At 64.3% G+C, this 271,448-nt stretch overlaps 12 protein-coding genes across 17 annotated transcripts; 6 read left to right on the forward strand and 6 right to left on the reverse strand.

The window, feature by feature from the left end:
• Positions 1-8,722: 8,722 nt before the first annotated feature.
• Positions 8,723-21,044, reverse strand: LOC123351637 (guanylate-binding protein 1-like). Its single transcript, XM_044991126.1, has 11 exons — positions 20,871-21,044; positions 20,346-20,549; positions 19,939-20,072; positions 17,402-17,511; positions 16,752-16,993; positions 15,357-15,599; positions 13,914-14,194; positions 11,238-11,450; positions 10,632-10,734; positions 10,329-10,522; positions 8,723-9,700 (listed from the first exon to the last, which is right to left on the reverse strand). The coding sequence occupies exons 2-11, from the start codon at positions 20,530-20,532 to the stop codon at positions 9,485-9,487; spliced, it is 1,923 nt and encodes a 640-aa protein (XP_044847061.1). The 5' UTR covers positions 20,533-20,549; positions 20,871-21,044; the 3' UTR covers positions 8,723-9,484.
• Positions 21,045-45,826: 24,782 nt separating this feature from the next.
• LOC123351873 (guanylate-binding protein 1-like) lies at positions 45,827-55,578 on the reverse strand. The gene is made up of 12 exons (XM_044991557.1): positions 55,454-55,578; positions 54,207-54,410; positions 53,864-53,997; positions 52,428-52,537; positions 51,914-52,088; positions 51,559-51,874; positions 50,971-51,214; positions 48,150-48,429; positions 47,679-47,891; positions 47,175-47,277; positions 46,479-46,672; positions 45,827-45,946 (listed from the first exon to the last, which is right to left on the reverse strand). Exons 2-12 carry the CDS (start codon positions 54,391-54,393, stop codon positions 45,827-45,829), a joined length of 2,076 nt encoding a protein of 691 aa, XP_044847492.1. The 5' UTR covers positions 54,394-54,410; positions 55,454-55,578.
• Positions 55,579-65,827: 10,249 nt separating this feature from the next.
• LOC123351875 (guanylate-binding protein 1-like) lies at positions 65,828-77,615 on the reverse strand. Its single transcript, XM_044991558.1, has 12 exons — positions 77,529-77,615; positions 76,266-76,469; positions 75,983-76,116; positions 74,486-74,595; positions 74,117-74,147; positions 73,555-73,726; positions 72,972-73,214; positions 71,847-72,124; positions 71,377-71,589; positions 66,885-66,987; positions 66,213-66,406; positions 65,828-65,947 (listed from the first exon to the last, which is right to left on the reverse strand). Exons 2-12 carry the CDS (start codon positions 76,450-76,452, stop codon positions 65,828-65,830), a joined length of 1,785 nt encoding a protein of 594 aa, XP_044847493.1. The 5' UTR covers positions 76,453-76,469; positions 77,529-77,615.
• Positions 77,616-87,446: 9,831 nt separating this feature from the next.
• Positions 87,447-132,603, reverse strand: LOC123351635 (guanylate-binding protein 1-like). 3 transcript variants are annotated; one of them, XM_044991124.1, is made up of 20 exons: positions 131,792-132,603; positions 129,197-129,400; positions 124,476-124,579; positions 124,090-124,202; positions 123,587-123,774; positions 122,971-123,189; positions 121,934-122,019; positions 121,483-121,590; positions 120,688-120,744; positions 120,365-120,572; positions 93,541-93,668; positions 92,053-92,162; positions 91,648-91,717; positions 91,332-91,542; positions 90,744-90,986; positions 89,918-90,198; positions 89,574-89,786; positions 89,070-89,172; positions 88,363-88,556; positions 87,447-87,740 (listed from the first exon to the last, which is right to left on the reverse strand). In XM_044991124.1, the coding sequence occupies exons 1-20, from the start codon at positions 132,222-132,224 to the stop codon at positions 87,621-87,623; spliced, it is 3,393 nt and encodes a 1,130-aa protein (XP_044847059.1). In that variant the 5' UTR covers positions 132,225-132,603; the 3' UTR covers positions 87,447-87,620. The 3 variants fall into 3 exon arrangements, with proteins under 3 accessions (XP_044847059.1, XP_044847057.1, XP_044847058.1); XM_044991122.1 differs by lacking the exons at positions 120,365-120,572; positions 120,688-120,744; positions 121,483-121,590; ... (5 more) ...; positions 129,197-129,400; positions 131,792-132,603 and adding an exon at positions 93,889-94,086 and having other exon boundaries at positions 91,332-91,497; positions 91,687-91,717; XM_044991123.1 differs by lacking the exons at positions 120,365-120,572; positions 120,688-120,744; positions 121,483-121,590; ... (5 more) ...; positions 129,197-129,400; positions 131,792-132,603 and adding an exon at positions 93,889-94,086 and having other exon boundaries at positions 91,332-91,473.
• Positions 132,604-132,954: 351 nt separating this feature from the next.
• On the forward strand, positions 132,955-144,923 carry LOC123351876 (doublesex- and mab-3-related transcription factor C2-like). Its single transcript, XM_044991559.1, has 7 exons — positions 132,955-133,813; positions 135,152-135,324; positions 135,436-135,569; positions 136,165-136,339; positions 137,058-137,184; positions 142,705-142,780; positions 144,012-144,923. Exons 1-7 carry the CDS (start codon positions 133,584-133,586, stop codon positions 144,921-144,923), a joined length of 1,827 nt encoding a protein of 608 aa, XP_044847494.1. The 5' UTR covers positions 132,955-133,583.
• Positions 144,924-154,876: 9,953 nt separating this feature from the next.
• On the forward strand, positions 154,877-160,883 carry LOC123351624 (platelet-activating factor acetylhydrolase IB subunit alpha1-like). Its single transcript, XM_044991108.1, has 6 exons — positions 154,877-155,013; positions 155,796-155,890; positions 157,937-158,026; positions 158,124-158,240; positions 160,364-160,486; positions 160,567-160,883. The coding sequence occupies exons 2-6, from the start codon at positions 155,810-155,812 to the stop codon at positions 160,831-160,833; spliced, it is 678 nt and encodes a 225-aa protein (XP_044847043.1). The 5' UTR covers positions 154,877-155,013; positions 155,796-155,809; the 3' UTR covers positions 160,834-160,883.
• Positions 160,884-161,642: 759 nt separating this feature from the next.
• LOC123351591 (protein capicua homolog) lies at positions 161,643-191,067 on the reverse strand. 3 transcript variants are annotated; one of them, XM_044991047.1, is made up of 21 exons: positions 191,015-191,067; positions 185,419-187,973; positions 178,013-178,162; positions 177,551-177,755; positions 176,991-177,120; positions 175,543-175,725; positions 174,415-174,580; positions 174,152-174,339; positions 173,751-173,970; positions 173,440-173,540; positions 171,895-173,029; positions 171,594-171,781; positions 171,391-171,521; positions 171,129-171,313; positions 167,532-167,771; positions 166,630-167,078; positions 165,849-166,102; positions 165,529-165,683; positions 164,826-164,957; positions 164,395-164,526; positions 161,643-162,847 (listed from the first exon to the last, which is right to left on the reverse strand). In XM_044991047.1, the coding sequence occupies exons 2-21, from the start codon at positions 187,937-187,939 to the stop codon at positions 162,552-162,554; spliced, it is 7,161 nt and encodes a 2,386-aa protein (XP_044846982.1). In that variant the 5' UTR covers positions 187,940-187,973; positions 191,015-191,067; the 3' UTR covers positions 161,643-162,551. The 3 variants fall into 3 exon arrangements, with proteins under 3 accessions (XP_044846982.1, XP_044846983.1, XP_044846981.1); XM_044991048.1 differs by lacking the exon at positions 191,015-191,067 and adding an exon at positions 190,066-190,220 and having other exon boundaries at positions 165,529-165,680; XM_044991046.1 differs by lacking the exon at positions 191,015-191,067 and adding an exon at positions 190,066-190,220.
• Positions 191,068-201,078: 10,011 nt separating this feature from the next.
• On the forward strand, positions 201,079-209,307 carry LOC123351605 (ETS domain-containing transcription factor ERF-like). The gene is made up of 4 exons (XM_044991069.1): positions 201,079-201,167; positions 206,867-207,101; positions 207,323-207,438; positions 207,860-209,307. The coding sequence occupies exons 1-4, from the start codon at positions 201,146-201,148 to the stop codon at positions 208,969-208,971; spliced, it is 1,485 nt and encodes a 494-aa protein (XP_044847004.1). The 5' UTR covers positions 201,079-201,145; the 3' UTR covers positions 208,972-209,307.
• Positions 209,308-211,017: 1,710 nt separating this feature from the next.
• LOC123351877 (glycogen synthase kinase-3 beta-like) lies at positions 211,018-216,586 on the forward strand. The gene is made up of 11 exons (XM_044991560.1): positions 211,018-211,225; positions 212,290-212,477; positions 212,561-212,644; positions 212,837-212,947; positions 213,032-213,162; positions 214,327-214,433; positions 214,524-214,621; positions 214,971-215,066; positions 215,242-215,428; positions 215,502-215,603; positions 215,836-216,586. Exons 1-11 carry the CDS (start codon positions 211,018-211,020, stop codon positions 215,895-215,897), a joined length of 1,374 nt encoding a protein of 457 aa, XP_044847495.1. The 3' UTR covers positions 215,898-216,586.
• Positions 216,587-217,749: 1,163 nt separating this feature from the next.
• Positions 217,750-224,711, reverse strand: LOC123351595 (zinc finger protein 574-like). Of its 2 annotated transcripts, none has more exons than XM_044991053.1 (2): positions 224,541-224,711; positions 217,750-220,513 (listed from the first exon to the last, which is right to left on the reverse strand). In XM_044991053.1, the coding sequence occupies exon 2, from the start codon at positions 220,508-220,510 to the stop codon at positions 218,078-218,080; it is 2,433 nt and encodes an 810-aa protein (XP_044846988.1). In that variant the 5' UTR covers positions 220,511-220,513; positions 224,541-224,711; the 3' UTR covers positions 217,750-218,077. The 2 variants fall into 2 exon arrangements, with proteins under 2 accessions (XP_044846988.1, XP_044846989.1); XM_044991054.1 differs by lacking the exon at positions 224,541-224,711 and adding an exon at positions 220,977-221,246.
• A 185-nt stretch (positions 224,712-224,896) lies between these two features.
• LOC123351609 (DNA-binding death effector domain-containing protein 2-like) lies at positions 224,897-233,845 on the forward strand. The gene is made up of 6 exons (XM_044991076.1): positions 224,897-224,984; positions 226,495-227,140; positions 227,304-227,414; positions 227,827-227,958; positions 232,094-232,511; positions 233,292-233,845. Exons 2-5 carry the CDS (start codon positions 226,672-226,674, stop codon positions 232,459-232,461), a joined length of 1,080 nt encoding a protein of 359 aa, XP_044847011.1. The 5' UTR covers positions 224,897-224,984; positions 226,495-226,671; the 3' UTR covers positions 232,462-232,511; positions 233,292-233,845.
• LOC123351611 lies at positions 228,104-231,379 on the forward strand. Its single transcript, XM_044991080.1, has 2 exons — positions 228,104-229,470; positions 229,754-231,379. The coding sequence occupies exon 2, from the start codon at positions 230,202-230,204 to the stop codon at positions 231,204-231,206; it is 1,005 nt and encodes a 334-aa protein (XP_044847015.1). The 5' UTR covers positions 228,104-229,470; positions 229,754-230,201; the 3' UTR covers positions 231,207-231,379.
• Positions 233,846-271,448: the final 37,603 nt, after the last annotated feature.

Here is a 271,448-nt window from a genome sequence, read left to right on the forward strand (position 1 = left end):
GCCCTCAGGCATGTTTGTCCAAAAAACCCAATAACTTTTCACACAGGTATCCCAAGTGCATCCCGTTCAAACTTCAGAAAAACAAAAGTGCAAGGGGGGGGGGGGCAACTGATTAACCCTGCAAAGCCATTTTACAGGACAGTCGAACAGCAGCAAGCGCTGAGCAAAGACTGGGGCTCTCTGGGTTAAGACAGTGAGGAACCCTCACCCCTGGTTGTTATCCTGGCTCTGGGAGGAAAGTGGGGGGTGTTACCTGTTCTTGCAAACCCTGAATTTATTCCCCCAGTGGCTGTTGGTTTTGATTTTGATTTTTTTGCATGCCGGGGGGATGGCAGGACTGCCTTTCTCTGCTGCAATTAACGGTCTCTGGGCAACTCCCTGTGTTAATACAGCAGTTCTAGACTTTACGCTGCTCACTCTCCGGTTTCCACTTCGAAACTCTTTTCTCCACGCCCTGGCTACCAAGTCACAGCTCCTGTCTTTTAAGGCAGCTGCTTCTAACTCCACACCCTGTAGCGCAAAATTATCTGTAACCGTCCCCAACTTCAATTTACAAGCCCCAGCTGCCTTTCCTGGAGCAACACCAAGCTTGAAAGATTCCTGGCAGCTTTCTATAATGCTGCCCGTGACGCTGCACTTCTCATGCTTTATAAAAATACATTTGTAACTGGAATATGCTTCATGCAAAAGGTCCCTGGCCAGGTATCATTACAAAGCTTATAATCTACGGAGTGTGATCATCCTGTTTGTATGAATGTACCATTCTTGTATCTAAAGCTAGAAGTGTAACTCTGAAGTCCTGTTATAATTATGCAAAGTGGGGCCCATTAATGGTGGTTTAGAATCTTGATGGCTCCCATCAACCAGGACAATTGGTTGTAAATGGCTCTGTTTACTTGCAAACCTTCCGGTGAGTCAGGCCAGGAAGAATGAAGCCTTGGGGTCTCACAGGACCTGTGTTGCAGCAGGCTGGCCTGTCTGCCTCAACAAGGCAGGGTTCTGGAGTCCCAAGCTGGCAAGGAAAACGGGCTCAGAGGTAGTTTCAACACATCAGGTGACAGTTCCAAGGGGTCTCTGTCACCGAACCTGTCACACTGCTGGTATCATCTCTCTCTGGTTTTGGCTTCATGCCTTTACAATATACTTCAAATCCTTTACAAGCAGACTGAAGTGCCTCCTTTGCCTGGAAGGCTCCTGTCCACATGTGCCCGAACCTCATTTTGCAACCCATTTACCAAGGAGGATGTGCTCCGTGGCTAGCCCCACCCCTCGCGTCCCCTTCCTTGGTGTCTGGAGTGGGCATTCTGCCACTAGGCGGCAAATCTTGGCTCGCGGAATGGCCTGGGTGTTCTTTTATTATTCATTGTGTGAGACTCAATCAATTCGGGCCAAATGACCTTAGCGTGCCCACATTCCTCACCACATCTGTTACCCGCCTAACACGACTTCACCCCAACCCTCCCTCGTGGGTACTCAGGGTATAATATAGGGCTCCCACCCCCACCCATCCTCATCGGTACTCGGGGCATAAGGGACCCGGCTTTACCCTCCGTGTGCTCAGGGCTAACCCCCATCTCCAGTGGGCTCAGAGCAACACCCATTCCCCGGGGATGGATCTGCAGGGACTTGTTTCCTCCAGTGAATATCCTTAAACACGTGCAAGTATTTATGAACAATTAGCAACAAAGCAAAAGAAGACACATGCCAACCATCTTCGTGCTTTTCACTCCCACCAAAGGCAGAGAGACGTCTCCCGCTGGCCAGAGCAGCTTCGGTCTTGAACTGTAGCCTGGTTTTACGTTCCAACAAACTTGTTTTCTGACCCTCATTATAAGGTAAAAATAAGGATGTCTCCTATCTCTGTCTTCAACAAGTCTGTTACCCGACGTATCGCTACGCAAAGCCACTGACCAGTCGTTCTCTCGACACGGGGTTCCCGTGGCTACGACTCTGTTGTGTATTTGGTTGTCATGGTTTTGTTGCTATGGCAACTGAGTTAGATTATTATGGGTTAGCTCAACCGGTTTCAACCGGCTGAGAAGCTCTCTGTATATATGTAAATAAAATGGAGGTTTTGGTTAGCTGCCTGCTCTCTGGCCTCAAGTGATTGCTTCCTACACCGGCTGCCCCAAGGATATAACACTGGCGACGAGGGTGAGACTCCGGTGCTGCTCCAGTAACAGAAGGAAGTAGAAGTTAAGGTAAAGAACAAACAAACAAAAAAGCTGCTTGTTGCACTGACTGTGAAAGTGAAACTAAAAATCATGGCTACTCTGACCAGGCCCCTGGAGCCTTTTGATGAGAATACAGAGCAGTGGCATGTGTATACTGAGCGTTTTGAGCTTTTTGGTATTGCAAATGACATTACAGAAGCAAAGAAGGTGCCAATATTCTTAACTGTTGTAGGGGCTAAAACCTACTCTCTGCTACGCAGCTTACTACACCCTGTTAAGCCTGAGACTAAATCTTACAGTGACATTGTGGAAATCCTGGGGTCTCATTTCTCCCCAAAACCACTGGTAATTGCTGAAAGATATAGGTTCCACAAAAGAGACCAAAAGGAAGATGAAACAGTTGTACAATTTGTAGCCATTTTAAAAAAGCTAGCAGAACACTGTGAATTTAAAGAAATGTTACATGATGCCCTGCGTGACAGGTTAGTGTGTGGCCTCTGCAGTGAAGCTATACGGAAGCGCCTACTGACAGAGGCTCAGCTTACATTACAGAAGGCTGTTGATATTGCTGTCTCCATGGAACTGGCTACAAGGGAGGCACAATACATCGGTGCACCCCCTAGGGTGCAAAAAGTGTCACAAGAACCGACCCACAAAACTGTGCAGAGTCAAGAATGTTACCGCTGTGGTAAGCCGGGTCACCAGGCATCAGAATGCTGGTGTAAGGACCTGGTGTGTCAACACTGTGGCAAAAAGGGACACATTGAGTGTGCCTGTAAACAAAAGAAAAAGAGGCCTGTGGTCTGGCCGACAAAAAGAGGAACCCTGCATACCCTAGAGCAGACCCAGGATGATCAAGGTGACACCTCATCGCAAGAGGAAGTGCCACTGCATGTTTTGTCTTTGGCAATGGGCTCACATGAATACTGGGTAACCCCGTTATTGGATGGCAAACGTATACGCATGGAACTGGACACCGGTGCAGCCGTCTCACTGATCTCCGAGACTGTGTATAAAGAAAAGCTACAGCATCTTCCGCTTAAGGCAACAAAAACTGTTCTGAAGACGTATACGGGAGAAGCTGTGCCTATGCTGGGCACTATTGATGTTAAGGTGGAGCTCAATGGACAGGTGGCTAAATTGCCACTGTTTGTGGTGAGAGGTAACTACCCAGCCTTAATGGGTAGGTCTTGGCTTGGGAAGATTCAACTGAACTGGGCAGAAGTGCACCGGATGACTAAAGAAGAAACCAGTCTAACCCCTATACTAAGGAAACATGCTGCTGTTTTTGGAGATGATTTGGGAAGTATGAAGGGAATCACTGTGACATTGAACATTAAACCTGGCAGTCCACCAAAATATCTGAAAGCCCGAACTGTGCCATATGCCATCAGGCCAAAAGTTGAAGCAGACCTGGAGCGCCTGGTCACCAATGGAGTCCTAATACCAGTTACCCATAGCTCATGGGCCACTCCTATCGTTCCAATCGTGAAGAAAGATGGCTCTCTCCGGATTTGCGGTGATTTTAAAGTCACTGTCAACCCAGTGTTGTGTGCAGAGCAATACCCGCTTCCCCGCATCGATGACCTCTTCGCAGGCCTGGCTGGGGGACAAAAGTTCAGTAAGATTGATCTGAGTCAAGCATATTTACAGATGCATGTCGATGAAAAGTCCCAAGAGCTGTTGACTATTGTGACTCATAAGGGGCTTTATCGATACTGTCGTCTACCCTTCGGAATAACATCTGCTCCCGCCCTGTTCCAGAGGGCTATGGACCAGATCTTGTGTGGCTTGTCAGGAGTTCAGTGCTATCTGGATGATATCCTGGTCACTGGAAGAAATGAAGAGGATCACTTAAAGAATTTAGAGGCTACCCTACAAAGACTGGAAGAGTATGGCCTACGAGTTCGCAAAGACAAGTGTGAATTCTTCAAGCCCTCTGTTGAATATTTGGGACATATCATTGATTCTGCAGGTCTTCATAAGGCCCCTGCAAAAGTTAAAGCTATTGTGGAGGCTCCCCCACCTCGAAATGTAAGCCAGCTGCGCTCGTTTCTAGGACTCCTGAACTATTATGGAAAGTTCATCTCACAGTTAGCCACACTGCTAAAACCACTTCATGAGCTCCTTGGGCAGAACAAGGCCTGGAAGTGGACTGAAGCCTGTGATGTTGCGTTTAACAAAGCTAAGGATGCATTGCTAAATTCTGAAGTTCTAACGCACTTTGATCCATCCTTACCACTGCAATTGGCCTGCGATGCCTCCCCTTATGGAGTGGGAGCAGTCGTGTCACATATTATGCCTTCAGGAGAAGAGAGACCTATTGCTTTTGCTTCACGCACTCTAAGCAAAGCAGAAACTAACTACGCCCAAATCGAACGTGAGGCATTAGGAATTGTTTTTGGAATTCGGAAGTTTCATCAGTACCTGTTTGGGCGAAAATTTACTCTTCTCACAGACCATCGACCTCTGACATCAATTTTTGGACCTTACACAGGCATTCCCCCATTAGCTGCTAGTCGTATGCAACGTTGGGCATTGTTACTTTCAGCACACACATATGAAATCAAATATCGGAAATCCACTCTACACGGCAATGCAGATGGCCTCTCAAGGTTGCCTTTGCCGGTCAAACACCAAGATAGTGCCCACAAGGAAATCTTCTACTTTGAACAGGTAGAGAATACACCCATCACTGCTACTCAGATAAAGAAGGCAACTCGCGTTGACCCAGTATTGTCCCACGTTATGGACCTGGTGATGCATGGAACATCTCGACAAACCTCTCCGGTCTCATCCGACCTTGTTCCCTACATGTCCAAGCGGACGGAGTTATCGGTCCAATCTGGTTGTTTGTTGTGGGGGAGACGTGTCATTATTCCACCACCACTGAGATCACAGATGTTAGAACAGCTACATTCCGGTCACTGTGGAATAGTGCGCATGAAGGAAATTGCACGAAGCTATTTTTGGTGGCCTGGACTGGACAGCGCTATTGAAGAGAAGGCAAAAGCTTGTATGTCATGTCAGGGTGTGAGGAATGCACCCCAGTGGGCACCCCTACACCCATGGGACTGGCCTGAAAACCCGTGGCAACGTATTCACGTTGACTTTGCTGGCCCCCTTGAAGGAAGCATGTTCTTGGTGGCAATAGATGCCCATTCTAAATGGCCAGAAGTCTCTATAATGCAGTCCACTTCTGCAGAGAGTACTATCCAAAAACTACGAGGACTCTTTAGTCGTTTTGGTCTGCCAGAACAACTTGTGAGCGACAACGGACCGCAGTTCGTTTCTCAGGAGTTTCAAAATTTTATGAAAGCAAATGGGATACACCACATCACGTCAGCACCATATCATCCGTCCACCAACGGATTAGCTGAAAGATTTGTGCAGACAATGAAAAACGCTTTGAAATCAGCAAGGGGACAACACTCCATTCAAAAGCGTCTGGATACCTTTTTACTTTCCTACAGAAACACACCTCATGCTACGACCCACGCATCTCCGGCCTTTCTAATGATGGGACGACAGTTGCGCACTTGCTTTGATCTGCTGAAACCTTCTGAACCCCGACAAATTGTGCAACATCAGCAGCAATATCAAGTCATCAGACGGGCACCCAGAGCAAAAGACCGAACCTTTAGCCCGGGACAGCCAGTTTTGGCTCGGAATTATACTTCCAGAGCTAAATGGGTTCCGGCCACAGTCATCACTCAAACAGGACCTGTTTCCTACACAGTCCGGACTGCAGAGAATCTTACCTGGCGGCGACATGTAGATCAGCTGTTGCCAGGTCATGCCAGTCCTCAGGACCCATCTGCAGTTGAGGGGTCTGACTTCACCTCTTCTGGTGAGGGATTGAATCACGAGTCACCTGTTTCTGACTGTTCTCCTCCATTACTGCCGGCGGCTGAGATACCCCTTTGCCCAGCACGAGCTGATACCACCTCCTCACCCGTTCGTGCTGCGGACCCTGAGCCCCTAGTGCTTTTGGGTGCAATAACACCAGTAGTTCGCCGTAATCCACCTAGAGACAGAAGGCCTCCTCATCGGCTGGATCTTTAGCTAGGGCGAACCCATGGTTATGGGGCAAAATAATCCCCAGGGTTTAGCCGGGAATGGAGGCAGTCTACCCTCCTTCTCTAGTCTAGTGTGTGTTTTATTTAGGGGATGTTCTTATTGGGGGGGAGGAATATGTTGTGTATTTGGTTGTCATGGTTTTGTTGCTATGGCAACTGAGTTAGATTATTATGGGTTAGCTCAACCGGTTTCAGCCGGCCGAGGAGCTCTCTGTATATCTGTAAATAAAATGGAGGTTTTGGTTAGCTGCCTGCTCTCTGGCCTCAAGTGATTGCTTCCTACACCGGCTGCCCCAAGGATATAACAGACTCCCCACTCATCAGCTTTGGTATTTTTCGGAGTTAGTAAAAAGTTCTCAAGGTCACTTATCTCCATGCTTCGTTAGTGGGATTCACTTGCAACAGCACAACCTCCGACTTTTTATTACCAAGAAGCTGCTGCAGGAACTCAAGGTCAGCTTGTGCAGCCTCTCCCCGTTCCAGTGACTGGGTGACTATCGAGCCCTGTGAGTAACACTGCAGCTGCAGCTCAGCGTTTTCTCTCTTCTGCTACATCAAGGCCGGATTCTCCTGACTCTAGTTTTGTTTCCACGCGTGGCGGCTGAGCACACAAGATGGCTGCGGGTGATGCTAAGTCCAGACACAAGGCGGCTGTGGGTCATGTCAAGGCCAGGCCTCTCGTTACACTCCCCACCTTGATAGCACTTTACCAAAGCCGTCGTCACCACCACAGGAGTGCAGTGCTCAGACCTGCCGAGCTCGGGCTTGTCTCCTGGGGAAGGCCAGGAACGACATTTGTGGACTTCGTATCCCAACCTTTCGTGCCTTGTGCACAGTTCTCCTTCCCCGGCAAGCCAAAGCCACCATGCTTCCCAGTAAAACCAGCTGAACCCGCCCCACAACTGGATGTAAGGCCCCATGGGAGACCAACCCAACAAAGATTCCCACAATTTGTGTTTCAAATCTTTACCAACCCTCTTAGACACGTGTTTGATCTTATGGGTGGAGTAATGGACCTCGATTCCGCCTGCTTCTTCCTTAGCAGCTGTGACAAAGCTCCTCCTCTATCTCGGTGGGTCCTGCGGTTATTGACGGATTTGCTCACCTCAGAGATTCACCATGTGGGTCGGGGAAGCGCCCAGAGACCTTCTCCTCTGGTAGAACCCACAGTCCAGGTCAACTCCGCCTGTGTCTGATCAGGAGTTGGCAGGTTTGGGGGGAACCCGGGCCCGCCCTCTACTCTGGGTTCCAGCCCAGAGCCCTGTGGATTGCAGCCGTCTATAGTGCCTCCTGGAACAGCTACAACTCCCTGGGTGCTTCCCCATGGCCTCCTCCCGACACCTTCTGTATCCTCAACACAGGACCTTCCCCCTGGTGTCTGATAACGCCTGTACTCCTCAGTCCTCCAGCAACACAGCCACACCCACACCCTCACCCTCTCCCTCCCAGCTCCTCACACGCATAACACGAACTGAGGTGAGGTCCTTTTTAAACTCAGGTGCCCTGATTAGCCTGCCTGTCCTAATTGATTCTAGCAGGTTCTTCCTAATTGGCTCCAGGGTGTCCTAATTAGCCTGCCTGCCTTAATCGGTTCCAGCAAGTTCCTGCTTGTTCTGGAACTGCCCCTGTTCCCTTACCCAGGGAAGAGGGATCTGCTTAATGTGGGACTAACGTATCTGCCTGGTAACTCTCTGGCCCGACCGTGTCACATAGCGTGTCAATAATAGGGGGGCACAAGCAGCCGTTTTAAAACAGTCACATTCACTCCAATAGGTGGAGGCTTTATACGGGAGAACAAAGTGTCTGTTACCTGCCCCTGGTTCTGTTTGAACGTAGGCGCTGGACATTGGAAATCACGTCCTTCAGTTGTTACAATGTGGTAAAAACGCTTGTTTTCATCTCGCTGATGAGGTGTTTTGAGCAGACAATTAATGGTGAGCACCGGGCACCGGCTATTCAAACACACACACTTACTGCCCATTACACAGCCCTAGAGTCATGTGCAAAGGGGGTAACAGCATAACGGCATTTTCCCTCTGCTATTTCAAACCCACGTCCTGTGGCTGTAAGGCCCTTCCCGGTGTGACGCCTGGGTTCTCTCCCCAGCTCTGGGAGGGGAGTGAGGTCTAGCGGTTAAAGCGGGGGGGGGGGCAGGGAGCCAGGACGCCTGGGTTCTCTCCCCAGTTCTGGGAGGGGAGCGGGGCTAGTGGTTAGAGCAGGGGAGCTGGGAGCCAGGACTCCTGGGTTCTCTCCCCAGTTCTGGGAGGGGAGCAGGGCCTAGTGGTTAGAGCAGGGGAGCTGGGAGCCACAGCTCCTGGGTTCTCTCTCTGGCTCTGGGAGGGGAGTGGGGTCTAGTGGTTAGAGCAGGGGGGGCTGGGAGCCAGGACTCCTGGGTTCTCTCTCTGGCTCTGGGAGGGGAGTGGGGTCTAGTGGTTAGAGCAGGGGGGGCTGGGAGCCAGGACTCCTGGGTTCTCTCTCTGGCTCTGGGAGGGGAGTGGGGTCTAGTGGTTAGAGCAGGGGGGGCTGGGAGCCAGGACTCCTGGGTTCTCTCCCCAGCTCTGGGAGGGGAGTGGGGTCTAGCAGGTTAGAGCTGCAGAGGCTGGGATCTGTAACCAGCATTTTGAAGCTTTCTCCACAGACATGAGGGCTAGAAATGTCCTTTTTCTTTAAGGCTGAAACCATCCCAGAGCCACCTGACTCCAGGAGCTGGGGCTTTAAGGGAAAGGATAATTATCATGAGACTCATGAGAGTCGGCATCACTGCAAATCTCTCCGAGCTGGTGACCCCGGCTGAGCTTGCAGCCGCCCAGCTGGTGGGGAGGATCCCGCAGGTGCAGGGGGAGCAGGTCAGAGCCCTTGTGGCCTGTGTCTCCATCCTGATACAGGGGATGTTTAACCCTGTGTTTGCCATGCCGGGTTTCCAGACATGGAGGCAGCTGTTGGCAGTACAGGGGCCATGACACACAGCACAGCAGTTCCGAGTGCACCCACAGGAAGGCCTCACTGCAAAGAATCCTGCTGCCCTCTGCTTAGGGGGCAGAGCTGAGCCCCAGCAGGCTGGTGGGTCTGAATTGAATCCAGTGGGGGGCCAGCCCCGGCCAGGAAGCAAGGAGGTTGGGAGTCTTTGCTGGACATTGCTAAGCTGCTCGCTGGCAGAGCGTCCTGTGGCAGGGGGTTCCGCAGGTAAACGGGCGCTGGGGTGCAGAGGCGAGTGAGCGGCCGGGGACCCCATCAGAACAGGCGCCGGACGAAGTTGCTGACGGCCCCAGCGGCCTTGCCGACGAAGCCGGGTAGCATGAGGGTGGCCACATCGGTCAGCACCCCCAGCGCCTTTTGGATCCACGACGGCTTCCGGATCTCCTCGTTCTGCTGCTGCAGGTGCCGGATCTGGCTCTCCAGGCGTCCGGCCTCCTCCCGGAACCCCTCCCTCAGCAGGGCCTCCTGCTCCTGGGGGGCAGCGAGAGCGTGAGGGGGATCCCCAGCCCGCCCCACAGGCAGGGAGAGGTCACGGGAACAGCGTGGGGCTGGCCTGGGGGGATGGGGGGCCGGTGTGTGTGTCCCTGCCACCCCCTGCTGGAAGGGATGAGCCCTGCAGTGTGTGTGCACGCGCCGCTCCCCACACTGCGCCCCCCAGCGATCCCATCTCGGGGGGATCTGCCCCATGGGCCCATCTAGCCCGGTATCCTGCCCCTGCCTGCCATATGCCAGCGCCCCAGCTGCCCCACGGACGGGAGTCCCACCCCTGGGCGGGCAGAGGCCGTTGGCAGGGGCACCCTTCCCCAGGCTGTGCCCATCCGAAGGACCGTCCCTAGGCGGGTGCGGGGTCCGAACACACCTCCCACCCCAGCCCCACCCCACCTCTCCCTGCCCCCATTCTGCCCTGCCCCCGCCTCTCCCAATCACTGCCGGGAGCCATCAAAATGGGGCAGAGCAGAGCTGCTACCAGCCCCTGCGCCACCCAGGCCCCACAGCCCCCGGAGCGTGGGGCCCCCCCAAAGCACGGGGCCAGGGTCAACCGCGACGGATCTGCCCATCCATCCCCCGGAGCACCAAGCACCCGCGGCCCCCCCGGTACCTTCAGTTTCTGATCCATCATCTTGCCCTGCTCCTCCAGCAGCTTCTTCCTCTCGTCCTCCAGCTTCGTCTCCAGCTGCCGCAGGTTCTCCTGGTAGCTCCGTTCCTGGTCCTCCAGCTTCTGCTGCAGCTCAGCCTCCTTCTGCTTCAGGACCTGCTGCTCCCGCTCGGCCGCCTCGGCCCGGGCTCGCTGGGCTGGCACGGGGAGAGAGCTGGGTCAGCACGGGGAGTGACTCTGCCCGCCAGGCTGCAGCCCAGGCACCCTCTCCCCTGCCCCAGCGATGCGACGTCCCCCTGGTGGTACCTGCCATCTCCTTCTCCTTCTCCGTCAGGGCCTCGTCCGTCTGCAGGATGGACTGGGCCACGGCCTCCTTGGCCTGCAGGAACTCCTGCAGCACCTCCTCGGCCTGGGGGTGGAGAGTGGGAGCCATCGGGTCAGGGGGGTTTGTCACGCGGGGCTGGATCCGGGTCGGGATTCAGGATCGCGGCACCGGAGAGTAATGGGACAGGCTGGCTCAGCGGGATGGGGGCTGGGACACGGGTCCTTTCCCCTCCAGGGGGCGCCAGCCCCAGAGTCAGCATTCGGTTCCCACTCAACACCCTCGGCGCCGGCTCCGGATGAGCTGGGGGCTGAACCCGGTTTGTAACAGGACAAACGGCCTCATCGCCCAGGCACTAACTGCCCCCCCAGCAGCCCCAGCAGCGCGGCCGAGGGTGGAGGGGCCGCGGGAACCAGGTCCCCCCGGCAGGCTGGCAGGCGGGAGGGCTGAGGGTGGGGTAGGCTGCCCCGCTCTGGGGAGGAGCCAGAAACTGCCCATTGGGGAAGCTGATGCCTGGTTCCCAGCAGGGCTTCCCGGGCTGCACGAGGGGGCACACAGACCCACAGAGCCGGGCACCAGCCCTCTCCTACCTTTACTCCCTTCCCCGGCACCTGCCAGTATCTCTCCACCATGTGCTGCCGGTCGTCCAGGAAGCGCTGGTAGCCCCCGGGCACCGAATAGACCCCCTGGCAGATCTGGTCCTCCAGTTCGTCCGACAGCTCCAGCAGGGCGGCCCAGCAGCGGTCCGAGGACGCCTGATCGTTCCGGTGGAAGAGCTTCTCCTTCTGCTCCTCCAGGCGGCGCTGCCAGGTTGGGCACAGACAGGGCAGGCGTGAGCCGGGAGGGGGGTGCAGACAGGGCGGGCATGAGTCAGGGGGGGTGCAGACAGGGCTGGTGTGAGCTGGGGGGGTGCAGACGGGGCGGGCTCAGCCGGGGGGGTGTGCTGACGGGGCAGGTGTGAGCTGGGGGGGTGCAAACGGGGTGGGCGTGAGCCGGAGGGGTGCAAACGGGGCAGGCGTGAGCCGGGGGGGTGCAAACGGGGTGGGCGTGAGCCGGGGGGGTGCAAACGGGGCGGGCGTGAGCCGGGGGGTGCAAACGGGGTGGGCGTGAGCCGGGGGGGTGCAAACGGGGGCGGGTGTGAGCCGGGAGGGGGGTGCAGACAGGGCGGGCGTGAGCCGGGGGGGTGCAAACGGGGCGGGCGTGAGCCGGGGGGGTGCAAACGGGGCGGGCGTGAGCCGGGGGGGTGCAAACGGGGCGGGCGTGAGCGGGGGGGGTGCAGACGGGGCCGGCGTGAGCCGGGGGGGTGCAGACGGGGCGGGTGTGAGCCGGGAGGAGGGTGCAGACGGGGCGGGTGTGAGCCGGGGGGGGTGAAGACAGGGCGGGTGTGAGCCGGGAGGGGGGTGCAGACGGGGCGGGTGTGAGCCGGGAGGAGGGTGCAGACGGGGCGGGAGTGAGCCGGGGGGGTGCAGACAGGGCGGGTGTGAGCCGGGAGGGGGGTGCAGACGGGGCGGGTGTGAGCCGGGAGGAGGGTGCAGACGGGGTGGGTGTGAGCCGGGACAGAGGTGCAGATGGGACAGGTGTGAGCTGGGGGGGTGCAGACGGGGGCGGGTGTGAGCCGGGTGGGGGGTGCAGACGGGGCGGGTGTGAGCCGGGAGGAGGGTGCAGACGGGGTGGGTGTGAGCCAGGAGGGTGCAGACGGGGTGGGCGTGAGCTGGGGGGGTGCAAACGGGGCGGGTGTGAGCCGGGGGGGTGCAGACGGGGCAGGCGTGAGCCAGGAGGGTGCAGACGGGGCGGGCGTGAGCTGGGGGGGTGCAAACGGGGCGGGGGTACGAGCCGTGACAAGGCCTGAATGGGGCAGGCCTGTGAGCCGATCCACATGCGCCCGGGGCGGGAGATTGGGCCGGGTCCCCTTGGCCTGGCATCTCGGGTCCCCAGCCGAGCAGGGCCGCGTGGGACACGGCCCCCAGAGTGCTCAGTGGGGTGATGGTGACACGAGTCTGGCGTCACTGTGGTGCATTTTCTGCAAGGTCAGGCACGTGCAGGGTCCCGGGACAGGTGAGGATTTGCTGCACACCGAGATCCCAGGCGTGTGCCTGGAGCGTTTCTGTAGGTGAGGTGACGAATCCCGACCGGGTGTGCTCCCGCCTGGGGAACGCCCCCGGGCAAGACGCTTTCAGGCGAGAGAGCGGGTGGGGACGGGCCTATTCAGAGCCTCAGGAGAAGCTTATCTCCCACCTGGGGGGCCTTCCTGGAACTCCCCCCCCAGCCTGCGAGTGACGCCGCCATGGCTCTACAGGGACATGTGATGAGCCCACAAGACTCCAGCCCCCAGCTTGGGGTGTCAGGATTTCCCCACAGCCCGGGCTGGGACCCAAGCTTGGGAACAAAGGTTCCCGCCAGGCGCTAGTGCTGGGTAAGGCCGGGGAGTGACGCCATCCGGGGTCCTTCACTCCCCACCCAAAGAGACGCCCGGAAACAGCCGAGGAACAAAGCCTGGCGGGGGAGGTGCTGGCCCCAGCTAAGGGATTCCTGGCCTGGGCACGGAACAGCCGCGGGTTCCAAGCTGAGCTGGTGCCGCTCGTCCCGTAAGGATCTGCAGCCGCCTCGTACCGTCCCTTAGGGTGAGAATCTGCGAGTTCACCCCCAGTCCAGTCAGGGCATTAACGGAGTTTGCGGTTTGGTGCATTTGCTGGGCAGGCGGCTTTGCTGGCCCGTCCAATCACTTACAATTGATCTTTTGTAGTTAAAACCTTTTTGCTTTATCTAACCCAGCGAGCGGGAGTGGAGTGTGCGGAACCCAGAGCTCGGGGCAAACAGCTGCTGCCTTTTCCTCTCCACATTGACGGAGGGGGCGAATTTGAGGCACTTTTCATTGCAAGATGGAAAAAAATTGGGTTTATACTCGGGGCGGGGGGGTGCCTGAGGAGCTGGGAGTCGCCTGCCCGTGCAGGGGCTGGCCAGGGGCCTGCGGGTAACTGCAGCTGGGTGTGGCCCGACCCGGGTGATGCTGGTGGAAGTGCAGCTGGAGGGTTTTGCAGCTGGTCGCAGCAGCACAGGGTGAGAGGGAGCCCAGGCTGGTGGGTCAGGGGGCTCTGGGGTACCCCAGTTCTGGGTGGCTCCCCGGGGGGGAACCCATCACACCAGGGCTGGGAGATCCCCCAGGGAAGGGGGTGAGGGTGCAGGGGAGCCCCATCCCCCCCATCCCACAGGGGGGCAGCGATCCCATAACCCCGGGGCCGCACGAGGGGCCGCACGAGGGGCCGTACCATGAGCTCCCCTTGGAAGCGGCGCTCGTCGTCCTTGAAGGCGCGCGCCATGAACGCCCGCAGCGCCTCCCGCTCGCACTGGGCGTGCAGCTCCAGCAGCTCCTGCACGCTCTCCGTGGGCAGCGCCGCCCGCCGCCCCAGCTGCTCCTCGTAGGCAGCCACGGCCTCCCCCACCGCCGCCGAGTTCTCGATCTGCGCCAGGGCCAGCACCGCGCTCTCCATGCAGGGCACCGCCCCGCTGCGGATGGCGTCCACGTAGGTCACCGCCAGGTTCCCCAGCACTGCCGGAGGGGCAGGGTCAGCGCCGGGGGCCCAGCACTGCCGGAGGGGCAGGGTCAGCGCCGGGGGGCCCAGCGCGGCCGGAGGGGCAGGGTCAGCGCCAGGGGGCCCAGCGCGGCCGGAGGGGCAGGGCCAGCGCCAGGTTCCCCAGCGCGGCCGGAGGGGGGGCAGGGGTGGGGGGCCCAGCGCGGCCGGAGGGGGGGCAGGGGTGGGGGGCAGGGCAGCGCCACGGTGGCCAAAGGGGAGCAGGAGTAGGGTCCTGACCCAGCCCCCCCGCCCGCCCACTGCCCACGACTCCACCTGCTCCCTGCCCCTCCCTGCACGACAGACACGGAGCCTGGGATGTGCCCCCCCCCGCCCCGGACGCAGCCTAATCCCCCCTCTCCATGAGCCGTTGGTGCCTCGTTTCTCGTGGGACGCGCCCGGCTGCACCCCCAGGCACGGGGCCCTGCAGGGAAATGGCTCAGGGCCCTACCGAATTCACAGCCCGTTATGGGCAATTTCCCAGCCACAGGATTTGAAAATTGGCAAATTGCCCCTTTTCAGATGATTAAATCTGGAATTTCATTGTAACCCGGGGGGCGGGGGGGGTCCTGACCCAAACCGGGCCAGTGCGGGGCTCAGAGCTGGACTCTGGAGGCAGCAGCCGCAGGGGGTTCCTGGAGGTGGACGGGGATCTCCCCCTCCTCCCCCCCCGCCAGCAGCTGTGCAGATGCACAAGTCCTGTCCCCCTGCCCAGCCGGAGCTCGGGGCCCCTTTGCTGGGTGCTCCTGGGCACAAGGGGACGGCAGATTTCACGGGGAAGGGCTGATTTCACCGTCCGGGACACATTTTTCACGGTTGAGCAATTGGTAGGGCCCTACCATTGCCCCCTTGGGACCCAGGCGTCCCTCCCCGAAGAGACACACCCACCCTGCTCCCCATCTCCCCTGGGATCCACTGACCAGATCTGCTTCGTTGGGCTCCCCCAACCTGGCCCCTTTCTGCGGCTTTGTTCCACCCCTCGACAATTTTCCAGCGGCCCTTCTAACTGCGCACCCCAGAGCTGGGCGCAGGCTGCAGCGCTGGCCACAGGGGACCCCTCCCAGCTCGGTTCACCCGCCCAGCACCCCACGAGCCCCGTTTGCCCCAGTGCCCCCCGGCCCAAGGGCTCCCGACACTCACTGGCCCCGGTCACCACGTGGCCGCCTGGGATGGTCTTGGGCTTCGACGTCTCCCAGACGTGGTGGCAGAACCGGGCCACCTGCTCCCGGAACTCGGGCTCCAGCTCGGCCTCCCGCAGCTCCTCCAGCCGGGGCAGGTCCCTCCTGCCGGCCGGCTGGACGAAGACGAAGCATTTCCGGGCCGGGAAGAACTGGCGGATGCACTCGCGGGGCAGGTTGTAGAGCTGGGCTCGCTGGCTGCTGCCTGGGGAGGAGACGGGAGCTGGGCAGCAGCCCTGTGCCGACATGCGGCTGCTTCTGGGGGGCAGCACGGCGGCTGTTGGACAGATTCCCCTGGGGGAAGAGACCCCGATATCCACAGGGGATTGAGGGGAGCCAGGGAACCGTCCAAGCTGGAACGTGTCCGGGACAGCAAACACCCCAACTCCCAGGGACCAGTAACCCCCGCGAGGTGTCAACGGCTGGGGTCTGTGTCTCGAGCAAAAGTCACCCCCTCTGCAAGCACAGCGCCCCCTAGTGCCACCCTGGGGCCAGCCCTGACAGCCAGGGGAGAGCCTCCCCTCCCCCCCAGCAGCACAGCGCCCCCTATTGCCACCCTGGGGCCAGCCCTGACAGCCAGGGGAGAGCCCCCCCCCCAGCAGCACAGCGCCCCCTAGTGCCACCCTGGGGCCAGCCCTGACAGCCAGGGGAGAGCCCCCCCCCCTCCCCCCCAGCAGCACAGCGCCCCCTAGTGCCACCCTGGGGCCAGCCCTGACAGTGAGGGGAGAGCCCCCCCCAACCCCCAGCAGCACAGCGCCCCCTAGTGCCCCCCTGGGGCCAGCCCTGACAGCCAGGGGAGAGCCCCCCCCCGCCCACCCCCACAGCACCCCCTAGTGCCACCCTGGGGCCAGCCCTGACAGCCAGGGGAGAGCCCCCCCAACCCCCAGCAGCACAGCACCCCCTAGTGCCACCCTGGGGCCAGCCCTGACAGCCAGGGGAGACCCCCCCCCCGCCCACCCCCACAGCGCCCCCTAGTGCCACCCTGGGGCCAGCCCTGACAGCCAGGGGAGAGCCCCCACCCCCACAGCGCCCCCTAGTGCCACCCAGGGGCCAGCCCTGACAGTCAGGGGAGAGCCCCCACCCCCACCCCCAGCAGCACAGCGTCCCCTAGTGCCACCCTGGGGCCAGCCCTGACAGCCAGGGGAGAGCCCCCCCGCCCCCCCAGCAGCACAGCGCCCCCTAGTGCCACCCTGGGGCCAGCCCTGACAGTGAGGGGAGAGCCCCCCCTCCCCCCCAGCAGCACAGCGCCCCCTAGTGCCACCCTGGGGCCAGCCCTGACAGCCAGAGGAGAGCCCCCCCGCCCCCCCCAGCAGCACAGTGCCCCTTAGAGCTGCACTGGGCGGCACCGCTCCCCTACCTGGCTTTAGTTTCAGGGCGTTCTCCAGGTACTCGTCCTCGGTGATCTCCCGCCCGTCCAGCTCCAGCTGCAGCGTGAAATCCCGCACGGCCCACACAAAGGCCGGGAAGAACCGCACGAACTCGGCCAAATCCTCCCCCTCCTGCCGGCCGCCCTCGCCTGCCGCCTTCACCTTCACGTCCCCTCGGCCGCCCTCGCCTGCCGCCTTCACCTTGATGCGCTCCGTCAGCTCCGTCACGTAGCTGGGGGCCGGCTAAGGAACCGGAGATGCGGTGCCCCCTGCAAGGGGGGTCCTGAGCCCTCAGAGCCCCCCCACCCACCTGCAACGGGGGCTCAGAAGGGACCAGGGGAAGGGAAGGATATTCCATCACAACCCTCAGAAGCAGGGATTGAACCCACCACTCCCAGGGTCCAGAGCAGCCCCCTGCAGCACTGGAGCTGAAGCTGTGACTCTGCCAGCTGGTGGCAGTAGTGGGTTGTTACCCACCATGCGGAGCAGCCATTAGAGGGGGCCGTGGCACATACCCTGCACTGAGCGTCACAATTTCACTGGGGGTGAAGCATTTGGAGGGAACCATGGGGCCCTTCCCTGGGGACATGGGGCCCCCCAAACCCCCAGACCCGGCCCCCCAGCCCCCAGGCAAGGATACTGCAGCTGCTCCATGGCCTGCTGGTTGATGGTGCCCAGGCTGTTACAGACCAGGGTGCTGCTGAGCAGCACGGCCAGCGCGAAGATCCACGTGTCGTTCTTCCCGTCGCCCTGGAACGACACCCACCGTCACCGTCCTGAGTGCGTCCCAGCTGCAGAGCTCACAGCCCGTCACAGAGCACGGCGGGATCGCCAGCCCCATGGCACAGATGGGGAAACTGAGGCACGGGGGCGGGTGGCCAGGGGATCAGCCCCCAGCTCTCCAGAGTCCCAGCCCAGGCCACAGTGAATTCCCGTTCCTGGAGCTCGGCGAGTGTGACGTTATCTGACTATAATAAAACCTCTCATTGACGTATGGCCCACAGCCGGAGCGGGTTAAGCATCCCGCTGGCCAGAGCAACCTGGAGAGGCAGGTGAGGCCCGTGTGCAAATGACCACGAGGCCCATTCAATGCCAGCGAGGATGGAACTTCCACGTGCAAACGTGGATTGTTAGAAACTGGAGGTAATTACAAGCTCGATGCGTTTCCTGCTCTCTGTTAGCTGCCAACCTGGCCGTCCCCAGCGCTCCTGCTGCAGAGATCAAAGGGGAAGCGCGGATTGAGGAGAACCCTGAAGCAGCAGCTTTGTTTAGGTCTCTTTAAAGTCCGTGGTAAACGGTCTCTGAGCTGCTTACTGGGCAAATGCCCTCGAGTTAACGACCAGGATGTCGGGAAAACAAGGAGCTAGATCAAAAGTCTGTTCTTCCCCCAGGTCAGGAGGCTGCTGGAGACGTACAAAGAGCCTTGGGACCTGACCCTGTTTGTCGCAGAGCTGCTGAAGGTTTCACGTGGGGGAAGCCTGAGCCACAAGGACTGAGATCCCCAGGCACCGGCTGGAGTCCCCCTGAGGACGGACATTGGACTGTAACCTCTGGACTGTTTCTAAAAGGACTTTTGGCAACTGCAGGCTCCTCTCTGCTGTGTCTGAACCTCAGGAACTGAACTCCCGTCGGTCTGGACATGGCTCTTTGAACCAACACTCGCTCCCTTTTCTTTCTAATACGTTTTAGTTTAGTTCACAAGGATGATTTTGGGGTAAGATCTAAGTTGTATATTGACCTGGGCGCGTGGCTGGTCCTTTGGGATCAGAAGAAACTTTTCTTCTATTTGACGCAATAAGAGTGTCAGAAATCATCCTGTTCTGACGTGGGGACCGGGATGGGGGCCTGAGGCTGGGCACTCCAAGGGAACTGCGTTGTTAGGACTTTTGAGCGACCAGGCGGTAACACAGAAGCTGTTTCGGTAACTCTAAATACTGGAATATCCACCAGCGCTTGGGGTTTGTCTGCCCCGGTCTGTTTGCCGTTCACCCTGATTGAGTGACCTCAGCTGGCTCCCACAGGCACCATCGTCACCGAGAGTCACTCTTTGGGGCTGGGGTATTTCCCTGTGAAATCCCCAGCTCCCGGAGGCACGGGAGGGGGCGGGAGCTCTCATTGCTTACAGAAGTAAGTTTCCAACCCACGTGGCTGCATTAAAGCTTTGGGAAGGCGACACCTCCCTGCCCCACGGGTTCAGCTGCAGCAGCCCCCACTGCAGGGCGCGGCGTTTGCAGCTGCTCTCGTACATTTTTCGGGTCCCAACTTTACTTTGCCTTTTGCTGGCTGGCGTTACCGGCCCTTCCGCCTTATCAGCCGTGTCTGAGCCCCCTCCAGAGTGAATGTATTTACCGTCACACTCCCTCTGGCAGGCGGGTGGGGAAACCGAGTCCAAGCTCACACCGGGGGTCTGGGAAGCAGGGATTCGAACCCGGCTCTCCGGAATGCCAGCCCTGCCCTCCATCCCTACAGCGAGTCGGGAAATTGTCACAGGAGAACGTTGAATTGTTGATACCAAAATCACTAGCGAAACAGGGTCACTTAAGGGAAATTTCCCAACTTGAAAAATTAGTGGGAAAAAAGTTTCAGAATTGTAGAAACGGCCCAACTGGCCGTTTGTCTAAACAGAAACTTTCCATTTGTCAAGGTAAAATGACGTCTCGTTGCCAATGTTTGGGTAAATTTGTACCGAGTTAAGAAAGAGGAAAAAAGTGGACAATCAAAATGAAACATCTGAAAATTATTCAAGTTTTCGGTGTGACCTGGACCCAGGACACGTTTCCGATTTTCAAGCCCTGACATTTACTCCCCAGTTTGACTTTTCATCATGATGCGGGACAAGGAACATTTTCAATATTTCAACAGTTCTCCCCAGGCACAAGTGTTTCCAGCCACGCCCCTGGGCCTCCCATCCCAGCCCCGCCACCGCATCCCCAGCCCTCCCGGCGTTGGCACTGCCCCCCTCAGAGGGTGTCACCCCACATCAGAGAGCCCCTCCTTCCCCTACATGGGGCTCGCTGAGTCTGTCCCTTAGCAGCGGGAGCTCCTTAAATACCCCATCCCCTTTCCCAGCATGCCTTGCCCTGAACTACAACTCCCAGCATCCCCTGGGAACTGCAAGGGGCGTTCCATCCTGCAACGCTAATTGGCTGATTCTCACACACTGCCCCCCCCACTCACCTTTTCCACGTCGCCCAGCCCCTCGGTGTCCAGCAGCACCAGGGTGTGGCCGGCCCGGCGGGGGTGGGGGTGGGGCAGGCACCACATCCAGATGCCCTTGGTGTGCGACTGGATGGTGGAGCCCAGCGAGAACCCTGGGGAGAGAGGGGCGGAGCTGGGACAGACGCAGAGCGAGGGGACCCAGGAGTCCTGCCCCCCGACCACTAGGCCCCACTCTCCTGCCAGCACCAGGGAGCGAACCCAGGAGTCCTGCCCCCCCCCGACCACTAGACCCCACTCCCCTGCCAGCACCAGGGAGAGAACCCAGGAGTCCTGCCCCCTCCGACCACTAGACTCCACTCCCCTCCCAGCGCCAGGGAGAGAACCCAGGAGTCCTGGCACCCGGGGGCCAGGCTCACGTCTCTCACCTGTTCTCTTGCCAGCCAGTCGGTTCATGAGGTAGGACTTGCCAGTGCGGTACAGCCCGGCCACGGCCACCACCACCACGGGCTGGGAGATCTCCGCCAGCACCTGCAGCGCCTCCTGCTGCACCCGCAGCTCCCCCGCCGGGCTGTTCTCGATCAGGCAGATGGGGGCCGGCATGGGGATCTCCATCGCGCTGGGGGTGCAGCCTGCTGGACATGGAGCGGGGAGGGTCAGCGGGGTGGGGTGAGACATGGGGAGCGAATGAGACAGAGCCGGGCCCCCCCAAACTGCGGGAGACCCTTCCCCCTCCCCGTGCAGCGTACGGAACCCAGCGTCGCCCGCTGCAGCCCACCCCGGGGCAGACAAGCCCTGGCGCTCCTGGGCAGCGCTGCAGACCCCCAGCCGGTGCCCCCTGGGCTCTGGCAGCGATTTGAAGGGCCGAAGGCTCCTGGGCACTGCAGCAGCAGGCGGGAGCCCCAGGCCCTTTAAAATCGCCGGGCCCAGGGGCAGCTGCCCCTTTTCCTCACCCCCGTTGGGTTGGGTTTGCGTCCTGGCCGCATCGACCCACTTCCACCTCCGCTCGTTAGTCCCTGGATGCAGGACCCGGCGCTTCGCCCGGTGAAATCTCGTCTGTTTCTGTGACTCCAGTTCACAGGGTCGCCCAGGTCACCGGGTGGGATATTCTGGTCCTCCCCCGCCCTGCCAATGCCTCCCCCCCCCCCCCGGGCCAGCCACAAACCGCCCCGTGGGCCAAGGGCCGTAATGAACCCGGTAAATCCGGCTGGTCCCAGAGGGAGCCGTGAGGGGCTCCGCTAGCGACTCTCCAGCCTGGCAGTTCCCCTTTCGGGGTGACCCGCTGTCGTCCCCCCTTCAACCACTTCCTTGTTCCCCTTCCCGGTCTCCTAGTAACCCCCGTCTCCTCCCAGGTGAGGGACAGTCTGGGGGGGCCTGGGCCAAATGCCTCCTGGCCCCGGGGAGACTCGAGCCACCGCGTGTCCTGTGGGTTCCCTCCCGGACAGACCCTGGGACTGCTCCGCCCCCTGCAGCCCACGCGTGAACCGGCCCCACTCTGCGTGAACGGGCCCCTGGCTCCGCGTAACGCCCGGCGCCCCCGGGCCGCCCCCCCCCCTCCCGGACAGACACTGGGACTGCTCCGCCCCCTGCAGCCCACGCGTGAACCGGCCCCTGGCTCCGCGTAACGCCCGGCGCCCCCGGGCCGCTCCGACCCGCCCCCCCCTCCCGGACAGACACTGGGACTGCGCGCTCCGCCCCCTGCAGCCCACGCGTGAACCGGCCCCACTCTGCGTGAACCGGCCCCTGGCTCCGCGTAACGCCCGGCGCGCCCAGACCCGGCCCAGGGGTGCAGCCGGGAGCAGCTCCCGGCCCCTCGCTCCGGCTCCCCGAGGCTGGGGGGGGGAGCCCCCTATCCCCCCCCCAACACCACCCGGGCCAGCCCGGCTCGACTGGCACCAGCCCCCCGTGGGCAGCTCCCGCGCCCCGGCGAGGCCCCAGGCGCCCGCTGCCCCGCCCGGCCCGGCTGCCCCTGCCCTGACCCCCCTGGATCCGAGCCCCCGGGAGCCGCCCAGGGGACCAGCCGGGACGGGACCCACCTGCCCGGGCCGCGGGGTCCGCTCGGGGTCCGCGGTCTCCCTCCCGCGGCGCTGGGCTGCTCCGAGCCGAGCCAGGAAACGGAGCGAGTCCGATGGAAACCGAAAGCAGCGGGCGGGGCCGGTTTCACCGCTTTGATTCAGGGACCCGGGATCCAGCCCGACCCCCTGGCGGCGCCGCCCCTCGCCCACCCCGGGACCGGCGCCACAGCACCGGCTACAGCCTCCAGGTGCCCCCCGCCCCGCACTGCCGGGGGGCGAACCCCCCATCTCTGCCAATCTGACCCGGGGGAAACCCCCCGCTCTGGGTCCCCTCCCTTCCCAGAGCCGGGGAGAGAACCCAGGAGTCCTGGCTCCCAGCCCCCCTTGCTCTAACCACCAGCCCCCACTCCCCTCCCAGAGCCGGGGAGAGAACCCAGGAGTCCTGGCTCCCAGCCCCCTGCTCTAACCCACCAGCCCCCACTCCCCTCCCAGAGCCGGGGGGAGAACCCAGGAGTCCTGGCTCCCAGCCCCCCTGCTCTAACCCACCAGCGCCCACTCCCCTCCCAAAGCCAGGAGAGAACCCAGGAGTCCTGGCTCCCAGCCCACCTCCACAACCCTCACAGTAAGGGCTGGCCCCAATGCAGTCCTCAGGGGCTCCAGGCTGCAGGGAGCAGGGCAGGGGGTCAGTAGGGGGCGCTGGGTGGCAGGGACCGGGACAGGGGGTCAGTAGGGGGCGCTGGGTGGCAGGGAGCAGGGCAGAGGGTCAGTAGGGGGCGCCGGATGGCAGGGAGCGGGGCGGGGGGTCAGTAGGGGGCGCTGGATGGCAGGGAGCGGGGTGAGGGATCTGTAGGACGCGCCGGGCGGCAGGGAGCGGGGCGGGGGGTCAGTAGGGGGCGCTGGGCGGCAGGGAGTGGGTTGGGAGGAGGGAAACTGAGGCAAGGGGGGGTGAGGCAGTGCCTGTAGCTGAGCTTGGACCCAGCACCCACGCCCAGCACACTCTGCCCTCTAAGCAAGGGGGCAGCAGGAGGCTTTGCAGCAAGGCCGCCTGCTAGATGCACTTCGGACCACTGTGCTGTGTGTCATGGCCCCTGTACTACCAGCATCTGCCTCTGCGCCTGGAGAGCCGGTGTGGCAAACTCGGGGTTACACCCCCCAGGATGGAGACGCAGGCCCCAGGGGCTCCGGTCGGCCCCACCAGCTGGGTGGCTGCAGGATCAGCCGGGGTCACCAGCTCGGAGAGACTCAACCCTCTCACCCACCCCCACCCCCGGGTTTCCCGGAATCAGCCTCCTGCTAGGAAAGGCTCCAGCTGCTTTCGGTTTCCACCTGCCTCTGCCACACTCAGGGGATTTTGAGCTGCCACACGCGGCTCATTGGCCTGGTATGTGAGTTGGCATCAGGGACAGTTCTCTGAAAACATCCGTTCCACGTGCAGCCGCAGCCGCAGCCTGAACAGGAACAGGCCGGGAGGAGCCGGCGGCGCGGGGGCGATAATCGGACACACTCACATGCTGCTGGCCGGGGGCCGCCCGGGCCACCCCTGAGCTCTGCCGGCAGCTGTGGGCGCCCAGCTCCAAAAGAGCCGTGAGAACCGGAGGAGGGGCCGAGAGGGGCCATAACACTATTCGGAGGTGGGAGCCGGCTCCCCCTGGGGAGAGCTTGAAAAGACGGGGGCTGGTCAGCTTGGCAAAGAGACACCTGGGGGGGGGGTGACTGAGGCCTCTACAATTGTCACGGACTCACAGGTCGGGCCCACGCGTGGCCCCGTGTGGTCCGTGGGGGGGGTTCCCCTTCCAGTGCGACAGCCCCTCTCGGGGGGGCCACTGTCTCCCGGGGTCAGGCCCCCCCACCTCCTGGAGCCGCACCTCTGGGAGCCTCAGCACGTCTGACTCTGCCGTGGGCCCCCCAGGGAGTCCCCTCGCTCTGGGCCCCCTGGGGCCTCCTCACCCCCGAAGGGGACGATCCCCCCCCCCCCCCCGCCCTGTTCTCTAGCCCGGAGCGACTCTCCCCCAGCGTAACACAGGAGGTTTATTGAGAGTTGAACCCAGCACAGGAAACTCTCCAGCCTCAGGCCTGGCCTCCCTCAGCCCAGCACATCCCAGTCCCCCTGCAGCCAGGGGGGCTCTGCCTGCTCCCCCTCCAGCCCCGAGCCCCCCTGCTCCCAGCTGGGCCTCCGATACCCCCGGCCCCAGGCCCCCTCTGTCCATTGGCTTCTCTCCAGGGACACAGGGCCGTGAACAGGCAGGTCTGGGCCTCCTCCGCTCTCAGCCCCCCTCTGGCCCCTCTGGCTGGAGCCGGCTGGTCAGGTCACCGGGATCCTCTCCCCGCAGCCCATTGTCCCCACTGGCCAGAACCGGCTGCGACTCCTGAGCCGGGTCTCCGGGTCCCCAGGTCACCGGTCGCTGGGTCTCCATCCTCCAGGCCGGGCCGGGGTCCCGAGTTCCTCTCCGGTCCTGTGCACCAGCAAACTCCCTCTCCCCTCCCCTCGTTAACCAGTGACACCCGGGACACTGAGTCCCACCCCCCTGCATGCAGCCCCCTGGAAAACACAGAAAACCAAATAACCCCCCCCCACACACACACTTTGTTACAACAATCATGACTGGTGCGGAGAAATGTGTCTTCACATGTCACGTGAACTGGGGCCACCCGCTGACATTAATGAGCAGCAGGTTTCAACCCAACAGCAGGAAGTATTTCTTCACCCAAGGCACCATTAACCTGTGGAACTCCCTGCCAGGGGATGTTGTGGAAGCCAGCAGGAGAGCAGGGTTCAGCAAGAACTAGCTGAGTTCCTGGAGGATCGGGCTCTCAGTGGCTATTAGCCGGGATGGGCGGGGACGCCAGCCCTTGCGCTGGGTGTCCCTGGCAATGGGTGGCAGGGGATGATGGGTGACTGGCTGATGGCCTGTTCTGTTCGCTCCCTCTAAAGCAGCTGGCACCAGCTGTCACAGAGTGTGGGGGAGTCAGGTCCTGCACCCCCGGGCTCCCTGCCGATTCATCAGGACTCTCAGCCAGCCAGGAAAGCAGAAGGTTTATTCAGACGACAGGAACACAGTCCAGGACAGGTCTTGCAGGCACAGATAACAGGATCCCCCCTTGTCAGGTCCATCTTGGGGCCCCATAACCCCCATCGGGGATCAGAGCCCGGTCTCCCTGCTTCCCCTCGCTTCCCCAGCCAACTCCAGTCTGCCCAGCCCCCTCCGGCCCCTCCTCTCTGCTCAGCTTCTTTCCCGGGCCAGGGGGTCACCTGACCCCTTTGTCTCCAACACCTTTAGATGCACCTTTGCAGGGAGGGGCCGGGCCATCCGTTGCTAGGAGACAGAGTGTCAGGCATTTGGCCTTCTGCTTTGCTAGATACTTAGAGGCCTGGCCCCAGCACTCCCAGCCCCCAGTGCGACCAGTCCCACTTCGTCACACCTCTCCCCCCTTCGAGACCGAACTGAGCGGGGTCACTCCAGCCAGTGACCTGGGGAAGTTCGAACCCACCTACATTCCCATGGCTGCCCCAGGGTCCCCCCCTGATCTGGGGGAAGAGTTACCCCAGGTCATTCCAGTTTCCTGCCCCCCTGTAGGTCGGGGGGACTCGTGGGCACTTGCAGGCTGCAGGGGGGAAGCCTTATGCCGCCCGCGCCCTTTCCCCACCCCAGTACCCCTGGGGTGCACGCTGGGCTGGGGCCTTCTCCCCACGTTCCAGGCTGGGGGGCTGGGATTCGGGCTCTCTCGGTTCAGAGCCCCCCTTCTGACCCTGGCCCCCCTCTGGACAGGCTCCTCAGGGCGGGGCCCGGGTCTTACAGCCATCTTCCCCCTGTCCCGGGCCTTCCTCCCTCTCTGGCAGGGGGCACAGGAGCGGCAGTGCTGCCGGACATGGGCAAAGACCCCAGGCCAGTAATAGTTCTGTAGCAGCCTCTGCTGGGTACGCCAGGCTCCCGGGTGCCCTGAGGGGGGAATGTAATGGGCCCGGCACAGCAGCTGGTGGCGATACTCCTGGGGTACCACCAGCTGCCTCCTGATCCCCCCTGACTCCATCTTCCCTGGGGGAGCCCATTCTCGGTACAGGAACCCCTTCTCCCACAGGAACCTTTTCCGGCCACCTCGTCCCATGGTCTGTCCCCCCCCGAGGCTGGCCAGGTCCCCTATCCTCCGCAGGGAGGGGTCTTCCCGCACCGCGGCCCGGTACTCAGCCGCTGGGGCGGGGCGGGGATCTGCTCTCTCTCCCCGGCTGGGTCTGGGGCCACAGCCTCCCTGAGACCTGTCCCTGGGCATTTCCCCCCCACCGGGTCAGGGTCCGGCGCCTCGGGCAGAGTGCCTTCCCCGATGTCAGGGTGCAGAGCCCTGCGCCGACTCTGACTACGGTTCATGGCCAGGGCACCCCGTGTGTTACTGGGCCAGTCCTCGAGGTCCCCCCCCCCATTAACACCTCCGTGGGCAAATGCGGGTGCACCCCCACGTCCTTGGGGCCCTGCTTGTCCCCCCACCTTAGGTGTATCCTCGCCACAGGCACCCTGAATGGGGTCCCGATCACACCCCTCAGGGTCAGGTAGGTGTTGGGCACCATCCGATCTGGGTCCACCACCTCGGGCCGGGCCAGCGTCACCTCTGCGCCCGTATCCCAGTACCCAGTGACCTCCCTCCCGTCTACCTCCAGGGGAACAAGGCACTCGCTCCAGAGGGGCAGCCCTGTGCCCACCCTGTAAACCCCAAACTCAGGGCTGGGAGCATCCAGCCCCTCGGAGGGGCCGACCCGGGGCCCCCCTCCCTCCTTCGCAGGTGGTACGCGGCCAGCCCCCCTTTCCTGCGAACGCTGCCTCTCATCCGGCTGGGTCTCTACCAAGTTAACCCGGTGGGGGGTCGGTCTGCTCAGTTTGTCCATGGGTCTGGGGCACTGGGACCACAGGTGGCCCCTCTGGCCACAGTGATAGCAGCGCATGTCCCGTTGGTCCCCTCGAACCGGTCGGTTGTCCCTGGCGCTGGCCGCTCCCTTTGGGAGGGGGTTCTCCCGATTCCCCTCTTGGGTGGTCTCAGGATGACTCTCTCTCTGCGTCGCGGCGGGCCTGTTCCTTTGGGGTTCCTCCCTGCTATCCCCTGCCCGATGGTCCACAAACTCGTCGGCCAGCCGGCCTGCATGCTACGGGTTCTCTGGCTTCTGGTCCATCAACCACAGCCTCAGGTCCGACGGGCACTGCTCATACAGGTGCTCCAGTATGAATAGGTCAAGCAGGTCCTCTCTAGTTTGGGCCCCGGCTGTCCACTTGCGGGCGTATCCCTGCACCCGGTTGACCAGTTGTAGGTATGTGACCTCCCGGGTCTTATGTTGACTCTGGAACCTCTTCCGGTACATCTCCGGGGTCAGCCCAAACTCGCGGAGCAGGGCCTCTTTGAACCGTTCGTATTTCCCTGCCTCCGCCCCTCTCATTCGGCTGTACACCTCCACGGCGGTGGAGTCCAGTATGGGGGTGAGGCACTGGATCCTGTCTGCAGGGGCAACCTGGTGCAGCTCGCAGGCATTCTCAAAGGCCGTCAGGAAGGTGTCTATGTCCTCCCACTCCTTACGCCGGGCCAGGAAGCTCTTATCAAAGCTCTTTGTAGGCTTGGGCCCCCCGTCACTCACCGCAGCCGGGGCCTCCCTGCTTTTCAGCTGGGCCATGGCCAGCTCATGTTTACGTTGCTTCTCATTCTCCTCCGGCTCCTGTCTCAGTTCTTGCCTCCTTAACTCGAGCGCCTCCCTGTCATATTCCAACCGCATCCACTCCAGGGACAGGGAGCTCCGCCGGGACGATCCCCTGCTGGCCACTGAGCCCTCGGTAGTCGCTGGGCTCCTCCTCCCCCTCCCCCTAGGCATAGAAATGGGGCGTCTCGGGACGCCCTCAGCAGCCGGCTGACCACTCCCAGCCGGGCCAGACACTGGTACCTGGGCTGCGTCTGCCCGGCTGCTTCCCTCAGAGACAGGGACCGGTTCATTCCTGTGATCTTCCTCCTCCAGCCGGGCAATCAGCTGGTCCTTGGTGAGTTTCCCACTGCGCAGCCCCCTGTGCTTGCAAATCTCCACCAGGTCGCACCTGCGCTGCTTGGCATACATCTTCCTGCTGGCCACTCGCAGGCCGGGGTGCTCGCCGCTCCCCACGGGTTCCAGGGGGACCCCTAGTGTGCCAGTCCTTCAGGTCACCACCTCTCTGCCAGGGTCGAGCTGCAGACTCCTCCGCCCCTGGGACTGCTCTCTGTGATCCCCCAGGTGACCCTTGTTACTGCAAAGTCCTGCTCTCTGGTCACACTCTCCCAGGGGTTAATCGCCCCTTCGTTTTACTGCTCCCCAGTCACTTACTGCAGGAAGCGCCGTCCGCGGGGTGCAGTCATCCCACCGCTGCCACCAGTGTCATGGAGTGTGGGGGAGTCAGGCCCTGCACCCCCGGGGCTCCCTGCCGATTCACCAGGACTCTCAGCCAGCCAGTAAAGCAGAAGGTTTATTTAGATGACAGGAACACAGTCCAGGACAGGGTCTTGCAGGCACAGATAACAGGATCCCCCCTGTTAGGTCCATCTTGGGGCCCCATAACCCCCGTCAGGGATCAGAGCCCTCTCTCTCTGCCTCCCCTCTGTTCCCAGCCAGCTCCAGTCTGCCCCCACCCCGGCCCCTCCTCTCTGCTCAGCTTCTTTCCCGGGCCAGGAGGTCACCTGACCCCTTTGTCTCCAACACCTTTAGATGCACCTTTGCAGGGAGGGGCCGGGCCATCCGTTGCTAGGAGACAGAGTGTCAGGCATTCGGCCTTCTGCTTTGCTAGATACTTAGAGGCCAGCACCCAGCACTCCCAGCCCCCAGTGCGACCAGTCCCACTTCGTCACACCCGCCACGCTCAGCAGCCCAGATCTGGGGCTAGAGGGGCCGTCGGGCTGACCCAGTCTGGCTGTTCTTACGTTCTGGCAGCTGGCGGCGCTGGGCCCAGTGAGGCAGTGGGGGGCGCTGTGCCGCAGGGGCGGGGGGCTCAGCTGGGAATGTCCCGCTGCAGGGTGTGGGGCGGGCAGCTCAGAGGGGGGCACTGTGCTGCAGGGGGCGGGGCAGGGAGCTCGGGTGGGAGCACTGTGCTGCAGGGGTAGGGGGCTTGGCTGGGAATGTCCCGCTGCAGGGTGTGGGGCAGAGGACCCAGTAGGGGGCGCTTTGCCACAGGGAGTGGGGCAGGGGACCCAGTAGGGGGTGCGGTGCCGCAGGGAGCGGGGCAGGGGGCTCGGAGGGGGGTGCGGTGCCGCAGGGAGCAGGGCGGGGGGCTCGGAGGGGGGCGCGGTGCCGCAGGGAGCAGGGCGGGGGGCTCGGAGGGGGGTGCGGTGCCGCAGGGAGCAGGGCGGGGGGCTCGGAGGGGGGTGCGGTGCCGCAGGGAGCGGGGCAGGGGGCTCGGAGGGGGGTGCGGTGCCGCAGGGAGCGGGGCAGGGGGCTCGGAGGGGGGCGCGGTGCCGCAGTGAGCAGGGCGGGGGGCTCGGAGGGGGGCGCGGTGCCGCAGGGAGCAGTAGGTCCAGTGCAGATTTAAACATCCCGCTGCCGGGGATTTCCCAGCCCTGCCGGGCGGGGTTGTGAGCCAGCGTCGAGCTGCTGCAAAGGCGCCATGGGGTGGAGTTGCCCCAGCACAGGGTCTGGGCCTGGGGCCTGGTGACCCCCTGGCACGGCCTTTGCCAGCAGCAGGCCAGGTGGGCGCCTGTGGTTCGGGCACCGAGCAGCCCGGGCGGATTTCCCAGGGTGCCTGCTGGGGGGAGCCTCGGGGGCTTCCCAGACCGGCCCTGTGTGTCCCGGCCTTGGAGGTTTTAACGCTGAGCGACGGGGGCTGGGATGCGGGACACCCCCTCCCCCGCTCCACACCCTGAGAGCAGTGAGCAATTCCTGGCCTGTGCCCCCACCCTCCGACCAGAGCGGGCACCTAATCCCCCGTGGGAGACACGGAGCAGGGCTCCTGGGCTCTCCCCGGCTCTGGGAGGGGAGCAGGGCCCAGTGGGTTGAAGCTGGGGTGGGGGCTGGGAGCCAGGACGCCTGGGTTCTCTCCCTAGCTCTGGGAGGGGAGTAAGGGCTGGTGGTTAGAGCAGAGGATGCTGGGAGCCAGGACTCCTAGGTTCTCTCCCTGGCTCTGGGAGGGGAGGAGGGTCTGGTGGGTTAGAGCAGGGGGGGGCTGGGAGTTAGTGGACCCCAAAGGTATTAAACTCCCTTCAGTCGGGTTTGTCTGGCTCCGTCGGGTTTCCCAGGAGATCGTCGGGGGAAGGACACCCAGGGCGGGCGCTGCCCCGAGGGGCTAACCAGGGTGTATGGAGCACGGCGAAGGACGAGCTGCTGGGGTGAATCCCCGTGTGGGCTCGGGAGGGAGGGTCAGACTCGGTCTGCAGGGCCTGGAGCAATCCCGGGCTCGGCTGCGCTCGGGGGAGCCCCCACCTCTGCCCCTCAGTCTGTGCTCGTCCGGCCGCACGGGGACCTGCCGCGGCCCTGCTCCCAGCTCCGTGGGGCTCACTGCGGCAGGGGGCCCCCCAGCGAGTCCTCGGGGGGCGTCCAAGCCACCACAGCCGACACCGCGGCCGCCAGCAGCATTTTCATCCGGAGCCGGCAGCGCTTCCCCTCAGCTCAGCTCCCCCCAGGTCCTGCCGGCTCTGGGCAGGGCGAGGGGCAGCCTGTGCGCAGGGCGACCCAGCCCCGGAGCCGAGCCAGGGGAACCCGCCCGCCGCGCTCCGAAGTGACTCGCTTCACTTTCTCCCCTGCCCGTGGAGCGGCTCCAATCAAAGCGACAGCGGCTCCGGGAGCAGCTCAAGCCAGAGCAGGGGCCTGATTCTCCTGCTGGCCAGAAACGTTCGGTCGCCCCCCAGAGTCCCAGGAAACGTTACCCCCATTGCTGCGCTCCTACATTGGGGGGTGCTTGTGTCCAGCCGGCCCCCTGCTCTGATGGCTGGGGGGGGGCCCTTGCGGCTACGCTCGTTACACACCCTGGTTCTCTTGGGTTTTTAGGGCTTCTGGGACTGACTCTCCGGTTGTGGCTCCATCCCAGGGCTCCCGATCCCCCCCATCGCATCACCGCCCGCCAGGCCCATCGGCGGATCTGGGACGCGCAGGGAATCCGTCCCTCACCGTCAGGTCGTTGGGACCCATTGGGGCTCTTTTGAGCAGGCCGGGCCCTGAACATGAATAATGCCCCCGGGCTTGTAACGCCCTCGTCCGCGGTAGCGACCTCAGAGCCCCCTCGCCCCACCCTGCCGCTCTCCTTTGCTCCAGCTCTGTCTGTGTGACCAGATCTCGGCGCTCAGACATGCTTGCGGGGGGGCCAGGTGCCACACGCTGAGCTCGCAGCACGTCCATTAAGGCATTTGTGTCAGAGCAGGGTTCTTTGCGGGTGCTCCCTGGGTGTTTGCAGGGGGTGATGCCTGCCATGACCCGCATTCATCCCCTGCGGGATGGCTCCCCTTGGGGTCTTCATTAGGTTCCTGCATCCTGCTGGCCGCCTGCAGCATTAGATGGGGGACCCATTTGTTCCCCATGGCTCGCAAGCAGGGGGAAGAAAGTCTCATTTTCCGTTATCTCTTCTCACTCGCTCAATCTCCCCATCAGAGTCACTGGGGAAGCAGCCCAGAGCCTGGGGAGAGGTCAGGGACCTGCTGGCTTTAGATGGGATCCAGCCGTTCAACAGCCCATGGGCCTCACCCGTTGTGGTGGAGTAGGGACTGTCTGTGTGGGGGATGGGAGGGCAGGGAGGATTTTAGGTGAGAGGCAGGTATTCAGCGGTAACATGAGCTAGGCCTGGGGGAGGGGAGGTGACACCTCTGCCCAGGAGCTAGACAAAGAAAAGGGGCGGAGGGGGAGGGTGGGGTCAGTCTTCGGTTGGGGAACTGGGTGGTGGGTTTTCAAGGGATCCTAGGCTGCGATCCAAGTGTTAGGTAAAAAGCAAGTCCTACTCACCTCTCCAGCACCCGAGTTTGTGCGGAGTTGGTATGGGACTCAGAAATCTGTCAGAGACCAGACAACAATTCGTTGATCAACGGGCTCACACCATCCTTAGCTTAAAAGCTTCGGAGTAAGTGTGGCAAGTTTATTAGGGGTGAGCATCAATGTTTATACACAGAAGTAAACAAAGTGATTAACAGATCATAATGGTCATGCATAATCAATCAAGATTCTACAGGATAAAACAGGTTAAAATGTAAATTAGAAAAGACAAAGGAGGAGATGGCTACTTATTGGGAGGGGGGGTGTCATGAGTAGTTCGCAGGTCAGAGCTTTGATTAAAAGTTTCAGATAGAGACATCAAGTCTGGGTTAAGTTTAAACTCATGAAAAGTTCAGACTCAACATTCCTCCATTTGTAGCTTTGGGATAACTATTTACCAAAAGCTACACCCCATTTTAAAAGCTGACTCTGAAGGCTTGCCCACCCATGAAAAAGTTGGATCGGGGTGAGGGATCCACATATGGGATAAGCGGGATGCGCAAGGCTTGAAGCCAAGATTTTTACTAAAGGCGGTGCCATTAAAATACATGTTGCATTTACTGGTTCCCACAAAAGTTGACCCCTTTTCTTTAACAAAACACAGTGATCCTGTCTGATTTGTTACCCTGAGATATCTGTTAATTGGCACTCCTGTTTTGTCCCATGTAAGATTGTGTTGGACTGGATCTTTTACTCTAGCCGGTGGCATCCAAGTCATATTAGCAGTGGTCAGGGGAATGGGTGTGAAGGGGAGTCCCTGTTCTGCATTTACTGGAAATTGAGTACATACCCAGCAATTACTTCTATTTCCTAAAATACGAGTTTTAACCTCATGGGAATATCTAATAAAAGCATTATCTTCATAAGCAGAAAATAAACTAAAAAGGCATGATAAAAAACATACAGTTGTCAGAATAAAAGATCCTCTCATTTTTTTTCGAGTCAGTTTAAGTCTGATGTCTGAAAGAGGTAAGCTGGTCCACTGGTCAGAGGCAGTGTCCTCAGTGGTGGCAAGAGCTGTTGGTCCGTTACTGTGGTCCACTACGGCTGGCTTGACGTGGGAGTGGTGGATCCAGGATTTGCGTCCTTCCAGGAACACTGCAGTCTGGGTTGTTAAAAGAACCTGGTGGGGTCCAGTAAACCTCGGCTGGAGGGCGTCGCCACGAACGAACTTTTTGGCCCAGATGAAGTCCCCTGGTTGGAACGGGTGGATCTGTTCTTCCAGCGGCACGGTCTGGGAAAACTGTGAGGCTTTCCAAAGGGTACGGAGGCGAGCCTGTAGGGAGAGAAACTGGCACGCGGTCATATGATCCCCTCCCAATAGTGAAACATCAGCACGTGGTAGCGCCCCGCCTTTGAAAGGGGGGTGTCCATAGAGCAGTTCAAAGGGGGATAATCCCAATACACGGGTTGGGCGAGTACGAAGGTGAAACAGGACCAAGGGAAGTACCTGAGGCCACTTTAACCCTGTTTCCTGACAGTATTTAGCCAATGTAAGCTTAAGCTCTGTATTCATACGCTCAACTTTCCCGCTAGACTGGGGGTGGTAGGGTGTATGAAAGGAGTGTGAAATGCCCAGTCCTTGTTCTAAACAGCCAAGGACATTACCAGTAAAGTGGGGTCCGCGATCTGAATCAAGTATGAGAGGGATGCCAAAACGGGGTACAATGTCTCTAAGGAGGATCTTCGCCACTGTGGCAGCAGTACAATTAGCAGTAGGAAAAGCTTCGACCCATGAAGTCAGAGGGCAAACCAAAACAAGGAGGTGCTTTTTCCCAAAAGCCTTTGGCATATCTGCAAAGTCAATTTGAAGATGTTGAAATGGAGCAGCAGGCGGAGGTCGTCCACCCTTAATTTTGTTAAGAGGCGGAGCAGGTCCATTACGCTGACATGTGCTGCATGCTTTCACTATTGACAGGCAGTAGGGTTGAATGCCTGGAGCATACCAAAAGCGAGCGATGGTGTCCACAAGGGCGTGCGTGCCATAGTGACCCCCCTTATCATGGTGCCAGCGAACTGCCATGGGGTATGTGGAGCGAGGGAGGCAGGCTTGGCCATCCGGCATAAGCCAGGTCCCTTTGACCAGAGTGGCTCCGAGGCTCTCCCACGACTGTAGTTCAGCAGCGGGTACTGGTACAGGGTAAAAGCATACTTGCTATCAGTAAAAATGGTAACGGTCTTACCAGCGGCCAACTGGCAGGCTCGGGCCAGGGCATAGAGTTCGGCGGCTTGGGCTCCCCAGTTGCCTGGCAGTGAGGCGGCCTCTTGAATGTCCCATTCAGAGGTGACTGCATAACCGGTGAAACGCTTGCCATCAACATAGAAGGAGCTTCCGTCCGAGAAGAGGATGCAATCAGGGTTGTCCAGTGGCACGTCAAACAGGTTGTTCCTTATCTGTAAGATGCTATGAACTACTTCCACACAGTCGTGCTGATCCTGGAGGACTGGCAGGTCAGGAAGCAAGGTAGCTGGATTAAGGGGTCCACACCTTTTAAAAATTAGGTTAGTGTTTTTTAGGAGTTCGGCCTCTAGCTGCTGCTGACGATGGGACGAAAAGACTTGGGTCGTGCCCCTACGCAGAAGGGCTGACAAGGCATGAGAGGTCCAGACCGTGGTAAAATGACCCAGGGTCAGGCTCTTTGCCTTTGTGATCAGCAGGGCAGCTGCTGCCAGAGTCCGGGTGCAGGATGGGGTTCCCTGAGCGACAGGGTCGATCTGCTGGGAGTAAAAAGCAAGCGGGAAATGGTGGGGCCCGCTCAGCTGGGTAAGGACGCCACTAGCAATTCCGCCCCTCTCGTGGACAAAAAGGTGAAAGGGTTTGCTGTAATTGGGGGGGCGGAGAGACATGGAGGAGGCCACACTGTCCTTGAGTAACTGAAAGGCTTGGATCGTGTCTGGGGACCACTGCAAAGGGTCAGGAGCAAGGTTAGCAGTGAGTCGGTGGAGCGGTTTGCTCAACTCCCCGCAGGACGGCAACCAAGGGCGACAGAAGCCAATTAATCCTAAGAAACCTCGAAGTTGTTTCTTGGTGTTTGGCAGAGGGCAGTTTTGGATAGTCTTTATGCGGACTGGGTCCATTTGTCTCCCCTCTGGGGTTAACAGGAAGCCCAGATATTGGACCTTCTGTGAGACCCACTGAATCTTGTTAGGGTCTACCTTGTGGCCTCTGGTGTGTAGGTATAATAAAAGTGCCTTACCATCGATGCGGAGGGCGGCTTCTTCGCGGTTACCTAATAGGATGTCATCTACGTATGATGATGATGATGTTCGTCCATCGTTTTCGAAGAAGACCTTAACATCTATCAGGTTGTGAGCTGTCCACAGTGCGTCCGCAAATGGCTGGTAAGGCCAATACGGGCACGGAATGTTCTGCCACATGTCGGGCAGACATGCGTGGGCACCACTGTTACAACATTTGCAGCTCTGGCTTTACGGAGTGCTCGCTTCTCTTGTGCTAGTGTTATCCTTCTAGCTTCAGATGTCTGGCAGCCTTGGTGGATCAGCGTACGCCATGTCGATCGGTCTTGTGCCAGGGTTTCCCAGGAGGTGATGTCGATATCCAGGGACTTAAGAGAGGCTTTCAGCGTATCTTTGTATCGCTTCTTTTGTCCCCCGTGCGATCGCTTTCCTTGAGACAGCTCACCATAGAAGAGCTGTTTGGGGATGCGGTGGTCTGGCATCCTCACAACATGGCCTGCCCAGCGTGTCTGGGCTTTCATAAGCAGAGTGTAAACTGATGGCAGGCCTGCTCTGGAAAGGACTTCTGTGTCAGGCACCTTATCCTGCCACCGAATCCTCAGAAGTCTGCGGAGGCAAGTCGTGTGGAAGTGGTTCAATTGCCTAGCGTGCCTCCTGTATACAGTCCAGGTCTCACTGGCATACATCAAGGTAGTTAGCACTACTGCTCGGTAGACTTTAAGCTTTGTAGCAAGGCTTATTCCACGGCGGTCCCACACGTTGGTCAGCAGTCCGCCAAATGCAGAGCTTGCCTTGGCGATTCTGCAGTTGACCTCGATGTCAATTGTCACTGCACGGGAGAGGGTGCTGCCAAGGTATGTAAATTGGTCCACTGCTTGCAGCTTTTGCCCCTTCACTGTGATGATGGGCTCTTGGTGTTGGGCTTTCGGAGCTGGCTGGTGCATCACTTCGGTTTTCTTTATGTTGATAAGAAGGCCAAAGTTATCGCATGCTGCTGCGAATTTGTCCATGCTGGCTTGCATTTCCTGCTCTGATCCAGCATTCAGGGCACAATCGTCAGCAAAAAGGAGGTCTCATAGCACAGTCTCCTTTATCTTGGTGACAGCCTGGAGTCTTCGCAGGTTGAACAGTTTCCCATCAGTCCTGTATCTCAGGCTGACTCCCAAGGAACTGTTCTGAAAGGCGTCTGACAGCATGGCTGAAAACATCATGCTGAACAGGGTCGGTGCCAACACACACCCTTGCTTGACGCCATTTGTGACGGGAAAGGCCTCTGAAGCTTCTCCGTCGTCCAGAACACGAGCCGTCATGCCGTCGTGGAACTGACGTACCATCAGGATGAATCTATCAGGGCACCCAAACTTCGACATGATACGCCACAGACCTTCACGACTGACAGTGTCAAAAGCCTTAGTGAGATCCACAAAGATGGTGTACAGTTCACGATTCTGCTCTTGACACTTCTCTTGGAGCTGTCGGACTGCGAAGATCATGTCCACAGTGCCACGCTCTTTACGAAAGCCGCACTGTGTCTCGGGTAATAGACCCTGTTCCAGGTGGTCAATCAGGCGATTCAGCAACACTCGTGCAAGGATCTTGCCTGCGCTGGAAAGCAATGATATTCCTCTATGATTGTCGCAGACTTTTCGATTTCCTTTCCTCTTGTAGAGGTGTACGATGGATGCATCTTTCAATTCCTGAGGAATAGACCCTTGATTCCAGAAGGACTGAAACAGTTGAGTGAGTTTGTCAACAAGCACTGCACCACCATCCTTATAAACTTCTGCTGGGATCGCATCAGATCCTGAGGCCTTGCCACTGGACAGCTGGCTGATGGCCTGTAGGATTTCAGACTCTGATGGTGGAACGTCCAGACTGTGGTTGATATCCGCCTGGGGCATTCTATCAATCGCCTCGTTATTAATGGAAGATGGGCGGTTCAGTACAGATTGAAAATGCTCAGCCCAACGCTGTAGAATCAGAGTCTTCTCAGTAATGAGAGTTACACCATCTAAATCCAGTAAAGGAGAGCTCCCTGAGGGCCGAGGTCCGTACAAGGATCTGAGGGCTTCGTAGAACCGTTTGGCATCGTTTCTATCAGCAAACATCTGGATTTCACCTGCCTTGGCACTCAACCAGGAGTCCTGCATCTTGCGAAGCTTGTTCTGTACGGTCCTGCGAGTGTTGTTAAAGGCATTTTTCTTAGCTGATGACGACGGGTCGTTCTGATGAGCACGGTAAAGGCGGTGCTTTTCAGCAAGTAAGGCCTTGATCTCTTCATCGTTTTCATCAAACCAGTCCTGCTGTTTCCTGTGTGAGGGTCCAAGAACCTTTAGTGCAGAAGAGTGCACAATATTCCGGAAGCGTTCCCAGTCCTTCTCAGCATTTTCCTCTAATTGCAGCTCTAAGAGTTGGTTGTCAAGATCTTCTGCTAGTAAAGCTGCTGTATTGGGGTTCCTCAGTTTACTGACGTTAATCTTTTTCACCACAGCTCTGTTTCCCTGCGGACGTCTCTTTGGCTTGATGTAAAGGCTTAATTTAGAGATGATGAGTCTATGATCAGTCCAACAGTCAGCACTCGGCATGGCCTTAGTCACCCTTACATCCTGTCTATCTTTCCTCCGCACGATGACATAATCAATGAGATGCCAGTGCTTGGAGCGTGGATGCATCCAGGACGTCTTTTTGCGAGTGGGCAGGCGGAAGATAGTATTGGTAATGATCAGATCATGAGCCACACATGTCTTCAGGAGTAGTAGGCCATTGCTGTTACATTTGCCGATTCCATTTTTTCCAATGACGCCATCCCAGGCAGAGTGATCAGATCCTACTCTCGCGTTAAAATCGCCAAGTAGAATCAGCCTGTCGGTACGCTTCACGGATGAGAGTAGGGCATCAAGATCTTCATAAAACTTGTCCTTTACTTCATCCGGATTCGTCATTGTGGGTGCGTAAGCGCTGATTAGTATAGCTTGCTTTCCTCTCGGTAGTGGAAGATGCAGTGTCATGAGTCGGTCGTTCACACCCTTGGGAAGACTGGCAAATTTGCGGACAAGTTGATTCTTAACCGCAAAGCCAACTCCAGATTCACGACGTTCGTCACTGCTACGTCCACACCAGAAGAATGTGTAACCACCCCCTATTTCTGTGAGCTGACCTTCGTTGGCTAGACGAGTTTCACACAAGGCTGCAATATCGATGTTAAATCTTGCGAGCTCTCTAGCGACCAGGGCTGTTCTTCTTTCTGGTCGATCTGCTGAGGGGTTATCTTGAAGCGTGCGTACGTTCCATGTACCAATAATGAGTGGTGTCACCTTGCGGTTTGTTATTTGAAGTTTTGTTGTTCGACCGCATAAGATGGGATCCCCTCCAGCCGCGGTAAGCTGGCCAGGGTTCTGTGAAGCAAACAATGTTTAGGGCACCTTTTCTAGCCCCTTCCTCTTGCTACGGAGGTGAGCAGTGCGGTCCTAAAAAGGGCTGCTCAGTCACTCAGGTAGACGCCGAATCCAGCTGTTGCTTCGATCAGCAAGAAGACGACCATTAGACCTGAGCCGCCTGTGTGCAGGTCCACGGCTACAGCTCCCAGTGTATCCACACCTGCTGCTTCGTCGCTCGCCCATCGCCACAGGACTTTGAAATTTACGGAAGTTAGATGTCAAGACTTGCGCGTGGATTGGATTAAAGTGAGGGAGAGGTGCGCATATTCAGCCTCACTCTCTCTTCCCAGATCCCATCTTGCTCCAATGGCAGGACAAGAGTCCAGACGGTTGGAGATGGGCTGGGCGCAGTGGTTGACCAGGGCATCTTTCGTGTCTTGCCGTGCTCTTAGCGTACCACACCGCTTGCAGAAACCGCCTTCATGACCGTTGGTCCTATTCTAGAAGGTCTCATCCGCTCAATCCGCCGGAGTCTGTCTTCACATGCTCGGGATAGACAAAGCCCTATCTCACCGGAGGTCTAAGCCCAACGGCTACCCTCAACCTGGTTTAGCCAGCCTGTCGAAGCTGTTGCCCGGGGTGTGGCCGCTGCGCATGCTACAGCTACAGGGAGCCACAGGTGAGAGCTGAGTGACAGGTGGGGACCAAAGGTGGACGAGCTGCCCTGAAAGGACACGACATGCCCCTACACCAGAGGTGCTACCCCTCCCTGAACACCCCATACACCCCATACACCCCATCTACGTATAGGACTAACGTGGATCCCTGCGGACTGGTGAAGCCTTCCAAGTCGTGGCGGAGGCATTGGCTGAAAATCGTGGGGCTGTCTCTGTAGCCTTGAGGAAGTCGTTGCCAGACATAACTTTGTCCCTCCCAGGTGAAACCAAAGAGATATTGAGAGTCTGGGTGCACAGGAATGCTGAAAAAGGCTGATTTTAAGTCAATAACAGTGAACCACTCAGCATCCCAGGGGATTTGGCTGATGATAGTAGCTGGATCAGGAACTACTGCATGAAGAGGGACCACATACTGATTAATAACCCGTAGATCCTGTACAAAGCGCCAACGAATAGGATCTCCGTCCTTTTTAGGAGGCTTTTTGACAGGCAGTATAGGGGTATTACAGGGAGTGCGCTGAGGGCGGACTAGCTTTTGTGCAATGAATCCCTCGACAATGGGGCGGATGCCTTCCCGAGCTTCCAGCGACAGGGGGTATTGGGGGACTGACGGGGGGGCTAAGGAGGGCTTTACTTGAATCCTTACTGGCTTTGCCGAAAAGAGCAGGCCAACATCAGTGTCAGAAATTCCCCAGAGGGTTAAAGGCAAGTCAGTGAGGTCAGGGGAGATGGGGGGGGGGAGGTTCCCAATTACCCTGAGCTGGGGCCGAATCTCCTAACACTGTCATCAATAATCCTACCCCTTCAGGAGTGCAGGTTAAAGTAGCCTCAAGCTTACAGAGTAAATCCCGGCCCATCAAAGGGATCGGACAAGCTGGGGAAAAAAGAAAATGGTGAGAAAAACATTTATCAGCATAAATAACATTTAGAGGCAAAGTGAGTCCCAGAGACTGTGGGTTGCCTTCCACCCCAGTTGCAGTTTTAACCTCAGAGGATAGCCAGGGAGAGGGGGCATGATTTAAAAGAGAGAAAGTAGCTCCAGTATCAATGAGGAAACAGACAGGCAGTCCCTGGACTGAAAGGGTTAGACGAGGCTCTTTGCTGGGAGGGGAGAAAGTGAGGAAAGAGCCGGCTAAAGACATTAAGGAAATAAGACCATCACATTGTTTGCCTTCGCCCCCGGGGTACCGTCATTGAGAAGGCTGAGTTTGCTGCAGCTGCTGCTGTTGCCCGTAGTTGATCCAGGCCTGAGGAACGGGCTGGGCTGGTGGTGCAGCGGTGTATTTGTCCCTGGTGTAAGTATCTGCGGATGCGACCGGACCCTCTGGGCGTCCCCAGGGGCATTCACGTTTAAAGTGACCGGGCTGTCCGCACTGAAAACAATTTCCTGATGGCTGGGGTTGCCAGGACCCTCTTCCCCGAGCACCCTGAAATCCCCTGCCACGGCCACGGCTTCTGCCTCGAATACCACCGCGAAAAGCTAAAGCCATCAACTTATATTCTTCCTTTTTCTCTTTCTTTTTACTACTTTCCCTTTCTTTCTCCCATGCAAAACTCCTTCCGAGGTGTGCCCCTCCATTTCCTCCTTATCCCTCTGCAGAGATTCCAATCTGGAGTCCTGCAGATTCCCCTCTGCGCTCTGGAGAGAGTCCCCTTGCGGAGGAATAGGGGCAGGTGCAGTGGGGACCAACTGACGAGTTAAAACATGCCGTGGTTTACACCCTTCATCGAAATAACATGGAGGGGGTTCACTCTCGGAAGAATACCTGACTGCCATAATTTTTAAAGATTTCCACAGCTCTGCTGCTGTGTCCCAACAAAACCAGTAACATAACTGTCCCGGATGGTCTTTTTCGATCTGGCTCCTTACTCCTCTTAAGGCAGCCTGTTCAAAAGAGCCATACGAAGGCCACCTCATCTCCGGGTCGGCCAATACCGCGGTATACCCAGTCCAATTCCTTACACACAGTGTGTACAACTTCCTCCTAGACATTCCTGTCTGTACTGGGAGTTTCCCTTCATTCCATAACTTATTTACAATCCCCAGCGGACTCTCAAGAGGCACGCTAGTCCCTTGACCCATGGTGTCTGACAGGAGCCCTCCAACTGGCGTTTATCCTGCTGTCCAGTACACGACCCCTCAATATTGAATTGGCTGGGAGAAATCTCCCGTGGCGCCTGCCAATTCGTATGTGAGTGGTCTGACCACTGGACAGAGGCACCGCACCAGAAGGAATCCCGGACGAGCCCCCAAATTGTTAGGTAAAAAGCAAGTCCTACTCACCTCTCCAGCACCCGAGTTTGTGCAGAGTTGGTATGGGGCTCAGAAATCTGTCAGAGACCAGACAACAATTCGTTGATCAACGGGCTCACACCATCCTTAGCTTAAAAGCTTCGGAGTAAGTGTGGCAAGTTTATTAGGGGTGAGCATCAATGTTTATACACAGAAGTAAACAAAGTGATTAACAGATCATAATGGTCATGCATAATCAATCAAGATTCTACAGGATAAAACAGGTTAAAATGTAAATTAGAAAAGACAAAGGAGGAGATGGCTACTTATTGGGAGGGGGGGTGTCATGAGTAGTTCGCAGGTCAGAGCTTTGATTAAAAGTTTCAGATAGAGACATCAAGTCTGGGTTAAGTTTAAACTCATGAAAAGTTCAGACTCAACACAAGCACCCTGAACCCCCCAGAAAGGCCAGATCGAGGGGTCCTGGCTCTGAACACAAGCTGGGCTGTAACCTGTGTTCCTGTTGTTCAATAAACCTTCTGTTTTACTGGCTGGCGGAGAGTCACTGTGAGTCCAGGAAGAGGGGTGCAGGGCCGGACTCCCCCATACTCCGTGACACCCGTCTGTGGGGCTGGTCCCCAAGGGAGATGGGTCGATCTGGTTCTGTGAGGCCCGTCGGAAGCTTAAATCCATCGCGGTGTCCGATTCCGACCCCCTGCCTAGGCCTGGGGAGATTCCAGACAAGCTGGGGGGTGGCTCGTTACCTCCGTAGTCTGGATCTCACCAAAGGCGACTGGCAGGTGCCTGTGAGCCCAGATGCCAGGTTGAAATCTGCCTTCACCCCCCCTTTGGGGCTCGTCGAGTTCCTGGTCCTGCCTTTCGACCTCAAGGGGGGTCGGCCACCTCCCAGCGCCGGGGGGGTCGGTTACTGAGGGGGATGCAGAACCTGGCCTTGGCGTATATTGACGATATCTGTGTCTTTAGCCAGACCTGGGAGGAACCGGTGTCCCAGGGGAAGGGGGGGGCCGGGCTGCCTCAAGCAGGCAGGACTGTCGGGAAAAGCCGAGAAGTGCAAGGTGGGGATGATCAGAGACTGGCCCATGCCCAAGACCAAGACACACGCCCAGGCCTTTATCAGGATGGCGGGTGCTACCGGAGGTTTGCACCCCACGTTAGCCCCCTCGCTGCCCCACCCCTGAGCTACGAGAGGGGGAAGCCAGACGAGGCGGCCTGGACCGAGCAGGGCCAGAGGGTCTCTGTGCACTGAAGGAGGCTCTAATCCAGGGCCTGGTAAATCTGGCAAACCCAGACTTTGCCAAGCCCTTTGCAGTGTTCACCGACGCCTCAGACGCAGGGCTGGGCGCGGTGCTGATGCCGCCGGTGCTGAGGGGGGGAGACACCCCATCGGGTACCTGAGCACGAAGCTGCTGCCCCGGGAGCAGAACTCTGCGGCCTCAGAGAGGAAGGCCTGGCCGTGGTGCCGGCCCTTGGAAAGCTGCAGCTGGGTCTATTTGGGTGGCACTTTACTGTGTGTACTGACCACTCTCCTCCGACGGGGCAGCGTCACATGCCAGGGGCTGATGCCGAGCTGCTGGGGACAGAGACACCTGGTCAGAGGGTGGCCAAGGTCAAGCTGGGGGCTCTTAACCCAGAGAGCCCAAATTGCAGCTCTCCAACCTGAGCACTGGGGAAAGACCCCGTCCCAGTCTGAACCCCAGGGGTATTGGGGTGGGGAAAGGGCACAGGCCCCATAAACCTTCCCACATGCGGCCTGCAAGCGCCATTGTTGGTGTCACCAGGCATGGCCCAGTGTTGACAGAGGGGTGGAAAACAACAGTGCCAATGAAGGCTCCCTGTATCAGGCCTCTGCTTGTCCGAACCGCTTCCATGTTTAGACTTTAATTAACCCCACAGGCCAGATGGAAAGAATGGAATGTGTGGCAACTAGTTATCAGTGCAACACTGATACCAGGAGGCAATTATAAAACCTGCTTGCACCTGGCTAAAGGGAGTAAAACAAAATAACCGGTCGGGAAAAAGTTACTAACGAGATAACATGTTTGTTGCCAAGTATGATTTAACCCGCTCAATATAATTGCTACTTCATAATGTATCTGCTATATGGGAACTAGAAGGGAGGGAAGAAGAGGGGGGGAAGGGGAGGCTGGGCAGTGGGGGTAATAGAGATGCTTAGCTGAAATCATGTATAAAGAGAGAAAGCTGCTTGTATGGGGTGTGCTCGATTTGAGACTTATCTGCCTCCGAGCACCGGGCTTTGAGATCTCAAATAAACCTTTGTTTGCTTCTCCACCTTGGTGTGTTTATTGGAAGCGAAGCACACCGGGCAACGAACCACTGTTGCTGTCGCCTCGGGCCTTTGTGCCGGCAACACCATCAAGCACAACAGACCCAGAGGGGGGCCTGAAACTGGACTGTCCTGGTGTATCCCCCACCAAGGAAGGGGAGAGATGCTGGGGCGTCCCTGGGAACGTGGGTGGGTTCGAACTGCCCCAGGTCATGGGCTGAAGTGACCTCGCTCAGTTCAGTCTCGAAGGAGGGGGAGATGTGACGAACTGGGAATGTTCTTAATGTTTTCTCTGAATACTGTGTGGATGGCTCAGTTTCCCCTATGCAGTTCTCAAGGATCTAGCTGGTGGGAGAAGGGGGTTGGTGCAGAGCCGTAGAGGGCAGGTGTGATGGTGTCTGCACAGAGAATGGCCGACACCCGGAGTCAGGGGGGATCAGGAGGCAGCTGGTGGTACCCCAGGAGTATCGCCACCAGCTGCTGTGCCGGGCCCATGACATTCCCCGCTCAGGGCACCAGGGAGCCTGGCGTACCCAGCAGCGGCTGCTACAGAACTATTACTGGCCTGGGGTCTTTGCCCATGTCCGGCAGCACTGCCGCTCCTGTGACGTCTGCCAGAGGGGGAGGAAGGCCCGGGACAGGGGGGAGATGGCTGTAAGACCCTCGCCCCGCCCCGAGGAGCCTGTCCAGAGGTGGGCCAGGGTCAGAAGGGGGGCGCTGAACCGAGAGAGCCCGAATCACAGCCCCCCAGACTGGAACGCGGGGAGAAGGCCCCAGCCCCGCGTGCACCCCAGGGGTACTGGGGGGGGAAAGGGCGCGGGCGGCATAAGGCTTCCCCCCTGCAACCTGCAAGTGCCCTCGAGTCCCCCCGACCCACAGGGGGGCAGGAAACTGGAATGACCTGGGGTAACTCTCCCCCCAGAACGGGGGGGACCCTGGGGCAGCCATGGGAATGTAGGTGGGTTCGAACTTCCCCAGGTCACTGGCTGGAGTGACCCCGCTCAGTTCGGTCTCGAAGGGGGGAGAGGTGTGACGAAGTGGGACTGTTCGCACTGGGGGCTGGGGACAGATCCTAAGTATCTAGCAGCAAAAGGCCATGCAGCAAATGCCTGACACTCTGTCTCCTGGCAACTGATGGCCCGGCCCCTCCCTGCAAAGGTGCATCTAAAGGTGTTGGAGACAAAGGGGTCAGGTGACCTCCTGGCCAGGGAAAGAAGCGGAGCAGGGAGGAGGGGCCGGAGGGGGTTGAGGAGACTGGCGCTGGCTGGGGATAGAGGGGAGGCAGAGAGAGAAGGCTCTGATCCCCGATGGGGGCTGTGGGGCTCCTGGGGACCCCAATATGGTCCTAACAAGGGGGATCCTGTTATCTGTGCCTGCAAGACCTGTGCTGGGCTGTGTTCCTGTCGGCTAAATAAACCTTCTGCTTTCCTGGCTGGCTGAGAGTCACTGTGGGTCCCGGGAAGAGGGGTGCAGGGCCGGACTCCCCCACACTCCGTGACACCCGGTCTCCTGGCAACTGCTTTCCTGGGCCCCTCCCCGGCAAGGTGCCAGCGGAAGGCGTTGGAGAACAAAGGGGTCAGGTGACCGCCTGGCCCTGGGAACGGGACAAAAGCCAGAGGAGGGGCTGGACGGAGGCTCAGTTTGGACCTGGCTGGGGAGACGGGGGGAGGCCAGAACCAGGGTCTAGGCTCCCTACCCCCCAAGATGGACCCAGCTGAGGGGTCCAGTTCTCTGCCCCTACAAGCCCTGTTTGGGGCCGTGTTCCTGTCATCGAACAAACCAGCTGTGTCACTGGCTGAGAGTCCCGGGGAATCACAGGAAGTGGGGGTGCAGGGCCCGACTCCCCCACACTCCGTGACACCCTACAATAACACAGCACTGCATGCAGCACCAGCGGGGTTACAAGAGACCCTACAATAACAAAGCAGAGCAAGCAGCAGGTGCAGTGTTTATGAGAGACCCTACAATAACACACCAGTGTGTACAGCTTTCCAGTATCAAATCTCAGTAAACAACAAGCATCACTCAGTGCGAAGTCTGAAGCCCTCCACCCACAAACGGACCAGGACCCTAGTGGTTGGCTCTGCCCAGCACCCCCACATCTCAGGCTGGTGGGAGGGGAGCCAGCCCAGCCCTGCTCCCCGAGGCCTCTGGGTCTCTGTTCTCAGCAGACGACGCAGCGGGAGCGCCGGGGCCGGCTCATCTCCTTCGTCAGGTTCTGTATCTGCTGCTGCAACTGCGCCACCTGCCCCCGGAGCCCCTCGCACAGCAGCCGTTCCTGCTCCTGGGGGACAGAGCCGAGGGTTAGTGCCACCGACACAGAGCTGTGGGGCTCTGGAGCGGGGGGCCAGGGGTCCTGGCTCCCACCTCCCCTCCCCGTTCTAACCACCAGACCTCCCACCCCCCTCCCAGAGCCAGGAGAGAACCCAGGAGTCCTGGCTCCCAGCCCCAGTTAATGCTATTCAGCCAATTCACCATGATCCCTTTCTCTAGCACCTGCTGGTATTTCTCCACCATCTCCCGCTGGTCATCCAGGACGCGCTGGTAGCCCCCGGGCACCGAGTAGCTCCCCTCGCAGTCCCATTCAGCTCCCAGAGCCAGGAGAGAACCCAGGAGTCCTGGCTCCCAGCCCCCCCTGCTCTAACCACTAGACCCCACTCCCCTCCCAGACCTGGGAGAGAAGCCAGGAGTCCTGGCTCCCAGCCCCTGCTCTAACCACTAGACCCCATTCACCTCCCAGAGCTGGGGACAGAACCAGGGGGCTCCCACCCCCCTGCTCCAGGCAGCCCAGCTCCCCGGGATCCCGGGGCGGGTACCTGCAGTTTCAGGGCCAGCGCTGTCTCCTGCTCGGCCAGCAGCTGCCTCCTCTCTTCCTCCATCTTGGCTGTCAGCTGCTGGACGTGCTCCTGGTGGCTGCGCTCCTGGTCCTGCAGCAGCTGCTCCGTCCTGGCCTGCATCTCCTGGCTCAGCTGGGCCTCCCGCTCGGCCGCCTCGGCCCGCGCCCGCTCCACTGGGGGGGAGGCACATAGTCAGGGCCAGGGGCTCGGGGTGCAGAGCCCTGGCCTGGGTCACTGGGGCATCAGTGCCCAGGAGTCACCAGATCTATGGAGCCAGAGCCCTGGCCCTGGGGTCACCGCGTCCATGGGGCACTGGATGTATGGGGCCCTGGGATCACTGGATCTATGGTGCTGGGGTCACCAGATCTATGGGTCACTGGGCCTGGGAGGCCACAGAGCCTGTACCCTGAGGCACCGGATCTATGGGACTGCAGAGCCCTGGTATCTGTGGGGTCCAGGAGTCCCAGGATCTATGGGTCTATGGAGCAGTGAGGGCCAGGGGTCACTGGGTCTATGGGGCCATGAGGGCCAGGGGTCACTGGGTCTACGGGGCCGGGAGCGACAGGGGTCACTGGGTCTATGGGGCCACGGCGTTCAGGGGGGGTGAGTCAAGAGATCCCCAGATCCATAGGGCCATGGGGGTCACAGCACTATGAGCCCCAGCTCTGGAGTCACCTTCAATCTCCCTCTGTTTGTCCGTGAGGCTCTGGTCCGTCTGCAGGACGGCCTGGGCCACCGTCTCCTTGGACTTCAGAAACTGCTGCAGCACCTCGGCCGCCTGGGGGCACCGGGGAGAAAGGGGGTGAGCTGGAGCCCACATCCCCCCCACTTGCCTCTCCCACAGATCCAGGGGCCCACAGACCCTCTCGCCTGCGTCTCCAGACACCTAGGGGACCCCAGAACAGTGGGAACCTCCACGCTGCCCTCTCATCCCATCAGTCTAGGAGAAGCCTGGACCAAAAACCCACAGCGGGATCCAGCGGTGCCATTAGTGTTTCCCCCCAGGGCACCCGCGGGCTGTGTGAGCTGCTCAGAGCCACGGCCAGAGACAGAACACAGGAGTCCTGGCTCCCAGCCCCCCCTGCTCTCACCACCAGACCCCACTGCCCTCCCAGAGCCGGGGATAGAACCCAGGAGTCCTGGCTCCCAGCCCCAGTTAATGCTATTCAGCCAATTCACCATGATCCCTTTCTCTGGCACCAGCTGGTATTTCTCCACCATCTCCCGCTGGTCGTCCAGGAGGCGCTGGTAGCCCCCTGGCACCGAGTAGCTCCCCTCGCAGACCCGCTCCTCCAGCTCCAGCGACAGCTCCAAGAGCGCGGCCGTGCACCGGTCTGACGACGCCTGCTCGTTCCGGCGGCAGAGCTCAGCGCGCTTGGAGTCCAGCTCGTCCTGCGGAGAGAGGGGACATCGGAGGAGAAAGTCCCTGTGCCCCATTCCCTGCCCCAGAGAGCCGGCCAGTTCCCTGCCCTGGGGCCAGCACCCCTGGAGGCCCCATGCCCCACTCCACAGACCCAGCCAGGCCCCTCCCCGGGACCAGATCGGGGCCAGCGCTCCCTGGAGCGGAAATGACCCGTGCCCTATTCCCCCTGTGGGTCGCTGCAGGCTGGGGCAGGAGGGGCTGCGCTCCCATCGCAGGGTCCCTGGTACCTTCAGCTGGCGCTGGTATTGCTGCTCCTCATCCTTGAAGGCGCGCGCCATGAACGCCCGCAGCGCCTCCCGCTCGCACTGGGCGTGCAGCTCCAGCAGCTCCTGCACGCTCTGCGTGGGCAGCGCCGCCCGCCACCCCAGCTGCTCCTCGTAGGCAGCCACGGCCTCCCCCACCGCCGCCGAGTTCTCCATCTGCGCCAGGGCCAGCACCGCGCTCTCCATGCAGGGCACCGCCCCGCTGCGGATGGCGTCCACGTAGGTCACCGCCAGGTTCCCCAGCGCGGCCGGAGGGGCAGGGTCAGCGCCAGGGGGCCCAGCGCGGCCGGAGGGGCAGGGTCAGCGCCAGGGGGCCCAGCGCGGCCGGAGGGGCAGGGTCAGCGCCAGGGGGCCCGGCACGGCCGGAGGGGCAGGGTCAGCGCCAGGGGGCCCAGCGCGGCTGGAGGGGCAGGGTCAGCGCCAGGGGGCCCAGCACGACCGGAGGGGCAGGGGCAGTGCCAGGGGCCCAGTGTGGGGGGCAGGGTCAGTGCCAGGGGGCCCAGCGCGGCCGGAGGGGCAGGGTCAGCGCCAGGGGGCCCAGCACGGCCGGAGGGGCAGGGTCAGCGCCAGGGGGCCCAGCGCGGCCGGAGGGGCAGGGTCAGCGCCAGGGGGCCCAGCGCGGCCGGAGGGGCAGGGTCAGCGCCAGGGGGCCCAGCACGACCGGAGGGGCAGGGGCAGTGCCAGGGGCCCAGTGTGGGGGGCAGGGTCAGTGCCAGGGGGCCCAGCGCGGCCGGAGGGGCAGGGTCAGCGCCAGGGGGCCCAGCGCGGCCGGAGGGGCAGGGTCAGCGCCAGGGGGCCCAGCGCGGCCGGAGGGGCAGGGTCAGCGCCAGGGGGCCCAGCGCGGCCGGAGGGGCAGGGTCAGCGCCAGGGGGCCCAGCACGACCGGAGGGGCAGGGGCAGTGCCAGGGGCCCAGTGTGGGGGGCAGGGTCAGTGCCAGGGGGCCCAGCGCGGCCGGAGGGGCAGGGTCAGCGCCAGGGGGCCCAGCGCGGCCGGAGGGGCAGGGTCAGCGCCAGGGGGCCCAGCGCGGCCGGAGGGGCAGGGGCAGTGCCAGGGGCCCAGTGTGGGGGGCAGGGTCAGTGCCAGGGAGCCCAGCGCGGCCGGAGGGGCAGGGTCAGCGCCAGGGGGCCCAGCGCGGCCGGAGGGGCAGGGTCAGCGCCAGGGGGCCCAGCACGACCGGAGGGGCAGGGGCAGTGCCAGGGGCCCAGTGTGGGGGGCAGGGTCAGTGCCAGGGGGCCCAGCGCGGCCGGAGGGGCAGGGTCAGCGCCAGGGGGCCCAGCGCGGCCGGAGGGGCAGGGTCAGCGCCAGGGGGCCCAGCGCGGCCGGAGGGGCAGGGTCAGCGCCAGGGGGCCCAGCACGACCGGAGGGGCAGGGGCAGTGCCAGGGGCCCAGTGTGGGGGGCAGGGTCAGTGCCAGGGGGCCCAGCACGACCGGAGGGGCAGGGGCAGTGCCAGGGGCCCAGTGTGGGGGGCAGGGTCAGTGCCAGGGGGCCCAGCGCGGCCGGAGGGGCAGGGTCAGCGCCAGGGGGCCCAGCGCGGCCGGAGGGGCAGGGTCAGCGCCAGGGGGCCCAGCGCGGCCGGAGGGGCAGGGGCAGTGCCAGGGGCCCAGTGTGGGGGGCAGGGTCAGTGCCAGGGGGCCCAGCGCGGCCGGAGGGGCAGGGTCAGCGCCAGGGGGCCCAGCGCGGCCGGAGGGGCAGGGCCAGCGCCAGGGGGCCCAGCGCGGCCGGAGGGGCAGGGTCAGCGCCAGGGGGCCCAGCGCGGCCGGAGGGGCAGGGTCAGCGCCAGGGGGCCCAGCGCGGCCGGAGGGGCAGGGTCAGCGCCAGGGGGCCCAGCACGGCCGGAGGGGCAGGGTCAGCGCCAGGGGGCCCAGCGCGGCCGGAGGGGGGCAGGGTCAGCGCCAGGGGGCCCAGCGCGGCCGGAGGGGCAGGGTCAGCGCCAGGGGGCCCAGCGCGGCCGGAGGGGCAGGGTCAGCGCCAGGGGGCCCAGCACGGCCGGAGGGGCAGGGTCAGCGCCAGGGGGCCCAGCGCGGCCGGAGGGGGGCAGGGTCAGCGCCAGGGGGCCCAGTGTGGCCGGAGGGGCAGGGTCAGCGCCAGGTTCCCCAGCGCGGTGGAGGGGCAGGGTCAGCGCCAGGGGGCCCAGCGCGGCCGGAGGGGGGCAGGGTCAGCGCCAGGGGCCCAGCCCGGCCGGAGGGGCAGGGTCAGCGCCAGGTTCCCCAGCGCGGCCGGAGGGGCAGGGTCAGCGCCAGGGGACCCAGTGTGGGGGGCAGGGTCAGCGTCCCCCACCCAGCCCCTCCCACACACTGCAAGACCCCGGCTGCTCCCCTGGACCTGCCCCTCCCCATGTGCCCCAGTCCACAGGTCCCAGCCAGAAATGCCCCCCCCCGTCCCCCTGAGCAATTGGTGCCTTGTCTCTCCTTGGGCTGTGCCTGGCGTCACCCCCAGCCGCAGGACCCTGCTCTGCCTTTCCCTGCATCCCAGTGGCCCTTTGGGACCCAGGCGTCCCTCCCTGGGGAGACGCGCCCGCCCTGCCAGCCAGGCCTCTGCCCATCACCTTCCCCGGGCCCCGCTAACCGGACCTGCGCTGTCTGGCTCTGCACGCCCTGTTCCCCCCCCCCCACGGGTCATTTCCATTCCTCCACCCCCAGCGGCCCTTCTAACCGCGCACCCCAGAGCTGGGCGCAGGCTCCAGCACTGGCCACAGGGGACCCCTCCCAGCTCGGTTCACCCGCCCAGCACCCCACGAGCCCCGTTTGCCCCAGTGCCCCCAGCCCAAGGGCTCCCGACACTCACTGGCCCCGGTCACCACGTGGCCGCCTGGGATGGTCTTGGGCTCCGACGTCTCCCAGACGTGGTGGCAGAACCGGGCCACCTGCTCCCGGAACTCGGGCTCCAGCTCAGCCTCCCGCAGCTCCTCCAGCCGGGGCAGGTCCCTCCACCCGGCCGGCTGGACGAAGACGAAGCATTTCCGGCCCGGGAAGAACTGGCGGATGCACTTTCGGGGCAGGTTGTAGAGCTGGTCCTGCTCGCTGCTGCCTGGCAACAGAGGGCAGCCGGGCAGAGCCCTTAGCCAAGATGTGGCTGCTTCTGGGGGGCAGCGCGCGACTGATGAACAGATTCCCATGGGAGGAAGAGACCCTGCTATCCGGGGGAGGGGGACTGAGGGGAGCCGGGGAACCGTCCCAGCTGGAATGTGGCCAGGACAGTGAAAGTCCAATTCCCAGGAACTGGTAACACTCGCGAGGTGTTGAGTTTGTGTCTTGACCAAAAGTCGCCCCCCGGCAGCACAGCCCTGGGGCCAGCCCTGAGAGCCAGGGGAGAGCCCCCACCCCGCCCCCTTAGCTCTGCCCTGGGGCACTGGGCCGGCACCGCTCCCCTACCTGGCTTTAGTTTCAGGGCGTTCTCCAGGTACGCGTCCTCGGTGATCTCCCGCCCGTCCAGCTCCAGCTGCAGCGTGAAATCCCGCACGGCCCACACGAAGGCCGGGAAGAACCGCACGAACTCGGCCGAATCCTCCCCCTTCCGCCGGCCGCCCTCGCCTGCCGCCTTCACCTTCATGTCCCCTCGGCTGCCCCCACCCGCCGGCTTCACCTTCACGTCCCCTCGGCTGCCTTGACCCACCGGTTTCGCCTTCATGCCCTTTCGGGCGCCCTCACCCGTCGTCTTCACCTTCACGCCTTTACTTGCCGGCTTCACCTTCACGTCCCCTCGTCTGCCCCCACCCGCCGGCTTCACCTTCACGTCCCCTCGGCTGCCTTGACCCACTGGTTTCGCCTTCATGCCCTTTCGGGCGCCCTCACCCATCGTCTTCACCTTCACGCCTTTACTTGCCGGCTTCACCTTCATGTCCCCTCGGCTGCCCCCACCCGCCGGCTTCACCTTGATGCGCTCCGTCAGCTCCGTCACGTAGCTGGGGGCCAGCTAAGGAGGAGGAGATGTGGTGCCCCCCGCAGTGGGGTCCCGCTCCCTCAGGGGCCTCCCTACCCACCTGCGATGGGGCTAGGAAGGGACTGCGGGTAGGGGAGGATATTCCATCACAACACCCGGTGCCCTGCACGTGAAGGAGCGACTCTGACAGCTGGTGGCAGTAGTGGGTTGTTACCCATCACGCGGAGTGGCCACTAGAGGGGGCCGTGGTGCACCCCTGCGCTGCGGGTCCCGATTTCGCTGGGGGTGAAGCGTTTGGATGGAACCGCGGGTCCCTTCCCCAGGGATATGGGCCCCCCCCCAGGTCCCCAGGGCAGGATACTGCAGCTGGTCCATGGCCTGCTGGTTGATGGTGCCCAGGCTGTTATAGACCAGGGTGCTGCTGAGCAGCACGGCCAGCACGAAGATCCACGTGTCGTTCTTCCCGTCACCCTGGAACGACAACCACCATCACCATCCTGAGTGCGTCCCAGCCGCAGAGCTCACAGCCCATCACAGAGCACGGCGGGATCGCCAGCCCCATGGCACAGATGGAGAAACTGAGGCATGGGGGAGGGTTGGCCAGGGGATCAGCCCCCAGCTCTCCAGAGGCCCAGCCCAGGTCACATTGATTTCCCATTTTCCAACCCAGCAGAGTCACTATTTGGGGTTGGCATATTCCCCTCCCCCAACCTGTTAAATCCCCAGCTCCCGGAGGCATGGGAGGGGGCACGAGCTCCCATTGCTCCCCTCTTAATGATGAAAGTTCCTAAGCCACATGGCTGCATTTACACTTTGGGAAGGCGACACCTCCCTGCCCCCCGGGGTCCAGCTGCAGCGGCCCCCACTGCAGGCTGGGGGTTTGCAGCTGCTCTCGTGCATTTTTCAGGTTCCATCCTCTTTTATCGCCACTGGCGGCAACGCCGGCTCTTTCCTCTCCGTACGGCAGGGCAAAGCCAACGTAAGGCCAAGGCTGCGGGATCCTTCTCAAAGGATCCATTTTATCTGAGCCCCTCTCCAGAGGGGGTGGGGAAACTGAGTCCAAGCTCACACCAGGGGTCTGTGGAGCAGGGATTCGAACCCGGCTCTCCGGAATGCCAGCCCTGCCCTCCAGCCCTCCAGCGGGGCGGGAAATTGTCACTGAAGAACATCCAATTTTTGACACCAAAACCACTGACGAAACAGGGACAGTTTTTCCTGACTTGAAAAATTATTGGGAATAAAAGTTTCTGAATTGTGGAAACGGCCCAACTGGGTTTTTCAAGGCAAAACGACGTCTCGGTGTCAATGTTTTGGTAAATTTGGACCAAGTTCAAAAGAAAAAAAAATGGAAAATCAAAATGAAACGTTTGGAAATTATCCACGTTGTTTGCGTGACCCAGACCCAGGGCATGTTTCCGATTTTCAAGCCCCGGCACTTTCCCCCAACGTCTCAACAGCTCGTCCTGGGCGGGAGAAGCGTTTCCAGCCCCATCCCGGCCTCCCTTCCCAGCCCCGCCACGGCATCCCCAGCCCTCCGGACATTGGCACTGCCCCCTGACAGGGCGCTGGCTCCGCCTCGGACGCTGCCTCCCTCTCCTGCAGGGGGTTTGCTAGCAGTGTCTGTGCGCAGAGGGGCAGGGAGCTCCTTAAATACCCCATCCCCTTTCCCAGCATGCCTTGCCCTGAACTACAACTCCCAGTAGCCCCTGCGTGCCAAGGGACGTTCCATCCTGCAAGGCTAATTGGCTGATTCTCACACACTGCCCCCCACCCCCCCCCCCCCCGCCCGCCACTCACCTTCTCCACGTCGCCCAGCCCCTCGGTGTCCAGCAGCACCAGGGTGTGGCCGGCCTGGCGGGGGTGGGGGTGGGGCAGGCACCACATCCAGATGCCCTTGGTGTGCGACTGGATGGTGGAGCCCAGCGAGAACCCTGGGGAGAGAGGGGCGGAGCTGAGACAGACGCAGAGCGAGGGGACCCAGGAGTCCTGCCCCCCGACCACTAGACCCCACTCCCCTGCCAGCACCAGGGAGAGGACCCAGGAGTCCTGCCCCCCTGACCACTAGACCCCACTCTCCTCCCAGCACCAGGGAGAGAACCCAGGAGTCCTGGCGCCCGGGGGCCGGGCTCACGTCTCTCACCCGTTCTCTTGCCGGCCAGTCGGTTCATGAGGTAGGACTTGCCGGTGCGGTACAGCCCGGCGATGGCCACCACCACCACGGGCTGGGAGATCTCCGCCAGCACCCGCAGCGCCTCCTGCTGCACCCGCAGCTCCCCCGCCGGGCTGTTCTCCATCAGGCAGATGGGGGCCGGCATGGGGATCTCCATCGCGCTGGGGGGGCGGCCTGCGGGACACGGAGCGGGGAGGGTCAGCGCGGGGGGGGGAGCGAATGAGACACAGAGCCGGGCCCCCCCAAACTGTGGGAGACCCTTCCCCTGCCCCGTGCAGCGTACGGACCCCAGCGTCGCCCGCTGCAGCTCACCCCGGGGCAGACAAGCCCTGGCGCTCCTGGGCATCGCTGCAGACCCCCAGCCGGTGCCCCCTGGGCTCTGGCGGCGATTTGAAGGGCCGAAGGCTCCTGGCCACTGCAGCAGCAGGCGGGAGCCCCGGGCCCTTTAAAATTGCCGGGCCCAGGGGCAGCTGCCCCTTTTCCTCGCCCCCATTGGGCTGGGTTTGCGTCCTGGCCGCATCGACCCACTTTCACCTCCGCTCGTTAGTTCCTGGACGCAGGACCCGGCGCTTCGCCCGGTGAAATCTCGTCCGTTTCTGTGACTCCAGTTCACAGGGTCGCCCAGGTCACCGGGTGGGATATTCCGGTCCTCCCCCGCCCTGCCAATGCCTCCCCCTGGGCCAGCCGCAACCCCCACCCAAAGGCTGTAATGAACCCGGTAAATCCGGCTGGTCCCAGACAGAGCCGTGAGGGGCTCCGCTAGCGACTCCCCAGCCTGGCAGTTCCCCGGTCGGGGTGACCCGCTGTCGTCCCCCCTTCAACCACTTCCTTGTCCCCCTTCCCGGTCTCCTAGTAACCCCCGTCTCCTCCCAGGTGAGGGACAGTCTGGGGGCCCTGGGCCAAACGCCTCCTGGCCCCGGGGAGACTCGAGCCACCGCGTGTCCTGTGGGTCCCCTCCCGGACAGACCCTGGGACTGCGCGCTCCGCCCCCTGCAGCCCACGCGTGAACCGGCCCCACTCCGCCTAATGCCCGGCGCCCCCAGACCCGGCCCAGGGGCGCAGCCGGGAGCAACTCCCGGCCCCTCGCTCCGGCTGCCCGAGGCTGGGGGGGAGCCCCCTATTCCCCCCCCAAACTCCACCCATGGCTGCCCCTGCCCTGACCCCCTGGATCCGAGCCCCCGGGAGCCGCCCAGGGGAGCAGCCGGGACGGGACCCACCTGCCCGGGCCGCGGGGTCCGCTCGGGGTCCGCGGTCTCCCTCCCGCGGCGCTGGGCGGCTCTGAGCCGAGCCAGGAAACGGAGCGAGTCCGATGGAACCCGAAAGCAGCGGATGCGGCCGCTTTATCGAGGGATCCAGCCCGACCCCCTGGCGGCGCCGCCCCTCGCCCACCCCGGGGCCGGCCCCACAGCCCGGCCACAGCCTCCAGGTGCCGCCTCGCACTGCGGGGGGGCGAACCCCCCCTCTCTGCCAATCTGACCGGGGGAAACCCCCCGCTCTGGATCCCCTCCCTTCCCAGAGCCGGGGAGAGAACCCAGGAGTCCTGGCTCCCAGCCCCCCTGCTCTAACCCACCAGCCCCCACTCCCCTCCTAAAGCCAGGAGAGAACCCAGGAGTCCTGGCTCCCAGCCCACCTCCACAACCCTCACAGTAAGAGCTGGCCCCAATGCAGTCCTCAGGGGCTCCAGGCTGCAGGGAGCAGGGCAGGGGGTCAGTAGGGGGCGCCAGGTGGCAGGGAGTGGGGCGGGGGTTCAGTAGGGGGCGCTGGGCAGCAGGGAGTGGGGTGGGAGTCAGTAGGGGGCACTGGATGGCAGGGAGCGGGGTGAGGGATCTGTAGGATGCACCAGGCGGCAGGGAGCGGGGCGGGGGGGTCAGCAGGGGGCGCCGGGCAGCAAGGAGTGGGTTGGGGGGAGGGAAACTGAGGCAAGGGGGGGTGAGGCAGTGCCTGTAGCTGAGCTTGGACCCAGCACCCACGCCCAGCACACTCTGCCCTCTAAGCAAGGGGGCAGCAGGAGGCTTTGCAGCAAGGCCGCCTGCTAGATGCACTTCAGACCACTGTGCTGTGTGTCATGGCCCCTGTACTACCAGCATCTGCCTCTGCGCCTGGAGAGCCGGTGTGGCAAACCCGGGGTTACACCCCCCAGGACGGAGATGCAGGCCCCAGGGGCTCCGGTCGGCCCCACCAGCTGGGTGGCTGCAGGGTCAGCCGGGGTCACCAGCTCGGAGAGACTCATCCCTCTCTCCCACCCCCCCCGGTTTCCCGGAATCAGCCTCCTGCTAGGAAAGGCTCCGGCTGCTTTCGGTTTCCACCTGCCTCTGACACATTCAGGGGATTTTGCGCTGCCACACGCGGCTCATTGGCCTGGTATGTGAGGTGGCATCAGGGACAGTCTCTGAAAACGTCCGTTCCACGTGCAGCCGCAGCCGCAGCCTGAACAGGAACCGGCCGGGAGGGGCCGGCGGCGCGGGGGCGATAATCGGACACACTCACATGCTGCTGGCCGGGGGCCGCCCGGGCTGCCCCGTGAGCCCTGCGGGCACTTGTGGGCGCCCAGCTCCAAAAGAGCCGTGAGAACTGGAGGAGGAGCCGAGAGGGGCCATAACACTATTCGGAGGTGGGAGCCGGCTCCCCCCGGGGAGAGCTTGAAAAGACGGGGGCTGGTCAGCTTGGCAAAGAGACACCTGGGGAGGGGGGTGACTGAGGTCTCTACAATTGTCACGGACTCACAGGTCGGGCCCACGCGTGGCCCCGTGCGGTCCGTGGGGGGGGGTGCCCCTTCCAGTGCGACAGCCCCTCTTGGGGGGCCACTGTCTCCCGGAGTCAGACCCCTCCACCTCCTGGAGCCGCACCTCTCGGAGCCTCAGCACGTCTGTCTCTGCCGTGGGCCCCCCAGGGAGTCCCCTCGCTCCGGGCCCCCCCCGTTCTCTAGCCCAGAGCGACTCCCCCAGCGTAACACAGGAGGTTTATTGAGGGTTGAACCCAGCACAGGAAACTCTCCGGCCTCAGGCCTGGCCTCCCTCAGCCCAGCACATCCCAGTCCCCCTGCAGCCAGGGGGGGCTCTGCCTGCTCCCCCTCCAGCCCTGAGCCCCCTGCTCCCAGCTTGGCCTCCGATACCCCCGGCCCCAGGCCCCTCTGTCCATTGTCTCCTCTCCAGGGAAACAGGGTTTCCCAGAATCAGCCTCCTGCTAGGAAAGGCTCCAGCTGCTTTCGGTTTCCACCTGCCTCTGACGCGCTCAGGGGATTTTGAGCTGCCACACGCGGCTCATTGGCCTGGTGTGTGAGGTGGCATCAGGGACAGTCTCTGAAAACGTCCGTTCCACGTGCAGCCGCAGCCGCAGCCTGAACAGGAACCGGCCGGGAGGGGCCGGCGGCGCGGGGGCGATAATGGCAGGCCTGGGTCGCCTCTCCTCTCCGCCCCCCTCTGGCTGGAGCCGGCTGGTCAGGGCACCGGGGTCCTCTCCCCGCAGCCCATTGTCCCCACTGGCCAGAACCGGCTGCGACTCCTGAGCTGGGTCTCCGGGTCACCAGGTCACCAGTCACTGGGGTCTCCATCCTCCAGGCCGGGCCGGGGTCCCGAGTCCCTCTCTGGTCCTGTGTCCCAACAAACTCCCTCTCCCCTCCCCTCGTTAAACCAGTGACACCCAGGGACACTGAGTCCCACCCCCTCTGCCTGCAACCCCCTGGAAAACACAGAAAACCCAAGAAAACCCCCCACTTTGTCACAACAATCATGGCTGGTGCGGAGAAATGTGTCATCACATGTCACGCGAACTGGGGCCACCCGCTGACATTAATGAGCAGCAGGTTTCAACCCAACAGCAGGAAGCATTTCTTCACCCAAGGCACCGTTAACCTGTGGAACTCCCTGCCAGGGGATGTTGTGGAAGCCAGCAGGAGAGCAGGGTTCAGCAAGAACTAGCTGAGTTCCTGGAGGATCGGGCTCTCAGTGGCTATTAGCCAGGATGGGCGGGGACGCCAGCCCTTGTGCTGGGTGTCCCTGGCAATGGGTGGCAGGGGATGATGGGTGACTGGCTGATGGCCTGTTCTGTTCGCTCCCTCTAAAGCAGCTGGCACCAGCACGCTCAGCAGCCCGGATCTGGGGCTAGAGGGGCCGTCGGGCTGACCCAGTCTGGCTGTTCTTACGTTCTGGTAGCTGGCGGCGCTGGGCCCAGTGAGGCAGTGGGGGGCGCTGTGCCGCAGGGGCGGGGGGCTCAGCTGGGAATGTCCCGCTGCAGGGAGCGGGGCGGGGGACCCAGTAGGGGGCGCTGTACCACAAGGAGCAGAGCGGGGGGCTCGGAGGGGGGCGCGGTGCCGCGGGGAGCGGGGCAGGGGGGGGTCGGAGGGGGGTGCAGTGCCGCCGGGAGCGGGGCGGGGGGCTCGGAGGGGAGTGCAGTGCCGCAGGGAGTGGGGCGGGGGGCTCGGAGGGGGGTGCAGTGCCGCAGGGAGTGGGGCGGGGGGCTTGGAGGGGGGTGCAGTGCCGCAGGGAGCGGGGCAGGGGGGGTCGGAGGGGGGTGCAGTGCCGCCGGGAGCGGGGCGGGGGGCTCGGAGGGGAGTGCAGTGCCGCAGGGAGTGGGGCGGGGGGCTCGGAGGGGGGCGCGGTGCCGCGGGGAGCGGGGCAGGGGGGGACGGAGGGGGGTGCAGTGCCGCCGGGAGCGGGGCAGGGGGCTCGGAGGGGAGTGCAGTGCCGCAGGGAGCAGGGCGGGGGGCTTGGAGGGGGGTGCAGTGCCGCAGGGAGTGGGGCGGGGGGCTCGGAGGGGGTGCAGTGCCGCAGGGAGCAGGGCACGGGGCTCAGCGGGGGGTGCAGTGCCGCAGGGACAGGGGCGGCTCTATAAATTAGGGCGCCCCAAGCAGGGCGGCGCAGCGCGCCGCCCTTCCCCGGTCCCGCGGCCGGGGCAGAAGTGTCTGCGGCGGGTGCGCTGGTCCCGGCTCCGGTGGAGCTCCCGCAGGCATGCCTGCGGGAGCTCTGTCCGAGCCGCCGGACCAGCGCACCCGCCGCAGGCATGCCTGCGGGCGCTCCACCGGAGCCGCGGGAAGAGGGGACCCGCCGCAGGTCCGCTTGTCCCGGGCTCCAGTGGACCTCCCGCAGGCATGACTGCGGAGGGTCCGCCGGAGCCAAATGCCGCCCCCCCGGGAAAGGGCCGCCCCACGCGCCTGCTTGGCGCGCTGGGGTCTGGAGCCAGCCCTGCGCAGGGAGCAGGGCGGGGGGCTCGGAGGGGGGGCGGTGCCACAGGGAGCAAGGCGGGGGGCTCGGAGGGGTACGCGGTGCCGCAGGGAGCGGGGCGGGGGGCTCGGAGGGGGGGCGGTGCCGCAGGGAGCAGGGCGGGGGGCTCGGAGGGGGGCGCGGTGCCGCAGGGAGCGGGGCGGGGGGCTCGGAGGGGGGGCGGTGCCGCAGGGAGCAGGGCGGGGGGCTCGGAGGGGGGCGCGGTGCCGCAGGGAGCAGGGCGGGGGGCTCGGAGGGGTACGCGGTGCCGCAGGGAGTGGGGCGGGGGGCTCGGAGGGGGGCGCTATGCCGCAGGGAGCAGTAGGTCCAGTCCAGATTTAAACATCCCGCTGCCGGGGATTTCCCGGCCCTGCCGGGCGGGGTTGTGAGCAGGGACAGCTCTAGGCACCAGCAAAACAAGCAGGCTCTTGGGGCAGCACATTTCCAGGGGGGCGTCATTTTGGCCATCCTTTTTTTTTTTTAAACTGACTTCCTCCCCTCTCACAACCCTGCAGAAGCAGAGCCACGGAGCAGCTGGGGATCCAGCATGGGGGCTGAGAACCCATGGGACCCTGGGAGCTGTAGTTCCTTGCCTAGCTCTCTGCCTATAGAGCCTGCCCTGGAGCAGGGAAAGAATTACATTTCCCAGCAGTCCCTTGGCAGCTATCAACAGGAAAGGGAGGGGTCGGGAGTGAGGTAGCTGAGCCATGCTGCTAGTCGGAAGGGGTCGCACTGTGAATGGGGAACAAGTGTGCCCAAGGAGTAGAAGGCTTTGCCCCAGATGTCCCCTTCAGAAGACTTCACCAGACTGCATTAGGGATACTGGTGTGACCTCACCTTGCAGCCCACAAAGAAGGAATTGGGTGGACAAAATGGACAGTGCCCCTCTCTATCTGAAGCCTAGCAAGGGAGGTATGTGGATCCCACTAGAATTTTAAAGGAAAAGTAAGGGAGGGGAGGCTCTGCTAGGGGACTTTGGCAGCTTTAGATACAGTACCAGGCACGTAGGAGGATTTCTACTTCTGAGCCATGGAAGCAGAATTTGGCTTTTCCTTTCCAGATTTAGCTAATATTCAGAAAGGGAATCTAGCACCTGCCTTCCAGATTTGAACACCTCAAAATTCAGGAGTGCTCAAGCCCAATTTGGGCAACTGTTACTTCATTTCTCCCAAATTAAATATACTGATCCACTGTAACTTGCTGTAGAAAAAGTAGGATAAGAAATGAAGAAGCAAGAAATGCTTCCCAGTGGTTTTTAGGACTGGAATTGCTATTTTCAAAAGCTATTGCTCCTCCCCCCCCCCTTTTAAAAATTTGTTTAAAAGGAAGACAGTGATATTGCATTGGCAAATTCCCCATAGAAAGAAAGAGTGGAACAAAAGAATAATAAAGGCACCTCAACTTCCCCTCATTTATGGAGGACAGTCTTCTAATATGCATCCAGATATCCTCCAATCACACAAGCTGAAAATTGTTCCACTTTACTGCAGCTCTGTAACCATATGGGAACCAATCCTGTCTGTGTTCTGTGCACATCCAAAATTCCTGCTGGGGAGTGAGCCCAGGCCCTGGGGCGGCAGGGGATTGCGGGTGGGGGGAGGGCACTGGTAGGGGGGAAATGAGGGAGCCCAGTGCTGGGGCGGCAGGGGGTGCGGGTGTGGGGGAGAGCCCAGGGCTGGGATAGCAGGGGAGTGCAGGGGAGAAGCCCAGGGCTGGGGTGGGGGGCAGCCAAAATTTTTTTTGCTTGGGGCGGCAAAAAACCTAGAGCCAGCCCTGGTTGTGAGCCAGCGTCGAGCTGCCGCAAAGGTGCCATGGGGTGGAGTTACCCCAGCACAGGGTCTGGGCCTGGGGCCGGGCGACCCCCTGGCACGGCCTTTGCCAGCAGTGGGCCAGGCGGGCGCCTGCCGCAATCCCTGTGGTTCGGGCACCGAGCAGCCCGGGCGGATTTCCCAGGGTGCCGGCTGGGGGGAGCCTCGTGGGCTTCCCAGACCGGCCCTGTGTGTCCCGGCCTGGGAGGTTTTAACGCTGAGCGACAGGGGCTGGGATGTGGGACACCCCCTCCCCCGCTCCACACCCTGAGAGCAGTGAGCAATGCCTGGCCTGTGCCCCCCCCCCGACCAGAGCGGGCACCTAATCCCCCGTGGGAGACACGGAGCAGGGCTCCTGGGCTCTCCCCAGCTCTGGGAGGGGAGTGGGGGCTGGTGGTTAGAGCAGGGGGGGCTGGGAGCCAGGACTCCTGGGTTCTCTCCCTGGCTCTGGGAGGGGACGAGGGCCTGGTGGGTTAGAGCAGGGGGGGCTGGGAGCCAGGACTCCTGGGTTCTCTCCCTGGCTCTGGGAGGGGAGTGGGGGCTGGTGGTTAGAGCAGGGGGGGCTGGGAGTTAGTGAACCCCAAAGGTATTAACTCCCTTCAGTCGGGTTTGTCTGGCTCCGTCGGGTTTCCCAGGAGATCGTCGGGGGAAGGACACCCGGGGCGGGCGCTGCCCCGAGGGGCTAACCGGGGTGTATGGAGCACGGCGAAGGACGAGCTGCTGGGGTGAATCCCCGTGCGGGCTCGGGAGGGAGGGTCAGACTCGGTCTGCAGGGCCTGGAGCCATCCCGGGCTCGGCTGCGCTCGGGGGAGCCCCCACCTCTGCCCCTCAGTCTGTGCCCGTCCGAGCACGGGGACCTGGCGCGGCCCTGCTCCCAGCTCCGTGGGGCTCACTGCGGCAGGGGCCCCCGCAGCGAGTCCTCAGGGGGCGTCCTCCGAAGGCTGCCGGGGACGGGGTCCGAGATACCACAGCCGACACCGCGGCCGCCAGCAGCGTTTTCACCCAGAGCCGGCAGCGCCTCCCCTCAGCTCAGCTCCCCCCAGGTCCTGCCGGCTCTGGGCAGGGCGACCCAGCCCCGGAGCCGAGGGAGGGGAACCCGCCCGCCGCGCTCCGAAGTGACTCGCTTCACTTTCTCCCCTGCCCGTGGAGCGGCTTCAGTCAAAGCGACAGCGGCTCCGGGAGCAGCTCAAGCCAGAGCAGGGGCCTGATTCTCCTGCTGGCCAGAAACGTTCGGTCGCCCCCCAGAGTCCCAGGAAACGTTACCCCCATTGCTGCGCTCCTACATTGGGGGGTGCTTGTGTCCAGCCGGCCCCCTGCTCTGATGGCTGGGGGGGCCTTGCGGCTACGCTCGTTACACACCCTGGTTCTCTTGGGTTTTTAGGGCTTCTGGGACTGACTCTCCGGTTGTGGCTCCATCCCAGGGCTCCCGATCCCCCCCGTCGCATCACCGCCCGCCAGGCCCATCGGCGGATCTGGGGCGCGCAGGGAATCCGTCCCTCACCGTCAGGTCGTTGGGACCCATTGGGGCTCTTTTGAGCAGGCCGGGCCCTGAACATGAATAATGCCCCCGGGCTTGTAACGCCCTCGTCCGCGGTAGCGACCTCAGAGCCCCCTCGCCCCACCCTGCCGCTCTCCTTTGCTCCAGCTCTGTCTGTGTGACCAGATCTCGGAGCTCAGACATGCTTGCGGGGGGGCCAGGTGCCACACGCTGAGCTCGCAGCACGTCCCTTAAGGCATTTGTGTCAGAGCAGGGTTCTTTGCGGGTGCTCCCTGGGTGTTTGCAGGGGGTGATGCCTGCCATGACCCGCATTCATCCCCTGCGGGATGGCTCCCCTTGGGGCTCTTCATTAGGTTCCTGCATCCTGCTGGCCGCCTGCAGCATTAGATGGGGGACCCATTTGTTCCCCATGGCTCGCAAACGGGGGGAAGAAAGTCTCGTTTTCCGTTTTCTCTTCTCAGTCGCTCAATCTCCCCATCAGAGTCACTGGGGAAGCAGCCCAGGACCTGGGGAGAGGTCAGGGACCTGCTGGCTTTAGATGGGATCCAGCCGTTCAACAGCCCACGGGCCTCACCCGTCTGTGGGGCTGGTCCCCAAGGGAGACGGGTCGATCTGGTTCTGTGAGGCCCATCGGAAGCTTGAAGCCCTCGCGGTGTCCGATGCCGACCCCATGCCTAGGCCTGGGGAGATTCCAGACAAGCTGGGGGGTGGCTCGTTAACTCCGTAGTCTGGATCTCACCAAAGGCGACTGGCAGGTGCCTGTGAGCCCAGATGCCAGGTTGAAATCTGCCTTCACCCCCCCTTTGGGGCTCGTCGAGCTCCTGGTCCTGCCTTTCGACCTCAAGGGGGGTCGGCCACCTCCCAGCGCCGGGGGGGTCGGTTACTGAGGGGGATGCAGAACCTGGCCCTGGCGTATATTGACGATATCTGTGTCTTTAGCCAGACCTGGGAGGAACCGGTGTCCCAGGGGAAGAGGGGGCCGGGCTGCCTCAAGGAGGTGGGACTGTCGGGAAAAGCCGAGAAGTGCAAGGTGGGGATGATCAGAGACTGGCCCATGCCCCAGACCAAGACACACGCCCAGGCCTTTATCAGGATGGCGGGTGCTACCGGAGGTTTGCACCCCACGTTAGCCCCCTCGCTGCCCCACCCCTGAGCTACGAGAGGGGGAAGCCAGACGAGGCGGGCTGGGCCAGAGGGTCTCTGTGCACTGAAGGAGGCTCTAATCCAGGGCCTGGTAAATCTGGCAAACCCAGACTTTGCCGAGCCCTTTGCTGTGTTCACCGACGCCTCAGACGCAGGGCTGGGCGCGGTGCTGATGCCGCCGGTGCTGAGGGGGAGACACCCCATCGGGTACCTGAGCAAGAAGCTGCTGCCCCGGGAGCAGAACTCTGCGGCCTCAGAGAGGAAGGCCTGGCCGTGGTGCCGGCCCTTAGAAAGCTGCAGCTGGGTCTATTTGGGTGGCACTTTACTGTGTGTACTCAGGGCCGGCTCCAGACCCCAGCGCGCCAAGCAGGTGCGTGGGGCGGCCCTTTCCCTGGGGGGCGGCATTTGGCTCCGGCGGACCTTCTGCAGGCATGCCTGTGGGAGGTCCACCGGAGCCCGGGACGAGCGGACCTGCCGCAGGCATGACTGCGGCGGGTCCCCTCTTCCCGCGGCTCCGGTTGAGCTCCCGCAGGCATGCCTGCGGCAGCTCAAGCAGAGCCGCGAGACCACGGCACCCGCCGCGGGACCGGGGAAGGGCGGCGCAGCGCACCGCGCTGCTTGGGGCGGCCTATTTTATAGAGCCGCCCCTGTGTGTACTGACCACTCTCCTCCGACGGGGCAGCGTCACATGCCGGGGCTGCTGCCGAGCTGCTGGGGACAGAGACACCTGGTCAGAGGGTGGCCAAGGTCAAGCTGGGGGCTCTTAACCCAGAGAGCCCGAATTGCAGCCCTCCAACCTGAGCACTGGGGAAAGACCCCGTCCCAGTCTGAACCCCAGGGGTATTGGGGTGGGGAAAGGGCACAGGCCCCATAAACCTTCCCACATGCGGCCTGCGAGCGCCATCAAGCACAACAGACCCACGGGAGGGCCTGAAACTGGCCTGTCCTGGTGTAACCCCCACCAAGGAATGGGAGAGATGCTGGGGCGTCCCTGGGAACGTGGGTGGGTCGGAACTGCCCCAGGTCACTGGATGAAGTGACCCCGCTCAGTTCGGTCTCGAAGGGGGGAGAGAGGTGACGAAGTGGGGCTGGTTTTAATGTTTTTGCTGAATACTGTGTGGGTGCCTCAGTTTCCCCTCTGCAGTTCTCAAGGATCTAGCTGGTGGGAGAAGGGGGTGTGATTGGTGCAGAGCCCTAGAGGGCAGGTGTGATGGTGTCTGCACAGAGAATGGCCGACGCCCGGTCTCCTGGCAACTGCTGTCCTGGGCCCCTCCCCGGCACGGTGCCAGCGGATGGGGTTGGAGAACAAAGGGGTCAGGTGACCTCCTGGCCCGGGAACGGGACAAAGTCAGAGGAGGGGCTGGAGGGGGTCAGTTGGGAGCTGGCTGGGAAAATGGAGGGAGGCCAGAACCGGGGTCTGGGCTCCCCACCCCCCAAGATGGACCCGGCCGAGGGGTCCGGTTCTCTGTCCCTACAAGCCCTGCTTGGGGCCGTGTTCCTGTTGTCTAACAAACCGTCTGTGTCCCTGGCTGGCTGAGAGTCCCGGGGAATCGCAGGAAGTAGGGGTGCAGGGCCCAACTCCCCCACACTCCGTGACACCCTACAATAACACAGCACTGCATGCAGCACCAGCGGGGTTACAAGAGACCCTACAATAACACAGCACTGCATGCAGCACCAGCGGGGTTACAAGAGACCCTACAATAACAAACAAGAGCAAGCAGCAGGTGCAGTGTTTATGAGAGACCCTACAATAACACACCAGTGTGTACAGCTTTCCAGTATCAAATCTCAGTAAACAACAAGCATCACTCAGTGTGAAGTCACCCGCAAACGGACCGGGACCCTAGTGGTTGGCTCTGCCCAGCACCCCCACGTCTCAGACAGGCTGGTGGGAGGGGAGCCAGCCCAGCCCTGCTCCCCGAGGCCTCTGGGTCTCTGTTCTCAGCAGATGACGCAGCCGGAGTGCGGGGGCTGGCTAATCTCCTTCCTTATCTTCTGCATGTGCTGCTCCATCTGCGCCGCCAGCTCCAGGAACCCCTCACGCATCAGCCGCCGCTGCTCCTGGGGGACAGAGCCGAGGGTTAGTGCCATTGACACAGAGCTGTGGGGCTCTGGAGCAGGGGCCCAGGGGTCCTGGCTCCCACCTTCCCACCAGTCTAACCACCAGACCCCACTCCCCTACCAGAGCCAGGAGAGAACCCAGGAGTCCTGGCTTCCAGCAGCCCTGCTCTAACCACTAGACTCCACTACCCTCCCAGAGCTGGGGACAGAACCAGGGGGCTCCCACCCCCCTGCTCCAGGCAGCCCAGCTCCCCGGGGTGGGTACCTGCTGTTTCAGGGCCAGCACTTTCTCCTGCTCGGCCAGCAGCTTCCTTCTCTCTTCCTCTATCTTGGCCGTCAGCTGCTGGACGTGCTCCTGGTGGCTGCGCTCCTGGTCCTGCAGCAGCTGCTCCGTCCTGGCCTGCATCTCCTGGCTCAGCTGGGCCTCCCGCTCGGCCGCCTCGGCCCGCGCCCGCTCCACTGGGGGGGGGGCACATAGTCAGGGCCAGGGGCTCGGGGTGCAGAGCCCTGGCCCGGGGTCACTGGGGCATCGGTGCCCAGGAGTCACCAGATCTATGGAGCCAGAGCCCTGGCCCTGGGGTCACCGCATCCATGGGGCACTGGATGTATGGGGCCCTGGGATCACCGGATCTATGGGACACTGGGCCTGGGAGGTCACAGAGCCTGTACCCTGAGGCACCGGATCTATGGGACTGCAGAGCCCTGGTATCTGTGGGGTCCAGGAGTCCCAGGATCTATGGGGCCGGGAGGGCCAGGGGTCACTGGGTCTATGGGGCCGGGAGCGCCAGGGGTCACTGGGTCTATGGAGCCGGGAGCGCCAGGGGTCACTGGGTCTATGGGGCCATGGCGTTCAGGGGGGTGAGTCTGTGGCCAAAAGATCCCCAGATCCATAGGGCCGTGGGGGTCACAGGACTATAAGCCCCAGCTCTGGAGTCACCTTCAATCTCCCTCTGTTTGTCCGTGAGGCTCTGGTCCGTCTGCAGGACGGCCTGGGCCACCGTCTCCTTGGACTTCAGAAACTGCTCCAGCACCTCGGCCGCCTGGGGGCACCGGGGAGAAAGGGGGTGAGCTGGAGCCCTCAGCCCCTCCCACCTGCACCCGTCCCCTGCACAGCCCCTCCCACCTGCCCCCCTGCACCTGCCTCCCCACAGACACCTAGGGGGCCCCAGGCCAGCCAGAGACTCCGTGCTGCCCTCTCATCCCGTCAGCCAAGGACGAACCTGGACCACAAACCCACAGCGGGATCCAGCGATGCCATTGGTACCTCCCCTGCCAGGGCACCCGCGGGCTGTGTGTGCAGCTCACAGCCATGGCCAGAGACAGAACCCAGGAGTCCTGGCTCCCTGCCCCACCCCCCGCTCTAACCAGCTGTCACGGAGTGTGGGGGAGTCAGGGCCCTGCACCCCCGGTCTCCCTGCCGATTCACCAGGACTCTCAGCCAGCCAGTAAAGCAGAAGGTTTATTTAGACGACAGGAGCACAGCCCAACACAGGTCTTGCAGGCACAGATAACCGGATCCCCCCGGTTAGGTCCATTTTGGGGCCCCATAACCCCCATCGGGGATCAGAGCCCTCTCTCTCTGCCTCCCCTCTTTTCCCCAGCCAGCTCCAGTCTGCCCAACCCCCTCCAGCCCCTCCTCCCTGCTCTGCCTCTTTCCCGGGCCAGGAGATCACCTGACCCCTTTGTCTCCAACACCTTGAGATGCACCTTTGCAGGGAGGGGCCCGGCCATCCGTTGCTAGGAGACAGAGTGTCAGGCATTTGCTGCATGGCCTTTTGCTGCTAGATACTTAGGATCTGTCCCCAGCCCCCAGTGCGAACAGTCCCACTTCCTCACACCTCTCCCCCCTTCGAGACCGAACTGAGTGGGGTCACTCCACCCAGTGACCTGGGGCAGTTCAAACCCACCTACATTCCCACAGAGGCCCCAGGGTCCCCCCCGTTCTGGGGGGAGAGTCACCCCAGGTCATTCCAGTTTCCTGCCCCCCTGTGGGTCGGGGGGACTCGTGGGCACTGGCAGGTTGCAGGGGGGAAGCCTTATGCCGCCCGCGCCCTTTCCCCCCCCCAGTACCCCTGGGGTGCACGCTGGGCTGGGGCCTTCTCCCCACGTTCCAGTCTGGGGGGCTGTGATTCGGGCTCTCTCGGTTCAGAGCCCCCCTTCTGACCCTGGCCCCCCTCCGGGCAGGCTCCTCGAGGCGGGGCCCGGGTCTTACAGCCATCTTCCCCCTGTCCCGGGCCTTCCCCCCCCTCTGGCAGACGTCACAGGAGCGGCAGTGCTGCCGGACATGGGCAAAGACCCCAGGCCAGTAATAGTTCTGCAGCAGCCGCTGCTGGGTGCGCCAGGCTCCCGGGTGCCCTGAGGGGGGAATGTCATGGGCCCGGCACAGCAGCTGGTGGCGATACTCCTGGGATACCATCAGCTGCCTCCTGATCCCCCCTGACTCCATCTTCCCTGGGGGAGCCCATTCTCGGTACAGGAGCCCCTTCTCCCACAGGAACCTTTTCCGGCCACCTCGTCCCATGGTCTGTCCCCCCCCCGAGGCTGGCCAGGTCCCTTATCCTCCGCAGGGAGGGGTCTTCCCGCACCGCGGCCTGGTACTCAGCCGCTGGGGCAGGGGCGGGGATCTGCTCTCTCTCTCACCGGCTGGGTATGGGGCCACAGCCTCCCTGAGACCTGTCCCTGGGCATTTCCCCCCCACCGGGTCAGGGTCCGGTGCCCCGGGAAGAGCCCCTTCCCCGGTGTCAGGGTGCAGAGCCCTGCGCCGACTCTGACTACGGTTCATGGCCGGGGCACCCCGGGTGTTACTGGGCCAGTCCTCGAGGTCCCCCCCCATTAACACCTCCGTGGGCAAATGTGGGTGCACCCCCACGTCCTTTGGGCCCTCCTTGTCCCCCCACTTTAGGTGCACCCTCGCCACAGGCACCCTGAATGGGGTCCCGATCACACCCCTCAGGGTCAGGTAGGTGTTGGGCACCATCCGATCTGGGCCCACCACCTCGGGCCGGGCCAGCGTCAGCTCTGCGCCCGTGTCCCAGTACCCAGTGGCCTCCTTCCCGTCTACCTCCAGGGGAACAAGGCACTCGCTGCGGAGGGGCAGCCCTGTGCCCACCCTGTAAACCCAAAACTCAGGGCGGGGAGCATCCAGCCCCTCGGAGGGGTCAACCCGGGGCCCCCCTCCCTCCTTCGCAGGGGGTACGCGGCCAGCCCCCCTTCCCTGCGAACACTGCCCCTCATCCTGCTGGGTCTCTACCAAGTTGACCCGGTGTGGGGTTGGTCTGCTCAGTTTGTCCCGGAGCTTGGGGCACTGGGCCCGTATGTGGCCTTGTTGGCCACACTGATAGCAGCCCATGTCTCGTGGGTCCCCTCGAGTGGGACGGCTGGACCTGACGCCAGATGTTTCCCTTTGGTGGGGGTCCTCCCTCGGCCCCTCCTCCCTCGGCCCCTTCTGGGAGGTCCCATGGTGACTCTCTCTCTGCGTCGAGGCAGACCTGCTACTTCGAGACGCCTCCCTATTATCCCCTGCCCGACTGTCCATGTATTGGTCGGCCAGCTGGCCTGCTTGCTGCGGGTTCTCCGGCTTTTGGTCCATCAACCACAGCTTCAGGTCGGATGGGCACTGCTCATACAGGTGCTCCAGTACGAATAGGTCAAGCAGGTCCTCTCTGGTTTGGGCCCCAGCCGTCCACTTGCGGGCATATCCCTGCGCCCGGTTGACCAGTTGTAGGTAGGTGACCTCCCGGGTCTTACGTTGACCCCGGAACCTCTTCCGGTACATCTCCGGGGTCAGCCCAAACTCGCGGAGCAGGGCCTCTTTGAACAGGTTGTAGTCCCGCGCCTCCGCCCCTCTCATTCGGCTGTACACCTCCACGGCGGTGGAGTCCAGTAAGGGGGTGAGGCACTGGATCCTGTCTGCAGGGTCAACCTGGTGCACCTCGCAGGCGTTCTCAAAGGCCGTCAGGAAGGTGTCTATGTCCTCCCCCTCCTTACGCGGGGCCAGGAAGTTCTTATCGAAGCTCTTTGTAGGCTTGGGCCCCCCCCTCACTCACCGCAGCCGGGGCCTTACTGTTGCTCAGCTGGGCCATGGCCAGCTCATGTCTGCGCTGCTTCTCCCTTTCCTCGAATTCGCGTTGCTTCTCCTTCTCCTCCCGCTCCTGCTGGCGCTGGGCCTCCTCGAATTCACGCTGCTTCTGCCGGTCCTCCATCTCCATCAGTTTGATCTCTCTCTCCAAGTCCAGCTGCCTGAGTTCCACAGAGGCCGAGCGTCGCCGGGATGACTCCCGGCTGGCCAGGGGGTCACGGTGCCCCCCGTAGCTGGGCTCCTCCTCCCCCTCCCCCTAGGCCTAGGGGTGGGGGGTCTCAAGGAGCCCTCAGCGGCCGGCTGACCACTCCCAGCGGGGACAGACACTGGTGCCTGCGCTGCATCTGCCCGGCTGCTTCCCTCAGAGACAGGGACCGGTTCATCCCTGCGATCTCTCTCCTCCAGCCGGGCAATCAGCTGGGCCTTGGTGAGCTTCCCATGGCGCAGCCCCCCCTGCTTGCACAGCTCCACCAGCTCATACTTGTGCTTCTGGGAATACATCTTCCTGCTGGCCGCTCGCAGGCTGGGGTGTTCGCCACTCCCCACGGGTTCCAGGGGGACCCCTAGTGTGCCAGTCCTTGAGGTCACCACCTCTCTGCCAGGGTCGAGCTGCAGACTCCTCCGCCCCTGGGATCGCTCGCTGTGATCCCCCGGGGGACCCTGTTACTGCAAAGTCCTTCTCTCTGGCCACACTGCCCCAGGGGTGAATCACCCCTTCGTTTTACTGCTCCCCAGTCACTTACGGCAGGAAGCGCTGTCCACGGGGTGCAGTCATCCCACCACTGCCACCAGTTGTCACGGAGTGTGGGGGCGCCAGGCTCTGCACCCCCGGTCTCCCTGCCGATTCACCAGGACTCTCAGCCAGCCAGTAAAGCAGAAGGTTTATTTAGACGACAGGAACACAGCCCAACACAGGTCTTGCAGGCACAGATAACCGGACCTCCCCGGTTAGGTCCATCTTGGGGGCCTCCCAGCCCCCTCGGGGATCAGAGCCCGGTCTCCCTGCCTCCCCTCTGTTCTCCAGCCAACTCCCATCTGCCCAGACCCCCTCCGGCCCCTCCTCCCTGCTCTGCCTCTTTCCCGGGCCAGGAGGTCACCTGACCCCTTTGTCTCCAACACCTCTAGCCCGCACCTTTGCAGGGAGGGGCCCGGCCATCAGTTGCCAGGAGACAGAGTGACAGGCATTTGCTGCATGGACTTTTGCTGCTAGATACTTAGGAACTGTACCCAGCCCCCAGTGCAAACAGTCCCACTTTGTCACACCAGCAGCCCCCACTCCCCTCCCAGAGCCCGGGAGAGAACCCAGGAGTCCTGGCTCCCAGCCCCAGTTAATGCTATTCAGCCAATTCACCATGATCCCTTTCTCTGGCACCAGCTGGTATTTATCCACCATCTCCCGCTGGTCGTCCAGGAGGCGCTGGTAGCCCCCGGGCACCGAGTAGCCCCCCTCGCGGACCCGCTCCTCCAGCTCCTGCGACAGCTCCCTCAGCGCGGCCGTGCACCGGTCCGACGACGCCTGCTCGTTCCGGCGGCAGAGCTCAGCGCGCTTGGAGTCCAGCTTGTCCTGCGGAGAGAGGGGACATCAGAGGAGAAAGTCCCTGTGCCCCATTCCCTGCCCCAGAGAGCCAGCCAGGTCCCTGCCCTGGGGCCAGCGCCCCTGGAGGCCCCATGCCCCACTCCGCAGACCCAGCCAGGCCCCTCCCCAGGACCAGATCAGGGCCAGGACCACCTACATGGTAAAGGCCCCAAGCCTCACTCCCCCGTGGGTCGCTGCAGGCTGGGGCAGGAGGGGCTGCGCTCCCATCGCAGGGTCCCTGGTACCTTCAGCTGGCGCTGGTATTGCTGCTCCTCGTCCTTGAAGGCGCGCGCCATGAACGCCCGCAGCGCCTCCTGCTCGCACTGGGCGTGCAGCTCCAGCAGCTCCTGCACGCTCTGCGTGGGCAGCGCCGGCTGCCCCAGCTGCTTCTCGTAGGCAGCCACGGCCTCCCCCACCGCCGCCGAGTTCTCGATCTGCGCCAGGGCCAGCACCGCGCTCTCCATGCAGGGCACCGCCCCGCTGCGGATGGTGTGCACGTAGGTCACCGCCAGGTTCCCCAGCACTGCCGGAGGGGCAGGGTCAGCGTCAGGTTCCCCAGCGCGGCCGGAGGGGCAGGGTCAGCGCCAGGGGCCCAGCGCGGCCGGAGGGGCAGGGTCAGCGCCAGGGGGCCCAGCGCGGCCGGAGGGGCAGGGTCAGCGCCAGGGGGCCCAGCGCAGTCGGAGGGGCAGGGTCAGCGCCAGGGGCCCAGCGCGGCCGGAGGGGCAGGGTCAGCGTCCGGTTCCCCAGCGCGGCCGGAGGGACAGGAGCAGCGCCAGGGGGCCCAGTGTGGGGGGCTGGGGCAGCGCCAGGGGCCCCAGTGTGGGGGGCAGGGGCAGCATTCCCCACCCAGCCCCTCCCACACACTTCAAGACCCCGGCTGCTCCCCTGGAGCTGCCCCTCCCCATGTGCCCCAGTCCACAGGTCCCAGCCAGAAATGCCCCCCCCCGTCCCCCTGAGCAATTGGTGCCTTGTCTCTCCTTGGGATGTGCCTGGCTTCACCCCCAGCCACAGGGCCCTGCTCTGCCTTTCCCTGCAGCCCAGTGGCCCTTTGGGACCCAGGCGTCCCTCCCAGGGGAGACGCGCCCGCCCTGCCAGCCAGTCCTCTGCCCATCATCTTCCCCGGGCCCCGCTAACCGGACCTGCCCTGTCTGGCTCTGCACGCCCTGTTCCCCCCCACGGGTCATTTCCATTCCTCTGCTCCACCCCCAGCGCCCCTTCTAACCGTGCACCCCAGAGCTGGGCGCAGGCTCCTGCATTGCTCCCACCAGCACTGGCCACAGGGGACCCCTCCCAGCTCAGTTCACCCGCCCAGCACACCACGAGCCCCGTTTGCCCCAGTGTCCCCCGGCCCAAGGGCTCCCGACACTCACTGGCCCCGGTCACCACGTGGCCGCCTGGGATGGTCTTGGATGTCGACGTCTCCCAGATGTGGTGGCAGAACTGGGACACCTGCTCCTGGAACTCAGAGTCCAGCTCATCCTCCCGCAGCTCCTCCAGCCGGGCCAGGTCCCTCCTGCCGGCCGGCTGGACAAAGACGAAGCATTTCCGGCCCGGGAAGAACAGGCGGATGCACTCGCGGGGCAGGTTGTAGCGCTGGTCCTGCTCGCTGCTGCCTGGCAAGAGAGGGCAGCCGGGCAGAGCCCTTAGCCAAGATGCGGCTGCTTCTGGGGGGCAGCGCGCGACTGATGAACAGATTCCCGTGGGAGGAAGAGACCCTGCTATCCGGGGGAGGGGGATTGAGGGGAGCCGGGGAACCGTCCCAGCTGGAATGTGGCCAGGACAGTGAAAGTCCAATTCCCAGGAACTGGTAACACTCGCGAGGTGTTGAGCTTGTGTCTTGACCAAAAGTCGCCCCCTGGCAGCACAGCCCTGGGGCCCTGAGAGCCAGGGGAGAGCCCCCACCCCGCCCCCTTAGCTCTGCCCTGGGGCACTGGGCCGGCACCGCTCCCCTACCTGGCTTTAGTTTCAGGGCGTTCTCCAGGTACTCGTCCTCGGTGATCTCCCGCCCGTCCAGCTCCAGCTGCAGCACGAAATCCCGCACGGCCCACACGAAGGCCGGGAAGAACCCCACGAACTCGGCCGAATCCTCCCCCTTCCGCCGGCCGCCCTTGCCTGCTGCCTTCACCTTCATGTCCTCTCGGCCGCCCTCAGCCGCCGCCTTCACCTCCATGTCCTCTCGGCCGCCCTCAGCCGCCGGCTTCACCTCCATGTCCTCTCGGCCGCCCTCAGCCGCCGCCTTCACCTTCATGTCCCCTCGGCCGCCCTCACCCGCCAGCTTCACCTTCATGTCCTCTCGGCCGCCCTCAGCCGCCGGCTTCACCTCCATGTCCCCTCGGCCGCCCTCAGCCGCCGGCTTCACCTTCATGTCCCCTCGGCCGCCCTCAGCCGCCGGCTTCACCTCCATGTCCTCTCGGCCGCCCTCATGTGCCAGCTTCAGCTTCATATCCTCTCGGCTGCCCTCACTTGTCGGCTGTACCTTCATGTCCCCTTGGACGCTCTTGCCCACCTCCTTCACCTTGATGCGCTCCGTCAGCTCCGTCACGTAGCTGGGGGCCAGCTAAGGAGGAGGAGATGTGGTGCCCCCCGCAGTGGGGTCCCGCTCCCTCAGGGCCCCCCCTACTCACCTGCGATGGGGCTCGGAAGGGACTGCGGGTAGGGGAGGATATTCCATCACAACACCCGGTGCCCTGCACGTGAAGGAGCGACTCTGACAGCTGGTGGCAGTAGTGGGTTGTTACCCATCACACGGAGTGGCCACTAGAGGGGGCATGGTGCACACCTGCGCTGTGGGTCCCGATTTCGCTGGGGGTGAAGCATTTGGATGGAACCGCGGGTCCCTTCCCCAGGGATATGGCCCCCCCCCCAGGCCCCCAGGGCAGGATACTGCAGCTGGTCCATGGCCTGCTGGTTGATGGTGCCCAGGCTGTTATAGACCAGGGTGCTGCTGAGCAGCACGGACAGCGCGAAGATCCACACGTCGTTCTTCCCGTCACCCTGGAATGACAACCACCATCACCATCCTGAGTGCGTCCCAGCCGCAGAGCTCACAGCCCGTCACAGAGCACGGCGGGATCGCCAGCCCCATGGCACAGATGGGGAAACTGAGGCACAGGACAGGGTGGCCAGTGGAACAGCCCTCAGCTCTCTGGAGTCCCAGCCCAGGTCACATTGAATTCCCATTCTCCAACCCAGCAGAGTCACTATTTGGGGTTGGCATATTCCCCTCCCCCAACCTGTTAAATCCCCAGCTCCCGGAGGCACGGGAGGGGGCGGGAGCGCCCATTGCTCCCCTCTTACTGATGAAAGTTCCTAAGCCACACGGCTGCATTTACACTTTGGGAAGGCGACACCTCCCTGCCCCCCGGGGTCCAGCTGCAGCGGCCCCCACTGCAGGCTGGGGGTTTGCAGCTGCTCTCAGGCATTTTTCAGGCTCCATCCTCTTTTATCGCCAGTGGCGGCAACGCCGGCTCTTCCCTCTCCCTAGGGCAGGGCAAAGCCAACATATGGCCAAGGCTGCGGGATCCTTCTCAAAGGATCCTTTTTATCTGAGCCCCTCTCCAGAGCGAATGTATTTATCGTCACACCCCCTCTGGCAGGCGGGTGGGGAAACTGAGTCCAAGCTCACACCGGGGGTCTGTGGAGCAGGGATTTGAACCCGGCTCTCCGGAATGCCAGCCCTGCCCTCCAGCCCTCCAGCGGGGCGGGAAATTGTCACTGAAGAACATCCAATTTTTGACACCAAAACCACTGACGAAACAGGGACAGTTAAGGTGAATTTCCTGACTTGAAAAATTATTGGGAATAAAAGTTTCTGAACTGTGGAAACGGCCCAACTGGGTTTTTCAAGGCAAAACGACATCTCGGTGTCAATGTTTTGGTAAATTTGGACCAAGTTCAAAAGAAAAAAAAATGGAAAATCAAAATGAAACGTTTGGAAATTATCCACGTTGTTTGCGTGACCCAGATCCAGGGCACGTTTCCGATTTTCGAGCCCCGGCACTTTCCCCCCACTTTGACAATTCAGGACAGGAAACATTTTAAACGTCTCAATGGCTCGTCCTGGGCGGGAGAAGCGTTTCCAGCCCCATCCCGGCCTCCCTTCCCAGCCCCACCCCGGCATCCCCAGCCCTCCGGACATTGGCACGGCCCCTGAGAGGGCGCTGGCTCCGCCTCGGACGCTGCCTCCCTCTCCTGCAGGGGGTTTGCTAGGAGTGTCTGTGCGCAGAGGGGCAGGGAGCTCCTTAAATACCCCATCCCCTTTCCCAGCATGCCTTGCCCTGAACTACAACTCCCAGTAGCCCCTGCGTGCCAAGGGGTGTTCCATCCTGCAAAGCTAATTGGCTGATTCTCATACGCTCCCCCAGCCCCCCCACACACTCACCTTCTCCACGTCGCCCAGCCCCTCGGTGTCCAGCAGCACCAGGGTGTGGCCGGCCCGGCCGGAGTGGGGGTGGGGCAGGCACCACATCCAGATGCCCTTGGTGTGCGACTGGATGGTGGAGCCCAGCGAGAACCCTGGGGAGAGAGGGGCGGAGCTGAGACAGACGCAGAGCGAGGGGACCCAGGAGTCCTGCCCCCCTGACCACCAGACCCCACTCTCCTCCCAGCGCCAGGGAGAGAACCCAGGAGTCCTGGCGCCCGGGGGCCGGGCTCACGTCTCTCACCCGTTCTCTTGCCGGCCAGTCGGTTCATGAGGTAGGACTTGCCGGTGCGGTACAGCCCGGCAATGGCCACCACCACCACGGGCTGGGAGATCTCCGCCAGCACCTGCAGCGCCTCCTGCTGCACCCGCAGCTCCCCCGCTGGGCTGTTCTCCACCAGGCAGATGGGGGCCAGCATGGGGATCTCCATCGCGCTGGGGGGGTGGCCTGCGGGACACAGAGCGGGGAGGGTCAGCGGGGTGGGGTGAGACATGGGGAGGGAATGAGACACAGAGCCGGGCCCCCCCAAACTGTGGGAGACCCTTCCCCTGCCCCGTGCAGCGTACGGACCCCAGCGTCGCCCGCTGCAGCTCACCCCGGGGCAGACAAGCCCTGGCGCTCCTGGGCATCGCTGCAGACCCCCAGCCGGTGCCCCCTGGGCTCTGGTGGCGATTTGAAGGGCCGAAGGCTCCTGGCCACTGCAGCAGCAGGTGGGAGCCCCGGGCCCTTTAAAATCGCCAGGCCCAGGGGCAGCTGCCCCTTTTCCTCGTCCCCGTTGGGTTGGGTTTGCGTCCTGGCCGCATCGACCCACTTTCACCTCCGCTCGTTAGTCCCTGGACGCAGGACCTGGCGCTTCCCCCGGTGAAATCTCGTCTGTTTCTGTGACTCCAGTTCACAGGGTCGCCCAGGTCACCGGGTGGGATATTCCGGTCCTCCCCCGCCCTGCCAATGCCTCCCCCCCGGGCCAGCCGCAAACCCCCCCGTGGGCCAAGGGCCGTAATGAACCCGGTAAATCCGGCTGGTCCCAAGAGGGAGCCGTGAGGGGCTCCGCTAGCGACTCCCCAGCCTGGCAGTTCCCCGGTCGGGGTGACCTGCTGTCGTCCCCCCTTCAACCACTTCCTTGTCCCCCTTCCCGGTCTCCTAGTAACCCCCGTCTCCTCCCAGGTGAGGGACAGTCTGGGGGCCCTGGGCCAAACGCCTCCCGGCCCCGGGGAGACTCGAGCCACCGCGTGTCCTGTGGGTCCCCTCCCGGACAGACACTGGGACTGCTCCGCCCCCTGCAGCCCACGCGTGAACCGGCCCCACTCCGCGTAACGCCCGGCGCCCCCAGACCCGGCCCAGGGGCGCAGCCGGGAGCAGCTCCCGGCCCCTCGCTCCGGCTGCCCGAGGCTGGGGGGGAGCCCCCTATCCCCCCCCGCCAAACTCCACCCATGGCTGCCCCTGCCCTGACCCCCGTGGATCCGAGCCCCCGGGAGCCGCCCAGGGGAGCAGCGGGACGGGACCCACCTGCCCGGGCCGCGGGGTCCGCTCGGGGTCCGCGGTCTCCCTCCCGCGGCGCTGGGCGGCTCTGAGCCGAGCCAGGAAACGGAGCGAGTCCGATGGAACCCGAAAGCAGCGGATGCGGCCGCTTTATCGAGGGATCCAGCCCGACCCCCTGGCGGCGCCGCCCCTCGCCCACCCCGGGGCCGGCCCCACAGCACCGGCCACAGCCTCCAGGTGCCGCCTCGCACTGCGGGGGGGTGAACCCCCCCTCTCTGCCAATCTGACCGGGGGAAACCCCCCGCTCTGGATCCCCTCCCTTCCCAGAGCCGGGGAGAGAACCCAGGAGTCCTGGCTCCCAGCCCCCCCTGCTCTAACCCACCAGCCCCCACTCCTCTGCCAGAGCCGGGGAGAGAACCCAGGAGTCCTGGCTCCCAGCCCCCCTGCTCTAACCCACCAGCCCCCACTCCCCTCCTAAAGCCAGGAGAGAACCCAGGAGTCCTGGCTCCCAGCCCACCTCCACAACCCTCACAGTAAGAGCTGGCCCCAATGCAGTCCTCAGGGGCTCCAGGCTGCAGGGAGCAGGGCAGGGGGTCAGTAGGGGGCGCCAGGTGGCAGGGAGTGGGGCGGGGGTTCAGTAGGGGGCGCTGGGCAGCAGGGAGTGGGGTGGGAGTCAGTAGGGGGCACTGGATGGCAGGGAGCGGGGTGAGGGATCTGTAGGATGCACCAGGCGGCAGGGAGCGGGGCGGGGGGGTCAGCAGGGGGCGCCGGGCAGCAAGGAGTGGGTTGGGGGGAGGGAAACTGAGGCAGGGGGGGTGAGGCAGTGCCTGTAGCTGAGCTTGGACCCAGCACCCACGCCCAGCACACTCTGCCCTCTAAGCAAGGGGGCAGCAGGAGGCTTTGCAGCAAGGCCGCCTGCTAGATGCACTTCAGACCACTGTGCTGTGTGTCATGGCCCCTGTACTACCAGCATCTGCCTCTGCGCCTGGAGAGCCGGTGTGGCAAACCCGGGGTTACACCCCCCAGGACGGAGATGCAGGCCCCAGGGGCTCCGGTCGTCCCCACCAGCTGGGTGGCTGCAGGGTCAGCCGGGGTCACCAGCTCGGAGAGACTCATCCCTCTCTCCCACCCCCGGGTTTCCCGGAATCAGCCTCCTGCTAGGAAAGGCTGCGGCTGCTTTCGGTTTCCACCTGCCTCTGACACATTCAGGGGATTTTGCGCTGCCACACCCGGCTCGTTGGCCTGGTGTGTGAGGTGGCATCAGGGACAGTCTCTGAAAACGTCCGTTCCACGTGCAGCCGCAGCCGCAGCCTGAACAGGAACCGGCCGGGAGGGGCCGGCGGTGCGGGGGCGATAATCGGACACACTCACATGCTGCTGGCCGGGGGCCGCCCGGGCCCCCCCGTGAGCTCTGCGGGCAGCTGTGGGCACCCAGCTCCAAAAGAGCCGTGAGAACTGGAGGAGGGGCCCAGAGGGGCCATAACACTATTCGGAGGTGGGAGCCGGCTCCCCCCGGGGAGAGCTTGAAAAGACGGGGGCTGGTCAGCTTGGCAAAGAGACACCTGGGGGCGGGGGGGTGACTGAGGTCTCTACAAATGTCACAGACTCACAGATCGGGCCCACGTGTGGCCCCGTGCGGTCCGTGGGGGGGGGTGTCACGGAGTGTGGGGGAGTCAGGTCCTGCACCCCCGGACTCCCTGCAGATTCATCAGGACTCTCAGCCAGCCAGTAAAGCAGAAGGTTTATTTAGACGACAGGAACACAGTCCAACACAGGTCTTGCAGGCACAGATAACCGGATCCCCCGGATAGGTCCATCTTGGGGGGCCCCACAGCCCCCCTTGGGGATCAGAGCTCGGTCTCCCTGCCTCCCCTCTCTTCTCCAGCCAGCACTCCTCTGCCCATTCCCTCCGGCCCCTCCTCTTTCCTCAGCTCCTTTCCTTTGTCTCCCCTGGCCAGAGGTGTCACCTCCCCTCCCCCAGGCCAAGCTCAGCTCACAGTTGAATTCCTGACACTCACCTAAACCTCTGGCTCTCCCCTCCCCCGCACAGACAGTCTGTGCTTCCTACTCCTTCACAGGGGGTGCCCCTTCCAGTGCGACAGCCCCTCTCGGGGGGGCCACTGTCTCCTGGGGTCAGGCCCCCCCACCTCCTGGAGCCGCACCTCTCGGAGCCTCAGCACGTCTGTCTCTGCCGTAGGCCCCCCAGGGAGTCCCCTCGCTCTGGGCCCCCTGGGGCCTCCTCACCCCCGAAGGGGACGATCCCCACCCCCGCCCTGTTCTCTAGCCCGCAGCGACTCCCCCAGCGTAACACAGGAGGTTTATTGAGGGTTGAACCCAGCACAGGAAACTCTCCGGCCTCAGGCCTGGCCTCCCTCAGCCCAGCACATCCCAGTCCCCCTGCAGCCAGGGGGGGCTCTGCCTGCTCCCCCTCCAGCCCTGAGCCCCCTGCTCCCAGCTTGGCCTCCGATACCCCCGGCCCCAGGCCCCCTCTGTCCATTGTCTCCTCTCCAGGGAAACAGGGTTTCCCAGAATCAGCCTCCTGCTAGGAAAGGCTCCAGCTGCTTTCGGTTTCCACCTGCCTCTGACGCGCTCAGGGGATTTTGAGCTGCCACACGCGGCTCATTGGCCTGGTGTGTGAGGTGGCATCAGGGACAGTCTCTGAAAACGTCCGTTCCACGTGCAGCCGCAGCCGCAGCCTGAACAGGAACCGGCCGGGAGGGGCCGGCGGCGCGGGGGCGATAATGGCAGGCCTGGGTCGCCTCTCCTCTCCGCCCCCCTCTGGCTGGAGCCGGCTGGTCAGGGCACTGGGGTCCTCTCCCCGCAGCCCATTGTCCCCCACTGGCCAGAACCGGCTGCGACTCCTGAGCTGGGTCTCCGGGTCACCAGGTCACCAGTCGCTGGGGTCTCCATCCTCCAGGCCGGGCCGGGGTCCCGAGTCCCTCTCTGGTCCTGTGTCCCAACAAACTCCCTCTTCCCTCCCCTCGTTAAACCAGTGACACCCAGGGACACTGAGTCCCACCCCCTCTGCCTGCAACCCCCTGGAAAACACAGAAAACCCAAGAAAACCCCCCACTTTGTCACAACAATCATGGCTGGTGCGGAGAAATGTGTCATCACATGTCACGCGAACTGGGGCCACCCGCTGACATTAATGAGCAGCAGGTTTCAACCCAACAGCAGGAAGCATTTCTTCACCCAAGGCACCGTTAACCTGTGGAACTCCCTGCCAGGGGATGTTGTGGAAGCCAGCAGGAGAGCAGGGTTCAGCAAGAACTAGCTGAGTTCCTGGAGGATCGGGCTCTCAGTGGCTATTAGCCGGGATGGGCAGGGACGCCAGCCCTTGCGCTGGGTGTCCCTGGCAATGGGTGGCAGGGGATGATGGGTGACTGGCTGATGGCCTGTTCTGTTCGCTCCCTCTAAAGCAGCTGGCACCAGCACGCTCAGCAGCCCGGATCTGGGGCTAGAGGGGCCGTCGGGCTGACCCAGTCTGGCTGTTCTTACGTTCTGGTAGCTGGCGGCGCTGGGCCCAGTGAGGCAGTGGGGGGCGCTGTGCCGCAGGGGCGGGGGGCTCAGCTGGGAATGTCCCGCTGCAGGGAGCGGGGCGGGGGACCCAGTAGGGGGCGCTGTACCACAAGGAGCAGAGCGGGGGGCTCGGAGGGGGGCGCGGTGCCGCAGGGAGCGGGGCAGGGGGGGTCGGAGGGGGGTGCAGTGCCGCCGGGAGCGGGGCGGGGGGCTCGGAGGGGAGTGCAGTGCCGCAGGGAGTGGGGCGGGGGGCTCGGAGGGGAGTGCAGTGCCGCAGGGAGCAGGGCGGGGGGCTTGGAGGGGGGTGCAGTGCCGCAGGGAGTGGGGCGGGGGGCTCGGAGGGGGTGCAGTGCCGCAGGGAGCAGGGCGGGGGGCTCAGCGGGGGGTGCAGTGCCGCAGGGACAGGGGCGGCTCTATAAATTAGGGCGCCCCAAGCAGGGCGGCGCAGCGCGCCGCCCTTCCCCGGTCCCGCGGCCGGGGCAGAAGTGTCTGCGGCGGGTGCGCTGGTCCCGGCTCCGGTGGAGCTCCCGCAGGCATGCCTGCGGGAGCTCTGTCCGAGCCGCCGGACCAGCGCACCCGCCGCAGGCATGCCTGCGGGAGCTCCACCGGAGCCGCGGGAAGAGGGGACCCGCCGCAGGTCCGCTTGTCCCGGGCTCCAGTGGACCTCCTGCAGGCATGACTGCGGAAGGTCCGCCGGAGCCAAATGCCGCCCCCCCGGGAAAGGGCCGCCCCACACGCCTGCTTGGCGCGCTGGGGTCTGGAGCCGGCCCTGCGCAGGGAGCAGGGCGGGGGGCTCGGAGGGGTACGCGGTGCCGCAGGGAGCAGGGCGGGGGGCTCGGAGGGGTACGCGGTGCCGCAGGGAGCAGGGCGGGGGGCTCGGAGGGGTACGCGGTGCCGCAGGGAGCGGGGCGGGGGGCTCGGAGGGGGGCGCTGTGCCGCAGGGAGCAGTAGGTCCAGTCCAGATTTAAACATCCCGCTGCCGGGGATTTCCCGGCCCTGCCGGGTGGGGTTGTGAGCAGGGACAGCTCTAGGCACCAGCAAAACAAGCAGGTGCTTGGGGCAGCACATTTCCAGGGGGGCGTCATTTTGGCCATCCTTTTTTTTTTTAAACTGACTTCCTCCCCTCTCACAACCCTGCAGAAGCAGAGCCACGGAGCAGCTGGGGATCCAGCATGGGGGCTGAGAACCCATGGGACCCTGGGAGCTGTAGTTCCTTGCCTAGCTCTCTGCCTATAGAGCCTGCCCTGGAGCAGGGAAAGAATTACATTTCCCAGCAATCCCTTTGCAGCTATCAACAGGAAAGGGAGGGGTCGGGAGTGAGGTAGCTGAGCCATGCTGCTAGTTGGAAGGGGTCGCACTGTGAATGGGGAACAAGTGTGCCCAAGGAGTAGAAGGCTTTGCCCCAGATGTCCCCTTCAGAAGACTTCACCAGACTGCATTAGGGATACTGGTGTGACCTCACCTTGCAGCCCACAAAGAAGGAATTGGGTGGACAAAATGGACAGTGCCCCTCTCTATCTGAAGCCTAGCAAGGGAGGTATGTGGATCCCACTAGAATTTTAAAGGAAAAGTAAGGGAGGGGAGGCTCTGCTAGGGGACTTTGGCAGCTTTAGATACAGTACCAGGCACGTAGGAGGATTTCTACTTCTGAGCCATGGAAGCAGAATTTGGCTTTTCCTTTCCAGATTTAGCTAATATTCAGAAAGGGAATCTAGCACCTGCCTTCCAGATTTGAACACCTCAAAATTCAGGAGCGCTCAAGCCCAATTTGGGCAACTGTTACTTCATTTCTCCCAAATTAAATATACTGATCCACTGGAACTTGCTGTAGAAAAAGTAGGATAAGAAATGAAGAAGCAAGAAATGCTTCCCAGTGGTTTTTAGGACTGGAATTGCTATTTTCAAAAGCTATTGCTCCTCCCCCCCCCCTTTTTTTTAAATTTGTTTAAAAGGAAGACAGTGATATTGCATTGGCAAATTCCCCATAGAAAGAAAGAGTGGAACAAAAGAATAATAAAGGCACCTCAACTTCCCCTCATTTATGGAGGACAGTCTTCTAATATGCATCCAGATATCCTCCAATCACACAAGCTGAAAATTGTTCCACTTTACTGCAGCTCTGTAACCATATGGGAACCAATCCTGTCTGTGTTTTGTGCACATCCAAAATTCCTGCTGGGGAGAGAGCCCAGGCCCTGGGGCGGCAGGGGATTGCGGGTGGGGGGAGGGCACTGGTAGGGGGGAAATGAGGGAGCCCAGTGCTGGGGCGGCAGGGGGTGCGGGTGTGGGGGAGAGCCCAGGGCTGGGATAGCAGGGGAGTGCAGGGGAGAAGCCCAGGGCTGGGGTGGGGGGCAGCCAAAATTTTTTTTGCTTGGGGCGGCAAAAAACCTAGAGCCAGCCCTGGTTGTGAGCCAGCATCAAGCTGCTGCAAAGGCGCCATGGGGTGGAGTTACCCCAGCACAGGGTCTGGGCCTGGGGCCGGGTGACCCCCTGGCACGGCCTTTGCCAGCAGTGGGCCAGGCGGGCGCCTGCCGCAATCCCTGTGGTTCGGGCACCGAGCAGCCCGGGCGGATTTCCCAGGGTGCCGGCTGGGGGGAGCCTCGTGGGCTTCCAAGACCGGCCCTGTGTGTCCCGGCCTGGGAGGTTTTAACGCTGAGTGACAGGGGCTGGGATGTGGGACACCCCCTCCCCCGCTCCACACCCTGAGAGCAGTGAGCAATTCCTGGCCTGTGCCCCCCCCCCGACCAGAGCGGGCACCTAATCCCCCGTGGGAGACACGGAGCAGGGCTCCTGGGCTCTCCCCAGCTCTGGGAGGGGAGTGGGGGCTGGTGGTTAGAGCAGGGGAGGCTGGGAGCCAGGACTCCTGGGTTCTCTCCCTGGCTCTGGGAGGGGAGTGGGGGCTGGTGGTTAGAGCAGGGGGGGCTGGGAGTTAGTGAACCCCAAAGGTATTAACTCCCTTCAGTCGGGTTTGTCTGGCTCCGTCGGGTTTCCCAGGAGATCGTCGGGGGAAGGACACCTGGGGCGGGCGCTGCCCCGAGGGGCTAACCGGGGTGTATGGAGCACGGTGAAGGACGAGCTGCTGGGGTGAATCCCCGTGCGGGCTCGGGAGGGAGGGTCAGACTCGGTCTGCAGGGCCTGGAGCAATCCCGGGTTCGGCTGCGCTCGGGGGAGCCCCCACCTCTGCCCCTCAGTCTGTGCCCGTCCGGCCGCACGGGGACCTGGCGCGGCCCTGCTCCCAGCTCCGTGGGGCTCACTGCGGCAGGGGCCCCCGCAGCGAGTCCTCAGGGGGCGTCCTCCGAAGGCTGCCGGGGATGGGGTCCGAGACACCACAGCCGACACCGCGGCCGCCAGCAGCGTTTTCACCCAGAGCCGGCAGCGCCTCCCCTCAGCTCAGCTCCCCCCAGGTCCTGCCGGCTCTGGGCAGGGCGAGGGGCAGCCTGCGCGCAGGGCGCCCCAGCCCCGGAGCCGAGCCAGGGGAACCCGCCCGCCGCGCTCCGAAGTGACTCGCTTCACTTTCTCCCCTGCCGGTGGAGCGGCTCCAGTCAAAGCGACAGCGGCTCCGGAAGCAGCTCAAGCCAGAGCAGGGGCCTGATTCTCCTGCTGGCCAGAAACGTTCGGTCGCCCCCCAGAGTCCCAGGAAACGTTACCCCCATTGCTGCGCTCCTACATTGGGGGGTGCTTGTGTCCAGCCGGCCCCCTGCTCTGATGGCTGGGGGGGGCCCTTGCGGCTACGCTCGTTACACACCCTGCTTCTCTTGTTTTTTTAGGGCTTCTGGGACTGACTCTCCGGTTGTGGCTCCATCCCAGGGCTCCCGATCCCCCCCATCGCATCACCGCCCGCCAGGCCCATCGGCGGATCTGGGGCGCTCAGGGAATCCGTCCCTCACCGTCAGGTCGTTGGGACCCACTGGGGCTCTTTTGAGAAGGCCGGGCCCTGAACATGAATAATGCCCCCGGGCTTGTGACGCCCTCGTCCGCGGTAGCGACCTCAGAGCCCCCTCGCCCCACCCTGCCGCTCTCCTTTGCTCCAGCTCTGTCTGTGTGACCAGATCTCGGAGCTCAGACATGCTTGCGGGGGGGGCCAGGTGCCACACGCTGAGCTCGCAGCACGTCCCTTAAGGCATTTGTGTCAGAGCAGGGTTCTTTGCGGGTGCTCCCTGGGTGTTTGCAGGGGGTGATGCCTGCCATGACCCGCATTCATCCCCTGCGGGATGGCTCCCCTTGGGGCTCTTCATTAGGTTCCTGCATCCTGCTGGCCGCCTGCAGCATTAGATGGGGGACCCATTTGTTCCCCATGGCTCGCAAACGGGGGGAAGAAAGTCTCGTTTTCCGTTTTCTCTTCTCAGTCGCTCAATCTCCCCATCAGAGTCACTGGGGAAGCAGCCCAGGACCTGGGGAGAGGTCAGGGACCTGCTGGCTTTAGATGGGATCCAGCCGTTCAACAGCCCACGGGCCTCACCCGTCTGTGGGGCTGGTCCCCAAGGGAGACGGGTCGATCTGGTTCTGTGAGGCCCATCGGAAGCTTGAAGCCCTCGCGGTGTCCGCTGCCGACCCCCTGCCTAGGCCTGGGGAGATTCCAGACAAGCTGGGGGGTGGCTCGTTACCTCCGTACTCTGGATCTCACCAAGGGCGACTGGCAGGTGCCTGTGAGCCCAGATGCCAGGTTGAAATCTGCCTTCACCCCCCCTTTGGGGCTCGTCGAGCTCCTGGTCCTGCCTTTCGACCTCAAGGGGGGTCGGCCACCTCCCAGCGCCGGGGGGGTCAGTTACTGAGGTGGGTGGAGAACTTGGCCCTGGCCTATATTGACGATATCTGTGTCTTTAGCCAGACCTGGGAGGAACCGGTGTCCCAGGGGAAGAGGGGGCCGGGCTGCCTCAAGGAGGTGGGACTGTCGGGAAAAGCCGAGAAGTGCAAGGTGGGGATGATCAGAGACTGGCCCATGCCCCAGACCAAGACACACGCCCAGGCCTTTATCAGGATGGCGGGTGCTACCGGAGGTTTGCACCCCACGTTAGCCCCCTCGCTGCCCCACCCCTGAGCTACGAGAGGGGGAAGCCAGACGAGGCGGCCTGGACCGAGCAGGGCCAGAGGGTCTCTGTGCACTGAAGGAGGCTCTAATCCAGGGCCTGGTAAATCTGGCAAACCCAGACTTTGCCAAGCCCTTTGCTGTGTTCACCGACGCCTCGGACGCAGGGCTGGGCGCGGTGCTGATGCCGCCGGTGCTGAGGGGGAGACACCCCATCGGGTACCTGAGCAAGAAGCTGCTGCCCCGGGAGCAGAACTCTGCGGCCTCAGAGAGGAAGGCCTGGCCGTGGTGCCGGCCCTTGGAAAGCTGCAGCTGGGTCTATTTGGGCGGCACTTTACTGTGTGTACTGACCACTCTCCTCCGACAGGGCAGCGTCACATGCCAGGGGCTGATGCCCAGGTGCTGGGGACAGAGACACCTGGTCAGAGGGTGGCCAAGGTCAAGCTGGGGGCTCTTAACCCAGAGAGCCCGAATTGCAGCCCTCCAACCTGAGCACTGGGGAAAGACCCCGTCCCAGTCTGAACCCCAGGGGTATTGGGGTGGGGAAAGGGCACAGGCCCCATAAACCTTCCCACATGCAGCCTGCAAGCGCCATCAAGCACAACAGACCCAGAGGGGGGCCTGAAACTGGCCTGTCCTGGTGTAACCCCCACCAAGGAAGGGGAGAGATGCTGGGGCGTCCCTGGGAACGTGGGTGGGTTCAAACTGCCCCAGGTCACTGGCTGAAGTGACCCCGCTCAGTTCGGTCTCGAAGCGGGGAGAGATGTGACGAAGTGGGAATGTACTTAATGTTTTCGCTGAATACTGTGTGGGTGCCTCAGTTTCCCTTCTGCAGTTCTCAAGGATCTAGGTGGTGGGATCAAGGGCTGTGATTGGTGCAGAGCCCGAGGGGGCCGGTGTGATGGTGTCTGCACAGAGAATGGCCGACGCCCGGTCTCCTGGCAACTGCTGTCCTGGACCCCTCCCCGGCACAGTGTCAGCGGAAGGTGTTGGAGAAAAAAGGGGTCAGGTGACCTCCTGGCCCGGGAACGGGACAAAGGCCAGAGGAGGGGCTGGAGGGGGTCAGTTGGGAGCTGACTGGGGAAATGGAGGGAGGCCAGAACCAGGGTCTGGGCTCCCCAACCCCCAAGATGGACCCGGCCGAGGGGTCCAGTTCTCTGTCCCTACAAGCCCTGCTTGGGGCCGTGTTCCTATGTCACTGACTGAGAGTCCCGGGGAATCGCAGGAAGTGGGGGTGCACGGCCTGACTCCCCCACACTCCGTGACACCCTACAATAACACAGCACTGCATGCAGCACCAGCAAGGTTACAAGAGACCCTACAATAACAAAGCAGAGCAAGCAGCAGGTGCAGTGTTTATGAGAGACCCTACAATAACACACCAGCGTGTACAGCTTTCCAGTATCAAATCTCAGTAAACAACAAGCGTCACTCAGTGCGAAGTCTGAAGCCCTCCACCCGCAAATGGACCAGGACCCTAGTGGTTGGCTCTGCCCAGCACCCCCACGTCTCAGGCTGGTGGGAGGGGAGCCAGCCCAGCCCTGCTCCCCGAGGCCTCTGGGTCTCTGTTCTCAGCAGACGACACAGCGGGAGCGCCGGGGCCGGCTCATCTCCTTCCTCAGGTTCTGCATCTGCTGCTGCAACTGCGCCACCTCCCCCCGGAGCCCCTCGCGCAGCAGCCGCTCCTGCTCCTGGGGGACAGAGCCGAGGGTTAGTGCCACCGACACAGAGCTGGGGGGCTCTGGAGCGGGGGGCCAGGGGTCCTGGCTCCCACCTCCCCTCCCCGCTCTAACCACCAGCCCCCACCCCACCCCCCTCCCAGAGCCAGGAGACAACCCAGGAGTCCTGGCTCCCAGCCCCCCTGCTCTAACCCACCAGACTCCGCTGACCCCCGCCCAAGCCAGTGAGAGAACCCAGGAGTCCTGGCTCCCACCTTCCCCCCACTCTAACCACCAGACCCCACCCCACTCCCCTCCCAGAGCCAGTGATAGAACCCAGGAGTCCTGGCTCCCAGCCCCAATTAATGCTAATCAGCCAATTCACCATGATCCCTTTCCCTGGCACCAGCTGGTATTTCTCCACCATCTCCCGTTGGTCATCCAGGATGCGCTGGTAGCTCCCGGGCACCGAGTAGCTCCCCTCGCAGACCCATTCAGCTCCCAGAGTCAGGAGAGAAGCCAGGAGTCCTGGCTCCCAGCCCCCCCTGCTCTAACCACTAGACCCCATTCAGCTCCCAGAGCTGGGGATAGAGCCAGGGGGCTCCCACCCCCCTGCTCCAGGCAGCCCAGCTCCCCGGGGTCCCGGGGCGGGTACCTGCAGTTTCAGGGCCAGCGCTGTCTCCTGCTCGGCCAGCAGCTGCCTCCTGTCCTGCTCCATCTTGGCCGTCAGCTGCTGGACGTGCTCCTGGTGGCTGCGCTCCTGGTCCTGCAGCAGCTGCTCCGTCCTGGCCTGCATCTCCTGGCTCAGCTGGGCCTCCCGCTCGGCCGCCTCGGCCCGCGCCCGCTCCACTGGGGGTGGGGAGAGACATAGTCAGGGCCGGGGGCTCAGGGTGCAGAGCCCTGGCCTGGGTCACTGGGGCATCAGTGCCCAGGAGTCACCAGATCTATGGAGCCAGAGCCCTGGCCCTGGGGTCACCGCGTCCATGGGGCACTGGATGTATGGGGCCCTGGGATCACTGGATCTATGGGTCACTGGGCCTGGGAGGTCACAGAGACCCTACCCCGAGGCACCGGATCTATGGGACTGCAGAGCCCTGGTATCTGTAGGGTCCAGGAGTCCCAGTATCTATGGATCCATGAAAGCCAGGGGTCACTGGGTCTATGGGGCCGGGAGGGCCGGGGGTCACTGGACCTATGGGGCCAGGAGGGCCAGGGGTCACTGGGTCTATGGGGCCAGGAGAGCCAGGGGTCACTGGGTCTATGGGGCCATGGCGTTCAGAGGGGTGAGTCTGTGGCCAAGAGATCCCCAGATCCATAGGGCCGTGGGGGTCACAGGACTATAAGCCCCAGCTCTGGAGTCACCTTCAATCTCCCTCTGTCTGTCCGTGAGGCTCTGGTCCGTCTGCAGGACGGCCTGGGCCACCGTCTCCTTGGACTTCAGAAACTGCTGCAGCACCTCGGCTGCCTGGGGGCACCGGGGAGAAAGGGGGTGAGCTGGGGCCCACATCCCCCCCACCTACCTCCCCCACAGATCCAGGGGCCCACAGACCCTATCGCCTGCGTCTCCAGACACCTAGGGGACCCCAGACCAGTGGGAACCTCCACGCTGCCCTCTCATCCCATCAGTCTAGGAGAAGCCTGGACCAAAAACCCACAGCGGGATCCAGCGGTGCCATTAGTGTTTCCCCCCAGGGCACCCACGGGCTGTGTGAGCTGCTCAGAGCCATGGCCAGAAACAGAACCCAGGAGTCCTGGCTCCCAGCCCCCCCTACTCTCACCACCAGACCCCACTGCCCTCCCAGAGCCGGGGACAGAACCCAGGAGTCCTGGCTCCCAGCCCCAATTAATGCTATTCAGCCAATTCACCATGATCCCTTTCTCTGGCACCAGCTGGTATTTCTCCACCATCTCCCGCTGGTCGTCCAGGAGGCGCTGGTAGCCCCCGGGTACCGAGTAGCCCCCCTCGCGGACCCGCTCCTCCAGCTCCTGCGACAGCTCCAAGAGCGCGGCCGTGCACCGGTCTGACGACGCCTGCTCGTTCCGGCGGCAGAGCTCAGCGCGCTTGGAGTCCAGCTCGTCCTGCGGAGAGACGGGACATCGGAGGAGAAAGTCCCTGTGCCCCATTCCCTGCCCCAGAGAGCCGGCCAGGTCCCTGCCCTGGGGCCAGCGCCCTCAACACGGGAAAGGCCTCGTGCCCCATTCCCTGGTACCTTCAGCTGCCGCTGGTATTGCTGCTCCTCGTCCTTGAAGGCGCGCGCCATGAACGCCCGCAGCGCCTCCCGCTCGCACTGGGCGTGCAGCTCCAGCAGCTCCTGCACGCTCTCCGTGGGCAGCGCCACCCGCCGCCCCAGCTGCTCCTCGTAGGCAGCCACGGCCTCCCCCACCGCCGCCAAGTTCTCCATCTGCGCCAGGGCCAGCACCGCGCTCTCCATGCAGGGCACCACCCCGCTGCGGATGGCGTCCACGTAGGTCACCGCCAGGTTCCCCAGCACTGCCGGAGGGGCAGGGTCAGTGCCAGGGGGCCCAGCACGGCCGGAGGGGGGCAGGGTCAGCGCCAGGGGGCCCAGCACGGCCGGAGGGGGGCAGGGTCAGCGCCAGGGGGCCCAGCGCGGCCGGAGGGGCAGGGGCAGCGCCAGGGGCCCAGCGCGGCCGGAGGGGGCAGGGGCAGCGCCAGGGGCCCAGCACGGCCAGAGGGGGGCGGGGGCAGGGGCGGGGGGCCCAGCGCGGCCGGAGGGGACAGGGGCACTGCCACCCAGGCCTCTCTCCATCATCTTCCCTGGGACCCCTCTAACCGGACCTGTTCTGTCTGGCTCTGCACACCCTGTTCCCCACCCCCCACCGCATGGGTCATTTCCATTCCTCTGCTCCACCCCCAGCGCCCGTTCTAACTGCGCACCCCAGAGCTGGCCGCAGGCTCCTGCATTGCTCCCACCAGCGCTGGCCACAGGGACCCCTCCCAGCTCGGTTCACCCGCCCAGCACCCCACGAGCCCCGTTTGCCCCAGTGCCCCCCGGCCCAAGGGCTCCCGACACTCACTGGCCCCAGTCACCACGTGGCCGCCTGGGATGGTCTTGGGCTTCGACGTCTCCCAGACGTGGTGGCAGAACCGGGCCACCTGCTCCTGGAACTCAGAGTCCAGCTCATCCTCCCGCAGCTCCTCCAGCCGGGGCAGGTCCCTCCTGCCGGCCGGCTGGACGAAGACGAAGCATTTCCGGCCCGGGAAGAACTGGCGGATGCACTTTCGGGGCAGGTTGTAGAGCTGGTCCTGCTCGCTGCTGCCTGGCAAGAGAGGGCAGCCGGGCAGAGCCCTTAGCCAAGATGCGGCTGCTTCTGGGGGGCAGCGCGCGACTGATGAACAGATTCCCGTGGGAGGAAGAGACCCTGCTATCCGGGGGAGGGGGACTGAGGGGAGCCGGGGAACCGTCCCAGCTGGAATGTGGCCAGGACAGTGAAAGTCCCAATTCCCAGGAACTGGTAACACTCGCGAGGTGTTGAGCTTGTGTCTTGACCAAAAGTCGCCCCCTGGCAGCACAGCCCTGGGGCCAGCCCTGAGAGCCAGGGGAGAGCCCCCACCCCGCCCCCTTAGCTCTGCCCTCGGGCACTGGGCCGGCACCGCTCCCCTACCTGGCTTTAGTTCCAGGGCGTTCTCCAGGTACTCGTCCTCGGTGATCTCCCGCCCGTCCAGCTCCAGCTGCAGCGTGAAATCCCGCACGGCCCACACGAAGGCCGGGAAGAACCGCACGAACTCGGTCGAATCCTCCCCCTCCTGCCGGCCGCCCTCGCCTGCCGCCTTCACCTCCATGTCCCCTCGGCCGCCCTCAGCCACCGCCTTCACCTTCACGCCTTCACTTGCCAGCTTCACCTTCATGTCCTCTCGGCTGCCCTGACTTGTCGGCTGTACCTTCATGTCCTCTCGGCTGCCCTGACTTGTCGGCTGTACCTTCATGTCCTCTCGGCTGCCCTCAGCCGCCGGCTTCACCTTGATGAGCTCCGTCAGCTCCGTCACGTAGCTGGGGGCCAGCTAAGGAGGAGGAGATGTGGTGCCCCCCGCAGTGGGGTCCCGCTCCCTCAGGGCCCCCCCTACCCACCTGCGATGGGGCTCGGAAGGGACTGCGGGTAGGGGAGAATATTCCATCACAACACCCAGTGCCCTGCACATGAAGGAGCGACTCTGACAGCTGGTGGCAGTAGTGGGTTGTTACCCATCACGCGGAGTGGCCACTAGAGGGGGCCGTGGTGCACACCCTGCGCTGCGGGTCACAATTTTGCTGGGGGTGAAGCGTTTGGATGGAACCGCGGGTCCCTTCCCCGGGGAAGATGCCCCCCAGCCCCCAGGCAAGGATACTGCAGCTGGTCCATGGCCTGCTGGTCGATGGTCCCTTTGCTGTTATAGACCAGGGTGCTGCTGAGCAGCACGGCCAGCGCGAAGATCCACGTGTCGTTCTTCGTGTTGCCCTGGAACGACACCCACCGTCACCATCCTGAGTGCGTCCCAGCCGCAGAGCTCACAGCCCATCACAGAGCACAGCGGGATCGCCAGCCCCATGGCACAGATGGGGAAACTGAGGCACGGGACAGGGTGGCCAGTGGAACAGCCCCCAGCTCTCTGGAGTCCCAGCCCAAGTCACATTGAATTCCCATTCTCCAACTCAGCAGAGTCACTATTCGGGGTTGGCATATTCCCCTCCCCCAACCTGTTAAATCCCCAGCTCCCGGAGGCATGGGAGAGGGCGGGAGGTCCCACTGCTCCCCTCTTACTGATGAAAGTTCCTAAGCCACACGGCTGCATTTACACTTTGAGAAGGCGACACCTCCCTGCCCCCTGGGGTCCAGCTGCAGCGGCCCCCACTGCAGGCTGGGGGTTTGCAGCTGCTCTCGTGCATTTTTCAGGTTCCATCCTCTTTTATCGCCAGTGGCGGCAACACCGGCTCTTCCCTCTCCCTACGGCAGAGCAAAGCCAACATATGGCCAAGGCTGCGGGATCCTTCTCAAAAGATCCATTTTATCTGAGCCCCCCTCCAGAGTGAATGTATTTATTGTCACACCCCCTCTGGCAGGCGGGTGGGGAAACTGAGTCCAAGCTCACACCGGGGGTCTGTGGAGCAGGGATTTGAACCCGGCTCTCCGGAATGCCAGCCCTGCCCTCCATCCCTACAGTGGGGCGGGAAATTGTCACTGAAGAACATCCAGTTTTTGACACCAAAACCACTGACGAAACGGGGACAGTTAAGGTGAATTTCCTCACTTGAAAAATTATTGGGAATAAAAGTTTCTGAATTGTGGAAACGGCTCAACTGGGTTTTTCAAGGCAAAACGACGTCTCGGTGTCAATGTTTTCGTAAATTTGGACCAAGTTCAAAAGAAAAAAAATGGAAAATAAAAATAAAACGTTTGGAAATGATCCACGTTTTTTGCGTGAGCCGAACCCAGGGCACGTTTCCGATTTTCGAGCCCTGGCACTTTCCCCCCACTTTGACAATTCAGGACAGGAACCATTTTAAACGTCTCAACAGCTCGTCCTGGGCGGGAGAAGCGTTTCCAGCCCCACCCCAGTCTCCCTTCCCAGCCCCGCCACGGCATCCCCAGCCCTCCGGACATTGGCACGGCCCCTGAGAGGGCGCTGGCTCCGCTTCAGACGCTGCCGCCTCCTCCTCCTGCAGGGGGTTTGCTAGGAGTGTCTGTGCGCAGAGGGGCAGGGAGCTCCTTAAATACCCCATCCCCTTTCCCAGCATGCCTTGCCCTGAACTACAACTCCCAGCAGCCCCTGCATGCCGAGGGGCGTTCCATCCTGCAAAGCTAATTGGCTGATTCTCATACGCTGCCCCCCACTCACCTTGCCCACATCGCTCAGCCCCTCGGTGTCCAGCAGCACCAGGGTGTGGCCGGCCCGGCGGGGGTGGGGCAGGCACCACATCCAGATGCCCTTGGTGTGCGACTGGATGGTGGAGCCCAGCGAGAACCCTGGGGAGAGAGGGGCGGAGCTGGGACAGACACAGAGAGAGGGGACCCAGGAGTCCTGCCCCCCGACCCCACTCCCCTCCCAGTGCCAGGGAGAGAACCCAGGAGTCCTGGCTCCCAGCCCCTCCCTCCTCCTCTCACCCACTAGACCCCACTCCCCTCCCAGTGCCAGGGAGAGAACCCAGGAGTCCTGGCGCCCGGAGGCCGGGCTCACGTCTCTCACCCGTTCTCTTGCTGGCCAGTCGGTTCATGAGGTAGGACTTGCCGGTGCGGTACAGGCCGGCGATGGCCACCACCACCACGGGCTGGGAGATGTCCGCCAGCACCTGCAGCGCCTCCTGCTGCACCCGCAGCTCCCCCGCCGGGCTGTTCTCCACCAGGCAGATGGGGGCCAGCATGGGGATCTCCATCGCGCTGGGGGGGAGGCCTGCGGGACACGGAGTGGGGAGGGTCAGCGGGGGGGGATGAGACACAGAGCCGGGCCCCCCAAACTGCGGGAGACCCTTCCCCCGCCCCGTGCAGCGTACGGACCCCAGCGTCGCCCGCTGCAGCTCACCCCGGGGCAGACAAGCCCTGGCGCTCCTGGGCAGCGCTGCAGACCCCCAGCCGGTGCCCCTGGGCTCTGGTGGCGATTTGAAGGGCCGAAGTGGCCACTGCAGCAGCAGGCGGGCGCCCCGGGCCCTTTAAAATCGCCAGGCCCAGGGGCAGCTGCCCCTTTTCCTCGCCCCCGATGGGTTGGGTTTGCGTCCTGGCCGCATCGACCCACTTTCACCTCCGCTCGTTAGTCCCTGGACGCAGGACCTGGCGCTTCGCCCGGTGAAATCTCGTCCCGTTTCTGTGACTCCAGTTCACAGGGTCGCCCAGGTCACCGGGTGCGATATTCCGGTCCTCCCCGGCCCTGCCAATGCCTCCCCCCCCCCAGGCCAGCCGCACCCCCCCCCCGTGGGCCAAGAGCCGTAATGAACCCGGTAAATCCGGCTGGTCCCAGACAGAGCCGTGAGGGGCTCCGCTAGCGACTCCCCAGCCTGGCAGTTCCCCGGTCAGGGTGACCCGCTGTCGTCCCCCCTTCAACCACTTCCGTGTCCCCCTTCCCGGTCTCCTAGTAACCCCCGTCTCCTCCCAGGTGAGGGACAGTCTGGGGGCCCTGGGCCAAACGCCTCCCGGCCCCGGGGAGACTCGAGCCACCGCGTGTCCTGTGGGTCCCCTCCCGGACAGACCCTGGGACTGCTCCGCCCCCTGCAGCCCACGCGTGAACCGGCCCCTGGCTCCGCATAACGCCCGGCGCCCCCGGGCCGCCCCGACCCGCCCCCCCTCCCGGACAGACCCTGGGACTGCGCGCTCCGCCCCCTGCAGCCCACGCGTGAACCGGCCCCTGGCTCCGCGTAACGCCCGGCGCCCCCGGCGCGCCCAGACCCGGCCCAGGGGCGCAGCCGGGAGCAGCTCCCGGCCCCTCGCTCCGGCTCCCCGAGGCTGGGGGGAGCCCCCTATTCCCCCCACACACAAACTCCACCCGGCTCGACTGGGACCAGCCCCCCGTGGGCAGCTCCCACGCCCCGGCGAGGCCCCGGGCGCCCGCTGCCCATGGCTGCCCCCCCGGCCCGGCTGCCCCTGCCCTGACCCCCGTGGATCCGAGCCCCCGGGGGCCGCCCAGGGGAGCAGCCGGGACGGGACCCACCTGCCCGGGCCGCGGGGTCCGCGGTCTCCCTCCCGCGGCGCTGGGCGGCTCGGAGCCGAGCCAGGAAACGGAGCGAGTCCGATGGAACCCGAAAGCAGCGGATGCGGCCGCTTTATCCAGGGATCCAGCCCGACCCCCTGGCGGCGCCGCCCCTCGCCCACCCCGGGACCGGCCCCACAGCACCGGCCACAGCCTCCAGGTGCCCCCCCCCCCCGCCCCGCACTGCGGGGGCACGAACACCCCATCTCTGCCAATCTGACCCCGGGGAAACCCCTGCTCTGGGTCCCCTCCAAGAGCCGGGGAGAGAACCCAGGAGTCCTGGCTCCCAGCCCCCCCTGCTCTAACCCACCAGCCCCCACTCCCCTCCCAGAGCCAGGGAGAGAACCCAGGAGTCCTGGCTCCCAGCCCCCACTGCTCTAACCACCAGCCCCCACTCCCCTCCCAGAGCCAGGGAGAGAACCCAGGAGTCCTGGCTCCCAGCCCCCCTGCTCTAACCACCAGCCCCCACTCCCCTCCCAGAGCCGGGGAGAGAACCCAGGAGTCCTGGCTCCCAGCCCCCTCTGCTCTAACCACCAGCCCCAACTCCCCTCCCAGAGCCGGGGAGAGAACCCAGGAGTCCTGGCTCCCAGCATCCTGCTCTAACCACCAGCCCCCACTCCCCTCCCAGAGCCAGGGAGAGAACCCAGGAGTCCTGGCTCCCAGCCCCCCTGCTCTAACCACCAGCCCCCACTCCCCTCCCAGAGCCCGGGAGAGAACCCAGGAGTCCTGGCTCCCAGCCCACCTCCACAACCCTCACAGTAAAGGCTGGCCCCGATGCAGTCCTCAGGGGTGCTGGGCTGCAGGGAGCGGGGCGGGGGGTCAGTAGGGGGCACCGGGCAGGGAGCAGGGCGGGGGGCAGGTAGGGGGGGCCAGGCAGCAGGGAGTGGGTTGGGGGGGTCAGTAGGGGGCGCCAGGTGGCAGGGAGTGGGTTGGGGGGAGGGAAACTGAGGCGGGGGGTGGTGAGGCAGTGCCTGTAGCTGAGCTTGGACCCAGCACCCACGCCCAGCACACTCTGCCCTCTAAGCAAGGGGGCAGCAGGAGGCTTTGCAGCAAGGCCGCCTGCTAGATGCACTTCGGACCACTGTGCTGTGTGTCATGGCCCCTGTACTACCAGCATCTGCCTCTGCGCCTGGAGAGCCGGTGTGGCGAATCCGGGGTTACACCCCCCAGGATGGAGACGCAGGCCCCAGGGGCTCCGGTCGTCCCCACCAGCTGGGTGGCTGCAGGGTCAGCTGGGGTCACCGGCTCGGAGAGACTCAACCCTCCACCCCCCCTCCCCCGGTTTCCCGGAATCAGCCTCCTGCTAGGAAAGGCTCCGGCTGCTTTGGGTTTCCACCTGCCTCTGACGCTCAGGGGATTTGGAGCTGCCACACGCGGCTCGTTGGCCTGGTATGTGAGTTGGCATCAGGGACAGTCTCTGAAAACGTCCGTTCCACGTGCAGCCGCAGCCGCAGCCTGAACAGGAACCGTCCGGGAGGGGCCGGCGGTGCGGGGGCGATAATCGGACACACTCACATGCTGCTGGCCGGGGGCCGCCCGGGCCACCCCTGAGCTCTGCCGGCAGCTGTGGGCGCCCAGCTCCAAAAGAGCCGTGAGAACTGGAGGAGGGGCCGAGAGGGGCCATAACACTATTTGGAGGTGGGAGCCGGCTCCCCCCGGGGAGAGCTTGAAAAGACGGGGGCTGGTCAGCTTGGCAAAGAGACACCTGGGGGGGGTGACTGAGGTCTCTACAATTGTCACGGACTCACAGGTCGGGCCCACGCGTGGCCCCGTGTGGTCCGTGGGGGGGGGGGTGCCCCTTCCAGTGCGACAGCCCCTCTCGGGGGGGCCACTGTCTCCCGGGGTCAGGCCCCTCCACCTCCTGGAGCCGCACCTCTCGGAGCCTCAGCACGTCTGTCTCTGCCGTGGGCCCCCCAGGGAGTCCCCTCGCTCCGGACCCCCTGGGGCCTCCTCACCCCCGAAGGGGACGATCCCCCCCCCCGTTCTCTAGCCCGGAGCGACTCTCCCCCAGCGTAACACAGGAGGTTTATTGAGAGTTGAACCCAGCACAGGAAACTCTCCAGCCTCAGGCCTGGCCTCCCTCAGCCCAGCACATCCCAGTCCCCCTGCAGCCAGGGGGGCTCTGCCTGCTCCCCCTCCAGCCCTGAGCCCCCCTGCTCCCAGCTGGGCATCCAATACCCCCGGCCCCAGGCCCCCTCTGTCCATTGGCTTCTCTCCAGGGAAACAGGGTCATAAACAGGCCGGCCTGGGTCTCCTCTGCTCTCAGCCCCCCTCTGGCCCCTCTGGCTGGAGCCGGCTGGTCAGGTCACCGGGCCCCTCTCCCCGCAGCCCATTGTCCCCCACTGGCCAGAACCGGCTGCGACTCCTGAGCTGGGTCTCTGGGTCCCCAGGTCACCAGTCGCTGGGGTCTCCATCCTCCAGGCCGGGCCGGGGTCCCGAGTCCCTCTCCAGTCCTGTGCACCAACAAACTCCCTCCCCCCTCCCCTCCCCTCGTTAAACCAGTCACACCCGGGGACACTGAGCCCCCCCCCTGCATGCCCCCCACTGGGAAACTCAGAAAACCCAAGAAAACCCCCCACTTTGTCACAACAATCATGACTGGTGCAGAGAAATGTGTCTTCACATGTCACGCGAACTGGGGCCACCCGCTGACATTAATGAGCAGCAGGTTTCAACCCAACAGCAGGAAGTATTTCTTCACCCAAGGCTCCGTTAACCTGTGGAACTCCCTGCCAGGGGATGTTGTGAAAGCCAGCAGGAGAGCAGGGTTCAGCAAGAACTAGCTGAGTTCCTGGAGGATCGGGCTCTCAGTGGCTATTAGCCAGGATGGGCGGGGACGCCAGCCCTTGCGCTGGGTGTCCCTGGCAAGGGGTGGCAGGGGATGATGGGTGACTGGCTGATGGCCTGTTCTGTTTGCTCCCTCTAAAGCAGCTGGCACCCGCCACGCTCAGCAGCCCGGATCTGAGGCTAGAGGGGCCGTCGGGCTGACCCAGTCTGGCTGTTCTTACGTTCTGGCAGCTGGCGGCGCTGGGCCCAGTGAGGCAGTGGGGGGCGCTGTGCCGCAGGGGCGGGGGGCTTGGCTGGGAATGTCCCGCTGCAGAGTGTGGGGCGGGCAGCTCAGAGGAGGGCGCTGTGCTGCAGGGAGCAGGGTGGGGGCTCAGAGGGGGGTGCAGTGCCATAAGGGCGGGGGGCTTGGCTGGGAATGTCCCGCTGCAGGGTGTGGGGCAAAGGACCCAGTTGGGGGCGCTTTGCTGCAGGGTGTGGGGCAGAGGACACAGTAGGGGGCGCTGTGCCACAGGGAGCGGGGCGGGGGGCTCAGAGGGGGGGCGCGGTGACGCAGGGAGCGGGGCGGGGGGCTCGGAGGGGGGGCGCGGTGGCGCAGGGCGGGGGGCTCGGAGGGGGGCGCGGTGCCGCAGAGAGCAGGGCGGGGGGCTCGGAGGGGGGGCGCGGTGGCGCAGGGCGGGGGGCTCGGAGGGGGGCGCGGTGCCGCAGGGAGCGGGGCGGGGGGCTCGGAGGGGGGCGCGGTGGCGCGAGGAGCGGGGCGGGGGGCTCGGAGGGGGGCGCGGTGCCGCAGGGAGCGGGGCGGGGGGCACGGAGGGGGGATCGGAGCCGCAGGGAGCGGGGCGGGGGGCTCGGAGGGGGGCACGGTGCCGCAGGGAGCGGGGCGGGGGGCTCGGCGGGGGGCACCAATCCGCAGGGCTCCGGGCACGCGGCTAGGCGGGGTGCGCGGTCACGAAGGGCGCGGGGCGGGGGGCTCGGGGGGGGGGCGCGGTGCCGCCGGGTGCGGGGCGGGGGGCTCGGCGGGGGGGCGCGGTGCCGCAGGGAGCGGGGCGGGGGGCTCGGCGGGGGGGGCGGGGCCGCAGGGAGCGGGGCGGGGGGCTCGGCGGGGGGCGCGGTGCCGCGGGGAGGGGGCGGGGGGCTCGGCGGGCGCGCGGTGCCGCCGGGAGCGGGGCGGGGGGCTCGGCGGGGGGCGCGGTGCCGCAGTGAGCGGGGCGGGGGGCTCGGAGGGGGGCTCGGAGCCGCAGGGAGCGGGGGCGGGGGCTCGGCGGGGGGCGCGGTGCCGCAGGGAGCGGGGCGGGGGGGTCGGCCGGGGGCGCGGTGCCGCGGGGCGCGGGGCGGGGGGCTCGGCGGGGGGCGCGGTGCCGCTGGGAGCGGGGCGGGGGGCTCGGCGGGGGGCGCGGTGCCGCAGGGAGCGGGGCGGGGGCTCGGAGGGGGGCGCGGTGCCGCAGGGAGCGGGGCGGGGGGCTCGGAGGGGGGCGCGGTGCCGCAGGGAGCGGGGCGGGGGGCTCGGGGAGGGCGCGGGGCCGCAGGGTCCCGGGGGGGGGGCTCGGGGGGGGGCGCGGGTCCGCAGGGAGCGGGGGGGGGGGGTCGGCGGGGGGCGCGGTGCCGCAGGGAGCGGGGCGGGGGGCTCGGAGGGGGGCGCGGTGCCGCAGGGAGCGGGGCGGGGGGCTCGGAGGGGGGCGCGGTGCCGCAGGGAGCGGGGCGGGGGGCTCGGGGGGGGCGCGGTGCCGCAGGGTGCGGGGCGGGGGACTCGGGGGGGGGCGCGGTGCCGCAGGGAGCAGTAGGTCCAGTGCAGATTTAAACATCCCGCCGCCGGGGATTTCCCGGCCCTGCCGGGCGGGGTTGTGAGCCAGCATCAAGCTGCCGCAAAGGCACCATGGGGCGGAGTTACCCCAGCACAGGGTCTGGGCCTGGGGCCAGGCGACCCCCAGCAGCGGGCCAGGTAGGCACCTGTGGTTCGGGCACCGAGCAGCCCGGGCGGATTTCCCAGGGTGCCGGCTGGGGGGAGCCTCGGGGGCGTCCCAGACTGGCCCTGTGTGTCCCGGCCTGGGAGGTTTTAACGCTGAGCGACAGGAGCTGGGATGTGGGACACCCCCTACCCCGCTCCACACCCTGAGAGCAATTCCTGGCCTGTGCCCCCCCCCCCTCCGACCAGAGCGGGCACCTAATCCCCCGTGGGAGACACGGAGCAGGGCTCCTGGGCTCTCCCCAGCTCTGGGAGGGGAGCGGGGCCCAGTGGGTTGAAGCGGGGGCTGGGGCTGGGAGCCAGGACTCCTGGGTTCTCACCCCAGCTCTGGGAGGGGAGCAGGGGCTGGTGGTTAGAGCAGGGGGGGCTGGGAGCCAGGACTCCTGGGTTCTCTCTCTGGCTCTGGGAAGGGAGGAGGGTCTGGTGGTTAGAGCAGGGGGGGCTGGGAGTTAGTGAACCCCAAAGGTATTAACTCCCTTCAGTCGGGTTTGTCTGGCTCCGTCGGGTTTCCCAGGAGATCGTCGGGGGAAGGACACCCGGGGCGGGCGCTGCCCCGAGGGGCTAACCGGGGTGTATGGAGCCGGGCGAAGGACGAGCCGCTGGGGTGAATCCCCGTGTGGGCTCGGGAGGGAGGGTCAGACTCGGTCTGCAGGGCCTGGCGCAATCCCGGGCTCGGCTGCGCTCGGGGGAGCCCCCACCTCTGCCCCTCAGTCTGTGCCCGTCCGAGCACGGGGACCTGCCGCGGCCCTGCTCCCAGCTCCGTGGGGCTCACTGCGGCAGGGGCCCCCCAGCGAGTCCTCGGGGGCAGTGATGAGCTGCCAAAATCTTAACAACCGGCTCCCTATCAGAAGTTCTGATTTAAGGGGGGGGAAGCGGGGGAGGGGCTGGGGCGGGGGGAGACATACTCGTGGGACCGGGGGCCCCTGCAGGGCCTGGGGAAAATTGCCCCCCACCAGCGGTCCTGGAGCTTGCAGCCCCCCCCCTTACCTTGCCGGCAGCTCAGAGCAGCAGGATGACTCAGCTCAGCTGAGCTGCCCAGCTGGTGCCGGCGGCTGGCCCCACTGCAGCTGGGGGGGGGGAATGGGGGAGGGGCCGGGGGATCCTCAGCCTCCCCAGCTGGGGATCCCGGGAGCAGGCTGGTCTGGCCCACGGCCCGGGGTTCTTTGCCCACCCCCGGCCCTTTAACAGCCGGTTCTCCATGGAGGTCTAATTTTAGCAACCGGTTCTTGGGAACTGGTGGGAACCGGCTCCAGCTCCCCCTGCTCGTGCAGCGTCTTCCGAAGGCTGCTGGGGTCCGAGACACCACAGCCGACACCGCGGCCGCCAGCAGCGTTTTCATCCGGGGCCGGCAGCGCTTCCCCTCAGCTCAGCTCAGCTCCCGCCAGGTCCTGCCGGCTCTGGGCAGGGCGAGGGGCAGCCTGCGCGCAGGGCGCCCCAGCCAGGGAGCCGAGCCAGGGGAACCCGCCCGCCGCGCTCCAGCGCGCCTGAGCGGGAGGGAACCGCCGAGCTCGCCCCGCCGGCTGCACTAGGGCTCGCCGGGGCCCTTGAGATGTGCGACTGCTCCAGTCCTGATCCGCGGCCTCCCACGCACCGCGCCTGATGCTGGGACCCGCGTGAATTTACCAGCTGGAGAACGGGCCGAACCCGCCCCCTCCCCTTTCTCGCCGAGGCTCCGGCTGCCGCCCGCCTTCCGCCAGGAGCTTCCGGCGGCTCAGCTCCATCCCCGGTAGGTTTGGTTCAAGGACGAGAGGAAGGAGAGAGTCGCGCTGCCCCCACCCCCGATGCCTCTGGGGCAGCTGGCACAGGAGGTGAATGCAGATCGCCGGGGGGGGGACCCCCCTCCCTGCAGTCTGACGGGCGGCGGCCTCGCCCCGGGAGAGGCTCTGCTGGGGACGGGACTGGGGCTTTGTCACTCGAGCCTCTAAAAGCCCCGCTCCAGCTCGACCACCAGCTCTGGGCTGGGAGCAGACCCCCGCTGTACCCAGGAGTCAGCCCGCCGCTCCCCCCACTCCCTGGGCTCTCGGGCACCCGAGGCCCTTGTACCGCCCGGCAGGGTGGAGCCCTGGGAGCAGACCCCCGCTGTACCCAGGAGTCAGCCCGCCGCTCCCCCCACTCCCTGGGCTCTCGGGCCCCCGGAGGCCCTTGTACCGCCCCGGCAGGGTGGAGCCCTGGGAGCTGGGTGCATTTACACGGTCACAGGGGCACAAAGGGGAGTCGGAGCCGTTTGCTGCAGATCCCGTGTTAACACCACGTGCGGCGATAGCACCAGCCGCTCCGCACCGGCTAAACAAGGGCTTCGTCCTCGCAGCCCCGAGCGGCGGGGGAAACTGAGGCACTGGACTGTGGCGTGACTAGCCCCAAGTCACACAGGACGACAGTACAGGAGATGGGGATAGAGCCCAGGCATCCTGGATCCCCGTCCCCCCTGCTCTAACCACCAGACCCCACTCCCCTCCCCGAGCCCACTCTGTCCTGATGGGGGGAGGGGGGCCTTGTGGACCAGGAAGTCACTGAAGAGAGAAATCACCTGCGGTCGCCACCCCCCAGCCCAGCCTGCCACCCCCCAGGCCTCAGGAGTCGGAGGCGGGGGGGGGGTGACTCTGCCAAGCCGCCTCCCCTGCCCATCCTCCGCCTTCCCCGGAGCCAGGAGGTCCCATCAGCTCTGTGTCCTTGGGGAACCGGGGTGCTGTACCCAGCCTGTCTGACTCATGAAGGACCCCCCCTCCCCCCCAGCCTCTGCTTGAACCAAAACCCACCAGCGAAAGGCCTTGCAGAGAGCAGTGACGGGGGGGGGGAGACACACCTGGACCCCGGGGACAAGGGGACGGGATTAAGGAAACACCCTGAGTGTCATTTGCATCGCAGATGGGACAAGGAGGCATCTCCCTTAGCTACACCCTGGAGAACAGAGACTCCCAGGCAGGAACCGCACTGAACTCTGGGAGCAGAGAGGCAGGGAAGCAGTGCATGATGGGGGATTCTGCGCCAGACGTCAATGAACCCGCCTGCACCCCCCAGCCCAGCAGTTATCAGACCAGGTCTCGTCATAAATCCTTGATTGGGATCCAAACTAGTGAGGCTGCTTAACTGCACTGTGAGCTCCCTGGAAGGCCCACGGCCCATGGCCAGGAATGAGCAGCTGCCACCTGCAGCCTGAACAAAACAACTCTGGTATCTCCCCTGTCTACCCATAAACAAAGCGAGCGTCTCCCTGCAACCAGTGTCCTACAAAACCCCGAGCCGGGCTCCGGGAAGGGCTCTGAGGCCTGGACCCAAACTCTGCATCAGTGCCAGGGGGACTTCACCTTCTCCTGACCGAGCGTGCTGGGGGCTCGGCCTGGCTCAGCTACCGCGATCACCGGGACCCCCGCCCGATTCCAGCTTCCCGGAACCCAGCTCTCGCTCGTCGCTCGGTGCAGCTTCGGGCCCTGACTCGTGGGAGCAGGGGCAGGTTTCCAGACCTGACTTTTATCAGCAACTCTAAGTTAGAGTTAATATCAGCCCCGGTCGCTTTGCTCGGCTCCCTCACTACCTGGCAATACATTATTGTCATGATTCAGCTGGTTGCTTCTCTCGCTCTCTCCCCTCCTTGGGGGTGTTTTTTGGTTTCCTCCTCAGACCTAAGCTAAAGCTCCCTGCAGCGCCCAAAACTCCTGTGGGGTTTGCTCCTCAAGGGGGTTACTGCCAGACCTGGAACGGGAACGTGGGGCCAGGGACGTGCCGGACCTGGGGCATGGAAGGGGTCAGCTTGGGAGTGCTGATGAACCCGGTCCTCTCAGAGAGAGAGGGTGTGTGTGTGTGTGTGTGTGTCTCAGCAATTTCCCCAGGCCCCCAGGAGAATACAGTTTTCTATACTATTGCAACTTTTTCTTATGGAAGGGGCCCCCAAATTGCTGTGCCCCAGGCCCCCCGAATCCTCTGGGCAGCCCTGCTCTGTCTGTCTGGTTCTGGGGCTGGAGGGACGCAGCCCTGGGAACAGCTCCATGGGGAGGGCCCTTGCAGCAGGGAGCAGCCCAGCTCCGTACGAGAACACCCGTGACACAAGCAGCACATTGGCAGAATGACAGAACCGCCCCCAGAAGAGTAACCCGAATAAATGAGCCTACCCCAAAGTAACGAGCCAATCTGGTAACATAGCAGAGACCCTACAATAACACGCCTGGGCACACGCCAGGGCCAGGGTTTACAAGAGACCCTACAATAACACAGCACTGCATGTAGCACCAGCAGGGTTACAAGAGACCCTACAATAACACGCCTAGGCACACGCCAGGGCCAGGGTTTACAAGAGACCCTACAATAACACAGCACTGCATGTAGCACCAGCAGGGTTACAAGAGACCCTACAATAACACACCAGGGCATGCACCAGCACCAGCAGCAGCAGATTACATAAGCAGGGCCCTACCAACTTCACAGCCGTGAAACACAAGTCCCGGACCGTGCAATAGCCCTGATCTCCCCCGTGCCACTGGGCACGCCCAGCTGGGGGGCTCCCGCTGCAATTCCCACATTGGCTGGGGTGGGACAGGACTTCTTCCCCTGCGTGGCCACTCTCGGGGAAGATCAGACCCACCTCCAGGTGCCCCTGGCTCGGGACCCCCAGGCTTACAGCACTGCCAGCAAATTTCAGAAGTAAACAGCTAAAAATGTGAAACTGACCAATTTTAAAAGCCTCTGGCTGTGATCAAACCGGCCTGTGAATTTGGTAGGGCCCAATACCTAAGAGACCCCACAGTAACGCTCCCGGGCAAGCAGCAGGTGCAGTGTTTATGAGAGACCCTACAATAACACACCAGCGTGTACAGCTTTCCAGTATCAAATCTCAGTAAACAACAAGCGTCACTCAGTGCGAAGTCTGAAGCCGTCCACCCGCAAACGGACCAGGACCCTAGTGGTTGGCTCTGGCCAGCACCCCCACGTCTCAGGCTGGTGGGAGGGGAGCCAGCCCAGCCCTGCTCCCCGAGGCCTCTGGCTCTCTGTTCTCAGCAGACGACGCAGCGGGAGCGCGGGGGCCGGCTCATCTCCTTCCTCAGGTTCTGCATCTGCTGCTGCAACTGCGCCACCTCCCCCCGGAGCCCCTCGCGCAGCAGCCGCTCCTGCTCCTGGGGGACAGAGCCGAGGGTTAGTGCCACCGACACAGAGCTGGGGTGCTCTGGAGCGGGGGGCCAGGGCCTCCCCTCCCCGCTCTAACCACCAGCCCCCACTCCCCTCCCAGAGCCAGGAGACAACCCAGGAGTCCTGGCTCCCAGCCCCCCTGCTCTAACCCACCAGACTCCACTGACCCCCACCCAAGTCAGTGAGAGAACCCAGGAGTCCTGGCTCCCAGCCCCCCTGCTCTAACCCACCAGACTCCGCTGACCCCTGCCCAAGCCAGTGAGAGAACCCAGGAGTCCTGGCTCCCAGCCCCCCTGCTCTAACCCACCAGAATCCGCTGACTCCTGCCCAAGCCAGTGAGAGAACCCAGGAGTCCTGGCTCCCAGCCCCCCTGCTCTAACCCACCAGACTCCACTGACCCCCGCCCAAGCCAGTGAGAGAACCCAGGAGTCCTGGCTCCCACCTCCCCTCCCCGCTCTAACCACCAGACCCCACCCCACCCCCCTCCCAGAGCCAGGAGACAACCCAGGAGTCCTGGCTCCCAGCCCCCCTGCTCTAACCCACCAGACTCCACTGACCCCCACCCAAGTCAGTGAGAGAACCCAGGAGTCCTGGCTCCCAGCCCCCCTGCTCTAACCCACCAGACTCCGCTGACCCCCGCCCAAGCCAGTGAGAGAACCCAGGAGTCCTGGCTCCCAGCCCCCCTGCTCTATCCCACCAGACTCCGCTGACCCCTGCCCAAGCCAGTGAGAGAACCCAGGAGTCCTGGCTCCCAGCCCCCGTTAATACTATTCAGCCAATTCACCATGATCCCTTTCTCTGGCACCAGCTGGTATTTCTCTAACCACTAGACCCCATTCAGCTCCCAGAGCTGGGGACAGAACCAGGGGGCTCCCACCCCCCTGCTCCAGGCAGCCCAGCTCCCCGGGGTCCCGGGGCGGGTACCTGCAGTTTCAGGGCCAGCGCTGTCTCCTGCTCGGCCAGCAGCTGCCTCCTGTCCTGCTCCATCTTGGCCGTCAGCTGCTGGACGTGCTCCTGGTGGCTGCGCTCCTGGTCCTGCAGCAGCTGCTCCGTCCTGGCCTGCATCTCCTGGCTCAGCTGGGCCTCCCGCTCGGCCGCCTCGGCCCGCGCCCGCTCCGCTGGGGGGGGAAGGGGGCACATGGTCAGGGCCAGGGGCTCGGGGTGCAGAGCCCTGGCCTGGGGTCACTGGGGCATCGGTGCCCAGGAGTCACCAGATCTATGGAGCCAGAGCCCTGGCCCTGGGGTCACCGCGTCCATGGGGCACTGGATGTATGGGGCCCTGGGATCACTGGATCTATGGGTCACCGGGCCTGGGAGGTCACAGAGACCCTACCCCGAGGCACCGGATCTATGGGCCTGCAGAGCCCTGGTATCTGTGGGGTCTAGGGGTCACTGGGTCTATGGGGCCAGGAGGGACGGGTCACTGGGTCTATGGGGCCATGGTGTTCAGGGGGGTGAGTCTGTGGCCAAGAGATCCCCAGATCCATAGGGCCGTGGGGGTCACAGGACTATAAGCCCCAGCTCTGGAGTCACCTTCAATCTCCCTCTGTCTGTCCGTGAGGCTCTGGTCCGTCTGCAGGACGGCCTGGGCCACCGTCTCCTTGGACTTCAGAAACTGCTGCAGCACCTCGGCCGCCTGGAGGCACCGGGGAGAAAGGGGGTGAGCTGGGGCCCTCAGCCCCTCCCACCTGCCCCCCTGCCCCTGCCTCCCCACACATTGAGGGGCCCACAGATCCTCCTCCCTGCACCTGCCTCCCCACAGACACCTAGGGGGCCCCAGACCAGCCAGAGACTCCGTGCTGCCCTCTCATCCCGTCAGCCAAGGACGAACCTGGACCACAAACCCACAGTGGGATCCAGCGATGCCATTGGTACCTCCCCCGCCAGGGCACCCGCGGGCTGTGTGTGCAGCTCAGAGCCACGGCCAGAGACAGAACCCAGGAGTCCTGGCTCCCAGCCCCTCCTGCTCTAACCAGCAGCCCCCACTCCCCTCCCAGAGCCAGGAGACAACCCAGGAGTCCTGGCTCCCAGCCCCAGTTAATGCTATTCAGCCAATTCACCATGATCCCTTTCTCTGGCACCAGCTGGTATTTCTCCACCATCTCCCGCTGGTCGTCCAGGAGGCGCTGGTAGCCCCCGGGCACCGAGTAGCCCCCCTCGCAGACCCGCTCCTCCAGTTCCTGCGACAGCTCCAAGAGCGCGGCCGTGCACCGGTCCGACGACGCCTGCTCGTTCCGGCGGCAGAGCTCAGCGCGCTTGGAGTCCAGCTCGTCCTGCGGAGAGAGGGGACATCGGAGGAGACAGTCCCTGTGCCCCATTCCCTGCCCCAGAGAGCCAGCCAGTGCCCCGACCTGGGGCCAGCGCCCTCAACACGGGAAAGGCCTCGTGCCCCATTCCCTGGTACCTTCAGCTGCCGCTGGTATTGCTGCTCCTCGTCCTTGAAGGCGCGCGCCATGAACGCCCGCAGCGCCTCCCGCTCGCACTGGGCGTGCAGCTCCAGCAGCTCCTGCACGCTCTCCGTGGGCAGCGCCGCCCGCCGCCCCAGCTGCTCCTCGTAGGCAGCCACGGCCTCCCCCACCGCCGCTGAGTTCTCCATCTGCGCCAGGGCCAGCACCGCGCTCTCCATGCAGGGCACCGCCCCGCTGCGGATGGCGTCCACGTAGGTCACCGCCAGGTTCCCCAGCGCGGCCGGAGGGGCAGGGTCAGCGCCAGGGGGCCCAGCACGGCCGGAGGGGCAGGGTCAGCGCCAGGGGGCCCAGCGCGGCCGGAGGGGCAGGGTCAGCGCCTGGGGGCCCAGCGCGGCCGGAGGGGCAGGGTCAGCGCCAGGGGGCCCAGCGCGGCCGGAGGGGCAGGGTCAGTGCCCGGGGGCCCAGCGCGGCCGGAGGGGCAGGGTCAGCGCCAGGGGGCCCAGCGCGGCCGGAGGGGGGCTGGGGCAGCCTCCTTCCACCCAGCCCCTCCCCCAGCCTGCCCACACTGGCCCTGGACCCCCCCGCCCTGGCCAGCAGCCCCGGCCTGACCTGACCCCGCAGCACATACACGGAGCCTGGGACGTGCCCCCATCCCTCCTCCTGCACTGGGATCCCCTGTCCCCGGCCCCGCTCAGAACGTGCCCCACTGCCTATCCCCTGCCCCTGTGACACACCCCAATCCCCACCCCCACCCCTCCGCGATGCCCCCCAATCCCCGTCCCCCGCCCCCAGGACACCCCCATCCCCCGAGGGCCGCGCCCCGCTCCCCACTCACAGGTGCCCGTCACCGCGTGGCCGCCCGGGAGGGTTTTGGTGCCCGCGTGCTGGTGGACGCGGCTGCAGAAGCGCTGCGCCTGCTGCAGGAAGTCGGGGCTCAGCGCTGCCTCGGGGAGCTGCTCCAGCCGGGCCAGGTCGCGGCGCGGGGCCGGGCGGTCGAACACGAAGCACTTGCGGGAGGGGAAGTACTGGCGCAGGTACTTCTTGGGCAGATCCAGCTTCTCGGGCTGGCCTGGGAGAGACCCCCAGGGTCACAGCCAGCCTGGTACCCCCAGCCCCCCCCTCAGCCCCACAGCCCATCTACCCTGGTATCTCGCCCCCTCCCTGCCTCCCAGATCAGCCCCCCAAGCCCGGTCCCCACCCACGGTCGGCACCTTGTCTGCGCTTCAGGGCGTTCTCCAGGTACTCGTCCTCGGTGATCTCCCGCCCGTCCAGCTCCAGCTGCAGCGTGAAATCCCGCACGGCCCACACGAAGGCCGGGAAGAACCGCACGAACTCGGCCGAATCCTCCCCCTCCTGCTGGCCGCCCTCCCCTGCCGCCTTCACCTTGATGCGCTCCGTCAGCTCCGTCACATAGCTGGGGGCCGGCTAAGGAACCGGAGATGCAGCCCCCTCTGCCAGGGTGTCCCTGAGCCCAGCGCCCGCTGCCCCAGGAACGGCACCCAACGGTGGCACTGCTACTGGCACCCACCCCAGAGCCCTGCTACCCAGTTATGGGAGGGGAATCCCTCCCGGACTCCTGGGTCCCTCCCAGCAGGGGCAGGATACTGCAGCTGCTCCAGGGCACGCTGGTCGATGGTGCCCAGGCTGTTGTAGACCAGGGTGCCGCTGAGCAGCACGGCCAGCGCGAAGATCCACGTGTCGTTCTTGGTGTCGCCCTGCGGGGAGGGGAGAGGGGGGGAATTGCAGTGTTGGACCCCACTGCAGAGGGGCGGGGCAGGGTGGCTATGGGGCAGGCCACAGGGGGAAGCACGGCCCATCAGACCCCACTGCAGAGCAGCAGGGTTGTGGGGTGTGACGAAGTGGGGAATTTTCTTAGTGTTTTGCATGAACACTGTGTGTGCCTTAGTTTCCCTGGGGGCTGCATGTGTAACAAGGGGTGGGAGGGGGGTTGTTATTGCAGGGGGCCAGGTGTGACCTCGCCCAGCAGCCAGGACCCCGGACACTGGTCTGGAGATTGGGGACCCAGCGACTGGGGACGGGGAGGCCCGGCCGGGCTCGGGAGCAGCCGGTTCTGGGCTGAGGAGAGAGGGGCCCGGGGACCTGCCCAGCCGGGGGGCACAACGGACGGACGGCAGAGAGGGGCCCAGCAGCCTGTCAACCTGGGACTGAAGACAAAGGGCGGAGGAGGGGCTGGTGGGGGAGGGGATTTAGGGGGCTCGGCTGGATGGGGACAAGGAGCAGCCGGAGCCATGGGGCCGGGACAGGCCCAGCTGCCCGGGGCTCAGACTGGCCGGGCCGAGGGCCCTGAGACCTGCCTGGGCTGGTCCCGACGCTCAATAAACCCCCTGTGTGACGCTGGCAGAGTCACTGCAGCTAGAGAGCGGGGGTGTCGCTCCTCTGGGGGTGGGGGTCCCAGGGGCCCAGATCGAGGGGACTCCCCGAGGGGCCCCAGGCTGCTGGGGGCTCAGGGGTGCGGTGCCGAGGGCCTAGCCCCCGAGAAGGGCAGCCAGCCTGGGGGGTTCCTGCCAGGGGCGTACAGAGCCAGAGCCCGGGGGCTGGGAGTCTGTGACAGGGGGATCTGGGGCAGAGAGCTGGACCCAACCCTGCAGGTCGGGGGTGGGGAGCATGGCCCACCAGGCCCCACTGCAGAGGGATGGGGTGGGGGCATATGGGGCAGGGGAGACTGCCCTATGCTGACCCCTGGGCCACCCACCTCCAGGCCCAGAGCCCCTTCCCACATCCAGAGGGTTCTTGATCCCCCTAGGTCTCCCTGCATCCCCAGAGCCGAAGCCCAGCCGCCCCTCCCATCACCCCCCCTCACCTTCTCCACGTCGCCCAGCCCCTCGGTGTCCAGCAGCACCAGGGTGTGGCCGGCCCGGCGCGGGTGGGGCAGGCACCACATCCAGATGCCCTTGGTGTGAGACTGGATGGTGGAGCCCAGCGAGAACCCTGGGGAGAGAGGGGAGGAGCTAGGACAGACGCAGAGCGAGGGGACCCAGGAGTCCTGGCTCCCAGCGCCCCCCCCCGCTCTAACCACTAGGCCCCACTCCCCTCCCAGCGCCAGAGAGAGAACCCAGGAGTCCTGGCTCCTACTCTCCCTGCTCTGACCACCCCACTCCCCTCCCAGGGCTGGTGGCAGAGAGGGGCCGGTGGAACGACTGGCTAGCGCTGACCTGTCACCTCTGCCAACCCTTCCCCACTACCCTGAATCACCCCACGGATACGGCCCCTGTCTGCAGCCAGTCGCTGAGAAGCAGGAAGTCACGTCCTCCCATTCCATCCGGCTGGTGAGAAGGAGACCCCCATGTCCTAATGCCCCCCACTATCGCCAGACACAGAAACTGAGCTGAAGCTGCTTACAGAAAATGTCGTTTGGTAGCTGCTGTCTGGCAAGAAACCACGTATCAGTAGCTGGGGTGTGAAATCCTCCTTCCTGCAGTGTTTATCTGTATGGTCCCCACTTCCCTATCTCGGCCCGGTTCTTTGCTTGGTTCTCTCGGCTGTAGAATTAATTCGGCTGGGGGTGAATTCATGAAGCAATGACCAGAAAGGAGAACTCACCCCACAGACACAGCCAAAGATCAAAGCTGCCAAGAATTCTCTGCACGCCCAGAATCCCTACGACACCGACCTTGCCTGGTCACCAGGGCCGTCCGCTTGCCCAACCAGGACTGGTGAGCAGAGCACTGTGTGCTCAGCGTGTGTGTCTGCTTGGTGATGGCTCATGAAGAGAGGTTCAGGATTTTACTGTGCAAGGCTCTTTCTTGGCAGATCCGTCACCCTGAAGCAACAGGAGGGCAAGGAACCGAAGCAAAGGGACCGGGAGGGGTGGGAGTTGGCTGAAGAAGGGGGTCCATGCCCACGGGGACAAGATTCCTCCCAGGGGAGGGATGCCCTTGAGTCTAACTGGAAAGGGGTTGAAGCGTTCTGGGAGTGCACAAAACCCAAAGCACTGCTGGGTGGGCACTGTGCAAAGCCGGCAGGAATCTCTCCAGCCTGGGAGTGCTCGGAAAGGCGGGTTACAGACTCCATTTGGACGGAGTTAAGGAGAATTGGCCTCAGTATAAGGCATCTGAGTGGGCCCGTGCAGCTTCCACATTACACAATGTAACGGCTCAAAACAGGAGAGTGAGCAACTGAAACTAGAAACCCTGAATGGGGCGGGATCTGCACTGCAGCAGGAGCTGGGCCGTCAGAACGGTGTTACAGGGAAATACGGATCCGGCCGGACAGGCAGTGACCACACAGTCTGCAGGCAGCCAACAGAGAACCTGGAAATCGTGGGGGGAGCCCAGAGGGGCCCGGGGGACACAGACACCTGGGAGGGCACTTGGAATGGGGACAGTTGGGTGGATTCTGAAGAGAAGGATCCTGGATCCCCTGAGGGCCCCAGGCCCCTGCAGAAAGGGACTGGCAGGGTTTGAAATTAAAAGCACAACTCAATCCTGTGGTTCCAGTTACCACAAGGGCGGTAACAAGAACAGACCTTGACCCAAATGATGCGCGACGACGAAGGGAACCAAGGCAAAACATTCCCGAGATGCCTGGTTTTCCAGGCGGCTGCGCAGTCACTGGGCCCCCTAGAAAGGGACACGGGTCTGGGCGGGATGGGGAAGGTGTTGGCATGAACCGGGTGGAGGCCGGCAGACTACGAGGTTCTAGCGCTTCTGCCTGGGCGGCAAGAGGCGGTGGGGGGGGGGGGGCGGCTAGGTGCGAGCTGGATGGGGCTGGGCCAAGGAAGTAATGAAGGAAGGGATGGCCGCCCGACCACCGGGGAGACTGTCCCATGTCACAGAACTGGGCCCTGTGACCCCCCGGAATTGTGTGTTATTACACCGGAGATCCTGGCCACGGCTGCCGGGGCTGTGCCGGCAGGAACTGGAACGCCCCCGGATCACCACTTCAGGTGTTCAGACAGCAGCGCTAGATGGCTTGAATTGAAGAATGAAAGTGATTGTAGGCCCCACAGATCCAGCTGGGGGATACTTGGAGTTGAAACAGGAGATTTTTCGAGCAGCTGGAGTTTTTCGAGACCCGCCGGGAGAAGCGGGAAAAGGAAACAGGGACGGGAGACTGCAGCCTGTCCAGGCGGTCGCTTTTGCCAAGACCGGGCCCCTAGATCTCCAAGGGGAGCTGGGGGGAAAGGGCCCGATGCCCAATGGCACGTTCGGGGGAGATGCAACGGGCAGCGGAGGAGCCAGAGGAAGAAATGGATCTGGACGTGGGTATCAGATGCAGACCAGACGACGTCCGGCTGAAGGTGGGAGGGGCGGCATGGAGGCAGCTCACGGTGGCAGGGAACCCAGCAGAGAAATGGGACGGGAAGCTCACAGGTGAGTTACTGCAGAGGGCTGCCCAGTCAGACAGGCAAGAGGAATTGATTGCTGGGGTTCCTGGAGCTCCCAGAACAGACCCCAATAGGGGTGGCCCCCTCCCCAGAGTCCCCCTGAGGTAGTGGCCCAACTACAGTACGACAAGTGGGGGTGTCCCATTGCAGGGGCAATAATGGGGAGATCAGGGGAACAAACACACCCCACTATGCTCACTGACACCCGGACATCAGTATCTGGGCGTGGAGAGCCGTGGCTTCCCGGGGACGCTGTGGAAAACACAGCTAGTATCCCATACAGGGGAGGCAGTGAAAGCGTTTCTCACGAGACCAGCCCTGACCCACGGAGGGAATCGGGAGCCATGGGTACGATACTGTGTTCGGACGCAGGATCAAACTGGGAACGGGGGTGAGGAGGAGGGAATATTGGGAACGTCTTAACCTTAATGAGGGGAGATTTAGCCAACAGGCTCCTATGGGCAAACAGTGACGCGCCAGCAGACACCCCCCCCCCCTTTAACGCTGTACGGAGGTGTGGCTGTCAAGGCCCCGGGAGGAGGGGACCCAGGAGTGGACACGTTTCCTGGGGTATCGGCTGAAAAGGAACTGGAGTGTGGGGGAAACTGATGCTGAGGTTTTAATTCGAGGCCCTGACCCCCCTCCACGGCGTCAGGACGAGTGTCCTCAGCAGGCAGAGGAAGGAATAAAACCTACATTGAACGTCTGTTAGAACAGGGGGTTACTGGGCACATGGCGAGTGCTAATCCCGCCCCGACTGGCCTGGCCTGAAAGGGGCTGGGAAGACCTGGCGAATGACAGTGGATTTTAGAGCATTACACGCAGTAACCCTGCCCCTGCCCCTGCCCTGCCCATGGCCGAGTACCAAGAAGTAGCTGCTGTAGTAGCAGCAGGGGCACAGCGGTTCTCAGTAACAGATTTAGCAAATCCCTTCTCTGCCATTCCCTTGCACCGAGTCCGGGGACAAATTTGGGTTCACTTCCAGGGCACAACACACCAGTTGTGTTTCACCGGAGTCCCAGGGTTTCGTAACAATTTGTCACTCCCACGTGGTTAAGATGTGGGGGAAATGGGCACTTGAAGCCCCAGAGAGGGCAGTTCCCCGCGCTGATGGTACACGGGTGCCTGGGGACCAAGGGAGCAGGTTGGTGGATCACTGAGCAGACGTTTCAGATCATCCGAGATACCCCACTCCAGGCTAACAGGCCAAGGCCCAGCTGGTCCAGCAAGAGGTAAAACACTTAGGGGTCATATCAGGAAAGCAGGGACAAACCCCAGATGCACAACGGGTGGAACTGACGGGAAAATGTCCTGCCCCCACTCACGTGGCATCCTTAAGAGCCCTTCTGGGAACCTGAACCTCTGGCGAGATGGCGCTGAAATGTCGCCCACTGGGTTTCCTCCCCAAGAGAGGGGGCAGAGGGAGTGGGGCCTGAGCAGGCAAAGGCATCACTGACCCTGAACCAGGATTCGGCCCCGGCCCCACACACCCAAAGGCGGGAGAACCATCCACCCTGCACTGCCCAGCCCTGCTGAGGCGCTGGGAGCAGCAAAGCTCCGGGAACTTACCACTCCTGGCCTATGGGTCCAAAACACGGAGTTACCCTGAGCAAAACGTCCCCCCCTGCGAGGAGAAGGCGGCGTGCCGGGCCTCGGGGTGCGCCTCGCCGCGCTGCGGGTATGTCACTGCGGGATCTGAACTCATAGCACAGACAGTACATTCCCCACTGAATGACACAATACCAGGGCAGGCGCCGGGGCAGGTATCTAACCCTAGGCTGGCACGACGGCCTCGGCCCTCGTCAATGGAGGGAAAGGTGCCGTCCCCTGCACCATGGGGCCTTGTAGTGCCTTATTCCCTCTGGGAGTGGAGGCCCCGGGGACCCAGAGCGAGGGGACTCCCTGGGGGGCCACGGCAGACAGACGTGCTGAGGCTCAGAGAGGTGCGGCTCCGGGAGGTGGAGGGGATTAACCCCCGGCAGGGAGCGGACCCCCGAGAAGGGCCGTCTCACTGAAGGGGGCTCCCCACAGGGACCGTACGGAGCTGAGAGACAGCACGAGTCCTGTGAGTCCGCGAGACGAGGTGTCATGGCAACGGTTACGATCTGCTGAGAACCGCTGTCCCATCTAAACGTGTGTCTCATCCGCGCGTACCAAGTGAGGAGCGTGGGCAGTACGGCTGCCACCGAGAGATGCACCCAGATCCAGAGACAGTGTCCAGGAAAGTAACCACGCCCGGGCGGGCGCCAAACAACCATCACCAGCCATTGCCCAGCAACGCCATGACTCAGCGGCAGGAGGCCACACCAGGGGGACTCGGCAACGCCCCCAGACGTGCCTGGACTGGTGCTTCCCAAGCACCTGGCCTAGGGGTACAACCAGAGCCCAGGGGCCCCGTGCTGGGCCTTCTCCTGCCCCCACCTACACTGCAAGCACAGGGACCTGGGAAGACCGAAGCCTCCAACAGCGGGGACTGGCCCCCGGGTCTCTAGGGGAAAAGCCGTGTCCTGGGAACGGCAGCAGCCAGCGGGGGAGAAAAGCTGCTTAGTCTGGATGCTGCGCAGTCTAAGGGGCTTGGGAGTTTAGACTGGGGGTTTATATTTTGCTTTATTTTGGTAACTAACTGACTTTTCCCCTTTCACTTACAATCTCGTTTCTAGTCAGTCCCTTTGGGTAACTGTTTATCGTCACCAGGGAGTTTGCCTGACGCGGTTGGTAAATCTGCGCCGGTTACAAAGGCTGGTGTAGATCCACTTGCCATTGATGAAGTGGGGACCCAATGATAAGGTGGATAAGGAGCTGGTTAAAGGGGAGACTGCAGAGGGTCGTATTGAAGGGTGATCTGTCGGGTTGGAGGGGGGTTATCAGTGGAGTTCCTCAAGGTTCGGTTTTGGGTCCGATTTTATTCAATCTATTTATTGCTGACCTGGGAACCAAAAGTAGGAGTGGGCTGATAAAGTTTGCAGATGACACAAAGTTGGGAGGTATTGCCGATTCGGAAAAGGATCGGGATATCCTCCAGGGAGATTTGGATGACCTTGTAAACTGGAGTATTAGTAACAGGATGAAATTCAGTAGTGAGAAGTGTAAGGTTATGCATTTAGGGATGACTAACAAGAATTTTAGTTATAAGCTGGGGACGCACCAGTTGGAAGTAACGGAGGAGGAGAAGGACCTAGGAGTCCTGGTTGATCGTAGGATGACTATGAGTAGGCAATGTGATGTGGCCGCTAAAAAAGCTAATGCGGTCTTGGGATGCATTAGGCGAGGTATTTCTAGTAGAGATAAGGAGGTGCTAGTCCCGTTATATAAGGCGTTGGTGAGACCTCATTTGGAGTACTGTGTGCAGTTTTGGTCTCCCACGTTTAAGAAGGATGAATTCAAACTGGAACGGGTACAAAGAAGGGCCACTAGAATGATCCGAGGAATGGAAAGCCTGTCGTATGAAAGGAGACTTGAGGAGCTCGGTTTGTTTTCCTTAACCAAAAGAAGGATAAGAGGAGATGTGGGAAAAGGAATGTGAGATGTTTAGGCTTCTGGGATGAGTTGAGTGTGCTGGGAAAGTTAGACAGGTGTATAGGATGATAATTACCCTATGAGGTCACAGCTGTGCTTGAGTGAATCTAATTAACCAATTTGTTATTGCCTGATTGCTTGATAACTGTATATAAGAGCATGCTGGGATGGAATAAACAGAGCTCTGCTTGTGGTCAAACTGGTTGGTCAGACTTCGTTCCTGCTCCTGTGATGCAACAAATGGTGACCCTGATGTGATGCAACAAATGGTGGAGAAGCTGCGGGCAGTGAGGACCTGTTACCTTGTAAGGCACTGGTTCATGCTTCCAATTACCATGACATCTATGAAATGGAGCTCCGAAGCCGTTGTATAGACTCCCTTAAAGATATTGTGTTTAAGAGGTATAGCCAGACTATAATTTTAAATCTCTGAACCAGATGTGCTTGTAATGGTTTCGGTGGCCTGAAGAAGAAGAAGAAAGGGAAAAAAAACAAAAAAAACAAAAAAAACAAAAAAAAAGGGGGGAGGCGCACCTGAGTCTCAGTGTTGAGCGGCTGGGACGTACCTGAGTCTCAGTGTTAAGTGGTGGCCGCAGGGCGTCCGAAGGGGAGGCGCACCTGAGTTCAGTTGAGCGGCTGGGAGCCGCAGGACGCCCGAAAAGAGGGGCGTACCTGAGCTCAGTATTGAGCGGAGGCGCAGGACGCCCGAAAAGGGAGGCGCAGGACGCCCAAAAAGGGAGGCGCAGGACGCCCGAAAAGAGGGGCGTACCTGAGCTCAGTGCTAAGTGGCTGGGAGCCGCAGGACGCCCGAAAAGGGAGGCGCAGGACGCCCGAAAAGGGAGGTGCAGGACGCCCGAAAAGAGGGGCGTACCCGAGCTCAGTGCTAAGCGGCTGGGAGCCGCAGGACGCCCGAAAAGGGAGGCACACCCAAACCTAGAAGTGAGCAGCTATATGGGAATCGTTGTGTCAGCGGAGCAGGAGACTGTTAAGATGGCGAGTGTGCTGTCTGGGCGCTTGGGGAAGCGCTTTCTGCTGGGTGTTCGCGTTTCCATGCCCAGTTCTTTGGCAGACAGGATATTGGGGACAGTTCAAATCCCCACGTTGTAGGCGGAGCTCAGCAGAGTGTTTTTTCACCTGGCTTTGTATGAGGGTGATTGGTGTAAGAAGCAGGAAGAGGAGAGCAGCATGATGCTCAGCTTTCTAGACTTGAACCGCTTACAGTTTTACTCAGGACAAAGAGTTTACATCATCTATAATGGGCGGGAGTGCGCTGGTCTGGTAGAGCAGCACAATCAGCTGAACGATGAGGTGCAGGTGCTGCTCCTGGAGCAGGGAGTGCACACCTGCTGGAAGACAGAGGACGTGAGACTGGCTGAGATGCAAAGATCGCCGCGGAACCAGAGCCCTCAGAGGAGAACTGTTTGTTAACTTTGCCAGGACTTTTCTTGTTTGATCTTTTGTGAATGAGTTATTTGTTTGAGCTGTGTTTGAAAGAAATTTTGTGTTGGCTGTATAGCATTTAATGTATCATGCAATTATTATTTAGAGTACACATAGAGTATAACCCTGATCTAATGACCATGAGTTAACTAAAAGTATGCATACTATAAGGGATAATTGATGTTAAGAGTATGTTTTGTGTTTGTTGTTGTGTTTTGTGTTGTTTGTTCTGGCCAGAATTGTTGTTGTGGTGTTAAGTATGATGTGTTTTCTTTAGGACCTCCCCCCACCCTCAGTGTCAGTTTGATCGCCTGACATCTGAGGGATGTTAACAGAGAGGGGGGAATCCTACTATTTGTTGTTGTGTTTTGTTTCTTTTTTGTTTGTTTGGTGTTTTGGGGGTTATATGTTAAGGATTGCATGATCATATAGGTTGGTTTTATAAGGTTCAGAATTAAAAGCCTTAAATGGCTTTACAATGTTTTTAAATATCAATTTGTTAAGTTTTATTGCACGCTGTGGTACTATAGACCTTGAAAAAATATTGGAAATTATGCCAGCAGACATTGCTATCCAGGTTATATCAAGTGGTAGTTAGAAGTATAGAAGAACATATTTCTCCTGAACAAAGTGAGAGTAACTTCTCAGAAAATATTGTTTGTTAATTTTGGTTTGTGATAGATTATAGTGTTATGTTGTTATGAGTTGGAAATGTTTTGTTAATACCTTTATTATTTTTTTCTCTTCTTTTTTCCTTTTCTTTTTCTCCCCTCTCCTTTTGATTTTGAATAAAGGGGGGAGGTGTGGGAAAAGGAATGTGAGATGTTTAGGCTTCTGGGATGAGTTGAGTGTGCTGGGAAAGTTAGACAGGTGTATAGGATGATAATTACCCTATGAGGTCACAGCTGTGCTTGAGTGAATCTAATTAACCAATTTGTTATTGCCTGATTGCTTGATAACTGTATATAAGAGCATGCTGGGATGGAATAAACAGAGCTCTGCTTGTGGTCAAACTGGTTGGTCAGACTTCGTTCCTGCTCCTGTGATGCAACAAGGAGATATGATTGCACTCTTTAAATATATTAGAGGGATAAATACCAGGGAAGGAGAGGAATTATTTCAGCTCAGTGCTAATGTGGACACGAGGACAAACGGATATAAATTGTCAGTCAGGAAATTTAGGCTTGAAATTAGACGAAGGTTTCTAACCATCAGAGGAGTGCAATTCTGGAACAGCCTACCGAGGGAAACAGTGGGGGCGAAGGACCTCCATGACTTTAAGATTAAGCTGGATAAGTTTATGGAGGGGATGGTATGATAGGATAACAGGTTTAGTCAATAACATGCCACACTGGTAATTAGTACAAAGGGTCACTGATAGGATATTGTTAGCCTTTTTCCAGAGGGTCTGGCCGGAGAGTCTTGCCCGCATGCTCGGGGTTCAGCTGATCGCCATATTTGGGGTCGGGAAGGAATTTTCCTCCAGGGTAGATTGGCAGTGGCCCTGGAGGTTTTTCGCCTTCCTCTGAAGCATGCGGCAGGGGTCGCTTGCTGGTGGATTATCTGCTACTTGAAGTCTTTAAATCATGATTTGGAGCATTCAACAGCAGAGTCAAGGGAGAGAATTAGTTCAGGAGTGGGTGGATCGGCTTATGTGGCCTGCATCTTGCAGGAGGTCAGACTAGATGATCATAATGGTCCCTTCTGATCTTGAATTCTATGATTCTATGAATAAATCTGCACTGCTCGTCCTGAGCAGGGCAAGACGGTACATTGCTGGGGTACAGGGCTGGGAGCTGGGGCCTGTCCCTGTGTGATCCATGACCAGCCCTGGGAGTCTGGCTGCGTGTGGGGCTCCACACACGGCTGTGCTGAGTGATCACAGCGCCGGGAGGGGATTGCTGCCGGTCACTAGCAAAGCCTTGTGGGAGACAGACCAGGCTGGAGAGTTAGGGGGGCCCAGCGGTCCCAGGCTGCACCCCGGGGATCCCGTCACGTACAGAACAAGTTGTTATATCCCCAGTACGCTCTCTGCAGCAAACTGAGCAGGGCCTCTCCGGGTTCAACGGGCCCAGGGTCGTACCTCAACGTGCCCCACATGTGCAAACGCCCCACACGGGGTGGGCAGCACGGTTACAGTTATGGTGTGTAGAAACCCCCCCATTGGATTAGCCGGTGGGTTCTGCTTGGTGACTGCTGATAAACAGAGGAGAAGGGTATTGCTGGGTAAGGCCCTGCAGACCCACAAAGCGCACGCCGAGCCCTAGGAACGGGGTACGGCTGGGCGCCCCCTAGAGCGTGGGTGGAACGGAGAATGTTGTGCAGGGAACAGGCCCGTCTAGCCTGGTATCCTCCCCCGTCCCTGCCCCCTGGATCAGCCCCACAGCCGAGCACCTCCCCAGCGCTCACCTCCCCGGTCCTTGCCGGCCAGTCGGTTCAGGAGGTAGGACTTGCCGGTGCGGTACAGCCCGGCGATGGCCACCACCACCACGGGCTGGCGGACGCTCTGGAGCAGGGCCAGGGCTGCCTGGTTCAGCTGCAGCTCCCCGTCCCGGCTGTTCTCGATCAGGCACATCGGCTCCTCCATGGCGCCTGGCTGTGCCGTGCCGGGGGCACCCTGGGGGCGGCAGGGCGAAGTGAGGCTGGGAGCAGGGGGCATGGAGGGGCTGTTTCCGCCTCCCCCCAAAGGCAGCCAGGAGGGGGCTGGGGCTGGGCCGACGGGGGCCACTCACCTTGGCCAGGACCGGCAGGGCGGGTCGAGACGCCTGAAGCGGGACCACGTGTTCCCTCTGCGGGAGAGGCAAAGAGGGGCAGATACGTCATGGAGAGCCAGAGAGCACGGCCGGATCCACCGCCCGGCAAAGGGCTGAGGCGCCCGTCACCTGCCACAGAGCCGCTCAGCGCCGACCTCTAGGGGGCGCCGGCCCCGACGCGCCCCAGGGCAGGGACAGGCTCAGGGGGGTGGGGAATGGGACACGGGGCCTGTCCCCACTAGGGGGCGCCAGCCCCGACGCACCCCAGGGCAGGGCCGGGCTGGCTCAGGGGGCCGGGAATGGGACACGGGGCCTGTCCCCACTAGGGGACGCCGGCCCCGACACACCCCAGGGCAGGGCCGGGCTGGCTCAGGGGGGCGGGGAATGGGACACGGGGCCTTTCCCCACTAGGGGGCGCCGGCCCCGACGCGCCCCAGGGCAGGGCTGGGCTGGCTCAGGGGGGCGGGAATGGGAGACGGGGCCCTGCCCCACTAGGGGGCGCCAGCCCCGACGCACCCCAGGGCCGGGCTGGCTCAGGGGGGCGGGGATGGGACACGGGGCCCTGCCCCACTAGGGGGCGCCAGCTCCCACCTAGCTACGATGCTCCATGGCTATAACTGGTTCCATGTGTGACAGGAGTTGCTGGGTCTCAGCCCAATTCCCTGCACCCGCCCCCATGCGGACCAACCCCCGGCTCTCTCTAAGCCGAGCTGGAACCAGGAACGGTCCCCCCACCCCCCTTCCCCCCAGTCCCTGGGGCTGCCCCCGACTGACCTTGGGCTCTGGCACCGGGGGCTGGGCAGTGCTGGCTGCTGCTCTGCTGGGTGGGGCGCCCCCCATGGGGTCCACTGGGTACCCCACGGAGTCATTGCTGCCTTCCTGCTGGGAGCAGAAACCCCCCATTAACTGGAGCCTTCTCTGCCCCCACTCACTGCACAGACCCCATGGGACCCCACCCCCCATGAGCCCCTCTGCCTCTCCCAGCGCCCAGCCCCCCCCACTGCACAGACCCCACGGGACCCCCCCCCCATGAGCCCCTCTGCCTCTCCCAGCGCCCAGCCCCACCCACCGCACAGACCCCATGGGACCCCCCCCCATGAGCCCCTCTGCCTCTCCCAGCGCCCAGCCCCCACCCACCGCCCAGATCCCATGGGACCCCGCCCCCCCCATGAGCCCCTCTGCCTCTCCCAGCGCCCAGCCCGCTTCCGCCCAGACTCTCCCTCACCTGCAGGCCACTGCAGATCTCACTCAAGAAAACGGGCTCATCCCGGCACAGCAGGTCCACGATGCGCTCCAGGAAATCAGCCAGGACTGGAGAGAAAGGACAGACCAGGATTCGGTGGGCTGGGGGCTCCTGTCCGCCCTGGTCTGGCTCAGGTACTGAGGTTTGTGCAGCTGCTGCAGGGTGGGATAGGACTCCTGGGTTCTGGCCCAGGCTCTGCGCTGGAGGAGCTTGGGCAAGTCACAGCCCTGCTTTGTGCCTCAGTTTCCCCTGCTGTACAAGGGGGACAATGGTGCTGACCCTTGGAAATGGATGGCTGGGAAGCACTAGAGAAGAGCCAGGGATCGTTATCGTTACAGGCAGCTGAGTCCCTCGTTCCCAGCCATCGAGGCTGGTGATTTTCCAGCCCGAGGACGGGGCCAGAACTGGGCGACTGATGGGCTTTCGGGTCCTGGCAATTCCAAAAAAAGCAAATTGTTTCGGATCGAACGAAAGAATAAAACTGCTCAGAACTTCCAGGCAACTGAAAAGCCAAAAACCTGACACTTCGGGTCAAAGGGAACGTTCCACCGACACCCCGAGAGCCCCAGGCTTTGGGGACAGTTTTTCGGTTTAAATAAAATAGGAAATCTGAAAATGGAAAGTTGTTTTGAACCAAAAACCAGACTTCTGCCGTTTTGGGAAGTTTGGGGGGGGTTCCCCTACACCAACAATATGGAGAAAGCAAAGGGAATTCAGGGGAAACGTCTCTGCTGCCAAATCTGCATTTTTCACCAAAAAAATGTGTCCAGCAGTACCCAGGTTCCTGAGTTTTCACCTAGAATTATCACTGCTATTTATTAGGTGTATTACGGTAGTGTCCAGGCGCCCTGGTCCTGGCACACGACCCGGTTGCGCTAGGCGCTGTACACTAGGATTGCTATTTATTAGGTGTTTTACGGTAGCACTGAGGCCTCCCGGTCTGGGCCCATGACCTCACTGCGCTAGGCGCGGTACAGACATCCCACAGGCTGCTCACCCACCCCCAGCCAGACACTTACACGCCCCATCAACCGCTCTGTTCCCCACCACAGTCTTAGGGCTCCGGCTCAGGGCGTAGTCCTTAAAACGCCCCATCTGCTCCTGGAACAGGGGGTGCAGCTGGCCTGCGGGAGACGGCGGCTCGCCCTGCCCTCCATCCCCTCGGGGGGAGCAGAAACGGAACAGCTTCCGGCAGGGGAAGAACCTCTGTACGCAGCTGGACGGGGAGTCCTCCGAATCTGCGAGAGAAAGGGGGCGGCGGTGAACCCTGGGGTCACACCGAGAGGCAGGGGGTGCTGAGGGCAGAGATGTGGCCGCTCTGGGGCAGGACACGAAGGCTGTTGACACATGGACCCCTCCTGCAGCATGGAGATGCAGCCACCTCTGGGATGGGGGGTGGGGGCTGTTTATCCAGGGACCCCTTGCCCAGCGCAGCGATGTGGCCGCTCTGGGGCGGGGTGTGGGGGCTGTTTCACACCAGTGCTCGTTTAGGACAGGAAGTGAAGCGGGCTCCTGTACCCCTCTGAGATGGCAGGGGTGAGTTGGGGAGGCAGGATAGAACCTGAGCCGGGCTGGGGACCCACCCGGACGCCGGGGTTCCCCTCCGCCGGGGGAAGGGCCCCGACGGCCATGCACCTTGCGGGGAGCTGAGAGCCGAGTCCAGCTCGTGGTCCGTGGCTTCCAGCGCCTCGTCCAGGCAGGGGTCGGGCGCCACGTCCCGCAGGCACCACACGAAGTCGGGCAGCACGCTGCTCAGGAGGAAGCTGTTCTCCCAGGGGCACTCGTCCAGCACGTGCACCACCCGGGGCAGATCCCTCACGTACCTGCGGGGGGCGCCGTGAAGGAAAAGACAGGGCTGAGCGACGGGAACCGAACCAGGCAGGGGGGTGGGGTGGAATGGGACATGGGGCCTGTCCCCTCTGGGTCACCAGCTCCCATCCGGCCCCAGGGCAGGGACGGGCTGGCTCAGGGGGGTAGGGAACGGGAGAAGGGGCCTTTCCCCTCCAGGGGGCGCTGACCCTGCTCCAGCCCCAGGGTGGGGGGACCAGCTGGCACAGGGGGGCAGGGAATGGGACACGAGGCCTTTCCCCTCCAGGGGCGCCAGCCCCAGAGCGGGGGGGTCGTGCTGGGAAGGATACGTCAGGCGGTCGAGCTGCCTCTGGGGGTCGCCCTCACTCCTGGTGTTATAGACAAAGACGCTGCTGAGCAGCACGTTCAGGAGGAAGAGTCGGGAGAGCTTCGTCTCCTCGCCCTGCAACGGCATGAGCAGCGGGCCTGAGCACGGCACCCCACTGCCCTCCCAGAGCTGGGAGAGAACCCAGGAGTCCTGCCTCCCAGCCCCCCTCCTCTGACCACGGCACCCCACTGCCCTCCCAGAGCCGGGAGAGAACCCAGGAGTCCTGCCTCCCAGCCCCCCTCCTCTGACCACGGCACCCCACTGCCCTCCCAGAGCCGGGAGAGAACCCAGGAGTCCTGCCTCCCAGCCCCCTGCCGCGCACACACTCTAACCACTAGACACCACTACCTCTTGCTCGGAGAATCCTTCCGTGTCCAGCAGCACCAGGGCCTGGTCGGGCTGAGTTGGGTGGGGCAGGCACCACACCCAGATCCCCGGGGAGCGGGGGAAACCTGTGGGGAGAGAGAGGGGCACTGAGTGGGGGCTGTGGGGAGAGGGGGGTCGGGGGAGGCCCAGGCAGAGGGGTCACGGAGGTGCACGTGGAGGGATGGGGGAGGCCCAGGCGGGCGGAGGGATGGGGGAGGCCCCAGGCGGGCGGAGGGACGGGGGAGGCCCAGGCGGGCGGAGGGACGGGGGAGGCCCCAGGCGGGCGGAGGGACGGGGGAGGCCCCAGGCGGGCGGAGGGATGGGGGAGGCCCCAGGCGGGCGGAGGGATGGGGGAGGCCCAGGCGGGCGGAGGGATGGGGGAGGCCCCAGGCGGGCGGAGGGATGGGGGAGGCCCAGGCGGGGGGGGGGATGGGGGAGGCACCAGGCGGGCGGAGGGCTGGGGGAGGCCCAGGCGGGCGGAGGGAGGGGGGAGGCCCAGGCGGGGGGGGGATGGGGGAGGCCCAGGCGGGCGGAGGGATGGGGGAGGCCCCAGGCAGGCGGAGGGACGGGGGAGGCCCCAGGCGGGCGGAGGGACGGGGGAGGCCCCAGGCGGGCGGAGGGACGGGGGAGGCCCCAGGCGGGTGGAGGGATGGGGGAGGCCCCAGGCGGGCGGAGGGAGGGGGGAGGCCCAGGCGGGCGGAGGGACGGGGGAGGCCCCAGGCGGGCGGAGGGATGGGGGAGGCCCAGGCGGGTGGGGGAGGGGGAGGCCCAGGCGGGCGGGGGAACGGGGAGGCCCAGGCAGAGGGGTCAGGGACGGGGGAGGCCCCAGGCGGGTGGGGGATGGGGAGGCCCAGGCGGGTGGGGGACGGGGGAGGCCCCAGGCGGGTGGGGGATGGGGGAGGCCCCAGGCGGCAGGAGGGCCAGGCGGGTGGGGGATGGGGGAGGCCCCAGGCGGCGGGAGGCCCCAGGCGGGTGGGGGATGGGGGAGGCCCAGGCGGGCTGGGGGACGGGGGAGGCCCCAGGCGGGCGGAGGGACGGGGGAGGCCCAGGCGGGCGGAGGGACGGGGGAGGCCCAGGCAGGCGGGGGACGGGGGAGGCCCAGGCAGAGGGGTCACGGAGGCGCAGGCGGGGGGACGGGGGAGGCCCCAGGCGGGCGGAGGGACGGGGGAGGCCCAGGCAGAGGGGTCACGGAGGCGCACGTGGGGGACGGGGGAGGCCCAGGCGGGCGGGGGACGGGGGAGGCCCAGGCGGGTGGGGGACGGGAGAGGCCCAGGCAGAGGGGTCAGGGACGGGGGTCGGCCAGGCGCCGACGGAGGGTGAGCGAGGCCAGCGGTGGGATAGAAACGCGGCAATACGGCCTGGCAGCCCCCGGCGCTGGGGCAGGAGCAGCAAAGCGAGCCCAGCCCCGACAGGGTCTGTCTGAGCCCCGACGCTGCGATTCCCTGTGACCATCCGGCCTGATCCCTGACAGCCCAGCCCAGGGACCGGCCCCCAAACCAGCCCAGAGCCGGTCGCCGGGAGCCCCGCCCCGCCCGCCACGGAGACGCTCAGCACGCGGCTCTCCTGGTGAATTCCCCTCACGGCCACAGCTGACGCCTTATTCCAGCCTGAGCGTATCCGGACAACCCGTCCCGCCGGGGCTCCCCTCCCCCCGTCCCGCCGGGGCTCCCCCCCCTTCCCCCATGGGTCACAGCCCCCCTTCCCGCCGGGGCTCCCCTCCCCCCGTCCCGCCGGGGCTCCCCTCCCCCCGTCCCCCATGGGTCACAGCCCCCCTTCCCGCTGGGGCTCCTCTCCCCGCTTCCCGCCGGGGCTCCCCTCCCCCCGTCCCCCATGGGTCACGGCCCCCCGTCCCGCCGGAGCACCTCTCCCCCCGTCCCGCCGGGGCTCCCCTCCCCCCTTCCCGCTGGGGCTCCCCTCCCCGCTTCCCGCCGGGGCTCCCCCCCCTTCCCCCATGGGTCACGGCCCCCCGTCCCGCCGGAGCACCTCTCCCCCCGTCCCGCCGGGGCTCCCCTCCCCCCGGCTCCCATGGGTCACGGCCCCCCTTCCCGCCTGGGCTCCCCTCCCTGCTTCTCGAAGGGGCTCCCCTCCCCCCTTCCCACCAGGGCTCCCCTCCCTGCTTCTCGAAGGGGCTCCCCTCCCCCCTTCCCGCCGGGGCTCCCCTCCCCCCCGTCCTGCCATGGGTCACATCCCCCCCTTCCGAGGTCTCATCCTCGGGCCTCTGCTCTGACCCACCTCCCCCCCAAGCGGAGCTGGGAGGGCCAGTGTAGGCGCCCGCCCTGGCGCTGCCCAAGATCCCCCTTTTTCTCCCCACCCAGCGACACGCCGCGCGCTGCCCCTCACTCGCTTCCCCCGCCCGGCCCTCCGGAGCAGCCCGGCCCCCTCTGGCCGACACCCCAGCTGTGCCAGGGATCCCGCCGCGGCTCCGGGCAGCCAGTGCAGCCAGGACTCCCCCCTCCGCGTTCCCCACACTCCTCGCACCAGGGCTCAGACATCGGAGACACTGGGTGGGCTGGTCCCACAGGGACCCCCCAAGTCCAGCTTCAGCTCTGTCCAGGGCTGGGGGAATGGGGGAGGCGCAGGCAGGGCATGGGGGGAGGCAGAGGGTTGGTGGAGGCCCCGGCAGGGGGATCGGGGGAGGCCCAGGGGGATGGGGGAGGCGCAGGCAGAGGGGTGGGGTGAGATGGGGGAGGCCCAGGCAGAGGGAAGGGGTGAGATGGGGGAGGCCCAGGCAGAGGGGTGGGGTGAGATGAGGTAGGCGCAGGCAGAGGGGGGGGGTGAGAGGGGGGAGGCCCAGGCAGAGGGGGGGGGTGAGATGGGGGAGGCCCAGGCACAGGGAAGGGGTGAGATGGGGGAGGCGCAGGCAGAGGGAAGGGGTGAGATGGGGGAGGCGCAGGCAGAGGGGTGGGGTGAGATGGGGGAGGCGCAGGCAGAGGGGTGGGGTGAGATGGGGGAGGCCCAGGCAGAGGGGTGGGGTGAGATGGGGGAGGCGCAGGCAGAGCGGTGGGGTGAGATGGGGGAGGCGCAGGAGGGGGTCGGGGGAGGCCCAGGGGGATGGGGGAGGCCCCGGCAGAGGGGTGGGGTGAGATGGGGGAGGCGCAGGCAGAGGGGTGGGGTGAGATGGGGGAGGCGCAGGCACAGGGAAGGGGTGAGATGGGGGAGGCCCCGGCAGAGGGAAGGTGTGAGATGGGGGAAGCGCAGGCAGAGGGGTGGGGGAGGCCCCGGCGGGGGGATCGGGGGGGGGTCGGGGAGGCCCAGGGGGATGGGGGAGGCCCAGGCAGAGGGGTGGGGTGAGATGGGGGAGGCCCAGGCACAGGGAAGGGGTGAGATGGGGGAGGCGCAGGCAGAGGGGTGGGGTGAGATGGGGGAGGCCCAGGCACAGGGAAGGGGTGAGATGGGGGAGGCGCAGGCAGAGGGGTGGGGTGAGATGGGGGAGGCCCAGGCACAGGGAAGGGGTGAGATGGGGGAGGCCCCGGCGGGGGGATCGGGGGGGTCGGGGGAGGCCCAGGGGGATCGGGGGAAGCCCAGGAGGGGGTCGGGGGAGGCGCAGGCAGAGGGGTGGGGTGTGATGGGGGAGGCGCAGGCAGGGGGGTGGGGTGAGATGGGGGAGGCGCAGGCAGAGGGGTGGGGTGAGATGGGGGAGGCGCAGGCAGAGGGGTGGGGTGAGATGGGGGAGGCCCCGGCAGGGGGATCGGGGGAGGCCCGGGGGGGCCGGGAGGGGGCCCCAGGGGGATGGGGGAGGCGCAGGCAGAGGGGTGGGGTGAGATGGGGGAGGCGCAGGAGGGGGTCGGGGGAGGCCCAGGGGGATGCGGGAGGCCCCGGCAGAGGGGTGGGGTGAGGTGATGGAGGCGCAGGCAGGGGGGGGTGGGTGAGATGGGGGCGGCCCAGGCAGAGGGGTGGGGTGAGATGGGGGAGGCGCAGGCAGAGGGTTGGTGGAGGCCCCGGCAGGGGGATCGGGGGAGGCCCGGGGGGGCCGGGAGGGGGGCACAGGGGGAGGGGGGAGGCGCAGGCAGAGGGGTGGGGTGAGATGGGGGAGGACCAGGCGGCGCACGGGGGAGGCCCAGGGGGATGGGGGAGGCCCCGGCAGAGGGGTGGGGTGAGATGGGGGAGGCGCAGGCAGAGCGGTGGGGTGAGATGGGGGAGGCGCAGGAGGGGGTCGGGGGAGGCCCAGGGGGATGGGGGAGGCCCCGGCAGAGGGGTGGGGTGAGATGGGGGAGGCGCAGGCAGAGGGGTGGGGTGAGATGGGGGAGGCGCAGGCACAGGGAAGGGGTGAGATGGGGGAGGCCCCGGCAGAGGGAAGGTGTGAGATGGGGGAAGCGCAGGCAGAGGGGTGGGGGAGGCCCCGGCGGGGGGATCGGGGGGGGGTCGGGGAGGCCCAGGGGGATGGGGGAGGCCCAGGCAGAGGGGTGGGGTGAGATGGGGGAGGCCCAGGCAGAGGGGTGGGGTGAGAAGCGGGAGGCCCAGGCAGAGGGAAGGGGTGAGATGGGGGAGGCCCAGGCAGAGGGGTGGGGTGAGATGGGGGAGGCCCAGGAGGGGGTCGGGGGAGGCCCAGGGGGATGGGGGAGGCCCCGGCAGAGGGGTGGGGTGAGATGGGGGAGGCCCAGGCAGAGGGTTGCTGGAGGCCCCGGCAGGAGGATGGGGGGGGCCCAGGAGGGGGTCGGGGGAGGCGCAGGCAGAGGGAAGGGGGAGCAATGGGGACCCTTCACCTTCGCCCTGCCCCACCAGCCGGTCCAGGAGGAAGGATTTCCCGGTGCCGCGGGGCCCGAAGACGGCGAGGACGTGGAGGGGCCGGGCGAGGACCCGGAGCAGGCCCAGGGCAGCCGGGTTCACCCGCAGGGCACCAGAGCTGGGCACCGGCTCTACCAGGCAGACGGGCTCCATGGCGTCCGTGGGGGGGCCGGGCACAGGGGCTGGGGGAGAGGGACAGTGTTACACCACAGGCTGTGCACCGGGGATGCCTGTCGCCCACAGAGCCTGGCCCATATCTGGGGTCTGGCCAATCGCTTGGGCCCCTCTGCTCTCCGGGAGCAGGACCAGCCCAGGGCCCCGGCCCCAGACCTGTGCTGCGGAAGGAGGGATTTGTGGGTGTTCGGCCAGCTAGTACCACCAGTGCCAGGCCCACCCCAGGGCACCCCCTCTGCACAAGGAGGGGGCAGAAGGGACCCGCTCTCCAGCCACACGGCCCCTCCGCAGGAAGCTGACTGGCCCTGTTTCAAAGAAGGGGAAACTGAGGCACGGAGTAGCGGCAAGGCTGATGACAGATCCCAGCCCCCGCTGCTCTAACCCACTAGACCCTGCTCCCCTCCCAGAGCCGGGGGAGAGAACCCAGGAGTCCTGGCTCCCAGTCCCCCCCTGCTCTAACCACCAGCCCCCATTCCCCTCCCAGAGCTGGGGACAGAACCCAGGAGTCCTGGCTCCCAGCCCCCCTGCTCTAACCACCAGCCTCCCCTCCCCTCCCAGAGCCGGGGAGAGAACCCAGGCGTCCTGGCTCAAACCTGGCTGGAGCCGCGCTGGGCTGCCGCAAGCTGTGAAGTGCCCCGGGCTGTGGGCAGCGGGACTTTCACTTTCTCTTTCGCGGCTGACCCCCCTTCCCCCCCCCCCCCCCCCCGCAGTGAAGCAGCGTTAAGTCAGTGCGGGGTCCGGCGGCGCCTTAGAGACTAACCGATGGATTTGGCAGGAAGCGGCTGCCCCAATCACTGGGCTAGTCCGTACGGTGCCAGCGGCCCCGGCGGTTCTGTGCATACAGACTAACACGGCTACCCCTGAGACTGGGCGTTACATCAGTGACCCTACCGGGAGCCAGGACTCCTGGGTTCTCTCCTGGCTCGGGGGCGGGGGTGGGGTCCAGGACTCCTGGGTTCTCTCCCTGGCTCGGGGGGGGGGGTGGGGTCCAGGACTCCTGGGTTCTCTCCCTGGCTCGGGGGCGGGGGTGGGGTCCAGGACTCCTTGGTTCTCTCCTGGCTCGGGGGTGGGGTCCAGGACTCCTGGGTTCTCTCCCTGGCTCGGGGGCAGGGGTGGGGTCCAGGACTCCTGGGTTCTCTCCTGGCTCGGGGGCGGGGTCCAGGACTCCTGGGTTCTCTCCCTGGCTCGGGGGTGGGGTCCAGGACTCCTGGGTTCTCTCCCTGGCTCGGGGGCGGGGGTGGGGTCCAGGACTCCTGGGTTCTCTCCTGGCTCCGGGGCGGGGGTGGGGTCCAGGACTCCTGGGTTCTCTCCCTGGCTCGGGGGCAGGGGTGGGGTCCAGGACTCCTGGGTTCTCTCCTGGCTCGGGGGCGGGGGTGGGGTCCAGGACTCCTGGGTTCTCTCCCTGGCTCGGGGAGGGGAGTTTGAAGCTCTGTTCAGCGCTGATCTGTTATTGCTCATGTCGTTGCTGCCACCGTCAGGAACTAAATGAGAACGAGAAACGATTCCCCCGCCCCCGCTGCTGAACAAACGCTAGACTGGCAGCCCCCCATGCAGACACCCCCTCGCCCGGCGCAGGACGCGGCCCCGCTGGGGTGGGGCGGGGTTGGTTACACAGGGACCCCTCGCCCGGCGCAGGACGCAGCCCCTCTGGGGTGGGGTAGGGGCTGGTTATACGGGGACGGGGTGGGGACTGGTTATATGAGGACCCCTCACCTGGCACAGGACGCGGCCCCTCTGGGGTGGGGCAGGGGCTGGTTATATGGGGACCGGGTGGGGGGTGGTTATAGGGGACCCCTCGCCCGGCATTGGGACATGGCCCCTCTGCAATAGGGCACGGCAGCAACTTACCACCATGACCAGCAGCACTTTGGGACAGGAAGTTAAGGGCAATGTCTTACCCGCTGACTGCGCAAAGGCCAAGCTGAGTCCCTCAGCAGGGATTTAGTGGAGAACTGAGACCAGCGCCCCAACCTGGGGAAAACAGTCCTGGCCTTAGGGATAAGACCACTCTGCCATTTCTGCTGGGCCAGGCTGCAGCCCCCAGCATGCACCACTGCATGCTGGGAGCTGTCCCCTCCATGGGCTGCTCTGCAGTGGTGCATGCTGGGAGCTGCCGCCTCCATGGGCTGCTCTGCAGTGGTGCATGCTGGGAGCTGCCGCCTCCATGGGCCCCACACAAGCAATGCCTGCTGGGAACTGTCCCCTCCCTAGGTCATGTGGGAGCAGTGCATTCTGGGAACGCTTTACCTCCATGGGTTCCAGCAGAGTATGACCCTTTCAAAGGCCAAATCTCAGATGAAGCAGTGCATTCTGGGAGCTGCCATCCCCACAGGCTACATTGCAGCATTGCATGATGGGAGCTATTGGCTCTGGGAGCAGTGATTGCTGGCGGCCCTCACCTCCATGGGATGCACTGGTGCACTGCATGCTGGGAACTACTCCGCCTCCATTGGCTGCCCTGGCGCATTGCATGCTGGGAACTACTCCGCCTCCATTGGCTGCACTGGCGCATTGCATGCTGGGAACTACTCCGCCTCCATTGGCTGCACTGGTGAACTGCATGCTGGGAACTACTCCGCCTCCATTGGCTGCACTGGCGCACTGCATGCTGGGAACTACTCCGCCTCCATTGGCTGCACTGGTGCATTGCATGCTGGGAACTACTCCGCCTCCATTGGCTGCACTGGTGCACTGCATGCTGGGAACTACTCCGCCTCCATTGGCTGCACTGGTGCATTGCATGCTGGGAACTACTCGCCTCCATTGGCTGCACTGGCCCATTGCATGCTGGGAATTATTATCTTGGTGGGGCCCCTCCAGAGACATGTGCATCCTGGGGGATGGCACCTCTATGGGGCAGTGTTTCAGCCCCCTATTTACCCAGTGGTTCAGTCCCCATCTCTACCCTTTTATTCCCCCCCCCAAAAAAATGGTTCTGTCCCCATTTGCACAATGGTTCATTCCTCATTAACTCCCATGTACACAAGGAAGCAGCTCTTCTTCCTACGTTTACAATGGTTCGGCTCAGTGGCTCCCCCTTTACTTCTCCCAAATGGTTCGGTCCCGACCGCAGGCGGGTCCCTCCTCCCCTGTTATCCCATCTGAGGCACATCCGCCGCTGATTGGCTGGCTCCCAGGGAGCGCGGGAACAGAGAGGCCGCTCGAACTACTCTTGACTCTGAGGGGAGCACGAGCCTGATTAGCTGCCCAAAGGCGGGAAAAGGGTCATCGCCTCTGATTGGACATCCGCTAGAAAATGAGACGAAAGGAGAAGGGCGATTGGTCCACTGGTGAAAGGCGGTTGAAAGAGGCGCTGTGATTGGCTCCTTGGCTCTCTGAGGCAGGCAGGGTTGGTTAGGTTCAGTCAGTGTAGGGGGAAGAGACTGGCATATAGAGCCCTCTGCAAAGTAATGAGCCCTGAGGTACCAAGGGCTGCCCCCCATAGAGCCAGGCCGTTCTCCCTGCGGTCATGTCAACCCCAGCGCACAGCCAGCACTTGGCTGGCAATAGCCATCGCCCCAGGGATACCAACCCCCCACGGCAACGCCGTTCCCTGGTAGACATCCCCACACAGCCACCCCCGGCAACGTCAACCCTTACAAAAGATTCTTCCCTCATAGTGATGCCGGGCCATGCTAGGCCTCATGGCGACTGCAACCCCCCCTACACATCCACTCTATGGTGACTTACCCTGTCTGCCGCCCCACAGAAGAACCCTCACCCATCTAGCCATAAGTGGCACCTTCCCCAGCCCCACGTGTGCCTCCTCAACAGATGCCCCGCTGTGACGTCAAGGCAACCCTGGCCACCGCACGGGGACGTCAACTCCCGCGCAGCCAACAGTGCCAGCCTGTAACAATTATCACCCCATGCCCCCCACTCTCCTGACAGTCCCACCCCTTTGCCGCAGAATTGTATGGGAGGTGGGGGGTCGCGTGTTCGGAGCCAGAGTGACAGTGGGGCGGCCAGGGGTGCAGGATGCATGGCCCATATGTGATCTTGACCCTGACGCAAGCCATACCCTTGGTGCACAAGATGAGGGGGGTCGGGGGCAGATCCTGAGGCAGGGCCCCAGCCCCCTGCTTTGTCTGAGCTGAGCAGCTATGGGCATGCCTAGGGCCTGGGCTCTGTCCCTGGGGTCAGGAATGGCCCTTGTGTTCACTCACTGCTCCCCCCTCAGGCTCACGGACCATGGAGGAGAGCGGCGACCCCTCCAGCACAGCAAGGCCGCGCATTCAGTGCTGCCCCTCGGACTCCACCACAGATGACGGCAGTGCCCAGGACAACTGTGCCCCGCCTGCCCCTGCCCGCTCCCCGACCTGTGCCCGCTGCCGCAACCACGGCATCCGTGTCCTGCTCAAGGGCCACAAGAAGGGCTGCCAGTTCCAGGGCTGCCAGTGTGACAAGTGCATCCTCATTCTGTACGTGCCGGGGCGTTCTCCCCACGGAGTCAGTGCTGAGCCCAATACCACTGTGTTGCAGCGAGCAGGGTGGGGGCTCAGTAGGGGGCACCCTACCCTGGCAGTCAGGGCTGGCCCAATGCCCCAGCATGATGCTGCGGGGGGGGGGGGGGGGCGGTGCTGCAGGGAGCAGGTTGGGGGGCTCTCCCCTGGCAGTCAGGGTTGGCTCCAATCAGGGGCGTCTCTAGACATTTCGCCGCCCCAAGCAGGGCGGCATGCCGCGGGAGGCGCTCTGCCAGTCGCCAGTCCCGTGGCTCCGGTGGTCCTCCCGCAGGCGTGCCGGTCCACCGGAGCCGGTGGAGGTGGAGCCTGTGGGAGGTCCACCGGAGCCGCCAGCCGCCCTCCCGGCGACCGGCAGAGCGCCCCCCGCGGCATGCCACCCCAAGCACACGCTCAGCGTGCTGGGGTCTGGAGCTGCCCCTGGCCCCAATGCCCCAGCATGATGCTGGGGGGGCAGGTGCTGCAGGGAGCGGGTTGGGGGGGCTCTCCCCTGGCAATCAGGGCTGGCCCAATGCCCCAGCATAGGGCTGGGGGGCAGGTGCTGCAGGGAGCGGGTTGGGGGGCTCTCCCCTGGCAGTCAGGGCTGGCCCAATGCCCCAGCGTGATGCTGGGGGGCAGGTGCTGCAGGTTGGGGGGCTCTCCCCTGGCAGTCAGGGCTGGCCCAATGCCCCAGCATAGGGCTGGGGGGCAGGTGCTGCAGGGAGCGGGTTGGGAGGCTCTCCCCTGGCAGTCAGGGTTGGCCCCAATGCTCCAGCATAGGGCTGGGGGGCAGGTGCTGCAGGGAGCGGGTTGGGGGGCTCTCCCCTGGCACTCAGGGCTGGCCCAATGCCCCAGCATAGGGCTGGGGGGCAGGTGCTGCAGGGAGCGGGTTGGGGGGCTCTCCCCTGGCAATCAGGGCTGGCCCCAATGCCCAAGCATAGGGCTGGGGGGCAGGTGCTGCAGGGAGCGGGTTGGGGGGCTCTCCCCTGGCAGTCAGGGCTGGCCCAATGCCCCAGCGTGATGCTGGGGGGAAGGTGCTGCAGGGAGCGGGTTGGGGGGCTCTCCCCTGGCAGTCAGGGCTGGCCCAATGCCCCAGCATAGGGCTGGGGGGCAGGTGCTGCAGGGAGCGGGTTGGGAGGCTCTCCCCTGGCAGTCAGGGTTGGCCCCAATGCCCCAGCATAGGGCTGGGGGGCAGGTGCTGCAGGGAGCGGGTTGGGGGGCTCTTCCCAGCACTCAGTCTGGCCCCAATGCCCCATTGTAGGGGACACCCGTCGGGGGAGGTCTGGGTTTGCACTGCCGTCTCTCTCTGCGCCCCTACAGGCAGCGCCGGCGTGTCATGGCTGCCCAGGTGGCCCTGCGCAGGCAGCAGGAGACGGAGCTGAGGAAGCAGCTGGCCAGAGGTTTGCTGCGGCTCAGGGATGGCTCTGCCGTGGCCTCTCTGGGCTTGGCCAATCCCCGCGAAGGGGCCAAGCCAAAGGAGCAAGCAGCTGCAGGTGTGTATCTACCCCCCACCACCTCAGACGGGCTAATGGCCCCCTGGTCACTTCAGGGCGACATCAGAGCTCACATCCAGCTTCTCTTCACACGCTCTCCTCCTTCCGCAGCCGCAAAGGAAAATGCAGAGCCGGGCTCCACGGCTGGACCTACCCATCAGGGGTCTGCAGGGCCCACCGGCCACCGGAGTCACCAACCTGCCAGAAGGGTGATGAGGGGGAAGAGTGTTGCATGTGGCCCTGAGGTGCTGGGCCTGATAGGATTGGAACTGGCGTCTCTGAGAGGGGAAGGCCCCATAACCCAGCCCCGCCCACTCACCCAGTCCTTCTAACCCCAGTACGGATTGGAGAGAGGGGAAGGCCCCATAACCCAGCCCCGCCCACTCACCCAGTCCTTCTAACCCCAGTATGGATTGGAGAGAGGGGAAGGCCCCATAACCCAACCCCGCCCACTCACCCAGTCCTTCTAACCCCAGTACGGATTGGAGAGAGGGGAAGGCCCCATAACCCATTCCATCACCCTCCAAGCCCATCCAGTCCCACTAACCTTGGTCTGGATTGGAACCTGCACCGCCTAGAGGCAAAAGGCCCCTTAATCCATTCCACATGCCCCCAGAACCATCTAGTCCTGCTAACCGAGGTGCCTCCAGGAAGGGAAAGAGCCCACATCCCATTTCTCAATTCCCCTTGACGCTGCCAGTCCCCCGACGTGGGGAATCCCCTTAGCGAGGGGTTTGAGCTCCTCCGTGTGATCAGGCTGCTGCATCCCAGTGTTTGCTGTTTCCAAGCAGCTGCCTGTTCCCTGAGTCGTATGCACGTGTCCTCTGCTTTGCTTTCTAGGAAAGCCCCTGGCTGCCTCTTCCTCACCAGCCTGAGATGACTCAGCTGCCCTGGCCCCTTGGAGAATGCCAGCCGCCCTATGCACCTTGGTTCCTTCCAGCTCTTCCCCTGCCCCCACCCGTCCTCTGCCAGGTGTTGCCCCAGGAGCCTCCCCTTTGCTTCACAGCTCACCCAGGTGGGTAGCCCCATCTCCAGGATGACACAAATACAAGCCCTAGGGACTAAGTGCCCTCTGGTGTTTCCTTCTCTCTTTACGATGCAGGATGAAAGGTTACAGACAGGGCAGGGAGGACTGGGCTGGACTCAGAGGGGCTCACTGGTCTGATCTGGGGGGCACGGATACTGAGGTGGCAGGGACGGTGGGAGGATACCAGGCCGTGGGTCTGACCAGTCGCAGCAAGAAAAGGGAGTGATACCTGGCTAGCCGAGGCCACTGGCCTGCTCTGGCGCAGGGCTACCGCACTAGATGACCCTGTGGGCTCTAGGGTGACCAGACGTCCCGATAAAATCGTGACCGTCCTGATATTTAGGCGTTTGTCCCGCATCCCGGTCAGGACGCAATTTGTCCTGCTATTTCGCGGTACTCCTTTTTTAGCGGCTTTTTTTGCTCCGCTGGCAGCACTCGGCTTTTTTTTTTTTTTTGCTCCACCAGCGATGACCCCCACATGTGTCCCAATATTTTTTTCCTCTCATCTGGTCACCCTAGTGGGCTCCATCAGTGCGACAGCTCCCCTTTAAGGCTGGGCACAGTGAGGCTGCGGCTGTGAAACTCTCCCTTAGCCGGGAGGAGAATGCATCACCTTGTCAGCAGTGTCCCGTAGCCCCAGTTGCCTCCACTGCTGGCTCCTCAGCTGCTCGGCTCTGACTGACATCAACTCGTATTTGTCTGGCAGGTTGTGATGGCAGCAAGGTGACACATGCCCCAGGGGGTCTCGTGGCAGTCCCAGGACGGCTGTTCCAGCAGGCACCAAGCCCCGCCTGGTTCCCACCAGCAGCCTCTGCATCCACTGAACTGCTTGGGTGTGTATTTCTGCAGGGCCAGCACCCTGGCTGGAGCACGCTCACAGCGTGTAAAAGAAGCAACCTGAAATCGCATGGGAAGCAACTTCTGCACTGGAGTATTTCAATATCTGTGGGCTGGAGGCAGCCTAAGATACTCCAGAGCCATCCCCTTTCCTGCCTGGTCCCACTAAACGCCAGCCTAGACCAGTCCTACTCTGTAAGCAGCAAACCCAACACCTGCCCCCTGGAACAGAGCTGTGTGGTGAGAGAGCTGCCATGTTTACACATACCAATAGCCACATGTCTGGTTAATCACCCATGGGGAAGGCTTGGGGGCTAGCCAGAGGCTAAGGCAATCAACCTATTGGTCCCCATGGTGAAGACAGGGGGCCTCCGTCAACTTTAAACCCTCAGTGTAGGTGTAGCAGTGCCACCAGCCTGATCTAGTTTCAGGCTAGCTGCTGCCTCAGTTTCCCCTCATGCAGGTTGGATCTCCCAACCATCCAGCCTGCTTTGGCTGCTGCTGCAGCCTCTTCATTCTGCAGCTAGGACATAAAAGAAACAAGTCCACCCCTTCCGGGGGTTCAAAATAAGGACTTGTCTACACTGGCAAGTTTTGTCGATGAAACTAATATCGACATGAAAAAATCGACAAAAGCAAAGTCGCCAAAGCAAGTCTACATTTGCTCCCTCTGTCGACAGATCATGTCCACATTAGAGGCACCATTACTGACAGTGTGAGCAATGCACTGTGGGTATGTATCCTACAGTGCCTGGCAACACCATCTGTCACTAGGTGTTGTGGGAAGGTGGAAACGGAGCACGGCGCATCCTGGGACGTGCAAAATGTCCCGTCATGCACTGCTTTGTGTCCCAGCCCTCCAGTGGCTTCTGGCTTCCTTTTGCACCATTTTTCCAACTGTCAGTCTTTGTAGTGCGCGCCAGCATCTGCAGTGAGAGAGGATGGATCCCGCACTTCTCTCCTATGTGCTATTAACTGTCGTGAAGACACTGTGCGTGGCAGTAGAGTTACTCGCAAAGTTACTGACAGAGGCTGAATCGTAGGCACCCGAGTGTGATATGGACGGCAGCAACTTATCAGTGCTTTTGGCATTCACAGAGCAGCTGCATATGGTAGACTGTCACTTTTGGGCTAGGGAAACAAGCACTGATTGGTGGGATCGCACTGTCATGCAGGCGTGGGATGAAGACCAGTGGGTACAGAACTTTCAAATACGTAAAATAACCTTCCTGGAGCTATGTGCTGATCTGGCCCCTGACCTGCGGCACAAGGACACCAGATTGAGAGCTGCCCTTTTGGTAGAGAAGCGTGTTGCAATCACTGTGTGGAAGCTGGCGAATCCAGACTGCTACCGGTCAGCTGCAAATCAATTTGGAGTGGGGAAGTCCACTGTTGGGGCTGTATTACTCCAAGTGTGCAGGGGAATAAATCGCATCCTGCTGAGGAGGACTGTGACTCTGGAAAATGTGCATGAAGTAGTGGCTGGCTTTGCAGAGATGGGTTTCCCTAACTGTGGCGGAGAAGCACAGACCACCTTGCCTCTGAGTACATCAATAGGAAGGGATACTTCTCCATGGTGTTGCAGGCACTTGTGGATCACCGGGGGTGTTTCACGGACATCAATGCAGGCTGGTCTGGAAAGGTGCATGACGCACGCATCTTCAGGAACAGTGGCCTGTACAGAAAGCTGCAGGCGGGGAATTTCTTTCCAGACCACAAGATCACAGTGCGGGATGTGGAAATGCCCACAGTAATCCTGGGAGACCCGGCTTACCCCTTACAGCCCTGGCTCATGAAACCTTACACAGGGCACCTGGACAGCAGCAAGGAGCATTTTAATAACAGGCTGAGCAGGTGCCGCATGGTAGTGGAATGTGCCTTTGGCCGTTTGAAAGTTCACTGGAGGTGTCTCAATGGCAGGCTAGACCTTACCAAGCATAATATTCCCGTAGTCATAGCCGCGTGCTGCACTTTGCATAATCTGTGTGACTCTAAGGGTGAAATGTTTGCTCAGGTGTGGAGCACTGAGGCCGAGCGCTTGGCTGCAGTTTGAACAGCCAGATGCTAGGGCTGTCAGAGGTGCCCAGAGGGCTGCTAATAACATCAGAGCGGCTTTGAGGAACCACTTGGACAACGAGGGGCACTAACACATCTGCTTTGAAGTTGCTTCCCTGGTGCATCCATGGACAATTTTGGGGCCCAAGATCTATGCAACACAATGATTTCGAATCCTGTTCCCGAGAGTGAATTGATTGCTATACGCTTTTGTAGAACACAGAATAAAAACGCTGTACCATTAAATGCCTTGGCCTTTATTGATTGTTAAGAAGGGTAAAACCTCACAACTATGTGTAGCTCCAGCTATCATTGTCCAAGCTGTGAGAGGGGGTGGAGTGCTGTGAAGTGAAAAGGAATGTGTGAGCATAGAGGTGGGTGTGGTTGGCAAAGAATTGTGCATGTGCATGTGCTGCACTGGAGGTCGACCATGGATCTGCTCAGTCTGCAGCTGTATCAAAGACTTGAGAATCTCGGTCTGATCCACCATAACTTTTATCATCCGCTCTGCCATGTGCCTAGCAAATACTGCATTCTTTATTCTGTCCCTGGTCTGTCTCTCATGGTGCTGCAGCACCTCCCTGAACATGTCTTCTTTGCTGCATCTCGGCTTCTTCCTTATCTGCCGAAGCCAGTCGGCAGCAGTGCGTGGTGCGTTCCTCAGGGTCTCGGCTGCTGTGGACAATTCACAGAAGAGGGACTGTTACATTCCAGCAAACGATTTAAGCCTTTCAGTAACAAGGGCCTTTTGCAACTAGTAGTTATCACCTTCTCACTGACTCTAGGCAGGCACGCAGCTCCCCGAGCCCCTCAATCATGGTGAGTGTTGGGAGTTGGGGGAAGGCAGTTGTGTGTATGGACAAAACGGTCATGGCTTGCAGGGCAGCTTTGCAGGGAACTCATTCTAAAATTATCCCACACTCTTTCACATGCGGCCAACCTGCTGGCTGACATCGCGCTGCTGCGGGTGACCAGAGAAACCAGGGCACAGCTGCTGAATGCTTTTGGCTGTGCAGCTCAGCTATGTGCCGCTTTGGTCCCAGCTCCAGTGATGGTTAAATGTCATGGTACAGGTTCCTACAGTGGGGGAACTAACAAGGCTGCAGTCCCTGGGAATCTGCAGCAGAGGATTAACAAGTACCTCCTGGAAACTTTCCAGAGCCTCTCTCTGGAGGATTCCCTGCAGCTCTCGATGTCCATCGACGCCCTGCTTAGCCATGCAGATTAGCTACACAGGGCGATGTTCAGCTCACAGAAAACGCTACCTGCCTCCCACTTTTCGATTCCCTACACAAGCCACAGCAACTTACCCGGCTTCTCATCTGCTTCCTGCTCCCCATGGAGCACTTCTGGAATGGAGAAAAGTTCCTGGCTGCCTGCCCCACTGGGCGACCCTGCTGGGAGCTCCACGTCCTTTTCTAGCTCGACTTCTTCATCCAGAATTTCAGCCTCCGGGTTACCCCCTTTCTGCTGCCTCCAAAGTATCCACGGGGCAATCGGCGATGGAGGTGGGGTCACCACCGAGGATAGCATTCAGTTCCTTATAGAAGCAGCAGGTCTTAGGTGCACCACAAAGCGATGGTTTGCCTCCCACGCCTTATGGTACGCCTGCCTCAGCTCCTTTATCTTCATCCTGCACTGCTGCGTGTCCTGATCAGAGCCCTTTTCACACAAGCCTCGAGACATTTGCCCATATGTGTCCTGATTCCTACGGGTCACTCACAGCTGCGACTGAACAGACTCCTCTCCCTATATACTGATCAGATCCAACAGCTCAGCAGTGGTCCAAGCAGGCGCCGTTTGGTGCGGTAGCCAGCCATGCTCACCTGGGAAGCCAGCAAGCAGGAAATGAGATGTAAAATTCCTGGGGCTTGCAAGGGGGAGGAGCGGGTTGGCTGCAGGGCAGTGGAGTTCACACTGCTGACCAGAGCGGCAGCGTGGGAATTGTGGGACACTTTCCGGAGGCCAATAAAATCAGAAAAAAGAGGCGTGGTGTCTACACTGGCTGTTTGTCGACAATAAAGGGAGGGGAAAAGACAAAAGTCTCTTGCAGGGGTGGAAGTTTTTTGTCGACAAAACTGGGCTGTTTTGTTTACAAAAGTCCCATTGCAGTGTATACACGATCGCTGTTTTGTCACCAAAAGGCCGTTTTTGGCAACAAAACTTGCCAGTGTAGACAAACTCTAAAAGTCGTCCCCGCCCAGTCTCAAGCTGGGCACAGCACTCCTTCCTGAGCGTCTGTCCTCTCTCCCCTGGGCTCCCACCCCAAGGCTCTCCACAGCAGTGGGTTTCAAACGGTGGGTCGTGGCCCAGTACTGGGTCGCGGAATGTCAGGCACTGGGTCGCGGCAGCTCTGGTCAGCACTGCCGACCGGGCCGTTACAAGCCCCATCGGCGGTGCTGCCCGGCCAAGGCAGGCTAGTCCCTACTTGTTCTAACACCGTGCTGTGCCCCACAAGCAGCCAGCAGCGGGTCCTGCTCCTCGGCAGGGGGGCCACAGGCTCTGCGCGCTGCCCTGGCCCCGAGCACCGGCTCGGCACTCCCATTGACCGAGAGCAGCTCCGTTGGGTCACAGGCATCAACAATTTTCTTCAACTGGGTCACCAGAAAAAAAGTTTGAAAATCGCTGCTCTGGAGCCTCCCTTCTCTTTCTCCACAGGCTTCTGCCAGAGGCCTGATCTAGCCACATGACCTGCCCGTCATCATGTGACTTTGCTAATTTTCTCCACCTGGGGAGGTGAGCTAAGGGTGTCACACATGCCTGGAACTAGGGTGAGCAGACAGCAAGTGTGAACAATCAGGACGGGGGTGGGCGGTAATAGGAGACTATATAAGAAAAAGACCCAAAAATCCGGACCGTCCCTATAAAATCGGGACATCTGGTCACCCTGCCTGGAACCATCTCTTAAAGGGCCAGAGGTTGATGTGGCTCTATCTGGAAAGATTTCCAGAGAGTGCTGTTGCCCCTTCTTTCAGCACTGATGTCTCATTGCCAACATCAGCATTAACCCTCGGACTAGCAGGAGCGAAATCCTGGGGCTTCGCAGGTCACCTTCCTCGTGGAGGAGAAATCAGTGACATGGAGTCTGGGTATTCTCTATGGGTAGCATCTTTTATTTGCATGGTGTGCACCCAGTCCTGGAACAGAGCATGTCACTGACATCTGCACAGACAAAACTAACCCCACAGTATTTCTCCAAAGGCTGAAAACTTGCTCACACATTAAGAAAAAAATAACCTGTAAGACTCTGTGTATACGCTTCCCAGCCAGAGCCGTCTGGTGTCTCCCACCATGACAGTTTATTTGTAAATGTCATAGGAAAGCCAGGCATGGGAGATGGGCCATAAACAGACACTGAAATGACTCTCCCCAGCCAGCAGCTTTTGGTTCAGCAGACTCAGAGTGAGAGACGAGCTGCCAAGCACAGCGTTTTCTGATGCACTGTCTCTTGCCTGTTCCAGCCGCCTGGCGCTGAGTCCCTTGGATGGGAACATGGATTTGAGCAGCCACCTGGAGTCGACACTGCCAGGAGCCCAGGTGCGTAGCTCTGAGATCTGTCTGTCACGGGGTCCCCGGGCGCTGCTCTGGAACTGCTCCCCACCAAGCCAGGCAGGACTCTGGGGAGCCTCCTCTCCCTCGGAGCAGCCTGCCTGCAGGGCAAGAAGCTCCCACGGCTTCACCTCCTGGGTCTCTCCTGGGAGCATTCAGCCTCCTCTGCCCCTCCGTGCGCTTCCCCCAGCGAGTCCGCCCAGGCGGGGTCCTGGGGGGGGCCACAGGGTCCTGCACCCCCACTGCGCAGTCAGACGTGACTCTCAGCCAGCCAGTAACACAGAGGTTTATTCAATGACAGGAACAGGGTCTAACACAGAGCTTGTAGGTACAGAGAACCGGACCCCTCGGCCGGGTCCATTCTGGGGGGCAGTGAGCCAGACCCCCACGTCTGCCCTCACTCCTTGTCCCCAGCCAGCTCCAGACTAACACTCCCTCCAGTCCCTCCTCTCTGCTCAGCTCCTTTCCCGGGCCAGGAGGTCACCTGACCCCTTTGTCTCCAACACCTTCAGTTGGCACCTTTGCAGAGGAGGGGCCCAGGCCATCAGTTGCCAGGAGACAGAGTGCCAGGCATTTAGGTGCACTGGCCCCTTCCTCTGCAGCAATCGCACCCCCTGATCCCACCACCTAGATATTAAGAACTGTAGCGGGGTCACTGAGGCACCAACACACTATTCCGAGAAAACATTAAGCACATTCCCAGTTCGTCACACTGTCCTCCTCAGAGGCTGAGATATGGCAGCCGAGAGCCCCCCCCCCCCCCCCCGTGTCCCCCATGATGCTGACACATGCTCCCTTGCTGCTCCAGGTGTCGGGGATGGTTGTAAAGCTCAGGCATCCATCCCGGCCTCGGCTGGTTCTCTGCTTCCTTTCCAGTATGTGTCCCTGGCTCCCCAGCCGGTCCCTGAGGAGCGGGAGTGCGCTGCACAGGAACGTGTTGTGTGCTCCAGCCCCCGCCCAGTGATCAGAACAGAGAGAGACGACTGGGCATCTTTCATTCAGCGCCAACCTGGGGCTGGATTGGAACTGCAGCCTCCTCTGGGGAAAGGCCCCGTGGCTCCTTTCCCAAGAACCAGCCTCAGCAGCTGTGTAATGGGGGGCTATATTGGGCTGGGGTGCGTATGTCCTGGCCTCAGCCTGTGGTTCTGTGCTGATCTCAGCTGGATCTGCGGGTCTGGCCTTCCCCTGAGGTGGGAATCGTCTCTTCGCTCTCTTTCAGCCTCCTTTCTCCGCGGCTCACCTCCCGCTCAGGTGCACCAGGGGGCTTGTCTTCTCTCCCGTCTCCGAAGAGCAGCTGCAGAAGGAGGCTGCCGAGGCCTTGATGGTGCTGAGAAATTCCCCCCAGCTGGCCCCCTCTGCTGCCATGCCAGACTTCCTGCCCCTCACTGGCACTGCACCCCCCATTCCGGCCTTTCGTGCTTTCACCCCTCCTCCTGGAGACCCCGGGAACATGGGGGCGTCTGATCCCACCCAGCAGCAGGCCCTGAAGGCCCCTGGGGACAAGGCTTTGCCAGCAGAGCTGGCTGGCGCTGGTGGGCAGCAGGGCTCGGGACGTGTGCGCCCCGGTTTGCTGCGCTGCAGGACTCTTCCTCAGTCACGCAAGAACTTCCGCCTGGTCTCGACAGCTCCACAGGGAGTCGCAACCCTGATGGTTTCCAACATCCAGGTCTTCAAACCTGGTTCCAGCCCCCGGGGGATTCCCATCCATGATGCCCCCCATCCCGTCCCTTCTGACTCCCTGGGCTCCACTGCACAGGCCCTCTGCATGGCACAGGCTGCGGATCCCGGTGGGATTCCAGAGACAGCTGCGTCCGCCCCGGATCCAGCTCGCGCTGCCTCTGCTCTCAGCAGCCCTCGGTCCCTGCCCTTGTGCGCCCCTCCCGCAGAAATGCCCATCTCCCCGCTGCCCACGCAAAGCCCCCCTGTCACGCTCCCCAGCCTGTCCTTACTGACTCCCAGCCCATGCCTCATTACCCACCAGCCCCTCCCAGACACTGTGCTTGCCCCAAGGTTCAAGGCCCAGCAGGGCCCTGCGAGCCAGGGGAGCGGCCATGGCAGCAAGGGGCAGGTGGCAGAGGAGAGCAGCAGAAGCAGGGCACCTGGGACCTGGGGCCTGGCAGGTACAGTGTGAGCCACTCGGCTGCTCCCATCACTGAGGGCACATGTCCGATTACTGACCCTTCCTGCTCAGGCACAGAGACCCAGCACACGCAGCTCCCACTCAGGCCACTGAACGGCTGTACGATCAGGACAGCACTGAAACTGGTGCTGTCCCATTGCCCACCCCCTGAGCTAGCCAGTCCCCCTGCCCGGAGCGTCCAGTTTTCGACGGGAACACCCACTTAAAAAAGGGACCCTGGTGGCTCCAGTCAGCACCACCAACCAGGCCGTTAAAAGTCCGGTCAGCGGCGCTGCGGAGCTGAGGCAGGCTAGTCCCTACCAGTCCTGACTCTGCGCTGCACCCTGGAAGAGGCCAGCAGGTCCGGCTCCTAGGCGGAGGGTCCACGGGGCTCCATGCACTGCCCCCATCCCGAGCACCGGCTCCGCACTCCCATTGGCTAGGAACCGCGGCCAATGGGAGCTGCGGGGGCGGTGCCTGCAGGTGAGAGCAGTGCACAGAGCCACCTGCCATGCCTCTGCCTAGGATTCGGACCTGCTGGACGCTTCTGGGGCGCAGTGCAGAATCAGCACAGGCAGGAAGCCTGCCTTACCCGCCCTGCGCCGCTGATCAGGAGCTGCCAGGGGTAAGCCTGTGCCCCAGCCCCCTGCCCCAGCCTTGAGCCCCCCTCAAACCCAGAGCCCCCTCCTGCACCCCAAGCTCCTCATCCCTGGTCCCACACCAGATGCTGCACCCCCAGATAGAGCCCTCACCCCCTGCACCCAACCCCCTGCCCCAGCCCTGAGCCCCCCTCAAACCCAGAGCCCCCTCCTACACCCCAAGCTCCTCATCCCTGGCCCCACACCAGATGCTGCACCCCCAGATACAGCCCTCACCCCCTGCACCCCAACCCCCTGCCCCAGCCCAGAGCCCCATCCCTGAACACCTCTGCCCTACCCCCAAGCCTGGAGCCCCCTTCTGCACCCCAAATCCCTCATCCCTGGTCCCACCCCAGAGCCTCTCCCCCCAGATGGAGCCCTCACCCCCGCAACCCACTGCCCCAGCCCAGAGCCCCCTCCCACAGCCTGAACTCCTCTGCCCCACCCACCAGCCTGGAGCCCCCTCCTGCACCACAAACCCCTCATCCCCAGCCCCATGCCAGAGCCCTCACCCCCTCCCACACCCCAACCCCTGCCCCAGCCCAGTGAAAGTGAGTGGGGGGGAGAGCGAGCCACTGAGGGAGGGGGAATGTAGTGAGTGGGGGGCAGGGCCTCAGGAAAGGGGTGGGACAGGGGGAGTGGCCTTGGGGAAGGGGTGGGGCTAAGTTGTTTGGTTTTGTGCGATTAGAAAGTTGGCAACCCTAAACCGGAGTCTGGGTTAGAGCCAGCACCCCCTGGAAGGGACAAGCTGCACACCCCATTTCCTGCCCCCTGCAACCAGCCAACCTTCTCCCCTGGGACTGGTGGGGACCGGTGCCTGTATCCCATTTCCATGAACCACTCAGGGTATGTCCACACGGCCTCGTAAACCCAGGTCTGTGGGACCCCGGCTAGTGGACTTGGGGTTTCCAAGCCATGTTCTAGCCACCACACTGCACTGTAAACCCAGTGTGACACTCCGCCCTCGCCCCAGGGTGCAACCTGGAAGTGGGGGATTGCTGAGCTCTGTTTTACCAGGCTGGGTTCCCTCTCGCACTGACCTTGTGACAAGCAGCAAAGCCCTCCAAGCTGACCCTCACCCAGACATCCACAGGCGGGGCCACCCCCAGCCGTGATCATCAACGCTCTGGCCAGCCACTGCTCCAGCCAAAACACCCCCAGCTCCCCAGCCTAGACCCCGGAGCTGTCCTGTCCTGCCCTGCTCCAAAGCCTGACCAGTGTGAACTTATTACCCCGTCCGCCACTTCTACAAAGGCAAGTGGACGTGCACCCGCTCTTGTTCCTGAGCTGAGATTTCGCCCCAAGCTCTTCACTCGAACCACTGTTTTAGGTAAAATATAAAACAGCTTGAGTAACTTCAGGAAGGTAGATTTTAAGCGATTAGAGGTGATAGCAAACAGATCAAAGTCGATTACCGAGCAAATGAACAAAAACGCAATATAAGCCTAATGTACTAGATAGGATTTGAATTAAGCAGCATCTCACCCTGTCAAATAGGATAAAAGTCCACCAAGGTTTCCTACACAGGCAGGCTTCCTTCTTTCCTGCCTGGGACCAGCACTTCCCCAGTTCAGTCTTTGTCCTCGGGTAGGGTGACCAGGTGTCTGGTTTTCGACCGAACACCCAGCTGAGAAGGGACCCTGGCGGCTCTGGTCAGCACCGCCAACCGGGCTGTTAAATTGAAAGTCCAGTGGGTGGTACTGTGGTGCTAAGGCAGGCTAGTCCCTACCTGTCCTGGCTGGCACTGCGCTGCACCCTGGAATTGGCCACCAGGTCTGGCTCCTAGGCAGGGGGGCCACAGGGCTTCACACGCTGTCCCTGCCCCAAGCACCGGCTCCGCACTCCCATTGGCTGGTTCCCAGCCTATGGGAGCTCAGGGGAGCAGTGCCTGCGGGCGAGAGTGGTGCATGGAGCCTCCTGGCCCCCCCGCCACCTAGGACCTGGACCTGCTGGCTGCTTCCGGGGCGCGCACAGCGTGGTGCCAGGACAGACAGGCAGCCTGCCTTAGCCCCCCTGCAGCGCCGCTGACTGGGAGCCGCCCAAGGAAAGCCCATGCCCCAATCCCAAGCCCCAACCCCCTGCCCCAGCCCTGAGCCCACCCCCCAAATCCAGAGCACCTTCCTGCACCCCAACCCCCCTCATCCCCAGCCCCATCCCATAGCCTGCACCCCCAGCCGGAGCCCTCACCCCCTCCTGAACCCCGACCCCCTGCCTCAGCCCAGTGACAGTGAGTGAGGGTGGGGGAGAGCAAGCCACCGAGGGAGGGGGAATGTCGTGAGCAGAGGGAGGGGCCTCAGGGAAGGGGCAGGGCTAAGGTGTTCGGTTTTGTGCGACTAGAAAGTTGGCAACCCGTCCTGAGGTGTTTCCAGGCATTCTCTTGCGTGGGGAATGAGGCCCATTGGTGATGTCACGTCCCTCTTTCATAGCTTCTTCCATATGGCGGGAACCCCTTTGTTCCAAGCCAAGTCCCAGCCTCGTTTGTGGAAAAATACAGGTACCAAAATGGAGTTCAGTGTCATGTGATCTAGTCACATGGCCTTGCAGATTTCGCTGAGTCATGGCAGCCATTACCCATGGGCTGACTGAAGCCTCCCCAGGTGAGGATAAGCCTTTTCCATGACCATGCCTGGTGTGCTGGCTCGCCTGAATGCAACGAGCGTTCGGGTGTTACCCAGGTGCAAGCACCTACAAAGTCAATATTCATAACCCCAGATACAAAAATGATACATTTATACAACGAGGATAATCCATTCAGCAAACCATCACTTTTCCATAGACACCTCACAGGCCATATTTTGTCCAAGATGCAGCATAACTGTGTCATAATCATATAATCATACCACTGTGATGAGTGCGGAGTGCGGAGCGTCACCCCTGGGTCAGTGGGACCCCGGCTAGTGGACTCGGTGATTCGAAGTTGTGCTCTAGCGACCACCCTGCACTGTAAACCTGAGTCTGTGGGACCCCGGCTAGTGGAATTGGTGTTTCCAAGCCACCACACTGCACTGCTGGAGCTGGGGTCCCTCTCAGCCATGTAATGCGTCCATACTACGCTACACAGGCCTTCTGACGCGGGGCTGCGGCTTGAGCTGCCCATATTACAAAATGAGCTGAGTCCCAGTGGGACTCAGGCTCTGATACACCCCCCAGCAGGGTCCTAGGACCTGTGTCCTGAGTACCCACTGACCCAGGTCAGACTGATGTGTGTGGACAGAATGGGGGCTTGGGCTCAAACCCGAATCAGCTTAGTGCGCAGTGTAGACACACCCTCAGTCCTGCGGTACCAAACAGAGCTGCCCATGTGACGGGCCAGGGAGTGAGTGGCCATATTCGTGCCCCGAGTCAGGGGGACGCTCTGTGGCTTGCTCAGTATCAGCTTGTCTCCTGTGCTGGGAGCTGCAGCCACTGAAATGCCAACAGCATGGGCCATACCTCGTCTCTGGGCAGCACCAGAGGAGTCACCGGCCTGTCTTGGGGGAGAGCTTGGCCAGCCTGGGATTGGAAGGGGGAGGGAGTGCAGGGATCGGGTCCTGGAACGTAACGCTGACTCGTGTGTTTTGTTTAGATCCCGCCACAGCAGGGACTGGCTTCCTCGTCCCCAAGCAGACACGCAGCGGCTCCATCCAGGGGGCCTCGCCCAGCCTCAGCTGCTCCTCCAGCCCAGCGCCTCTCCATCCGCCACACTGAGCATCGGCCAGCTGAGCTCCAGCTGGCTCCCGGCTCCTTGGGGACCGGAGCTGGAGCAGGCCCTGCCTTTAGGAGAACGGCACTGGGAGGAAGGCCATGGGGACCAAGATGGATAATCATGGGGAGCGGGAGGGAATTTCACCCCACCTCCCCACTGGTGTTTCTTTTTAAGTGGGGGAAGGGCCACCTGTTGGTTTTTACACTGCCTGTCCTGCTTTCCTTGTAGAAGTGTAAGGGGCCAGGCCAGCGCCATGCTGCAGTGTGGTGTGCGGGGACTCTCCGTGTGCATCTTCCCTGGGAGGAGAGGTCAGCTCGCACACGGTAAAATCCCAGTCAAGGCAAGGCACTGCAGCTTGCAGTTTTCACACTGTGGTGGGTTGAGGTAAGAAGATGGGGGAGCCTAGGGTCTGTCTTGTCTTGCCTAGGATTTCACCTCATGTTCATTGCCGTGTGGTAGCTAACGTGAGTCAGGAACACAGCTTGGTCCTAGTGAAGACACGGCACACAGCTGTGTTTGTCAGGGGACTGTTAAAGCAGTGCGTTTTTAATGGCGTTAGGGCCATGGGTTTTTAACAGTATCGGATTGAGTAGTTTGAGTTCCTCCTGAAATTAACAGGCATTGAAATGAATTCCTGCTGGTTTTAAAGACCGGCGTGTTTATTTAAAAGCCACTTTCGAGCTGCATTGAAGGATTTATCCCCCTTCTGGCATGTCCAAGTTGCCAGGGAATTTGTGGGGTTTATTCTTTTGGGAATGAGCGGACGTGAGTATCACACCATGAGTGGGTCCCGCTATTTGTTGCCAATAAAACATTGTGAGCCAGTCTGAAACGTCACTAGTCGTGAGCGTTACTGTCCACAGATGGAGGGATTAGGCCAGATTTTTAAACACATATGGCGCTTTTGAAAATCCCGTCAGGCTCCTACCAGTATCTTTAGGCACTGAAATACCTGTAAATATCTGGCCTTAGGTGGCTGCCTCTGGCCTTCCTTCCCCCACCGGGATAGGGCAGGGTTGGATATTTCGGCATCACTGGGTGGGTGCAGGGTTCGGGTTCCTCTCTGGGTGTTCAGTCTGACCGAAGCCCAGCCACGGCTGCCTGGCCGTGAAGTCAGCAGCTAAGCCGGATTTGATCGCTAACTGCCAAGGGACAGCTGGACCGTGGGAGGTGCACCCCCGCCACCAACCCCACTGCCCCAGCGTGGTGCTGGGAGGCATCATGCTGCCGGGAGTGGGGGATACTGGGTGGCAGCCTTAATCCCAGGTGCTTCCTTTTGGAGGGGTCCTGTATCTATGAACGGTCGTTTAGGCTTAGGAAGCAAGGAGTGCTGCCCGTGGGGTGACTTGGCCTCTCCATGCCCCACGGTGATTTGGGGGGCAGTGGGAGGCATTGTGACTGCAGACATTGTGGATTTGCAGCCTGCTTTATACGAAGAGGGAACAGCCCAGGGGGACATTAGGATGGGGGCTGTGAGGGAAGATGTCTCTGTGCAGGGGAAGTTACACTGGGGGGGGAGCAGTCAGGGGAGGATGGGAGGAACGTCTCTGTGCTGGGGGGAGCAGGGTATGTTGGGGGTTACACTGGGGGGCAGTCAGGAGGGACATCTCTGTGCCAAGGGGAGCAGGGTGCGTGGAGGGGTTACACTGGGGGGCAGTCAGGGGTGGGTGAGCGGGGGGGTTACACTGGGAGGTAATGGGGGGCCATCTCTGTGCAAGGGGGGAGCAGGATACATGGAGGGGGGGTTACACTGGGGGGGCAGCCGGGGCGGGGGGCAGGTCTCTGTGCCGGGGGGGTTACACTGGGGAGTCTCTGTGCAAGGGGGGAGCAGGATACATGGAGGGGGGTTACACTGGGGGGGCAGCCGGGGTGGGGGGCAGGTCTCTGTGCCGGGGGGGGTTACACTGGGGAGTCTCTGTGCCAAGGGGAGCAGGATACGTGTGGGGGGGTTACCACTGGGGGGCAGCCGGGGTGGGGGGCAGGTCTCTGTGCCGGGGGGGTTACACTGGGGAGTCTCTGTGCCATGTGACATGGGGGGGCAGCAGTGGTTGGGGGGACACTGTCTGCCCCTCCCCCACAGCGGGGCCCATTGGAAGATTCTAGAAGCGGACAGTCCCTCTGTGTGTGGCGGGGGCGGGGCCGCGCCTAGAGCCGGCCGCACGTGCAGCGTAACAACCGCCAACGGTGCCTCGCGCGGCTCCCGCCCCCTCCCCCTCCCCTACTGAAGGGGAAACGGCCGCTCCAGGCTCACTCTGGCCCCACCCCCGCGCTGCGAGGTGATTGGTCACGCGGCTCTGGAAGCCACACCCTGATTGGCTGGCCAGTTGCTGGGGCGAGCCCTTAGGGAAGGGCGTGGGCTGGACAGGTTGGATCCAGATTAGGCTGGTCTGGACTGGGCAGAGTGTGACACAGATGCATGCCCCGCCCACCCCATGGGGCAGTGTGACCCCCCCGAGCAAGCCCCACCCACCCCATGGGGCAGTGTGACCCCTGAGCAAGCCCCGCCCACCCCATGGGGCAGTGTGACCCCCCCCGAGCAAGCCCCACCCACCCCATGGGGCAGCATGACCCCCAAGCATGACTCACCCCATGGGGCACTGTGACCCCCCCCCGCGCAAGCCCCACCCACCCCATGGGGCAGCGTGACCCCCAAGCATGACTCACCCCATGGGGCAGCGGGACCCCCAAGCATGACTCAGCCCATGGGGCACTGTGACCCCCCTGCGCAGGACTGACCCGCGTGGGGAGAACACGACAGACCCACAGAGGGGAACGTGACCCCCCCAAAGCAGGGCTGACCCTCGGGAGCGCATGACCCCTGAGCGGGGCCAGCCCTGCAGCGCGAGCGTCCCAAGCAAGAGCCCTGTGCCAGGCTGAGCCCCGGGCACAGGGTGTGCAGGAGACTCCAGCCTTCTGCACTAGGGGCAGGAGTGAGCCCCGTGGGCAGGGGAGGGCAAGACCCCCCCCCCCCGCCAGGCCAAGCTGAACCTAGGGGGCAGGGCAGGGCTCAGGGACCACAGCAGCAGGGCCAGGGCAACTGGCTCCTCGGGGGGCAGAATGGAGACAATGGGGCGATTTTACACTTTGCGTGGGTGGTTTTGACAGGCCCGGCGCTACCCTGTTGGTGTCACTAGGCATAAATCTAGGTAACTCGGGAGGATGGCTTTGGGCCTATGTGACCCAAAGTACCTTTATGTAAAGTGCTTTTGTTAGCCTTACTAAACTTTTGTAACCTCTTGTGTTATGTGCTAATTACTGGCAGCTGCAAGGCTGCTTGATACTAGATGTAGCCAATACTAAATAAGATAGGCGGAAAGCAGGTGCTGTAATTAAAGTTATATGCAGGAGAATGTAGCCCCCACGGTGGGAAAGTACAGATAACTGATCACAGAAGAGGTACTAACGAGCTAAAGTGGTTTTTGCCAAGTATGACTTAACTGCTTCATGTGATTGCTATTGCAAAGTGTATTTGCTGCATGGGAATGAAAGGTGGGGGGAGAGGAGGAGTGTGGGGGGAATGGGAATGCTTAGCTGAAATCATGTATAAAGAGAGAGAGCTGTTTGTATCGGTGTGCAGGATTTGAGATTGCGATGTCTCCCTTGCACCTTATTTGGGCTCAAATAAACCTGGTTTTGCTTCTCCACCCTGGTGTGTTAATTAGTGCAGCGCACACCGGGCAACGAACCCCCACTGTTGCTGTCCTCGGCCCTCTGTGCCGGCAACAACCCCACCAGGGATCCATGCAGGGCAGTCCTGGCCTGTGTGACGTGGGAGGGCGGGCGAGCCGCTCAGCCGTCTCCTCCTGGCTGCCAGAGCGAGATCTCAGCAGGCTGAGACTCATCGCCAGCACCTGCTGCTGGGGTGTGGCGGTTTCTTGGTGCTCCGTCGCCAGTCGCAGCTGCAGCGGGGATCAGGGAGGCCCAGGTTTTGCATTGCCGCCTGCGGCACCGTGACAGTAACATCAGCTGGGCGAGGCGTCTAACCCAGCCTGCCCTCTGAGAGGCCAGGGGCAGGATGTGCTCCCGGTTTTACAGCCACTGTGAGAGTGAGAGAGATTTGCAGCCCGTGGGACGCAGGGACACCCACCTCCAGGGACCTGAGGTGAAGGGTTTCAATAGAGGCCAAGGGTGTAAGGGACCCTCTTCCCTCCCACCCAAGTATTTCCTGTCTTGGCCTGGTGCTTGATTCAATATGATCTGGGAGCCTGTAAATGCCTCTGCCCTAAGCCCCTTGCGCTCGCCTGGCTGTCCCTGAGCTGCAGCCCCGGCTCTAAAAAGTGCTTTTGAATTTGAACAGGCTGAAGTGGCAACGTTTTGTTGCAGTCGACACAGCAGTCCAGGGAGGTCAGTGATTCCCACGGCAGACAGGGAGCAGTGCTGGCCCAGCCACTGGGCTGCACCGCCATCACCAAACACGGAGGCCCCTGCAATCTGAGTGACTCTGAGAAACTGGTGAGGAGGGTAGGTCCGTCCCTGCTGCTGCTCCTCTCCCGGAGACCCCGGAGTGTCTGCAGCCCCTTCCAGCTAGTGAGGGCCCAGGCCCAGCGTCCCTGCCTCTGGGGTTACTGTGGTACTACGGTCGGCGCTGCAGGGCTCCTTTCACACCCGACGGGAATTGCACTGCCTGTTTATCACTGTTGTCGAGCCTCACAGCTCCTGTGTTTTCTATGAGCCTCGCAGAGCTCTGAGGACCCCCATCGCTTGCCAGCACTTCCCCTCCTAAAATCCCATCTGTGCTGCTGCATAACTGCCTGCAGGGGTTACCCTGAGTGAATCCCCCACTCCAGGCTGCGCATGCAACATGCGGGCTCCAGGAGCAAGAAATCCTAAGCCAGCCCGGCAGTGCAGACTGGCCATTCCCCGCATCTGCTTTCCACACGTGGCAGAGGCCCCGCTGAGATGAGAACGAGCATGGCCCAGGGCGGCTGCTGAAGGCGCTTTTCTCTGCAGCAGGTTTGTGAGGCTTAAACCCCTCCTGGGGCTCATCTGGGCTGCGAGTTCAAGAGATGGGATCTCCCGGAAGCAGTTCCCATCAGAAAGTCTCCTTGCCACTCGCTCCTGCGGCGTCGGCGTCGGTTCATCTGCCAGCATTTAGGAGCCCCGGCGTGGCTCCTATTTCCGCACGTGCCACTGCCGATTTATTTCTACGGGGCCCAGCGCTGCAGTGACGGACGGACCTTGTACGGCTGCTGCTGTGGCTCTGCCCAGGGAACCCATCGCAGAGATACGTGGGCCTGACAGCGCCGGGGGGAGGAGCCGGCAGATCCCAGCGCTTTCTGCACAGGCCACTGCGTCCCCTGAGCTGCACCCGCTTTTCGGCAGGTTCATGGCAGCTTCCCCGCCCGTAGGGGTCGGGCCGGGCCCGGCCGCTCCCCTGCAGCCGGTCTAAGGGCGACTGGGAGCTCCGAGTAACAGCCCCCCAGAGCACACCCAGTCCGGGCCGAGTCCCGAGCGGGGCGCGCAGGGCAGCTGTGGGGGGGTGATGAGAACAGCCAGAGTCACACGAAGGCTGCATTCAGGGGTAGGGGGGTGCTGGGAACAGCCGGGCTCTGGTGGGGAGGGTAAAGGGAAGAGCCGGAAGCAGGGGAGGGAGGTGCTGGGAACAGCCGGACTGGCTCATACCATCTCCGCGCGGCGGTGGGGGGGTGCACTTCCTCCCAGCCCTCCCCTGTCACATGGTTCCGCCCAGGCTGCCCGCTGCTCCCCGACGCAGAGTGAACGTGCGGGCGGCTGCGGCGGCTCCGGAACCATTCGCTCCCCTCCCCCGCCAGCCTCTTAGGTGAGCCTCCCCCCGGCCCAGGGGAATGGTACCGCCCGCATGCATGGGGGGGCTCAGCGTGGATCTAACCATTATACCCACAGGAGGGTAGGAGAAGGGGAACCAGCCCCCTTTCTCTCCCTCCCCCCCATGGTCTTACCCATTCTACCTGCGGGGGGGGGGCTCGAGGGGCGGACCAAACCATTGTCCCCATGGGGGGATGGATTAAACCCCCTTCCGGGGGACCCTCCGGGGCGGACCAAACCATTATCCTTTATGGGGGGGCTCAGCCCCCTTCCCCATACGCTAGACTGGGAACTGAGTTTGACACCGCCCCGCATGAACCTGAGGAGTACGGATCAGTCAATATACACCGAGGGGGGGGGGGGACGGATCAGCTCCCCTCTAAAAGGAATGGTATCTCCCACGCTGCATGGGATCTGGGGGGATGGACCCAACCATTATCCCATGTAAGGGGGTATGATCTAGCTGAGAAACTTACAGCCTCCTTGAAAATGGTACCGTCCGTGGGTGGGCTGAGTGGATTCAACCATTATCCTCGGGCATGGGTAGAATGGACCCATCCCCCTATCCCAGGGAATGGTATTGTCCACCCTGCATAGGACTTGAGGGTGTAGACTCTACCATTGTCCCACATGGCGGGAGGCTATAAGGGGACCAACCCCCCCCATCCTCTGGCAATGGTACTGCGTCCCCCGAGGTCCATGGGGGTCTGGGCAGAACCATTATCAGAGTGGGGGGGGGGGGATTTGCTGACCTGACCTGCTGGCTTTGCCTCCTAGGAGCTTCCAGAACCATGAGTGACGGGGACAAGAACCCGGCCAGCACCCCCACGCCGCTGGCCGACGTGCAGGGGGACGGGCGCTGGCTGGCGCTGGTGGGTCGGCGCCGTGCGGACCCCCTGCCCCCCCCCACGGGGACCCTGCACAGACATCCCCTGCCCCCCCCATGAGGACCCCCTGCCCCACGGAGGGTGCTGCACAGACACCCCCTGCTCCGCCTCGCCCCCCAGGGACCCTGCACGGACACCCCCCGCCCCCCAGGAACCCCGCTGCCCTGCCCCACGGGGGGTGCTGCACAGACACCCCCTGTCCCATGGACACCCCCTGCCCCGCCATGCCCCACGGGGACCCTGCACAGACATCCCCCCAGGAACTCCCCTGCCCTGCCCCGCCCCACAGTGGGTGTTGCACAGACCCCTCTGCCCCACGGGGACCCCCTGCCCCGCCACATGGACACCCCCTGCCCTGCCCCACAAGGACCCTGCACAGAGCCCTCCTGCCCTACGGGGACCCCATGCCCCATGGGGGGTGCTGCATGGACACCCCTTGCCCCACCCCACGGCGACATTAATGATCTGGCGGATGGCGTGGGCTGCACCCTCAGCAAGTTTGCAGCTCACACTAAACTGGGAGGAGTGGTTGATACGCTGGAGGGTAGGGACAGGATTCAGAGGGACCTAGACAAATTAGAGGATTGGGCCAAAAGAAACCTGATGAGGTTCAACAAGGACAAGTGCAGAGTCCTGCACTTAGGATGGAAGAATCCCATGAACTGCTCCAGACGAGGGACCGAGCGGCTCAGCAGCAGTTCTGCAGAAAAGGACCTGGGGGTTACAGTGGACGAGAAGTGGATATGAATCAGCAGTTGCCCTTGTTGCCAAGAAGGCTAACGGCATTTTGGGCTGTATTAGTGGGGGCATTGCCAGCAGGTCGAGGGACGTGATCATTCCCCTCTATTCGGCACTGGTGAGGCCTCATCTGGAGTCCTGGGTCCAGTTTTGGGCCCCACACTACAAGGAGGATGTGGAAAAATTGGAGAGAGTCCAGCGGAGGGCAACGAAAATGCTTAGGGGGCTGGAGCACATGTCTTATGAGGAGAGACTGAGGGAACTGGGATTGTTTAGTCTGCAGAAGAGAAGAATGAGGGGGGATTTGATAGCTGCTTTCAACTACCTGAAGGGGGGTTCCAAAGAGGCTGGATCTAGACTGTTCTCAGTGGTAGAAGATGACAGAACAAGGAGCAATGGTCTCAAGTTGCAGTGGGGGAGGTTTAGGTTGGATATTAGGAAACACTATGTCACTAGGAGGGTGGTGAAGCACTGGAATGGGTTCCCCAGGGAGGGGGTGGAATCTCCTTCCTTAGAGGTTTTTAAGGTCAGGCTTGACAAAGCCCTGGCTGGGATGATTTAGTTGGGGTTGGTCCTGCTTTGAGCAGGGGGTTGGACTAGATGACCTCCTGAGGTCCCTTCCAACCCTGAGATTCTGTGATTCTATGACCCTGCACAGACACCCCCTGCCCCACCCCACAGGGACCCTGCACAGACAGCCCCTGCCCTGCCCCACGGGGAGTGCCACACGGCCATGCCCTGCCCCACCCCACAGGGACCCTGCCCCGCCCCACAGGGACCCTGCACAGACACCCCCTGCCCCACCCCACAGGGACCCTGCACAGACAGCCCCTGCCCTGCCCCACGGGGAGTGCCACACGGCCATGCCCTGCCCCACCCCACAGGGACCCTGCCCCACCCCACAGGGACCCTGCACAGACACCCCCTGCCCCACCCCACAGGGACCCTGCACAGACACCCCCTGCCCTGCCCCACAGGGAGTGCCACACGGACACCCCTGCCCTGCCCCATGGGGACCCTGCACAGACACCCCCACCCCGCCCCATGGGGACCCTGCACAGACACCCCCGTCCTGCCCCATGGGGAGCGCCACACGGCCATGCCCTGCCCTACCCCACAGGGGCTGCATTGGTGGCGGGTGAGGGGTCCCCGTGCAGCTGGCCCCATGCCCCACCCCACAGCGGCCACATCCCAGCACTGGGCCTGTCAGCCTGTGAGGGAGAGTCTCTGCCTGACACAGGCTCTGGGGCCCATCTGCCCCCCAGCCCTGCCTGACCCCATCTGCCCCCCCAGCACCATCGCTTCATCGCGGACAGCAAGGACAAGGAGCCCGAGGTCGTGTTCATCGGGGACGCCCTGGTGCAGCTGCTCCAGCAGTTTGAGGTGAGCCCCCCGCTCGCCCTGGCCCTGCAGGCTGGGGGGGCCACACAGGGACCACGGCCCCCCCCAGGGCCCCAGCTCTGACTCTCTCTCCCCCCAGATCTGGCGCGAGCTCTTCTCCCCGCTGCACGCGCTCAACTTCGGCCTGGGGGGCGACGGGACGCAGCACGTGCTCTGGCGGCTGCAGCAGGGCGAGATGCAGCACATCCGGCCCAAGGTGCGGGACCGGTGCTGGGGGGAGCCGGGCACTGGGGCCGAGGTGAATGGGGGGGAGGGGGCACTGACAAGGTGGCAGGGGAATGGGATGTGGGGGGTGGGGGCGCTGATAGGGGCAGGTGAATGGGATGTGGGGGGCGGGGGGCACTGACGGGGGCAGGTGGCAGGTGAATGGGATGTGGGGGGCGGGGGCGCTGACAGGGGGCAGGTGGCAGGTGAATGGGATGGGGGGTGGGGGGGCGCTGACAGGGGGCAGGTGAATGGGATGTGGGGGGCGGGGACGCTGATAGGGGGCAGGTGAATGGGATGGGGGGGCGGGGACGCTGATAGGGGGCAGGTGAATGGGATGTGGGGGGCGGGGACGCTGATAGGGGGCAGGTGGCAGGTGAATGGGATGGGGGGGCGGGGGCGCTGATAGGGGGCAGGTGGCAGGGGAATGGGATGTGGGGGGTGGGGGCGCTGACAGGGGGCAGGTGGCAGGGGAATGGGATGTGGGGGGTGGGGGCGCTGATAGGGGGCAGGTGAATGGGATGTGGGGGGCGGGGACGCTGATAGGGGGCAGGTGAATGGGATGGGGGGGACGCTGATAGGGGGCAGGTGAATGGGATGGGGGGGCGGGGGCGCGGATAGGGGGCAGGTGGCAGGTGAATGGGCTGTGGGGGGCGGGGGCGCTGAAAGGGCGCAGGTGGCAGGTGAATGGGATGTGGGGGGCGGGGGGCGCTGATAGGGGGCAGGTGGCAGGTGAATGGGCTGTGGGGGGCGGGGGGCGCTGATAGGGGGCAGGTGAACGGGCTGTGGGGGGCAGGGGCGCTGACGGGGCAGGTGAATGGGATGTGGGGGGCGGGGACGCTGAGAGGGGGCAGGTGAATGGGATGTGGGGGGCGGGGGGCACTGACGGGGGCAGGTGGCAGGTGAATGGGATGTGGGGGGCGGGGACGCTGATAGGGGCAGGGGGCAGGTGAATGGGATGGGGGGGCGGGGATGCTGATGGGGGAAGTTGGCAGGTGAATGGGATGGGGGGTGGGGGACGCTGATAGGGGGCAGGTGGCAGATGAATGGGATGTGGGGGGCGGGGACGCTGATAGGGGGCAGGTGGCAGGTGAATGGGATGTGGGGGGCGGGGGACGCTGATTGAGGGCAGGTGAATGGGATGTGGGGGACGCTGATAGGGGGCAGGTGGCAGGTGAATGGGATATGGGGGGTGGGGGATGCTGATGGGGGGCAGGTGAATGGGATGTGGGGGGCGGGGGATGCTCATAGGGGGCAGGTGAATGGGATGTGGGGGCGGGGGATGCTGATAGGGGGGCAGGTGGCAGGTGAATGGGATGTGGGGGGCGGGGGTGCTGATAGGGGGCAGGTGAATGGGATGTGGGGGGCGGGATGCTGATGGGGGGCAGGTGAATGGGATGTGGGGGGCGGGGGATGCTGATAGGGGGGCAGGTGAATGGGATGTGGGGGGCGGGGGATGCTGATAGGGGGGCAGGTGGCAGGTGAATGGGATGTGGGGGGCGGGGGTGCTGATAGGGGGCAGGTGAATGGGATGTGGGGGCGGGGGATGCTGATGGGGGCAGGTGGCAGGTGAATGGGATGTGGGGGGCAGGGGCGCTGATAGGGGGCAGGTGAATGGGATGTGGGGGGCGGGGGATGCTGATGGGGGGCAGGTGACTGGGATGTGGGGGGCGGGGGATGCTGATGGGGGGCAGGTGGCAGGTGAATGGGATGTGGGGGGCGGGGGATGCTGATGGGGGCAGGTGGCAGGTGAATGGGATGTGGGGGCGGGGGATGCTGATGGGGGGCAGGTGAATGGGATGTGGGGGGCGGGGGATGCTGATGGGGGCAGGTGGCAGGTGAATGGGATGTGGGGGGGCGGGGGCGCTGATAGGGGGCAGGTGAATGGGATGTGGGGGGTGGGGAGCGCTGATAGGGGGCAGGTGGCAGGTGAATGGGAGGGGGGGCGGGGACACTGATAGGGGGCAGGTGAATGGGATGTGGGGGGCGCTGATAGGGGGCAGGTGAATGGGATGGGGGGGAGCTGAGGGGATGAGGCCCCCGGCGTAGGGGGCTGGTCCTGGGGCCTCCCTGGGGGGCAGGCGCCGTCCCCGCTCACGCCTGGCCTCCCGGCAGATCGTGGTCGTCTGGGTGGGCACCAATAACCACGGGCACACGGCCGAGCAGGTGGCGGGCGGCATCGAGGCCATTGTCCGGCTCCTGCAGCAGCAGCAGCCGCAGGCGCGTGTGGTGGTGCTGGTGAGTAGGGGGCACAGTGTGTGCGGGGGGGGGGGATGGGGCCGCTCCACCGGGCCTGACGGCGCCACGTCTCCCCCCAGGGCCTGCTGCCCCGCGGCCAGGGCCCCAACCCGCTGCGGGAGAGGAACCGGCGGGTGAACGAGCTGCTGCAGGCCCGGCTGCCGCGGCTGCCCAACGCCTGCTTCCTGGACGCTGACCCCGGCTTCGTGCACTCGGACGGCGCCATCAGCCACCACGACATGTACGACTACCTGCACCTGAGCCGGCACGGCTACGCCCGCCTGTGCCCGCGGCTGCACGCGCTGCTGCTGCGCCTGCTGGGGGAGCGCCAGGGGGCCGGGCCCTGAGCCGCCGCCGCCGCTGGGGAGCGCCAGGGGGCCGGGCCCTGAGCCGCCGCCGCCGCCGGGGAGCGCCAGGGGGCCGGGCCCTGAGCCGCCGCCGCCGCCGGGGAGCGCCAGGGGGCCAGGCCCTGAGCCGCCAACACCCACCCACCCACCCACGGCTCCCCGCCCCCTGCACCACCACAACCATCCGGCTGCCCAGGGCCCCCTGCACCCGCGTGGGCATTAAACACTGATTTGCCATCTGCCGGCTGGAGGCCGATTCTTTGCCTGGCCCCGTGGGATGGGGGGAGGCTGGGGGGGGTGACATGGACCCGAGATGTGGGGTCCAGAGGTCCCACATGCAGGGCTGGGGGGGGCAGGCTCCCGGGGAGGGGGTGACAGACACAGGTTTGCTGGTGGGGGACAGAGCGTTGGGGGTGTGGGACGGGACGACCAGCTGGGCCAAGCCAGAGCCCCCGAGGGGGCCTGTGGGCAGGGCCGCCCAGAGGATTCGGGGGGCCTGGGGTCTTCAGCGGTGGGTCCTTCACTCGCTCCGGGTGTGTTCGCCGGCACTGAAGGAGCCGCCAAAAACTCTCGAGGGGCTATTGCCCCCCTTTCCCCCCCCCCCACCGGGCGGCCCTGCCAGCGGGTGGGGGACAGAGCCTGATTTATCGCTGGCCCCCTAGGCAGCTGGAGGTCAGGGGGCGGAGCCCGGCACAGTCCCCACCCCCAGCATGGCAGGGGGCGGAGCCCGGCACAGTCCCCACCCCCGGCATGGCAGGGGGCGGAGCCCGGCAGGCAGAGGCTGACACAAACCAGGAGCACATCAGGTCTCAAAATATTTAACATTATTAAAAGTCGTCACTTTCCAGGTGTCCATGTCCCCCCCGCAGTTCCCACGGTGACAGAGGCGGGGCCAGTAGCCTGCAATGGGTGGGTCTGGGTGCCACCATGGGGATGGGGGGGAGCCACTGGCATAGCAGAGCAGACCATCCTAGCTGGGGGCAGGGGGGGGAGGCAGGAGCACCTGTGGTGGAGCAGACCATCCCGGCTTCGGGGGGGGAGGCGCTGGCATCCGTGGTGGAGCAGACCATCGCGCCTGTGGGGGGCAGGCGCTGGTGCCCATGGTGGAGCAGACCATCCTGGCTGAGGGGGTGGCGGGGTGCAGGTGCTGGTACCCGTGGCGGAGCAGACCATCCTGGCTGGGGGAGGCAGATGCTGATGCCCATGGCGGAGCAGACCATCCTGGCTGGGGGGGGGGGCCGGAGCTGGTGCCCGTGGCAGAGCAGACCACCCTGGCCGGGAGGGGGGGGGACAGGCGCTGGTGCCCATGGCGCTGGTGCCCATGGTGGAGCAGACCATCCTGGCTGCGGGGGGCAGGCGCTGGTGCCCATGGTGGAGCAGACCATCCTGGCTGCGGGGGGCAGGCGCTGGTGCCCATGGCGGAGCAGACCATCCTGGCTGCGGGGGGCAGGCGCTGGTGCCCATGGTGGAGCAGACCATCCTGGCTGCGGGGGGCAGGCGCTGGTGCCCATGGCGCTGGTGCCCATGGCGGAGCAGACCATCCTGGCTGTGGGAGGCAGGCGCTGGTGCCCGTGGCGGAGCAGACCATCCTTGCAGGGGGGCGCTGCAGTCCATGGCGGAGTGGACCATCCCGGGGGAGCCAGTCAGGCCGGGGTGTAGCAGGAAGGCGGGCGAAGCTCCCAGAATGCTTTGCTTCCAGCCGTGCCGCTCAAGGCCCTTCATCTGCTGCTGCCTGTGGCGCCCCCCGGGGGAGACGTCTGGCTATTGTCCCAGCTGGTGCTGCCACCAGCCTCCGCCCCTGGGTCCGAGTCCTGGGGGGGCGCAGGCTCCGGGGGCTGCCCCTCCGCGGCACCTCCACTGCCCGGGCCCCCCGGCTCGGGTGTGCTGGGCGCCTGCTCTGTGGGGGTGGCCGCCTGCATGATTTTCTGCCGCACCTCGCGGATCTTCAGCTGCAGGCAGACCTTGGTGGGGAAGATGTCGGAGTAGCGGGCCTGGAACGCGGCCGTGGCCTGGGCTGCGGGAGACGAGACATCACGTCAGTGACGTGGGGCCAGGTTCCAGGGGGACCCCTCGCCGGCGCTGGGACGCGGCCCCTGTGGAGCGGAGGCCGGTTCCACGGGGACCCCTCGCCGGCGCCGGGACGCGGCCCCTGTGGGGCGGAGGCCGGTTCCACGGGGACCCCTCGCCGGCGCCGGGACGCGGCCCCTGTGGGGCAGAAGCCGGTTCCAGGGGGACCCCTCGCCGGCGCCGGGACGCGGCCCCTGTGGGGCGGAGGCCGGTTCCACGGGGACCCCTCGCCGGCGCCGGGACGCGGCTCCTGTGGAGCGGAGGCCGGTTCCACAGGGACCCCTCGCCGGCGCCGGGACGTGGCCCCTGTGGGGCGGAGGCCGGTTCCACGGGGACCCCTCGCCGGCGCCGGGACGCGGCTCCTGTAGGGCAGAGGCCGGTTCCAGGGGGACCCCTCGCCGGCACAGAGATGTGGCCCCTGTGGGGCGGGGGCCAGTTCGGTGGGGACCCTTCGCCAGCGCGCGCTGGGGGGTGGCCAAGGTGGGGCCACAGAGCAGTTTGGTACAGGACACGAAGGAGATACCTGCGTCCCACAGCGCTGGGCTACAGAATTGCCGGGGCTGGAACTAGCCGGGACACGGGGTCCTGCCCCACTCCTGGAGCCCACAATTGTTCCTACATTACACCAGGAGATACCCTATGGCACTCCCTACGGAGCCCCCGGCCCCGCTCCCTGCCCCACGGTGCCCCCTAGGGAGCCCCCGGCCCTGCTCCCTGCCCCACGGTGCCCCCTAGGGAGCCCCTCGCCCCGCTCCCTGCCCCACGGTGCCCCCTACGGAGCCCCTCGCCCTGCTCCCTGCCCCACGGTGCCCCCTACGGAGCCCCTCGCCCTGCTCCCTGCCCCACTGTGCCCCCTACGGAGCCCCCGGCCCCGCTCCCTGCCCCACCGTGCCCCCTAGGGAGCCCCTCGCCCCGCTCCCTGCCCCACAGTGCCCCCTACGGAGCCCCCGGCCCCGCTCCCTGCCCCACGGTGCCCCCTACGGAGCCCCCGGCCCCGCTCCCTGCCCCACGGTGCCCCCTACGGAGCCCCCGGCCCCGCTCCCTGCCCCACGGAGCCCCCTAGGGAGCCCCCGGCCCCCCTCCCTGCCCCACAGTGCCCCCTAGGAAGCCCGTCGCCCCGCTCCCTGTCCCACGGTGCCCCCTACGGAGCCCCCGGCCCCGCTCCCTGCCCCACAGTGCCCCCTAGGGAGTCCGTCGCCCCGCTCCCTGCCCCACGGTGCCCCCTACGGAGCCCCTGGCCCCGCTCCCTGCCCCACAGTGCCCCCTAGGGAGCCCGTCGCCCCACTCCCTGCCCCACAGTGCCCCCCACGGGGCCCCTGGCCCCTCTCCCTGCCCCACGGGGCCCCCTAGGGAGCCCCTGGCCCCACTCCCTGCCCCACAGTGCCCCCTAGGGAGCCCCTGGCCCCGCTCCCTGCCCCACAGGGCCCCCTAGGGAGCCCCTGGCCCCACTCCCACAGCACAGCGCCCCCTGGCAGTGGCCCCGGCAGCACTGACCTGAGGGGAAGAAGCCGTGGTCCTGGAAGAGCTGCATGACCAGCGCCCGCCTCTGGTCCAGGGTCCGGCGCAGCGACGAATACGGGACCTTCTCGTACTCCAGCTCCCCCAGCACATCCTCCGCCTCCGCGCCTGGGGGGGAGGGGCCATGAGCCTCTGCCCCGCCCCTTCCTGCTGGCAACGCCCCTTCCCGCCGCAGGGTGAGCCCCGCCCCTTCCTGGCACCCCGCCCCAGGGTGAGCCCCGCCCCTTCCTGCTGCCCTGCCCCAGGGAGCCCCGCCCCTTCCTGCTGCCCCGCCCCTTCCTGGCACCCCCACCCCAGGGTGAGCCCCGCCCCTTCCTGCTGCCCCACCCCTTCCCCCAGGCCACACCCCAGCCCCGCCCCATCATTCCAGCTCTGCCCCCCGGCCGGGCCCCGCCCCCAGGCCTCACCTGTCTTGTCGAAGGTGAAGATGTCGCCCTCGCACTTGGCGCTCTTGGGCGTGTTGGGCTCCGAGCTGCAGCTCGAGCGGCGCCGCATCTTCCGCTTGGGCGAGACGGGGTCCTCGGTGGAGGAGTCCAGGTCTGGGGGAGGCCGAAGGGTTAATGAGTCTCCCATCCCCTCCTGCCTGGGGCCTCTGCCCCCCCGAGCCTGCTGGGGCCCCTCACTCCCGCCCTGCCACCCCCCGCTGCCCCTCACTCCCGCCCCGCCACCCCCCGCTGCCCCAGCCCCCCGCTGCCCCTCACTGCCGACCCGCCGACCCCCCAGTGCCCCTCACTCCCGCCCCGCTGCCCCCGGTGCCCCTCACTCCCGCCCCTCAGCCCCCCGCCCACCAGTGCCCCTCACTCCCACCCCACCACCCCCCGGTGCCCCAGCCTCCCCGTGCCCCTCACTCCCGCCCCCCGGGTGCCCCTCACTCCCGCCCCTCAGCCCACCGTGCGCCGGTGCCCCTCACTCCCCACCCGCCCCCCCCGCTGCCCCCGCCCCCCACGCGCCCCTCACTCCCGCCCCTCAGCCCCCCGCACGCCAGTGCCCCTCACTCCCCCGCCGCCCCGCCCGCTGCCCCCGCCCCCCCCGCGCCCCTCACTCCCGCCCCGCTGCCCCCGGTGCCCCTCACTCCCGCCCCCCGGTGCCCCTCACTCCCGCCCCCCGCACCGGTGGAGTTCTTGCGTTTCTTGCGGTAGCTGCCCAGGATGGCGCGGGGCGACGTGGCCAGCGACTGCAGCGTGGGCGAGGGCAGAACCTCCTCGGGCTTGAACTCGGGCAGCTCGGCGAATCGCTCCTCGAAATCCACCTCGGACAGAACCCTGCTGGGGGAGGGGCGGGGCGCGTCACGCACCGGCTCTCCCGGACGCCGGGGTTCCCTCCTCTCCCCCCAGCCTGACCCCAGGAGCGAGAGTCCCCTGACCCCGGCCTTGACTCCTAGGCCATGTGACCCCTGACCCCAAGTGACCCCCGACCCCCACGTCACTCACTTGTCCACCGAGTCGAAGGTTTTCTTCAGCGGTGGGGGCCGGACCTTCACCTTCTTGCCGCCCGCCCCCTCCTTGCGCTCGGGGCCCTCGGCCGCCCCGGGGGTGGGACCTGCCCCCCGGGACCCCTCCCCAGAGCCAGCGGGGGCGGGGCTGAGCGCAGAGGACGACGAGGGGCCGGCAGCGGGGGCTGGGGCTTCAGGGCGGCTCTCAGGACCCGGGACCCTCCAGTCGGGAGAGACGGGCCCCCGGGGGGTCTGCGGGGGACAGAAGCGTTAGCACCAGGGGCAGGAATGGCCTTGAGGGAGGGGTGGTTCGGGGGAGATCAGGGAGTAATGGGGGACAGGAGGGGATGGGGGGGGTCACTCACCAACTCGGGGCCCTTCCCCCCAGGGGGCAGTGGGGGGGGCAGGGGGATGGGGGGGGTCACTCACCGTCTCAGGCCCTTGTCCCCCAGGGGGCAGTGGGTGGGGGGGGCAGGGGGATGGGGCGGGTCACTCACCGTCTCAGGCCCCTTGTCCCCCAGGGGGCAGGGGGGGGGGGGGGCAGGGGGAAGATGGGGGGGTCGCTCACCGTCTCAGGCCCCTTGTCCCCCAGGGGGCAGTGGGGGGGGCAGGGGGATGGGGGGGTCACTCACCGTCTCGGGGCCCTTGTCCCCCAGGGGGCAGTGGGTGGGGGGGGCAGGGGGATGATGGGGGGGTCGCTCACCGTCTCGGGCCCTTGCCCCCCAGGGGGCAGTGGGGGGGTGGGGGTGGGGGCAGGGGGATGTGGGGGGGTCGCTCACCGTCTCGGGCCCCTTGTCCCCCAGGGCAGCTCCGGGGGCGCTCGCCGGCTCTCTGGGTGTTCGTTCCTCACTGGGCCCTGGCGCTGCCTCCCGCTGGCTCCAGCCCTCACCGCTCTCAGCCTCAGGCGCTGGGTGCTGGGGGGGCACGGGCGAGGGGGGGCGCCCATCCCAGCTCTCCGGCTCTGGAGCTGGCCCGGGCTGGGGGGGCTGGGGCGGGGAGGAGGGGGCAGGTGGCTCCGGAGGCTCCCTGGGGCTCTCCAGCTCCCGGGGGACGCGGGGGGGCCCCCCGGGCTCCATCTGCTGCCCCCCCAGAGGCCGGGCGGGGCCGGGGGGCGGGGCCGACTCGTAGGAGCCCACAGGGATGCTGGCGATGGCGGCCTTCACCTTCTGGGGGGGCTTCGGCGGGGGGCGCAGGGACCGGGCAGGCGCTGGGGGGAAGGCGAGGGGCCCTGTGGGGTGGGGGGGGAGAGAGAGAGAGTGATGGGGGACCGGGGGGCCACAGGACCTCCCATTCACCCCCCCCCCAAAGCTCAGCTCCCGTTCCATACCCATGAGGGTGGAGCCTACCCCACTCCCACCCCATAACTCTGCCCCCAGCCCATACCCATAAGAATCTGCCCAGCTCAGCCCCGCCCCCCATTCCAAAGCCCCGCCCCCCATTCCATAGCCCCGCCCCCCATTCCACAGCCATGTGGTTGGGGACCTGCCAAACTCGCCTCCTGTTCTATGTCCCACCCACATTCTGTGGTTACAGACCAGCCCCGCCCCCTGTTCCATAGCCCCGCCCCCATTCTGTGGCCCTGTGGGTGGGGCCCTGCCCAGCCCCGCCCCCTGTTCCATAGCCCCGCCCCCATTCTGTGGCCCTGTGGGTGGGGCCCCGCCCAGCCCCGCCCCATTCATACCCATGGGTCCAGGCCCCATTGTGCCCTGGCTGCCGGCACTGCTCCCCTTGGGCAGGATGGGGGCAGGGACGGGGCTGGCCACGCTGTAGACGAGACCGTGGGCGGGTGATGGGATGGGGCCGGCACTCGGGGGGCCGGGGTAGATGGCCGTGATCACCGGGCCGCTGCAGGAGGGGGGCAGCTGGGGGCTGGGCAGCGGGGAAACCCCCACCTGCCCCGGGGCCAGCAGGGGGCTCTGCCCTGGGGAGAGAAACGCCAAGGGTGAGATGGACGGACCCGCCCTGGACCCCGTCCAGCGCCACCCCCCAACCCAGCCCCCCGCCCCCATCCAGCGTCATCCCCCCAACCCATCCCCCCACCCCCATCCAGCACCACCCCCCCAACCCAGCCCCCCGCCCCCATCCAGCGCCATCCCCCCCAACCCAGCCCCCCGCCCCCATCCAGCGCCAACACCCCCATCCAGCCCCCCGCCCCCATCCAGCGCCATCCCCCCCAACCCAGCCCCCCGCCCCCATCCAGCGCCATCCCCCCCAACCCAGCCCCCCGCCCCCATCCAGCGCCAACCCCCCCACCCAGCCCCCCGCCCCCCTCCACCACCAACCCCCCAACACCCCCAACCCAGCCCCCCGCCCCATCCAGCGCCAACACCCCCATCCAGCCCCCCGCCCCCATCCAGCACCATCCCCCCAACACCCCCAATCCAGCCCCCCGCCCCCGTCCAGCACCATCCCCCCATCCAGCACCATCCCCCCAACCCCCCCAACCCAGCCCCCCGCCCCCATCCAGCACCATCCCCCCCAACACCCCCAACCGAGCCCCCCGCCCCCATCCAGCACCATCCCCCCCATCCAGCACCAGCCCCCCGCCCCCATCCAGCACCATCCCCCCCACCCCAGCCCCCCGCCCCCATCCAGCACCATCCCCCCATCCAGCACCATCCCCCCAACCCCCCCAACCCAGCCCCCCGCCCCCATCCAGCACCATACCCCCCAACACCCCCAACCCAGCCCCCCGCCCCCATCCAGCACCATCCCCCCCAACACCCCCCACCCAGCCCCCCGCCCCCATCCAGCACCATCCCCCCCAACCGAGCCCCCCGCCCCCATCCAGCACCAGCCCCCCGCCCCCATCCAGCACCCTCCCCCCCATCCAGCACCAGCCCCCCAACTCCCCCAACCCAGCCCCCCGCCCCCATCCAGCGCCACCCCCCCAACACCCCCAACCCAGCCCCCCGCCCCCATCCAGCGCCATCCCCCCAACACCCCCAACCCAGCCCCCCGCCCCCATCCAGCACCATCCCCCCAACACCCCCAACCCAGCCCCCCGCCCCCATCCAGCGCCATCCCCCCCAACCCAGCCCCCCGCCCCCATCGAGCGCCATCCCCCCCAACCCAGCCCCGCGCGCCCATACTGCTACATCGCCCCCAACCCAGCACCATCGCCCCCATCCAGCACCATCGCCCCCATCCAGCACCATCCCCCCAACCCCCCCAACCCAGCCCCCCGCCCCCATCCAGCACCATCCCCCCCAACCCAGCCCCCCCATCCAGCACCATCCCCCCAACACCCCCAACCCAGCCCCCCGCCCCCATCCAGCACCATCCCCCCCAACCCAGCCCCCCGCCCCCATCCAGCGCCATCCCCCCCAACCCAGCCCCCCGCCCCCATCCCGCACCATCCCGCCCTACCCCGCCCCCCCATCCAGCACCAGCCCCCCAACACCCCCAACCCAGCCCCCCGCCCCCATCCAGCACCATCCCCCCAACACCCCCAACCCAGCCCCCCGCCACCCTCCCAGCACCATCCCCCCCAACCCAGCCCCCCGCCCCCATCCAGCACCATTCCCGCCCCACACCCCCAACCCAGCCCCCCGCCCCTATCCAGCACCATCCCTCCCAACACCCCCAACCCAGCCCCCTGCCCCCATCCAGCGCCATCCCCCCCAACCCTGCCGAGAGCCCCCTTCCCGCGCCATCACCCCCTTCCAGCCCCCCGCCCCCATCCAGCACCATCCCCCCAACACCCCCAACCCAGCCCCCCGCCCCCATCCAGCACCATCCCCCCAACACCCCCAACCCAGCCCCCCGCCCCCATCCAGCACCATCCCCCCCCACCCAGCCCCCCGCCCCCGTCCAGCACCATCCCCCCAACACCCCCAACCCAGCCCCCCGCCCCCATCCAGCACCATCCCCCCATCCAGCACCATCCCCCCAACCCAGCCCCCCGCCCCCATCCAGCACCATCCCCCCCAACACCCCCACCCGAGCCCCCCGCCCCCATCCAGCACCATCCCCCCCATCCAGCACCAGCCCCCCGCCCCCATCCAGCACCATCCCCCCCAACCCAGCCCCCCGCCCCCTTACAGCACCATCCCCCCATCCAGCACCATCCCCCCAACCCCCCCAACCCAGCCCCCCGCCCCCATCCAGCACCATCCCCCCCAACACCCCCAACCCAGCCCCCCGCCCCCATCCAGCACCATCCCCCCCAACACCCCCAACCCAGCCCCCCGCCCCCATCCAGCACCATCCCCCCCAACCGAGCCCCCCGCCCCCATCCAGCACCAGCCCCCCCCCCATCCAGCACCATCCCCCCCATCCAGCACCAGCCCCCCAACACCCCCAACCCAGCCCCCCCCCCCATCCAGCGCCACCCCCCCAACACCCCCAACCCAGCCCCCCGCCCCCATCCAGCGCCATCCCCCCAACACCCCCAACCCAGCCCCCCGCCCCCATCCAGCACCAACCCCCCACCACCCCCCACCCCGCCCCCCGCCCCCATCCAGCGCCATCCCCCCCTACCCAGCCCCCCGCCCCCCTCCAGCGCCATCCCCCCCAACCCAGCCCCCCGCCCCCATCCAGCACCATCGCCCCCAACCCAGCACCATCGCCCCCATCCAGCACCATCCCCCCAACCCCCCCAACCCAGCCCCCCGCCCCCATCCAGCACCATCCCCCCCACCCCACCCCCCCCATCCAGCACCCTCCCCCCAACCCCCCCAACCCAGCCCACCGCCCCCATCCAGCACCATCCCCCCAACACCCCCAACCCAGCCCCCCGCCACCCTCCCAGCACCATCCCCCCCAACCCAGCCCCCCGCCCCCATCCAGCACCATTCCCGCCCCACACCCCCAACCCAGCCCCCCGCCCCTATCCAGCACCATCCCTCCCAACACCCCCAACCCAGCCCCCTGCCCCCATCCAGCGCCATCCCCCCCAACCCAGCCCCCCGCCCCCATCCAGCACCATTCCCGCCCCACACCCCCAACCCAGCCCCCCGCCCCCATCCAGCACCATTCCCGCCCCACACCCCAAACCCTGCTCCCGTCTGGCACCAGCCCCCCGGCTGCAGCCCTGACCCAGCCCCCTGCCACCACCTGCTGCCAGCCCCTGTGCCCCCTGGTACCCCCAAACCAGCCCCACACAGGTCACCCAACCCAGTCCCAGCCCCTGTCCACCCCCCCACCATTTACCCAACCCAACTATCTGCCCCTCCCTGGTACCGACACACCAGCGCCAGCCCCACCAAACCCGGGGGGAGCAGGGGTCTGGATTGAATGTATCGCCCCCCCCCGCCATTCACAGCCCCACCCTTACCTGAGAGCAGCGGCTGCACAATGGCCGGCCCGCTGGGCCCGATGGCCGTGAAGCCCAGGGCCATGGGGGCCGGCCCCACAGGGGCCTGCACATAGGTGGCGGCGGGGGCGGCGCCAGGCTGCGAGGGGGAGGCCGAGGTGCCCAGGGTCAGCTGGTGCCCGCCTGTGGACTGCACATAGGTGATCCTGGGCAGAGAGGGGGGAGCGTTACTGGCAGGCGGGGGGGACACGGAGCCCTGCCCCCCCACTGCCCCGGTCCCTACCTGGTGGAGGAGGAGGGCAGCAGCACCTTCTGGGCTTGGCTGGGGGGTCCCACGAGGGCCGTGGCGGGGCTCAGGGGGGGCGCCAGGGCAGCGCTGTTCGGAGTGGAGGGCAGCGGCGTCAGCTGGATGATCTGGGGGGCAGAGCAGGGGGGTTAGAGGGACCCCCAAGCCGCCCCCCCCCCCCAGCACAGACACACACTCACCTTGCTGGCGGGCTGGGATCCGTTCTGCAGGGGCACCGGGAAGGGCGGCGCCACCTGGGCCATCGGGCCGGCCCCACCCCCGGGCCGCACCGTCACCTGGGGGGCTGCCACGGGCACCAGCACCTTCCCCTGCACCAGGTGGGCCGAGCCTCCGGGGCCCGGGGCCTGCACCGGAGACACCGACTGGGCTGGGGGGAAACAGGGGCGCATCAGGGCGGGGGGGGGTCCCTGCCCCACCCCACGCACCAGCCATCCCCTCCCCCCGAGCCAGCCAGGCCCCTGCCCCGGGCGCCCCCCTCACCTTTGGGCGCGGTGGAGACGACGGTGACGGCGGTGCTGGCGCTGCCGGGCCCGGGCTGGAGGATGGGCAGGCCGTGGGGCGCGGCGGCGAGGACCTTGCTGCTGGTGGGGGGCAGGGTGAAGTGGATGCTGGCGGCTCCGGCCCCTGCCCCCTTGCCCCCGGCCACCTGCAGCTGCTGGGGCAGGGTGGGCAGGATGTACTGCACCTGGGTGATGCCCCCTGCCTTGCCTGGCGCCCCCGACAGGAGGCCCTGGGGCTGCAGGATGCCCAGGGGCACCGGCCCGTTGGGGCCGGCCCCCGGGGGGTTCTGGGTAATGAACTGCACCGAGGGCTGTGGCGGCAGCACGGTCACGGGGGCCGGCCCGGCCGCCGCGCCCCCCGCCTGCCCCACCAGCACGTTGGTCACCACGTTTCCCGGGGCCGCCGGGGCCTTGCCCATCGGCCCGAGCACCAGGTGGGGGGAGGGGGCCTGGCTGGCGGGGGGCGGGGGCTTCTTGTCGGCGTAGAGCAGGCCGATGCGCCCCACGGGCACGGCCTCCGGCTTGGCCCCCCCCAGCACGGCCAGGGGCGGCGGGGCCGGCTCCGGGGCCAGGGGGCTGAGCAGGGGCCCGCCCTCGCCCGCGCCCCGGGGGAAGGGCTTGCTGGCGATGGGCACGGGGGTGCTGCTGACCGGCTTCACCACGTTGGTGACCACGGTGGAGGCGGCGCGCGCCAGGCCCGGCGCCCCCCCGCAGCCGCTGAGCGAGGGGGCGGGCACCAGCACGGTGCCGGGGGCCAGGCGCCCCGGCTCCGGCAGCACCAGCGCCTGCAGCACCCCCCCGGGGGAGGAGATGACCGAGGGCCCGGCAGCGCCCGGCTCGGCCCCCCCGGCGCCGTCCGCCTGCTTCCGGCGGTAGGCGGGGGCCAGCTTGGCAGGGGTGGGGGCAGGGGGCCGGGGCCCCCGTGAGTCCTGGGCCTTGAAAGGGCCGAGCGCCAGCGGGAAGGGGCTGTAGGGCTGGGCCGGGGGGGGCTGGTCGGGGCCGGGGGGCAGGTCTAGCTCAGGGGGGGCTGGTGGGCGGCAGGGAACGAAGGCGCCCGAGGAGGGGGGCAGCGGCGGGGAGCGGATCACCGGGGAGAAGAGCTTCCGCCCGAAGCCCTGGGGGCAGAGAGAGACACGGGGGGAGGTTAGGTACTGACCCCCACAGCCCCCCCCGTCCCCCATCAACCCCCCTGCCCCCCATCAACCCCCACTCAGCCCCTCCCTGCCCCCATCAACCCCCACACAGCCCCACAGCCCCCCCGTCCCCCATCAACCCCCCCTGCCCCTCCCAGCCCCTCCCTGCCCCCATCAACCCCCACACAGCCCCACAGCCCCTCCCTGCCCCCCACACAGCCCCACAGCCCCTCCCTGCCCCCCCACAGCCCCACAGCCCCGCCCTGCCCCCCCACAGCCCCCATCAACCCCCACACAGCCCCACAGCCCCTCCCTGCCCCCCACACAGCCCCACAGCCCCTCCCTGCCCCCCCCATCAATCCCCCCAACTCCCTCTGCTCCCCAGCCCCCACCTTGCCGTCAGGCTCCTCGCCCGAGGAGGTCTCGCTCTCACTGTCTGTCACCCGCTCCTTGCACTTCAGGTCGATGTCGGGCGGGTTGAACCCGTCGTCCGCTGGGGGGCAGGAGGGGGCAGAGTCAGTGACGCCCCAAGGCCCCCCTCACTGCCCGGATCCACCCCCTCCCTGCCGAGCTGTGCCCGGGAGGACACGGGTGTGGGGTGTGCGGCCATACAGCGGGGCCCCGGCGGGGGCAGTGGGGAGTCCGGGGGCTCGGGGCAGGCTCCGAGGGGGCCGGGACGGCTGGGGGTTTCGGGGAGGCTCACCGATGACATCATCGTCCCCCTCCTCCTCGCAGATGACCATGCGCTCCTCGTCGCTCGTCATGTCCTCGCTGGCCACGCGCTGGGAGCGGGCGGTGCGGGGGGCCGGCGGCAGCAGGGGGGGCCGGGGACCCTCACCTGGTGCTGCGAATGGGGACCCCGAGGGGCCCGGCCCCCCATACTGCCCCTTCCCGCCGGGGTAGGGCGACGGGCCGGAACACATCTGCAACGGAGCGGGGAGCGATGGAGGACTGGGACCTCTGCCCCTCCTCCCAGCAGGGCCTCCCAACCTCTGCCCCATCAGGGATCCCATTCCCCCACCCCAGACACAGTCTCCCCAATACACCCGCCCAGACCCCAATCCACCATCCGCCCACTCCGCCAAACTCCCAGCCCCCCGGTACCTGCGTGAGCTCCTGCAGCGCCTGGCTGTCCCGCTCCCCGGCATCCAGCCCGTGCACCCCGCTGTGGGAAAAGGCCCGGGGCCGCTGCGCCCCAGCCCCCGGCACATGGATCAGCCGCTCCCCGGGCACGTGCCCTGTGGCCCCTGCCTTGCCCTCTGGCCCCGCCAGCGCTGGGATCTCCGAGGAGGCTACAGGGGGAGAAGAGAGGGGCTGAGCTGGCTGTGGGGGGAGCCCCGGGGGGGGGAAAGGGAGGGGGGTCTCACCTCCCAGCACAGCGGCCGTGCCCGTCTCCGACATGCTGCGCTCCCGCGCCTCCTTCGGGCCCCCGCCAGGCCCCGGCGCCGAGGGCTTGGCGTCCGAGCTCGACTTCTTCCGGTCCTTGTTACACCACTTCCAGTCGGGGTGCGCCTTGAAGTGCGCCTCCTTCACCTGCGCACGGACCAGGTTAGGGGGCGCCCGCCGGATCCCCCACTCCCCCGCTCCCCGAGTCACTGGCCCCCCACCTGCAGCAAGGTGTCCCCATGCCCCCCGCTGACCCCAAAGCTGGGCCCCCGCCTCCTCGCTGTCCCCCCGCAGCACCGTGTCCCCATGCCCCCCTCCCCACCCCCCTGCTGACCCCAATGCTGGGCCCCCACCTCCTCGCTGTCCCCCCGCAGCACCGTCCCCCCATACCCCCCTCCCCGCCCCCCCGCTGACCCCAATGCTGGGCCCCCGCCCCCCCTTGCTGTCCCCCCCGCAGCACCGTCCCCATGCCCCCTCCCCGCCCCCCTGCTGACCCCAATGCTGGGCCCCCACCTCCTCGCTGTCCCCCCACAGCACCGTGTCCCCATACCCGCCTCCCCGCCCCTCCGCTGACCCCAATGCTGGGCCCCCACCTCCTCGCTGTCCCCCCGCAGCACCGTGTCCCCATGCCCCCTCCCCGCCCCCCTGCTGACCCCAATGCTGGGCCCCCACCTCCTCCCTGTCCCCCCGCAGCACCGTGTCCCCATACCCCCCTCCCCACCCCCCCGCTGACCCCAATGCTGGGCCCCCACCTCCTCGCGGGCCCCCCGCAGCTCCGTGTCCCCATGCCCCCTCCCCGCCCCCCCGCTGAACCCAATGCTGGGCCCCCGCCCCCCTTGCTGTCCCCCCGCAGCACCGTGTCCCCATACCCGCCTCCCCGCCCCCCCGCTGACCCCAAAGCTGGGGCCCCGCCCCCCACGCAGGCCCCCCCGCAGCACCGTTTCCCCATACCCCCCTCCCCGCCCCCCCGCTGACCCCACTGCTGGGCCCCCGCCCCCCGCGTTGACCCCCCGCAGCACCGTGTCCCCATGCCCCCCTCCCCGCCCCCCCGCTGACCCCAATGCTGGGCCCCCGCCCCCCGCGTCGACCCCCCGCCCCGGTGCCCGCACCTGGAAGGCCAGGTCATGGTACTTCTGCTTCTCCTTGGGCCCCAGCGCGTACCACCACTCGCCCAGGATCTTGCTGACGGTGCGGTTGTCCTGGTTCGGGTGCCGCTGGTGCACCAGCGCCCGGTGCCGCTTGCTGAAGATCATGAAGGCGTTCATGGGCCGCCGGATATGGTCCTTCTCCCGCTGCACGACAGGGAGGGGTCAGTATGCAAACGAGCAAAGCACCCACAGCCAATCACATCCCTCCTACTGGGCGGCTGGGGGGATCTAGGGGAGGGGTCAGTATGCAAACAAGCAACACACTCGCAGCCAATCACATTCCTCCCGCGGGGGGGGCCTCATGGAGTGTTCCATGAATTAAATAAAGGGAGCGGTGAGTTCTCATGGCACATTCCATGTGGGGGATTAAGGGGGCTGGTGAGTTCTTGTGGAGCATTCCATTTGGGGGATGGAGGGGGAATTAAAATGGAACATTCCAGCTGGAGGGGCGCATGAGGTCTTGTGGCACGTTCCATGTGGGAATTAAAGGGGGGGTGAATTCTTGTGCTGCATTCCACGTAGGGGAAAATGCACTTGGCCTTGGGGAGGTGCAAGTCTCTCTGTACCATTCCATGCACAGGGCTGGGGGGGGGGGGGGGGGAGCGGGTCACACTGGGCTGTTCCATGCACACAGTATTGCGGGGGGAACACTTGTCTCTGTACCATTCCATGCACAGGGATGGGGGGGGGGGAGCGGGTCTCTCTGGGCTGTTCCATGCACACAGTATTGCGGGGGGGGGGAACACTTGTCTCTGTACCATTCCATGCACAGGGCTGGGGGGGGGGAGCGGGTCTCTCTGGGCTGTTCCATGCTCACAGTATTGCGGGGGGGGGGAACACTTGTCTCTGTACCATTCCATGCACAGGGATGGGGGGGAGCGGGTCTCTCTGGGCTGTTCCATGCACACAGTATTGCGGGGGGGGGGGGGGAACACTTGTCTCTGTACCATTCCATGCACAGGGATGGGGGGGGAGCGGGTCTCTCTGGGCTGTTCCATGCACACAGTATTGCGGGGGGGGGGGAAACACTTGTCTCTGTACCATTCCATGCACAGGGATGGGGGGGGAGCGGGTCTCTCTGGGCTGTTCCATGCACACAGTATTGCAGGGGGGGGAACACTTGTCTCTGTACCATTCCATGCACAGGGCTGGGGAGGAGCGGGTCTCTCTGGGCTGTTCCATGCACACAGTATTGCGGGGGGGGACGGGGGACACTTGTCTCTGTACCATTCCATGCACAGGGCTGGGGGGGGGGGAGCGGGTCTCTCTGGGCTGTTCCATGCACACAGTATTGCGGGGGGGAACACTTGTCTCTGTACCATTCCATGCACAGGGCGGGGGGGGGGGGGAGCGGGTCTCTCTGGGCTGTTCCATGCACCCGGCCGGGGAGGGGGGCCAGTCTCGCTCACCTTGCTGGGGCTGCGCCCATCCTTCTCGGAGGAGGAGTCTCGGTCCTTGGGCAGGGCGCTCAGCGACTGCGTCCGGCGCTTCCCAGGCTGCAGAGGGAGCTGGATCTCGGGGGACACGATCGACAGGAACCTGTGCGGGGTGGGCGTCACTCTCGTAACCCTGCTGCCCCTCGATCCCGCCACGTCCCTGACCCCTCCCCAACCTGGTCCCTGACCCAGATCCCCCCACATCGCACCCCCAACCCTACCCCTGCCTCCACCCCACAAGCCCCAATCCCTCTGCCAGCCCTGACCATGTGCCCACAAACAACCCTCCTCACTCCCCCACCAGCCCCACGTGCCCCTATTCTCCTCAAACCCCTGCACCAGCCCCATGTCCCGTGCCAGCTCCGTCCCCCATCCTCCTTGCACCAGCCCCATGTCCCCTCATCCCTCTCGTACCCCCCGCCAGCCCCATCCCCCCCGAACCCCCACACCAGCCCCAGCCCTCCCGTGCCAGCCCCCTTTCCCCCCATCCCCCTCACACTAGCCCCATGTCCCTCAACCCCTCCCCCACTCACGGGTCATCGTGGTCGCTCTCTGTCTCGCTGTCCAGCCTTGGGGGCCCCGGGGCCTCGTCCTCGAGCTGGGAGGGGCCCTCTCCCCCTCCAGCCGCTGCCGTGGCCTGAGGGGCTGAGGCTGGACTGTTGGGGCGGGAAGCCCCCAGCTCAGCCCCCGCCCCCGCCACCGGGAGGTCATGGGCAATGGCCGCTGATTCTGGAGGCTCTGGTAGGGGCAAAGATCAAGAGCAACAGCCCATGAGAACGCACCAGGCCGAGAGGGGCCGTTTTTGTGGGTCACACTGAAATGCAACAGCGCGCGCTCCCCTGCTGGCTTCACTCCTTGCTTGCTGCACGGGCCCCATTTTGATGGGTCACACACAAAAGCCAGCAGCTCCCCTGTGCTGGCAAGGAGCTGGGCTGGCTCACAGCCCCCGCCCCGGCCCTCCCCAAGTGGCCCACATGGAGCTGCCCCACCCTCACCTTTGTTCTGATTGGACACCGGGGGGTGATTGACAGGCTGCTGCCCCTCGCTGGGCTGGATGGAGGAGTCCGGCTGGCTGGGGGCCAGGAAGGGCACAAGGGAGTGCCACGGGAACACGGCCACAGAGCGCGGCTCCACGTTGGTCCAGACTGGAAGGGAGAGAGCAGGCAAAGGGTTAAACACACAGCCAGGATGCCTGGGTTCTCTCCCGGCTGGGAGCCAGGACTCCTGGGTTCTCTCCCCAGTTCTGGGAGGGGAGTAGGGTCTGGTGGGTTAGAGCAGGAGGGGCTGGGAGCTAGGACGCCTGGGTTCTCTCTCCCCGGGTCACTCTGCCTTGTACCGTACCCCCAGTATTGGGGCTCCCTGGCCTTCCCCCATGCTCAGATGGCCCCCCATACTCCCAGCAACGGGGAAGGACTCGGGAGTTTTGCTTTGCACCCTCCCCCCTACCTGGGGGTGAATGGGGGGAGGAGCCCCAGAGGTGCAGGCTGTAGGAGGGGAGGGCAGGCGTGGGGACTCTGCTTTGACCCACAACAGCTGCCAAGCCCAGGGATGTATGTGGCGAGGGGAGCTCCCCAGCACTGATCTGCCCAGCACTGAGCCAGCAGCCCCCCAGAGTAGGGCATCACCCCACGCCACTCCCTGGAGGGGGTAGCTCAGAGCGCAGGATGGGGAAAACACGCAGCACCGTGTCCCCCCCAGCAGATTCCCTCCCCGCGGGGCCTCTCAGGCTGAGCAGCACTTCCGGGGCGGGGGGGGGGGGGAGGCACACAACCACACACAGCACCTGCGGCCCTGCCACACACCCCAGCACAGTGCAACACGCACAGCAACACAGACACACACACACAGCAGCACAACACAATGTCCTACAACCCATCACAGCCCTTACACACGCAGATGCCCCAACACAATGCAGCTGGGCCATCCAACACACACACAGCTGTACCACATCCTGCAACATGCACACACTGCAACGCTACTCAGCCATGCAACATAACACAACACACCCCATCCTGCAGCGCAACGCAGCTCCGCAAACACAAATACACCAGGACATCCTCTAACACCCCACAGCAACCCGAGTCCTGCCCAACCTGCATCACACAAAGTGCCGCCAGACACCCGAACGCAACAACCTCCGTGCCCCACCAGTGAGACCCCAGGCTGCCCCCCACACCTGCCTGTTCAGGCCTCCGCCTGACCCCCGCCTGGGCACAGCCCCCTTAGGCCCCAGCCCAGGCCGCAGCACCCACATGGGCAGGCCGGACACGCCCGGCTGCAGCCCCAGCTACGTGGTGCCCACCCCCCAGCTGCCTGTGCCACGGTGGGGAGCTCCCAACAGGCAACAGGGCAGCATGCCACAGCCACCCCCCACAACACAGCACCTGCCAGGGCACCCACCCACCTCCCACCCCAGCCCCGCTGCCCAGCCCCCTGGCCTGCAGGTCGCCCAGGTGCTCCCCCCGGCCCAGGAGCAGGGCGCGTGCGCGGCTAACTCAATTATTAAAGCCCTTAAGTGGCTGGTGGTGGGGCGCTGCCGGGAAGCCGGCGCTGCCTTCCTGTTCTCCGGCCGGTGACCACATCCCCCGGGGGGGGGCGGGGACAGGATGGGAAAGGATTTCAGCGGGGGGGGGGGCTGTCGCTGCACCCCCCAGCCTGGGGGGGTCACATCACTACTCCCCGTCCCCAACCATGGTGCCAAATTCCAACCAAGGATGGGTTTGAAGGGCTGAGGGGGGGCACAGACCCACACCCCCCAAAAGGCGTCACGGCCACAAGAGCACAACGCCCTGCAGCAGGGTCAGGCAGGAAACCTGGGGCACTGGCCAAGGTCACACAGACAGCCAGGGAGAGAACCCAGGAGTCCTGGCTCCCAGCCCCCCTCCCCACTCCCACTCCACCCACTCCCCTCCCACAGGCAGGAGAGAACCCAGGAGTCCTGGCTCCCAGCACCCCTCCCCACTCCCACTACACCCACTCCCCTCCCACAGGCAGGAGAGAACCCAGGAGTCCTGGCTCCCAGCCCCCCTCCCCACTCCCACTACACCCACTCCCCTCCCACAGGCAGGAGAGAACCCAGGAGTCCTGGCTCCCAGCCCCCCTTCCCCGCACTCTAACCACCAGACCCCCTCTCCAGAGGGCGGGAGAGAACCCAGGAGTCCTGCGCGCTGCACCTGGCAGGCGAGGGGCAGATCTGCGCTGGGAAGTTAATTCAGACTCTGGGGATGGCACCAGCTCAGCCGGCCCCAGAGCCCGACTGCCCCGGGGGAGCCCTGGCATCGACGGGGGGAGCAGGGGGCCCCGGTGGCCCGTCCAGTCCTCAGCCATTGTGCTGGGGCTGTGACCCAAACATTCGGTCACTACCCTAGAGCCGGATCGGGGCCAGTGCCCCAGATGGGAGGGGAGGGGAGGGGAGGGGAGGGGCCTCGCATCCCATTCCTGGCCCCCATAAGCCAGCCCCCAAACATGGATCTGGATGGGACCTGGCGCCCCCTGGAGAGGCGGGGCCCCACACCCCACTCCTGCCCCCCAGCCAGTCCCCCCATGCTCCCAGACAGGACCTGGTGCCCCCCAGAGAAGAGGGGACCTGTGCCCCGCTGCTGCCCCCCAGCCAGTGCCCCCCACGCAGGACCTGGCGCCCCCCAGAGGGGAGGGGCCCCGCGCCCCGTGACCTGCTCCTGCCCCCCAGCCAGTGCCCCCCACGCAGGACCCCAGAGGGGAGGGGCCCCCCGCCCCGCCCCGCCCCTGCCCCCCCGCGCCACTGACCGAACATGCCGAGGCCCCGCCGCGGCGGGGGGGGCAGCGCTGCCGGGGGCCGCTCGGTGGAGAACATCGCGGGGGGGCGGCGGCGGCGCGCATGCCCCCCCCACGCCCCCTGCCGGCCGGGGGCGCCTCACCCCGGCGGGGGCGCGCGGCGGGGACGGGCGCGAGGCCGGGGGCGCGCGCGGGGGGGGGTCTCCGCCTGTCGCCGTTGCCGGGCACCCGCCGCCTGTCGCCGCTTGTCCCGGCCCGGCCCCGCCTGGGAACAAGGGCGGCCCCCCGCCCCCACGCACCCCGCGTCACGCAGGCCCCATCGCCCCCCGCCGCCCCATTGGCTGCCGCCGCCCCGGGTCATTCACATGCAAATGAGCGGCGCTCACACACGCCGCCCGCCCATTGGCCGCCGCGCCGCCGTCACCGCTATGCAAATGAGAGGCTCGGCTCCCATTGGCGGGGGCGGCGCCGCCAGCCATTGGCTGCTCCCCCCCCCCGCCCCGGCAGCCCGCGAGGGGGGGCCGCTCAGCCCGGGCCCTGCGGCGCCGCGCCCCTCACCCGGGCCTCGTGGCACGGCAGGACACGGGGTCACGTGGGCCGGCCCGGCACGCGCCTGCACACGCAGCGCACGCACTCCTGTGCACGCCTGACACACACACGCCACACACACCCTCGTGCGCACGCCTGACACACTCACACACACTCCACACACACCCTCGTGCGCACGCCTGACACACTCACAAACACTCCACACACACCCTCGTGCGCACGCCTGACACACTCACAAACACTCCACACACACCCTCGTGCGCACGCCTGACACACACACCCACGCCACACACACCCTCGTGTGCACGCCTGACACACTCACACCACACACACCCTCGTGTGCACGCCTGACACTCACACGCCACACACACCCTCGTGCGCACGCCTGACACACACACACACGCCACACACACCCTCGTGCGCACGCCTGACACACACACACACGCCACACACACCCTCGTGCGCACGCCTGACACACTCACACGCCACACACACCCTCGTGTGCACGCCTGACACACTCACACTCCACACACACCCTCGTGTGCACGCCTGACACACTCACACTCCACACACACCCTCGTGTGCACGCCTGACACTCACCACACACTCCTATGCACATTTAACACACTCACTCTCACTCCACACACACCCTCGTGTGCACGCCTGACACGCTCACACTCACACACCCTCGTGCGCATGCCTTACACTCACCACACACTCCTATGCACAATTAACACGCCCGCTCACGCTCCACACCCCACTCGTGCGCTCGCTCATGCTCGTGTGCACGTCTGACATGCTCACTCACGCTCCACCCAGACACATGTGCACTTCTAACATTCACACCCCCCAACTCCTGCAGCTGACACGCTCGTAGCAATGTGTGCTCTCCAGCCACACTCCCACCCAGGCCTCCCACTGATGCCCTGGTGGGCATGAAATGCTCACATGTTCTCACACCAATACCTGCGTTTACGTGCACACACAGGCACTGATACATGCACAGAGCAGTGTGCACTAGCTGACCCACACAGGCTGACCCCCCACACACACACAGACGCACACTCCCAGGGGCGCTGGCTCCGCACTGGCTTCCCGCCGGCCGCTCGCTGGGGGCCCAGCTGCATTCTTGGGATAACCTCCCCCCACACCCAGGGGCGGGGGGAGGAGCTGGCCCTGCCAGGGAGGCCCTGGCCCCCACGTCCTGGGGACCTGCCAACCCAGGGCCCGTGCGCGCTTCCCACATAGGCTGCTGGGCCCGGTGTGAGTCAACACGGCCTCTGCCCACACCTCGGGCAGGCTGTTTCCCCCAGCCTGGGTCAATGGGGTAGGGGGCAGAGAGAGCCCAGCAACCCCCCCCCCCACCAGCCCTGGGCTGAGAGCTCCTAGGGTGGGCACAAACACACCACCCCAAAACACACCCACGCTGCAAGCAAGAGACACAGCCCCCCCCCAAAGCACCCACAGACACACACCGGAGACACACCCACGCAGAGAGAGACACGAATGTGCAGTAGGCGACACATGCACATGCACCTTCACCCCACAAAAGAGACAAGATACACTGAGAGGGACACACACACGCCAATGCACTGGAACACCACACTACGCACAGCTGCAGTTTAACACACTCGGACGCGTACAGCAGAGACCCAACGAGAGCAAGACAGTTACCAACGCGGCCGCACACCTGAAGAATAAGAACACGCACCCCCGTACAGAAAAAAACCCACACCCCGCACAGCCAGCAAGAGACAGCCCACAACACACACACAACCGCCCACAATGTACAGAGTGTAACACACAGCAAGTGAGATGCACTGCGCGCACGCGCACACACACACACAGCGCGCGCACAGGGCCCATCCCCTCCAGCAGAGGGCAGCAGGGACGGACACACACACACACACACAGCAGGACTCAGCCCCCCCAGCAGGAGGCTTGGGGTCCCCGTCCCCCCATGCAGTTCTGGGGGGCCGCGAGGCGGGATGGCCCGTGGGACGTTCCAGTGGCCACCAGGGACGCATCTCACAGCCAGGGGACTGGGGGGGGGGTGACCATGAGGGCACAAAAGGAACTAAGGGGCAACCTGTCCGCCCTGCCCCACACAGGAAGGATGTGGTCTCCCTGGCAACCCCAGACATCCACCCCAGAAAGCAGCAGCTGTTGCCAAGGCCTCCATGGGTCTCCAGGGCAACCCAGAGCCCAAGTACCCCCCAGCAATGCCAGTGTGAGCAGGCGAGACGCCCCCCGGGGGAGGCGAACATGCAGAAGCAGACGACAGCACATGGGGGAGGCACGGAGGGAGCGCAAAGGGGTGCAAGAGGGTGCGAGATGGCCGGTGAACGTGCGACGCGTGTGAAGCTGCCCGAGCACGGCTGCGCCAGAGACACCCAGCGCCACTGGGCCCCGTGCATGTGAGCAGGTGCTCCGGCCCGGCGAGCGTGACGCTGTGGCTGAGGGCTGGTGTAGCCTGCGCCCCCTCCACCCAGCCCCACTGCTGTGAGACCCCGGAGCATGGAGGCGGGGTGCCCATACCCAGCATTGGTCTGCATAACACACTCGTGTCGGTGGGAATGGGGAGGCATCGGTTTACATGCTGTGCACGTTTGACAGCCTGGAGCTGCCAGGACAGGTGTGCACAAGTGTGCAGGAGCAGCGGGCGAGGTGTGAGCACAGTGTTGTGCCAAGTCTGGGGTGTCTTAGGTGTGCCAGAGCCACATGTGCCCCACAGGGCTGTGACTAAGGTGAGGGGGTCTGTGAAACATGCTGTCCAGGCAAATGACACGTGAACTGGGCGTAACACACTTGTGTTCATGACTGTGCTCCGTGTGAGTATGTCATGTGTGCAACTGCTTTTGTGCACATCTGTGCCAGCCACACGTGTGCTGGGGAGAGCTTGTGTACACGCATCATCACAGGGGGGGTGGAGAGGCCGGCTCCGTCATGTCCCCTGAACTCGTGCGACCCCATCGCACGCCCACTTGCACACCCACCCCTCTCGCTCCAATATAAATAGAGACAGGGCTAGGAGCACAGGGAGATGGTCGCTCTGGTTACCGGTTGCCAGGAGACGGCAAACTACATCCCCGCTACTGCAGGGATGGTGATGGGAGGGAAGCAAGGGAGCTGCCCGTTCACATCCACACCCCAGGGGCAGGGAGCTGGGCCCCACCCCCCCAGGGATTCCCCCCCCACTTCCACAAGACCCGGCCCGGGATGGAGGCCTCTGACCAGAGCCCCGGCTCAGTGCGACAGCGAGTGTGTGAACCCTGCACTGGGAACCCCAGACCTGTGCAAGAATGAGCGTATGAAAGGGCTAGTGTGCGAGCCCCTGGTGCAAATGCTGCCCCAAGAGCCCCAGGCTGTGCAAAACTGAGCACGCGAGTCCCACGTGCAAGCCCTGCACCAGAGATCCAGGCCTGGGTAAGAACAAGCCCGATGGAGAATCGCCGAGGCGCCCACACCAGCCTAGGTGAGCAAGCGTGGCTAGCACCGGACAGTGGGGCGGGTGCCAGCAGGGTGTGGTGACAGCCACGTGGGGGAGCCAGGCCCTCAGGGCCAGGCAGCGTGTCACACACACACACACACACACACACACACACACACACACAGCATCCCCTTCAGGGCACTGGTGTCTCTTGCACACACACCCGGGGCTGTGCATGCTCAGCATCACACACAACCACGTTCCTCCCGTCCCACCCGCTGACCCCAGGGCTCCTCCCCAGCCAGAGGGCGTGGGGGGGGGGAGTTAACTTTTAGGCTGAACTAGGCTAGAGATCGATGTCGAGAGCTGAGCTGAGCCCACATACTAGTATTCAAACAAAGGCACAACTCCATACCCAGCACCCCACTCCCGGCGCTGGGATGCGGCCACCTCTGGGGTGGGGCGCAGGGGCTGTTCATACAGGGACCCTTCACCCGGCGCTGGGACGCAGCCACCTCTGGGGTGGGGCGCAGGGGCTGTTCATACAGGGACCCTTCACCCGGCACAGATAAGCAGGTTCAAGAGCAATGTATACGAGAGGGGAGAGCGCCCCCTCCTGAGCCCCCACCCCACTCCCTGCAGCCTGAGGCCCCCCTGGAGGTCCCTTACCTGTGCCAGGCCGGCCCATGATGATCTCTTTCTTGGGGGCCGGCGGGCCGGAGTAGTCGTTGGGCACAATGACGGGCAGCAGGGCGGCCGGGGAGGGGTGGAAGGCGACCGGCTGGAAGGGGGAGGAGACGCTGAAGACGGGGGGCGCCTGATCTGGGGCCGGGACGGCGCTAGGCTGGCTGCAGGGCAGCGCCCGCCCCATATTGATGGGCACCGGCACCTGCAGCTGTTCTTTGGTGCCCACCTTGCCCAGCCGGGGGCTGCCGGCCCGCCCCTCCCGCGGCTTCTCGGTGAACTTGGAGGGCAGCGGCACGTCGGGGTTGCGGACAATGACGGGCGAGTCCCGCTGCACGGCCGGCACACGGCGCACCGTGGGGCTGGGGTCGGAGGTCAGCCCTGCCGGCGGGGAGAGCAGCAGCAGCGGCGAGGCCTGCTGGGAGCGGGAGGAGAAGGGCCCGGGGCCAGGGGGCGAGACGGCCCGGAAGCCGGCCGGTGTGGAGGGGGTGGGGGTGTGGGAGACCGACTCCACCCCCGAGTCCAGGCTGTCGCTCTTCTGGAAGTCGGCGCCCCCGCCCGGCCCGCCATGGGGCGCCTCCGCCTTGCGCTTGCTGGGGCTCATGGGGACGGTGAAGGTCAGGTTGGTCTGGAAGGTGGGCACGATGCCCGAGGAGTGCCGCTCCCGGTGAGGGGCGTGGTGCAGCATCTCGGGGCTCAGCACCCCGCCCCCCGCCCCCTTGGGCGTGCTGGCGCTGACGTGGCGGCTGCGGGCAGCCGCCCGCTGGATGACGGGCGAGGCGTTGATGGGGCTGAAGTTGGCGGGCCGGAAGCCGAAGAGGGGCGAGGGGGACGGCGAGGGGGCGGGCGAGAAGGGCGACTGGGTGGAGACGGGCGAGAAGGACGGGGTGCCCGAGCGCGAGCTGCCCAGCGACACCAGCATGACGGCCGCCTCGCACTCGTCGAACTCGAAGCGGGACAGGTCGGCCGGCGCCACCAGGCGGGGACGGGAGTCGCCACGGGCGCTGCTGGCCTCGCTGTCGCGGGACGTCTCGTCCCAGTCGAACTCAGCGCTGCCCTCCCGCAGCCCGCTGGCCCGGCCCTCCGACAGGCTCTCCAGCTCCTTGGTGCGCATGGAGAGGTGGCGGGAGCAGTAGCCGCGCCGCTGGGACTCCTTCATGCAGCCCTCGCGGGAGCAGAGCCGGCGCCACTGTTTGCCGTTGAACTTCTTGCGGATGCCGTTGGGGGTGCAGACCACGTCCCCCTTCTTGTACTTCTGCTGGGCGGCCGTGAGGGGCGTGCGGGAGCGCGCCGAGCCCGGCGTGCTGCACTTCTCCACCGACACCACGCTGCTGCTGCGGCTGCCGCCCGCCTCGGGGCTCAGCAGCGGGGAGGCCTGCTCCTGCCGGCGGGCAAAGGCCGGGGACTTGGGGGGTGACAACAGCTGCGGGGCGGCGGCCGGGGGCTTCTCCTCCCCAGCCCCCCGCACGCCGGCGCTGATCTTCGAGACCTCGGCGTCCTCCGGCTGCTTGGGCTCAGGGCAGGGGGGCTCCTCCTCCTCCTCTGGCTTGGGGGGCGCAGCGACAGCCGGGCTCCAGGGCGGGCGCAGCAGCCGCAGGCCAGAGCGTGGCACCCACACCGTGTCCTTGCGGGGCGCCGGGCTGGGGCCGGCGAAATGCACCTTGTAGGAGGCCGGCTTCAGGCTCACCTCCAGCACGGTGCCCTCGCAGTAGGCCGTCTCCTCGGGGGCCACGCAGACGCAGACGCGGGCCCCCACTGCCACAGCCCCCGCAGGGGGTGTGGTGTCCAGGACCACGTCCAGGGCCCCCGAGCCCAGCGCCCCCTCGTAGTAGGTGACGGTCCGGTCGCCGGCAAACTGAACTCCCAGGTCCTGGCCACGCCGGACGTGCTTGACCACGGCCGGCTGGAAGATGCCCTGGCGCCGGGCCAGGACCCGCTGCGAGCGCAGCAGCCGCAGGTCGTAGTCGCTGGGGCCGGGGGCCGGGCCCCACAACTCCCCCCCGGCTCCCTTGGCATCCTCGTCGGCCGAGTGCTCGCTGGCCGTGTCGGTGCTGGAGGAGGGGCAGTGCCCAGCGCCCTCCTCGCCCGGCGCCCCGGAGCCCTCAGACCCGCTCCACTCCTCCCCGGCCGCCGGGTTCTTGCGGGGGGCTCGGGATTTGAAGGTGGCCGTCTTGCGGCTCAGAGGGGGCTCCCCTGGGGGGGCGTCGCACCCCGGCTCCCTGTCGGGCGGCTCGTAGGGGTCACTCTGCCGCCCAGGCAGCTCCCGCGAGCCGGGGTCCATCTTCACTGGCATGAGATGGGGGCCTGGCAAGGGCAGGGGCTGGGCAGGGCTTTCCTCTCCACCTCCCCCGCCCCCCTCCTCCTCCCCTGCCGGCTTGGGCCCCCCCTCAGCCGTCCTGCGCTTCTGGGTCTTGGCCCGGGTGGACGGGGGAGAGCGGCTGCTGCTGCTGCTGCTGCTGCAAGAGGAGGAAGAGGAGGAGCTGGCAGCCTTCCTCGCAGGTTTCATCTTCCAGCCTCCAGGCTGGGTGGACACACAGGACCTGGGAGGACAGGAGGGGGAGACCATGTCAAGGGGTGAGGTCTGGACAACCCAACCCTGGGCCCCCTGACCCCCAATGCACAGCCCCCTGCTAGCCCAGCCCTGCCCCTCCAGGGCCCCTCAGCCCCAACCCACAGCCCTACTAGCCCAGCCCCAGCCCGCCCCACATCCCGAGTTTGTGTGTCTAGTCAGTGCTGGGACCTTGTGTCCACCCACACATGGGGAATGGTGGGGAGTGGGGGCGGTAAGCCCCTGTGTGGGAGAGGAACATCCCCTTATACACCCTGTTCATGGCATGGGGCTAAGTTTGCCCTCCCACTTACCTGTTTGCGCCCGGCCCAGCCTACCCCAGGCAGGGAGAGGTTAACCAAGGTTGTGGAGGTGGATCTCTCTGCCCATGTGCAGATCTTAAAGCCCCCCCCAGAGTGTGTAAATGTGGGTGGGACGTCCCAGCTGCTGAGATGCCCCCGGACCATCCCTGCCCCCCAATCTCAGGCAGAGCCCCAGGAGTGGCTGGAATGTCACCCCCTCCCCCTTAGACGGAGGGAGGGAGGGAGGGAGGGACATCGGCTGGGCCCTGCCTGGCTCCCCTGGAGTCCTGGGCCACCTGGCCTAGCAGGGCCCCTCTGGGCACCACTGGGAGGAAATGGGGCCAGAACCACAAACCCCCCCAGTACCAGGGAACCCCAATTCCAACATCCCCTGGGCCAGCCCCCACAACGCCTCGCCTACTCACCTCCCCCAGCTCCAGCCTCCCCCGCCCCCAACACTGACAGCCCAGCCCCCCTAAGACATCCTGACATCCCCCATTTCCCCTAGTCTGTCAGGCCCAGAGAACCCCCATCTCCCCCTAGACACACATGCTGGGGTCTCCTGAGTGGCTCGCCACTCTCCACCCCATAATACTATCCCAGGGGGTCCCTCTGACCCGGGAAACCCCATCTCATAATAGCAAGGCAACACCCTTGCCCACCCCACAAAAATGGTGTAGCCCTTTCCTGCCACACTACTGAAGGTTGGTACCAAGGGGGGGGGGGGGGTCCTCTCATTTTCAGAGGAGGGGGTCAGTACTGCCCAGGGAGTCGGTACCACCCCAGGGGGCTCCCCCCATTCTCAGAGGGGGGGTTGGTACTGCCCGGGGGACTCCCCAATGTTCTTGGGGGGGGGTTGGTACCGCCCAGGGAACTCCCCAACGTTCTCGGGGGGGGTTGGTTGGTACCGCCAGGGGGGCTCCCCACATTCTTGGGGGGGGTTGGTTGGTACCACCAGGGGGGCACCCCACATTCTTGGGGGGGGGTGGTTGGTACCGCCAGGGGGGCTCCCCACATTCTTGGGGGGGGTTGGTTGGTCCCACCCGGGGGCCCCCCCCCGTTCGCGGGGGGGGGTTGGTACCACCCGGGGGGCTCCCCACGTTCTCGGGGGGGGGTTGGTTGGTACCGCCCGGTGGGGCTCCCCACATTCTCGGGGGGGGGTTGGTTGGTACCGCCCCGGGGGGCGCCCCACATTCTCAGGGGGGGGGGGGAGGCGACCGCCCGGGGGGGCACCCCCCATTCACCGGGGGGGGGTGGTTGGTACCGCCCGGGGGGGCTCCCCACATTCTCAGGGGGGGGTTGGTTGGTACCGCCCGGGGGGGCTCCCCACATTCTCGGGGGGGGGTTGGTTGGTACCGCCCGGGGGGGCTCCCCACAGTCTCGGGGGGGGGGGTTGGTTGGTACCGCCCAGGGGGGCTCCCCACATTCTCGGGGGGGGTTGGTTGGTACCGCCCGGGGGGGCTCCCCACATTCTCGGGGGGGGGTTGGTTGGTACCGCCCGGGGGGGTCACCCCATTTTTGGGGGGTTGGTTGGTACCGCCCGGGGGGCTCCCCCATTTTGAGGGGGGGTGGTTGGTACCGCCCGGGGGGCTCCCCCCATTTTCTGACGGGGGGGTTAGTTGGTACCGCCCGGGGGACTCCCCCCATTTTCTGACCGGGGGGGGTTAGTTGGTACCGCCCGGGGGGGCTCCCCCCATTTTGAGGGGGGGTTGGTTGGTACCGCCCGGGGGGCTGCCCCCATTTTCTGATGGGGGGGTTGGTATCGACCCGGGGCCCCCTTACCTGTTTGCCCCCCCCGTCCGATGGGAGCCGAGTAGAGCCCTACCCCCTATCCAGGGGGTTGGTACAGCCCGGTCCCCCCTGCACCACAGGATGGTCCAGCCCGAGCCCCTTTCGGCCCCTCCGAGCCCCTTTTACTCCAACAGACAAAATGGTGAATGAATCCGGACCAGCTGGAGCCGCCGGCCAATCAACGCACACAAACCTCTGACTGGCAGCCGCGAGCTCCAACGGACACGAGGCATGACCTGCACACGGCCCGCCCCCGAGAAATGGCAGTGGCAGTGCCCAATCAGAGGCCAGGAGAGGCGAGTACTATCCCAGGCTCATCCCGCCCCTTCCCTTCGAGTGACACTTACAGTAGTCAATGAGAGGCCGATAGCGGGCACAGGAGGCCGGGGCAGGAGGTACAGTAGCCAATAGCAGAGAAGGGGCGGGGCGGGGCCAGGCCCAGACTTGTTTACCTGGCGCTGGGAGAGGAGGAAGCGCGAGGCTGCGCCGCGCGTCAGGGGAGTTGTAGTCCGCATCCCGGCACGAGCCCCGGCGCCCTCTCCCCGCGGAACCACTACGGCTCCCGGCATGCAGAGCGCCGCTTCCCGCTCCGCGCGGGACCTGCCGGGAGATGTAGTCCCCGCCGGCGGGCTCCCCAGACTACATCTCCCAGCAGCCCCCGCGACCGACCCCGCTCCAAGCCAGGCCTGGTGCCGCATGGTGCATGCTGGGAGATGTAGTCCTCGCCGTGGCCCGCCCCAGGGAGGCACCTGGGCTCTCCCCCCCCCCCCGAGGAAAGACTGCAACTCCCATCACCCCCCGCGGCGGCTCCGCCACACCCCCCCGCAGGGCCTAGGAGCGAAACTCCAAGGGGAAAGGGCAGGAGCCCCCTCCGGACGCCCTCCTGGGGACGGGTTATTTGCATGTCATTTGCATCTCATTGACATATTCATGAGCTCACCCGGCAGTCTCTCCCGGCCCGGCCCCGTCGCGCCTCGTCCGGGCTCCTCGCGCTTCCTCTCAGCAACAGCGGAGCCGCCGCGGGCCGCACCGCGGCCAATCAGCGCCCGGACCGGGAAACCCCCCCCCCGCCCCCAGCACACACACACACGCCCCACGTGGGGGCTGGAGGCGGGGCTGGCCACAGCCAATCCGCGCCCGGGGCGACCGAGAGATGAAGTCATCGCACTCTGCTCCCATTGGCTAGGGGCGGCAGAGCCCTCGTCCAATCAGGAGCCGCCTCCGGCAGGCCGGGGAGGAAGGCGGGGTGGAGTGTGTGTGACACGCTGGAGCCTGGTATCCCCCCGCCGCGCGCCCGCAGTGCATGCAATGCAACCGCCCCGCACACCGGAGCAGTCAATGCAACATACATGCCCCGCGCGCACCGATGCATGCAACGCAGCCCACCCACACACCAGTGCATGCAATGCAGCGCCTTTCACACACCCCTTCATATACAGTGCAACCACCCTGCGCGCAGCAATGCATACACTGCAAGCCCACACACGTGGGTCCATGCATTGCATGCTCCAACATGCCTGCAAGGGTTTGCACGGCATGCACTAGTGTGTGCATGGGTGCTTTTTAAATGCAACCCTGTGTGTGCCCCAGTGCATGCTATGCGACCCACACATCGGTCCATGTATTGCATGCAATGGTGTGTATGGGGTTGCATTTAATGCATCTCCTGCACACATTTGCTGCACGCAATGCAAACTCTCCCACACAGAGACTGCTGCATGCTATGCAATACCCCCTCCCTTGCATGCACGGGCACACTCAATGCAACCCCCATACACACCGTTGCATGGAATGCAACACCATCACACTGTGCAGACACTGTTGCATGCAATGCAACCCCTTCCTTACACAGATACCTGGGGATGCAATACAACCTACCCCCTCACAGACACGGGTGCATGTAATTCAACTTCCTGTGCACAGAAACTGGTGTAGGTAATGCAATCCCCCTCCCCTCCCCTCGGCCTGGACTGCAGAGACTCGCCCACACAGACGGGTGCATGCAATGCAATGTAATTCCCCTATCATCATGGACAGACATCCGCACATGCAGTGCTGCTCCACCTTCCCCCGCTCCACAGAAATGGTTCATGGACTACAACTCCTTTCATCAGTCCATGGCATGTAACCTGCACGCACAGGTACTAGTGGCAGTGTACGCAGCACAATGTCCATCCGCTTGTTCATACACTGCAACCCCCTCTATACAGAAACACTGATGCATGGAATGCATCCCCCTACTACACAGATACAGATGCCTGCAACATATCCCCTGCCTGCAGGGCCAGCTTTAGGCCGATTCGCCTCTTTCCCGCGAATCGGGCCCCGTGCCGGCGCCTTTTTAATTGTTACTCACCCGGCGGCGCTCCAGAGGTCTTCAGCAGTGAGTCCTTGAGTGGCACAGAAACCGCAAGTGAGGGACCCACTGCCGAAGTGCCGCCGAAGACCCGGAGTGCCACCGGGTGAGTACGAATGGGGCCCCGCGCTTGTTAAAGCCGGCCCTGCCTGCCCGGGCCCAGTGCTGGGAATGCAACTGCCCCCACCAGCGTCTATACATGCAACAAAACTTTGACCACCAGCACATGTAATGCAAGTCTCCTACACACAGACACCAGTGCACAAAATGCAACTCCACGTATGCAGAGAAACCAGCGCATGGAGTACAACTCCCTCCTGCTCCAGTGCAATGAAACTCCCCATCCACCCACAGAGAAACTGTTCTGTATCCTGTGCACACCCACTCACACACACACTGAATGTAATGCAAAGCCCAGCAGTGCATGCAATGCACCGCCCCCTCACAGAGGCAGTGGTGCATGCAGTGCAGCCCCACACACCGCAGGGAATTGAATCCACACACGCTGCATGCAATGCGATGCTCCATACCATCAGAGTAATCTGATTGGGGGCTGCAAGACATTTTGCCGGCGCTGACGGCATCTTGCCCCACACACACACAGATACCAAGGAGCGTGAGGCCACTCTCCACCCCAGAGTGAAGGCAATTCCACAGCCACGGTAACTCACTGCCGCGTGTGTGCAATGCAGCTTACTCCCCTCACACCCTGGCTCTGCACACACGCCCAGGCCCCGTTAGTGGAAGCCATGCAACGCACATTCTGCCCCCTGGGGTGGCTACCATGGGGGTCTGGGCGCCACGACTGTGCTGGCCCTTTAAGAGCCTGTCCTCTCTTCTCTCTTCTCAGCGCAGGTGAGGGAGGGTGAGATGTCACTGGGGCTAGTGCATTCCCAGGGGAGGGGTCCCACACCCCACCCCAACGAGGGTTGCCAACTTTCTAATGAGGCAAAACCGAACACCCTTGCTCCACCCATGCCCCGCCCCTTCTCTGAGGCCCCACCCCTACCCCACCTCTTCTCTGAAGCCCCGCCCCCACTCACTCCATCCCCCTCCCTTCATGGATCACTCTCCTCCACCCTCACTCACTTTCACTGGGGTGGGGCAGGGGTTGGGGTGTGGCTCTGGGGTGGAGCCAGAAATTAGGGGTTCAGGGTGCAGGAGGAGGCTCCAGGCTGAGGGGTGAGCAAGGGGCTGGGGCAGGAGGATGGGGTGTGGGAAGGGGTGAGGGGTGCAGGCTCTGGGAGGGAGTTAGGGTGCGGGAGGGGGTTCCAATCTGGGGCAGGAGTTCAGGGTGCAAGTGGGGAGTGCAGACTCTGGTGCAGGCTCCGGGTGGGCAGCACTTACCTCAGGCAGTTCCCAGCTGATGGCGCAGCCGGGCTAAGCCAGGCTCCCTGCCTGCCCTGGGTCCGCGCTGCTCCCAGAAGTGGCTGCCATGTCCGGCTCCTAGGCGCAGGGGCGGCCGGGCGGCTCTGCGTGGTGTGTGCTGACCATGCCCGCAGGTGCCACCTCCACAGCTCCCATTGGCCGCGGTTCCTGGCCAATGGGATTGCAGAGCTGGTGCTGGGGGCGGGGGCAGCTTCCCTGACCACCCCTGCGCCTAGGAGCTGGACATGGCGGCCACTTCCAGGAGTGCCATGGGGGACCCTAACCCCAACCTCTCTGGGTTTCCTTCCCTCACCTCCCCTCTCCTGCCCCTCCACTGGCTCCAGTCCCCCCAGCCGCCCTTCCATCACTGACCCAGACCTCTCCTCTCTCTGCAGACCAAAAAGGGCACCCAGTGCTGCGAGCTTCCCCTCAGCACTGCCCCCAGCCAGGGACCCTGGCACTGTGAACTTCCCTGCAGCAGTGCCCCAGCTGGGGACCCCGATGCTGCGAGCTTCCCCCCAACAGTGCCCCAGCTAGTGACCACGTTTCTGCTTATGGGAGCCTGGTTGTAAGTGTATGAGTGTGTATGTGCCAATGTACACGAGGATGCCTGTGTGCATGTCTGCTTGTTCAAACGAGTGTGTGAAAGAATGACTGTGCCTGATTGTGTCAGTAACTGTGCAACATGACCACATGTGGCACCGGCTTGTGGGAGCGAGTGTGCAAGAGCGCACCGGTGCATGCGTGTGCGAGAGAGCACGCCGGTGCACACCCAGGTGCCAGGCAAGCCTTGTGCCCATGCGAGGCCCTGCAGGCAGGTGCCTCTCCCCTGTGCGTGAGAAGGCTGGTGCGAGCCCGTGCGAGGACCCTGCCTTGCCCACAGCGTGGCAGCCAGGGCAGGGCAGGGCAGGGCTGGGCCGGGGCTCTGCCAGCTGGCTGCCGTCCAGGGCTGGGGACGGGCCCAGATTTCACAGCAGCTGTTTTTAGCCCCTGCTAATTCAGCGGCAGGAACAAACTTTTCCTTTTGCCTCCCGGGGCTATTTCTGCCGCCGGCGCCCACCCTGCAGCCCCAGCCGCATCCTCCCCACGGCCTGTGCCCCCCGCCCCGCCCCGCCCCCCCCTTCCCACGCCGTCATTCCCTCCCCCTAGGAGCCAAATACCCCCCCCACGCACAGCACCTCCCCAGGGCTGGGGGCACTGCAAAGCGATAACACCCCCCAGCGGCCTGCTCACGCCTGCCACATCCATCCTCTTCCTCGTAAGTGACCTGGAGCTTTTCCTACTCTTGGGTATTTGGGGGCATTGAGAGCCAGGACTCCTGGGTTCTCTCCCCTGCTCTGCTGTGGGGGAGGGGGATGGGAGCCAGGACTCCTGGGTTCTCTCCCCTGCTCTGCTGTGGGGGAGCCAGGACTCCTGGGTTCTCTCCCCTGCTCTGCTGTGGGGGAGGGGGATGGGAGCCAGGACTCCTGGGTTCTCTCCCCTGCTCTGCTGTGGGGGAGCCAGGACTCCTGGGTTCTCTCCCCTGCTCTGCTGTGGGGGAGGGGGATGGGAGCCAGGACTCCTGGGTTCTCTCCCCTGCTCTGCTGTGGGGGAGCCAGGACTCCTGGGTTCTCTCCCCGGCTCTGCTGTGGGGGAGGGGGGTGGGAGCCAGGACTCCTGGGTTCTTTGACACTAGTGCCTGAGATGCTGTCCCACGCCCCAGTCCCCCACCTAGAAAACGGGGACCAGACACTGACTTTCCTTGGGCTGCAAAACGCCCCAGGCTGCCGGCGGGGGAGGGGCAGCAATAATTAGCAATGATGATTCTTATTAAATCACATGTCGTCTAATCATAGAATTAAAAAGGGACCCGGCGCCACGAGCTTTCCTGGGGCAGTGCCCAGCCGGGGACCCAGCGCCGCGAACTTCCCTGGGGCAGTGCCCAACTGGGACCCAGCGCTGCGAGCTTCCCTGGGGCAGTGCCCAGCCCGGGAACCAGCGCCGCGAACTTCCCTGGGGCAGTGCCCAGCCGGGGACCCAGCGCCGCGAGCTTCCCTGGGGCAGTGCCCAGCCGGGGACGCAGTGCCGCGAACTTCCCTGGGGCAGTGCCCAGCTGGGGACCCAGCGCCGCGAGCTTCCCTGGGGCAGTGCCCAGCCGGGGACGCAGTGCCGCGAACTTCCCTGGGGCAGTGCCCAGCCGGGGACCCAGTGCCGCGAGCTTCTCTGGGGCAGTGCCCAGCCGGGGACCCAGCGCTGCGAGCTTCCCTGGCGCAGTGCCCAGCCGGGGACCCAGCGCCGCGAACTTCCCTGGGGCAGTGCCCAGCCGGGGACCCAGCGCCGCGAGCTTTCCTGGGGCAGTGACCAGCCGGGGACCCAGCGCCGCGAACTTCCCTGGGGCAGTGCCCAGCCGGGACCCAGCGCTGCGAACTTCCCTATGGCAGTGCCCAGCCGGGGACCCAGCGCTGCGAACTTCCCTGGGGCAGTGCCCAGCTGGGGACCCAGTGCTGCGAACTTCCCTGGGGCAGTGCCCAGCCAAGGAACCAGCGCTGTGAACTTCCCTGGGGCAGTGCCCAGCCGGGGACCCAGCGCTGCGAACTTCCCTGGGGCAGTGCCCAGCCGGGGACCCAGCGCTGCGAACTTCCCTGGGGCAGTGCCCAGCCCGGGAACCAGCGCTGTGAACTTCCCTGGGGCAGTGCCCAGCCGGGGACCCAGCGCTGTGAACTTCCCCGGGGCAGTGCCCAGCTGGGACCCAGCGCTGTGAACTTCCCTGGGGCAGTGCCCAGCCAGGGACCCAGTGCTGCGAACTTCCCCGGGGCATTGCCCAGCCGGGGACCCAGCGCTGCAAACTTCCCTGGGGCAGTGCCCAGCCAGGGACCCGGCGCCGTGAGCTTCCTCTCAGCAGTGCCCAGCCAGGGACCCGGCGCCGTGAGCTTCCTCTCAGCAGTGCCCTGACAAGCTCCATTCCTTCCAGTGCAGTTGGGGGGGGTTTGCTAGGATCCTGGTCTCTGGTTTGCCAATTCGCTCCCCAGGCAGGTGGAGAGTGGCTGGGGGGGGGGGGTCGGGGCACGGGGGAGGGGCAGGGGCACTGTGCCTAATGCATCCGCCCGGCCACAGGCTTCCCAGCCGATAATTATAGCGAGAATAACGCTGCATTATTTATAAGGGAACTATTTCCACCCGGGGCCCAGAACCGGCGGCTCCAGCCCCTCTCCCCGCACGGCACACAGGCAGCTCCGGGCCGAGGCCTCCACCCAGTAGGGGGCGCTTCCCCCAGAGCCAGGGACATAGGGCAGCACAGTGGGACCCCAGGGGGCTCCTGGCTACTCCAGCCCCAGGCTCCCGCAGCAGGGGGCGCTGTGGGGGGATGGGGCAGGAGCCCTGGCTCTAGGGGGCTGGGTGGCCCAGCAAGGGGAGTTGTCACGGCTGCTATTTATTTAGGGGTCTCTGGTGCATTGTAACCACCCCCCACTTCTGTCCCCCAGCGCCCCCCCCGCCTGCGGCATGTCCTGCCAGTGCCCCTCCCTGGAGCACAGAGGGGATGGACCCACCTGGAGAGGGCAAGGTAAGGGGGCGGGGTGGGGAACACCCAAGTGTGCAAAGGAAGGGGCACACCCAGGCCATCACACCCCATTGCACACACAGATTCCATCACGGGCCCCACAGCCTCTCTCCCTTAGCACACCCACTCACCCTCCTCCTTTCTCATGCACACTCATCATCCTTTGCACGCTCACTCACCCTCCTCCTTTCTCATGCACACTCATCATCCTTTGCACGCTCACTCACCCCTCCTCCTTTCTCATGCACACTCATCATCCTTTGCACGCTCACTCACCCTCCTCCTTTCTCATGCACACTCATCATCCTTTGCACGCTCACTCACCCCTCCTCCTTTCTCATGCACACTCATCATCCTTTGCACGCTCACTCACCCCTCCTCCTTTCTCATGCACACTCATCATCCTTTGCACGCTCACTCACCCCTCCTCCTTTCTCATGCACACTCATCATCCTTTGCACGCCCACTCACCCCTCCTCCTTTCTCATGCACACTCATCATCCTTTGCACGCCCACTCACCCTCCTCCTTTCTCATGCACACTCATCATCCTTTGCACGCTCACTCACCCTCCTCCTTTCTCATGCACACTCATCATCCTTTGCACGCCCACTCACAAGGCCTCTTCCATATACACTCACCCCCTCAGATGCACATGCATCTCCTCTGCATGGCCACTCACACGTCCCCTTGCACACACACTCCTCCCCTTTGCACACACATTAATCCCCTTTGGATACATACTCACTCCCTTGCACACTCACTCACACAGATTCTCCTTCTCTCACACACCTGCTCACATCCCCCTCTCCTTTCACACACTCTCCTCTAGATCACACACGTGTGTAGAAATTCCTCATGGGAGCTGCCTCAGGCCTTGGTAACAACCCAATTAATAGTGATCTTGTCGCTGTCTCAGAGCAAGTGTCCCCCCACATCCCCTGCCCCCCGACTGAGCACCTGATTTAGGAACCAGAATCTCCACCCGAGTAATTTGGGCCTTACTGTGTGTGTGGGGGGGAGATCCCCTGGCCTCTGACCCCCAGGTGCGGGGTCAGCCCCCCTCCCGTGCGAGGGGAGAATGTTTCCTGCTCTCTGAGCGGCGCGTGGTTGCATCAGACACACACACGTGCACACACCAAACAAAAGCCACTTGTGTCTAAATGAGGCAACCGAAAACAAACACCTTTATAATTACCCCCCCGGGGCCCCACGTGGGCCAGAGCCGGGGGAGGGGCCCGGAGAGATCCACACCCACACACGGACACACAACACAGACACATACACAGGGAAACACGACACAGACACGAACACACACAAGAACGGATGCATGGGCACGTGACACGCATGGATGGACACAGGGACGCACACATGGACACGACAGACACGGGCGGACACATGGACACACAATACACACACAGACATGGACATGACACACATTTGGACGCACATTCAGAAACACGACACGCAGAGACTTGGACACTGACACACAAGGACAGTCACGGGGACACACATATGGACACATGACATGGATGGACACGGGAACACGGACACACGCCACACAGAGGGACAGGTCGAAGGTTCTGGGTCCTGGCTCGGCACAGGGGCGGCACTTGCTGACTTCTTGAGGTCGCTTCCAGCCTGACTTTCCCATGACTGTGTGACACACGGACACGCACACACATGAACATACAACACAAGGACACACCCACACGCAGCCAGGTGCAGACACACACATGTTCCCCCACAGCCAGGGAAGGGTCTCCCACAACATCGACACGCGGTCGCTCATACCCCCCTGCCCAGCCCCTGCACCAGGCACCGAACTCCCTCTGGCCCTCGGCAAGGGCTGGGTCACCGCAGAGATGCCCCAGGCTCGCACCCCCCTCCCCGCTCTGCACCCCCAGCCTCGCACGTTCACGCCCTTTACCTGCAGCCACATTCGCTCCCCCCCTGCACCCCCAAACACCCCCCCACACCTGGCACTGCACCCCCCACCGCTACGCACCCCACCCCCACCTTGCACACAGGCTCCCAGACACCTGCAGGCAGGCGAACCCTCCACACGCACCCGCCCCACAGCTTGCTCCCGCCCCATTGAGCTTGCCGGGTCTCAGCCCGTTCCCGGCAGGGCTCACACCCTGGCCCCTTTGCAAAGCCCCCCTGCCCCAGGCCTGGGGAAGTCTCCCTGTCCTGGCTCAGAGGATGACCAGCCCCCCCTGCCCCCCAGCAATGGATTGACCCACGTATCCCATCTGGCTGGGAATCCCCCACATGCCCAGACACAGAGACACAGCAAACCCCTGCCCCACGTTCCTCTGGCTCCCCCGACCCTGAACTCTGCCGGTGCCCCTCACTCCCGACCCGCAGCCCCTGCTAGCCCGGCCCTGCCCCCCACCAGCTCCGCCGGTGCCCCTCACTCCCGACCCGCAGCCCCTGCTAGCCCGGCCCTGCTCCCCCCCAGCTCCGCCGGTGCCCCTCACTCCCGACCCGCAGCCCCCGCTAGCCCGGCCCTGCCCCCCCCCAGCTCCGCCGGTGCCCCTCACTCCCGACCCGCAGCCCCCGCTAGCCCGGCCCTGCTCCCCCGCAGCTCTGCCGGTGCCCCTCACTCCCGACCCGCAGCCCCCGCTAGCCCGGCCCTGCTCCCCCCCAGCTCTGCCGGTGCCCCTCGCTCCCGACCCGCAGCCCCTGTTAGCCTGGCCCTGCTCCCCACCAGCTCCGCCGGTGCCCCTCGCTCCCGACCCGCAGCCCCTGCTAGCCTGGCCCTGCTCCCCACCAGCTCCGCCGGTGCCCCTCGCTCCCGACCCGCAGCCCCTGCTAGCCCGGCCCTGCCCCCCACCAGCTCCGCCGGTGCCCCTCGCTCCCGACCTGCAGCCCCTGCCAGCCCGGCCCTGCGCCCCCCAGCCCTGCCAGTGCCCCTCACTCCCGACCCGCAGCCCCCGCCAGCCCAGACCTGGTCTCCCCACCAGCTCTGTTGACATGTCCTAGCTGAGTCCCACTGGCCCAGGTCTGTCCTCTGTCATGTCCCCCATGGGTCCCCCCATCCCTCCCCCTCCCAGGTAACTCCTGGCCTCCTCTCCCCTCTAACCCAGCTCCCCCTCTTGCTCTGCACTCCAGAGCCTGCCCCCAGCCCAACCTGTGCCCCCCCACACCTTGACCTTGTGCCTGTCAGCCCCCCACTGCCTTCTCTCCCCTCCCCCGCCCTGTCCCGATCCTCCAGCCCTGTCCTCCCAAACCCAACCATTGTGCTGAGCTCCCTCCCCCTGTGCCCCCCAGAATCCCCATCCTGGCCCCACAGTCCCGATCCCTCCAAGTTCCCCCATCCCAGACACCCCCTTTCTCCCACATCCCCCCAGCCTGAGCCCCCCATTCCACCCCAGCCCCCCTCCTGATCCTCCAGCCCCACCCCAGCGCCCAGTCACTCGCCCCTCCCCACCCGAGTCCTGCCCCCCGATACCCCTCCCCATCTACCCAATGCCCCCAATACCCTCATACGTCCCCTTCCCATGTCTCCATCTAACACCCCGATCTGCCCAGGTGCCCCCTCCCCACCTACCCCGATACCCCTATGGGCCCCCGTTCCTGCCCCACTCCCTGCACGGCCCTTTTAAGCCGCCCCTCCCCTCTGGCGTCTGTGGGCGGAGCCGGCAGAGGGGGCGGGCTCAGTGTCCATGGCGACGCGGCGGTGACGTGATTGCAGGGGGCGTGGGCGTCCCGGCTCCATATGAGGCCGGGAAGGGGCGGAGGGGGGGAGCCCGGGGGGGGAGCGACCGAGACCGACCCGGCGGCGGCTGCTGCAGCGCAGGAGCCATGAAGACCCCTGCGGACGCAGGTGGGGACTGCGGGGGGGCCTGGGACCACGTGGGGCCTGGGAAGTTGGGGGGCGCCCCAGGGTTTGGGGGGCTGGTGGGGGGCCGGGGTTCCCGCTGGAGGGGCTGGAGGGATTTGGAGGTGGGGTGTCCCCCAAGGTTTCGGGGGGGCTAGGAGCGGGGCCTGGAGGGGGCACCCTGGGCGCGTGGTGTGGGGGCGCCTGGGGGGGCGGGGGAGGCCGGCGTACCGGGGAGGGGGACACAAGCGGCGGCGGTGGGGGGCGGGGAGCTGGGGGGGGAGGCCTCGGGGGGGCTCCCAGGGCTCGCTCTTGGCGCTTGTGATGGAGGCGGCTGGAGCGGGGGGGGGGTTGGAAAGTTCGGGGGTCCGGGCTGGGGGGCTCCCTCCCCCTCCCCTCCCCGCGGCTTGGGGGGGGCCGGGACAGGCGGCGGCGGCGGAGTTTGGCGCAGCGGGACCTGTTGCATTTCCCGGCCCCAGCTGCTGCCAGGGCCGCGGCGTGGGGGGCCCTGCGCCTGGGGGGAGGGGAGCTTGGGGGGCTCCGGGGTGACTCCGCCTCTCGGCTTGTGGGGGAGGGTGGAGTGGGGGGCTTGTGGGGGGGCGTTATTTTGCCGGGGGGGGGCTGCACCTCCGGATACCCCCGGGTTAGCAACACCCCCCCCCGCGCTGTCGGTCCGTGGGGGGGGGGGGGTCTCTGCCCCCCGCCCGCGGGTCCCGGGCAGAGAAAAGTTGCAAAGTTCCGAACTGGAAACTCAACGTTCGAAAAGGAACTTTTTGTTTCCGACAAACAACGCGGCGTTAAGGTGGCGCCAGGCGGGAGGGGGGGGAATCTCTGCCCCCCCTTTTAATGTTTGTGGGGGGGGGGCGGCCGGGTGTGTGCCCCCCCCAGGGAGACCGAGCCGGTTGGATTCTCTCTTCCTCTCCCCCCCCCCAACATTTTTTAACGTTTAAGAGGGCGATGCCACCTTAAACCGAGCGCCAATCTTGTCTCCCTTGGAGGGGGCGGGGGGGGGTAATCGGCAGGCGCACCCCCCCCGCAGACCGAAAGGGGGGGAGTCGTGGCTATCGTTGACCTAGATCCCCTCCCCAACTACAAACAGGCTTATACCACCTTAAATCCAGCCCGGGGGGGGGGGATGTGTAGCCTTTAACTCCGGACTTTACTCGGGGGGGGGGGGGGGGCTCGATTGTGCGATGGCTGAGCTGGATTTGTGGCGGGGGGGGAGAAGCCACTTTACAACCCGCTTTCCGTGGGGCGGGGGGGTCACTGTCCACTCTGCGGCTGGACTTTGGCCGGGGGGGGGGGATTGAGCGGCTTCATGGCTTGAAAATGCCCCGTCGCCTCGCCGGTGCGGGGTGGGGGGGGCTCCCTCTGCAGAGACCTGCCCCCCTTCCCCTCCCCCTGGCTGGGTTTGTGCTGGGCTCCCCCTCCCCCCCTGGCGCCACCCACCCCGGCCCCATTGTCTCCAGGAATCTGGGTGTTTTTTTTGAAGTGCTTCTCGCTTCTGTTCAAACTTGTCTCTCTCCCCCCCCCCCCCCGCCCCATAAGTGAGGTGGCGGCGGCGGCGGCTGCAGAACTTTTTCCTGTCTTCGAATCTGGGAAAGTTCCGGACAGACCGACCGAGCCCCCCCCCCCCCCCCAGAAATCAGAGCTCGCGGATTTTACTACCCCCCCCCGCGGTCTCTGCTGGCCGACCCCCCTCTTTTGTACTGACCCTCCAATTCGAGGCCCCCAGTTTTGAAGGCTCGCGGGGGGGGGGCTGGGCCGGCCCCTCCAGCGCGCGGACACTCTGCTGTGATGTGGTTGGGCCCCCCCGCACCCCCCCGGGCGGAGGCTGCGGCTTGAGGCTGCTGGAATGGGAGTGATGTAATATTCGGGGGGGGGGGGGGCTGGAATTCGATCCCGGCTCTGGTAGCTGCTGGCTCCAGGGATTAGTCACAGAGGTGGTGCGGTTTGGGGGGGGCGCTTAAAGAGACAGTGACGCCATTTCCCCCCCCCCAACTCCAGATCCCAGCTACTCCCCCAGGTCCGGGGTCCCGGCCGTGGGGGTCCTGCCCCCCACCCCGAGGTGGGGGAGGAGGCGAATCGTGTCTCTCCCCCGCCCCCTCCCCAGCCGGGCTGCGCCCCAGCCGGGCCCGCACTTAGGGAGCAGTGGAAAATGTGGGGGGGCTTGGCCGGGAGCTGAGACTTGGAAGGCGGGCAGGGAACAGTCTGTGCATTGTGTGTGGGCAGGGACCGGGCGGGGGAGGCGGCCCGGGCTGAACCCCGGCAAATTCCAGCCCCCCAACTCTCTGGAATTGCCCCAGGTCCAACATCTCCCCAGCTCAGTTGAGCGGATGTTATGGGGCAGCTGGGTTACATAACGGGGGGGGGGGCTGGCTGCTTCCAGGAGTTTGCAGCTGGCAAGGCCTGGGGGGGGGGCGGGTGGCAGCACCCCCCCTCCCGGCGTCTGGCCTTCCCACCCATTGGCACCAGGCTGCCGGCGGCTCGTGCCAGACCCGGGGGCTGCGCCTGCCAGCAGACGGTGGTTTTGTGCTGTCCCCGCCGCCCCCTTCTCCCTGGCGGCGGGGGATGGGGGTGGGCACCCACAGGGATGGGCGAGTGGGCACCCGCTTAGTCACTGGCTGCTCTGCCTTTGTGTGTGTGTGGGGGGGTGTAGACCTGACACCCCTGGAAGCACTGAGCTGGGAACCTCTCAAGGAGTGTATTGGGGGGGCAGAGATGGGAGGGGGCCGTGGGGGGGTTGCTGGGATTGGGGGACAGCTGGGGGCTCTGTGAGTGTCCTGGGTGGGGGGGATGCACCAGCTCCTGGCCGGGGGTCTGCTGCCTCAGCTCTTTCTTACAGAGGTGGGGCTGGGCTGGGGGCCACCCCAGGCCTGGATCTAGGAATCCCCACCTTTGATCACCTCCCCCACACCAGCCGCCATTGGAGTGGGGGTGCCACCATCTGGGGAGGGGGGAGCATGCCTCCGTCAGCTCCCCGTTTCTATCCCCCCAATGTCTCAGTGGGTGTAGGGTGGGGGAAGCCTGGGGTGTGGGGGTGTCCCACCCAGTGCCCCACTCACGTATCCTTGTGTTGGGGGCCCCCCCAGCTCTTGCACCTGGGGAGGGCTGCGGAGGGGGGTCACCCCGCGTGTCTGGCCGCGCCAGCCGGGGAACAGTGACCCCATTCACGGGATCTCCTCCCGCGGGCGGCTGATGTCAGAGCCCCCCCTTCCCTGGGCTAATTAGCAAGAACAGGCCCCTGTGTGTAAGTGGGGCTGAGTCAGAGGCTGGGGGGAGGGGCCCATGGGGGGAGGGGAGCTTCCAGCTCTCTGGCTGGGGCCAGTGGGGATTTGGGGGTGGGGGGTTTCATACCCCATGGTCCCTCCTCCTTTCTGCCCCCTTTGCCCACTTGATTTTTCTGGAGAGGAGGTCTTTTGGGGGGGGGAGGGGGAGGGACGTCTCCTTCCAGCGGCTCCTCGCCCCCGATCTGAGGGCAATACTGGCACTAAGACACGGTCCCTATGGGGTGAGGGGCAGAGGCTGGTTATAAAGCTCCCCCCCCCCCCCAGCCTGGCACTGGGATGCAGCCACCTCTGGGGTAGGGCGTAGGAGGCTGGTTATACAGGGACTCTCACCTGGCACTGGGATGCAGCCACCTCTGGTGTGGGGGGGCTGGTTATACAGGGACTCTCGCCTGGCACTGGGATGCAGCCACCTCTGGGGTAGGGCGTAGGGGGCTGGTTATACAGGGACCCTCGCCTGGCACTGGGATGCAGCCACCTCTGGCGTAGGGGGCTGGTTATACAGGGACCCTCACCTGGTGCTGGGATGCAGCCACCTCTGGGGTGGGGCATAGGGGGCTGGTTATACAGGGACCCTCGCCTGGCGCTGGGATGCAGCCACCTCTGGGGTAGGGCGTAGGGGGCTGGTTATCCAGGGACCCTCTCCTGGCACTGGGATGCAGCCACCTCTGGGGTGGGGCGTAGGGGGCTGGTTATACAGGGACCCTCGCCTGGCGCTGGGATGCAGCCACCTCTGGGGTGGGGCGTAGGGGGCTGGTTATACAGGGACCCTCGCCTGGCGCTGGGATGCAGCCACCTCTGGGGTGGGGCGTAGGGGGCTGGTTATACAGGGACCCTCGCCTGGCGCTGGGAAGTAAAAGGCAATTGTACGGCTGCATCCCAGGTGGGACTCCAGGGAGGTGGGGGAGGGGAGATGTCCTGATCACCTGGGTTCCTGGCATGTGCGGGGGGGGGGGGGGACTGTGGGTGCCAGGGGCCCTCCCCAGCCTGCTGCATCCCTTGGCCTCCTGGCGGGTTATTTTTAGTGCTCGGCTCCTTGGCGCGCTCTGTTGCCTGTTGCTTGGAGACTGGAAGGTGGATGGGGGTGGGCTGGACGGATTTGCCGAGGCCCCGCGGCACCTAGTGTGTGTTTGGGGGGGGCAGGAGACTGGGGGGACCCCCTCAGTGCTTTGGGGTGCAGGGCTGGGTGTTACCCCGCATTCCTCCCGTTCCTGGTGCCCTCACCCCGGTTTGGATTGGGGTGGGAGCTGCCTCCGTCTCTGAGCTGTGTGTAGGGGGGGGTCTTCTGTGCTCCACCCCTGCTGCGGGGGGGGGGCGCTGGGCTGGAGGGGGGGTGAGATCATCGCCCTAATGGCTCCGTCTGCGGCTCTGCCCTTGCCCCCCCTCGGCGCCCGGCCTCCATTACAGAGGCTCTGAATTATTGATGGGCTGTGAGCGCCTGGGGTTTGGGAAACGGGAAACCGCCCGCCGGGCCCGGGGTGGGGGGGCCCCTTTACAAGGACACCCTCCTGCCACTGGGGGGGTCAGCTTCCCGCCCCCCAGCTGGGCTGCCTGCCCCTGACAGGGTTAACGGGGCGGGGGGGGCGCTGCCCCCGTGTACTGGGGGAGCTGGGCAGGTTGAGGGGCTGGGGCTCCCCTGATGTTTTCGGGGGGCCAGTGGTTTGCGGGAGATGCTGCTGGCTCAGCCAATCAGGCGCTGGCCCATGGCATGCTGGGAAATGGCCTATTGTCTGTGCTCCCTGTTACCTGTTGGGGGGGGGGGGGTGAGGTGCAGAGACCAGACCCCCCGGGGGGTGGGGGGGCTGAGCCTTATGCTAAACTCTCATCCTGGAGGTGCTGCTCCTGCCAGGGTGTGGGGGGAGGGAGGCCGTGGGTGGTGTAGGCTGGGGGGGTTGGGGGGAAGAGGACGGCAGGCAGTGGGAGGAGGGGGCTGGACGGGGCAGCTCGTCCGGGGGGGGGGGGGGGGCTGACCACAGCCGCTTGCCGGTAGCACAGACACCCCCGACCCCGTCTCACAGGGCTGGGGGGGTTGGATTCTGCCCCATGCGTGAGGCAGCCACAACTGAGTGTGGGGCAAGTCCCGGGGGTGCAGGGGCCTCTCGTGAGCCCCGAAATGGGGGAGCTGCGGGGCGGGGGGAGCGGGGTGCTCCAGCCGGCCTGTGGCCCCAGCCTGCAAGCAGCTTGGCGGGTCTCCCGGGGCGGGGATGACGCGCACCTTGTGCCTACACCCCGGCACTTGGCACGGGGGGCGTTACCCCCTCCCAGAGCCGGGAGAGAACCCAGGAGTCCTGGCTCCTGTCACCTTGTTTTGAGGGGGCCAGTTTGGGCATCTCTGGACCCCCATGTGAAGCAGACCTTAAAGGGCCGGTTCCCCACCCCGTGCTGGCTAACAGCCCGCCCCTCCCCCCCCCCCCGCAGGCTTCGCCTTCCCCGACTGGGCCTACAAGCCCGAGTCGAGCCCCGGCTCGCGGCAGATCCAGCTGTGGCACTTCATCCTGGAGCTGCTGCGCAAGGAGGAGTATCACGACGTGATCGCCTGGCAGGGCGACTACGGCGAGTTCGTCATCAAGGACCCCGACGAGGTGGCGCGGCTGTGGGGCGTCCGCAAGTGCAAGCCCCAGATGAACTACGACAAGCTGAGCCGGGCGCTGAGGTGAGCGGGGACCCCTCGGGGGCGGTGGGGAAACTGAGGCAGGGAACGAGCACACCATTGGTTGGTGTCTGAGCTGGGGATAGAACCCAGGAGTCCCGGCTCCCAGGCCCTCACCCCCCACCCCAGCTCTAACCTGGAATGGGAGCTATGGCTGGGGGAGGGATTTGGGGGGGGTCTATGGGGGCTGATGGTCCTGGCTCTCTCACCCCCCCCCCCCCCAGGTACTACTACAACAAGCGGATCCTGCACAAAACCAAAGGGAAACGATTCACCTACAAGTTCAACTTCAACAAGTTGGTGCTGGTGAACTACCCCTTCATCGACATGGGCCTGGCAGGTGAGGGGCGGTGGCGGGGAGGGGGGGCCCATGGCGGGGGAGGGGCGGTGGCGGGGAGGGGGGGGCCCATGGTGGGGGAGGGGCGGTGGTGGGGAGGGGGGCTTCTGGGAAGGGTTGGGGAGAGGGCACCTCTTGCGGCCTGGGGACTTGGTGGGAAATAGGGGGGGGAGTGGGGGAGGGTAGGCCAGATGAGGGCATGGTGGGGGTGCTGTGAGGATGGATGGGGGGATGGAGGCAGTTGAGGGGGGCAAAGGGTGGGTGTGGAGGGTGGGAGAGGGTTGGTTGAATTTGGGGGGACTATGGAGGTGGGAAGGGATGGGGCTGGACTGTGGGTGGGATGGGGGCTGGGGGGGAAGGTGGGCTGGTGCTGGGGGCCGGGCAGGCGGCAGGGGTCCCCCTCACCCCTCTCCCTCTGTGGCAGGCGGCCCCGTGCCCCAGAGCGCCCCGCCGGTGCCCTCGGGCGGCTCCCACTTCCGCTTCCCGCCCTCCACGCCGGACGTGCTCTCGCCCGGGGCGGAGGAGCTGCGCTCCCCGGGCGTCTTCTCGGCCGTGGCCCGGCGCCTCGCCCGCGGCTCGGTCAGCGACTGCAGCGACGCCACCTCAGCCACCTCGGAGCTGGAGGAGCCGCTGAGCGAGGAGGGGCGCCGGGGCGGGGGGCCGGGCGAGGGGGGCGGCTTCCGCGGGCCCCCCCTGCCCACCCACCCCCGGCTGGCCCACGACAGCCTCTTCCGCGCCTACCCCCGGCCCCGCGGGCCCGAGCCCCTCAGCCCCTTCCCGGTGTCCCCCATGGCCGGCCCTGGAGCCCTGCTGCCCCCCCAGCTCTCGCCCGCCCTGCCCCTCACCCCCACCCACATGAACTACACCCCCTCGCCCACCCTGAGCCCCATGTACCCCGGCGGCTCCCACTTCTCCTTCAACCCCGAGGACATGAAGCGCTACCTGCAGGCCCACACCCAGAGCGTCTACAATTACCACCTCAGCCCCCGGGCGTTCCTCCACTACCCCCACATCCTCGTGCCCCAGCCCCAGCGCCCCGAGAAGCCGCCCCCACCCGAGGAGCCCCCCGCCCCCTTCAAGTTCAAGCTGCAGCCTCCCCCGCTGGGCCGGCGGAACCGGGACAAGGCCCCGGCGCCCCCCGGCGAAGGGGCCGCCCCGGAGCCCCGGCTGCCCTGCATCAAGGTGGAGCCCATCTCGGAGGGGGAGTCGGAGGAGGAGGAGGTGACGGTGGAGGTGACGGACGTCAGCGAGGAAGACGAGGAGGTGTTCAAGGCTCCCCCCGCCCCGCCTGGGGAGCCCCCGGCCCCCCGGCCGTGCGAGGAGAGCGGCCAGTGCATCCCCCTCAAGCTGCGCTTCAAGCGGCGCTGGAGTGAGGACCAGCGGCTGGAGGCGGGCGGGGGGGGCGGCCCCGACGAGGCGGATGACAAGAAGGTGAAGGGGGAGCGGGAGGGCGCCCTGGCCGGGGGAGGGCGGCGCGTCAGCACCGACCTGCCCCACGCCACGGCCCAGCTCTCGCTGGAGAACAAGGACTCGTAGAGCCGGTGCCGGCGCCCCCGGGGGGGGCTGGGGGCTGTCTTCTGCCTTAACTCAGAGATTTTAACCCTTCTCTGGGCCGCCGCCTCTCCGGGACCCTGTACGTTGAAATGGGGTAGGGGGCGCTCAGCCATTTTTACTTCAATATACATATATATATATTTTTGGGGGGATGATTTTAAATCTGGGGGCAGCTTTCCTTTCAGGGTCTCTGGTTTTTAAAGAGGGGGTGACCCCGGGAATTTATATCACGTAGAATTTTTTTTAACCTTTTCCCACCCCCGAATCCTCTCGTTTATATCCAGTCGCTGCCTTGTTGGAGGGGGTGTTCATCTTAAGGGGGGGATGTTGAGGGATCTCAATGTCCCTCCTGTGGGGGGAAACGGGCTTTAAAGCACAATAAACTCTTTCATCCCTGTCTGGCTGGCTCAGAAATGGAACCGCTCCTGCAGCACCCCCATATTATTGGGGGGCTGGGAGGGTCATAAGAAGGGCCAGACGGGGTCAGACCAAAGGTCCATCTAGCCCAGTGTCCTGGGAGAGAGTGGATGCCATATTGTGCCCCCTGTGGCCTACGGACCTAGCTTCTGCCCTTCCCCCCAGCTTAGATTGGTCTGTATGAGGCTGTATGGCCCCTTCTTTTAGTGGGGGGGCAGTCTGGCGTTTGGGGGCCTGCAGATTGCTTGGGGTGCTCGAGATGGCTTTAGATAACCAAAAATGAGTGGGGTGTGCGCAGCCGCTGGCCTGAGCCACCCCAGGGGAGCCGGGCGTATCTCAAGTGCCTGTTGAAGTACTGTCGGGGTGGGAGGGGGAGGGAGGCACCCCATGTCCCCCCCCCATGGGGTAGGACCTGAACTAACATTTCCCCCACTTCCCAATGCCTGCAAGGACCCCAGGAGCTATTCCCCTGCTTCCCTGTAGTGACAACGGGGGCGGGGGGAATCCGCAAGGTGGGGGGAGCTGGGGGGTCTCATGAAGCGGGCTGGGCCCTGGCTGATGGGTGTGGGTGCAGCTGGTGCATGATGGGAGCTGGGTCCCCCCACTTCTCCCGGGGGGGGGGCAGGGCTTGAAGGCCTGGTCTGAGGGGGGGGCTTGTGGAGCTGGAGGCAGGGGGGGGGCAGGCTCCAGTCTGTGGCGCACAGTTAGCAGGGGCTGGGGGGTGACTGACGAAGCCTTATTCAAATTCCTGTACAGCGGGGAAGGGGGGGCGGGCTCAGGTTACGAATGTATAAAATTAACCAATAAAAGAGTTGGAAACTTGGTCGCTTTTTGCTTCTTTTTGTAACAGCGCAGCGGGGCGGGGGGGGGGCTCCACCCCCAGGGCAGGCTGGGGGGCGAAGTGCGGATGTGAGTTTCTGGCCCTGGGCTGAAGTCCGGCTGGGTGGCCCGGGGGGCGCAGCCTGGGGGGGGGAGGGGCTCTTGGACCCCCCGGGCTGGGCCCCGCGCTGCTGTCCTGGCGGGGGGGGGGGAAGGGCTCTTGGGGCCCCCCCCCAGGGCTGGGCCCCGCGCTGCCGCCCTGGCCCGGTCTCTGTCCACACCCGGCGCTGGACCGCCCCGTCCCCCGCCCAGGGTCACGGAGAGATGCGGGGGGAGGACCCGGGCCCCCCAAGGACCCACCCTCACGCCGGGGGGCGGCCGGGCCCGTCCCCGTCCCGGGGGGATCTGGGAGCCCGGACGCCTGGGTTCCGCGCCTGGCGGGGCGGGGGGCGGGGCGTTGTCCGATGGTTTTACCCGCGGGCCGGGGAGGGGGCGGGGTTCCTCGGGTGGTGGTTGAGGAAACTACATTTCCCAGCGGCCCCCGCGGCAGGGAGGGGGCGTGGCCCGGACTCCGTTTCCCAGCGGCCCCCGCGGCAGGGAGGGGGCGTGGCCCGGACTCCGTTTCCCGGCGGCCCCCGCGGCGGACTCCGTTTCCCAGCGGCCCCCGCGGCAGGGAGGGGGCGGGGCCCGGACTCCGTTTCCCAGCGGCCCCCGCGGCAGGGAGGGGGTGGGGCTGGCGCGGCGCAGGCGCACTCTGACTCGCCCCCCGCCCCCCCCCCGTCCGGCCTCGCCATGAGCAGCGGCAGCGCCGGCCCCTCCCGGGCCCGGACCAGCTCCTTCGCCGACGCCGCCGCGGGCGGGGCCCCCCCCGGCCCCGGAGCCCCCGCCCCGCCCGGACCCCCCCCGGGGGCCGCGCCGGGCGCCAAGGCGGGGGCGGCGGGGCCCGGGCCGGGGGGGGGCGGCGGGACCGGGCCCTTCCCGCCGGGCCTGAAACTCGGCCGTGAGTGGGGGGGGTAAAAAGGGGGCGGGGGCGGGGTGAGGGGGGGAGCCGGGGGCCGAGGGGGGTTTGATGGGGGGCCGAGGGGGGGCGGGCTGAGGGGGGTATGATGGGGGGCTGGGAGGGGGTGGGGTAAGGGGGGGGCCGGGGGCTGAGGGGGGGTGAGATGGGGCTGAGGGGGGTCTGGGGTGTGAGTGGGGCAGGCCTGGGGAGTTGGGGGCGGGGCCTGTGTTTGAGGCAGTTGGAATTGGGGGTGGGGAGCTGGGGGGTCCGTGCAGAGGAGCAGGGCCGAGGCGGGGGCCCTGGGGGACGGGTTATGGGGCAGGGAAGGGGTCTAGGAGAAGGAGGCTGCAGAGTGGGAGTCCGGGGGGGATCGGTGTCTGTGGGGGGGTGGCGGGGGGCAGGAGCGTAGGAGTGGGGTACTCCATGGGGGGGAGGACCCATGGGGAGCTCTGGGCGGGCAGGAAGGGCTGTAGATGGGGAAGGGGTTCACAGGCTCTTGGGGGGGGCAGGCTGAGTTGTAGGGAGGGAGGAGGTGCTAGAAGGGGGTGGGGGCAGGAGAAAGGGGAGTGGGGGACTCCATGGGGGGGAGGTTCCTGGGTGCATGGGGGGTGGAAGAACCATTGTGGGTCCCCGAGTGCATCACTTCCCCAAGGGTGTTGGGAGCCGCTGGGCTGTTCATGCGAGAGGGCTCGGGGGGGGGGGGGTGAGGCTGACTGGGGGTTGGGGTCAGGCTCTAGGGTCCCATTCAGGGTTGTGGGGCTGGCAGGTGGCTCTGTCATTAGATTTGGGAATCGAGTGTTGGGGTTCAGGGCCTTAGATACCCCATCTCTCTGCTGGGGGGGCTGCTGAATGGGGGCTATCTGGGGTGGGGATTGGGGGTTCTCGTGGCAGGATTTCTCTGGGCTTCCTCTCTGTTTCTAACCCCACATCCCCAGGGCCCAGCAGGAAGGACGGGAGGGGCAGTGTTGGGGTGCTGTGGGGGTCCCTGGTGTGTTCTAGCCCCCCTGTCCCTAGGGGCCAGCTGGGGGGTCCCTGGCCGTGGCTCTAACCCCCCCCATCCCCAGGGGACAGCGGGAAGGTGAGCACGGTGGTGGCCACGCCCGGCCAGGGCCCGGAGCGCCCCCAGGAGGTCTCCTACTCGGATATCAAGGTCATCGGGAACGGCTCCTTCGGCGTGGTCTATCAGGCCCGCCTGGCCACCTCCGGGGAGCTGGTGGCCATCAAGAAAGTGCTGCAGGACAAGCGCTTCAAGGTGAGCGTGGGGGGGAGCGGGAGCCGGGGCGGGGCCCCCACCCTTACGGGGCTCCCTCGCTCACCCCGTCTGTGTCCCCCCAGAACCGGGAGCTGCAGATCATGCGCAAGCTGGATCACTGCAACATCGTGCGGCTGCGCTACTTCTTCTACTCCAGCGGGGAGAAGGTCAGGGGCACCGGGGGTCAGGACGGGTCCATGTGGGGGGCGGGGTGCATCCTGGGACCCCTTGCATCCTCCCTGTGTGACAGGGCTGTGGGGGGGTGTCCTGGGTCCCCTCACCCCCAACGGGGAGGGTCCGTGAGACTTTGTGGGGGGCGCAGGGGGTCCCGGGTCCCCTCTCACCCAGCCCCGTTGCAGAAGGACGAGGTGTACCTGAACCTGGTGCTGGACTTCGTGCCCGAGACGGTGTACCGCGTGGCACGCCACTTCACCAAGGCCAAGCAGCCCATCCCCGTCATCTACGTCAAGGTGAGCGGGGGCCAGCCACGCCCAGGAGGGGGGCAGGGGCAGGACCCCCCCGGCTGGCTGTGACCGTCTCCCCCTTCCTGCCAGGTGTACATGTACCAGCTCTTCCGCAGCCTGGCCTACATCCATTCCCAGGGGGTCTGTCACCGCGACATCAAGCCCCAGAACCTGCTGGTGGACCCCGACACCGCCGTGCTCAAGCTGTGCGACTTCGGCAGGTGGGAGCCGGGGCCCCCTGGTGCGAGAGCCGTGCGGGGGGGGGGCCCTGGTGCGAGAGCCGTGCGGGGGCGCCCTTGTGCGAGAGCCGTGCGGAGCGGGGCGCCCTTGTGCGAGAGCCGTGCGGAGCGGGGCGCCCTTGTGCGAGAGCCGTGCGGAGCGGGGCACCCATGTGCGAGAGCCGTGCGGAGCGGGGCACCCATGTGCGAGAGCCGTGCGGAGCGGGGCGCCCATGTGCGAGAGCCGTGCGGAGTGGGGCGCCCATGTGCGAGAGCCGTGCGGGGAGGGCCCCCTGGTGCGAGAGCCGTGCAGAGCGGGCCCCCCTGGTGCGAGAGCCGTGCGGGGAGGGCCCCTGGTGCGAGAGCCGTGCAGAGCGGGGCCCCCTGGTGCGAGAGCCGTGCGGGGAGGGCGCCCTGGTGCGAGAGCCGTGCAGAGCGGGGCGCCCTGGTGCGAGAGCCGTGCGGGGAGGGCCCCTGGTGCGAGAGCGGTGCGGGGGGGGCCCGGGTGCGAGAGCCGTGCAGAGCGGGGGGCCCTGGTGCGAGAGCCGTGCAGAGCGGGGGCCCCTGGTGCGAGAGCCGTGCGGGGGGGCCCTGGTGCGAGAGCCGTGCAGCGCGGGGCCCCCTGGTGCGAGAGCCGTGCGGGGGGGGCCCTGGTGCGAGAGCCGTGCAGAGCGGGGCCCCCTGGTGCGAGAGCCGTGCAGAGCGGGGCCCCCTGGTGCGAGAGCCGTGCGGGGGGGGCCCCTGGTGCGAGAGCCGTGCGGGGGGGCCCTGGTGCGAGAGCCGTGCAGAGCGGGGCCCCCTGGTGCGAGAGCCGTGCGGGGAGGGCCCCCTGGTGCGAGAGCCGTGCGGGGAGGGCCCCCTGGTGCGAGAGCCGTGCAGAGCGGGGCCCCCTGGTGCGAGAGCCGTGCAGAGCGGGGCCCCCTGGTGCGAGAGCCGTGCAGAGCGGGGCCCCCTGGTGCGAGAGCCGTGCAGAGGGGGAAGGGGTGGGCTCGTGGGACAGTCTCTCCCTGAGCAGCGTACGGGGAGGGGTGTCGGCCAGGGTGAGATGGTTGGCCCCACACACGGGTCTGACCCGGCCCCAGCGCACCCGTCTGGCCGAGGGGCAAGGGACGTGGACCGGCGCGGGGGCAGGGCTGGCCCACTCACCATGGCCGGTTGGTCTTGCAGTGCCAAGCAGCTGGTGCAGGGCGAACCCAACGTCTCCTACATCTGCTCCCGCTATTACCGCGCCCCTGAGCTCATCTTCGGGGCCACCGACTACACGTCCAACATAGGTGAGCTCCCACCCCCTCCGTCACCTCCGCCCCCACGCACAGCGAGGGGAGGGGACCCAGGAGTCCTGACGGCCCCCTGTCCCTCCCCAGATATCTGGTCAGCGGGCTGCGTCCTGGCTGAGCTGCTGCTCGGTCAGCCCATCTTCCCCGGGGACAGCGGAGTGGACCAGCTGGTGGAAATCATCAAGGTAGGAGCCCCTCCCCCCCCCGCTCTGACCACTAGACCCTACTCCCCTCCCAGAGCCAGGGAGAGAACCCAGGAGTCCTGCCTCCCAGCCCCCCTGCTCTGACCACTAGACCCCACTCCCCTCCCAGAGCCAGGGAGAGAACCCAGGAGTCCTGCCTCCCAGCCCCCCTGCTCTAACCACTAGACCCCACTCTGGGGCTGGAGCGCATCGAGGGGGCCTTCATTCCAAGGGTTTGCTGCAGGCATTGCAGAGGGGAGGAAGGCGCCCAGTCTGTGGGGTCAGGAAATGCCTTGGGAGTAGCTGGGGCTCCGCCAGGAACTGGTCGTAATGGGTGCCCCCCCCCCCCCAGGTGCTGGGGACGCCGACGCGGGAGCAGATCCGGGAGATGAACCCCAACTACACAGAGTTCAAGTTTCCCCAGATCAAAGCACATCCCTGGCTAAAGGTATGGGGGAGGGGGGGCACTGCCTTGGGGAAGCTCACAGCTTCAGGGCGTGGCTCAGGACAAGGGGGTGTGGCTATCCTGGGCTGACCCCTGGGGCGGGGGCGGGGCTGGGGCTGTGTCCTGGGCTGACCCCCGGGGCGGGGCTGTGCCCGTGGTGACCCCCCTGGCCCCCCAGGTGTTCAAGCCGCGGACCCCGCTGGAGGCCGTCTCGCTGTGCAGCCGCCTGCTGGAGTACACGCCTGCCACCCGCCTCTCCCCGCTGGAGGCCTGCGCCAACGCCTTCTTCGACGAGCTGCGGGAACCCAGCGCCCGCCTGCCCAGCGGGCGCGACCTGCCCCCCCTCTTCAACTTCAGCGCTGTGGGTGAGTGGGGGCGCCGGGGGGTGGGGGGCGGGGTGCCTGGGGCCGTCTGACCCCTCTGCTCTCTCCTCCACAGAACTGGCCATCCAGCCCTCGCTCAACACCTCCCTCATCCCACCCCACCTACGGGCGCAGAGCACCTTGCTGGGGTGCGCGCCCGGCCCCCCTGCCACACACGGTGAGTGCTGGGGAGTGGGGCCCCCCCGCACGCACCCACAAGCGGTTCTCCCTGGGCTGGGAATGGGGCAGGTCTCTCCTGATGCACCCTGAGAGGAGGGGGTGGGAACACCCCTTTCCTGCAGCCGTCTGGGGGGGGCCTGGGGGCTCCCCGCTGCCCATGGGCATGCTGGGAGCAGGGGGTGGGGCCGGGCAGGTGGCCCTGCCATGCTGATTGTTCCTCTCCCCCGCAGGCGCTGACCGGAGCCAGCCAACGCCGGGGGACGGCGCGGGACCCATCGCCAACGCGTCCTGAGGGGCTGGGCTGGGGGGCAGGCCCCCTCCCCACCCCATGGACTTGTCTGAACTGTGAACTGGGTGGGGGCGGTGCCCACGGACCACACGGAACCTGCTTCCCATTGGCTGGGGGGCAGCCAGGCAGAGGCGACGCTGCCCCTTGCTAACCCACCAGGCCTCAGTGTGGGGGCGCTGGTCAGGCTGCTTTCGCAGCCCCATCTCTGGAAGGGGCTGGGGGCCGGGGGGCTCAGGCCCCCTGGATTTTAAGTTGCTTTTGGTTTTTAACATCCCACCCCACTGCCCCCCTCCTCTCCTATGCTGCTGTCCTGCATGGGGTGCAGGGCCTGGCCCCCCCCAGGGGAGAGGGGTGCCCCTTCCCCTGTGCTGTGGGGCTAGGGGGGGATCCTGCAGTGGGTCAGGAGTGGCTGGACATGGGGTGTCCCCAGGCATTCCCCCCAAAAGCCCCATGATCAAGGCTCTCTCCTTGGTGGGACGGGCACAGCTCTGTGGGGGGGAGTTTTTATTTCCCCTCCTGCCTGCCCCCCCTGTAAATACCCCTCCCCGTAAACCAGTTTCTTTTACCGAGCGCTGTGTACATAGAGGAGTTTTTCTTAATCTGAGTGCCCCCCCGACCCCCCCAATGTGTGTTAGTTTCTCTTACGTTCTGGCTCTGTACAGGCACCCGGTTCAATAAATTATTGGCATGAAAGGATGCAGGGGAGCGTGGGGCTGCTGGGGGGGCCCTGGGCTGGCTCTTGGGGGAGCTTGTTTCACTGGGCTGTGATTCTGTCCGGGGGGGGGGGGTCTGCTGAGATGGGGGCCTGGCAGCTCATCACCACAGCCTGAGCTGCCCCAGGCATGGCCCTGGGGACCGTCCTCCCCCCGCCCCCCCCCCCCCCCCGGTCCACTCAGCCTGGCCTCTGGTTTAGGGGGTGGGCACAGAATGAGTGGCCATCTGCCCCTCCCCCCTTTACAATCTACCCCTAAGCTGGGGGGGGGGGGGTGAACTGCTGAGCCCCCGGTGGTGCGAGAGGAGCAGCCCTGCGGCGGCCGGCCTGGGGCGAGCCTGTGGGGGCCGGGGCGAGCCTGTGGGGGCCGGGGGGGGGGGTGGCTGACACTGTGATGCTGCTGAGGGGGTGACAATTCCTGAGTCGGGGGGGGGGGGGTTCCCAACTCCAAAGGTTGAGCTGTTAATGCCCCAGCCTGGGGCTGCTGCAGCCTGTGGGGGCAGCTCATGGGTCCCCTTTCCCAGACCAGCCTGAGGGCCCCCCCTGCACAGGGGGCCGAGGAAAATGTGAGCAGCTCCCCCCAGCACCAGTTCTCAGGCTGGAGGGCCATGCCAGGGGGCAGCGCTGAGTGCCCCTGTGCTGCGCCAGCCCCACGGTGGCGCTTCCCCCACAAGTAACCGGGGAGAGCCTCAGCCTCCGGCACTGGGAGAGGGGTGCCTTGCACTAGAACCGTGGGTGTCAGGACTCCTGGGTTCTCTCCCCCCCTCTGGCCTGCCTCGGTTTCCCCCATGATGGCAGTGGTCACCCAGCTGAAGGTGTGGGGGGCACCCTCCAGCCAGGTCCAAGGCTGGGCCTGCTGCTCCCTCTTCTCCTGATGCCAAGGGGTGGGGGGAGGCCCCTGCTGTGGGGCCCAGGCCAGAGCTGAGGTCACAGGTTGCTTGGCCTCTCCTGAGCTCAGAACAGCCCAGAGCAAAGGGGGCTGGGGCAGCATCCCCCTGCCATGCCCTTGCCCTGGGGGCAGATGGGAGCTAGTGCCCCGTCCCAGTCCCCCCATCTCCCTGGTGCACACCAAGCCATTCGGGTGCCATGCTGGCCAGTCCCAAGCCTGCTGCCCCTGCCCCACGCCCTGGCAAGGAAAGGGGCAAAGGGTGGTACTGATTTGGCAACAAGGAGCAGCTATGGGGAGGGGATTCCTCCTGAGCCCCCAGCCCCTGGCTGGTTTCTTGACCCCCCAGCCCCCTTCCAGAGCAAGGTCGCCTGGAGGGAAGCTTGGAGGGCCCCCCTTTAAAGCCCCACCCCTCCTACTCAGCCATGGGGGGGGTGCCTGGAGAGAAAGGGGGGGGAAGGACACGCTGCCCCCCTACCCAGCCAGCGACCCCCCCTCCCTCCGTGCCAGGGTGAGACGCAGCGGGGGGGCCGGGCAGGCGAACGGGCAAAACCAGAACTTTTATTTACAGGGGGGGCTGCGCCCCTATACGAAGGCGTTGACCTGCAGATTGTCCACCTGGAGGCTGCCCTCCAGAGCAGCCTGGTAGATTTCGATGGTCTCCACCAGGGGCAGCGGCTCCGCCGTCTCGATGATGGCGATGGTCTCCCCGAACTCGGTGCACATGATGGTCTGGGTGGGCTGGGCAGCCGGCGGGGCTGGCGGGGCAGCGGCAGCCCCGTGCGTCTTGCGGTGGCTGCGCAGGTTGGAGAGGGTCTTGAAGGCCTTGGTGCAGTGCGGGCAGCGGTGCGGGCGCTCCCCGGTGTGGATGCGCCGGTGCTCGGCCAGGTGCATGGACTGGACGAAGGCCTTGCCGCACTCCGGGCACGGGTAGGGGCGCTCGCCGGTGTGCAGCCGCCGGTGCTCCCGCAGGTGGGTGGCCTGCCGGAAGGCCTTGCCGCACTCCGGGCAGGGGAAGGGGCGCTCGCCGGTGTGCGTGCGCTGGTGCAGCTGCAGCCCCGAGGCTGCCACGAAGCTCTTGGAGCAGAGCGGGCACTTGTGGGGGCGCACGCCCGTGTGGCGCTGCTGGTGCCGGTTCAGCCCGCTCGGGTTGGTGAAGCCCTTGCCGCAGAGGCTGCAGGTGAAGGGGCGCTGGCCGGAGTGCACCAGCTGGTGCAGCGCCAGCTTGGCCAGGGAACCCAGGCACTTCCCGCAGGACGGGCACGGGTAGAGCTTCTTGTGGGCACAGCGGTGCTCCTCCAGCTTGGCCAGGCGGACAAAGAGGGCGCCGCAGTCCGGGCAGCGGTGGGGCTCGCGCCCGGCATGGGCCAGCCGGTGCAGCTCCAGCAGCCGCTTGCGGGCGAAGGATTTGTCGCACTCGGGGCACTGGAAGGGCAGCTGGCCCGTGTGGCTGACGCGGTGCAGGGCCAGCTTGTGGGCCCGCGAGAAGGTGGCGTCGCAGTCCTGGCAGGGGAAGGGGCCGGCGCCCGAGTGAAGCAGCCGGTGCTGCTGGAGGTTGGAGGACTGGGTGAAGCGCTTCTGGCAGACGTCGCACTGGTAGGGGCGCTCGCCGGTGTGGGTCAGGTGGTGCCGCATCAGGTTGGCCTGGGAGGCGAAGGTCTTGCCGCACTCGGTGCACTGGAAGGGGCGCTCCCCGGTGTGCGTGCGCAGGTGGTTCCGGACGTGCACCAGCTTCTTGAAGGTCTTGCCGCAGGTGGGGCACTTGTGCTTACGCTCCAGCACGTGCACCACCCGCTTGTGCCGCACCATGCGGATGTGGCTGGAGAACTCTTTGCCGCACTGCGGGCACAGGAAGCCAGCGGCGGCAGGGGGCACCGGTGAGCCGTTCACCGCCCCGGCGGCGGGTGGCTCCTGCTCGGGCGGCTGGGCCGGCTCCAGATCGGGGGTGCGAGTGCGGGCCGGCGGGGCCCCGCTCTTGCCTGCGTGGGTGCGGCGGTGGTAGAGGAACTTGGTCATGTTGCTGAAGGTCTTGCCGCAGGCGCAGCGGTGCAGGGGGTTGGCCGTGTGGCTTTTGCGGTGCACCACCAGCGTCATCTCGGTGCCGAAGCCCAGGCCACAGTCGACACACAGGTACAGGGCCTCGCCCTTGTGAATGCGCATGTGCTGCTCCAGCGAGGCCGCCTTCTTGAAGACTTTGCTGCAGTTGGGACACTCGTGTGTGCCGTCCACGTGCACGCGCTGGTGAGCCAGCAGCCGGTTGGCCGTGGTGAAGCTGCGCTGGCACTCACTGCACAGGAACTCCTCCGAGGCGTGCTCCCGGCGGTGGCGCCGCAGCTCCTCTGCCGTGCTGAACTCCTGCTTGCACTCGCCGCAGCACCAGGCCCGCGGAGGAGCTGGCGTCGGCATCTGCTGTGAGGGGGTGGGGGAGCTGGGGACCTCCTGTTTGACCCCCTCAGGCACAGCCGGCTCCCCGCTCTCCTTCTCCGTCTCGGTGAAGTGCTCGCCCTGGTGCTCCAGCAGCTCCTCAGGCGTCTGGAAGAGGCCGGCGCACTCCGAGCATTCGTAGGGGTGCATGGCCGGCTGGGCCGGAGAGGGGGCTGGCGGGGGAGGGGGCGGCAGCTGGGGGGCGGCCACGGGCTCCTGGGCCTTGTGGCTCTGGCGATGGGCCAGCCACAGGTCAGGCGCGGCGAAGAGCTCCTTGCACTCGCCGCACTGGTAGTGAATCTGGCTGGCGGGGGCCGGGCGGGCGGGCGCCGGGCGGGGGTGCAGGCTCTGGTGGGCCAGCAGCTCGTCGGGCGAGAGCAGGACGCGCCCGCACTCCAGGCACTGGTAGTGGTTCTCCTGCAGGGGCCCCCCGTCCAGGGCCACGGCGGGGGCCGCGCCGGGGGGCTGGCAGGGCTCCCCCAGGTGGCTCTGCTGGTGGATCAGCACCTCCTCCAGCGTGTTGTAGAGCAGGCCGCACTCGGAGCACATGTACTGGTGCTGGAAGAAGAGGGAGGGGGGCAGCTCCTCTGCCATGGCCTGTGGGGAGAGACCGGGTGAGCGGGGGGGGGGGGTGTCGCGGGGGGGGGGCGGGGCCCCGCTGCGGGGGGTCCCGGGGGGCGGGGGGGACAGGACCCAGCTGCGGGGGGTCCCGGGGGGGCAGGACCCAGCTGCGGGGGGTCCCGGGGGGGGCGGGGCCCAGGTGCGGGGGGGTGTCGCGGGGGGGGCAGGACCCAGCTGTGGGGGGTCCCGAGGGGCGGGGCCCAGCTGCGGGGGGATTCAGCGGGGGGGTCCCGGGGGGGCAGGACCCAGCTGTGGGGGGTCCCGAGGGGCGGGGCCCAGCTGCGGGGGGTCCCGAGGGGATTCAGTGGGGTGTTGCGGGGGGGTCTCGGGGGGAGGCGGGGCCCAGCTGCGGGGGGGGGTGTCGCGGGGGGGGCGGGGCCCAGCTGCGGGGGGATTCAGCGGGGGGGTTCCGGGGGGGGGGGCAGGGCCCGTCACTCACCCCGGCCCGGCCGCCGCCGCCGCCGCCTCTCGCTCCGTCTCCTCCCGGCCGGACCCCGCCGCCCTGCGCCTCCTGATTGGGCCCCGCCGAGCAGACGCCCGCGACCAATCAGCGGCCTCGATACTGAGGGGGGCGGGTCGGCTCGTGACCCAGGGAGCCTGGGAGCGGGAACGAGGCTGCGAGGCAGGAGGGGGCGTGGCCACCCGGAAGTCCCGCCCCGGAAAGCCGCGACGGCGGGCGGGAGCTAACAGCGGGGCGGGGCTTCCATGTGGCCCCGCCCCGGATGGATTTTATGGTGGGAGCGTGTGTATTAGAGAGTGACCCGCCGCCTGTCGCACCCCCGTGGGACACCCCCACAGCGACACGCACCACACCACACAGCGTGAGGGACCGCCTGTGCATGTCACACACACAGTACGACACCCTGCAACACCTAACACTGCATGTGACACACACACAGCGACACCCCGTGTGTCACACACATACACCGCAACAACACACAGCGTGACGGACCGCATGTGCATGTCACACACAGTACGACACCCTGCAACACCTAACACTGCATGTGACAAACACCCCCCCCAATGCAATGACACACACACAGCGACACCCCATGTGTCACACACATACACCGCAACAACACACAGCGTGACGGACCGCCTGTGCATGTCACACACACAGTACGACACCCTGCAACACCTAACACTGCGTGTGACACACACACAGCGACACCCCGTGTGTCACACACATACACCGCAACACCACACAGCGTGACGGACCGCCTGTGCATGTCACACACACAGTACGACACCCTGCAACACCTAACACTGCATGTGACACACACACAGCGACACCCCGTGTGTCACACACATACACCGCAACACCACACAGCGTGACGGACCGCCTGTGCATGTCACACACACAGTACGACACCCTGCAACACCTAACACTGCATGTGACACACACACAGCGACACCCCGTGTGTCACACACATACACCGCAACACCACACAGCGTGACGGACCGCCTGTGCATGTCACACACACAGTACGACACCCTGCAACACCTAACACTGCATGTGACACACACACAGCGACACCCCGTGTGTCACACACATACACCGCAACACCACACAGCGTGACGGACCGCCTGTGCATGTCACACACACAGTACGACACCCTGCAACACCTAACACTGCATGTGACACACACACAGCGACACCCCGTGTGTCACACACATACACCGCAACAACACACAGCGTGATGGACCGCCTGTGCATGTCACACACACAGTACGACACCCTGCAACACCTAACACTGCATGTGACAAAAACATACCACCCCACTCTGCAATGACACACACACAGCGACATTCCGTGTGTCACACACATACACCGCAACAACACACAGCGTGACGGACCGCATGTGCATGTCACACACACAGTACGACACCCTGCAACACCTAACACTGCATGTGACAAACACACACAACCCCACTCTGCAATGATACACACACAGCGACACCCCGTGGGTCACACACACATACACCGCAACAACACACAGCGTGACGGACCGCATGTGCATGTCACACACACAGTACAACACCCTGCAACACCTAACACTGCATGTGACAAACACACACAACCCAATGCAATGACACACACACAGCGACATCCTGTGTGTCACACACATACACCACAACAACACACAGCGTGACGGACTGCATGTGCATGTTACACACACCGTACAACACACTGCATGACACACAGCAACACAGCACAATGATACATGCCAACATACTGACACAACACTCACACAGAGTACAAGACGCACCAGGAGAGACACAGACTGATACACCACATTGAGACACACTTTGTGAGACACGACACACAGCAGGTGAGACACGTGCAGAGTGGACATACTGCAATGAGACACACAGATGGACACACCATAACAACACACGCACAACAAGAGACACAAAGGAGACACATGCAGACTGGATGCACTTCAATGACAGAGTAAGAGACACATCAGGAGAGACCCACACAGACGGACACATCACAATAACACACACAGCCTGAGATATACCAGGAGAGACACAGGCAAACTGGACATACTGCAATCACACACACCCACACACACAGGAGAAACATTCAGGCCGGACCCACTGCAATGACACACTGAGTGAGAGACATGACAATACAAGCACTGCAAAGGACATGCAGATGGACACACCGCAATGACACACACACACTGGACAGACCGCAATGACTCACACAGCAAGAGTCACACCAGGAGAGACTGCCAGGACGGGGGGTGGGGGGGGAGACAACACCCAGCACGGATAAGCAACAAACACAGACACACGTTAACACATGCTTCAATGACAGACGTACAACATCAGACGCACATCCAGGCGCACATAGTGAGACACGCACAGCATCACACATGCCCATGGCACCCAACGAGAGACACACACCGCACACAGCGAGATGCACACACAAACACAAAACACACGCCCAGGCAACATGCAGTGACAGACACACATACACATTACACAAAAACACATGCACTTCTCCCTGCCCCTGTGCTGTGTGTGTGTGGGGGGGGGCTGCCTCTCCCCCTCCCCACATCCTGTGCGTGTGGGGGGGCACCTGCCTCTCCCCCTGCCCCGTCCTTTGTGTGTCTGGGGGGGCACCTGCCTCTCCCCCTGCCCCGTCCTTTGTGTGTCTGGGGGGGGGCGCCTCTCCCCTCCCCCCCGTCCTGTGGGTGTCTGGGGGGGCGCCTCTCCCTTCCCCCCCTTCCTGTGGGTGTCTGGGGGGGCGCCTCTCCCCTCCCCCCCCCGTCCTGTGGGTGTCTGGGGGGGGCGCCTCTCCCCCTCCCCCCCGTCCTGTGTGTGTCTGGGGGGGGCGCCTCTCCCCCTCCCCCCCGTCCTGTGTGTGTCTGGGGGGGGCGCCTCTCCCCCTCCCCCCCGTCCTGTGTGTGTCTGGGTGGGGGCGCCTCTCCCCCTCCCCCCCGTCCTGTGTGTGTCTGGGGGGGGCGCCCCCCCCCCCCCCCCCTTCGTGTGTGTGTCTGGGGGGGCGCCTCGCCCCACCCCCCCGTCGTGTGGGTGTCTGGGGGGGCGCCTCTCCCCTCCCCCCGTCCTGTGTGTGTCTGGGGGGGGCGCCTCTCCCCTCCCCCCCCCGTCCTGTGTGTGTCTGGGGGGGCGCCTCTCCCCTCCCCCCCCCGTCCTGTGGGTGTCTGGGGGGGCGCCTCTCCCCTCCCCCCCCCGTCCTGTGGGTGTCGGGGGGGCGCCTCTCCCCTCCCCCCCGTCCTGTGGGTGTCTGGGGGGGCGCCTCTCCCCTCCCCCCTGTCCAGTGGGTGTCGGGGGGGTGCCGGTGCCTCTCCCTCTCCCCCCCGTCCTGTGTCTGGGGGGGGGGCACTTTACACGCTTTGGCCTCTTACGTCAATAGCGGAGCCGCCCTGCCCCCCGCCCCTTTACGCCAGTAGCGCACCCCGGCTGCCGTCACGCCCCAAAGCTCCATTATAAGGCAACAGCGCAGCTGCCACTCAGCCTCCCCTCTTACGTTAGTAGCGTAGCGGCCTCGCTCCCTGAACCGGACTCTTCCCAGCTCCTCGCCTCGCGCATGCTCGGGGCGTGACGCCAGGAGCGGAGCGAGTCAGTCCCGCCCCCACACGTGGGTCACGAGGACATAGGCCGAACGTCCGCGTGCCGGACGCGGTGAGCTTGGGACGGGGAGGGGTGTTAGTGGGAAAGCGCACGCGCAGGGGGCTGTTATTTGCGCCGAGGGGACGCTTCACGCATGCGTAATGGGTGGGTCCGAGTGCGGCGCGTGCGCTCCGTGCGCCGGCTAGCTTCGACGCATGCGCTGCGGGCGGGGATAGGGCGGGAGCGGGTGGAGGTACGCATGCGCACGGCGGTTGTGGGTGGCAGTTGATGGGCGACGCATGCGCAGAGGGATCGAAGGTGCCAGAAGGAACCAAGCCGCGACTGAGGCAGCGAGACCTGGGTGAGGTGGGGGCTTCAGACTGGGGTGGGACGTAGCCGGCCGAGGGGGGAGGTACAGGCTGCCTGTGGGGGGGCAGGGCCGGTGGTACAGGCTGGGGGGGCAGGATGAGGCCGTGGCTATGGGGTGGGGGGTGGCACAGGCTGGGGGGGGGCAGGGCCGGGCCCTGGCACGCCGGGGGGGGGCAGGGCAGGGCCGTGGCTGGCGGGGGGGGCAGGGCGGTGGGGGAGGTACAGGCCGGGGGGGGGCAGGGCAGGGCCCTGGCAGGCCGGGGGGGGCAGGGCAGGGCCCTGGCAGGCCGGGGGGGGGGCAGGGCAGGGCCCTGGCAGGCCGGGGGGGGGGCAGGGCAGGGCCCTGGCAGGCCGGGGGGGGGGAGCAGGGCAGGGCCGTGGCTGGCTGGGGGCGGTGGTACAGGCGGGGGGGGGCAGGATGAGGCCGGTGGTACAGGCTGGGGGGGCAGGCTGAGGCCGGGGCTGTCGGGGCAGGAGGTGGTACAGGCTGGGGAGGGCAGGGCGATGCCATGGCTATCGGGGTGGGGGGTGGCACAGGCTGGGGGGGGTGGGGGGAAGCCGTGGCTGTGGGGGGGCAGGGCGAAGCCGTGGCTAGTTGGGGGCAGGAGGGAGGTACAGGCTTGGGGGGGGGGGGCAGGGCAAGGCTCTGGCCACACCTGCCTGGGGAGGCCGTGAGGCTTGGGCTGTGCTGGCAGCTCGGGTTGTTTGTTCTTGTCAGTCTGGTTGCTGCCACCTTGTGGCGCCTTTGCTCTGGGACACCTGTGCAGGGAGCCATCGTGCTGCTCAGCCATGAAACAGCGATTTACAGCACAGGACTGGCAGCCAGGTTCTGCAAGGGGACTGGTGCCTAGTGGGGCTTAGAGTCCTGGGGTCTGTCCCCAGCTCTGGGAGGGGAGTGGGGGCTAGTGGGTTAGAGCAGGCGGGCTGGGAACCAGGACTCCTGGGGTCTGTCCCCAGCTTTGGGAGGGGAGTGGGGGCTAGTGGGTTAGAGCAGGCGGGCTGGGAACCAGGACTCCTGGGTTCTCTCCCCGGCTCTGGGAGGGGAGTGGGGGCTAGTGGGTTAGAGCAGGCGGGCTGGGAACCAGGACTCCTGGGTTCTCTCCCCAGCTTTGGGAGGGGAGTGGGGGCTAGTGGGTTAGAGCAGGCAGGCTGGGAACCAGGACTCCTGGGCTCTCTCCCCAGCTTTGGGAGGGGAGTGGGGGCTAGTGGGTTAGAGCAGACGGGCTGGGAACCAGGACTCCTGGGTTCTCTCCCCTACTCTGGGAGAGGAGTGAGGACTAAGGCGAGAGAGCAGGGCATCAGGATTCTAAAGTCCATGAAGGAATTGCAGCCCGATGCTTAGCACAGGACTAGGAAGGGAACCCGAGTGTCCTGGTTCCCTGTTTCCAGCCTGGCTCTGTTCTGAAGAGCTCCGGGTGACTCCCTGGCTTTTCCTCTCCCCAGCGACTCGGCACCAGGTGCTCTCTTGCTCCAGCTCACAGTCCTGCTGTGTCCTTTTGCAGACGCTGTTTGGACTCGAGTGCCCAGAGAGATCTTGTGCTGTAGGATTCCCCACGGATTCTCCGTCAAGCCCTAACACCTGTCAGACCCCAAGTCTCCCCCCATTCACCTGCCCCAAAGCGCTTGCCATCCGCTGCCCTAGCCAAAGCGAGAGCTGATCTGCAGGCCCGTGAGCAGGGATGGCTGAGATGAAGCGGCCGGTCATTTCCCACCCTTGGGAGGAGGAGGAGTGCTTGGAGTACTACGGCATGGTGTCCTTGCACCGCATGTTCGAGGTGATCGGCTCCCAGCTGACCGAGAATGACGTGGCTGTGCTCTCCTTCCTCCTTGATGAGACCCAGCCCTGGACCCACCCGCTGGACCCCAGGCTGTGGGCCGTGGTGGAGGAGGATGGAACAGAAACCCCCTCGCCTCTTCTGGAGAGCTGGCAAAGGAGGAGCCGGCGCTGGCAAGCTCCAGTGGAGGCAGCTGGGAGCCTAGAGGTGGTGGGCGAGCGGCACCAGCCCAGGAATGGGGTGGAGCTGCTGCTGGAGCTGGAGAGGAGAGGGAGATGTGACGAGACCAATTTCCTGCACCTACTGCAGCTCCTGCGGTTGCTGACCAGGCATGACCTGTTGCCTTACGTCACCCTGAAGAGGCAGCGGACAGGTACCAGGGCTTGGGAGGAGAAGGGGGCATTGGCTCCGGGCTGTGCTTGTGGGGCTGCTCTGAGCCAGACGTGGGACAATGAGGCACACGGGGGGCGGTTTCCGTCCGCTGAATCCCGCTGTGGTGCTATCCCAGGGGAACTCACCTCTCTCCTCCCCCTTAGTGTCCCCTGAGCGATACACCTACGGCCCGTCTGTGACAGCTTCCGACCGGCAGATGGACAGTTGCCTCGGCTCAGCCTCTGCAGAGACCCAGCCCGACCAGTGGGAGACAGGTACGATGGCAGGCTACGCGGGGGTGGGGGGGATGCATTGCCCCTTCCCCTTCTGCATAGCTAGGGATGGGGCCACAGGCCATAGGCCTCTTTTCTCATTCAAGGAGGCCTCAGCACCCTGGGGAATGAGCCTGCAGCTCAGCCCTGGCGTGCAGTGTGCTCCTTTCCCTGGCTTGTCAATGGAGCAGTGCCTGCCCCCTGGAGGTGTGGGGAGCTGAGGGCAAGGGCTGTGTGGGAGGTGGGTCCTAAATCCCTCTCCTCTCCTAGTGCCGGGGACAGAACCCAGGAGTCCTGGCTCCTGGTGCCCCTGCGTTAGCCACTAGAACCCAGGCCCTTTGTGGAGCTCTGCTCTGAGCCCTTGCCCTGTCCTCTGCAAGGCGCCTGTTACCCAGACCTTCCTTCCCTTCTCCAGGCTCCAACTCCAGCAAGAGGAAGCGGGTGAGCAGAGGCAGGGCACGGGCCAGTGCCCTCGGCAGGCGGCGCGGGGCCAAGACCGTCCCTGCCCTCAAGCAGGAGCCCCCGTCCCCCACCAAAGTGACCTGTGGTAGGTGTCTGGCTGGCGCATGCCCAGGGTCCCCCCACCTTTGGACCAGGCCATGGAAAGACTCCAGTTCCCAGTGGGGGATAGATTGGAGCCTCCTGCTCTCCCCGCAGCTGGGGTGGGGCAGGGATGCTGGTCTGAGTCTCTAGCCAAAGTGCAGGCCCTTCCGTGTCAGTGACTTCGGGGCGGGGGGGCTGCGCAAGTCCAGCGGGGTGCCTCACCCCAGCCCTGTGGGGCCTCTCTCTGGGGTGGGGGAGCAGGGAGCCCTGGCCCACTCCTGTGAGCCCCGTCCCCCTGGCTGTCCCGCTCGCTCTTCTCTCATGGCTCCAACTGTCCGAATGGCTCCATCTTGTGAGAGGGCGGGAGAAAACGCCTGAGATGTGCCAGGCGCTGGCCTGGGCGGGGCCTGACTTCCACCCGTGTTATATGCTGGTCTAGGGGCTGAGCCCGGGGTAGGCAGCTAACCCCAGGCCAGTGCAGACTAGGAGGAGCAAGCAACTGAGCGAACGCTGGTTCCACTGCAGGAAATTCGAATCCCAACCCAGATTGATTCCAGCTGCGTGTCTGTCCAGCCCCTAGCGCGGGAGGGCCTGGTGTGGGACTGAGGTGCTTGGGTGCTGTTGGAGAGCAGAGAGCTGAGCTTATTGTGGGACTGTGCTGTGTCCCCCTCTTGGGGTGTCACAGGGTTCAGCTCTGCCCTCTAGCTGTTCCTCAGGCACTGCCTGTAGACTAGCAAAGGCCACTGAGGCTGGCTCCTGCAGTGGTTGGTTGTGCAAAGTGCCAGTCCCAGGTGCTGCCGAATTTGTGGGTTCTAGGCCCGGCTCAGCCGCTGCCCTGCCGGGGGATTTTAGGCAAGTCACACTGCCTTTCTGTGGCTCATTTCCCCATCTGTAACCGAGAGAGAACAATCCTGAGCACTTGGGAAAGTGCTTTGAGATCTCTCGGTGGAAAGCGCTGTCGGAGCCAGGGCTTAGCATTGTTCAGCTCCAGGAGTCCACAGACTTGTGACTGGAAGGTCAGGGCCCTCTGAGCGCCTCCTGCTTGGGGGGGCCCCTCTAGCAGGTTCTGCGGGGCAATGGAAGCCGTGTGGTGTCAGGCACACCCTGAGGGCTGGCGAGGTAGTGGAATGATCACGTCTGACCTTAAATTCTAGGAATCTAGCATGGCTCATGGCCATTTCCAAATACCCACCTAGCTCTGATAGCCCCCAGATGCTGCCCTTCATGGGGGAAGCCAGCTCAGTTCCAAGGGGGTGGCCTGGATTTCTGTCTCCAAGACCAGCATATAACCCCTGCGCCCTGCTCAGCCAGCCGCGTGCCGAGCGCCAGCATCACCACCGCTCTGGGGCCTGTTGTCTGTCAGTGCGATGCGAATGACCAGCAAAGCAAACTGCACAAAAACGCTCTCTTCCCGTTTGACCAATTTGCAGGCCATGAGTTCTAACGAAGAAGGTTCAAAAATAATTCAATGAGTGTCAATACTGCAACTGCACGGTGCAGCTAAGCCATCCGGCGGGTAGGTGCACGGGTCGGGCCGTAAGCTCCCTTCCACACTGTCTGTTTGATAATGTTCCCTTGCTTCTTGGGGGCACAAATCCCAGGACCGCTGGCGAGGTCCAGACGGCAGCTCTGCATTCGTAATTTCCTGAGCCGCACGAGGCTGGGCCCTCCGCTCTGGCTGCCTTCCAGGCAAGGGCCTGGCGACCGCTCTGATTTGCCTTGGTATCACGATTTTTTTGTTGCTGCTGCTGCTACTTGATTTCTGCCAATTCTCTCTCAATCCACCGTTTAAATTCCAGGTTACTAAGCAAAAGTTGATGATAAAGAGACCCTGTGTCTCTATTGCAAGCTACTCAGAACTGTCTCGCAAAGGTAACTGACTCCAGCGCACCCAATCTCGCCTGCAGTTGTCGGTGAAACCCATCCTGTTTTGAATGTGTGCTCTAAACCCCCACTGCAGGGCTCTGACAGGGCTCCCCCCATGCATGCTGATCCAGAGAGACCTCAGCAGTGCTGAGCGCAGCCCCCTTTGGGACAGCTCCTGTGTCCCCGCCACTCCAGCAGGGCACGGCGGGGAGTCTGCCACAGCCCCCCAGCAGGGTCTGCTGGGAGCGGCTGCCGCATGCCAGCTCGCATGCTGGGGTGCCAGTGGGAACGGGGGATGGACCGAGTAACCCCCAAACCCCAGCGTGCTGGATTCCTCCCAGACTCCATCCAGGAGCGGGCAGCCGGTGGCTCACGTCTCAGATGGTCCCCAACCCATGGCGCTGGTCACTGCTGGAGCCATTAGACCAGGCTTGGAATCTGGCACCCTCCTGCCAGCTGCCCGCCTCATACGCCCCCCAGCCACTCTGCACAGCCTGGTTAACAGCCCACCCCTGCTGTGTCACTGGCTCCCGTGCTCCCCCGAGTCTCTGGGGGGCGCCGCTCAACCCTCCGGCCTGGTGTCCGTCCAGCAGGCAGCAGCCGGCCCCCCCGCAGCTGAGGTTCTTTGCCGCATTGATGCCCAGAATGATGGCTTGCTGTTACCATGCGCTAAAAACTTTGAGCCCTGGTTCTCTCAGTCCACAGTTGAGATCAACCCCCCGGAAAGCACAAGTATCGGCCCATGCAAGCAGGCCGAGTGCCATGAACCCAAACTCACTTCAGAGCAGAGCTCCCCCGGTGCCCCGTGCCAGGGCACCCCTGGGCCCAGCGGCTCTGCCTGGTAGCTGGGCCGGGAGGGACAGGGCCCTGGATGTAACCGGCTCTGTGCAGACCTGGCAGCAGAGGCTGCCAGCGCCTGGCCTGGCGAGGGACTGGCTCACCCACCCCACGTGTGGGGAGTCCGGGCTGCTAGTGCAAAAGCCCCACTCAGCTGCTCACCCCGCCCCTCTCACGCTGACGTGTGGGGAGCCGTCAGAGCAGCAGCCCCCACTGCGCCGTGCTTGGTGGTTTTCAGCGTTGAGCGGCTACCCATGGCTTTCCCCAGCTGCTGGCAACGGCTTGTCCCCTCCCCTGGCCACCTCCTGGGGGCAGCAGTCCCACGTCTGTAACCTCAGCAGCTGCTCAGGGCCCATCTCTCCCAGCCACAGGGGGGCAGGTTTGATCCCTGGGGGAGGAGGTGACCCCAGTCCTGCCCCACCAGCCCTTCCAAGGAGGGTTAACGTCACCCAGGACGGCTGTTCCTGGAGTCAGGGTTCCCTTGAGCCGAGCCTCCAGGCACAGGCACAGGCGGCGTTGCTGCGTCCCAGCTGTGTGTGGTGTCAGTAAAAGGGCAGGAAGCTGTCAGCCGCTCAGCGGGTCGCTGGGGCTCGCGCGGGGGATTGGCATTGCTGCCAGGGCACTTGTGACCCGCCTGACTCCTCCCAGACAGCCCACAGCCCGAACGGCTGAGACGGGTGCCAAGGCCACTGGGCATCCTGTCTGGGCACCTTTGCCCGCCCGAGCTCCTCAGCACCACCCTGCCCCTCTGGCAGCCTGCGTTGGGCATGTGGGGTGTGGTTTTGGGGGGCCCGGGCTCTGGGCGGGGGGCCCTGGCGGTGGAGGCCGGGGCTGTGACTGCACTCTGAGTTAATGCTTCTACAGGTGAGGACCACAAGCCAGAGCCCTTAAGCAGACGGCCTTGTCGAGCGTATGTAACACCCACCTGCCTCCCGCGTCTCCTGCTCTGGAGCCGTTGTTCTCCCTGGACGCCCCCCTTTCGATTGTGGCTTGACAGGCGGCTGATCCAAAACTACACCCCACCTCTCCCTGGCTACAGCCCAACCCTGCCAAAGCCGGGGGAGGAAAAGCAGCTTCTCCGACCAGCTGGGTGGGGCTAGGGCAGGAGGTCGTCGGGCACTCAGCCCCTCCCTGTGGGGCGCTGGTCTCGCCCGGCGAGGGGGCTGGGGGCTCAGTGCGAGGCAGGCTGGCTCCAGAGGGCAGGGGTGCTGGGGGCCGGCGGGGCACGAGGTGGGCGTTTGGCAAGGTCTGGCTGTAGCCCTGTGGTGAGAGGATGCTCGAGGGAGGGCCCCCCCTAGGCCCATTGAGAGCCGCCCTACCCCCCAGCGTCACACTGCATGAGCGCGCGGTCTCTGTGTGCCGCTGGCCTGGGCCCTCCGGCGCTGACGCCCCGTCTCTCTCCCCCCCTCCCCTGTGTCTCTGCCCTCTCCCCCCAGACATCCGGCTGCGGGTGCGCGCCGAGTTCTGCCAGCACGAGCCCGTCCTGCGGCAGAACGTGCTGTCCAACAAGCAGCACCGGCTGGAGCGCCAGCTCGACGTCTTCGGCCAGTCCAACACCATCCTCAAGTCGCGCGACCTGGGCTCCATCATCTGCGACATCAAGTTCTCGGAGCTCTCCTACCTGGACGCCTTCTGGAGCGACTACATGAGCGGGGCGCTGCTGGAGGCCCTCAAGGGCGTCTTCCTCACCGAGTCGCTGCGGGACGCCGTGGGGCAGGAGGCCATCCGCCTGCTGGTCAACGTGGACGAGGACGACTACGAGGAGGGGCGCCGGCTGCTGCTGGAGAGCCTGGGCCCCCAGTGACGGCCCCGCGGGGCGGGGGCGCGGCCCGGCCTCTGGGGAGCTGGCTCTGGGTGGGTCGCGCGTCCAGCCTTCCCGGGGGGGAGCCGGGCTCTGCTACCGCGGAGCTGGGCACGCCGGGTCCCTCCCTCCCCCCCCTCTCGCTGGGCACGCCGGGTCCCTCCCTCCCCCCCTCTCGCTGGGCACGCCGGGTCCCTCCCCCCCCCCCGCTAGCCACGCTGGCCACGCCGGGTCCCTCGTCCCCCCCCCCCCGCGGGCCACGCCGGGTCCCTCGTCCCCCCCCCACGCTGGCCACGCCGGGTCCCTCTTCCCCCCCCCCACGCTGGCCACGCCGGGTCCCTCTTCCCCCCCCCCCACGCTGGCCACGCCGGGTCCCTCTTCCCCCCCCCCCCCCACGCTGGCCACGCCGGGTCCCTCTTCCCCCCCCCCCCCCCACGCTGGCCACGCCGGGTCCCTCTTCCCCCCCCCCCCCACGCTGGCCACGCGGGGTCCCTCTTCCCCCCCCCCCCACGCTGGCCACGCCGGGTCCCTCTCTTCCCCCCCCCCCCCCGCTGGCCACTGTCACCCGCAGTCCACACGCACGCCGGGTCCCCCTCTCCCCCCCCACGCTAGCCACCGTCAAACCCCCCCCCCCACGGTAGCCACCCTCTCCCTGGGTGCCAGCCGTCCTGCCCCAGCCCTGGCTGCTTCTGGGTGCTAGCAGAGGAATGCGCCCAAGGTGGGGTAGGGGGTGGGGGGGTCCCTCTGCCGTTGCCCTGAGCGCCCCCCCCCCCGATGGGCCATGGCAGTGCCTGCCCCGCCCCTGGCGCTTACCCCCCCTTCTTCTCTCCCAGGTCTCGGGCTGGACTCTTTTCTGAGCCCCTGGAGCTCGTCCACTTGGGACACGGAGACTCCTGAGAACGACCCCGTCTGGGTGCTGCCCCGGGGCAAACCTCTGCCCCCCTGCAGGCCTCCGACTGCCAGCTGGGCCGAGCACCGGCTGCGTGATGCCCCTCCCGTGCTGGCGAGGAGCCGGGCCGGGCCGTGGGGCCGGGGCACCGCTGGCCAGGAGACTGGACCTGCTTGTCCTGCTGCCGTTTGGGCTGGGGGGGGCGGGGGAGTCAGGGTCGCTTTCCTGGGCTCTGGCTGTTTGTACATAATAGAAATCTATGGGGGGGGGGGGCGGGCAGGGCTCAGGCAGCGGCTGCAGGACTTTGGCCTCAGGCCTGGGGGGGGTCAGCTGGGGTCATTATTTAAAGAAGATGGTATTTTTTTAAGCAAAAGACGAAAAAAATGCAAAAAAAACCCAACCCCCAACAAACCAGCCCGACCTGCTCTTTTGACACCGGGTTTTGCAGCGTCTTGTAGCGGGGACGGGACCAATCAATAAAACAGAATTTGTAGCGGAGACTCTTCTTGAACAGGCACTTTCAGTCCCTTCTCCGCCAGCCGGGGGCAGAACCCCGGCGTCCTGGCTCCCCCCCCCCCCCCCACGCTGGGGCAGAACCCCAGTGGCCTGGCTTCCCCCCCCCCCCCACGCGGGGGCAGAACCCCGGCGTCCTGGCTCCCCCCCCCCCCCCCACGCTGGGGCAGAACCCCAGAGTCCTGGCTCCCTGCGCTGGGGCAGAACCCCGGAGTCCTGGCTCCCGCCCCCCCCTTCCCCATGCTGAGGCAGAACCCCGGAGTCCTGGCTCCCGCCCCCCCCCCCCCCCCACGCTGGGGCAGAACCCCAGAGTCCTGGCTCCCTGTGCTGGGGCAGAACCCAGGAGTCCTGGCTCCCGCCCCCCTCCCTCCTGCGCTGGGGCAGAACCCCGGAGTCCTGGCTTCCTGCCCCCCCTGCCCCATGCTGGGGCAGAACCCCGGAGTCCTGGCTCCCGCCCCCCCCATGCTGAGGCAGAACCCCGGAGTCCTGGCCCCCCCCCCCCCCCCCCGGAGTCCTGGTTCCCTGTGCTGGGGCAGAACCCCGGAGTCCTGGCTCCCGGCCCCCCTCCCCCACGCTGGGGCAGAACCCCGGAGTCCTGGCTCCCGCCCCCCCTCCCCCACACTGGGGCAGAACCCCGGAGTCCTGGCTCCCCCTCTTACACGCTGGGGCAGAACCCCGGAGTCCTGGCTCCCTGTGCTGGGGCAGAACCCCAGAGTCCTGGCTTCCTGCCCCCCCGTCCCGTGCTGGGGCAGAACCCCGGAGTCCTGGCTTCCCGCCCCTGCCCCATGCTGGGGCAGAACCCCGGAGTCCTGGCTTCCCGCCCCTGCCCCATGCTGGGGCAGAACCCCCGAGTCCTGGCTCCTGCCCCCCCCCGTGCTGGGGCAGAACCCCGGAGTCCTGGCTTCCCGCCCCCCCTCCCCCACGCTGGGGCAGAACCCAGGAGTCCAGCTGGAGTAAGGGAAGTCAGGTGGCGCTGGGTCGCTGCGAAGGCGACTGCTGAGCTGCCCTTTTCCACGTCCAGTGCAGGCCTGTGGAGAACAGCGCCGGGCCGGTGCCAGGGGACATGCTGCCCCCAGCCCAGGGGTTGGGCTGCCAGTGCCCTGGTTCTCCCACCGGGTGAGGGCGTGTCCTGGCCCCTGGGCTAGTCACCCTCCCCCGCTCTTCCCTTCACCTCTCCAGGCCGAAGCCCCTGTGCGGCCGAAAGCTGGGGTGTCGGGGGGCTCCACAGCTCCCAAGCCAGGCTCCGAGGAGTATCTCGTTTTGGCCTTCACAACATCCGCCGGCAGTGAGTTCCGCAGGTTAACCGTGCTCCATGAAGAAATATGTCCTGTTAATGTCATTGGTGACCCCTGGTTCCTGTCATTTCCTTACTCTCTGCAGGCCAGTCAGGATTTTATACCCTCTCTCATCTCCCCCTCGGTCGCCTCTTTCCCAAGCTGAACAGTCCTGGTCTGACTAAGATCTCCGGGCGCCGTTCCAGCCCCCCGGCCTTGCTGTTCCCTTCTGAGTGCTGACCGGGCTGTTCTGAGCGGCCCGCGCGGGGTTCGAGGGGCGGGTGGACCCGGGGCTGGTACAGAGGCGTGTTATTTTCTGTCTTCTCACCTCTCTTCTCATGGCTGCCAACATCCTGGTCGCTTTTTTGGTGGCTGCTGCACATCGAGTGGATGTTTTCAGAGAACGATCCACAGTGACTCCAAGATCCTTCCTGAGGGCTAACAGCTAATTTAGACCCATCGTTGTGTGTGTAGAGCTGGGATTATGGTTTCCAAGGTGCATCACTTTGCACTTATCAGCATAAAATTTCATCTGCCTCTTTGTTGTCCAGTCACCCAGTTCCGCAAGATCCCTTTGTAGCTCTTCGCAGTCGACTTTGGTCTTAACTATCTTGAGTCATTTTGTATCATCAGCAAATTTTACCACCTCGCTGTTTCTCAGCTCCCTTGTGAATACGTTGAACAGCCCTGGGCCCAGCACAGAGCCCTGGGGGACCCTGAATGACCATTTCTCCCTCCCCTTTGCTTCCTGTTATTGATCCAGAAAGGACCTGCCCTCTTAGCCCGGGGCAGCTTCCCTTGCTTAAGCGCCTGTGGGGAGGGCCCTTGGCCAAGGCTTTCTGAAAGTCCACGTACGCGACAGCCACTGGCTCCCCCTTGGCCACCTGCTTGTTGACCCCTCACAGAATTCTAGCAGATTGGTGAGGCGCGATTTTCCTTCACAAAAGCTGAGTTGACTCTTCCCCAGCAAATCGTGTTCATCCCTGTGTCTGACAATTCTGTTCTTTACCAGAGTTTCATCCCGTCTGGCCGGCACTGAAGTCAGGCTCCCCGGCCTGGAATTGGCGGGGTCGCCTCTGGAGCCTTGTTACAAAAATTCATGTCCCATTAACTATCCACCAGTCAGCTGGGGCAGATGCGGATCTCAGGGACGGGTCCCATAGCACAGTTGGCAGTTCTGCAGTTTCACTTTGTTCCTTCAGACCTCCTGGGTGAATCCCGCCTGTGCCTGGGGCCTTATTGCTGTTTAGTTTATCAGTTTGTTCCCAAACCACCTCTACAGACACCTCAATCGCGGACGGTGCCTCAGATTTTTTCACCTGGAAAGCTTGGCTCAAGTGTGGGAATCCCCCTCAGCTCCTCTGCAGTGAAACCGCTGGAAAGAATTCGTTCACCTCCCCTTGCGCTTCCCGGCCCCCCCGGCTGCAGGGGGACGTCACAAACATTGCTGGTAGTTTGGGTGTCTCTTGCCAGTTCTTCAAATTTTCATTTGGCCTCCCCGTTCCACCTTTGCCCTGCCTGTGCCGGGGTCTGCTCCTTTCTGCTGGCTGGGGGAGGAGGAATGGGGGGGGGGGGGGCTGGGACTGAGCGACTGATGCTGCTGTCCCCTGGGCCGGCTCCAGCTGCAGAGCCGGGGGGGGGGCCTCCACTCGCTAATTACCCCGCTGTGCTGTGCAGCTGCTGCCCGGTGTCTCTGCCAGCCCTGCCCGAGGGGCGTGAATCCCCGGCAGCCTGGCCCTGCAGGGCAGAGCACCCAGGGTGAGGCAGGAGCCTGGGGGCTGAGGCGGGGGGACTGACCCCCCAGGGCCCTCCCTACGCTGGGGGATCTGAGGGGTGGGGGTCCCTGGCACCCCCCACTGCAGTGGCCATATGGGGGTGTCTCCTGCCCCCTCCCCCAAGCTGTCTCTCTCCTGGACTCGCCCCCTGCTCTGTTCCTCTGGCTGGGAAATTAGCCCCCTGTGGCCCTCAGGGGGTGTGGGGCTGGGCCAGTCCCCCCCCCCCAGGCTCCCAGCCCCACGGTGCCCTAGGCGGGGTCACTGAAGCCTGAGGCGTTGCGGGCGGCGGCTGCTGACGCTGCTTTGGCCACCAGGGGGCAGCAGGGGGTCTGCGATTGCTACAGCTGTTGCTGTTCGCTTAACGGCCGCCAGGTGGCTCCACGCCTCTATATATTTGTCCCCCTCGGCTCCCAGCCCCCCCCCCCCAACCACCAGACCCCTCCCCTCCCAGGGCCAGAACCCAGGAGTCCTGGCTCCCAAACCCCACCCCAGCTCTAACCACTGGACCCCACTCCCCTCCCAGGGCCAGGGAGAGAACCCAGGAGTCCTGGCTCCCAGCCCCGCCTGCTCTAACCACCAGACCCCACTCCCCTCCCAGAGCCGGGGAGAGAACCCAGGAGTCCTGGCTCCCACCCCTGCTCCAAACACCGGTCCCCACTCCCCTCCCAGAGCCGGAGAGCCCCCAGCAGAGTGACCCAAGCCTGGCTGGAGCTGTGCCACCCCCTCAGAGAGATGCCCCTGACTCCTCCCTGCCGCTCCGCCAGGACGGGCTGCCAGGTGCCGTGGAGTGTCCCAGCCAGGCTTGGGGCCATGGCCAGCCGCCACCTCCCCAAGGGAGGTATTGGCCTCACCCCTCTCTAGGAAGCCACCTGGGATCCCGTGGAGACCCCCCCCACACACACACAGTGTGTCAGGGCAGGATCCAGACAGAATTCTCCTCTGGGCTAATGAGACGAGCTCGTTAGGAAACCATCTCGGAATGTGCCACACCGTGGAGCCAGGACTCCTGGGTTCTCTCCCTGGCTCTGGGAGGGGAGTGGTGGCTGGTGGGTTAGAGCGGGGGGCATGGAAGCCAGGACTCCTGGGTTCTCTCCCTAGATCTGGGAGGGGAGTGGGGTCTAGTGGTTAGAGCAGGGGGTGTCTTGGAGCCAGGACTCCTGGGTTCTATCTTCACCTTTGGGAAGGGAGTGGGTCTAGTGGGATGGGGGCTGGCAGCGTCTCGTCTCTCCGCTCTGCGTGGGTGGAAGGGAACACACAGAACATTCAATCAAAGCTTTGCATGGAGACTGCAAAGACCTCGTCCGCCCCCAGCCTACACTGAGCTGGGGGTGGGCAAAGACCAGGCTCTGGTGGGGTTCAGTTCTTTGCAACTCGGAGTCGGATTTTTCCAGAGGCCACTGTTAATTTCCAGCCCCCCCCAAGGCAGCTGCATGTGCGAGGTGTCTGCCTCCTTCCTAGCAGCGGACGTGACCTGCTGTCTGTTTTTTATTAGCCTGGACACAGGCTCTGCGGTCAGGCGCAGGGGCTGGAATGACACACAAAGCATTAGCCATGTCAGCGGCAGGCAGGCTGGGCGTGTGAGGATGAATTAACAGTAAAGGAACATAGGGCCCTTCGGCGAGGGAGCAGCCTTTCTGCAAGGGCTGGTTTAGGTTTGGGTCCAAAATTCAGGCCGATTTGGGGTGCGGTTTTATTTCCCCCCAGGAAATGATTCTCCCGATTGTTTCTGGCCTGTTTGCAATCAGGGCGGGGTGCCGATGGTCTGGGGCTGCAGGGGCGGCCGTTTCCCCAGCCTCTGTGTTCTTCCCCCGAAGGAGAATTCCAGGGTTTGGCCAGCGCTCGACAAACACTACAGAAAACGGCCTGGGCCAGGCCCTGCGCTGGTGCAAGTCGGTCTTTTTCCGCCGGTTTCTCGGGAGCGACACCGTCGGCAGACCTGGCTGCACTGTATAAATGCCTCGCTGCGGAGTGCACACCAGCTCCAGCCTCACCATCGAATAATGAGTCTAATTCTGAGCACTTTTACGCAAGTGTGACACTCTAGCTAATTAACCCCAACGCTTCCTAAGTGATTTTGCTCTTTCTGAAACCCTGCATTGAATTAAAGTCTTAATTCTCAGTGTTACTGCTGGCAAGTCTTCATTTCCAAGATGCATGTCATGCCATAATCTCAATTATTGCACAGAACAGTGAATCTATGTTGCATGCAGTTCTGATTCTGTGCAATAATTTTAAATATTGCATGCAAATTCAAAACTATCAAAATGCAGGCGATGCTTAATTTATGTTGCATGTAATACGGCTTTAATGTAATTATCTCAAATTATCTCCAAACTTTGCTTCCAATGAGCACAGAAAGATGAATTTAGTTTGCCTGCAATAAGACAACTTCACATCTGTGCCGAGTCCTTCATCTACGTTGCACACACCAGTCTCAATTTTCAACATACGCAAATTTTCAATAGCGTGTTATATAAAATTAATTCTCACTCCCAGAGCACTTGAAGTGAAATCGGCTTGTAATATATATTGTGCACTGACCTCAAGCCCAATATGTATCGCACCAAAGCCTCCCTTTTCAGAAACACACAAGCCCAGTCTGTCTTCCACACCATGATTACGAATACAGCAATTAATTTTTCAAATGGGGGGGACCCTTTCCCTAATTTGAAGTATTTTGCAACAATTTTAAACTCTGATATAGTGCCTGCAATGCTCAATTCTTGGGATAAAATGTTCTCAATTCTACAATAGTTTAGCATGGTTCCAATTATCTTTCAGAGACTACTCGAATTCTCGATCTCTCTACATACACCGAATTCTCCGTTTATAAATGTATATCACTCAAGCCAGTTAGGCCAAAATTTTGTAAGTTGGGTGACCACAGTAAAACCGATAAAGCCATATTTTAAATTGCATTTCACTGACGAAATGTGGCTTTCAGAGCACAACTGTAGACACCCAGTTTTGCAAACGTTAGCCTTAATTTTTGCACATAGTACTTCAAATTCTAACGATGCTCTGAATGTGATCGATTTTATACTGTACCCTGAATTATTCCTGATTTCTCCATTCACGCAATACTCCCCAGGCTCAGTGTGCTAGGGCTAAGAAGCTTCTTTCTCAATTTTGCCCAAAATACTTTAAAATCTTGGCTCATATTCCTCTCAGCGTCTCATATTTACTGCATGCAAAAAACCCAAACCCAGTCTGAATGATTTCTGCGTCTCATCCTCTTTATTTTCAGTGGAAAATACATCGAATGGTCTTTTGAAATTCCTTATATATATTGCCGCACAATCCTTTTTATTGTTCTTCAGGTCTATGAAACATGGATGCAGCAACTACAAGTATTGTGTATAACGGTCTTAATTTCCAACATTCAGTCTGCAATTTTGCTCTGATTTTTGGCAAATAATTCTGTTAACACCCAGTATTCACCTCATGTAAAACTATAATAATTTTGGCATACAATGATCTCAGTTGTTAGCAATTCTTTGGGTTATTTTTCATATTCTTCTAACTCTCAAAAATAATGCTCTTGGATTATATAGAATATTCTTAATACTTCTCCACGTAATACCATTAATTCTTCATACATATTGCATGCATTACTTTCACATATTGCATATCATATCCTTCCACATATTGCATATCATATCCTTCCATCTCTTTAATATAAAATCCTCCAAATGTCTGGTTAATTATGGTATATAATAATTTAAAATCTATATTCACTATGCTATTTTTTATTTCTGTGTTCTCTTAATTATTTCGTATAATAATCTGCAAATCTCACTGTATTTATGCCCTAAACTTCATTTCTAAATTGAAGTTCCACACAACACTTTTAATTGCCAATAATATATCCTCTCTCATTCTCCAATGCAATGCATGTAATTATTCTGCCTAATACTACTCATTTCCATATGCATTACACGCACAAAATCATATTTTTCATATAAACCTTTCATACCAAATATGTATTTATATATTGCATGTAGCACTCAATAGTTATATTAATTGGATATAAAACTCAACTATTGCATAGTATACTATTAATTATACATATGCATTTCATGCAATTAATTATTTTGCATACAATATTCAATATGAATTTTATCCAACATTCTAACCCTTCCCTGTACACCTTGTATTATGGTTTTTTTTTTGGCATAGAGTATTTTCTTTCTCAATATGCATTGCATGAACCAATCTCTTAATTATTTTTGCATAACAAACTCTTAATTTCCAAATAATCCTACATGTAATATTAACGAGCCTAGCACACAATATTCTCCTTTCTAAATACATATTGCAAACTACTGAATATAGTGTTTTCAATTTTCTGTATGCATTGCATAAAATGTTCTTAATTGTTTTGGCATAAAAAACACTTAATTTCCAAATTCTTGGGCATGCAATACTCTGAAATTTTGCCACAATGTTCTCCGTTGCCAATCCATATTGCATGCAATATTTGGAATGATTGCATAGAATATTCTTAATTCCAAATATGAATTTAATACAACAGTCTAATTATTTTGTTTCAAACATTCAATATCCACTTCAGGCAACATTCTTAAGCCTCACTAGATATATGGTTATGTCGGTTTTACACTGCATTGTATATAATAATCTGAATTATTGTATGTAATATGTTTAAATCTGAATATGCGTTGCATAAACATTTCTTGATTATTCTAATGTAAGGCTCTTAACTTCCAAAATCTGCACTGTGTGATATCATAAAATATTGCACACAATGCTATTTGCTCCCAAATATATATTGCCAATTCCATTCAGAATTATTGCAATTAGTACTTCTAATGCTAAACAGGCATTGCATAAACATCTCTGCATTTTTGGCATATAAAACTTAATTTCCAAAATACCCTGCATGTTGTATTCTCAAATATTGCATATATGCCCTCCATTTCCAATGTATATTGCAATAATATTTTGACTATTGCATATAGTCGTTTTAATTCTGATTGGGCACTGCAAATGTCTGTATTCTTTGGCATATAAAACTTCATTTCCAAAATATCCTGAACACAGTATTCTAAAATACTGCTCACCTGCCCTCCACTTCCAATGTATATTGCAAATAACCTGTGATATGATTGCATAGAACACTTTTAATTCTGAATATGCAGTGCATAAAAAGTTCCTGGTTATTCCTGGCATGTAAGATTATTAATTTCCAAGATATTCTGCATGCTCCATTCTCAAATATTGCCCAGATGCGCACCACTTCCAATGCATATTTCACATAACATTTGGCATTATTGCATGAAGTACTTTACATTCTGAATATGCACCAATATCTCTGGGTTATCTGGCATGTAGGATTCCTAATTTCCAAAATCATCTCCTGCATGCAGTACTCTAAAATAGTGCCTCTGTGCTTTCTGCCCTCAGTACAGATCGCCCACAAAAGTGTTGCAGGGAAAACTTGGACTTCGGAGTGTCTCTACTGCATGCAAACTCCTCATCACTGTGCAAATGATGCCCTCAATTTTCTCTGTGAAACTTTGAAGCTGAAAAACAAAGCGTGTGAGAGAGACGGAGTGAGGGGTGCAGCAGGAGAAAAGGGTGTTGTGTTACACACACAGCCCCCCCCTTCCACACACAGCACTAGGGAAGCACACACACAACACTCACAGCCATGCAGCCATACCCCCCTCATGCAGCCCCCCAACATCAGAGCCACACAAGCACAGCCCTCCCCACCCCTCCCCCAAGTCCTGGGACTCCCCCCTTCCTAGCCCTCCCCCAACCCTGGCCTCCCCACTCCCCTCCCCCTTCCTCACCTGCCCCCTCCCCCAAGTCCTGGGGACTCCCCCCCTTCCTAACCCTCACCCAAACCCTGGCCTGCCCCCTCCCAACCCTGCCCCTCCACCTTCCTAACCCACCCCTCCCCCCAGCCCTGCCCCTCCCCCCCAAGCCCTGGGGCTCCCCCTCCCCCCACCAGCCCCCCCCCGCTCCCTCCCCATCCCCGGCTATTGCTGCTGCTGCCGCCCTGAGCATCCTTCATGCCTGGTGCTGATGCTGCTGCATCCTCCCCGTTGCCAGGGCAACCGCGGCTGGCGGGGGGATGATGGAGAGAAGCCGGCGCGCGCCCCGGCTCGCGCTCCGCCTGCTGCTGCTGCTGCTGCCGCTGCCGCTGCCGGCCCCGCTCCCCCCCCAGCCCGTGGCTCGGCTGCAGCCATGCGCGCATGGAGGAGTCAGCGTGCGCCCACCGATGGAAGCAGAGGTAGGTGCAGTCTCCGGGCAGCCCCCCGCCTCCGCCTCCTCCCGGCTCCGTGCCTCGCTCGCTCCCATTTAAAAATCTTTAAAACTTTGCATATTAATATCTGCGCTTTGCATAAATCTCCCCCGCGCTTTATTGATTGCAAAGCGCTTAATGCAGCGGCTGGCCCGTGGCAGGCGCGCTCACGGGCTCGCTCGCCTCCTGCCCGCGCAGCGCCGCCGATTGTTCCGAGCTCCCTTGTCTCGGGCTCGCCGGCTCCCGGAGCGGAGCGGAGCGGAGCCCGGGGCCGGGCCGGGGCCGCGCGGGGGGGAAGGCGAGAGAACCGGCCGAAGCGGAGCGCGGCGGCCGCGGGTTTCTTTGCGCTTCCAGGTTTAGGCTGGGGGGGGGGGGGGGTTGCACTTGCAAAAGGGGCGCGAGCTTCGCTTCGCTTCGCTTCGCTTCTGCAGCGCGCCCGGAGCGGAGCCGCGGATAAAGCCGGGAATAAAGCCGGGCTGGCCCGGGGCTCCTGCGGACGCCTCTGGGCTGCGGGCGGAGGATGCTGGAGGTGGAGGGGAAGGAAGAATGGGAGAAAAAAGGAGCGTGTGTGCGGGGGGGGGGCGTTCGCAAAGCGGGCATCTCCTGCGTGGGAATTGTAGTGCGGTGCAGCGGGAATGGCGGGGCTGTTCCATGGGGGTCTCCGAGCTGTTTGGGGGCGATGTATTGGAGGGGCCGCGGTTAATTGGGGGGGGCTGTAGCATTGGAGGGGGCCGTGGTTAATAGGGGGGGCTGTGGTTAATGGGGGTCTGTGGTTAATGGGGGGGCTCTTGCATTGGATGGGGGCGGTGGTTAATGGGGGGCTGTTGCATTGGAGGGGGCGGTGGTTAATGGGGGGCTGTTGCATTGGAGGGGGCTGTGGTTAATGGGGGGGCTGTTGCATTGGAGGGGGGCGGTGGTTAATGGGGGGCTGTTGCATTGGAGGGGGGCGGTGGTTAATTGGGGGGGCTGTTGCATTGGAGGGGGGCGCTGATGCGGTTTGGAGGGGGGCTTTGCTGACCCCGCGGCTGCAGGTGTTTGTGCGGCGACGCTGGATGCCCGATGCACAGAGCCGGGGGATTGTGGATTGTCCGGAGCGTGGGGGGGGGGCAATGGCCGGAGCGGGGGGGGCACGGTAGGATGGGGGGGCAGATGCAGTCAGCCAGCGCTGGACTCGCCTTTTGTCCACGGCGAGGAGGGGGGCACCCGGGGAGTGTTAATAACGATCAGCAGCGCTCGGTTGTTCCTGGGGGGAGCGCGTCGCGGAGCTGGGGGTGCGGGGGGAGGGGGAGAGAAGAGGCATGATGGGGGGCGCCGGAGGGGTGTGGATCTGGGGTGCAGGGGGGAGCAGAGGCTGGATCTGGAGGTGTATGGGGGGGAGGAGGGATCTGGGCGTGGGGAGAAAGGGGGGAGAAGGGACCGTGTCCGTGGTGTGAGGGGGGGTCACATTCCCTCCTGCCCCCCCCTTTCCCTGCCCTTTGTCATATTAAAATTAAATTATTTTGGAGAGAAAATAAAACAAATCAGTGAATCTCCTGAGCCCCCAAACGCAGAGTCACCTGCGAACCTCCACCCCCGGGTCCCCTTCATGCCCTCCCCAGCTCAGCACGCCCCACTGCCCCCCATTCCAGAGGCTGGGGTGTGGGTGGGAGCAGAGGGGGGCCCCTCCCCAGGGCTGAGTGGGCGGCTCACCCCATCCCGATTTCATTCCTCCTTGCTAGGCTCAGCGAGGCTAAAAGTACCAGGTAAGGCTGATACGGCACTGCTGTGGGAAGCTCGCAGCACCAGGGGGTACCAGGTGGGCACTGCTGTGGGAAGCTCGCAGCACCAGGGGGTCTCCGCTAGGCACTGCTGTGGGAAGCTCGCAGCTCTGGAGGGTCCCAGGTGGGCACTGCTGTGGGAAGCTCGCAGCTCTGGAGGGTCCCAGGTGGGCACTGCTGTGGGAAGCTCGCAGCTCTGGAGGGTCCCAGGTGGGCACTGCTGTGGGAAGCTCGCAGCTCTGGAGGGTCCCAGGTGGGCACTGCTGTGGGAAGCTCGCAGCACTGGAGGGTCCCAGGTGGGCACTGCTCTGGGGAGCTCACAGCACCAGGGGGTCCCCGCTGGGCACTGCTGTAGGAAGCTCGCAGCGCCATTGGCTGAGGGTACCGGAGTGGGGGGGTCAGTTCCGTGTCTGTGAGTCTGTGGGGGACGGACACACGTACAGCCGAGCTCTGCGGCTCACTCGGCCCCCGGCCCTTCCAGCCTGTGTGAGTGACAGTGCGTGTGTGTATGTGTGTGCGTGTGTGACAGTGCGTGTGTGTATGTGTGTGCGTGTGTGCGTGTGACAGTGCATGTGCAATGTGTGTGCATGTGTGACAGTGTGTGTGTGTGATGTGTGTATGCATGTGCACATGTGACAGTCCGTGTGTATGTGTGTGCACGTGTGACAGTGTGTGTGTATGTGTATGCATGTGCATGTGTGTGCACATGTGACAGTGCGTGTGTACGTATGTGACTGACAGTGTGTGTACATCTGCATTCTTAGCCGATGGAACCGTTTTGTCTGGGTTCCCAGGGGTGAAGCTATCCCCAGGCTTGTGTCTGCAGGGGGGGCTGGGAGCCAGGACTCCTGGGTTCTCTCCCCGGCTCTGGGAGGGGAGTGGGGGCTGGTGGTTAGAGCAGGGGGGCTGGGAGGGTCTGCCCCAGAAACCCCTCATATCCCCCCTCCTTGGGGTTCACAGGGACCCTGTTGTGTGTGCGCTGTGTGCATTGTCACGAGTGCGAGTGTGGGGGATGTGCTGTGTGTCTCTGTCCCCTTGTGCCCAGTGTGTGTGTGTGTGTGTGTTGTGTTGTGTGGGTCTCCATGCAGTGTGCATGTGCACATGTGCCTCTTGCTGTTAGCTGGTTGTGGTGTGGTGTGTGTTGCACTGTGTGTGAGCATGGGGTTGTGGTGTGGGCGTCTCTCTCCCTTCTGTTTGTGTGGTGTGTTACGAGGCGGTGAGCGTGTGTTATGGCATGTGCATGTCTCCATGCATGGTGCACAGTGTATGTTTGTGCGGGGTGTGTGTCAGAGCGTTTCTCCCTGGCGTGTGGCTTCTGCTGCTAAGCGAGACCTCATTTATCTGCAGTGACCTTTTATATTGTGTGTGTGCCTGTGTGTGTGTCTGGTCAGTGTGTGTGTGTGTGTGTGTGGTCTCTGTGTGTGTGTGTGCGCGCGCGTGTCTGGTCAGTGTGTACGTCTGTGTCTGGTCAGTGTGTGTGTGCGTGTGTGTGTCTGGTCAGTGTGTGTGTGTGCATGTGTGTGCGCATGTCTGGTCAGTATGTGTGTGTCTGGTCAGTGTGTGTGTGTGCGTGTGTGTCTGGTCTGTGTGTGTGTGTGCGCATGTCTGGTCAGTGTGTACGTCTGTGTCTGGTCAGTGTGTGTGTGTGTGTGTGTGCGCGCGTCTGGTCAGTGTGTGTGCGTGTGTGTGCGTGTGTCTGGTCAGTATGTGTGTGTCTGGTCAGTATGTGTGTGCGCGCGTGTCTGGTCAGTGTGTGTGTGTGCGTGTGTGTCTGGTCTGTGTGTGTGTGTGTCTGGTCAGTGTGTGTGTGTGTGTGCGCGCGCGTCTGGTCAGTGTGTGTGCGTGTGTGTCTGGTCAGTGTGTGTGTCTGGTCAGTGTGTGTGTGTGTGTGCGCGTGTCTGGTCAGTGTGTGTGCGTGTGTGTCTGGTCAGTGTGTACGTCTGTGTCTGGTCAGTGTGTGTGTGCGTGTGTGTGTCTGGTCAGTGTGTACGTCTGTGTCTGGTCAGTGTGTGTGTGTGCGTGTGTGTGTCTGGTCAGTGTGTGTGTGTCTGGTTAGTGTGTGTGTGTCTGGTCAGTGTGTGGCCTTCTCCAGAGGCCCCTCAGAGGGACTTGGCACGTGGGGGTCCTGCTGGTGTGGGGAGGGGCACGTCCGTCTGTCAGCTGGGTGGGGGGCACGTCCGTGTGTCTGCTGGGGGGGGCGTCCGTCTGTCAGCTGGGTGGGGGGCGCGTCCATGTGTCTGCTGGGGGGGCGCGTCCATCTGTCAGCTGGGTGGGGGCGCGTCCGTGTGTCTGCTGGGGGGGCGCGTCCATCTGTCAGCTGGGTGGGGGGCGCGTCCGTGTGTCGGCTGGGGGGGGGCACATCTGTCTGTCGGCTGGGCGGGGGGGGGTGTACGTCTGTCGGCTGGGCGGGGGCACGTCCATCTGTTGGCTGGGCGGGGGGGCGTCCGTCTTTCAGCTGGGCGGGGGGTGTGTCCGTCTGTCGGCTGGGCGGGGGTGCGTCCGACTGTCGGCTGGGCGGGGGGGCGTCCGTCTGTCGGCTGGGCGGGGTGTGTGTGTCCGTCTGTCGGCTGGGCGGGGGGGCGTCCGTCTGTCGGCTGGGCGGGGTGTGTGTGTCCGTCTGTCGGCTGGGCGGGAGGGCGTCCGTCTGTCGGCTGGGCGGGGGCGCGTCCGTCTGTCGGCTGGGCGGGGGCGCGTCCGTCTGTCGGCTGGGCGGGGGGGGCGTCCGTCTGTCGGCTGGGCGGGAGGGCGTCCGTCTGTCGGCTGGGCGGGGGGGGCGTCCGTCTGTCGGCTGGGCGGGGGGCCGTCCGTCTGTCGGCTGGGCGGGGGGGGGTCCGTCTGTCGGCTGGGCGGGGGGCCGTCCGTCTGTCGGCTGGGCGGGGGGCGTCCGTCTGTCGGCTGGGCGGGGGGGCGTCCGTCTGTCGGCTGGGCGGGAGGGCGTCCGTCTGTCGGCTGGGCGGGGGGGGCGTCCGTCTGTCGGCTGGGCGGGGGGGGCGCGTCCGTCTGTCGGCTGGGCGGGGGCGCGTCCGTCTGGCTTTTGGCCTCTGGCCTTTTGCCGCCCCTGCCCCACGCAGGGAATTTCTCCTGGCTTCCCAGGCCAGCCCGCCCCCCCGGGTCCCTCGTCCACCCCCCCAGCGTGGCCCCCAGAGCCTCCCAAGGCAGGTCCTGGTTGGCTTTGCAAAGGGCCTGGGCCAAAGAACGCCCCCCCCCCCCGTTTCTCTTTCTCGTTCCTTCCCGTCCCCTCACTCACTCCCCCCTTTCCTTTGCCTCTGTCTCCCCCCCAACCTGCACTCGACCCAGCTCCTTACCGAGATCCCCTCCCCCGCTCGATCCGTGCTGCCCCCCTGTATCGGGGCCCCCCTCCTCCGCCTTCCTGCCGCTCCCTCGAGCCCCGTCACGCTGTCAGGGACCCCACCATCCTCTGCCCCCCTCGCATCTTAGCAGCTGATCAGGGACCCCCAACCTTCCCCAGCCCTTGTCTGTTGCCCCCCGGGGGTGAGCGATAATGGAGCATCATTGTGGGGCGCAGCGGCCCCCGGTCTGCGGGTGACCCCCCCAAGCGTGACGGGATCCACTGGCGGGACCTGGCAGCAGCCATTTCCTGGTCAAGAACTGACCGTTGGCTTCTCCATCTCAGCCGGCCTGTTCCTCCCGCAGGCAGCGCCGCCTGGGCTGGGGGGTGGGACCCGGCTCCTGGCCCAGCAAAGCCCCCCCATCTCTCAGTTGCCATGGGGATTGCACCCCCCGTCCTGGTCTGTGTCAGGGGGCGGGTGTGAGGGAACTAGCCAGTGAGGGTGGTGCTGGGGAGCGCTGGGGGGGCTGGTGCACAGAACCCCTCCGACCGGGCGCACGAGGGCGGGCGGGAGCCGAGGGAAAGGGCCGTGTCCACGACGTGCCGCTCCCCTCGCACCATTAGTGAAAACCCCACGAACCACTAGCGCCCGAAAGGTGCCCCTCGAACGCGCCTCGGGCCGGGGCAGGGGGTGTTTGGCCCCCTGCGCTGAGACCCCGAAAGGAGGGGTCTGTTTGTGAAGGGAGCAGTGGGGAGCGGCCCCTCAAAAATATTCCTGTGCCTCAAAACTGGCTCCCCCCCGAGCTCTGTGTATGTCTCCAAATCTTCCCCTAAATGGCAGCTGGCTTCACAGCGCGGCCACGAGAGCCTCCCTGAGCCTGGTGGGCCGGAGCCTGGCCAAATACTCGCCAGGTTTGCAGGGAGTTCGTTGCCGTCTATAAATAGCAGCTATTTGCATATCTATCGATGTCACTATAAATAGCAGCCATTTGCATATCTATCAGCGCAGCTATAAATAGCAGCCATTTGCCAATCGATCCAGCTTCTTGTAACTCCAGATCTGTTTGACGCCGGCTCGATGGGGTCGGTTTCCAGCGGGATCCGCGTCCCTGAAATCCCAGCTGTATACCTGGCCCTGTGACGAGACCGTGCCTCCGGCCCAGGTTACCTGGGGGTCCGGGAGGGGAGCTGCCGGCCCAGACCCGCGCCTCCCGCCCTCCTGTTCTCTGCTTAGACCCTGCTGGATTTGCCAATGATCTTGGAGCTGGTGTCAAAATCGCTTTCTCGCCGCCCAGTAATTGACTTGCCTCTATAAAGAGACCGATTTGCAACCTCGTAGGGGTCCTGCGTCTGTAAAGACCCTTCGGGCCGCGTGTCCTGGCTCTGCCGCAGGATCGGGGCCGGCTGTGGGTGGCTGAGAACAGGCCTCCTTCGCTGCGCCCAGCCTGGCGTTCGCAGGGAGCAAGAGGGATTCAGACTCTGAGTTCAGAGAGGCAGGGACTTGGGCATCAGAAATTTGGTGCAATGATAATAATAATATAACTATTAATAAATAGCTCCCAGCCTCGCTTTCCTTCTGTCTGTCCCCAACACCCCCCATCTGTCCGCATGCGCCCTGTCTCTCTATCCCCACCCCCCCTCTCTCTCTATCCCCACACCCCCTCTATCTATCTATCTATCTATCCCCCCACACCCCTTCTATCTATCTATCTATCTATCTATCTATCTATCTATCTATCTATCCCCACACCCCCTCTATCTATCTATCTATCTATCTATCTATCTATCTATCTATCTATCTATCTATCTATCTATCTATCCCCACACCCCCTCTATCTATCTATCTATCCCCCCACACCCCCTCTATCTATCTATCTATCTATCTATCTATCTATCTATCCCCACACCCCCCATCTGTCTGTCTGTCCAGATCGGCTGGGATTCTGGCTCCGCTCGAGTCACTCGCACGCTGACAGACTCTGTTTCCCTGACTCACTCTGGGGCCACTGGAGGTAATTTGGGGGCTGCTCTCTCCGTGGAGGGGGGAGGGGGTGGTAGCTAGGCTGGGGGGGCACAGGGGTCACTCAGCAGCTCTGGGGTGGAGCCGAGAGAACCCAGCAGCCGTTACTAATCCCCGGAGTGCCCGGTGCGGCGGCGCTGGGGTGCCCTGGCGAGCGGGGACAGCCGCGCTGGGATTTCCAAGCCTGACCCAGCTCGTGAACGGACGGGCCCCGGTGCCGCGGGAGCTTGGCGTCAGGGCGCTGGGCCTCCGGGAGCTGCTCCTCGCGCTGTCGCTTCTGCCAGGCCTGCGGTGGGCAAAGAGTTTGCGGCTGGGCAGAGTCTGACTCCCCCCCCCATGCCATGGCTGGAGTGAAACGCCCCCCATATGCCCTGGGATCCCTGCAGCCTTCGCTCTTCACCCCTGCTCTTTAACAACGACTTCCCCATTGCTGGGGGGCGGCGCTGGGTGGGCAGCTTGTCGGAAGCTCTCACTGTTTGCCTTGCTGGCGCTTAATCCCGTCAGAGCGAGTGCTCAGCTCCGAAATGCCACTGGCATACGGCTGCAACACGGTTCTGTGTAGGGTCCAGCCGAGATCAGGGCCCCGTCGCGCCGGCCGCTGCCCAGACCATGGCCGAGATTAGGGCCCCGTCGCGCCGGGCGCTGCCCAGACCCCGGCCGAGATCAGGGCCCCGTCGCGCTGGGCGCTGCCCAGACCCCGGCCGAGATCAGGGCCCCGTCGCGCTGGGCGCTGCCCAGACCCCGGCTGAGATCAGGGCCCCGTCGCGCCGGGCGCCGCCCAAACCCCGGCCGAGATCAGGGCCCCGTCGCGCCAGGCGCTGCACAGACACCAGCGAGATCAGGGCCCCGTCGGGCCGGGCGCTGCCCAGACCCCGGCCGAGATCAGGGCCCCGTCGCGCCGGGCGCTGCACAGACACCAGCGAGATCAGGGCCCCGTCGGGCCGGGCGCTGCCCAGACACCAGCGAGGTCAGGGCCCCGTCGCGCCGGGCGCTGCCCAGACACCAGCAAGATCAGGGCCCCGTCGCGCCGGGCGCTGCCCAGACCCCGGCTGAGATCAGGGCCCCGTCGCGCCGGGCGCTGCCCAGACCCCGGCTGAGATCAGGGCCCCGTCGCGCCGGGCGCTGCCCAGACCCCAGCCGAGATCCGGGTCCCGTTGCGCCAGGCGCTGCACAGACACACAGCAAGAGACAGCCCCTGCCCTAGAGGGCTCGCAGTGTAATGTGGGTTGGCCGGGGGTGGGGGGGGGTTACAATCTGGGTTTAGGGGATGATTTGGGTTATTTTGTGGATGTTCACACTGAGGTTTGCTGACCTGGGGGTAGCATAACAGAGTGAAACCAACTCTGCTCCCAGGGTCAAGGAGAGAACCCAGGAGTCCTGGCTCCCAAACCCCCCCTCCCCGTTCTTACCACTAGACCCCGCTCCCTCCCACAGCCGGGGATAGAACCCAGGAGTCCTGGCTCCCCACCCTGCTCCCCGCTCCTTGCAGTCAGAGTGTAACTGGATTCTGCTAACCAAATTTCAGCAGTCGCTTTTCACAGGTTCAGCAGTTCTGGGTGGGTGGGTGGATGCAGGGGGCTCCGGGCGCGTGCACCAGCTTGCACAAGCACACGGACATTCCCACTCACATTTGTGAACACTTGCACAAGGACACACACACCCAGGCATACGCACACACTCCCCTGTTGTCTGGTGCATGAGCAGTGTGTAAAGGACCCGGCCCCTCGCTCGGCCTGGCCTCAGTTCTGGGGTCCCAAGGAGGGTGCCATCATTTGAGGGGTGTCAATGTCCCTGTGTCCCCCGCTGATGCCCCAAACCCACCCCCCCTTCCAGTCCTGGTGCTGCAGGACAGTGTGAGGGCCGGGGTGGGAACACCCTGCGGAGGCTGTGCGGCTGTGGGGTGTGTACACGTGGGGTGTGTAACTGTGTTGTGTGTGCACACAGCTGGGGGGGGGTGATTGTACAATGCACCCATGCAGCTCTGTGTGTGTGTGGACTGTTTGTCCTTTTGTTTCTGTTGTTATGTGTGTATTAATGTACAGTGTATTCACACAGCAGTGTGTGTGTGTGTCCGTATGTCCTTTTGTCTCTGGTGTGTGTGTGTTTCTGCTGTGTGTGGTTTGTGTGTCTGTCCTTTGTCCTGCACTTGTGTGAGTTCTTCGGGTGTGTTTGTGGCTGTGTATTGTGTAGCAGTCGCTGACCTGGCTGGGTTTCTGTGTGAGTGCGATGGTGCCTCCATGTCACCCTGAGCCCCGGGTGTGGCAGTCAGCGACAGACACAGCACCCCCTCTGCCTGGGTGCCCCCCCCACTCCCTGACCTTTACCACGGCGGGTTTGAATCCATATTTATAGGGCCTGGCTCTGCCTGGGGGAGGGGCAGCGGGAAGGTTGAGTGTGGACCCAGGCATCCGGGAGGTTAACAATTACATGGCCCATGGAAAACACAACACAGGGCAATCCCCACGGCCAGGACTGCCTGGAGCACAGCCCGACACAGACACAGGTGGGATCCGGGTGGGTCTCAGCCTGGATTGGGGTGTATGTGGGGGGGAGTTGGGGTGTAGCTAGGCCCTGGATCGGGGTGTATGGCGCTGTTGGGGTGTAGCTGGGCCCTGGATCGGGGGGGTGGTTGGGGTGTAGCTGGGCCCTGGATCAGGGTATATGTGGGGGGTTGGGGTGTAGCTGGGCCCTGGATTGGGCTGTACGTGGGAGGGCTGGGGTATAGTTGGGCCCTGTAGCGAGGTGTAGGTGGTGCTGGGGGGTTGGGGTGTAGCTGGGCCCTGGCCTGGGGTGTAGGTGAGGGGGTTGGGGTGTAGCCGTACCCTGAATCGGGTGGTATGTGGGGGTGGGCATAGTTGGGCCCTGGATCAGACTGTATATGGGGGGTTGGGGCATAGCTAGGCCCTGGATCAGGGTGTATGTGAGGGGGGTTGGGGTGTAGCTGTGCCCTGGATTGGGGTGTATGTGGGGGGTTGGGGTGTAGCTGGGCCCTGGATCAGGGTGTATGTGGGGGGAGTTAGGGTGTAGCTAGGCCCTGGATCGGGGTGTATGTGGGGGGAGTTAGGGTGTAGGTAGGCCCTGGATCAGGGTGTATGTGGGGGGGAGTTGGGGTGTAGCTGGGCCCTGGATCAGGGTGTATCTGGGGGGAGTTAGGGTGTAGCTAGGCCCTGGATCAGGGTGTATGTGGGGGGGAGTTGGGGTGTAGCTGGGCCCTGGATTGGGGTGTAGGTGAGGGGGTTGGGGTGTAGCCATAACCTGAATCGGGTGGTATGTGGGGGTGGGCATAGTTGGGCCCTGGATCAGGCTGTATATGGGGGGTTGGGGCATAGCTGGGCCCTGGATCAGGGTGTATGTGAGGGAGGTTGGGGTGTAGCTGTGCCCTGGATTGGGGTGTATGTGGGGGGTTGGGGTGTAGCTGGGCCCTGGATCGGGGTGTATGTGGGGGGGAGTTGGGGTGTAGCTGTGCCCTGGATTGGGGTGTATGTGGGGGGTTGGGGTGTAGCTGGGCCCTGGATCAGGGTGTATGTGTGGGGGGTTGGGGTGTAGCTGGGCCCTGGATCGGGGTGTATGTGGGGGGGAGTTGGGGTGTAGCTGGGCCCTGGATCGGGGTGTATGTGGGGGGTTGGGGTGTAGCTGGGCCCTGGATCAGGGTGTATGTGGGGGGTTGGGGTGTAGCTGGGCCCTGGATCGGGGTGTATGTGGCGGGTTGGGGTGTAGCTGGGCCCTGGATCTGGGTGTAGGTGGGGGGGAGTTGGGGTGTAGTTGGGCCCTGGATTGGGGTGTATGTGGGGGGGAGTTGGGGTGTAGCTGGGCCCTGGATCGGGGTGTATGTGGGGGGTTGGGGTGTAGCTGGGCCCTGGATCGGGGTGTATGTGGAGGGTTGGGGTGTAGCTGGGCCCTGGATCGGGGTGTATGTGGGGGGCTGGTGTGTAGCTGGGCCCTGGTTTGGGGTGTATGTGGAGGGGTGGGGTGTAGCTGGGCTCTGGATCGGGGTGTATGTGGGGGGTTGGGGTGTAGCTGGGCCCTGGATCGGGGTGTATGTGGGGGGCTGGTGTGTAGCTGGGCCCCGGTTTGGGGTGTATGTGGGGGGATGGGGTGTAGCTGGGCCCTGGTTTGGGGTGTATGTGGTGGGTTGGGGTGTAGCTGGGCCCAGGATCGGGGTGTATGTGGGGGGTTGGGGTGTAGCTGGGCCCTGGATCGGGGTGTATGTGGAGGGTTGGGGTGTAGCTGGGCCCCGGTTTGGGGTGTATGTGGGGGGCAGTTGGTGTGTAGCTGGGCCCTGGTTTGGGGTGTATGTGGAGGGTTGGGGTGTAGCTGGGCCCTGGATCGGGGTGTATGTGGGGGGTTGGGGTGTAGCTGGGCCCAGGATCGGGGTGTATGTGGGGGGCTGGTGTGTAGCTGGGCCCTGGTTTGGGGTGTATGTGGAGGGTTGGGGTGTAGCTGGGCTCTGGATCGGGGTGTATGTGGGGGGTTGGGGTGTAGCTGGGCCCTGGATCGGGGTGTATGTGGGGGGCTGGTGTGTAGCTGGGCCCCAGTTTGGGGTGTATGTGGGGGGCTGGTGTGTAGCTGGGCCCTGGTTTGGGGTGTATGTGGAGGGTTGGGGTATAGCTGGGCCCTGGATCGGGGTGTATGTGGGGGGTTGGGGTGTAGCTGGGCCCTGGATCGGGGTGTATGTGGAGGGTTGGGGTGTAGCTGGGCCCCGGTTTGGGGTGTATGTGGGGGGCAGTTGGTGTGTAGCTGGGCCCTGGATCGGGGTGTATGTGGGGGGGAGTTGGGGTGTAGCTAGGCCCTGGATCGGGGTGTATGTGGGGAGTTGGGGTGTAGCTGGGCCCTGGATCGGGGTTTATGTGGGGGGCTGGTGTGTAGCTGGGCCCTAGATTGGGGTGTATGTGGGTGGGAGTTGGGGTGTAGCTGGGCCCTGGATCGGGGTGTATGTGGGTGGGAGTTGGGGTGTAGCTGGGCCCTGGATCGGGGTGTATGTGGGGAGTTGGGGTGTAGCTGGGCCCTGGATCGGGGTGTATGTGGGGGGTTGGGGTGTAGCTGGGCCCTGGATCGGGGTGTATGTGGGGGGTTGGGGTGTAGCTGGGCCCTGGATCGGGGTGTATGTGGGGGGTTGGGGTGTAGCTGGGCCCTGGTTTGGGGTGTAGCGGGTGATTGGGGTGTAGCCAGACCCTGGATCGATGGGCCGGGCCCCCTCCCATAATCTCCTGGGGGTCAGACCTGAGTGTTAGAGACCCCAAGGTGGGCAGTGACCCCCCCATGTCTCCTCACACGTCCAGGCAGGACCTTAGCCCCCTCCCCCCATGGGCTCTCCCTACCCCCCCCCCCCGCCCGGGGCTCCCCCGCCTGTCGATAGGTTAAGTGCCAGGGTCAGGGCTATTGACAGGCCGATTAGCAGCCTGTCAGCTCCCTCCCGGGCTGATCTCGCGTGCGGCCTGCGAACGCGGCGCATTGATTTTCGGGGATTCCCAGCGACCCCGGTGCTGACACATCGATTCAGCTCCTCGCTCCGGGGCTGCCTCTTCCGTCACCACCCCCCCGCCCAGCCCCACTAGGCCCTGCTTCCCCCAGAGCCGGGGTGAGAACCCAGGAGTCCTGGCTCCCAGCCCCCCTGCTCTAACCACCAGCCCCCACTCCCCTCCCAGAGCCGGGGTGAGAACCCAGGAGTCCTGGCTCCCAGCCCCCCTGCTCTAACCACCAGCCCCCACTCCCCTCCCAGAGCCGGGGAGAGAACCCAGGAGTCCTGGCTCCCAGCCCCCCTGCTCTAACCACCAGCCCCCACTCCCCTCCCAGAGCCGGGGAGAGAACCCAGGAGTCCTGGCTCCCAGCCCCCCTGCTCTAACCACCAGCCCCCACTGCCCTCCCAGAGCCGGGGAGAGAACCCAGGAGTCCTGGCACCAAGCCCCCCTGCTCTAACCACCAGCCCCCACTCCCCTCCCAGAGCCGGGGTGAGAACCCAGGAGTCCTGGCTCCCAGCCCCCCTGCTCTAACCACCAGCCCCCACTCCCCTCCCAGAGCCGGGGAGAGAACCCAGGAGTCCTGGCTCCCAGCCCCCCCTGCTCTAACCACCAGCCCCCACTCCCCTCCCAGAGCTGGGAGAGAACCCAGGAGTCCTGGCTCCCAGCCCCCCCTGCTCTAACCACCAGCCCCCACTCCCCTCCCAGAGCCGGGGAGAGAACCCAGGAGTCCTGGCTCCCAGCCCCCCCTGCTCTAACCACCAGCCCCCACTCCCCTCCCAGAGCCGGGGAGAGAACCCAGGAGTCCTGGCTCCCAGCACTCAGACCTCCCCATTCCCTGGCACTGCTGAGGAAGCTGACCCCATCCTCTCCTGCCCCCGTGCTCCCTAGGACGGTGGGTGGTAACTCGCAGGTGATGGATGCCCCCTCCCGCAGGCTGAGTGCACCCCCCCCGCTCCCTTCCTCCCTCCCCTCCCCCGCTGCTTGGCCTGCCTCCCGGGGGCCCCCCATCACTCAGGGTGCGGGTGACGCTAATGGTGTGTCGCAGGTTGTACAACATCGCGTCCTTCTAATTGTTGTGACGGGGATCGGCAGCCCGATTAAACCCATCGATTTTCTCATACTAACCGCATCGATTTTTAAATTTCCTATTGATTCCTGCCCTAAATCTCTTTAAGCAAAGACTTCGCTCCGCAGATGACATCCTCTGATTAGCAGCCGCCGGGCGCGTGCCGGCCTAGCACAGCCCAGTCCCAGGGCAGCCCGGACGCCTGGGTTCTCGCCCCGGCTCCGGGAGGGGAGTGGGGGCTGGTGGTTAGAGCAGGGTGGGCCGGGAGCCAGGACTCCTGGGTTCTCTCCCCAGCTCTGGGAGGGGAGTGGGGGCTGGGGTGGGTTAGAGCGGCGGGGGGCCGGGAGCCAGGACTCCTGGGTTCTCTCACTGGCTCTGGGAGGGGAGTGGGGTCTGGTGGTTAGAGCAGGGGGGGCGGGAGCCAGGACTCCTGGGTTCTCGCCCTGGCTCTGGGAGGAGAGTGGGGTCTGGTGGTTAAAGCGGGGGGGGGGGGGGGGGCGGGAGCCAGGACTCCTGGGTTCTCACCCTGGCTCTGGGAGGAGAGTGGGGTCTAGTGTTGGCGGGCGGGAGCTGGGAGACTGGACTCCTGGGTTCTCTCCCAGATTGTGTGGGGAGCAGGATTTTGTAGAGGGTGTGTAACGCGGGGTGTGAACTTGCAGGTTGCTGCATGTGCTTGGTGTGTTCAAACTGAGGGTGCCCCGCTGGCTAAGTGTGAGTGGGCCCAGTGAGTGCAGCCTGGCAGGGGTTCGGAGGGGAGTGGGGGCGGGCAGGGGGTGTCTCCTCCTGGCCTAACCCAGGGACAAGGGACCTGGGCATGGCACTTTCCAACGAGGGGACGAGAAAGCTGCCCAGCACCAGCCTGTGGAACTCCCTGCCACAGGAGTCGAGGGGCCCGGGACGGAGCTGGGCAGTTTCTCCAGCGGATCCCAAGTTAGGGGCATTCAGGAGAGTGATTCTGGGTTGGAAACTGGCTGCTTCCAGGCTCCGTGAGAGCTCCCCGGGGGGGCTCGAGTGGGGCGGGTGCCCCTGGATATGGGGGCGGCGGGTGGTGACCGGTGCTGTCAGAGACGGGAGCCTGGGGTGGTTGCCTGCTGATCTCTGTGGGCCTCACATGGAACCCCCTCACAGTGCCTGGGCGAGTGTGCAAGCCCCCGAGCGTGTTAAAACCCTTGAGTGTGCAAATGCCTGACTGAGTGTGCAAAGCATCATGTCAAACCTCCTCCCCACCAGAGCGGGCCCCTGCCCTGGGACTGGCTGCAGGTGCCTCGGGAGGGAGGTGGGGGGCTGGTCTGGGACCGGTTCTGACCCAGCTGCTCTCTCCCCAGGTTCTGGACTGGAGTGAATGTTTTACAGCTGCCACTTCTGCCTGAAAGGTCAGTGTGTGCGCGGGGGCGGAGGGTGTAGTCAGCGAGATGGAGGGATCTGGGGGGCACTGCTGGCTGGGGGAGAGCAGGGAAGGGGGACCCATGTCTCTGTGCGTTTAGCATCTCACCTGGATCAGGACTCCTGGGTTCTGTCCTGGCGCTGGGGAGGGCAGTGGAGTCGAGTGGTCAGAGCAGGGGGGCTGGGAGCCAGGGTCTCTTGTTGTCTGGGTGCCTCAGTTTCCCCTGCTGTATGCTTCGGGCAGTGGTGAGGCCTGGCTGGAGCCGGCGGTGGGGGGGCTGGATGTGGCTGCCCTGTGTTGTGGGGGGCAGGGCCCACTTTGGATCTGCCCTGCATTTCCCCCCGGCACTGGCAGCAGTGGACAGGTTGGCAGGGGCGGCTCTAGATATTTCGCCGCCCCAAGCCCGGCGGCACGCTGCGGGGGCGCTCTGCCGCTCGCCGGTCTCTGTGCCTGCGCATGCTGCACCGGAGCCGCGGGACCAGCGGACCCTCTGCAGGCCAGTCTGCGGGAGGTGCCCCGGAGCCGCCTCCCGGCGACCGGCAGAGCCCCCCGCCCCCCCCGCGGCGTGCGCTTGGCGTGCTGGGGCCTGGAGCCGCCCCTGCATGTTGGAGCCTGCTGCAGTCGGAGCTCAGCGGGCTGGGCTAGCGAGACTGGGAATCGCCCTGATGCCCACTGCCCCACATGGCCTGAGGGGTGGGGAATCATTCCCCTCTATCCGTCCCTGCCCCAACTAGCTACCCCTCCGTCTGTCGGTCCCCGGATCCCTCTGCCCGACCGTCCCTCCATCCAGCCCCAGCACCCCACTATATAACCATCCCTCCGTCCAGCCCCAGCACCCCACTATATAACCATCCCTCTGTCCATCCCCAGCACCCCACTATATAACCATCCCTCCGTCCATCCCCAGCACCCCACTATATAACCATCCCTCCGTCCATCCCCCGCACCCCACTATATAACCATCCCTCCGTCCATCCCCCGCACCCCACTATATAACCATCCCTCCGTCCATCCCCCGCACCCCACTATATAACCATCCCTCCGTCTATCCCAAGCACCCCACTATATAACCATCCCTCCGTCCATCCCCAGCACCCCACTATATAACCATCCCTCCGTCCATCCCCAGCACCCCACTATATAACCATCCCTCCGTCCATCCCCAGCACCCCACTATATAACCATCCCTCCGTCCATCCCCAGCACCCCACTATATAACCATCCCTCCGTCCATCCCCAGCACCCCACTATATAACCATCCCTCCGTCCAGACCAGCACCCCACTATATAACCATCCCTCCGTCCATCCCCAGCACCCCACTATATAACCATCCCTCCGTCCATCCCCCGCACCCCACTATATAACCATCCCTCCGTCCATCCCCAGCACCCCACTATATAACCATCCCTCCGTCCATCCCTAGCACCCCACTATATAACCATCCCTCCGTCCATCCCCAGCACCCCACTATATAACCATCCCTCCGTCCATCCCCCGCACCCCACTATATAACCATCCCTCCGTCCATCCCCAGCACCCCACTATATAACCATCCCTCCGTCCATCCCCAGCACCCCACTATATAACCATCCCTCCGTCCATCCCCAGCACCCCACTATATAACCATCCCTCCGTCCATCCCCAGCACCCCACTATATAACCATCCCTCCGTCCATCCCCCGCACCCCACTATATAACCATCCCTCCGTCCATCCCCCGCACCCCACTATATAACCATCCCTCCGTCCATCCCCAGCACCCCACTATATAACCATCCCTCCGTCCATCCCCCGCACCCCACTATATAACCATCCCTCCGTCCATCCCCAGCACCCCACTATATAACCATCCCTCCGTCCAGCCCCCGCACCCCACTATATAACCATCCCTCCGTCCATCCCCCGCACCCCACTATATAACCATCCCTCCGTCCATCCCCAGCACCCCACTATATAACCATCCCTCCGTCCATCCCCCGCACCCCACTATATAACCATCCCTCCGTCCATCCCCAGCACCCCACTATATAACCATCCCTCCGTCCATCCCCCGCACCCCACTATATAACCATCCCTCCGTCCATCCCCCGCACCCCACTATATAACCATCCCTCCGTCCAGCCCCAGCACCCCACTATATAACCATCCCTCCGTCCATCCCCCGCACCCCACTATATAACCATCCCTCCGTCCATCCCCCGCACCCCACTATATAACCATCCCTCCGTCCAGCCCCAGCACCCCACTATATAACCATCCCTCCGTCCATAACTTGCTGCCCTGTATATAACCATCCCTCCGTCCATACCCTGCACCCCACTATATAACCATCCCTCCGTCCATCCCCAGCACCCCACTATATAACCATCCCTCCGTCCATCCCCAGCACCCCACTATATAACCATCCCTCCGTCCATCCCCCGCACCCCACTATATAACCATCCCTCCGTCCAGCCCCCGCACCCCACTATATAACCATCCCTCCGTCCATCCCCCGCACCCCACTATATAACCATCCCTCCGTCCAGCCCCAGCACCCCACTATATAACCATCCCTCCGTCCATCCCCAGCACCCCACTATATAACCGTCCCTCCGTCCATCCTCAGCACCCCACTATATAACCATCCCTCCGTCCAGCCCCTGCACCCCACTATATAACCATCCCTCCGTCCATCCTCAGCACCCCACTATATAACCATCCCTCCGTCCAGCCCCTGCACCCCACTATATAACCATCCCTCCGTCCAGCCCCAGCATCCCACTATCTAACCGTCCCTCCGTCCATCCCCAGCACCCCACTATATAACCGTCCCTCCGTCCATCCCCAGCACCCCACTATATAACCATCCCTCCGTCCATCCCCCGCACCCCACTATATAACCCTCCCTCCGTCCATCCCCAGCACCCCACTATATAACCATCCCTCCGTCCAGCCCCCGCACCCCACTATATAACCATCCCTCCGTCCAGCCCCGCCCCCCACTATATAACCATCCCTCCGTCCATCCCCAGCACCCCACTATATAACCATCCCTCCGTCCAGCCCCCGCACCCCACTATATAACCATCCCTCCGTCCAGCCCCAGCACCCCACTATATAACCATCCCTCCGTCCAGCCCCCGCACCCCACTATATAACCATCCCTCCGTCCATCCCCAGCACCCCACTATAAAACCATCCCTCCGTCCATCCCCGCACCCCACTATATAACCATCTCTCCGTCCACCCCCCGCACCCCACTATATAACCATCCCTCCGTCCATCCCCAGCACCCCACTATATAACCATCCCTCCGTCCATCCCCCGCACCCCACTATCAATCCTTCCCTCCATACAGCCGTTGCACCCCATTATATTTCCTTCCCTCCGTCCTTCCCCTTAACCACTCTACCAACCAGCCCTCCGTCCATCCCCCGCACCCCACTATATAACCATCCCTCCGTCTATCCCCAGCACCCCACTATATAACCATCCCTCCGTCCATCCCCGCACCCCACTATATAACCATCCCTCCGTCCATCCCCGCACCCCACTATATAACCATCCCTCTGTCCATCCCCAGCACCCCACTATATAACCATCCCTCTGTCCAGCCCCCACACCCCACTATATAACCATCCCTCCGTCCATCCCCCGCACCCCACTATATAACCATCCCTCTGTCCAGCCCCAGCACCCCACTATATAACCATCCCTCCGTCCATCCCCAGCACCCCACTAACAACCATCCCTCCGTCCATCCCCCTCACCCCACTATAGAACCATCCCTCCGTCCATCCCCAGCACCCCACTATATAACCATCCCTCGGTCCATCCTCAGCACCCCACTATATAACCATCCCTCCGTCCAGCCCCAGCACCCCACTATATAACCATCCCTCCGTCCATCCCCAGCACCCCACTATATAACCATCCCTCTGTCCATCCCCAGCACCTCACTATATAACCATCCCTCCGTCCATCCCCAGCACCCCTCTACCAACCATCCCTCCGTCCATCCCCCGCACCCCACTATATAACCATCCCTCCGTCCATCCCCCGCACCCCACTATATAACCATCCCTCCGTCCATCCCCAGCACCCCACTATATAACCATCCCTCCGTCCATCCCCAGCACCCCACTATATAACCATCCCTCCGTCCATCCCCCGCACCCCACTATATAACCATCCCTCCGTCCAGCCACAGCACCCCACTATATAACCATCCCTCCGTCCATCCCCAGCACCCCTCTACCAACTATCCCTCCGTCCATCCCCAGCACCCCACTATATAACCATCCCTCTGTCCATCCCCCGCACCCCACTATATAACCATCCCTCCGTCCATCCCCCTCACCCCACTATATAACCATCCCTCCGTCCATCCCCCGCACCCCACTATATAACCATCCCTCTGTCCATCCCCAGCACCCCACTATATAACCATCCCTCCGTCCATCCCCCGCACCCCACTATATAACCATCTCTCCGTCCAGCCCCCGCACCCCACTATATAACCATCCCTCCGTCCAGCCCCAGCACCCCACTATATAACCATCCCTCCGTCCAGCCCCAGCACCCCACTATATAACCATCCCTCCGTCCATCCCCAGCACCCCACTATATAACCATCCCTCCGTCCATCCCCCGCACCCCACTATATAACCATCCCTCCGTCCATCCCCAGCACCCCACTATATAACCATCCCTCCGTCCAGCCCCAGCACCCCACTATATAACCATCCCTCCGTCCATCCCCCGCACCCCACTATATAACCATCCCTCCATCCGTCCATCCCCGCATCTCTCTACCCATCCATCCCCCTGTCTGTCCATCTCCTCACCCCTCTACCCAACCGTCCCTTTGCAGGGGGGACATGACAGCAGGGGAGTGAGTTAGCAGAGGGTGGGAGGTGTCAGGAGGGGGTGTCAGGAGGAGGGATCAGGGGTGTCAGGCTGGGGGTGTCAGGCGGGAGGATGGGGTTTCAGGATGGGGGATGGGGGTGTCAGGCAGGGATTTGGGGCAGGCGGGCGGTGTCAGGCAGGGGGTGTCAGGAGGAGAGATCAGCGGTGTCTGGTGGGGGGATGGGGGTGTCAGGCGGGGGGGTGTCAGGCAGGGGGGGTGTCAGGCAGGGGGATGCGGGGTGTCAGGCGGGGGGGTGTCAGGCAGGGGGGGTGTCAGGCAGGGGGATGCGGGGTGTCAGGCGGGGGGGTGTCAGGCAGGGGGGGTGTCAGGCAGGGGGATGCGGGGTGTCAGGCGGGGGGGTGTCAGGCGGGGGGGTGTCAGGCAGGGGGATGCGGGGTGTCAGGCGGGGGGGTGTCAGGCAGGGGGATGCGGGGTGTCAGGCGGGGGGGGTGTCAGGCGGGGGGGTGACAGGCGGGGGACTGGGGCAGGCCCGCAGTGTCAGGCTGAGGGTGTCAGGCGGGGGGAGGTGTCAGGCGGGGGGGTGTCAGGCGGGGGGGGTGGCGGGCAGGGGGGGGGGGCTGGCAGGGGGAGGCGGGGTGTCAGGGGGGGGGTGTGAGTCGGGGGGTGTCAAGCAGGGGGATGCGGGGTGTCAGGCGGGGGGGTGTCAGGCAGGGGGATGCGGGGTGTCAGGCGGGGGGGGTGTCAGGCAGGGGGGGTGTCAGGCAGGGGGATGCGGGGTGTCAGGCGGGGGGGTGTCAGGCAGGGGGGGTGTCAGGCAGGGGGATGCGGGGTGTCAGGCGGGGGGGTGTCAGGCAGGGGGGGTGTCAGGCAGGGGGATGCGGGGTGTCAGGCGGGGGGGTGTCAGGCAGGGGGGGTGTCAGGCAGGTGGATGCGGGGTGTCAGGCGGGGGGTTACAGGCGGGGGGTGTGTCAGGCAGGGGGATGCGGGGTGTCAGGCGGGGGGGAGTCAGGCAGGGGGATGCGGGGTGTCAGGCGGGGGGGGGTGTCAGGCGGGGGGGTGTCAGGCAGGGGAATGGGGCAGGCCCGCAGTGTCAGGCTGAGGGTGTCAGGCGGGGGGGTGTCAGGCGGGGGGGGTGTCAGGCAGGGGGGGGTGTCAGGCCGGGGGAGGCGGGGTGTCAGGCGGGGGGTGTCAGGGGGGGGGCGGGTCAAGCAGGGGGATGCGGGGTGTCAGGCGGGGGGGTGTCAGGCAGGGAGATGCGGGGTGTCAGGCAGGGGGATGCGGGGTGTCAAACGGGGGGGGGTGTCAGGCAGGGGGATGCGGGGTGTCAGGCGGGGGGGGGGGTCAGCCGGGGGGGTGTCAGGCAGGGGGATGCGGGGTGTCAGGCAGGGGGATGCGGGGTGTCAGGCGGGGGGGGTGTCAGGCAGGGGGATGCGGGGTGTCAGGCGGGGGGGGGTGTCAGGCGGGGGGGGTGTCAGGCAGGGGGATGCGGGGTGTCAGGCGGGGGGTGTCAGGCAGGGGGATGCGGGGTGTCAGGCGGGGGAGTCTGTACCCCCCCTTCGCTGCCCCCCGCGGTAGCACCCAGGTAATGGCTTTTGTCTGGGCGGACTGGCCTGGGGGGTGCGGGACCCCGGCGCGGGGGTTTCCGAGGGACGGCAGGTCGTTGCGTCGCTGTTCCGGCGTGTGTGTGGGGGGGAGGGGGGCTGTGGGGGGAAGAGGGGCGGGGGCGCCGCAGGGCTGCGGGAAGGGGGGGCAGGGAGAGGTGCCCGGTGCGAGGACGTGTCAGTGGGGTGAGGGGGTCACGGAGGGGACGTGGACAGGGGGCGGGGGGGATTCGCATTGTGGAGCCTGTCAGGGGAGATGCTGGGGGGAGACACACAGGCTGGGGGGGGCTGGATCGGGGCCCCGTGCGTGTGTGGGGGGGTCCCTGGGTGTTGCCTCCCCCACCACGGGGACACTCCTCCCACGCAACTCGGCAACCCCCACCGGCTCCTTGCGGACCTGGGCGCCCCCCCCCCGCCAGCCACTGCCCAGCCGGCCCCACGCGTGTTCGCGGGGTGGGGGTGTCGCTGCTTGTCCCCCCCCCCCGCTCCGGCCGCGGAGGGGCCTTGTCACTCGCGCCGGCTCCACGGACGCGTCCGCGCCGCTGCCCGGCGCTCGCCCGGGGGCCTCCCGCCGCCCGGTACGTGGGGGGGCAGGGCGGGGAGCGGGCCCGGCTCGGCTCCGCGGGGCTCCCGGCTCCGGCTCCGGCGGGATCGATCCCGAGCGTCACAGCGCAGCCATCGACCCGCCGGCTGCGATCGATCCGGGGGGGGAGGAGGGAGACCCGAGGGGGAGGGGAAACAGGGAGTGTGGAAGGACGCAGAGGGAGGGAGGGTTCGGGGGCTGGAATGTTGGAGCTGGAAGGTTCCGGGGCTGGAACTTTGGGGGTGGGAAGGTTCCGGGGCTGGAACTTTGGGGGTGGGAAGGTTCCGGGGCTGGAACTTTGGGGGTGGGAAGGTTCCGGGGCTGGGACGTTGGGCGTGGGATGACTCTGGAACTGGAACACTGGGGATGGGAAGGTTCTGGGGCTGGAACTTTGGGGGTGGGAAAGTTTGGGGCTGGAAGGTTGGAGCTGGAAGGTTCCATGACTAGAACAGTGGGGTTGGGAAGGTTCCGGGGCTGGGACGTTGGGCGTGGGACGACTCTGGAGCTGGAACACTGGGGATGGGAAGGTTCTGGGGCTGGAAGATTCCATGACTAGAACAGTGGGGGTGGGAAGGTTCCGGGGCTGGAACTTTGGGGGCGGGAAGGTTCGGGGGCTGGAAGGTTGGAGCTGGAAGGTTCCATGACTAGAACGGTGGGGGTGGGAAGGTTCCGGGTCTGGAACTTTGGGGGTGGGAAGGTTCCGGGGCTGGGACGTTGGGCGTGGGACGACTCTGGAACTGGAACACTGGGGATGGGAAGGTTCTGGGGCTGGAACTTTGGGGGTGGGAAAGTTTGGGGCTGGAAGGTTGGAGCTGGAAGGTTCCATGACTAGAACGGTGGGGGTGGGAAGGTTCCGGGTCTGGAACTTTGGGGGTGGGAAGGTTCCAGGGCTGGAACTTTGGGGGTTGGAAGGTTCCGGGGCTGGAACTTTGGGGGTGGGAAGGTTCCAGGGCTGGAACTTTGGGGGTTGGAAGGTTCCGGGGCTGGAACTTTGGGGGTGGGAAAGTTTGGGGCTGGAAGGTTCCATGACTAGAACAGTGGGGTTGGGAAGGTTCCGGGGCTGGGACGTTGGGCGTGGGACGACTCTGGAGCTGGAACACTGGGGATGGGAAGGTTCTGGGGCTGGAAGATTCCATGACTAGAACAGTGGGGGTGGGAAGGTTCCGGGGCTGGAACTTTGGGGGTGGGAAGGTTCCGGGGCTGGAATGTTGGAGCTGGAAGGTTCCATGACTAGAACGTGGGGTGGGAAGGTTCCGGGGCTGGAACTTTGGGGGTGGGAAGGTTCCGGGGCTGGGACGTTGGGCGTGGGACGACTCTGGAACTGGAACACTGGGGATGGGAAGGTTCTGGGGCTGGAACTTTGGGGGTGGGAAAGTTTGGGGCTGGAAGGTTGGAGCTGGAAGGTTCCATGACTAGAACGGTGGGGGTGGGAAGGTTCCGGGTCTGGAACTTTGCGGGTGGGAAGGTTCCAGGGCTGGAATGTTGGAGCTGGAAGGTTCCATGACTACAACGGGGGGTGGGAAGGTTCGGGGCTGGAGGTTTGGGGCTGAGCTGTTTGCACTTTGGGGGATCCCCTTGCTCAGCCAATCGCCCGGCTCCTTGGTGGCGCCCCCCAGCCTGTCCTCGGCCCCGGGCCCAGAGGTCAGAGCAGCCTGGCAGGTGGGTGGCTTGGGGTGGGCGAGGGGGGGGGCGTCTCTCTCCTCATCGGCATTTAATGAGGTCGGAAGTGGAGCCACTTAATGAAGTTTAATGGAGTTTTAATTAGCGTCAGCTCAGCTGGGACAGCGAGTGATGGCACTGCCCCCCCAGCCTCCAAACCCTCCCCCATTGGCCAGCCAGCTCTGGGGGCAGGGAACAGGGCACGGGACCTCTCCCCTCTAGGGGGCGCCGGGTAGGGACTGGCTGGGGGGGGGGTGCCAGCTCCCATCTGGCCCCATCTGATGCTCGTTCGGTGGCCCACCCATGATGGGGGTTCACCAGGACTCAGCCCCCCATCCCCAGGGCAGGAGTTTCCCCTAAATTCCCCCAGCCTCCAAAGACACCAGGCCAGGCAGTGTGGCCCCCTCCATCTCTGTAGCCTTGTGTCGGTGGGGGGGGCTCCCGTGACCCCCCCGACCCCACTCCCGGCCCCCTGAGGGGACAGTGTCCAGCCTCGCAGCGGGGACTCAGGGCTGACGGACAGCTCTGCCAATTGGCCAAATTGGGCGGGGGGAGGAGGGCCGGGATCCACACGGAGACTGGGGGGAGACTCCAGTTGTGGGGGTGAAGGGGGATGGCAGGGGGGGAGGGAGCGACCCCATCTACCTTCCCACCCCAGCTGAGCCAGGAGCTTCCCCACAGCGGTGCCCTGCCAGGGTCGGGATTGAGGGGGAATTGGCAGAGCAGTGGGGTCTAGTTGTTAGAGCAGGGGGGGCTGGGAGCCAGGACTCCTGGGTTCTCTCCCTGGCTCTGGGAGGGGAGCGGGGGCTGGTGGTTAGAGCAGGAGGGGCTGGGAGCCAGGACTCCTGGGTTCTCTCCCTGGCTCTGAGAGAGGAGTGGGGTCTAGTGGTTAGAGCAGGGGGAGCCAGGACTCCTGGGTTCTCTCCCCGGCTCTGGGAGGGGAGCGGGGGCTGGTGGTTAGAGCAGGGGCGCTGGGAGCCAGGACTCCTGGGTTCTCTCCCCAGCTCTGGGAGGGGAGTGGGGTTGAGTGGTTAGAGCGGGGGGGCTGGGAGCCAGGACTCCTGGGTTCTCTCCCCAGATCTGGGAGGGGAGTGGGGTCTAGTGGTTAGAGCAGGGGGGGCTGGGAGCCAGGACTCCTGGGTTCTCTCCCTGGCTCTGGGAGGGGAGTGGGGGCTGGTAGTTAGAGCAGGGGGGGCTGGGAGCCAGGACTCCTGGGTTCTCTCCCCAGCTCTGGGAGGGGAGTGGGGGCTGGTTGTTAGAGCAGGAGGGGCAGGGAACCAGGACTCCTGGGTTCTCTCCCTGGCTCTGGGAGGGGAGGGGAGCGGGGGCTGGTGGTTAGAGCAGGGGCGCTGGGAGCCAGGACTCCTGGGTTCTCTCCCCAGCTCTGAGAGAGGAGTGGGGTCTAGTGGTTAGAGCAGGGGGAGCCAGGACTCCTGGGTTCTCTCCCCGGCTCTGGCAGGGGAGTGGGGTTGAGTGGTTAGAGCGGGGGGGCTGGGAGCCAGGACTCCTGGGTTCTCTCCCCAGATCTGGGAGGGGAGTGGGGTCTAGTGGTTAGAGCAGGGGGGGCTGGGAGCCAGGACTCCTGGGTTCTCTCCCTGGCTCTGGGAGGGGAGTGGGGGCTGGTGGTTAGAGCAGGGGGGGCTGGGAGCCAGGACTCCTGGGTTCTCTCCCCGGCTCTGGGAGGGGAGCGGGGGCTGGTGGTTAGAGCAGGGGCGCTGGGAGCCAGGACTCCTGGGTTCTCTCCTTGGCTCAGGGAGGGGAGTGGGGTCTAGTGGTTAGAGCAGGGGGGGCTGGGAGCCAGGACTCCTGGGTTCTCTCCCTGGCTCTGGGAGGGGAGTGGGGGCTGGTGGTTAGAGCAGGGGGGGCTGGGAGCCAGGACTCCTGGGTTCTCTCCCCAGCTCTGGGAGGGGAGTGGGGGCTGGTTGTTAGAGCAGGAGGGGCAGGGAACCAGGACTCCTGGGTTCTCTCCTTGGCTCTGGGAGGGGAGGGGAGCGGGGGCTGGTGGTTAGAGCAGGGGCGCTGGGAGCCAGGACTCCTGGGTTCTCTCCCCAGCTCTGAGAGAGGAGTGGGGTCTAGTGGTTAGAGCAGGGGGAGCCAGGACTCCTGGGTTCTCTCCCCGGCTCTGGCAGGGGAGTGGGGTTGAGTGGTTAGAGCGGGGGGGCTGGGAGCCAGGACTCCTGGGTTCTCTCCCCAGATCTGGGAGGGGAGTGGGGTCTAGTGGTTAGAGCAGGGGGGGCTGGGAGCCAGGACTCCTGGGTTCTCTCCCTGGCTCTGGGAGGGGAGTGGGGGCTGGTGGTTAGAGCAGGGGGGGCTGGGAGCCAGGACTCCTGGGTTCTCTCCCTGGCTCTGGGAGGGGAGCGGGGGCTGGTGGTTAGAGCAGGGGCGCTGGGAGCCAGGACTCCTGGGTTCTCTCCTTGGCTCAGGGAGGGGAGTGGGGTCTAGTGGTTAGAGCAGGGGGGGCTGGGAGCCAGGACTCCTGGGGTCTCTCCCCGGCTCTGGGAGGGGAGTGGGGTCTAGTGGTTAGAGCAGGGGGGGCCTGGACTCCTGGGTTCTCTCCCGGCTCTTTCTGTGACCTTGGGCAATTCCGCTCCTTTTTGGCTTTTTCTGCATCTCCCCCCATGCGGCGCGTGTCCGGGTCTGTGCTGAATCTGCTCCTCTCCGGATGGTTTAATTCTCTCCCGTCTTGTACCCGGGGGGGGGGCGGGGGTGAGTCCCCCCAGTTCTGGGCCTCGATCACTGGGCGGGGGGAGCAGGCAGCTGAGCACTGAGCCTTGTGCAATGGTGACCCGTGGTGCCGGGGGGGGGGGGGGGGCTCAGGGACGCAGACGGCGCTGGGGGGGCCATGCAATGGGCTGGCTGGTCAGAGCCAGCGGCCCCCCCTGCCGCCCCCCCCCGCGGCTCATCGATCGGCAGCTGAGACATTGAACCATTTCCCATTGTCACACAAACTCCCCGCGGCAGCCCCGGTGGGGGGGGGGGCGGGGGCCGATGGACGATGCCCCCCAGGAACAGCCCCCCCTCCACCTCCCCGGCCAATCATTCACCTGCTGTTTTCTCTCCCCCTCCATCTTCCCGTCCTTTCCCCGCTGCTCCCATCCCTGCCTCCCCCCCCGCCCCGTACTGGTGAGAATTATTTGCACTGGAAATGCAAGTGTCAGCACCGTGCCCTCTCTGTGCAGAGAATTATTGTGGGGCCTACAATATTGGGTCTCTCACACGCTGTGCCCCCTGCAGGGCTGTGGGAGGGCAGAAAAGGGTGTGGGGGTTGCAGGTGAGGGCAGGGGAAGGGGCAGGTGAGTGTGTGAGGGCAGGGGAAAGTGCAGATGAGTGTGCAAGGTCAGGGGAAGAGGCAGTTGAGTGTGCAAGGGCAGGGGAAAGTGTAGGTGAGTGTGCAAGGTCAGAGGAAGGTGCAGGCAAGTGTGCAAGGTCAGGGGAAGAGGAAGGGGTGTGTGCAAGGGCAGGGAAAAGAGCAGGTGAGTGTGCAAGGGCAGGGGAAGGAGCAGACGAGTGTGGGAGAGCAGGGGAAGGTGCAGATGAGTGTACAAGGGCAGGGGAAGGGGCAGACAGGTGTGCAAGGGAAGGGGAAGAAGCAGACAGGTGTGCAAGTGCAGGGGAAGAAGCAGGTGAGTGTGTGAGGGCAGGGGAAGGGGCAGGCGAGTGTGCGAGGGCAGGGGAAGGGGAAGGTGAGTGTGCGAGGGCAGGGAGAGGTGCAGGCGAGTGTGCAAGGGCAGGGGAAGTTGGCAGGCGAGTGTGCAAGTGCAGGAGAAGGGACAGGCGAGTGTGCAAGGTCAGGGGAAGGGGCAGGCGAGTGTGCAAGGTCAGGGGAAGTTGGCAGGCGAGTGTGCAAGGTCAGGGGTAGAGGCAGTTGAGTGTGCAAGGGCAGGGGAAAGTGTAGGTGAGTGTGCAAGGTCAGCGGAAGTTGGCATGTGAGTGTGCAAGGGCAGGGGAAGGGGCAGGTGAGTGTGCAAGGGCAGGGGAAGGGGCAGGTGAGTATGGGAGGGCAGGGGAAGGGGCAGGCGAGTGTGAAAGGGCAGGGGAAGGGGCAGGCACGTGTGCGAGGGCAGGGGAAGGAGCAGGCGAGTGTGCAAGGGCAGGGGAAGGAGCAGGCGAGTGTGCGAGGGCAGGGGAAGGGGCAGGCGAGTGTGCAAGGACAGGGGGAGGTGCAGGTGAGTGTGCGAGGGCAGGGGGAGGTGCAGGTGAGTGTGCGAGGGCAGGGGAAGTTGGCAGATGAATGTGCGGGGGCAGGGGAAGCGGCAGGTCCGTGTGCGAGGGCAGGGGAAGGGGCAGGCGCGTGTGCGAGGGCAGGGGAATTTGGCAGGTGAGTGTGCGAGGGCAGGGGAAGGGGCAGGTGAGTGTGCGAGGGCAGGGGGAGGGGCTGGCGAGTGTGCGAGAGAAGGGGCAGGCGAGTGTGCAGGTGCTGGGGACACACACGGACGTGCACATGGAAGATGCCCCCCACCTGGCCCCGTCGCTGGGTCTGGCCTAGCTTGGGGCACGGCCGGGGGGCCGGGTCGCACCCTCGCCCACAGCGCCCCCTGCTGGGAGAGGGCCTGGGGTCACCCACTCCCCACGCCTGGCCGGGCCCCCCATGCCTGCAC

The sequence above is a fragment of the Mauremys mutica genome, chromosome 17, assembly GCF_020497125.1.
Source record: "Mauremys mutica isolate MM-2020 ecotype Southern chromosome 17, ASM2049712v1, whole genome shotgun sequence".
In the NCBI taxonomy this organism is placed as follows: Eukaryota; Metazoa; Chordata; order Testudines; family Geoemydidae; genus Mauremys; species Mauremys mutica.

Bases quoted from the DNA above. Each gene is read 5' to 3' on its own strand.
- LOC123351873 (XM_044991557.1), bottom strand. From the start codon at position 54,393: ATGGAGATCCCCATGCCGGCCCCCATCTGCCTGATGGAGAACAGCCCG. The intron at 52,089-52,427 runs GTATCCTGCCCT...GCTGGCCCCCAG, and splicing joins CAGGCCATGGACCAGCTGCA to CTACGTGACGGAGCTGACGG. The intron at 45,947-46,478 runs GTACCCGCCCCG...TCTGTCCCCCAG, and splicing joins CGCTGGCCCTGAAACTGCAG to GAGCAGGAACGGCTGCTGTG.
- LOC123351595 (XM_044991053.1), bottom strand. From the start codon at position 220,510: ATGGCAGAGGAGCTGCCCCCCTCCCTCTTCTTCCAGCACCAGTACATG.
- LOC123351609 (XM_044991076.1), top strand. From the start codon at position 226,672: ATGGCTGAGATGAAGCGGCCGGTCATTTCCCACCCTTGGGAGGAGGAG. The intron at 227,141-227,303 runs GTACCAGGGCTT...CCTCCCCCTTAG, and splicing joins CCTGAAGAGGCAGCGGACAG to TGTCCCCTGAGCGATACACC. The intron at 227,415-227,826 runs GTACGATGGCAG...TCCCTTCTCCAG, and splicing joins GCCCGACCAGTGGGAGACAG to GCTCCAACTCCAGCAAGAGG.
- LOC123351635 (XM_044991124.1), bottom strand. From the start codon at position 132,224: ATGCACATGTCTCTGGAGGGGCCCCACCAAGATAATAATTCCCAGCAT. The intron at 123,190-123,586 runs GTGCATGGCCGT...TTTCTCTCGCAG, and splicing joins GGCTCTCAGCTCCCCGCAAG to ATTCGGAGGACTCCCCGTCC. The intron at 90,199-90,743 runs GTGAGTGTCGGG...CCCCTCCGGCAG, and splicing joins CCACGTGGTGACTGGGGCCA to TGCTGGGGAACCTGGCGGTG.
- LOC123351605 (XM_044991069.1), top strand. From the start codon at position 201,146: ATGAAGACCCCTGCGGACGCAG. The intron at 207,102-207,322 runs GTGAGCGGGGAC...CCCCCCCCCCAG, and splicing joins AAGCTGAGCCGGGCGCTGAG to GTACTACTACAACAAGCGGA. The intron at 207,439-207,859 runs GTGAGGGGCGGT...CCTCTGTGGCAG, and splicing joins CATCGACATGGGCCTGGCAG to GCGGCCCCGTGCCCCAGAGC.
- LOC123351876 (XM_044991559.1), top strand. From the start codon at position 133,584: ATGGAGGAGAGCGGCGACCCCTCCAGCACAGCAAGGCCGCGCATTCAG. The intron at 135,570-136,164 runs GTGCTGGGCCTG...TTTGCTTTCTAG, and splicing joins GTGTTGCATGTGGCCCTGAG to GAAAGCCCCTGGCTGCCTCT. The intron at 142,781-144,011 runs GTGCGTAGCTCT...GCTCTCTTTCAG, and splicing joins CGACACTGCCAGGAGCCCAG to CCTCCTTTCTCCGCGGCTCA.
- LOC123351637 (XM_044991126.1), bottom strand. From the start codon at position 20,532: ATGGAGATCCCCATGCCGGCCCCCATCTGCCTGATCGAGAACAGCCCG. The intron at 16,994-17,401 runs GTATCCTTGCCT...GCCGGCCCCCAG, and splicing joins CAGGCCATGGAGCAGCTGCA to CTACGTGACGGAGCTGACGG. The intron at 11,451-13,913 runs GTACGGCCCCTC...CCAACCTGGCAG, and splicing joins GCTTCCAAGGGGAGCTCATG to CGCCGCCTGGAGGAGCAGAA.
- LOC123351877 (XM_044991560.1), top strand. From the start codon at position 211,018: ATGAGCAGCGGCAGCGCCGGCCCCTCCCGGGCCCGGACCAGCTCCTTC. The intron at 212,948-213,031 runs GTGAGCGGGGGC...CCTTCCTGCCAG, and splicing joins TCCCCGTCATCTACGTCAAG to GTGTACATGTACCAGCTCTT. The intron at 215,067-215,241 runs GTATGGGGGAGG...CTGGCCCCCCAG, and splicing joins AAGCACATCCCTGGCTAAAG to GTGTTCAAGCCGCGGACCCC.
- LOC123351624 (XM_044991108.1), top strand. From the start codon at position 155,810: ATGAGTGACGGGGACAAGAACCCGGCCAGCACCCCCACGCCGCTGGCC. The intron at 155,891-157,936 runs GTGGGTCGGCGC...CTGCCCCCCCAG, and splicing joins ACGGGCGCTGGCTGGCGCTG to CACCATCGCTTCATCGCGGA. The intron at 158,241-160,363 runs GTGCGGGACCGG...GCCTCCCGGCAG, and splicing joins TGCAGCACATCCGGCCCAAG to ATCGTGGTCGTCTGGGTGGG.
- LOC123351611 (XM_044991080.1), top strand. From the start codon at position 230,202: ATGGTCCCCAACCCATGGCGCTGGTCACTGCTGGAGCCATTAGACCAG.
- LOC123351875 (XM_044991558.1), bottom strand. From the start codon at position 76,452: ATGGAGATCCCCATGCTGGCCCCCATCTGCCTGGTGGAGAACAGCCCA. The intron at 71,590-71,846 runs GTACCAGGGACC...CTCTCTCCGCAG, and splicing joins AATACCAGCGCCAGCTGAAG to GACAAGCTGGACTCCAAGCG. The intron at 66,407-66,884 runs GTGACTCCAGAG...CCCCCCCCCCAG, and splicing joins CAAACAGAGGGAGATTGAAG to TGGAGCGGGCGCGGGCCGAG.
- LOC123351591 (XM_044991047.1), bottom strand. From the start codon at position 187,939: ATGAAACCTGCGAGGAAGGCTGCCAGCTCCTCCTCTTCCTCCTCTTGC. The intron at 178,163-185,418 runs GTAAGGGACCTC...TCTCCCTTCCAG, and splicing joins CATGGGCCGGCCTGGCACAG to TCTGGACCAACGTGGAGCCG. The intron at 177,121-177,550 runs GTGAGTGGGGGA...CACCCCGCACAG, and splicing joins GAGAGCGACCACGATGACCC to GTTCCTGTCGATCGTGTCCC.